General features: G+C 33.1%; 12 protein-coding genes and 2 long non-coding RNA genes across 32 annotated transcripts; 7 read left to right on the plus strand and 7 right to left on the minus strand.

Annotated features, from left to right (window-relative positions):
- Window positions 1-6,165: 6,165 nt before the first annotated feature.
- Window positions 6,166-13,066, minus strand: LOC124530919 (trypsin, alkaline B-like). 3 transcript variants are annotated; one of them, XM_047105305.1, is made up of 4 exons: window positions 12,979-13,042; window positions 7,288-7,450; window positions 6,812-7,064; window positions 6,166-6,516 (listed from the first exon to the last, which is right to left on the minus strand). In XM_047105305.1, exons 1-4 carry the CDS (start codon window positions 13,025-13,027, stop codon window positions 6,220-6,222), a joined length of 762 nt encoding a protein of 253 aa, XP_046961261.1. In that variant the 5' UTR covers window positions 13,028-13,042; the 3' UTR covers window positions 6,166-6,219. The 3 variants fall into 3 exon arrangements, with proteins under 3 accessions (XP_046961261.1, XP_046961253.1, XP_046961247.1); XM_047105297.1 differs by lacking the exon at window positions 12,979-13,042 and adding an exon at window positions 7,904-8,003; XM_047105291.1 differs by lacking the exons at window positions 6,166-6,516; window positions 6,812-7,064; window positions 7,288-7,450 and adding exons at window positions 11,339-11,668; window positions 11,984-12,236; window positions 12,366-12,528 and having other exon boundaries at window positions 12,979-13,066.
- A 2,750-nt stretch (window positions 13,067-15,816) lies between these two features.
- On the minus strand, window positions 15,817-17,727 carry LOC124530908 (trypsin CFT-1-like). The gene is made up of 4 exons (XM_047105279.1): window positions 17,621-17,727; window positions 16,979-17,141; window positions 16,491-16,743; window positions 15,817-16,275 (listed from the first exon to the last, which is right to left on the minus strand). The coding sequence occupies exons 1-4, from the start codon at window positions 17,667-17,669 to the stop codon at window positions 15,979-15,981; spliced, it is 762 nt and encodes a 253-aa protein (XP_046961235.1). The 5' UTR covers window positions 17,670-17,727; the 3' UTR covers window positions 15,817-15,978.
- Window positions 17,728-22,564: 4,837 nt separating this feature from the next.
- Window positions 22,565-24,035, minus strand: LOC124530941 (trypsin, alkaline B-like). Its single transcript, XM_047105316.1, has 4 exons — window positions 23,987-24,035; window positions 23,561-23,723; window positions 23,106-23,358; window positions 22,565-22,891 (listed from the first exon to the last, which is right to left on the minus strand). Exons 1-4 carry the CDS (start codon window positions 24,033-24,035, stop codon window positions 22,595-22,597), a joined length of 762 nt encoding a protein of 253 aa, XP_046961272.1. The 3' UTR covers window positions 22,565-22,594.
- Window positions 24,036-26,717: 2,682 nt separating this feature from the next.
- On the minus strand, window positions 26,718-27,299 carry LOC124533318. Its single transcript, XR_006966691.1, has 2 exons — window positions 27,003-27,299; window positions 26,718-26,897 (listed from the first exon to the last, which is right to left on the minus strand). It is a non-coding gene; the product is annotated as an uncharacterized LOC124533318 (long non-coding RNA).
- A 623-nt stretch (window positions 27,300-27,922) lies between these two features.
- Window positions 27,923-29,761, plus strand: LOC124531644. Of its 3 annotated transcripts, none has more exons than XR_006966599.1 (4): window positions 27,923-28,232; window positions 28,325-28,379; window positions 28,449-28,700; window positions 28,772-28,914. XR_006966599.1 is itself a non-coding variant. In XM_047106126.1 (4 exons), coding segments are annotated over exons 1-4 (570 nt in total). In that variant the 5' UTR covers window positions 27,923-28,230; the 3' UTR covers window positions 29,703-29,761. The 3 variants fall into 3 exon arrangements, 2 of the variants coding, with proteins under 2 accessions (XP_046962082.1, XP_046962074.1); XM_047106126.1 differs by lacking the exon at window positions 28,449-28,700 and adding an exon at window positions 29,611-29,761 and having other exon boundaries at window positions 28,772-29,192; XM_047106118.1 differs by lacking the exon at window positions 28,449-28,700 and having other exon boundaries at window positions 28,772-29,603.
- A 2,134-nt stretch (window positions 29,762-31,895) lies between these two features.
- LOC124530208 (trypsin CFT-1-like) lies at window positions 31,896-35,111 on the plus strand. The gene is made up of 4 exons (XM_047104241.1): window positions 31,896-31,996; window positions 32,749-32,911; window positions 33,808-34,060; window positions 34,785-35,111. Exons 1-4 carry the CDS (start codon window positions 31,906-31,908, stop codon window positions 35,070-35,072), a joined length of 795 nt encoding a protein of 264 aa, XP_046960197.1. The 5' UTR covers window positions 31,896-31,905; the 3' UTR covers window positions 35,073-35,111.
- A 13,023-nt stretch (window positions 35,112-48,134) lies between these two features.
- On the minus strand, window positions 48,135-53,428 carry LOC124530254. Of its 2 annotated transcripts, none has more exons than XR_006966463.1 (2): window positions 53,157-53,428; window positions 48,135-48,519 (listed from the first exon to the last, which is right to left on the minus strand). It is a non-coding gene; the product is annotated as an uncharacterized LOC124530254 (long non-coding RNA). The 2 variants fall into 2 exon arrangements; XR_006966464.1 differs by lacking the exon at window positions 53,157-53,428 and adding an exon at window positions 48,630-49,357.
- A 9,140-nt stretch (window positions 53,429-62,568) lies between these two features.
- LOC124544342 (myosin-IIIb-like) lies at window positions 62,569-112,844 on the plus strand. 2 transcript variants are annotated; one of them, XR_006967533.1, is made up of 21 exons: window positions 62,569-62,740; window positions 101,944-102,126; window positions 103,140-103,295; window positions 103,428-103,709; window positions 103,851-104,153; window positions 104,225-104,506; window positions 105,056-105,244; window positions 105,317-105,519; window positions 105,598-105,778; window positions 105,863-106,013; window positions 106,117-106,327; window positions 106,454-106,746; window positions 106,833-107,125; window positions 107,208-107,482; window positions 107,770-107,935; window positions 108,012-108,234; window positions 108,497-108,634; window positions 108,895-109,034; window positions 109,429-109,607; window positions 110,518-110,724; window positions 111,827-111,957. XR_006967533.1 is itself a non-coding variant. In XM_047122849.1 (21 exons), exons 2-21 carry the CDS (start codon window positions 101,962-101,964, stop codon window positions 112,182-112,184), a joined length of 4,296 nt encoding a protein of 1,431 aa, XP_046978805.1. In that variant the 5' UTR covers window positions 62,569-62,740; window positions 101,944-101,961; the 3' UTR covers window positions 112,185-112,844. The 2 variants fall into 2 exon arrangements, 1 of the variants encoding a protein (XP_046978805.1); XM_047122849.1 differs by having other exon boundaries at window positions 110,518-110,625; window positions 111,827-112,844.
- A 324-nt stretch (window positions 112,845-113,168) lies between these two features.
- LOC124532562 (alpha-catulin) lies at window positions 113,169-215,088 on the plus strand. Of its 3 annotated transcripts, none has more exons than XM_047107521.1 (14): window positions 113,169-113,261; window positions 123,932-124,112; window positions 196,009-196,151; window positions 197,387-197,596; window positions 200,362-200,499; window positions 205,606-205,863; window positions 206,246-206,414; window positions 206,529-206,611; window positions 206,678-206,956; window positions 207,072-207,235; window positions 207,371-207,524; window positions 207,593-207,799; window positions 208,305-208,364; window positions 209,563-215,088. In XM_047107521.1, the coding sequence occupies exons 1-14, from the start codon at window positions 113,169-113,171 to the stop codon at window positions 209,689-209,691; spliced, it is 2,268 nt and encodes a 755-aa protein (XP_046963477.1). In that variant the 3' UTR covers window positions 209,692-215,088. The 3 variants fall into 3 exon arrangements, with proteins under 3 accessions (XP_046963477.1, XP_046963493.1, XP_046963485.1); XM_047107529.1 differs by lacking the exon at window positions 113,169-113,261 and adding an exon at window positions 113,738-113,985 and having other exon boundaries at window positions 197,387-197,605; XM_047107537.1 differs by lacking the exon at window positions 208,305-208,364.
- Window positions 215,089-216,517: 1,429 nt separating this feature from the next.
- Window positions 216,518-264,669, minus strand: LOC124534323 (septin-7). 10 transcript variants are annotated; one of them, XM_047110164.1, is made up of 13 exons: window positions 264,547-264,669; window positions 259,763-259,764; window positions 228,575-228,910; window positions 228,068-228,227; window positions 227,621-227,831; window positions 226,543-226,798; window positions 225,378-225,567; window positions 223,238-223,406; window positions 222,230-222,271; window positions 221,199-221,277; window positions 220,499-220,719; window positions 218,943-218,983; window positions 216,518-218,134 (listed from the first exon to the last, which is right to left on the minus strand). In XM_047110164.1, the coding sequence occupies exons 1-13, from the start codon at window positions 264,557-264,559 to the stop codon at window positions 218,094-218,096; spliced, it is 1,761 nt and encodes a 586-aa protein (XP_046966120.1). In that variant the 5' UTR covers window positions 264,560-264,669; the 3' UTR covers window positions 216,518-218,093. The 10 variants fall into 10 exon arrangements, with proteins under 10 accessions (XP_046966120.1, XP_046966112.1, XP_046966104.1 ...); XM_047110156.1 differs by lacking the exons at window positions 259,763-259,764; window positions 264,547-264,669 and adding exons at window positions 256,088-256,089; window positions 257,097-257,399; XM_047110148.1 differs by lacking the exons at window positions 259,763-259,764; window positions 264,547-264,669 and adding exons at window positions 256,088-256,089; window positions 256,194-256,275.
- An 816-nt stretch (window positions 264,670-265,485) lies between these two features.
- LOC124533225 (regulator of microtubule dynamics protein 1-like) lies at window positions 265,486-268,583 on the plus strand. The gene is made up of 4 exons (XM_047108428.1): window positions 265,486-265,856; window positions 265,941-266,138; window positions 266,435-266,689; window positions 268,127-268,583. Exons 1-4 carry the CDS (start codon window positions 265,758-265,760, stop codon window positions 268,475-268,477), a joined length of 903 nt encoding a protein of 300 aa, XP_046964384.1. The 5' UTR covers window positions 265,486-265,757; the 3' UTR covers window positions 268,478-268,583.
- A 48-nt stretch (window positions 268,584-268,631) lies between these two features.
- Window positions 268,632-271,018, plus strand: LOC124533217. The gene is made up of 3 exons (XM_047108418.1): window positions 268,632-269,332; window positions 269,430-270,321; window positions 270,754-271,018. Exons 1-3 carry the CDS (start codon window positions 269,217-269,219, stop codon window positions 270,973-270,975), a joined length of 1,230 nt encoding a protein of 409 aa, XP_046964374.1. The 5' UTR covers window positions 268,632-269,216; the 3' UTR covers window positions 270,976-271,018.
- Window positions 271,019-273,325: 2,307 nt separating this feature from the next.
- Window positions 273,326-285,067, minus strand: LOC124532304 (phospholipid scramblase 1). 2 transcript variants are annotated; one of them, XM_047107155.1, is made up of 6 exons: window positions 284,786-285,067; window positions 283,525-283,860; window positions 280,637-280,902; window positions 278,910-279,134; window positions 274,501-274,662; window positions 273,326-273,703 (listed from the first exon to the last, which is right to left on the minus strand). In XM_047107155.1, the coding sequence occupies exons 2-6, from the start codon at window positions 283,853-283,855 to the stop codon at window positions 273,644-273,646; spliced, it is 1,044 nt and encodes a 347-aa protein (XP_046963111.1). In that variant the 5' UTR covers window positions 283,856-283,860; window positions 284,786-285,067; the 3' UTR covers window positions 273,326-273,643. The 2 variants fall into 2 exon arrangements, with proteins under 2 accessions (XP_046963111.1, XP_046963119.1); XM_047107163.1 differs by lacking the exons at window positions 283,525-283,860; window positions 284,786-285,067 and adding an exon at window positions 281,664-282,011.
- Window positions 285,068-285,850: 783 nt separating this feature from the next.
- Window positions 285,851-287,488, plus strand: LOC124529776 (ras-related protein Rap-2c). Its single transcript, XM_047103688.1, has one exon. The coding sequence runs from the start codon at window positions 286,200-286,202 to the stop codon at window positions 286,743-286,745; it is 546 nt and encodes a 181-aa protein (XP_046959644.1). The 5' UTR covers window positions 285,851-286,199; the 3' UTR covers window positions 286,746-287,488.
- The last annotated feature ends 870 nt before the right edge of the window (window positions 287,489-288,358 follow it).

Below are 288,358 nucleotides of genomic sequence, written 5' to 3' on the forward strand. Positions count from 1 at the left end.
ATATGCCACCTGGAAGCCAACAAGATTTTTTGTCGTCTGTATATTTTATATTGACTAAAAATGCCCTCTTTACCAATGTATTTTTTACAAATGATTTGAATATACATAAGTTAATATCTGTAGAATTTTATTATAGTAACGGATACCTTGCCCCAAGAATGATTTATTGACTTTGCGAAGTCGGAAATTTGGCGTTATAAGCTTATCCTTACTGATTGTGCACATACAATGATGATCGATCGAAGACAATCCATCAAAATAATAATTTGTAAATATATAAAACAGAACATGAACACACCTTTTTATTTACCGTTTTAAATTAGCAGAATTAGCCAAGACTAAAGTTATCAAGGCATAAAATTTCAGAAATTCGAATAATAATACCGTACCGTTACACTGTTATTGTACTTTCTGATAATACTTACTCAGGTCCTATTCTTGATAATCCATTAAATTCAAGTTTACACTACTGAGTCATTCATGTACACCAGTCGGCCTCAATTCATATTTCATTTACATTAAAAAAATCTGTTTTAATTTAGTTAATTCTTTTTTAAAAGCCTCTTCACATTAGGTGGCATCGATTGAATTTCTAAACAAGTACCGTCTCTTACCATATCTTGTGAATGTGCAAATACCGTAGTAATTTTATAGTGTCTAATAAAATAATAAATAAATGTGTCCAATAAAATAATAAAAATGCGGAGTCCAGATCCAGTGGAGGAAACAGTTCCAAAACTAGTTTCGTGAAAGAGCCAGAATTCATGAGTCTACCACTGTTTCCACGGTGTACTGTTCGTGCTGCATCCGTATCTGTTTTCAAGCACAGTGTGGTACTGTGACTGGCATTGAGTCACCCAAAGGGATACCTTTGAGTGACCCAAATAAGGTACATCCCACAAGCCACGATCATCCATTATTATAATTCGACGTACAGGATATTTTTTTAGGACTATCTTTTTTATGGTATAGGTTGGCGGACGAGCATATGGACCACCTGATGGTAAGTGGTCACCATACTTACGTCGTCAATGTGCCACCAACTTGGGAAAACTTGGGAACTAAGATGTTATGTCCCTTGTACAGGCACAAGTTACACTGGCTCACTCACCCTTCAAATCGGAACACAACAATACTGAGTAATTTTATTTGGCGGCAGAATAACTGATAAGTGGGTGGTACCTACCCAGACGGGCTTGCACAAAGCCCTACCACCAAGTATTCTATCTATAGTATTATATCTATCGACTTTATCTTTTTATCTCCTGCGAAGTCTTACCACGGAGAAATGATATCAACTGTTATCGCTCTTTTATTATTCAGATAATATTTTTTTGGAACTAATACTAAAATTGGAACTAAAAAAAATAACAGGTTGTTGGACGAGCATATGGGCCACCTGATGGTAAGTGGTCACCACTGTATATAGACAATCGCGCTATACGAAATATTAACCATTCCTTACATGCGCCACCAACCTTGGGAACTAAGATGTCATGTCCCTTGTGCTTGGTGCCTGTAGTTAGCATGACTCACACACCCTTCAAACCGGAATAAAACAGTACTTAGTATTCTTCTGATGAGTGGGTGGTACCAACCCAAACGGGCATTATTATAAATTAAACACCCTTCCCCCCAACAACCCTTTATCACTATAAAAAACAATACATGCTTCCATTAAATAAAAATATAAGAGTGATATATAGGTACATAAGTAAATGAACAGTCTTTGAAGCTAAATACACAATACACTTTAACGTCTTAAAACATTAAAATTACTTAGTTCTCATACGAAAACAAAATATACATGTATGAATGTCATTCCTAATTACTTGACGTGCAGACATTCTCATATATTATGTAAGATTTTAAATTGACACGGTTATTTTTATTATTACAGTTATTTAATACGATTTGAGCTCGTGAATTAGACATTCGTAGATAATGTCGAAATATCGAGCTCCATCGACAAGAAATAAAAAGCATGGTAAATATCCCGTATCATATAATATTCTTGCAGAATAGCTTGTAATGCATTAACATCTACACAACAATATATCGCCCTGGCTTCGCACGGGTGGAATACTGATAATAAATATACACATCATCACATTAGAAACTTTTAAAATTATCAATGTTTCTTTACTATATTGTCTATTTATTTATATAAAAAACCTACCTCTCGAATCAATCTATCTATTAAAAAAACTACATCGAAATCCATTGGATAATTTTAAATATCTAAGCATACATAGGGACAGAATGATAATGATGATAATGAACATGATAATCAATAAATATAGAACTGGACGTAAGTTATAAATGAGCGAGCTCGAGAAACGCAAATAAAAAGTACATAAACTATTTATTAAGAATAAAGTATAAAGGAGAGCTGAGATGGCCCAGTGGTTAGAACGCGTGCATCTTAACCGATGATTACGGGTTCAAACCCAGGCAAGCACCACTATATATATGTGCTTAATTGTGTTTATAATTCATCTCATGCTCGGCGGTGAAGGAAAACATCGTGAGGAAACCTGCATGTGCATGTGCACGGCCTCCTCTTCCATTAAGGAGAGGGTTTAGAACATATTCCACCAGGCTGTTCCAATGCGGTTTAGTGGAATGCACATGCGGCAGAATTTCGATGAAATTAGACACATGCAGGTTTCTTCACGATGTTTTCCTTCATCGTCGAGCTTGAGATGAATTATGAACACAAATTAAGCACATATCATCATCGATTAAGATTCACGTGTCTAACTACTCATCTCAGTGCTTATTAAGAATAAAACCAAGAAAAGAAATTACATTTATTCTATCAACTAATTAGCCTAGGGTCTACTGCTTTAAGCTTGAGCCAGAAGTGAAGTGCATTACGTACTCGGTACCGATGCGATGGTTGACGGCGAATTATTATCGGTGTTGCAAGTACTGGCTATTAAGTTGTCCAACTTGTGCAATGTGTTGCTATAGCAAGTTTCTAAAATCCCTTTGCTTTAAATTAGGGAATATTGATAGATAAGGAAATATGTGGTGGTAGTGGCAGAAAGACATTTCAAGATATCTGTCCCACATAAGTTTATATATAATACCTTTTTACTTCCACCTGAGCCAACGATAGTAATATAGTATTTAAATTACATTTACACATAATGTTACCGTTCAAAATTACATTAACGATTTCACTTGTAAGATACTTCACTCAAAATAAATTGTAGCTTTAGTTAATAATCTTTAAATATAAAATTTCACAAACGTATAAATTATTTTTAATATACGGGAATTATTTAATAGCAGGTATCATTATTTCCCATATCTTTCATGGATACCTATAATGCCAACCTAACGCGCCGATTTTTTGATAGATGTCAGAGTTACGATAACTGTGAACGCACTGTAGTTGTACTGTCAATTTGTCATAGTCACTGTCATATACGAACCACAGATAATATAATTCATCTAAACAGACATCTAAGAGACATTGACGTTGGTTGGCGACTACAGTGTCTCTGGGCGTATTTAAAACAAATATAATAATAAAAGTAAAATTGCATTCAGTTGTAAAATATTCTATGAACATTAACGCGAGTTGGACACAGTGAGTGAATTATTTATAAAACTGTAAAGCTTGTGATATGAAAAAAAAACGTACAATTTATTTATCTCATGATGTACTTAAAGTCTATCTTATTAATAAATACTAACTAATAACCAATTATTGTAACTAATTTCAGTTTGTCTACACATTTGTAACTGTTAAATTCCGCCATCTACCGGATATCCAAAGTAATGCCTTATATTCAATGGCCTTTTATCATGGCCAACAAACACAATCAATAAGTTCCATTCAACAACAGATGGCGCTAAATGCAATAAATCGATGTGTCTTTGTCGTGGGTTCGATATTAAAAACAGGCCTACTGATAAATCGCCTACTGAAAAGCTATTGAAAGATGTTATTATAATAGAAAAAACCTCCACAACATAATTGGCAGAGGAAATATGGCTACTAGATAGTAACAATTCTCAAATAAGTGAAACAATTGATCTTTTAAAAGGAGACATTAATCTAAATGATACTCAAATATCAGGTGTACCAGAACAGGAGGAAAATCTCATTATATAAAGCTTTTCACGAAGAAAAAAATCAAGGATCAGTACTAGTTCGTAGCGTACGACCAGGATAATGTACCACGAAATTTGTAGGACAATGTGGCCATTACGTTACATAGATATGAGCTGAAAAAAATCTGCTAATTAGTAGTTATTTTTTCTTTAGTCTTCCGAAGCAAACTGATCATAATAAAGATGAGTACCTTTATTTTACCAAAAAAAAATGCTTGATAGCAATCAATTGCGGTCAATCAATTTCAATTAAATTGCTTATATAATACATGAGACAAAAAAACCCCGCTGAGTTTCTATCGCCGGTTCTTCTTAGGTCAAAGTATTTTCTTTTCCAAGCCCGTGGTACTGTTTCAATTGACCATCAATAAGAAAGTGCAATACTTCTATATTGAATAAAGCAATTTGAGTTTGTGTTTGAGTTTGATCCTGGCATCGGAAGGAGAAGTGCAGTGGGTATTTTTAACCATTAGTTACGTGTTATAAAATACTATCCAAACGAGTATAGCAGCCAAGTCAACGAATATAAAATATATATATATATATATAGACACATCCGATGTAATTAAAGTTATCTGGATTTATATTGCCTAACTGGAAGAGTCAGAAGCAAAGTAACTGATTTCAGCTTACGTATTGATAATAATCTTATTGCTCCAAATCAGGATGATGCAACTGTTTTTTCAATTTAATTTCAAATTAATATTTAGTAGGAGCCCACTCAGCTACAATCTGAAGATATGCAGGCAACACCACTTTACCTACAAGTAATTGGAGAAACAGCCAGGAACATCAATATCGCCGGAGCTAGGGGTCTCTATATCCTGGGAACCCCCTAGGTTGGCCTGCCGTCAGGACGTCACGGTACTATGCGCAAGCGATCCTGTGACGTTCCCCAATGTACGTATCATATGGGTGAAAAGCGTCAGGCGTTTTTCCAGCGAAAAAAAAGGTACGCAGGGTGACACTATCACTGGATAAAATAGGTTTACAACTCTTATACACAATTTTTTAATAATATGTGATAAATGGTTTAGAGAAAACGTAACAAATACAAAGTCTGGTAAGTTCGATTTGATTAAAACTATTATTGTAAAAATAGCTGAGTAATGTAATCCTATAAGCTTCTGTTCGATTTTAGAATTATTATCGTTTAATGCAATTACATAAAATAGCTACTGATAATAAAAAATTTAATACTTGATTTTATTTGATAATTTCTAAAAATAATAATTTAGTCTTTATATTAATTTATAGTATCTTATATTGAGTCATTTATTACGGTTATCACACTAATATTGTTAAAAGGTAAGGTTTGGTTATTTTCGAACTGTTCTTCTATGATATTTAATAAAGTCATTTCACATAAGATTGCCTATGTACAATTAGTGTCAATGTAATAAAATAAAAAATTGTCTCGTGCATTTTAAGCGACCAGTGCCAAAATTATTCGAGATATAAGAAAATGATGCATGATCATGTTTACTTTTAAAACATCGCTTTGAATAATATTACTGCTGTTAACAATATTTTTTGTACATGCTGCCTTGCATATTGAATATGTGTTTGATAATAATACTATAATAATGTTGTAAAACTTGTGTTCTATAATATCCGAGAGTAGAGGGCCAAGCCGCAACAGACAGATGACGATGACCACTTGTTTTTTCACGGACAATTTATCTATAACGGATATTATGACAACGGAATTATTTAATAAAATTTTACCTATCATTAAAATGCTTCATAAAATTTGTTTATTCATTATGATTAAAAAATAAGGTCAGTCATCGTAAATTTTTATACAACGTATACTATCTTATCTTCATCTGACTTTTGTACTTGAATGTAATTAAGAACGTCATGTAAATAATTATTAGATTTTAATAATTAATGGACAGTCTTGACATTTTCATTCAGATTAAGATGTTAGAATATTTATCAAAATTATTAAAATACTTTATTAAATAATTTTATAACTTCATGATTACGTCAGTGTTTTATTATGGAGGTATAGGTTAAATTATTCACATAATATCATTTATTATACATATTATATTCAGTTTTTTTTTTCAGTTTCAATTAATTAATTTAAGCATTGTTTTGGATCCAGTTGATAAATGACGAAACACGGCTATAAACGCCTGGATATCTGTCTCTGCCGCATACAAAGCCATATGTAGAAATACCAACGACAACCCCGTTGTGAACAAGAGGACCACCATAATCACCTTCGCAAAAATCGCGGCCACCCTGATCGAGGATACCGGCGCACATCTGGGTTTCAGGGATAGTCACGGAGATAATATTATAGTTTCTTCTACAAACGGTATAGTTGACTGTAAAGATTTGGACATGTCTCAGCTGTTCTGACCTGGGACCCCCGTACTGAAATTAAAAAAAATGATATAATATATTTTTAGTTAATTTTGTGAAGAAAACGACTTACTTGATTTCGCTTAAGGAATTTTTAAAAGTTTTGGAAATAGATAGATTTCCGTAATCTATCTTAGATTTGCATAATACAAAGCAATGCTTTTATTTTTATGTAACATAAATGAGGCCGACCACCTGTTTGTAGTAATAAATATTTTAGCTTAAACAACATATTTAACTTATTAAACCACGGTTAATTCATTCTCCAAAGACTTGTATTGAAATAATATATGACAAATATACGTACATAAATAGCTCCCCAACCAGCAGTCCACACAGCCTGACCGTCAGCTACATTGTAGTTGGGACCTGCGAATCTACCAGGCTGTACGTTTCCTCCAAGGCTGAAACTCGATGACACTCTGAATATACCAATATCATTGTCAAGCATATTATTATAGTCGGGGTGGATGATTAGGCTGCCCACATTGTGAGTAGAGCCTCCGCTGCTGGCATATGAAGATCCAACTCGTATGCGCCAAACATTAGGTGAAGTACCGCTGTTAAATAAAATAAAAAGTTTTTATATCGTTTTTACCAAAGCTTTATATGCGATTATTTTTTACAGTAAATTAATTAAGATGTAAACTCTTAAATCTGTACTTCACGAATCACAGACATGTATTAAAGTAGAACCACGCGCGTTATCCAACGGGCTTACTAAAGTTATACCTACTATCTTGCTTTAAAAAACTAGAATATCAATGACTTTAGTCGACTTACTAAAAGCAATGACCAACTGAGACAACAGATCTGTTGTTCAGGATGACACCACCGCAGGCTTGTGTATAACCTTGGTTAGTATTCCTTAACACCACAGCGGCGAAGGGGTAATTCTGTATGGTAGTCAGTGAGCCTCCAATGATTCTCTGGTTGTCGGCTATGCCTTAAAATTAAGAAAATTATGAATTTATGATTTTGGTCAAAAAGTCATTTTACAGGATTAATATATTATGTAAATTGAAAGGTGTTTGTAAGTGCTATTAAAAAAGATATATTCTTATATTGTACGTCGGTAAATAGTCCACCTGATATTAAGTATTCACCACTATCCATAGACAAGAACTCAAAGACATTAATAATTATTCCTCATATTGCCAAGATGCCAACTATCTTCGGAATTAAGATAAACACGGGCCTGTTGTTTGGCACCATAATATATGATGAATGGTTGGTACGTATCCAGACGGGTTAGTACAAAACACTACCCCGATGTTGATGATATCATATACACGAAAGTTTTTTGGATACCAAATAAGTGCTTGCAAATGAAAAAAAGAAAACCAAAACTCTTCAGCTGTATGTACATATCAATAGAATATTATTTGAATATGCTCACCCGAAACAGCCGTTAAGCACAAGGCAAATAGAAGTATCAAGGAACGCATTTTTGTGACTGTGTACTAAAGCGAATTTCAAGTAGTTCTTATATTTATACTAAATCAATATCAATAGTATAAAGCATAATCTGATAGACGTTATTAAATTAAATTTTATCTATATTTTAAATTATAATCTCAATAAAATCCACACTGACGTAGAGGGTGACGCAAATACTTACCGGACAAGGCTGCTTCAGCAAATCAACCTTCGAATGTGGTCTGAAGAAGTGTGCCCGCGGGTGCCCCGAAGGCATTCCCTTTCGGTGACAGTCAGCGGAGGTCACTTAATGTTGAGAATGGTAGTCATCCTGGTCAGTGGCGAAACGGAAGAATGAGGAGATTGCAACCGCTGACCGGCTGGCGGAGAACCGCCTGATATAACTTTTATTTTTATATCAATTGAAATTTCGTAGCTCTGTAAAATTCTTGAAATTAACATGGCTAAGCATCATTGACTATAAACCCTCTCTAGTCTAAATTAATAAACATCTGACTCGAGTCAAATGATAACTTGAGAATATTTTTACACAATGATGGGAGTCGCATAATTTAATACTGAATCCTGACAAAACTTAGTATATCATATTAGGAAGGAAGAAGCTGATCTATCTTATTGGCCTAACATACAAATTAAAGGCAAGTCAATCGAACATGTTAAAGAAGATCAAAACTTAGATCTGAGCCTTATCGAGCTATGTTGTGATATGTGGTGGTCCAGTTCAGGGGCTGTGAAACATAGGAGCACATCGACCAAGATTATATTGATCCGCCGAACAGGAGATCGTCTTGGTAGATCAGTATAGTCTTGGTAGATGGGACAGTACTTCTCTATGCTTTGCCAGTCCCTTGGAAAGAACGTTGCTTTAGTGGGAAAGACCCGACAGCTGCTGCTGCTGTTGCTGGTGAGATCCTTTTGGAAATGGAGGAATATATTAATAACTCATATTTCATTAGTAGGAGTATGGTGTACCGTTGGTTTACTCGCGAAAGTGCTAATGTTATGTCATCTAAGCAGGCAGCGTATCGCGCGTGGATTGGAATGGTTGTATTGGTAGGGCTTCGATTATTGGGTCACTGAAAAGCAACCTACAACGAATAATCCAAGTCCTGCACGAAGGCATATATAAGAGCGGATTCACAACGCATTGTGCAAATTGGTCATAACCTTATCTCGCATCCTACAAGCTCCCGTAGTATTTGGTGTGTGACCAAGAGTGTCTAAAGCAATTTCTGGCAGCCTTCGCTGCCACCGCACGGGAACCCGAATGGATCGATAGCCCACCACAGGAGAAAGCCGATCTCCTGGTGAAACTCTTTGCCTACAATTCTGCGAACGACGATTGAGGTGCGCTGCCAACAACATACCTCCATGTGGCCGAAACAAAATCAGGCAACGTGATGTGCATGCAGAGCTACATTTACTAAACGTATGCATAGGTTAGCGGTCCTGACGGAGTACCAGCTATAGTGCTGAAGAAGTGTGCAGCAGAGCTGTCTTCAGTGTTAACGCACCTGTTCTGCCGCTTTCTACAGGATGTGAGCCGGAAGCCTAGAGGAAAGTTAATGTGCAAGCGGTTCCCAAAAAAGTGGACTGGTTCGACACGGCCAATTATCGGTCAATAGCTATCATCTTAATACTCTGTAAGGAAATGGAGCGGATCTTAGACTATATTGCTAACTTTTAGGAACATACATTGCTATGTACATGATAGTACAGTGCATGGGGGTTACCACGGACGCGCAGTAGCCGAGCGAGTCGAAAATGTGAAGAGGCGGAGGAATCTTGTTGTGGAACTCGTTAGAGCTCATTGTCAAATGTGGTTCTAATAATCTTGTCGAGTTCATGACATGAAAACACAGGTCTGCGCCTTCCCAACTCAACAACTCACCACAAAGAATAATTTCAATTAAATTTAAAGACAATCGAGGTAGTCTCTGACTCAAATATTTCACGTAATAGTAATTAAAATCAAAATCATCATCATCATCAGCAGCCCATTTTTCTCCACTACTGCACATAGGCCTCTCCAAAATAACGCTATTGTGGTCTTTCTTCGGCTACTTGCATCCAGCTCCTGCCAGCCGTATTGCGTAAGTTGTCACTCCACCTTGCTTGAGGACGTCCTACACTACGTTTACCGTCTCATACCTGATGCGATACCTTAAAGAATTTACGAGTATAACTCTTTCCATAGCACGCTGGACCACTTTAAACTAGTGGACCAGCCTTGTCGTGAGTGTGCACGTTTCGGCTCCGTATGTCATGACAGGTAGGACGCACTAGTTACAAAGGTCCTACAGTGACTTTCGTCTTAAGGCACTGTAGGATCGACGGTATAAAGATTAGACATAACTTCCCAAACGCTACCCAACCTAGCTGAATTCTTTTATTCACCTCGTCGTCAAGGTTGTTTCTACCTTATCGCAAAGTCTACTCGAGGTAGACATATTTTTGAACAACTTCGAGGACGGTACCGTGTATTACAATGGGTTCTGGTAGAACATGTTAATTGAACATGACCTTGGTTTTATCCAAGTTCTTCCGTAGGCCGATGCGCATAGAAGAATCAGCCAGTTGTTTCAGCATGTGTGTTTATGCCACCATGACGATGTGGTCTGCAAATCTCAAGTGAGAGAGTGTATTCGTCATTTATGTTGATTCCACGTCCTTTCAGGTTCAGCGTATTGAACATATCCTTCATTGCATTAGTGAACAATTTCGGGGAAAAAATCGTCTTGTCTCACTCCTCGATGTAATGGTATGGTTGGTATGGGATATGTTTACTGATTCTGTACTTGGACGGATATGGTGGGACATAATATTTTAAGTGAAGCTACCACCAGAAAGTAGATTGTATCCGAGAAGAAACGGCAAGAAACTCAGTTGTTTCTTTATTTCAACATTTAAAAATACAGTCATTTTAGTTAATTACAATTAAATATGTATGTATGTAACTTATCCTGGTTGAAAGTCAAAAAGTATTAATTTCACACTTTTTTGTCGTCTGCTTATATTAATCTTGTACTGAATAATATGCCTTCTTTACCAATGTACTTTTTACGAATGATTTAAATTCATAAAACGGAAAACTTAAAATTTCCGTGGAATTTTATTGCAGAAACGGATACCTTGCCCCAAAAAGGTCTTATTAACTTTGCGAAGTCGGAAACTTGGCATTATAAGTTTATCCTTACTTCTTGTGCACATACAATGATTATCATAGATTTTATCAAAGTGATCAATGTTACTATGAATATACATAATGTTGTTCCAAATATATTTTAACGCAACAGAGAGTATTGCTACTTTGTTTAAAACATCCCGAAGATGGTGTCTAACTCTAGTGTCTAAGTCTAGTCTAGGTGTAGGTTAAATTAGTTACAAAACAACATTTATTTTATTCAGCTATTTTCAGTTTATTAATTTAAGAATTGTTTTGGATCCAGTTAATGTAAGAAGATACACGGCTGTAAACGCCGGGATATCCCCTGATGCCGCATGCAGTGCCAAAAGTAGAAATACCAACGACAACCCCGTTGTGGAGAAGAGGACCACCATAATCACCTTCGCAAGGGTCACGACCACCCTGATCGAGAATGCCAGCGCACATCTGGTTATCAGGGATAGCCACGGAGATAATATTGTAGTTTCTTCTACATACGGTTTGGTTGACTGTAAAGATTTGGACATGTGACAGCTGTTCTGACCTGGGACCTCCGTACTGAAAATAAGAAAATAGATATGACATATTTTTAGATATTTTTTTCAATACTCCGATTTTTGTATGATGTGAAGAACACAACTTTGATTTCACTCAAGGAATTTTTAAAACTTTTGAAAATAGGTAGATTTCCGTAATCTATCTTATATTTGCATAATACAAAACAATTTTTTAATTTTTAATTAACATAAATAAGGCAGACCACCTGTTTGTAGTCGCTAAATATTTTAGCCTAAACAATTTATTAAACTTATTGAACCAAAAGTAAAACACTGTCTATAAAACTGTATTGAAATAATAGACAAATATGCTCACAAAAATAGCTCCCCATCCAACAGTCCACACAGCTTGATTGTCAGCTACATTGTAGTTGGCACCTGCGAATCTACCAGGCTGTACGTTTCCTCCAAGACTGAAACTCGATGATACTCTGAAGATACCAATATCATTTTCAAGCATAGTAGTATATTGGGGATGGATGATCAGGCTGCCCACATTGTGAGTAGAGCCTCCGCTGCTTGCAAATGAAGATCCAACTCGTATGCGCCACACATTAGGTGAAGTACCGCTGTTAAATAAAGATAAAAAGTTCTTATATCATTATCACAAAAGCTACTTAGGTATTTGATTATTTTTTAGAGTGAATTAGTTAACACTTATTATTAAACTGGCTCATGAATGAATTTGATTGACTTACTAAAAGCAATGCCCAACAGAAAGAATAGATCTGTTGTTCAGGATGACACCACCGCAGGCTTGTGTATAACCTTGGTTAGTGTTCCTCAACACCACAGCGGCGAATGGGTAATTTTGTATAGTAGTTACTGTTCCTCCAAGGATTCTCTGGTAGTCGGTTAAACCTTAAAATTAAGAAAAATAGAAAACAAATAATTAATTACAAAAAGTTAAGGGTCCTCATAAGTGCTTAATTGAAAAATGAATATTCTTATATAGTAAGTTGATAAATTGTCGACCTGATAGTAAGTTTTCACCATTATCTACAGATACGAATGCAAGAAACATTAATAATTCCTCATTTTGCCAAGATGCCAATAATCTTGGGAACTAAGATTGTTGTTTGGCGCCAGAATATGTGGTGAATGGTTGGTACGTACCCAGATGGGTTAGTGCAAAGTCTACTACTTTGATGTTGATGACATAAATATGTTTTTTAACTTTTCGCGACATAAGGGTCATCAAAGGCAGGACAGTTTTTTGGACACCATATAAGATGCAAATGAATAAAAATTAAACTAAAAACTCTTCAGCTGCATGTACATATCAATAGAATATTATTTGAAGATACTCACCCGAAACAGCCGTTAAGCACAAAGCAAACAGAAGTATTAAAGAACGCATTTTTGTGACTGTGTACTAAAGCGAATTTCAAGTAGTTCTTATATTTATACTAAATCAATATCAATAGTATAAAACATAATCTGATAGACGTTATTAAATTAAATTTTATCTATATTTTAATTTATAATGTCAATAAAATCCACTCTGACGTAGAGGCTGACGCAAATGCTTACCCGACAAGGCTGCTTCAGCAGAAAGTGGTCTGACGAAAGTGGTCTGACGAAGTGTGCCCGGGGACGTCTCGCAGGCATTCCCTTTCGATGACAATAAGCGAAGATCACTTAATGTTGAGCATGGTATTCCTCCTGCTAGGTAGTGAAATATAGAAATGAAGAGATGGGCACCGCTGACCTTCTCAACCTGATAAAAATATCATTTTTATTTAAATTAAAATTTACTACCTTTATAAAATTCTTCTTCGGGGCCCTTCCATTCGGCGAATCAGTAAAGTCTCTCTGTTGCCAGCTTTTTGGGGCAGGTCTTCTCTACGCTTCGCCAGGCTCTTGGAAGGAAAGTCGTTTTAGTGGGAAAGACCGGACAGCTGCTGCTGCTGTTGCTGGTAAGATCCTGTTGGGAATTGAGTACTACATTCCTAACTCAGATTTCATAAGTAGGAGTATTCGTAACCGTTGGTTCACTCACGAATGTGCTGATGTTGTGTCATCATTCAATGGTTCCATTAGCAGGGCTCCAATCATTGACTTACTGGAAGCAACCTGCAACAAATAATCCAGTCCTGTTGCATTGTGCAGATTGCCGGTTATCTTATTTCCTATAAACTTCTGTAATGTTCGGCGTCTGACCAAGGCTTTGCAAAACTATTTCACGCAACCTTCGGTGCCACCGCTCAGAAACCCGATTGGATCGCTAGTCCACAGGAGAGAGCCGATCTCCTGGCGAAACTCTTTGCCTACAATTCTGTAAACAATGATTGTAGTGCGCTGCCAACAACAATACCTCCATGTGTCCGAAATAAAGTCAGGCAGCGTGATGTGCTTGCAGAGCTACATTCTCTTAACGCACGGGAAGCTGGCGGTCGTAACGGAAAACTAGCTAAAGGGTAGAAGTGTGCAGCGCACTGTCTCCTGTGTTAAGGAGCCTGTTCCATTTATCGCTTACTACAGGATGTGTGCCGGAGGAAGGAAATTAAAGAGTAAGGGGTTCCCAAATAATTGGACCGGTCTGACACGACAAATTATCGGCCAACTGCTATCACCTTAGTACTTTGTAAGGCAATGAAACGGATGTTAAACAACCAACTGATCCATTACCTAGAAGATCACAGTCGAATTAATGATCGTCAGTATGGGTTTCGCGGTCCACTGGTGATCTAGCGTGCGTAACAAACTTCTGATGTGAGGCTATCGATAACTGTCAGACTCGATATCTCTAAGGCTTTTACGGGCGGTAAAAGGATAATTAAAATCTCCCAATCTTGTTTTCTTCTGCACTCCCCGTTCAAAATCAACCGTCTTTTGTTTTTCTCGTGCCAGGCAGTACCAGCTCGCCACACTACGCCACGAGAGGAAGTGCCACAATACGACACCATATTGTTGACACCGTATATTATCATATTAATACATGTTATTTCAATTAAACAAACGTATTTAAAAATCAAATCCGTACTAAAAAATATTATTTCAAATCCGACAAAAATCATGACACAATCTTAGCTTTCGCGTTTTATTTGATGGTTGCGCAGTTTTGATGGTAATGCAGTGAATGCTGGCACTCTCTTTATTGTGAACATCAATTATATGCTCATCTTGGGGAACAAACATATGTATATTGCTATGCAGTTGATAGTATAGTGCAAGATGGGTTACAATGGGCGCACAGTAGCCGGGCGAGTCGAAAATTAGGAGAGGAGGAGGGATCTTGTTGTTGAACTTGATAGGACGTTAGAGCTCATTGTTAAATGAGGTTTAATGAGGTAAATAATCATTTAAATTTAATTTAAAGACAATAGAGGTAGACAATAGTCTCTGAATCAAATATTTTGCGTAATAGTAATTAATTATTTGATAATTTATATTAATATGATTAATAAACAAAAAAATACCAATAGTATTGTTGGAAACCATCATAGTACACTAAAACATTCAAGGAATGCAAGAAAAATATCTAGAAATTAATATTTATAAGACATTGATATTTGATGAGTATCAGAACATTGGATTTTAAATGATATGTACTAGCTACCCGCACCAGCTTCGCACGGATGCATTACCGTTACTGAACATACTAGAGAATTTCCTTATATTTTTTGTATACAACGTTTGCAGCTTTTTTGTCATAAGACGAAATAAACTCTTCATTTTAAATATGTACTATCTTCGAAAATATTCATTTAAGTTACAATTACAGTTAATAAGGTATTACTTCTCGGAAAAGAAAAGTAATCAATTTCTGAAAATCATCATATCGACATTTTTTATTCCTGCTATCTCTGTTAGGTACCACAATCGAGAGTTTTCGTACCGGAAATTGTTTGGCTCCTCATGACAAAAAAACTACTCACAAAACATTAGTTTAATAGTAAGTGCAAAAATGGACCATGTACCATTGTAATCCTGTACTACGACAGAAAATTTGATAACGGCAAAAATACAAATTTTACCTATCATTAAAATGCTTCATAAACTCTGTTTACTCTTAATGATTAAAAAAATAAGATCTTAATTTTTTATACGACGTATACTATCTTAATCGTCATCTTAATTTTGTACCTGGATATAGTTAAGACTTTATATAAATAAATATTCGATTTTAATGATTAATAGTCAGCCTCGACACTATCATTTGTTTAATCAAAGAGGTTTGCATTCTTATCAAGAATATTAAATTACTTTATTAAATTATTTAATTAATCAGTGTATTAATATGAAGGTGTAGGTTAAATTAGTTACAAAACAACATTTATTTTATTCAGCTATTTTCAGTTTATTACTTTAAGAATTGTTTTGGATCCAGTTGATGTAAGAAGATACACGGCTGTAAACGCCTGGATATCCTCTGATGCCGCATGCAGTGCCAAAAGTAGAAATACCAACGACAACCCCATTGTGGAGAAGAGGACCACCATAATCCCCTTCGCAAGGGTCGCGACCACCCTGATCGAGAATGCCAGCGCACATCTGGTTATTAGGGATAGTCACGGAGATAATATTGTAGTTTCTTCTACATACGGTTTGGTTGACTGTAAAGATTTGGACATGTCTCAGCTGTTCAGATTTGGAACCCCCATACTGAAAAAAAAATGATTTTTTGATATTCCTTTGTTTTGCTCTTCGCTGTTTTCGCTTAAGGAATTTTTAAAAGTTTAAAAATAAAATTAATATAAATAAGGCCGATCACCTGATGGAAATGTTTTAATCCTGAACCATTTATTAAACCTAAATACATTCAGTGAATACACTCACTATAGAACCGTATTGAAATAATTTATGACAAATATGCTTACAGAAGTTGCGCCCCATCCAACAGTCCATACAGCCTGATTGTCAGCTACATTGTAGTTGGCACCTGCGAATCTACCAGGCTGTACGTTTCCTCCAAGGCTGAAACTCGATGATACTCTGAATATACCAATATCATTTTCAAGCATAGTAGTATATTGGGGATGGAGGATCAGGCTGCCCACATTGTGAGTAGAGCCTCCGCTGCTTGCAAATGAAGATCCAACTCGTATGCGCCAAACATTAGGTGAAGTACCGCTGTAATAAAGTAAAAAGTTCTTATATCATTATCACAAAAGCTACTTTGGCATTTGATTATTTTTTACAGTGAATTAATTTACACGTAATATTAAACTGGCTCATTTACCCTTCAAACTGAATCAAAGCCATGTATTCATGTAGAACTAGGGGCGTTATCCAACGGACATATTAAAGTTATTTCTACTACCTTGCTATAAAAAAATTAGAATATAAATGAATTTGATTGACTTACTAAAAGCAATGACCAACTGAAAGAACAGATCTATTGTTCAGGATGACACCACCGCAGGCTTGTGTATAACCTTGGTTAGTGTTCCTCAACACCACAGCGGCGAAGGGGTAATTTTGTATAGTAGTTACTGTGCCTCCAAGGATTCTCTGGTTGTCGGTTAAACCTTAACATTAAGAAAAATAGAACACAAATAATTATTTGTATTAATTAATTACAAAAATTTAAGGGTGCTCATAAGTGCTTAATTGGAAAAAGAATATTCTTATATTGTAAGTTAATAAATGGTCGACCTGATAGTAAGTTTTCACCATTATCTACAGACACGAATGCAAGAAACATTAATAATTCCTCATTTTGCCAAGATGCCAACAATCTTAGGAACAAAGATTCACTCGTTCCTGTTGTTTGGCGCCAGAATATGTGGTGAATGGTTGGTACGTATCCACCCAGATGGATTAGTGCAAAGCCCTACTACTCTCATGTTGATGACATAAATATGTTCTTTAACTTTTCGCGACATATGGGTCATCAAAGGCAGGACAGTTTTTTGGACACCATATAAGATGCAAATGAATAAAAATTAAACTAAAAACTCTTCAGCTGCATGTACATATCAATAGAATATTATTTGAAGATGCTCACCCGAAACAGCCGTTAAGCACAAAGCAAACAGAAGTATTAAAGAACGCATTTTTGTGACTGTGTACTAAAGCGAATTTCAAGTAGTTCTTATATTTATACTAAATCAATATCAATAGTATAAAATATAATCTGATAGACGTTATTAAATTAAATTTTATCTATATTTTAATTTATAATCTCAATAAAATCCACTCTGACGTAGAGGCTGACGCAAATGCTTCAGCAAAAATGCCGGCTAAGGCTGCTTCAACAAAACAACCTTCGAAAGTGGTCTGACGAAGTGTGCCCGCGGGCGCCTCGAAGAATGCCTTCGATGACAGTCAGCGGAGATCACTTAATGTTGAGCATGGTATTCATCCTGCTAGGTAGTGAAATATAGAAATGAAGAGATGTCCACCGCTGACCTTCTCAGCCTGATATATCATTTTTATTTAAATTTACTACCTTTATAAAATTCTTCTTCGGGGCTCTCAATTCTCCCGTTCGGCGAATCAGTATATTCTCTCTGTTGGCAGCTTATTGGGGCAGGTCTTCTCAACGCTTCGCCGGTCTCTTGGAAGGAACGTCGCTTTAGTGGGAAAGACCCGACAGCTGCTGCTGTTGCTGGTGAGATCCTGTTGGGAATTGAGTACTACATGCTTAACTCAGATCTCATTAGTAGGAGTATACATAAGCGTTGGTTCACTCACGAATGTGCTAATGTTGTGTCATCTAAGAAGGCAGCGTATCTCGTGTCGATCAATGGTTGCATTAGTAGGGCTTCAATCATTGACTCACTAAAAACAACCTACAACAAACAATCCAGTCCTCACCTCCAACGCATTTTGCAGATTGCCCGTGATCTTATTTCCTACAAACTTCTGTAATGTTTGGCGTCTGACCAAGGCTTTGCAAAACTATTTCACCCAACCTTCGGTGCCACCGCTCAGAAACCCGATTGGATCGCTAGTCCACAGAAGAGAGCCGATCTCCTGGCGAAACTCTTTGCCTACAATTCTGTAAACAATGATTGTAGTGCGCTGCCAACAACAATACCTCCATGTGGCCGAAATAAAATATTTTGTGAAACAAATACACATACGCACGCACACACACACACATACATATACACACACACACACATACACACTCTACTCTAGAATACAGTAAGAAATAATTATTTATCATTTATTTTTATTTACATACGAACGATATGACACTAAAATATGAGAGAGGACACTGATTTCTGTAATACAGGTCTTTGAGCCTAGCTCAGAAATCAGGGACTTCATTATACTTTGTAACTTTTTATGTGAATAAAGATTATTTATTTATTATTATTTATTTATAAAGTCAGGTAGCGTGATGTCCCTGCAGAGCTACATTCTCTAAAGGCACGGGAAGCTAGCGGTCGTAACGGAAAACCAGCTATAGAGTAGAAAAAGTGTGCAGCGCACTGTCTCCTGTGTTAAGGAGCCTGTTTCAGTTGTCACTTACTACAGGATGTATGCCGGAGGAAGGAAGTTAATGAGTAAGCGGTTCCCAAAAAATTGGACCGGTCTGTCACGGCAAATTATCGGTCAACTGCTACGTCACCTTAGTACTTTGTAAGGTAATGGAACGGATCTTAAACGACCTAGTGATCCATGACCTAGCAGATCACAGTCGAATTAACGATCGTTAGTATGGGTTTCGACCAAAGCGGTCCACTGGTGATCTAGCGTACGTAAAAAACTTCTGATGTGAGGCTATCGATAACTGTCAGACTCGATATCTCTAAGGCTTTCGACAGAGTCTGACACAGAAGCCTTCTCTCTAAGCCGCCGGCATATAGTCTGCCAGCTCAGCCCTGCCCCTGGACTGCCAGCTTCCTACACAATTGTAATAAAACTACTCACATAATATTAATTTACGTCACTATATTAATTTACCGATTGACATTTAAATATTTTCCGCTTATTGTACAATATTTTAATTATCCTTTTACGGGCGGTAAAAGGATAATTAAAATCACCCAATCTTGTTTTCTTCTGCACTCCCCGTTCGAAATCAACCGCCTTTTGTTTTTCTCGTGCCAGGCAGTACCGGCTCGCCACACCACGCCACGAGAGGTGCCACAATACGACACCATATTGTTGACACCGTATATTATCATATTAATACATGTTATTTCAATTAAACAAACGTATTTAAAAATCAAATCCGTACTAAAATATATTATTTCAAATCTGACAAAAATCATGACACAATCTTAGCTTTCGCGTTTTATTTGATGGTTGCGCAGTTTTGATAGTAATGCAGTGAATGCTGGCACTCTCTTTATTGTGAACATCAATTATATGCTTACCTTGGGGAACAAACATATGTATATTGCTATGCAGATGATAGTAGGGTGCAAGATGGGTTACAATGGGTGCACAGTAGCCGGGCGAGTCGAAAATTAGGAGAGGAGGAGGGATCTTGTTGTTAAACTTGATAGGACGTTAGAGCTCATTGTTAAATGAGGTTTAATGAGGTAAATAATCATTTAAATTTAATTTAAAGACAATAGAGGCAGACAATAGTCTCTGAATCAAATATTTTGCGTAACAGTTATTAATTATTTGATATTTTTTTTCATATTAATGTGATTAATAAACAAAAAAATACTAATAGTATTGTTGGAAACCATCATAGTACACTAAAACATTCAAGGAATGCAAGAAAAATATCTAGAAATTAATATTTATAAGACATTGATATTTGATGAGTATCAGAACATTGGATTTTAAATGATATGTACTAGCTACCCGCACCAGCTTCGCACTATCTTCGAAAATATTCATTTAAGTTACAATTACAGTTAATAAGGTATTACTTCTCGGAAAAGAAAAGTGATCAATTTCTGAAAATCATCATATCGACATTTTTTATTCCTGTTACCTCTGTTAGGTACCATAATTGAGAGTTTTCGTACAGGAAATTGTTGGGCTCATTATAAGGAAGCTACTCACGAAACATTAGCTTGATAGTAATCAAGAGCAAAAATGGACCAGGGATCTTGTACTACAATAGATATTTTGGCAACAGAATTATTTGATAAAGTTTTACCTATCATTAAAATGCTTCATAAACTTTGTTTATTCTTAATGATTAAAAAAATAAGATCGTAAATTTTTATACGACGTATACTATCTTAATCTTCATCTTACTGTTGTACCTGGATATAGTTAAGACTTTATATAAATAATTATTCGATTTTAATGATGAATAGTCAGCCTCGACACTATCATTTGATTAATCAAAGAGGTTTGCATTCTTATCAAGAATATTAAATTACTTTATTAAATTATTTCATTAATCAGTGTATTAATATGAAGGTGTAGGTTAAATTAGTTACAAAATAAAACTTTTAACAAAAAGAAAAACCGACTTCAAACAAAACACTATTTTAAAACAAATGAATATGCACGAAAAAGTAATAATATTTTTATTTACTTTTAGCCACGGTCCCCTTGCCCCAACAATCAAAAGAAAGAAGCGATACGAGCCCCTTGATTGATCCAGTATATTATTGTGTAAAAGGTAATTTGTAAAAAACATATTTGTTAAAGTATTCTCGTATTGTTTTTTGATAGATATACTGTAGGGTTTTATTGGCTGACACCGACTCCAAATATAACAATAATTATAACTACATGATATAATCGTTAATCGACTTTTAAGTAGTCTAATATTTTTCATTTCATTTTACCTAGGAGGACTCTCAAAATTGTGTTAAATATGCAATTATTTTTATTACTTTTGAGTGCATTTTAATTTGTTTTAAAATACTGTTTTGTTTGAAGTCAGTTTTTCTTTTTGTTAAAATTTTATTTATTTTTTGATTTTAAGTGAAGCTGATGTAGACTAACATTTTTTTCTTAATATGGATAGATTAAGCGTGCCGATTATATGAATCAGAAACTACTTCAGGGACAATTTCAAAAGAAACTTTCGAATAAAGCAAAAATAGACTTTCGAAAATGCGGCTTTAATACGTCATGCGGCATATACTACAAGGTACCACTCTCGAAAGAGCTGTAATCGACCTCAGTAAAAAAACTTTGCAAAAGAGCTATTCGTATGCTATGTCGTACATCATATACACAAAATTTGATTAAAGACAGAAAGAAATTCTGCCCCAAATCGCACCCTAACTGTAAGCCGTTTAGGAGTTCCGTCAATACATATTATAAAACAAAGTCGCATTCTCTGTCCCTATATCTTTAAAACTACGCAACGGATTTTGATGCGGTTTTTTTTAATAGATATTGTAATTCAAGGGGAAGGTTTGTGTATATAATAAATTAACAATATAGTAAAGAAACACTGACAATTTTAGAAGTTTGCAATGTGATGTCGTAAATAAACAAATTCTTTAGTATATTTAGTATCAGTATTGCACCCGTGAGAAGTCGGGGCGAGTCGCTAGTTGATTATAATATTTGATTATGACAATTACATGAACATAACCACGTTCCGGAAGGTGATTCAAATATCCAAGTAACCCATAAATAAAAGATTCGACCGAGTATTGCTAACGTGCTCCTCAGAATTGTTCCGTTCCCTCCCGTTCCCTTAATTTGTCATGGATCCTGTGCTCAGAACCTTACCAAACTTTCACCAAACTACCCTTAAAGTATATCCTTTATAATAAAAAAAGAATCATCAAAATTGGTTTACGTGATTTTCAGTTATTCACCTATTTGTCGCGCATATACGTAATGCAAATTTAAGACTTATGTCGTTTTCACATGGATACCATCATCGGAAAAAAAAAATAAAAAAATGGGACCCCACGGGAAGCACTACCTTTCAAACAAAAAAAAAATTATCAAAATCGGTCCACCCAGTAAAAAGTTATGAGGTAACAAACATAAAAAAAAAAAAAAAATACAGACGAATTGATAACCTCCTCCGTTTGGAAGTCGGTTGACAACATTTATTTTATTCAGCTATTTTCAGTTTATTACTTTAAGAATTGTTTTGGATCCAGTTGATGTATGAAGGTACTCGGTTATAGACGCCTGGGTATCTGCGTATTCCGCATGCAGTGCCGTAAGTAGAAATACCAACGACAACCCCGTTGTGAAGAAGAGGACCACCATAATCACCTTCGCAAGGGTCGCGACCACCGTCATCGAGAATTCCGGCGCACATCTTGTTATTAGGGATAGTCACGGAGATAATATTGTAGTTAGTTCTACAGACGGTTTGGTTGACTGTAAAGATTTGGACATGTCTCAGCTGTTCTGATTTGGAACCTCCATACTGTAAAAAAATATTTGTTTGATATTTCTTTGTTTTTCTCTTCGCTGTTTTCGCTTAAAGAATTTTTAAAAGTTTAAAAATAGAATTAACATAAATAAGGCCGATCACCTGATGGAAATGTTTTAAGCCTGAGCCATTTATTAAACTTAAATACATTCAGTGAATACACTCACTATAGAACCGTATTGAAATAATATACGACAAATATGCTTACAGAAGTTGCGCCCCATCCAACAGTCCACACAGCCTGATTGTCAGCTACATTGTAGTTGGCACCTGCGAATCTACCAGGCTGTACGTTTCCTCCAAGGCTGAAACTCGATGATACTCTGAATATACCAATATCATTTTCAAGCATAGTAGTATATTGGGGATGGAGGATCAGGCTGCCCACATTGTGAGTAGAGCCTCCGCTGCTTGCAAATGAAGATCCAACTCGTATGCGCCACACATTAGGTGAAGTACCGCTGTGAAATAAAGTAAACAAAAGCTATTTATTGGATTATTTTTTAAAGAGCAACAGTTATTATTATATATATAAAGTGGCTCATTTACTATTTAGAGATGTATTTATGTAGAACCAGAAGCGTTATCCAACGGGCATATTAAAATTATTTCTTCTATCTTGCCTTAAAAAACTAGAACATCAATGAATTTTGGTTGACTTACTAAAAGCAATGACCAACTGAAAGAACAGATCTATTGTTCAGGATGACACCACCGCAGGCTTGTGTATAACCTTGGTTAGTGTTCCTCAACACCACAGCGGCGAAGGGGTAATTTTGTATAGTAGTTAGTGTGCCTCCAAGGATTCTGTGATTGTCGGTTAAACCTTAAAATTAAGAAAAATAGTCGTTTGGCGCCAGAATATGTGATGCATGGTTGGCATCCAGACGGGTTAGTACAAAGCGCTATTACCATGATGTTGATGATATAAATATATTCTTTAACCTTTAACGGCATACGGGTCGTCATAGCCAGGGCAGTTTTTTAAATACCAAATAAGATAGTTAGATAAAAAAACACCAGAAACATATACCAAAAACTCTTTAGCTGCATGTACATATCAATAGAATATTATTTGAAAATGCTCACCCGAAACAGCCGTTAAGCACAACGCAAATAGAAGTATTAAGGAACGCATTTTTTATAACTGTCTTCTAATGGGAATTTCAAGTAGTTCTTATATTTATACTCAATCAATATCAATTATATAAACATAATCTGACACACACCTTGACTTTTATCTGTATTTTAATTTATAGTCTCAATAAAAGTCACACTCACGTACAGGCTGATGTATTTGCTTACCGGACAAGGCTGCTTCAGCAAATCAACCTTCGAATGTGGTCTGTCGAAATGCTCCGAAGACATTTCCTTTCGCTGACAGCCAGCGGAAATCTCTCGATGTTGAACATGGTATTCATCTTGGTCGGTAGTAGGTGAAAAATGAGGAGGCCTGAAATAACTTTCATTTTCATTTCAATTGAAACTTCAGAGCTCTTTAAAATTCTTTTTGTTTAACGGATTTTAATTACAACATACTTATATATTGCAATAAATACTAAGTAAGAATAAAATTACTCTGATATTGTTGACAATGAAATTGCTGACCATATCGCTAAAGTTGCGACCACAATTTCATCATTTAAATATTAAATAAGAGTTGATAATTGTCTGGACTAAAAGTTATTTTTTTAAACTTTTAAATGAATATATACTCGAAGTGCGATTGATATAAGATGTTCTAATTATTCGATGATGTTATCGTTACGTCAGTGTTTCATAATCTAGATAGGCGGTCGTCCAAACAGGCCATCTGATCACCGCTGCCCAGACACTGTCGTCAAGAACGAGAAGTTTTTTTTAGTGTTATAGGGGACAAAAGAGGAGGACGAGTGTTCTTTCCATGAGGTGAGCACATCATGGAAAGTGATTGACACCGCCTATGGACACCTGCGACATCGGGGGGCTTGCAGGTGCGTTACCGTTCTTAAGGAAGGGAATACGCTCTATCCTTGATGGTTCCCACTTCGTGTCGTTATGTTTGTATGTGTCTGTATTATATTTGTTATTTTATGAGTGTCGATATGTGAGTGAGTGAAAATTAGTGATGTTTTTGGACATCGCTTCTGGGTTCCGATTTTAAATATATTTTATATACATATGTCTATATGTAAATATTAAAACCAATGTTGCAGTATTTTCTAATGGGATATTCCGTTGGTAGTAGTAAACAATTATGCTAAAGATAAAAATAAAAATAACATTTCCCAATAGTATACCTTTTTATCTTATCTACTTGGTGTTAAATATAATGGTAAATAAATAACAGTAATACGAATAGATAAATGTTTACTCCATCTTTACACTACATTATTGATTGTAATTTCAAGTTCATCAGGATGTCAAAACAAATTCAATTATTCCATAACAAATATATTTCTCCATCCCACGCAATCCTAAGTATTATTATATATTTCTCGCGACAGATGAATATAAGAATTAACAACATTAAATGCTTAAATATATATATATATATATATATATATATATATATATATATATATATATATATATATATATATATATATATATATATATATATACACAATTATATTAGATATATATTAAATAAAGTTAGTTACTGTATAAATCTTGACGGCGTGGAATGGTGGCAACAATGCTAGCAGCACTTCCCCGTTGAATCGCAATTCCCATCCTCTGGGCAAAGAACGAACCAGCCCTCCTGTCAATTTCACAACAACGAAATGCAACAATAATTTTATTAGTACATAAAAATTATATCTGAGACTGTCTGAATCGCCGCACTACGGCTAAATCGCCGCGGTTTTTAATCGCGTGAATTTATCCGCGACTGATTTCAACCGTGAAATATTTCAAAATGCTCTCTGGTAAAAGCCGCGACAATATTTGATATAATTAATTAGATATATATGGAATTATAGACTAGACCATATAATTTAGTTGGCGGGCACGCGCACTTGCGATAACCGCGGGCGGTTTATTTTAGAAATAGGTACATTGTGATGTTTGTGGATAGAAGAAAAACACGTTCAATTGCTTGTAGTCACATTATTCGGTGCAGGTTCTAGATAGTCGAACATAGTGTAGGTACCTATATTCCAGTCAATATGTTTGGAAATGATTATTGCTCTTGATTTTGGACCACATTCACATGTACCCGATTTCTTATCAAATCGGCTTTGTGGCTTGGATTTTACAGATACAACACAGGATGTATTAAAATTAGCCTTGTCGGTTTTAGTTTGGCAGCACTAAAAATTTATTTGTATTGAAACCGAAATGTAATTGCCGACCCGTTGCTATCGCGATCCTTTTCTAGTTATTTCGGTTGCCATCGGCAACAGTCTAGCATAAACGAGCGAATGACGTTCGACAACGAAAAGAATGAGGTATCCAATAGCTCTGGATAATTGGATGTGACGTCATTAATAGTAATTATAGGCGGGGCAGACAATTCCTGCACTAAATTAAATCCTAACCCATGAAGTGTGTATAGAGAACTAATAGCTTATACTAATACTATATACTAATAGCCTAGAAAACATTGTACATTTCCCACTGCTGAGATAAAGCCTTCTCTTCCATTAAGAGAAGAGTTTGGAACACGCTGTTCCAATGCGAGTTGGTGGGAATGGACATGTGGCAGAATTTCGATGAAATAAGACAAATGAAGGTTTCGTCAAGATTCGTTCAAAGCCGAGTGGTGCTGTGTGTCAGGATGATGAATGATGAAACTGCCTTAAAGCTAGTGACTGTTGTAGGAATAATACAAAGATGGTTTAATTTTTTTTAAAACTTTATTTTCACATAATGCACGTAACAGGTATGCTTAACACCTTATACAGTTTGCAGCAGACTTGGGACGAGAAACTAACAGATCTTGGTACAGCACGTGTAAATAGTGATGCAAGGACAGCACGGGCCGCAGCCTCCGCAGCAACCTCCGCAAGGTCCACACCTGGAAAAAGAAAATCAGTGAAAATGTATTCGGCACAATCTCCCAACCCTAGCACCACCACCCTTTTTAATTCCTCAGCGATTTCACCCTTCTGAGGCCACTTACATTTTGCTTAGGGTATTCTTGGCTCTGGACTATGAAGATAAAAGAAATAAATAGTTTTGATTTTGTTGGATAAGGGTACAGAATCTAAATTTTCTGGATTTTTTTGAGCTTTTTATATATATGTATACAACTCGAATGATTTTATTGAACTGACCTACTCAATCATTTTACTTCTACACATCACCTCTGTTTCTGCACAAATCGATTTAAACGACGAATTTACTAGTTTATGTTTTTTTTATTACCTTTTTTTTCAGCCAGAAGGAAATTTTGTATTGACAGAATTACTGACAGCAATATCAAAAATAAGGGCGGCGTCACACAAAGCAGGTTACACATATTTACTAACATTTAATTATAATTATTAACAATAGCTATAGCTATTAACTTAAATACTCAATCATCATGTTATCGTTAAAAAAAATACAAAGTAGCATAACCCTCTTGATTTATATAATTTTTGTCACAATGCTTTATTTAAAATTAACCGTGTTCAAAATGAACACGTAATTTTTTGGTGAGAAATAATATAATAAAATTATTAGTAAAAAATTTAATGGCATAATTATTATTTTTTTATTAATTGCATTGTGTTGATAGCAAAATTTTTAAATATGGTTCGTTATAACAAGCCTTGTGCTCCTTTGAAGAATTGCCAAAGCCGTGAGTTAAGGGGAGGTGTACTTTACACAGACTGCTATTGTCTCAGGCGAAATGGATTGCAGTATGATTGTCGTAGAAGTGGTTGTCAAACCTCACCGCTATGCCAAGTATTGCCAACTCCATTGTGTGGTCCAGCAACCACGGCATGCATCAAACACTGCGAGAATCCCCATGCTGAAGCATTGTATAGCATTTGTAAAATGAAAAAGAAATATTAAAGATTTAAATGACAGAGAGACTGGCGACAAATAAAATAAAACCGAAATTGGAAACCTTTCAAAAAGTACTGGCAGGTTATTTTGACAAATAATATTCGTAGAATAATTATGATTTTTTGTACCGATTCAAAATGAGAACAGAGAAGCAGTATAGAAATTTGTATCGTCATGAGTAGACATAAATAAAATACGGAAAATTATCAAGTAAATTAAATAAATTTTAAAAATTTCCAGTGAAGATATTCAGATAATTTTTTTATGATATCATAATTTAAAATAATTAAAAATCAGTAAAAATACATAAATTCCATCGTTTCGACTTCACCGCGGTATAGAAGGATTACAAAATGTAAGCATGCCTTCCATTTACTAAGCTATGTACTTTTTCACTAGGCTTAAATTAAAATAAAATGCTCTAAATAATATTTCTAATAATTCTAGGTGTTCGCCGTGTGGTCCCATGGTTTGTTACAAGTATGAAGACTGCGGACCGCCGGTAAGTTTATATAAGAAGTTCAATAAATAGAAAAGTCGTTGTCGTATATAACAGTCGTTGTAATATTAGTTGCAGTGTTTGCCGCGGTCTGCATTTAAGCGTAATGGACTGCAGGACTGTCAGTTCTTTCAGCAGGGTTCGATTCGATATTTATGTCGGGCGGACCCTTGCTGTTCAAAGCCGTGTCCACCGTCTTGTCCGCCGTGCGTCCGCTGCCCACCTCCTGGCAAGACCTACGTGACACGCTTCAGTGATTTCGACCTTGTGTCGCAATGGTAGCAACTGCATCGTTAATCCAAGTGATTAGCCAAAAAAATTCCGGTAATTCATAACTATTTTCACGGCGGACATGGTTGAATATTTTGAAACTAATGTACTCGTTTATTTTCTAGGCAGGTAGAGCAGCCGAAAGGGGTGCTCCCACCGCGGAAGAAAACGATGCAGAAAAAACAGGATCAAAAGAAAATCAGTTGAAGAGAACAAAAAGCCGTGAGCTCCGCGGCGGAATTATGTATTATAGCTGTCATTGTATAAAAAGAAATGGCCTTCAACATGATTGTCGGCGTACTGGTTGTGGTGGAGAACCGTCGTGTTTAGTTTTACCTGACCCTGTATGTGCGCCAAGTCAATTAGCGCGAGCGCGTGGACTTGCCGATCCGGCTCCGTTTGCAGCTCATCTTCGGGCTCAAGCGGGCACTTCGGGAGATTTAGCAGAACCTAGTTTCGGATCTAGTGGTGGCAAAAGGTTCATAGTCTGTGAACTGAAAGGCGTGATACCCGACGGTTCAGCGACTAAAAAGGAACAGTGCTGTTGTAAGTTACCTACACCCCTTTCTACTCAAGTAAATAAAGATAACACTAGAGGTTTTAAGAGTCAAAATACACCTGAAAGTCTTTTTGTTCTGGACGAACAAACAATGAATGCAATTATCAATAATATACAAAATAAAAATATAGTAACTACAGATTCTAAAAGGCCTAATGCTCGTTCACAACGAGTAGATACAGTTAAAGAAGTGTGTACTAGACCTGGCTGTGTACACTGGAAACCGCCGTCGCCTTGTTTATGGGATTTACCTTGTAAAGCAGACTGTTTTGAGGCGCCACCTGATATTCAACCTGGTCGTAATCAATTAAGTGGTAGCGGCGGTTCCAGAATACCAAGCTTGCCACGTCCAGAACCCGGTCAACACATGATAATACTTAATCCTATAGAATGAATTTTACGCAGGTTCCTGCCCAAAGAGTGGTGGTGCTGATTCTGCTATAGCTTCTGGAGCACCGGCGGCGGGATTGCCAGTTTTAGTGATGAAACTTTGCTAAAATTAGATCGAATTAAGATAAAAATTGCAATATATTAAATGTTTTGATGTACCTCTATCTTGACTTGTTTTATTATAGTTTTAATTCGCTAAATGCTTAAAAAAGGAACTCACGAACGAACTTTCATACAATCCAAACTTATTTGCGCTTCGATTCATATTTGATATTATAAAATGAAACGTACTCAATTAAAGATTAAAGAAAAACAAAATATGAATATATAACTCATATTCGAAACTATTCCAAGAATTTCATTGCTAGTTTTGCAGTAGCGGCGAGGAGATCTAACCTTTCTTGCAACTACTGCAAAATATTTTGTAACGCCACGCTATATGCAAAGCCGAGCCGAGTAGAACCAAGCCAGCCAAGCTAAAGCTAAAGCCAAAGCCATAGCCAAGCTAAGCCAAGGCCAAAGTTATGCCACGACTATTAGCGACGTCATATCCGATACTATTCATTGAGGGGAATTGAATACCCGAACCTTTCCTTACGGAACGTCATTCGCTAGTTTATGCTACGGAGCCTGTTGCCGATGACCACTGTAGTAACAGAAAAGAAAAGAGGGACGTCGCTATAGCAACGGGCCAACAGAATAGAATAGAGGTAAAATATAAAAGACGAATAATAAAAAAATATGTATAACATGGTATTTGTAATTCCCTTCCGCTTCAATTACGTTGGAGATGAGTCTTACTTCAGGATAAAAGTAATGCCAGTTAGTGCTGCATGTGATATGAAGGCAGTTCAGCCATATCTTAAAACTCGTATTCTGCGTTCACACTTAAGATTTATTACATTTCCTTGCGTCACTGATATCGTCCTATTTCGGATAAACCCAGAATTGTATTTATCTATCCATTTAATTAATGATCATTTTGTTTATTGATTCATTATTATAGTACGGCACAAATTTATGCAGATAAAGCTACGTTATCGTTTTTATCGAATATATTTTTTTTATCCATTTATAGCTTTCGTGTTTTGAGTCTGATGATTAATTAATGACAATAAACTTAATATGATTATATTCACACACACACATGGTGATCACATGGGTTTCCAAACGACAATGAAACAATATTTGCTGCCCAGTGTTTATGTACATCACGACATGGATAACCACACGGCACACACACACACGGGAAACCTTATTGTGCTTTCGATATTATTATTTATGCTATACACGATACATTCAAATAAATTAATGTTTTAAATAACGCTGATGATTTTTATACTAAAAAGGATCGATAAAGTTGGCAGGAAGTGGGGAGAAAACCCATTCTTCCTTACGAAACATTTTCTGCCATTTCACTGTACTAAGCATAAAATAACTTCGCTTCAAAAACAAAAAAGTAGTATAATTTAAGACCTAATTTAATATATTGATGTACTTGTATTCTATATGAGTATCTTATGGAAACTATAATAAGTAAAGACTTCATTAATATCATTAAATGCTTAAATATATACAAATATGAATTTAAAATATCTTATGTATAAAGTTGTTGGGTCTAACTTTGTCGAGTAATTTTGTGACATTATTTTGTACAAAACCTTTAACATTTTATTTATATCTCTTCGCATGTTTCATTAATACTAAATTGATAAGATTGGTTTTGAAATGAATGAGTTTTGAAAAGATTGAAGTTTCACAACCCACCACTTAAATGTCTAAAAACCAACAACAGTGCGATTTTTAAGACATTTCTGCCTCGCACAACCACTTTGTGGAACCAACGGCGGGTTTTTCAAACCAAAACCACTCAAAGCGGGAACCGTCAAGCATAAGAGTCTCCTGCTCGTTTGCCCTCTATAACATGAAAAAAAGATAATTCAAAAGACTAATAATTTGTTAATAGCTCGGGAAATAATTCCAGAGTAACGTGTCAGGCATACATTAGGAGGTTTAATTTGTGTTGTGATGTTCGTTTAGGATCCTTTCGATGTCACCCAAACATGTCAGTCAGTGTAAAAGATACGTATTGGATGTTATTGAAGCAAAACGTTGGTCTTTTTTCTTATCATATACTAATCCAATTAATTAAAAACATCCTTTTTTACTTCTACATTAGATACGGATCTAAAAAAGACAAGTACAAAATATTTTTAAAGATATAAGGTATTATTTTATTAACATCAGATAAATTAATTGTTTTCAATCAATCACACGATTAAGGGGGTAATATAAAAAGGTGCCTAATTTATGAGTACACACGTAGTTGGCCTATGTCGGCATTTGAGAATAATGATTAAAACTATTTGTCTCTTATCTTTGTGCCTCACTGCTGCTGTGGGTAAGTGATTCTTATGTGTCGGATACAGAGAATGTCACAGAGTTGTTATTTTTATATAGAAAATTGGTATAATTGTTTAATTGAAGACAGTCCATAGACATGTAATCCGTAAAATGTTAACAATACTAAAGCACGTCACGATAAAGATCCTTAAATATATTATCTTAAGATAAATAATCAATCGCTCACCATATAATTTAATGGAATATAACACACAATAAAGATAATATCTATTTTAAACAGAAATATATACAGATTTAAACTTCGAGTTCACGTAAATAAACATCTCTGCGACAGACGTTTAAAAAGATATACCTCATATACCTCTCTCTCCCACTTGACAATCTTTACAGAAGCGAGTCAAGTTCTACTTGAAATGTCTATTGCAGCAATTATTCACTCAAACAAAGCGGTTTGTTTTGTTAGCACGCAATGTAAACGAACGCAATTGATACTGTCATACGCGTACCTTAGTACGTAGTAGAGAGGATTTAATCATTCCAATAAAACGTGAACTCTATCTAATATTCGATTACTTTTATTTCTAATTCATTTAATTGTATTAATTTGATGACTACGATTATATGAATAACAATCTTGTGAACGAACATATATTAATTGCTTAAGACTGTATAGAGTACACTTTAATGACTATAAGCATTACATTGTAACGCGATGAGTGGACGGAAGTTGATTATGTTTTTTTTATGAACTTAATAAAATTGTATGAACGTTTCTTTTTATTCTTGTAGCTTCACCCTCACAGCAGAGAATAGTTGGTGGATCATTGACTACTATTAACCAATATCCATTTGGGGCGGCAGTTTTAAAGTTATTCGGTTCAAATCACCGCCAAGTATGTGGGGGTACAATCATCAACAACAGATCTGTTCTTTCTGCTGCCCATTGCTTTGTGTAAGTTAAATTAAAAAAAATAACAATATCCTTATGACTACTTGGATAATAAAATAAATAAATCGGTAAAATCTCGTTTCTGGCTCATCTGTGATCAAAGACAACAGATTCAAAATTCTCAAAATTTTCATTAATGTAGTAATTTTACAGTGTTGCCAATAATTTAATTTAGTCAAATGTTAAAAAAATATCACGACATTTTTTTTAAATTTATTTATAAAGTATAATTTTGAAACAAATTATATAAATAACATTATGAGATAATTGTCTGATGGATGATGTTTGTCAATTATCACTAATCACGCGAATTATTTATCAACCTAATATATCATAAATATTTTAATTCTGTCATGTAAAATGTCTTAATTACCACATGGTATTATTGATAATTCACAAACATTATCTATCATTATCATCATCAGACATCTATTTAGTAATTATTGTTCATTTTAAATAAATAAAAAAAATCTCGTCATATTTTTTTATCATTTGACTGAATTAAATTATTGTCAACACTGTAAAATTACATCAAAGATATTCTGTATCACTTTAAATTTGAAATTTAATTGAATTTGGAACGAATGAAGCTTTCTATTGACACCAGCACTTATGGATAGTGCATTTTGTTTAATCACGACAATTATTTGACCAGGGTACATGTTAGTTTGTCTTAAATTATTATACATGCATGAATTTTAATAAATGTATTCTAACAGATACGGTTAAAAAAGATACTTTATAAAGATAATGATAACAACTCAATTAAAAATATTGAGGTTAAGATTTTAGAAATATTGACACTTATATTAAAATGAGACAAAACTAAATTGACAGGAAAATACAGCTGCAAGAATATTCTGACATTAACGATGATTAAGATTTCATTTCAATTTCAGTCGCGAACCGACTAATGCATTCCAAATCCGAGTCGGCTCATCCTTTGCCAACAGCGGTGGTTCCGTCCATCCTGTGTCCCAAATCATCAATCATCCCAATTATAATGTGATGAATAACAATGATATCAGCGTATTGAGAGTTTCCCGAGCGTTTACTTTTGGAAGCACTGTGCAAGTTGGACGTATACCCGGTAGTAATTATGGGCTGGCTGACAACCAACCCGTGTGGGTTATTGGATGGGGTATGACATCTGTAAGTACTTAAAAATACTAATTAATTATTAGACAACATCAGATACGTTACACATAATCTGTTTAATCAATACAAAAATAACCATTTTAATTATTTTCTTGGTGATAGGGCTTTGTGCAAGCCCGTCTGGGTAGGTACCACCCACTCATCAGTTATTCTACAGCCAAACAACAGTACTCAGTATTATTGTGTTACGGTTTGAAGGGTGAGTAAGTCAGTGTAACTACAGGCACAAGGGACATAATATCTTAGTTCCCAAGGTTGGTGGCGCATTGACGATTTAAGGAATAGTTAATATTTCTTACAGCGTCATTGTCTATGGGTAATGTGTAATCCACTTACCATCAGGTGGCCCATATGCTCGCCCGTCAACCTATATCATAAAAAAAAAAACAAAACGCTTAAAAAAACGTCTCTTTTTAAGGTAGTGTAAGACAAGAGCCGACATGACCATGACAAACCCAGGCAAGCACCACTGAATATTTATGTGCTTAATTTGTGTGTATAATTCATCTCGTGATGGGCGGTGAAGAGAAACATCGTGAGGAAACCTGCATTTGTCTAACTTCATATAAATTCTGCCACATGTGTATTCCACCATCACTTATTGGAATATTTTCCGAACCTTCTCCTCAAAGGGAATGTAGGCCAGCTGTAGTTGTTGTTAAGACCAGTTATGTAATGTCTGTGCTATTTTATAGCTTAGAATATTTTTTTTTTTTAGTTTGGTGGTTCCCCATCTGAACAACTACGCCATGTCCAGGTCTGGACAGTCAACCAGAATATTTGCAGGAATAGTTACGGTAGCGTTATCACTGACAATATGTTGTGCGCTGGACATCTGAACGTAGGAGGGCGGGACAGTTGCACTCAGGACTCAGGCGGGCCTCTCCTCCACAACGGTGTAGTGGTCGGTGTTGTGTCCTTCGGCAATGGTTGCGGAGACGGTCGCTTCCCAGGTGTTTACGCGAGAGTTTCGAGATACACGAGCTGGATACAATCTAATGCGTAAATTAAAATAATAGTCTGAATGCTATAACAAATAATTAATTAATACAAGCTGTTACGCGCGGCTTTGCTCTCGTAGAATATGTAATAATTTACGCAAGACCTCTATGTTTACAACACTTATTTCACATAAAAATGTAGCCGATGCCCTTCCTCGGACTCTAGACTATTTGTGTACCAAATTTCATTTAAACGTTTCAGTGTTACTGCCGTAAAAGCAAGACAGACAGAGGCTAATTTCGCATATATAACATTAGTATGGATTCTAGTTTTTTATGCCATCGCTTAAAAATTTCATTGTAGTAATGATAAATAACTTCAATTTTATGTTAACGTCTGTTCTCGAGATATTCGAAACTGAAATTGATGACACACATGTTGCTATAATTCACAGCCTTCGGGCTCTACGGTTCTTAAAATGTTATTAAATACGTAGAATGTATAATGAAATATTATAAAATGTGAAAATGGACCGCAGCTATAACATATTATGCCACCAAAGTGACGACTATAATAATAATAATATATATTTCAAGTATCATCGACTCACTCACTATAGGTTGTATGCCGAAATAATTTGTACTTAATTTGAATAAGTTACTTGTAATCTGTGCCCTAATAAAAGCGTTAGCCTGTTTTAAAACACTGAACTTGTAGTTTCATTAATAAAGACCAACAGCCTTAACACATTTAGAATGTCTTTGTAGATAAAAATCATTACGAATAAAAAAATTGAGATATTATTGTACTTCTACTTATTACTATTTTCAGTTATTCACTATGAATGAATTTTTGTTACACAAATTGTACATGTTTTAAACAATTTGTTTTAGAAAAAGTTTTAAGCTCTGCAAGAAACACTGATCACTCATCAAAACGCCATCAAAACCTAAAATACCTAAAATAAAACTAAGCTTGCAAAGTATACCTATATATTTGCGATATCTGTAATTAGCTGTATATAGATCTGTTGACAATATATAAATTGTCTACACAATATGTGATGCTCCAATAAATTGAATAATGCATCGTCATCATCAGGATTTTTTAAATATTTATACAGTTCAACTAAGTGTACTGAAAAGTCAGGCGTTTATATAAAGTGTTGTAATCGTATTACTGAAAGAAAATATTTAAGTATTTTATTGATACAATTGAATGAGATAACAGCTCTATCTTTAGTACGTGGGCATTTAGGGGATCCGTCGTCAATGACGTTTATTAGACAAAAAACGATAAAAAAATAATAATAAGTGATAGTGCGTTGTATGTTAATATTTATGTCAATTCATGAAAATTCTATTTATGTTCCATTAACTATCTGATTGTATACGTTATCTTAAAACAAACAGCAGCAGTTAATTCATATTCATAATTTATTCCATCATTCATTCGTGCTTTTTCAATTTAATAATCTTCATTGGACGAACTTCATTAATAAGTTATGTCAGTATCACACTATATATATTATATATATTAATAATACAATACTTATATCTGCTTTACTGTATAATATATAGAAGTTTGTGTATATATTTTTCACAGATAAAAAATTCTTGTTTCCGGTCATAAGTCATAGATTTTAATTGGCATTAAAAATTAATACCAATGCCCATAAGACGAAGAAGAAAAGGCTTTTATGTCATGAGCTATCAAAAATGAAAACATTTTATACGTAAACTTTTATAAAAAATATGTATTAAAAACATACAAAAATGTTATCAAGCCGAATTCATTTGACCGTTTTTTCTGATTGCCGTTGTATTGCAAGATATATTAAACGATACCAAAGTAATATTAGCGAAGGTGATCCAACTAAATCCAAAAATAGGGAAGATACGACATGCGAAGGCGAAGTGTGTCTGGCAAACCCTTCTGAGTGTAACCCGTCAGCACCTGCGATGTATGATGTAAGATAACTACCCCATAAATATAAATTCAGTTCTAAAAACTAAATTGAACAAAAAGGGACACAACATAAATATCCCATGGATCATCTTTCACCGGTTTTTTTCAAGTTTGAGGCATTTTTCGCACCGGTGGTATAGTTTTGACAATCAGAAGATGTTATAATACTTCTGAATATTTTGTATTGTTATTTAATAATCGATAATACTTTACTGTTTCATCTTTTTTAATCTTGAGATTACTTTTCGAATATATTTAAAAAGACAAGCTAACAGCTGCATTACGATAATATCATGTGTTTAAAAATATTTTAGTTTATCTGTGTTATTATCTTGAGGTATTATTTAGTATCGTGTACGCGTGTGACGCACTTTCTTCGAAACAATCTTAACTTAATATATTGAAATTTTCCCTCATCATACAAAAACGTGATGGTTAAATTTACTTGGTGGGTGGGCTTTTGCAACCACCTGGATAGTTGTCGAGATGGCCCAGTGGTTAGAACGCGTGCATCTTAACCGATGATTGCGAGTTCAAACCCAGGCAAGCACCGCTGATTCATGTGCTTAATTTGTCTTTATAATTCATCTCGTACTCAGCGATGAAGAAAAACTGCATGTGACAAATTTTAAAGAAATTCTGCCACATGTGTATTCCACCAACCAGCATTGGAACAGCGTGGTTAAATATGTTTCAAACCTTCTCCTCAAAGGGAGAGGAGGTCTTTAGCCTAGCAGTGGGAATTTACAGGCTGTTGTTGTTGTTGTTGTTGGATAGTTGTCAAGGTCGTTGGTACATTATTTATTTCATACTAGTAGTCGCCTGCGGCTTCGCTTGCGTTTTAGGGTGATAGGAAAAAAGTAGCCTATGTCCTTTCTTATAGTTCTAGTTTGCTACAGACCACATTTCATCAAATTCGCTACATAAGTTTGGTCGTGAAAGAACGACAGTCAGATAGACAGACATTGTTACTTCCAAGTTCCACATTTATAATATTAATATATAAAATAGATAGGCAGACAGACTATCTATATGTCGGCCTGATGATCTCCACTATCATAAACATTGATACTGGAAGGAATATCAACCATCAAAATCAAAATATTATTTATCCGAGTAGGCACTTTTAAATCATCCTGACAATATTGGGTATTGAATTAAATGTGCCATACTTCCATCATAACTAACTTTGGAAACTAATATGTTATGTCCCTGGTGCCTTTCACCGAAACCCTATAATTCTAATAAATAATGGTGTTTGTCGATCGAATTAATGATGAATTAATAATTGGAGTAATGGTGCAAAAAGCTCCATTAAAATTGTAAAATTTCGCCTTATTTTCCACTGGTGACAGGAGGGCTAGGTTGGTTTAGACCAAAGGATCGGAATTGCGATTCGACGGGGAAATGCTGCTAGCATTCTTGCCACCATTCCACGTGTTCAAGATTCATACAGTAACTATTTTTAATTCATATTTGCATATATATTAGAGCACTCAATGTTATTAATTCTTATGTTAATAAATCTATTTATTATGACTGTGTGGTACCAACCCAGACGGATTCAGAAGTTATGGATTTTCTCCACGTGTAAGTTGCCGTACAAAAGCATACGCCCAAAAATTATTACCCGAACTTTGGAAACACGTGGTACTACTCTTATTAATAGTAACATTAATATGTGTGCTTTTATTTAGACGAGGAAATATGGTCACAATTTACCCTGTGATAATACAACGGCTCCATTTGAAACTCTACCGCAATTTCCGAAGGGTATATTTCGCAGCACTGATGGAGAGGTATGAAAAAAGATTATTAAGACTAAATTAATAATGAAATCGTAGCATTCATTAAAAGAGTACATTTTTCACATCACAAGACACTAATTATTGTAAAAAACAGCATTGTTAATCTGTTTATTTGAAAAGAGCCACAATGCGAATTTTTTTGCCGTTTCTTCTCGCTAGAGGCTGCTTTCCGAAATGGTGGTATTATTTAATTTATTGGTATTATTTTATATTATAACCTCCCAAATCTGATATATTGATTTGATTTGATACTTGGTGGTAGGGCTTTGTGCAAGCCCGCATGGGTAGGTACCACCCACTCATCAGATATTCTACCGCTAAACAACAGTACGCAGTATTGTTGTGTTCCGGTTTGAAGGGTGAGTGAGCCAGTGTAATTACGGGCACAAGGGACATAGTATCTTAGTTCCCAAGGTTGGTGGTATATTGACGATTTAAGGAATAGTTAATATTTCTTACAGGGTTATTGTCTATGGGTGATGGTGATCACTTACCATCAAGTGGCCCATATGCTCGTCCGCCAACCTATTCAATAAAAAAAAAGATTTGATTGAATTGTGAAATAGCTTTAAAAGTATTTTAAATGAACTTTTTAGGCAAACAATATTCGTTTCGTTTCTTTTTTTAAATCTGAATAATACGCTATTAGGCTCTGTAAGGAATGATAAAAAATGTAAGAAAGACCGTAACGTAATTTGACCTTTACGAACAGAAAAATTGATATTTAGGAATATTAATGGCAAAACTTGGTTTTTATATTATTTGCAGTCGTCTTGTTTGTAATTCCGTTCCAGATTCTTGGCCGAGGAGCAGATAAATGTTCTTGTTACCGAAATCCTGAATACTTTTCATACCATCACATGACCTTTTACGATATGCACATGTTTTTAAGAAATTATCGCAAGCCGAGTGCTCAGTCTGGAAGGAAACCATGAAATCAACAATGAAGTCAATAGATATAACTTGTAACTTTTTGTCTGTTTTTAAATATATATTATATAATTCATAATTGAATTAATTTGATAAACAATAATATATTCGCCAATTTCTAATATCGTTAACAAAGATACGTCAAAACACGAACTAGCTTACCAAATGACTATTATATTATTTAAATAAGATAAGATAGGATGTGAAAAGTTCGTTGTTCTCCATATATACATATATATATATTTTCTCTATCAATTGTTCCACTAATATTACAAATGTGAACATAACTCTGTATGTTACCTTCATACTTAAACCATTGAACCGATTTTCATGCTATTTGGTAGGAAAATTGGTTCGGAGAGGCTAGTTTTTATCATCCCATTGAGGCTTGAAAAAGGGCTTGAAGTTTTGTGTACTATAATTTTATTATTATTCACCCGGCCAAAGCCTTGGGTTTGGCAAGTACGACTATAAATTAATAATAAACAAACATGAACTTATTTACTAAACATTCACAATGAACTAGCTTTTATCATATCCATAAATTCGTTTCTATGCTGGTGATCGTTGAGAAGCGCTTTTGTTATAATTTATTTTGATTCATCACTAATTTAAATAAAACAAATTATAACGGATGAATCGCGTATATTAATTATTTTTAAAACATCCCGACGTTTCGAGCACTTTGCAGTGTTCGTGGTCACGGGTAGACTACATACTACAGACTACAAGACATCATCACTAATTTCTTTGTAATTCATCACGTGGTCGGCGGTTAAGGCCAAAATCGGGAAAAAATAGCTGAAAAAATACCTTACAGTAATGAATCTGTTACAGATAACACGCTTGCACAAACATTTATATGACATTCGTCAAAAGTACGTTTGACAATGATACCAGTCAATGGTAGTTTTTATCAAAAATATATTGATATGATACACATGATATATTTGTGTGTGGTGCTCACTGAGTATCTTAAAAGAACAGACATTATTAATCGCCTGATTTTTTAAAATAGCAAGAACAGTTTTAAGAATAGAATAAAATGTGCTATATAATAAGATTGTTTTAAGATAATTGGCTTATTTGTAATATCAATTTCGGATAATAAAATCTATCAGAAACATGCATTAGTAATTTTCGTCGTTACGGCATCTAGCTTTGCAACAACAACGCCTGAATATGAAAATATTAAATTTACTAAAACGGTTTTAGCTATAATTATTAAGCAGGCGTTTAGTGACTGTAGTAATGTAACGTAAATTGTTTTTAAATTGTATTTACACGTTGTTTTACATGTTTTTAAATTTAACATTTAGAGCAATATGGTATTAATAATATTGTATTATTTACTTTATCAAAGTTTACTATTTATTTTAATATTGAAACATTAAAATGTATATAAATGTATATATCATAAAAAAAAAACTCATAAATCAATATTTTTGTACTACTGAGAGCATCAACATAAAATAAAAAAATAGACAAAACCAAATGCAAAACGTCTCATCTTACAATGTATCAAATGACTTCGCACAATTTAGGGCAACTTCTTGAACTAAGACCAACTGAGATAAGATCTCAATATATCTATTGATATGCAGGTTATTTAGTACGCAGAAAATAATGATCAACACAAATCGAAGGAATTAAATAAATGCTACTTATACATGCACAAATAAAAGGAATAAAATAAGTATTAAACACACATGCACAAATAAAAGGAACAAAATATGTGTTACACACATGTGTAAGTCGAAGTAATAAAATTAATGTCGCACACATTTGTACTAAAATTTTGTTCCGTACTTAGCCAACATCCGCCTCGATTTATTAATCATACGGCGTACACACCATATGTACCTAGTATCCTAAGATTTACAAGTGAAAGGAACGTAAGAATTCTCTTTACTCTTTCTCTATAAAACATTTACATGATTAGAATATAATTGTATCAAAAGAGATCAAAACAAAATCTTAAGTTATCCTAAGACATGACCAGACTGCTGACAATGACTAACATTTAACAGAAAGGCAGCAATGAGTGTTCTTATGAAGACGTTAAAACTTTTATTTTACTATACGGGTAATTTGGAATTTTACTCAGCAATAGTCATTTTCTATGTAGAGCAACTAAGTACAGCTATTATTGTGAAATTTGCTTACGGCATTTGATGATCGGGATAGACGTGCATGACAAATAATAGAGATCCGTTTCTGATTCAAATCAAAACGGTATAAGGTAGAGGGGCCAGTAATTTAACGATAGTTTAAAAATTATACGGTAAATTTTAGTACAACGCCATTATGAAAAAAACACTATAAATTTATAATATTTAATATAGAGTCAAGTAAAAATAAATAATATTCGATTATAAATAAAGTTGATTTTGTTTTGTTCTGTTCCACAAACATTTATTTGTAACTAGCGACCGACCTGGCTTCGCACGGGTGCAATATTGATACTAAATATACTACAAAATTTGTTTGTTTACGACATCAGATTCTAAACTTCTAAAATTATCAGTGTTTCCTCATATTGTCCATTTATTATACATAAAAACCTCCCTCGTGAATCACTCTATCTATTAAAAAAAACGCATCAAAATCTGTTGCGTAGTTTTAAAGACTTAAGTATAAGTAGGAATATAGGGACAGAGCAAGCGACTATGTTTTATACTATGTAGTGAAGGAAATAACATTCTGTGTAATAGAGAAATGAGAACTGCGAGTGTTAAGCACCTTCGTGCTCTATTGACTCTGAAAGAAAACATCTAACACGCGAAGCCATCGCCCCGTCATTATACATTCAATTAACGATCACTCTTGATTAAGGACATTTAACACTAATTATATCAAAATCTATAAGCTCCTGCTCCACCTTCGTTAACATTATTGCTAATATTAGTGTCCATGGTAAGGGAAGAGACCATTCATTTTATTTAAGACTGTTTTCGTTAGTTTTTGACTTACGCGCTGTATTATATTAATAACGTAAGAATCGAAAAGGATGAAACGAATACACGTTTGGTTTATTTTTCAAGAGTTGAGAGTCGAGATGGCCCAGTGGTTAGAACGCGTGCATCTTAACCGATGATTGCGGATTCAAACCCAGGCAAGCACCGCTGATTCATGTGCTTAATTTGACTTTATAATTCATCTCGTGCTCAGCGGTGAAGGAAAACATCGTGAGGAAACCTGCATGTGACAAATTTCATAGAAATTCTGCCACATGTGTATTCCACCAACCCGCATTGGAACATCATCATCATCATCATCAACAGCCTATTTTTGTCCACTGTTGGACATAGGCCTCTCCCAGTGCACGCCACTGTGGTCTTTCTCCGGCTACTCGCATCCAGCTCCTGCCTGCCGCCTTGCGTATATCGTCACTCCACCGTGCCTGAGGACGTCCTACACTACGTTTGCCGAGACGCGGTCTCCACTCTAGAACACGTTTTCCCCAACGGTTGTCGGTTCTACGACAAATATGACCAGCCCACTGCCACTTCAGCTTACTAATCCGGTGGGCTATGTCGATGACTTTGGTTCTTTGACGGATAACCTCATTTCTGATGCAATCCCTCAAAGAAACGCCGAGCATAGCCCTTTCCATAGCACGCTGAGCGACTTTAAGTTGGTGGACCAGCCTTGTCGTGAGTGTCCACGTTTCGGCTCCGTATGTCATGACGGGTAGGACGCACTGATTGAAGACTTTCGTCTTAAGGCACTGTGGGATCGACGATGTTAGGATTCGACGTAACTTCCCAAACGCTGCCCAACCCAGCTGAATTCTTCTATTCACCTCGTCCTCAAGGTTGTTTCTACCTAATCGCAGAGTCTGCCCGAGGTAGACATATTTTTGAACAACTTCGAGAACGGTACCGTGTATCGTAGTCGGTTCCGGTAGAACATGTTCATTGAACATGACCTTGGTTTTATCCAAGTTCATCCGTAGGCCGATACGCATAGAAGAATCAGCCAGCTCGTTCAGCATTTGTTGTAGGTCCTGCAGCGTTTCTGCCACGATGACGATGTCGTCTGCGAATCTCAAGTGAGAGATGTATTCGCCATTGATGTTAATGCCACGTCCTTTCCAGTTCAGCGTCTTGAACATATCCTCCATTGCATTAGTGAACAATTTGGGGGAAATAACGTCCCCTTGTCTCACTCCTCGATGCAATGGTATGGGATTTGTTTGCTGATTTTGTACTCGGACGGACATGGTGGCAGCTTCGTAGAGACATCTCATCACTTGGATGTATCGCCAATCAACTTGGCAACGCTGCAGGGACTCCAGAACAGCCCAGATTTCAACCGAGTCAAAGGCCTTCTCATAGTCCACGAATGCAAGACACAGGGGCCGATTATACTCATGGGACTTCTGTATAATCTGCCGCACTGTATGGATGTGGTCTATGGTGCCGTATCCGGTCCGAAACCCGGCCTGCTCCGGGGGTTGGAATTCGTCGAATCTTCGCGCAAGACGGTTCGTGATCACTCTTGAAAACAGCTTATAGACATGGCTCAGTAGGGATATGGGACGATAGTTCTTCAGCAGGGTATTGTCTCCCTTTTTGAAGAACAGGACGACCACACTCCTACTCCACGCCTCCGGAGTTCTCCCTTCGAAGAGGACAGAGTTAAAAAGCGTCTGAAGTTCCCTAAGTACCGGTTTACCTCCCGCTTTTAATAGCTCTGTGGTAACGCCGTCCTCTCCAGGGGCTTTTCCATTTTTAAGCTGTCCAAGAGCAGTCTCGATTTCGCCAATACTGACTTCAGGCAGGTCTTCGGAGAAATGGCGTGTTAATGTAGCTCTAGGATCCTCATTTTCGGGATCAGGTCGAGATGCATGCGATGCGTATAACCGGCCGTAGAAGTCCTCTACTTCCGAAAGTACTGCCGGCTTAGAAGAAACGACTTCTCCACTTGCTGTGGTCAACTTCGTCAGGTGGCTCCTTCCAAGAGATTGTACGAACACCTTAGACCCCCGATTCTGCTCAATAGCTCTTTTTATTGCAAGAGTATTGGAGCACCGGAGGTCGTGTCGTACGCGCCTGCTGATCTCTTGGTTTAATTGCCGTTTCTCTGACGAAGTGACAGGTGGGTTTTCACGTCGTTTCTTCATGAGCCCCAAAGTCTCTTCCGAAAGGTTCGACTTCCTGCCCTTACGCTGCATGCCACAATATCTCGTGCCTTCTTCCCTGAGAATTCGAACTACATTTTCGAGGTTCTGGTTTACGTCCGTTGTGGTTTCCACGGCAGCGAATCGGTTCTCCAGGATTGACTGGAATGTTTCAGATCCCGCAATGGTTTGGAGCAGCTTTGGTCGGAGCGTGGACTTCATCAGACGGGCGCGCTCGGCCTTAAAATTGATATTCAGAGAGCCTCGGAGGAGTCGGTGATCACTACCGGTATTGAACCTGTTAATCACTGAGACGTCTCTGAATATATGCCTCTTGTCCGTCATTATGAAGTCGATCTCGTTTTTCGTCATAGTGTCGGGGCTTTGCCACGTCCACTTCCTTTGCGGCTGCTTCTTGAAGAAGGAGTTCATCAAGAAGAGCCCCTCCCGTTCGAGGAAGTTGACAAGCATTTGCCCCCTATGATTCCTGCTTCCAAGTCCATGGGGTCCTACTACCGATTCGCTGCAGTTCTGTACTCCCACTTTAGCGTTGAAGTCCCCCATGACAACGTTGTAGTGGGTTTTCGTGGTGAAGTGGAGGGCCCTCGATATGTCATCGAATAATTCTTCCACTTCATCGTCCGAGTGTGTCGAGGTCGGTGCGTACGCTTGCACCACCTTGAGGCTGTACCTCTCGGTGAGCTTTATAATGAGGTACGCTACCCTGTTCGACACACTGGAGATTTCCACCACGTTGTCAACTAGGGACTTATTTACCAGAAACCCAACGCCACCTTGGGATTGTTGGTCACCCTCTCGGAAGTACATTAGGTGGCCTGATTCGAGGGTTACGGTGTCCTCTCCCTCTCTACGGACTTCACATAGCCCTAATATGTGCCACCTAATTTTCCCAAGTTCTACCTCAAGTTGCGCTAGATGCGAGTCAAGCCGTAGCGTGCGTCCGTTGTACGTCGCAAGGGTCAGTCGGTTGTGGTGGCCTCCCGTAGCCCGGTGATTCTTAGCACCCCCCGTCCCGCCGTTACCATCGTCGCCACCATGACGAGGAATAGCGGGGCTGCCGGGAACTGGGGGCCGTGGCTTGCGTGTGTGCTGTATGTGGAGGTTGTGCCCATAATCGCCACGCTGGGCAGGCGGGTTGGCGATCGCAGGGCGTAGCTTCTCGCACCGGTGACGCTGCTGCCCGTCACCGGCCTGTGGTATTTAGCTACGCCTATTATGTTTATGGTTATACCGCCATCAGTCGGTCGCCAGAGCCTCGTTTGCTGGTCGGCAGGATGCACCACGGGCAGGTGAGGTTGGCTTGGGGCACTAAGGTGTAGTTTGCGCCCCCTTACATGCATTGGAACAGCGTGGTGGAATATGTTCCAAACCTTTCTCCTCAAAGGGAGAGGAGGCCTTTAGCCCAGCAGTGGGAATTTACTGGCTTGTTTGTTGTTTGTTTTGTTGTTATTTTTCAAAGTATTTTTATTTTTTATTATTCCAAAGATTCTAAAGATACGCATCCGAGCGAACCTCGAGTTGGTTTCCCAAGATTTTTCAAATAGTTTCAGCGTTGCGCATTTTTTTTATATTATGTAAGAAGTATCGAAACTCCTTCCCATCCCCTTGTGATAGAACTTAAGACATGGTCGAACCCTTCCCCCCCAAAATCGTCTTACATCATAAATGAATGGCCTTTAATTGTTATATAATAATTCATGAACGTAGTAAGCATTCAAGTATTTAACAGTTGACGATGGAAATAGAAACTGCAACTGAAAGTGTGTAAAATTGTCAACCAAATTATTAACGTACTAACTCTTTCGGATTTGATTACTACCTCTGGGCCCTGATTCTGTATGCCACCGAAAACGCAAACGCGCTTGTAACGAGCTCGCGACGCGTATTTGGCTAAAAACGGTATTCCGTATGCCACTGTCAAATCAAAAACTATACCTAAGGTTGTTTAAATCGCGTCTTTAACTCGTTTTGAAATGTCAAAATTACACGCTTTCAATCTCCGTGTTTTGAAAACGTGGTTGTCATTTGTCATAATAATTATAATAAATATAATGTTTTTAATGTGATTACTAAATTGTTTTGTTGGTTTTTAGAGTTATATTTAGTTAATAAAGTGTTCTGGTTCATATTACGCTACAAAAACATAAAGGTGAATAAAAAAATTTTCCATACGTATGTGAGTATGAAAGACTTAGAAATCCCACATTCGCTTTAAAAATGAAGTGTGCATTAATATGCGACATTTAACAATGCTCGCTAATAATTTTATAATCTAAATTGAGTGATTAAAAGAAGAATAATATCAAAACATTAAGAACCTTAAACAATATAATATCCATACAAGAATGTTAAAATGAGACTGTAAAGAAGTCTTTCTACGTCTACAACGGGCAGTGTGTTAAACTTAAACTATTTTTATAAGAGATGGTGGTGATCGACAGAAAAAAGGAATACCAGAAACTTTGAAACAACTGTGTGAAAATGAATAAATAATTTAACATTTAACTCATAAAAAGGTGTCTAGTTTTACTAAAAAATATCTGTGTTTATTTGGCCACTAAAGTTCTATCATAATAAAACTAAGTACCTAAATCCTCAAACAAAAATAATGTTTATAAGATATTAAGATAAAATTGTGTTATATTAAGTCAGAATGTTATTATTTTTCAAACAATTATAATTGCCTTTTTAGATGTCTAAAATGAGAAGAATATTTTAAATGTATACATAATTTAATATATATAAATAGAAATATTTTAAATAATCCATAAATTTAAATTTATGTAAAATCAGCCCGTGCAAATATTATGAAATAATAAGGATTGTGTATATAGTCATTTCCTTTAGTTTTAAACTAATAATTTGCTAGCTCACTGTGCTAGATAAATATGATTTTTTATAATATATTTTATAATTCTGCATTTCTAATAAGATTATTTATTTTTTATGGTCTATTATCAGATAAATAATATTTTGATAGAAACATTATGCTAAATTTGAAAATAAAGCATTGCTATATGCACTATGTAATTTTATAAATTTCAATATATTTGTGTTGTACATATTTTATGATTTTCTTTGCTTAATAAAATACTAATTAAGTTTCTGTTTTCAATTTTGTAACTGTATTGATTAATTCCAATTTCACATTACCTATTTATATAATTATTAACATATTGAGAAGTAATAAAATAATTCCAATAAGCTATTACTTTTATTTTACTTATGTATAAGATAAATATTTAAAATATATTAATGAAACAATAAGATAAAATATATTCGACTTTAAATATATTTATTTGCTAAAGCAATTTTGCATAAGAATAACATTCATAAAACTAATTGATTTCCAATCTGATATAAGCATCTAATATTCTTTTTTGAAATGATTTGGTACTTAATATATCATAAACAATACTTGTGATATTTTTACATTACAAAGTAATCTTTCAGTTCTCTAGAAGTTACATAATTATTTAAAAAATGCTTAATTTAAAATTGCTTCCATTTTATTCTCATTCTCAGTTGATTTCATACCAATGCATGTGTAAGGTTGGCTTTGGACACTTAAGTATTCTGTAGTTGTTCTTCCCTTCTTCAACTCATCATCTAATGTTAGTGTGTCCAAGGAAAGCTTGCCAAATCCTTTGTTTACAGTCCTTAATCAGAAAAAATAGTGTTTAGTATCTAAAAGAAATGTGCTTTATATTATGGTTAGATTTAAGATAGGTACTTCAATAAATTGAATTCTAGGTAAAATATTTCTTACCTTTATAGATAACTATGTTTCTGCTGTAATAAGTCTATAATGCTGCCTTTAAAATATACTGAAATATTTTAAGTTCGTATTTCAGTATAATATGGAAAACGAATTAATAATATTCAATACGTAAACGTAAAGCCGAAAAGTTAAAGATGTGCCTCGAATCGACTGTCCATCCATTTCATGTCAATATCTTATCGCTCCGATCAATTCTCACGTTTGCTATGACGAATTTCATGAAGGATTAAGAAAACATTTCTATTAGTAAATAAATATAATTATTATGACATGTTTACGTTTAATTTGTCAATTATTGTTACCAATGACGTCTGTCTTCTTTTCAATACGTTCCGAACAACTTACTTAAAAAAATGTTATTGCTTTAATTTTTTAAATATTTGTATTAATTCGAGTAAATTACGTTTTTGTCGATAGCATTTATAAATATAAAAGTTTTGGTAGAATTTTATGCTAAAATATTTGTCTTTAGATAAATAAAAATCAATAAATTTACGTAGAAAAAAACCGGTAAAATTTTATTAAGATAACGGAAATGAATTGGAATGTACTTTGTGAAATCTCTCGAAAAAGCATAGACAAATTCTCTTATGGCATACAGAATACCATTTTAAGAAAACATAACTCGGCGTGTTAAGAAAACACGTTTGCGTTTCTTAGTTTGTTATTACGTCACTCGTTTTGACTCGTTACGAATTGTGGCATACAGAATCAGGGCCCTGTTTGGTTATATTTTGAAATATCATATTCTGTATTATGACGCATATGTAGCAGTATTACAACCATTGATTAATAAAGTTACGGATAAGCTTATAACGCCAAGTTTCCGACTCCGCAAAGTCAATAAATGCTTCTTGGGGCAATATTCTATAGTAAAATTCCGCAGACATTTTTAACTTTGCCGTTTCGTAAATTCAAAATGTTTGTAAGTTTTATTCGATACAAGATTTTATAAATGATAAAAAAGCGTGGAGTTAACCTAAGTTAAGCGAGATATATACATTTAAATAATTGAATTTAACTAACATGACTTTGTATTTTTTAAATGTTAAAAAGGAGTAACTACTGAGTTTCTTGCCGGTTCTTCTCGGTAGAATCTACTTTCCGAAACGGTGGTAGCTTCACTTAATTGTAAAATGACGATTCAAAAGTGCTTGTAAAAGTCTACTTGAATAAAGTTTATATTGGTTTTATTTGATTTTAAATTAGTATTTGTAAAAATCAACACCTGTATAAAACAATTAAAACTGTCTTATACAATTGTGATACTTGTTATAATTATATTAGTATCGGTGACGAATAGTTTCTATGAAATATTGTTTTTACTTTTGGTTCTGTTGCTGTTTGTGCAGGACGTGTGAGTATTTACACTTAGTATTGCTGTGTTCCGGTTGGAAGGGCGAGTGAGCCAATAACTACAGGCACAAGTGACATTTTTTTTTTTTTTTTTATATGGTATAGGTTGGCGGACGAGCATATGAGCCACCTGATGGTAAGTGGTCACCATCACCCATAGACAATGACGCTGTGAGAAATATTAACTATTCCTTACATCGTCACTGCGCCAATAACCTTGAGAACTAAGATGTTATGTCCCTTGTGCCTGTAGTTACACTGGCTCACTCACCCTTCAAACCGGAACACAACAATACTGACTACTGTTATTTGGCGGTAGAATAACTGATGAGTGGGTGGTACCTACCCAGACGGGCTCGCACAAAGCCCTACCACCAAGTAGACATAACATCTTAGTTCATAAGGTCGGTGATACATTGACAATGCAAGGATGTTTATTCTTTCGTGCAGTGCGAATGTCCATGGACGTAAATTATCATACATCATGTGGCCTACAAACCTACCTATACCTATCATAAAATACTGAATCATTTTTTATATTTTCAGTTGTTCAAAAAAAGTGCAGTATATCTCTTCGTTTACAATTTCACAGTATTATTTTTTTCGTATCGTCGTCATTTGTTTCTTTAGATCATATAAATCATTAAAAATTTAAAGGCCTTCAAACAATTTTTTAAAAAGTCATAAGGCTACTTGTCAATCTTACCATGTAAGTCGGTTCACGCTCTCTTTTTCAGTTGTGTCCCGCCGGTCAATTATATCTCTTTGTCCCTTAGAAGGCAGTGAATCTGTGATTTGACCGAATTCTTTATCTGTCATATAAACTAGCAGACGTATCAAATCATGTCAACCCCAGTCCAAACTAATTTATACGAGAATAAAATATTGTAGTAAAGTAAAGTAAAGTAAACAGCCTATAAATTTCCCACTGCTGAGATAAGGCCTCCTCTTCCATTAAGGAGAGGGTTTGGAACGTATTCCACCACGCTGTTCCAATGCGGGTTGGTGGAATGCACATGTGGCAGAATTTCGATGAAATTAGACACATGCAGGTTTCCTCACGATGTTTTCCTTCACCGCCGAGCACGAGATGAATTATAAACACAATTAAGCACATATATATAGTGGTGCTTGCCTGGGCCCTGATTCTGTATGCCACCGAAAACGCAAACGCGCTTGTAACGAGCTCGCGACGCGTTTTTGGCTAAAAACGGTATTCCGAATGCCACTGTCAAATCAAAAACTATACCTAGGGTTGTTTAAATCGCGTCTTTAACTCGTTTTGAAATGTCAAAATTACACGCTTTCAATCCTCGTGTTTTGAAAACGTGGCTGTCATTTGTCATAAAAATAATAATACATATAATGTTTTTAATGTGATTACTAAATTATTTTGTTGGTTTTTAGAGTTATATTTAGTTAAAAAAGTGTTCTGGTTCATATTAAGCTACAAAAACATAAAGGTGAATAAAAAAATTTTCCATACATAGGTATGTGAGTATTAAAGACTTAAAAATCCCACATTCGCTTTAAAAATGAAGTGTGCATTAATATGCGACATTTAACAATGCTCGCTAATAATTTTATTATCTATATTGAGTGATTGAAAGAAGAATAATATCAAAACATTAAGAACTTAAACAATATAATATCCATACAAGAATGTTAAAATGAGACTGTAAAGAAGGCTTTCTACGTCAACAACGGGCAGTGTGTTAAACTTAAACTATTTTTATAAGAGATGGTGGTGACCGACAGAAAAAAGGAATACCAAAAACTTTGAAACAACTGTGTGAATGTGAATAAATAATTGAACATTAAACTCATAAGAAGGTGACTAGTTTTACTAAAAAAATATCTGTGTTTACTTAGCCACTAAAGTTCTATCATAATAAAACTAAATAAATCCTCAAACAAAAATTAATGTTTATAAAATATTAAGATAAAATTGTGTTATATTAAGACTCAAAATGTTATTATTTTTCAAACAATTATAATTGCCTTTTTAGATATTTAAAATGAGAAGAATATTTTAAATGTATACATAATTTAATATATATAAATAGAAATGCTGTAAATTATTTATTTGAAGTAACTGTATAGAAATATTTTAAATAATCCCTAAATTTAAATTTATGTAAAATCAGCCCGTGCAAATATTATGAAATAATAAGGATTGTGTTATATATTATCTTTATTATATATGTTATCTTTTCCTTTAGTTTTAAACTAATAATTTGTAGCTCACTGTGCTAGCTAAATATGATTTTTAATAATATATTTTATAATTCTGCATTTCTAATAAGATTATTTATTTTTTATGGTCTATTATTAGATAAATAATATTTTGATAGAAACATTATGCTAAATTTGAAAATAAAGCATTCCTATATGTTACACTATGTAATTTTATAAATTTCAATATATTTGTGTTATACATATTTTATGATTTTCTTTGCTTAATAAAATACTAATTAAGTTTCTGTTTTAAATTTTATAACTGTATTGATTAATTCCAATTTCACATTACCTATTTATCTAATTATTAACATATTGAGAAGTAATAAAATAATTTCAATAAGCTATTACTTTTATTTTACTTATGTATTAGATAAATATTTAAAACATATTAATGAAACAATCAAAAAAAATATATTCGACTTTAAATATATTTATTTGCCAAAGCAATTTTGCATAAGAATAACATTCATAAAACTAATTGATTTCCAATCTGATATAAGCATCTAATATCCTTTTTTGAAATGATTTGGTACTTAATATATCATCAACAATACTTATGATATTTTCACATTACAAAGTAATCTTTCAGTTCTTTAGAAGTTACATAATTCTTTAAAAAAATCTTAATTTAAAATAGCTTCCATTTTATTCTCATTCTCAGTTGATTTCATACCAAGGTATGTGTAAGGTTGGCTTTAGACACTTAAGTATTCTTTAGTTGTTCTTCCCTTCTTCAACTCATCATCTAATATTAGTGTGTGTTCCAAGGAAAGCTTAGCAGGCATTGCCAAATCCTTTGATTACTATCCTTAATCAGAAAAAATAATGTTTAGTATCTAAAAGAAATGTGCTTTATATTAAGGTTAGATTTAAGATAGGTACTTCAATAAATTGAATTCTAGGTAAAATATCTCTTACCTTTACAGATAACTATGTTTCTGCTGCTATAATGCTGCCTTTAAACAATATATTGAAATATTTTAAGTTCGTATTTCAGTATAATATGGAAAACGAATTAATAATATTCAATACGTTAACGTAAAGCCGAAAAGTTAAAGATGTGCCTCGAATCGACTGTCCATCCATTTCATGTCAATATCTTATCGCTCCGATCAATTCGCACGTTTGCTATGACGAATTTCATGAAGGATTAAGAAAGCATTTCTTTTAGAAAATAAATATAACTAATATGACATGTTTACGTTTAATTTGTCAATTATTGTTAATAAAGACGTCTGTCTTCTTTTCAATACGTTCCGAACAACTTACTTAAAAAAATGTTATTGCTTTAATTTTTTAAATATATGTATTAATTCGAGTAAATTACGTTTTTGTCGATAGCATTTATAAATATAAAAGTTTTGGTAATATTTTATGCTAAAATATTTGTCTTTAGATAAATAAAAATCAATAAATTTACGTAGAAAAAAACCGGTAAAATTTTATTAAGATAACGGAAATGAATTGGAATGTACTTTGTGAAATCTCTCGAAAAAACATAGACAAATTCTCTTATGGCATACAGAATACCATTTTAAGAAAACATAACTCGGTGTGTTAAGAAAACGCGTTTGCGTTTCTTAGTTTATTATTACGTCACTCATTTTGACTCGTTACGAATTGTGGCATACAGAATCAGGGCCCTGGGTTTGAACCCGCAATCATCGGTTAAGATGCACGCGCACCACTGGGCCATCTCGGCTTGTTAAAAAATATTGTCTACGCGAGCAAAATTATAGAAATAGTGTTGTTTTGTTTTGGGTCACTGCAGTTCATCATATCACATAGAAATAAAAAAACTTCATTTATTTTCGAAATGGGCACGTTTTGCTTTGTAAACACACACACACACACACACACACAGACACACACACACAACAGTACACAAAAGTATTTGTAAGTTCCAAGAATACTGTCCATCATGACTTTGCTATACCAACTAAATCACACTAATTATTTTTTAACTAAACTTGCACTTTTCTATTACTGTCAATGAAGTAGATAAATACAAATTTTAACAAAAAGAAAAACCGACTTCAAACAAAACGCTATTTTAAAACAAATAAATATGCACTAAAAAGTAATAAAATAATTGCGTATTCAACATATTTTGTAGTGTCCTCCTAAGTAAATTGCAATGAAAAGTATTAGACTACCTAAAAGTCAACTTACGATTATACAACGTAGTTATAGTTACAGTCCAAGATTTTTAGATGGACCGATTTTTGGTGCTAAAATTCCTGGACTATGATTGTTATATTTGGAGCCGGTGTCCGGTGAGATATTTAAAAAAATATACGGTCGAATTGAGAACTCCTTTTTTTGAAGTTGGTTAAAGAGTAACATAAAATATTAATATTTTATACGTAAGTAAGGTTGCATGTTCACAAAAGAAATATCTCGATTTTTAAACATAGTACAGTAATTCTCTATTGTTTCAGTGGAAACACACCTTAATATGTTGAAATTGTAAGCGAATCTATGTATGCAATTGCATCTATACAGAGTTGTACCAAGAACTTACTTTTACTACAGTCACTCTATGCAACTAGCAACAGTACGGGCTAGCTCGCATTGCGCAAAATAATCTGATTTTTTTTTTATGTTATAGATTGGCGCACGAGCATATGGGCCTCCTGATGGTAAGTGGTCACCATCACCCATAGACAATGACGCTGTAAGAAATATTAACTATTCCTTCATCGTCAATATACCAACAACCTTGAGAACTAAGATGTTATGTCGCCTGGCTCACTCACCCTCCAAACCGGAACACAACAATACTGAGTACTGTTATTTGGAACCGAATAACTGATGACTGGGTGGTATCTACCCAGACGGGCTTGCACAAAGCCCTACCACCTACCTTTCGCATTTCCGTACATGTGTAATCACATTTCCTTACGTACACTAACACGCGATTAGAAATTTGCCAATTACAGTAATACTATTTTGATGTGACGCAGTGCGGAAAGAAGCCGCAAAAATGAAAATCGCGCGTTAATAGTTTACAGTGTGACCTTAGCTTTACACGTGCTCCTATATTTAGTAAATCCACTTCGACTGCCTTAATTAAACACCGGCTGCTGAAAGTTCCGCGACACGCGATCGATTGTATCAATCTATTCTAAAACTGATTCGTTGGTATAATGGTTAGATTATAAGGCAGCGGATCCCACAGTTTTGGGTTCCACTCACGATGAAGTGATGAAGTGTGAAGTATTATATTTTTAGGTAACTATGCTTAAACCTGCCGAGCCGAAATGGCCCAGTGGTGTGCATCTTGACCGATGATTGCGGGTCCAAACCCAGGCAAGAATAGCGGAATATTCATGTGCTTAATTTGTATATAATTCATCTCGTGCTCGGCGATAAAGGAAAACATCATGAGGAAACCTGCTTGTGTCTAATTTCGTAGAAATTCTGCCACATGTGTATTTAACAAACCCGCATTGGAACAGCTTGGTGTTCATGTTCCAAACCTTCTCTTCAAGGGGAGCGGAGGCCTTAGCCCAGCATTGGGAAATTTACAGACTGCTGTTGCTGTTATGCTTAAATTTCCCTGGGTCTGAACTCTTTGCGGCCATGCTGAATTTGCCATCCCATTGGCTGATAAGAATTCCTGGTTCTAATAAGCTATCAGGAGAAGTGCGATATAATATCTTCCACAGTTCATTAATCTCCCTACAAACCATCGTAGCCAAGAATTTGCAGAAGAACATTACAATCATAGAAGCCTTATAATTTCAACTAGTAATGAAAATATATTGAAAAAACAGTTAATGAACTCATGAGAAAAAAGGTGAAGCATGCTTTAAGACGTAATTAATCGCTGTGCGGGCGGATACATCGCTTTACTCGATACTAATCTCTTGATAATACTTGCTTGATTATTTTTAGCTTGGTGTAGCTCATATTGATAATATTTAAAAAAAAGGTCAACTAAACATCAAAATAGAACAAAGTATATTGATGGAATAAGCAATAGTAATCATAATATTAAAAAAAGAGCTTTTAAAAAATAAAAGAAATTCCGAAATTATTATTGGTTGATTTTTATTTATTTATAAATTAAATATAAATTTATTTTATGTTCTACTGTATTAAAAACGATGCAACAAATACCTACTTGGATCCATACATCGGTTTCGTTGCCGAAACATATGAAAAAAAAAGTATACAATAACAAAAACGGCGTATAAAAATCTGTATAATTTTTTTTGGGTTTTTGGTGTTAATAATTAACCGTGTGTAATTAATTGTTTTAAGTTGTTATGATGATTAAGTATAGTATTAATTTTCTCTTTGTTAAATATTTTAACTGTTAAATAAAATAAGGTTACTATGACATTGACTATTTATACATAAGTAAAAAAATCTCATGGTGATATAAAACAAAAGGTCACTAAAAACCACAGTTAATCGTAGTTAATATTAACTCATTAGTCAAGTTAACCTCCTGCTATTTAACCGAGATGACCTCGAAGATAGAGCACGGTAGGATCCTTACAGGAATATCGCGGGTTCAAATCTGCGTTATCTGTTTAAGAACAGAATTTATAATTATAATGCACTGAATAGTTGATAGCGAAACGTCGTGAGGGAATCTGCATTTATCAGATATTTTGCCAGGTTTGTATCCACTATGCCGTTGTAGAGGAGCGCTGTGGAGTATGCCTCAAATATTCTTTGCCGTTTGGGAAATGGTCAACTGTTAGACACAAGGCGACTGACAGCAGTGGTCTCAACCGTTCATAAACGCATTAAAAACTATTTACCAATCTTTATCAAATTTAGTTTCTTTTTTTTATTGTAACGTATATTTTTCAATGATTAAGTAGTGTACACTTTGTTTATTTAGTTTTGTGAGATTTGTTTGTGTATTGTTTTAACTATGACGTATCCTAAGTAAACTTTTCTCTTTGTCTTTCTTTCTTAGATCGCTAATGCGACACGTCCGTAATTACTGGCTCACTCACTCTTTAAACTGAAACTCAAACATACTAAGTCTCGCTATATATTATGTATATCTAATGAATGATTGCTATCTCCCCAGGATGTCTCACACAGAGCTCTATGACCCACTCAATATATGTATAAATAAATACATTATACAAATGATTGAGTAAGATTTATTAAATCAAAAATAGTGGTAGCCTTATTTCTATTCAAACGTCTATTTACATTCTTTTATTTGACTTAAAGGTGACGGCCTAAGGTCATGTTCGCTGTTTCACGCAAAGATCAAGGTGACTGACCATATTGCTGCCAGTGAGCTTACAATCTTGGAGAATTAGACACAATAAAAAAAGGCATTGAAGTATTTTTTTAATTTGATTTTCTTTTCCGTCTAACGCGATTAATATTTAGTTTTGTTTTAAATTAATAAATGTGTATTATGTTCTAGATTTAAATTTATTGAATAATATTGTGTTTTATTGACTGTAATTACTTGAGTTCCAAACCCTCTCCTTAATGGAAGAGGAGGCTTTTCTCAGCAGTCGGAAATGTACAGGCTGTTACTTTACTTTATTTAAGTGACCCAAATAAATAAGTATAGAGATATACAAATTTTTTAAGGTTATAATCTTGGTGGTGGAACTTTGTGCACGCTACGCGTAGCCTACTCATCAGATATTCTGCTGCCAGACAGCAATACCTACGCAGTATTTTTATCATCATCATCTTTGTTCCCAAGGTTGGTGATACATTGGCAATGTAAGTTGGCCAATTTGCTCGTCCGAAACCAATGCAATTATAAAAAACTATTGAAGCCTCTCCGTCATTATATCAGCTCGATTGTACTAAGTTCTTGTATATTCGGATTGCGTCATAAGAAATTAAGGCTGTTGTATTTATTTCTCATTATCTTTATAGACCCACGAGTTTCGCCCATAAAATTTATATTTAGATGTATAGTTGAAAAATAACAAACATTTATTACTTCAACTCTCACGATTTTATTGGTAGTTTTGCTTATAAATGCAGAATTTGAATGTTTAACTTTCTAGTATTTTAAAGAGATACCCTCTTTTAGGAAATTCATAGATTTCTTAACAAATACAGAAATAAATACATCACTAACTACAACATTTAAATTGATTTTGAGTTAAAGTATAAATGATAATCACGGTCTTTGCTCAATCAAATACATTTTAAAAGAAACAGTGTTCCGTATGTTGCAAAACGTTGCAATTTTAATAGATGTTACAAAATGCTATAAACACGATATGTGCAAATTTGCAGCGCGTTACTATTTTTTTAACAATGGTGTTAACAAAAAACGCTTTTCACTCCTTTTCAACTATTTCCCTTCCACCCACGACGCTGCAAAATCAGACGGTATGTTATTTTACCTCCTCAAACAAGCCCACAAAATTTCACAGTGTTACGAATTTGTTAGGGATTTTGGGCTTTATTGACTGGACAATTTCTTTCGTAATCAATGAAAATAAAAAAAATACATAAATTATTCAATTAAACGTAGCATCGATTTGAAACGACAAATTGTTTTAATTGTACGTCATGTTTGAGATACGTTTGATACCTCAGTTTCAAGGTTTTGTTTACCAATAGGCTGCATTTAATTCTTTCTTAAAACGTCAATTAATAATGACCCGTGTCTTGGTGATTACAGTAAAGGTATTTTTTCATGCCATCGGTAGGTTAACGGACAATAGCTGATGGTAAGTTGCCTCTGATAAACATTAGACGACAATTCGACCAACTCTGGGAACTAAAATGTTATGTCCTTTATGTCTGTAATTATACTGGCCCACTCACCCTTCAAACTGGAATACAACAACAGTATGGCTGCTTGGCGGTAAAAGAAAAAGTACTTACACTCACATAGTTCGCACAATTGCATCTGAAACATGTATATCTACATAAAAATAATTGTAAAAAATCTATCTTATTAAAGCTCCGTTTTCTCAATCATATCATAACATGTCTACTTGACAAGACTTGCTTTTTTACTCTTCGAAAAAAAAAATCATTAATTAATTCAACTTTGATATTGCTTTGATGTGACGTCATTAGTCGAGATCCTGAATAACAAACGGTTTTCATGAGGAATTCGTGAATAAAATACATATCAACGTGTTAACGAATTGCGATCGGATCAAGTAAAATTAAAGTGGATAAGTGTTGTGTTATCAGTAACTAGATGCATAATAATCAAGAACTGTCTTGAGTGCAATATAGCGTTGTTAGAAAATCGCTTGGAATAATAATAATTACGTAAACATAATTTTTGTTAGCTGTGCTTGTTCTTAGATTGAAATTGGGTAAATATAAACCTTACGACGTTAACCTTTGCCGCGAGTTACGTTATCAAAACAAATCATGAACACATTAAAGCATGTGAAAATTGCTTGCCCGGTTATAAACTTCGACCTTTCGGTAAAGATACACGAATTCATATCTACGATCTCAGCTATGTATCATGATGAAATGAAAATTAAAATAACAATAATCACTGAAAAATTTATTTATAGACGATCGATTTATATCGATATTTAATTGAGTTGTGATATAATAAATAGTATGTAAGAAAAGATATCCAAACTATCTTTGGATTATTAAAAGTAGGTAATCGTAATAGGCTAAGATTAGACAGTTCAATTATTTTAAATGTTTAATAAAAAAGCGATCATACATTTTTTTCTCCAATTTCCAACGGAATCTGGTCGACTTTCTACCACAGTGCGACCTCTAAATATTACTAAAATACTGATGTTTATTTCCGTAACGGCTGATAAATTTAAGTGCGTTTTATTCGAAACGCATAAAGTTTTTACTATCTTTATCTTCTATACATTTAATAAAATTGCGAGTGTCTGTTTGTAATATTAAAATAACCCCTATTTACTAAATGTATACGTATGGATACATACATACACGACCTCCATGGTCGAGTGTTGCGTACACCGGTTTTCATGGGTACGCCACTCTGAGGTCCCGGGTTCGATTCCCGGCCGAGTCGATATAGATTACCATTAGTTTTCGATGTTGTCTTGGGTCTGGGTGTTTGTGGTACCGTCGTTACTTCTGATTTCCATAACACAAGTGCTTCAGCTACTTACAATGGGATCAGAGTAATGTATGTGATGTTGTCTCATATTTATTTATTTATTTATACACAAAAGTAACATATTTAGCAATTTTTTTCTGTATGAATTTTTGTTTCGGCTAATATCTGAAACAGCTGGCCTGATTTTGACGGACAGATAGTAAATCTAATAAAGAGTAACTTAGGCTACGTTTACTTAGGCACTCTGCGATGCCCAAATACTGTCCAGTACCGCGTGTATCACCAACACCAACAGTCGACTTAATATGACATAAGCTGCCTTATATATAATTAATAAGTTAAAGTAAAATCAGCAAACTGAACCTAATTATAAAATACAAACGAGCACGAAGTTGCGGGCGCAGCATAATGTACAAGTAGTATTATTAAGTTCCCTTCAACCACTTAAGGAGTGGGACGGATGAGTCACGCTGTTTGCATTTTTTCTGCATGACACAGAAAATGTGTTTTTGGTTTTGTCTACTTTTACTTTTCTAACCTATTAGTCACAATATATTTTATAAGGTAGCTAATAAATTCATATTTAGAAAGACTGGTGCATCGAAAATGTATAGAAATAGACTTCAACTTTTCCAGTCGAAAGCAACTATATCCTTATGGGTTCCTTATGTTAGACAAAAATACTCGATTCAAACCATATGTTGTGTTAATAGTTTATCTTGTGCATTATGGACGTATGCACATATGTGTGTACCAACATACAACGGAACGTAAATGAATAGGCGTGGAACTACTACTAACTACTTACCCCTTAAGAGGATAAAAGACTTTTTCCAAGAAATTGAATATGAACTCTAACAAATTCATTCCAGTATTATCATCTACTACATAAATATAATATATTGCAATCATTTTAAGTAGGTAATAAAGTTTCATCAATAAGATAAATGATATACATCCGTGTATGAAAATAATTCGATATATTCTGATACATAATCTTGATTTGTATTGTATAAAAATATAGTTACGCTATACAATATGTATAATATACACTGGTTTTGAAGATTAAGAATTTTATATCATGTTCATACAAAAATTTGCTTGATAATCCATTTGAAAAGTGCTGTAAATTAAAAATAGTAGTAAAAAAACTGCCAAGTCCTTTGTTACGAATACGGCGACCCTTCAAGGGTTGAATTACGTTATTAATGGAACGAAGACGACCCCTATGACCAGCGTTATTATGATTGGCAATTTATATTGAATCATTAAATAAGTTTCCTAAGAGACAATATGGCGGCTCTCTTTAACGACTCGATTTAAATACGGTCATTTTTTTAAATTATTTTGCAACAATTGCATCATTTCAGATATGCATTGTTCTGTTAAATTATTTCCCCCTGATATTGTCATATCAGATTGATTCTGATATGTCTCCTACGTGCCTTTTCGGTATAACGTGTCATTTGCAATTTTATCTGCCTAAATAGTATAGATACATATATTAAATAAAGGATACATATTAAATAATGTTTACAAATATAAATATAGGTATGTAGGTTGCTCTGTTTCTTATTACACAAACAAATTATTTTTATTAAAGTATAAATAGTAAGTGAATATCCCTCGGCTAGAGGGATTATTTTTCACAAAAAAAAACTAAGAAAGAAGTCTTGGAGCTCGACCAAGATCCAAAGTGGTTTAGTGTGATTGAAAATGTAATCCGACACGTGGAGGCATCCTCATGAAATTAATTAAGCACGTAACATAAATCCTGACTGGATAATCAACCGTATAACTTCATGGCTTCAATTCAATCGTCGGTTCAAATAAATTCGAAATGATCACTATTTTATTTTGGCGTCTTTCTGTAAGCCGTATAAAATAAGTCATCATATTAATCTTATAAAAATAAATTTACCAAAACATCTTTCAAAAATCGAGTCACCGTTGATAAATTGATAAAATGAGATCATGGCTATGAAATGAGAGATATGTAATCGATATACATATATACGAACATTTTCTTCTCGTAACATTATTTATTATTTCAAAACAAAGTCACGATTGTGTTCCATCGTCGGCTCGTTGAGTAAGTTATAATTATGCCTCACAGTCTACATGAATAATTAACACTGATTCTTTCTAAAGCGGTTATTTCCCACGAATTGCATATTGGTGTTTTGTATTACAGGTTTATCCGTAAATAAAATAGAATTATCTTATCTGCTATGCGGCAGGCCGGCTCGTGTGGGAGGAAGGGGGGGTGTGACGTTCCGTTAGCCGCAGCCACAGCTGATTTCACATGTCTGTGATCGTTCTGACGCGCGCTCGTTCTGTGCATTGAGCGAAAATGCGGAGTTCGTAAATGCAATAATTCCTTGTTAACAGTGTATGGTGTTTTTATTTATTGTGATAATAAGTAATATAAACGTTGGAAGCCGAAAAACGATACATTTTGTCATCGGTAAGTGCTGGTTTTAGATACTTTATTCGATTAAATAATTTTTTTATTTGTTTTAATCGCGTCACCGTTTAATAAGGATAATTGTTTTTATATTTATTGTATGTGTTTCAAGTTGTTTATTGTTTTTATTATTTATAGATGTAATAAATTAAATTGCTAGACATTTACTATTGAAGAAATTTTGGTTTAATCTTAAATAACTTTATTGTAGGTATCATTAAAATATTTAGTAAAAATAAACACAGAAAATTTGACATGATTTTAAGTTTCGAAAACCTAGTTCGTATAATTTGAATGCGATTATAAAAAACGCAGTATATTAGAAATTAGAATAAATATATTATAATGTGCGTTTTTTTGAGAAACAAAAATGAGAAAGTAAATATTTTTGTATAAATTTCAAAGCGATCGTGATACCTTATTTTAATTAAAAATGAATACCCATTATTTTAAAATTGTAAAATTAATACTTAGATTAATTTTAATCTAAATAAATGAAAATGTTACAAATATGTTTTGATATATTTGAAGTCTTGTTTTTAGAATATAATTTAATTCTATTATGTTATTATTTTAACATTAATTATATTAGTATTTTCCTTGTGGATTTTTTTTGTTTGAACTTTTAAGATTTAACTAAAAAATGACCAGATAATGTAATCAGTAGTTACTTGATATCCTAAAAAAATATTGATTGCTTCTGATTATCTGTACATCTAGGCTATGTAGCTATCTGTAAGATTATAGTCTAGAGACTCTCAGCGGCAATAAATATATTTAAGTTATAACTTAAACATTTTTATATGAGATACCTAAGAATATAGTTAGTTGCAGGGCTTAATTTAGCGTCGCAATATTGTTAGCCAAGTACTAACAACTATTTTATCAAAGTTGTTATCTCTATGCTTTACGCTAAGCAAGATGAATGAGTGGTAAACGATACGTGAATCTTAACTTAAGATAGCGGGTTCAAACCCAAACACTTAACTATCTGTGATTGTAATATCAACTTTAAAAATTACGTGATTCAAGTTCTGCACCAATATGTATAGAATAAAATCCGCTAAATAATCAGCATTACAGTGTCTTGGAATAAACTTCAAACTCGATTAAAGATCATAGATTCAAGCCCACATGTGGGACATTTACAGGCATCTTTTCTGATATAGCTGTTTGAGTTTTGAAGAAAAGAATAACATTAAAAGAATCCAACGCCAAGATTACTGTATAAAAAAGCATTAAAAGAAAGTTATTTGATATAATAAAATGTAAATTAGTATTAAGTCGTCATGGTGCACATTTAGTGGAATATATTGCGTTAACATATATCTGCCGTTATACTTATAGACTCCGCGTCGAAGTGCAATGCCACTTAACATTTAATTTATTAATGAGTATACCTGTACGTCTTATAATTGATACGTTTACAACTTAGTTTCTATCTGTAAATCATTTTATAAATATTTATATGTACATGGGGCAATAGACTGAGATATAATATATACTTACATTATTTAATATATATGTGTATACTGTACACGTGATCGCTCGATTGATTGTTATATATTCATTATTTTGTTTAAAAATAGTATGATAGTTTTAATGTTTATTTATTTTATTTTATATATAAACGTAATTATCGAAAGAAACTCTGTCTGTCTATTGCTCTTGATTCAATCTATTTGTATTATTAAAAAACGTATTCTAATTGCTTCACTTAAATTATTTTTCGGTATTCTTAAAACTTTTTCTTTTTCACCAATCATAATACTAGTTCGAAATTTTATTTTATATTTTATAACAATTTAATGTTGTAAGATTTTACAAGACTGGATTAAGTATCTTAAGATTGTGTTTGATTAACAAATATTTAGTGAGTGATCATGTGACACGTGAAAAACAAAGTATGCTAAGGCCCAGCGTCCGGAGTACGTAACAGCTTGTTCCCGGCGTTAGACAAAGGGCTTCTATCTATCTTTTAACGGCTCGGGCCTTATTCCAAATATAAATATTTGTATATTTATATTTGGAACTAATTAACTGGCCACCCGCCCCGGCTTCGCAGGGGTGTGACGCTGATACTAAATATACTTACTACAAAATGTGTTTATTTACGTCATCACATTAGTATATTGACCATGTATTATATACAAATACTTTCCTCTTTAATTACTCGAACTATATAAAAAATACGCATCAAAATCCGTTGCGTAATTTTTAAGATCTAAGCATACATAGGGACAGACATCGGTAAGCGACTTTATTTTATACTATGTAAGAAGATTTCAAAGAAGACTGGCTGGCAGAAAATACTGTTATAGCGTTAAGCCGCCCTTTTTACATCTTTTATTTGTGCAATAAAGAACAATAATAAAAAAAAGACTATACCTCTTTTAAGATTTATAAGAACGTACGGAATACAACAATAAAAATCAGAATATATATACAGTTTCTTCAACCTATCCCGTTTAGTTTAATTAAAAATTCAAACTGTAAAATAGCTTTGAAATATATAGAATGCAATCGGTAACTGAATAGTCAATAACCATAGACGATAGTACATTGATACCGGCGCACGCGCACCGCTGCGGTCACGTGTGCGATTAGTCTCGAATGAGCCGTTACATTTCAATGATCATTACGTTTTTTCATAGATCTCGTTCTCATTAACCAAAGATATGAATCGAACAAACCAGGTATTGTATCGAATTTTTCACATAATAATTTTCTAACACGACCGTGAGAACGTTTATTGTTCATTGAATCAATTTAAAAACTGTTCCATAAAAGGTCATATCAAAAAAAGTTGATATGTAATAATATCAAATAAAATATACGCAGTGTAATGTGTAATAAGTTTTAATATCAAATATCGCATACGGCTCATATATCTATTAATTATAAGAAAATACTTTTTTGTATGTGTTTGAAGTATAATAAAAGTGTAAGTGAAAACAAATGTTCAAATGATTGTTTTCTATGTTATCAATTGTAAGAGATCAATGTACTTACTGAAATATAATCTATTTTATATTTAATTTATCTATCGATCCTGGCTTTCCATGGTTAGAAAGGGGGCTTAGAATAATTTTGTATTATATTCATATAATTCAAGAAAGATATTTTTGGAATAACCTATAGAGTTTTGCGTGCATTATTTTTTTATAAAATGTTAATGGTGTCCAAAATGTAAGGAAGAATAAATGACTATACATATTCTATATACACAATTTTTATACATACTATATCTGCAATCGTTTCGCATGGAAACGCTGGATCGACAAATTTCTGTTAAATAACGTCATATATGTCCACACACGAGTCGAGATGGCCCAGTGGTTAGAACGCGTGCATCTTAACCGATGATTGCGGGTTCAAACCTAGGCAAGCACCACTGTTTCATGTGCTTAATTTGTCTTTATATTTCATCTCGTGCTCAGCGGTGAAGGAAAACATCGTGAGGTAACCTGCATGTGTCAAATTTCATAGAAATCTTGCTACATGTGTATTCCACCAACCCGCATTGGAACAGTCAGTCATTGGAATACTCAAAATATTCTCATTTTAAAAAGCGAATATTCGGCCGAAACCTAAAAACTTAAAAAAAACATGAAAGTTTAAATTGGAGTTCTAGTTTTTGCGTGAACAACCACGACCGGAAAAATAAACAAACAGAAATCAACATTGACCAATAACATTCTCTTCAGCTGCGGTTGTAATAAAGTGGTTGTTCAAATATACAATACAACAACAACAACGAGAACAGTCTGTAAATTTCCCACTGTTGGGCTAAGGCCACCTCTCCCTTTGAGAAGAAAATTTGTAACATATTCCACCACGCTGCTTCAATGCGGTTTGGTGGCATACATGTGGCAGAATTTCTATGAAATTAGACAATGGGTTTGAACCCGCAATCATTGGTTAAGATGCACACTGTCTAACCACTGGACCATCTCGGCTTAATATACAATAGCTTTAACTTAAATGTGAAATAAACAACAAAACAATACCTCTTTATATTTATTATACATTAGTATGTTTTTGTATACAAACAACACTTAACACTGCGGAAAAGTTGGATTCGGTTAGCGGCGCGCAAGAGTGTTCCGGATCTAATTGTCAAAGTGCGACGTCACAGAACCGCGTTCTGTGATCACACCGCGTGACTAAACGACAAAAGGCCATAGCGACTGTATACCGCGACGAAATGCGCAAAAACGCCGATTAATTATATAGGATGGCCATAATTACGTTTTTGCATACATACATAATCATTATGAGCATAAAAAAATACTATTATTTAATGCTAGTAGTGCCCCCCCCCCGCTTCTCTTGCGTTTTAGAATGTTTGTAGTCATTTATGGGGCAAAAAAGTAGCCTTTGTCCTTTCTTTTTGGATTTGAGATTTGCTTCATACCAAAATTTCATCAAATTCTGTTCAGCGGTTTGGTCATGAAAGAGCTACAGACAGACAGACAGACAGAGTTACTTTCACATTAATAATATTAATTAAGATACAGATTAGTAACTTTTTATTTAAGTTTTGGTATTCAAACGATCTAATGCCACCTTACGATAAGATGTCAATAGCTATAGACACTGGTTCTGCTAGAAATATAAATCATAACTCACTATGTGCCGCCGACCATGTGATCTAAGATATAACATCGTCCCTGGAGTCTGTAATTACACTGGCTCACTCACCGTTCAAACCGGAACACATAATTACAAAGCATTGATGGTTAACGGTAAAATGACTGATGTGTCCCTTTGAGCGAATAAAGTTCCCATTGCTTAAAAATCGTTTTCGTAAAATCATGGTATTAGACGATTACAGCGACTCCACTTAACCAATTAAATTCAAATCCTTAGCCGATCACAGCGACAGGGCCAATCAAATATTTTTTTATTACAAATCCTATATTTTCGTTTAATCCTGTTATTAATAGGTTTATAATTTTCCCAAGACTAATTACATGTCAATGTACATATAGCGCGTCAAGTGTAAGTTGGCGTGTGGCAAAAACATGTACTAATTTTTTTTGTTCATTTATATCTTATTTGTTTTATTTGCCCTTATTAAGAAAACTTACCCAAAATCTATTAAAAATGAAACGTAGAGATTTATTTTCTAGGGAGATATTGATAAAATAAACAAAAAAGTGGCAAGACAAAGGGTGTAGCAGGTGCTGCCACAGGAACGCCAACTCATACTTGACAGTCTGTAACAATCTGTTATGTATTTAATTGGGATAAAGTTGTTTTCACACTTAATTATAATACTTTATCATAATTATACTCCACTTGTATCGTTTCGTCGATAGTATGTCGTACCCCTTAAATTTCGTTCCATATTCCCTCAGGGTTTGCCTCGATTCCATTCGATGCGGTCAAGTGAAGTGGCCCATCAATACGTCGATACGTTACGGCAGTTGTCAATCAGAGCGAGAGACCGATGTTGATGTGCCTACAATTGCACGATACCGACCTCGATTCCGAAGAGATTTCTCTTAACCGAGACAATCGTTCGGCTTTGCATAATCCCCTTTTTGAAATTTTATACAAATTATGAAACAACATGGGAAAATGACAAATGAAAATAGTAAATAGTTTATAATTCGAACGGGATTCGATCGCAGATGTATTTTTAAATGTTCATACATATCACTAAGAAAATATTCTTCTCCTATGGTTTATCTTTAACAAGTAGGAAAAACAGTTATTCAATTTCAAAATTTTAGATAAATAATTTCTGTGGATGGTATTTTGTTTTAATTTGATAAAGAAATCAAATTAAATTATTTTTGCTTTTTTCCTGACTTTGTCTTTATTTTCTTTAAAAATAAACTAAATATGATTCCTTCATCTACAATATAATATTACTAAAGCCTTTTTAATTCTAATTAACTTTTTGAAATGGTTTTTTATTGTTCATTTAGTCGCAATAATTGATGCCTGCATTTTGTAAACCCTCCACGTAATAAACAATTTGTCAGAAACATTTTGCGAAAAACTTCCAAACACAAGGTCGTATTCACAATAAACAATCTGACTCGTTTTTCCAAATAATTTCAACGAAACCAAGTATATTTGAATAGTAGGTACAGATTAAAATAGCATTAACAATCCACGACAGAGGTTTTATATTTTTTATGATGCAGTAACATAATCGCACTTAGATCGCACTAATCACCATATAATTGACAGATGGTGGTAAAGTAACAGCTCGTAAATCGTTCCCCTGCGTATAATCATAAGCAGATAAGGATTTATATGGCTTTGGCATTACAAAGTAGTATCAATTTCAACCAAAGTCATCTTGAGGAAGAGAGGATTGACAAACGGGAGCAAGCAGTGTTTTGGCAATCTCTGTAATGTTCATATGTAAGATCGATTTACAAGTACACCAACATCCACTCGCCGGGCACACATATCGTCTTCGCCGCGCGCGATTCCCGCGCTTTACGTGATTTGTGTTACTCGAGGTGACAGATACATATTAACACAGATAATAAATATATATCCATAAACAATATAAGTCCAATAATAATTATTATGTTATTATAGACCTGTGTGCACTACATTCTCTCCTTTAAAAAACTTTACCGATGACTTAGGACTAGATAATATCGACGTGCCATCAACACGCGGTGCCTGATTTTTGAACTGAGATAGATGGGCCTGATTTCCACTGAAATGGCTAAGATAAATTTTATCTAGGTCATCCATCAATTAGACACGTAATCGCCTGAACCAATTGGATTGTATGGAACTATTAAGTCTGCCAAATGATTAAGATGCAGCTTACACGCTACATGGATTTCATACAAATGAGATAAAATTGAAGAGTTAGTTAGTTTATTTTTTATGTACTAGTTTAGTCAGTATGTAGGTTACTATTTTCGTTTTCGTAAAAACTTCATTCAAATTGTTAAAAAACTACTCTTTTTTTCTCAACGTCTACAGTTACCAAGTTCTCTTAAATCTTCATCTTTATTCCACAATGACACTTATTTTATTAGTTAGTAACTTGTTTTTTATTTGATTGAAATATTGTATTGTTAACACCACAAAAAAGTGATAAACGGGAAAATTTAGACGAATTCTTGAAAATATGGGAAAACAATGCAAAATGCGGACCGATTACGTGTCGTTATTGATCTTTATTAAAATAAATCATGTGGATATTTTAAACACTTAAATAAGCGTAAAGTCAATAGATATCATTACGTGTAGATGTAGCAATTGCATATGTCATGGTTACTGATTATATAATTTTATTAGTAACAATCTTATAATTCTTATATTTGTTTCTTATATTTGCTAAACTTTATCACAATACTTAATTAATTTGTCTTCAAATAAGTTGTTGTGTTGACTAATTCATTAAAGTATGTCAATAGTGTTTGACAGGAAAAGTATCACATTTTCTTATAAAGTTACAGTTTTGACAACTCATCGTTGACTTGAAATGCTAGTAAACAGTTAGTTCGTATTTAAGGTGAATCAGTTCGAGAGATTCGCGAATAAAAAAAAGAACAAAAAAAAAAAACTAAAATCATTACAGATACAAAAGCTTTAGTTGTCAAATGAAATAAATAATATTCAAAACATAATAATCACAGGCGAGTGCATATTTTGTTGGCACAATGCTATTTGTTGAAAGTTATAAATACTTATTGTAAAATATAAATAAATAAATGTTTTTAAAACATAGATTAAATCTAAAAGAATTAAACAATTGTTATATTAATTTTTGGCCTGTACGTATTGGACGGTGTCGCTAATGATACAGGATTAAAATCAAAAGTTTTCCTTACGAATAAAAAATAGTCGTACTATACTTTTACTGAACATTGTTAAGAATTAATTCTTTTGCAATACGCTAACACTATAATGCAATTATTTTATTAATTCATATGCGAAAGTATTTTTTTCACCCAACTATAAAATTGCGCAATTTTTATTACATAAATCTTTGAATCTACAATTTAGTCTCCTAATATATGATACAATACTATTAATAATGCAACGAAACCATTCATTATTTCCAAAGATCATTGTAAATATAAATGTCAATATTGACGCTGCAATAGTAAATACTGCAACAAAATTTTTACACGCATCACGTAAATCAATTAGTAAACATTTTAAAACGGAACTGCAATGCTCGTAATTGCGGATGAATTGAAATCGCCTATAAATATATTTATAAATATTCACTATCATTGTTATGTGTTTATTAGTTGGACTTTTTAATAGATGATTTACTCGGTGGTAGGGCTTTGTGCAAGCCCGTCTGTGTAGGTACCACCCACTCATCAGTTATTCTACCGCCAGACAACAGTACTCAGTATTGTTGTGTTCTGGTTAGAAGGATGAGTGAGGCAGTGTAACTACAGGCACAAGGTACATAATATCTTAGTTCCCAAGGTTAGTGGCGCATTGACGATTTAAGGAATAGTTAATATTTCTTCCAGCGTTATTTTCTATGGGTAATTGTGACCACTTACCATCAGGTGGCCCATAAGCTCGTCGACCAACATATACCATAAAGAAAAATATTTTTTTTTTTCAAGAATATTATTTGACAATTCACAGAGTAATTGAATACGTATGTTTTACAATTCGGCTGAGATTTATTTTTGTGAGGAATGGTCAAAATTGCATCGAAAGAGAAGTTAGTAGAATTTATCTCCAGCTTATATGAGGACTCAACTGTGTAGAGACTGGTGCTGTATGTTTTAAACCTGACCGTTCGAATTATGAATCATATTAAAGTAAATAACAATTCCAAAGAATTGTACACATTGTAAATAAATACGAATAACTGTAGAATACATTCACGCAAAAGGTTTTTCGTTTGGATACGCTTGTACAAAGTTATTGTAGCGTGAAAAATGTAAAAAGCCAAAAGTTATTCTTAACTATATTCCAAGATGAATAGATGCTTATTTATTTCGATACAAGAACTAACGCTTAACACTAATGACCGTGGTATGACCGGTATTATATGCCATATAGTATTAGACTTGTATACTCTATGTTTATTTTTCAGCGAAGTATTGGATTGACATTTGTATTTGACGTCAGAATTAGTCCAATTCTCAGAAGTAATCCTATCATCTGTATATACGCGTTTATAGCACAATAGGAAAATTATTGACGTGGTGTTGTACATACCTATATCTTGAGAAAAAAGTCTAAACTAAATTGTAATAATGTGTTCTTTCTTATAAAATTAGTCAAACCTTTTTTTGTTTTTGGAACTTGAGGAAGAGAAAGATAAAATCGATTTAAAAAAAATGTCCTAGCTCTAAAGAATTTTCATTCGAGCATTAATCGATATCATCTATCAATATAATCGGCTATTGGCGCAATAAGCGTCGTAGACACGTCATCGTTTCTAATTCACGGAAACAACCTATAACCTCTTTGGTGGAAACTAGTTCAGGCATTCGAGCGATCACTAATGATGCTTCTATTATATAAAGATTGAAGTCTATATTTGGACTAGTATTACTATCATAGATAAGTTTAGATTTCACAACAATTGTTTTGATATTATTAAAAACAAAAACAGCAATATTAAAAATTGAAAAGTTCTTAATTGTTTACTACTATGATAAATGTGAAATCTATACTAATATTATAATTGCGAAAGAGACTTTTGGCCTTTTTTGGTTACCACTGAACCATATATAATTAAATTTATTGTGGAAGAAGCTTGATCCACTAATAAGGTAAAGGCCTTTTTTTCCAAAATGCGAGCGTCGTCGAATTTGGTACTACAACTAAATAAAGTACGATATAACGAATACAATTTAAATTTGACAAAGATTGTATCTGTTATCTGGATAGATAAAAACATTATAAACCATATATAAAAACAATTACAGCGTGGGTCTCGTCTTCCAAAAAACACGAAAGCTTGAAGTCCAGCGTAAATCTTCTGATGTTCAGTAAAAATGTAAAATGTATAACGCCAAATGTTTTATAGTTCAATGTAAAAAAGTCACGGGCAACTGTGAGCCCGTGGATGAACGTGGATGTTTTTAAATTAAAGAAAAAAACAGCCATATTTGTAGAAACATCTACGAGAAAACAAATTTAAAGAGAATGAATTTGTTAAGATTATCTCCACTGTGAAATCCTTGGTGCGTCTATTCCAAGTCGTGTAACTCGAAAACGTTTAACTGATGAGGTTATTATCACACAATGGCAAGTCTGTTCTAACGAGACGATCGTTTATAGCTATGATGGTATTCGATATCAAAAAATTACAATAATTATCATTACATAGTATAAAGAAAAGTCCCTTACCGCTGTCTGTCCCTATGTATGCTTAGATCTTTAAAATTACGTAACGAATTTTGATGCAGTTTTTTTTTAAAGATAGAAATATTCGAGAGGAAGGTTTTTGTGTACAATACATGTACAACATAGTAAAGAAAAAAGGAAAAATCTGTATTATATTTAGTATCAGCATTACTCCCGTGCGAAGCCCGGCTTGGGTCGCCAGTATAGGTATAATAAAAAAATTAAGCCATATGTGTGTGTGGTTTGCTCAATGTTCAAAATTTTTTATCCTCATTTTTGTTTAATATTATTATTAACATAATAAAACTTTTATTATAAATTTAGAAAGCATTTGTTTAGCCTACATTTTAATAATGTTTTATTTATATTATATTAGTCAGTTTATTATGTAACTTCGTAAGAGCTAATTCAAGTCCAGGCTTTGCAGTTTATTAGATAATAAAATAATAAATTTACATGCATAATAAAACTACTAAATTATTGTATAATAGTACGGGTGTTATACTTTCCTGTTATTATTATTTTTTAAATTTATTTAGTTAGAACGTTAACTGTAACCATAACCTATAACGATTCAACTATTATTTAAAAATATTTACAAAATTATAGTTTTAATTTCGTTACAAATACTATACTTAATATTTATATCTAATTTATTAACATAAGAATTAACAACATTAAATGCTTAAATATATATATACAAATATGAACTAAAACTAGTTACTGTATAAAACTTGACCGCGTGGAATGGTGGTAAAATCTAATTGGTTTTTCATTTTATTAATTAAATAAAAATAAATGTAATTAGTAGTTACAAGTTATTGAATTGTTATCTTACCAACGGCTTCGAATTTATATCCTACCCGGTAATTACTATATCAAATATATGTATATATTACACCGCAACTTACTTCTCATGATTGAAGGCATTTTTTTTGTGGAGAATATAATCTATATAAGTGAACTACAGTAAAACTAGGTTAAGTTAGAGTTTTTAACCGAAAGATACCTACTTTCGAAATTTTATACGTTTTATTGTAAATCGAATAACTGTTCACAATATTTCGATAGCTTACCATCTAATCTAACAAGATCGATTATAATCTAACGGTATTCACAATTTCACATACATGATGTTATCAGTTATAATTAAATGTATTTATCATGTATGATATCAAATAACGTTAACATAGAGTTCAATCATCCATACAATATTCAATGTTTACATATACCTTATTTATTTTTTATTACATGTGTGTGAAATAATGTTAATTATTCATTCACACACACATATATATTTTTTCAAAAATTTGCATAAACAGATCCGTGATAAAGCAAAGAGCTGATATAATTGTTTATGGGTTTTGAAACACTGTATGGTTGACTGGCATACATGCACTGAATAACCTGTACCGAACAATATCTAAGTACGAGTGTAGTACGACACAACTTAGATGTAGCATCGGCTAAATTCGTAAAACCGATCACATCCGAATTAAACACGTTATCACAAATTATCAGAATTTATTTGTTATGTGAATATCTTTACACAAATGTAATAACTCGTAATATCATATGACCTAATATAATCGTCAATTTGACACGTCAATTTACATCCCCTTGCTTTCTAGGATTGAACTGACTCGAGAATCTATAGCGACGAATAGCGTCGAACGGCGCGATAGGGAGCTACTTCTATTGGTTGTATAAAACGGCAGTAATCGGTTTTATTGAATTTGCTGATGCTACATTTAAGTTGTGTCGTACTATACATATATGGAGAGTACGTACAGACAAACGAATAATGCGAATTGTCATTGATGCATTTTCGCGCGTTTGTGTGAACTACGACCGAACAATGGATACGTTAGTCATTGTTAAGTGATTTTGCTAAAGACTTGCATCATTTCAGCGTATATTGTGTCCTAACGTCTATTCAAAACATTAATATTATGTTATATTATGTACAATCGAAATTCTCAGCGACGTATTAACATAATTAACTAATTTAGACGAATTATGCAAACGAGATTAATGTTCATCGAAACAAAATTATACATATGTTTAATTGCCTGAGATTTTGTAATCGTTCTTAGACAATATTTGACAGAAGCCATTTAAATTCTAAACGACGTGACTACGTAACCGATACGATGACGATACGATTTATAATATTGTAACGTTGCAATCTGCATACCGAAACTTCTCACGGGTATATTATCGTGTAGATAATATGCTTCCTATTATATGATACTAAAAACGATATAAATATAATCGATATTACTCCAAGTGATGAGGGAGCGTCCCGATTCTGACATATCTCACCTCAATTTCCACGATTCATTTTCCTTACACGTTTCTTCAAGTATCTTGTGAAGGCTTTGTCTAAACTCTGCTCGACGAAGACCTATACTAATATTAAAAATCTGAAAGTAACTCTGTCTGCCTGTCGGCTTGTCGCTCTTTCACAACCAAACCAATAACCAAAATTTGATGAAATTTGGTGTGAACCAAACTTGAACTCCAAGGAAGGAAGGCTACTTTTTTTGCCTGACAACTAACCCTTTAAAAGGCGAGCGAAGCCACGGGCTACAACTAGTATGTCATACCTAGTCTTCTATTACAGGAACTTGAATTGCCGCGTTTTGGTTTGTAGTGTGTGTGAGCTTATAGCGCTTTACAGTGAGTTAATGGCGCATTCATTGTGTAATACTGAATATTTGTCATGGGATAAGTGTCAATGTGTCCTTTAAGGCAACTCTTACAAACATGTAATTTGTTTTATATTACAATTAACAATGCTGGCACGATATAGATTAAAAAATCTCAACACTTAAATTAGGTCTTGGGAACGAAATAGTTTCAGACGTTATTAAAAAAAAAAACAATATGTATTTATAACAATCAAGGTTAGCGTATCAAGTTGTGATACTGTCCCAACTTGCGGCAGATAGCTTAGATTTCCTCAAGAAACCTTGTAACTGTCAACTTGTGTTTTGAATATTATTTGTGGTAACACTGCAACGTAATTGACACTACTAGCATTGTTTGACAAGGACATAAAGGTTAATTAATGCTTGTGCAGTGCATTAAAGTTTTAATGCGTAAATATTTACGTGTGACGTAAGATCAACAAAGTGATAAATTTGAGCTAATATTGGTATATTCAGAGTATACTACACAATCATATTATAAGTCTTAATAAAGTTACTAAAATTAAAATTAAGACTACAAACACATTGGCTCTTACCTTGTTCCATTTAGATAATTAAAAAAAAACTGTTATGTCAAATTTTCAATAACAATAAATTAAATGTTATACGTAATATTATGATTTTTTGTTTTAATAAGTACAGTTTTATTATTAAATAAAGAAAATATTTTCGTTATATCAAGCATAGCTCGTAACATTAAATACTAACGTCATGAATACAAGAGAAAGCAGAACTTAAGCCCTAAAGGACCGATAACTTAGTGAAAGTTGTTTGTTGCGAATTGGTTTTATGTTAGTATCATTTTTATGATAAAAGATGGCGGACTGGTTATAAATTACTTTTGGCGCTCCAAGGTTTTGAATTTCGAATACATATTGTTTTACTGTCACAGTCTCATTGCGAGATATTCGGGGGACTTTATTGCCACTAATGCCTGTAATAAAAATTTGCCTCAAACACTTCTACGTAAATCTTCAACATATTGTGATCTACATGATGGTTAACTGCAATTAAAACTGTTCATACTTTTAGCCTTTCAACTTCATTTTATTAGAAACCTCATAATGAATATAATCATCGTCATAAATTTATTTATTTTTTATTATTTTGTGTTGCAATATAAGTGATAAAAAATATATTTAATGTTGTCTTAAATTTTCGCGATTATTACACATTTAAATAAAACTAATGATAACGGATTTGAATCGCGTATATTAATTATTTTTTAACATCCCTAATAATTAATATACGCGATTCAAATCCGTTATAAATATATTTAATTTATAGTTTGACTGGAACATGATACATTATAATATTTTTAAATTTCGAATGCACATTATTAACACATAATCTCACAAGCTGTGTCAAAACTGTTTTTATTAATATCCTTAAACGTAATACGCGACGGTTTCGTATGCAAAACAGAGATGGATAGATAAATAACAGAGATAACGCTTAAAAATTACCCTGCCGGCGTTTTAAGATAAATTAGTGAAATTGTATATTTCGATAATTTTTATCAAAACGCTTGTACTGGTCCTAAGATGTCGCGACGGGAACATCAAATGTCATCATAGAATAACTAAATGTTCACTTAATTTCTAATAAATTAATGATGATGGTGGATTGTGGATGATTCTGGTGCAAATACGAATCGTTTATGTGGTTAATTTCCTTTTTTATCTTATTCTCATCGTCCCGTTCTTGAAAATTGCCAGCCAACCTACAAAATATTTTTTAGGACGTTTTTTTAAGAATTCAAATTTAAAAGGTAGAGAAAAGGGGCCTCGCTATTAAGATTCTACACAGTTAGAAAAAAAACCGTAAAATTGGGACTGGAACATACAGACTGAACGAAAGACGAATAATCACAGTAAACATCGAAATCATTCAGAAATACGGGGAGGTGAAAGATTGTTAGCCCACACATCGCTATCAGTGCCAACTGTTGAATAATGAATGAGCACTCACAATTTAATATTTACCTAATTCGTTATTTATTCAAATCGATTATTCTAATGATCGAGTTTTATACACGTAACGCTTTGTTAGCATCGTAATACGGAAATGAAATTATAAACAGAAGCTTGACATAGAAACGTGTTGATTCGATAATATTTATTTGGAAAACAAACAATTATCTACAACACTATACTATTAATACGATTAAGTGAAACATAAATCAGTCATTCGAGTTTCCGCCAATTACAAATACAATTATATTAGACAGAATTAATTAATTGCTGCTTGAAAAAATATACAAAACTTGTTGCAAAAAACTGTAACAAGAGTAATTAAAGTAGGAATGACAATATTTTTGTGTGTGTTTGAGTTATGTATCAGATTAATGCATGTATGCGTGTTCGGTTTTATCGTTTTATTGTAAGTGGAACCAGTGGATAGAAAACATGGATTTTAACCGGTGATCGCGGATTCCAAATATGTTTATTGTGCCAGGCGTTCATATTTCCAATCTATTACTACACGCTATAGCGCAGCGTGGAATAATAATTCAAACTTTATAAAATAAATAAATAAGTAATTATGAGACAACATCACATTAGTGTTATGGAAAATCAGAAGTAACGACGGTACCACAAACACCCAGACCCAAGACAACATAGAAAACTAATGATAATCTACATTGACTCGGCCGGGAATCAAACCCGGGATCTCGGAGTGGCGTACCCATGAAAACCGGTGTACACACCACACCACTCGACCACGAAGGCCGTATTTAAGATAAGAAGAGATCTTTGTGAAAATAATTATGAGTTTTTTTAATTATTTACAGAAAAAGCATTGATACTTTATCCAAGACCATATAAACATGACAAAAGTTAAGAAATACGATCCGAGACTCAGCGAAATATAATCTTATTAACGTAACAATAGCACAGTCAAGGTTTCACCGAGTCACATGTTTTCAAGGCAACGGTCAGGGATTAAGGCAGATGCAAGGGACACGGCTTAAGCCCGCAGTGTACACGTGAATCCTTTGAAATTACGCAGTTAAGAAACCGTTTTAGTGCGCCGACACATGTGCTAAAAATACCCTTATCGCCTTAAACTGTTAGGTTTTCATCGTGAATCGATAGCGACTTTGTCGTAAATAATGCGAATACAATGTCAAGTAATGACATTATAGCGCGGTCTTGGTGAGTACCCTTACTTAGACTATAATAGACTATTATTATTATATCGGATTCGCACGGGTGGTTCATACTTTATATGTATCGTAATATTATGACTAAATTACATAAAATGATTATAAATTGAAGCTTTGAGTTATTTTAATGTATAACGTATGTTACTGTAAATTTTCATCCAAATCCGTTAAATAGTTTTTTCGTGAAAGTGTAACAAACATTCATACATCCTCACACGCTTATAATATTAGTAGAATATGACAGATATCAAATATATTACAAGTCTTTTTTCGTAATTCCATTTAAACCAAAGGCTCCATTCATTGACAAGAATAGTTCAGCTAACGCTATGACATTTGGCGGTTAGTTCTGAGAAGTTCGTGCCGTGTGAGCTCTTATAGGTGCTGTGACAAATGAAGACAGTTACATGAATATAATGGTGGAATCGTTCCTCTCAAACTATCTGCCTTTGTTTATGTTAAATTTGAAGCCAGAATTATTAACTATTTAAATATCAGGGAAACTGATTTATATTATAAACTAGATACCCATCTCAGCTTCACGAGGATAAAATAAGGGACTATATACACTTTTAAGATTGAAGAACAAATATAAAACGAAAACTTATAATATTTTCCGGTATTTAGAATCAACTAAAATCTAATAATAAATTACTATATTTATAAACTCTTGAATCATTTCGATGAAAACCACGTTGAAACCAATGCAAAACGTGATACTATATAGAATTTGTAAATTAGCAGCTATCTAAAATATTGTACACAGACCAATTCTAGATTATGTAAATTTTATGATCGCGGTTACATGGTATATTACAGTTCGCGTAGGCAGATCTTTGCTATAAAAGGGAATGAAACTCAAACTTTCACAAACTTTAATTTAGATAGATTTGATTCGAGTCTATTTGGGTGGCTCAACCATGCCTGTAACTGAATCCGCGAATAAATATTACTAGGTCCTTAATTGCACATTATATAAAAAAGGAAGAAGTGGCCTTAGTAAGTGGGAAATTAACAGGCTTTTGATGACAAAAATCAAAGAAATTTGTATATTATATCAAATTGATAGTAAATATAAAATTGCGATTTATTATAGTTGATTGCATTCCATCGTGATTGGTGAAAATCGATTGCGTAAGAAAAACATTAATTAAATTGAATTCATTATACAGCCAGTTAAAAAATAACTTTCGGTTTTGTGAACCAGTAGCATCATCAGTTCTCAGTGGCATCCTGGAGTGTGTGAGGAAGAAGGATCTATGCGTACTTCCTTGCCCCGGGATGCATGTATGGCAGTTGTTAATGCACCTGAACTATTTCCAGTCGCGTCGAAATCTCCGCCTATGAGAGTGCATCTGGGTTTGTTGATTTGTTCACACTTGTGAACTACTTGGCATAGTCGAAATCTTTCAGGCCGATATTACTGTAACCTAAATAAAGTCATTAAACTTTCAAACGCGATAAAGCGCTGTTATGCTAAAAAAAAATTAAAGACATACGACAATTACTAAGTTACCTAACGGTATCAAATTATGCAATCAATTAGCTATATAAATAACTCTTTAATTATAAAAAAAATGATCTTAATGTATTTATTTACGAAATTACTTGACTATCTATGAATTGTTTAATGTTATGTATTTTTGTAAATAAAACATTTACATGTAAGTATCTTGTAAATTATGCTATAACTATATGTGCTATCACGACCGAATCAAAGTTCCGATAACAGCTTCGTCGACGTGCAAAACGCCATTTTGACGGCAATCCATAATAAGTATCATAGACCAATGATATCGCGTCAATTTCATGGTAAAAATTGTTTATTGTGACTTATGTGCTCTTTTGGAATAAACTATATTAAAGCCGAGATGGCTCATGGTTAGAACGCGTGCATCTTTACCGATGATTGCGGGTTCAAACCCAGGTAAGCACCACTGAATACTTATGTGCGACATTTGTTTTTATAATTCATCTCTGCTCGGCGTTGAGGAAAGCTGCATGTGTCTAATTTCATAGAAATTCTGCTACATGTGTATTCCATCAACCCGAATTGGAACACTGTGATAAAATATGTTGCAAAACATTCTCCTCAAAGGTAGAGTAGGCAGCAGTAGGAAATTTATAGGCCGATGATGATGACGATGGTGGTTTATTTGGCTTTTGTGCTCTTGTGGTTGACATCAACCATATACAGAATGAATACATGTACAACTACAAACGGTAAAAATATTGACGCACCCAATAATTCCCGATCATTACGGCATCGGGGTTTTGTACAGCCATAAATTGCTAGTCATTGTGTGCAAAGGAAGCATGGCCGATTGGATGTTTTTGTCCAATTGTTTATGATATAATAAAGTGTGACGGATCATTACACACTTATCATTTAAATCTATAAAGTATGAAAGAGTTGCTTTTGAATAGATATCATTGATTGTAGTAGCAAGTTTATTTTTATTGTCAACTAGTAGTCACTCGTGGCTTCGCTCGCGTTTAGGCAAAAAAAGTAGTATATGACCTTTCTTGGATTTCAAGTTTGGTTCATACGAAGTTACATCAAATTCGGTTCAGTGTTTTGTGTTTGAAACTCTTAATTCGTATGACTTAAGATTATATTATATATTTAGAGTCGAGATGGCCCAGTGGTTACAACGCGTGCATCTTAACCGATGATTGCGAGTTCAAACCCAGGCAAGCACCGCTGATTCATGTGCTTAATTTGTCTTTATAATTCATCTCGTGCTCAGCGGTAAAGGAAAACATCGTGAGGAAACCTGCATGTGACAAATTTTATAGAAATTCTGCCACATGTGTATTCCACCAACCCGCATTGGAACAGCGTGGTGGAATATATTCCAAACCTTCTCCTCAAAGGGAGAGGAGGCTTTTAGCCCAGCAGTGGGAATTTATAGGCTGTTGTTAAGATTATATTTCACGTACGTTTGTACGTACGTACGACGTTATTTTAAACGCATTATTTTTTATTTCAAATAGGTAGGCAATCTTGCAACTTTTACTAAACAATGTCACTATAAAAATTTAAATCAATACTCATAACGCCAATGGAATCTCAGATCTGAAGCCATAAAAAATCAATACTAAAAAATTGCTAGACATAACATACTAAAGTTGCATGATATACATAAGTGAAATTGAAATCAAATAAGTTCCATTTTTCACACACCCTGTGTTAGCTTAGCAAATGTGAACACGTAACGATGTCAGTATGTATAAAAACCTAGGAAGTATACTTAACCTACTTCTCTTTGTATCGATTGTTTAGAATCGATTTTAAACTACAGTTTTACAAGTATGCATGTATCACTTAATTTTTATTTGCTTAATTTGACCTTATAAAATGATACATAGCATGCTCGGCAGTGAAGGAATATAAGTTGCAATTGTAAACTAACCGGCAATTGTCGGATGCAAAACTGCCACACTACAAGTGTGACCAGGGCCCCCAAGTTCAAGGGGGCCTCTAAACTAAACCTGTAGCTTATGAAGCTAGAAAATTTTGTCCATCGGCACAAGATTACTTATTTAGTATTTAAATATATATAAAATTAAAGAGTAATTATTAGTTAATGACGGTTGGGAAAGAGGAGTTGAGGGCCCGATTCTTTTTCTATGCCCTGCCACACCTAGCTACGTCACAGGTAGTAAAAAAAAAACTTACGAGTTATTTAGTTATTATATTATTGTAGCAGAATAAGCATATATCTTATCAATAGTAAACATGGAATCTGAGTTTAGCAATAGAACATATACAGACGGCTTTTTTTACTTCGGACTTATGTTACTCGAATATTAATAAAATAATATGGTATCATCGAGCTGTTATAAAGATATTTTGGTTGATAAATAATGGACTCTCAACTGGGAAACTCAGCTTATTTTAGTTGCCTTTATACATTAATTTAGTATTACCAACAAAACGATTATTAAAACAAATGAAAATAATGTCTAAACTGAAATCGGAGTCAGTGTGAACCCAAATAATAAATAAGAATTTTAAGCAGTTATTTGTTATTGTATCTGCGTGAGTTCTATTTCTTTTTAAATACCTTTATAAATACCAATACCATTGTTCGACGCTGTCGCAATAAATACAGATATCGTATACCGTTCGAACAGCCTAAGTTTGCATTCGCTTCGGTGGAACGAAAGTAAGGCCATTCGATACCCGCGTTACCTTGGAGTCATCAAACCATTATTTGTCGAAAATCAATCGATCGTGTCATAAAAATAATATATTATTACTAGGTTAATATCTATTGCATAACCTGACGTATATAAGATTTCTAATTACTTACGAATACAGGTTTAAATAATATGGCTGTCAGGTAACGCCCAGCAGCGTGTGAAACTTAAAATTTATAGTTATTGAAGTTATTTATCAAAAATAAAGTGTGAAGTTAATTAAATGAAAACAGAGAGTTTTGTTAATAAAATACTGGATGTATTTTTTCTTATTATTAACAGCTTGTAAATTTCCCACCGCTGGGCTAAGGCCACCTCTCGAATTTGACTCGAGTAGCTTACTTCACATACACTGCTAGATTGCTTGTTGATAGATTTACTTGGTTGATTATTATTATTTTTTTATAAATATTGGACAAAATCACATACATTACTCTGATCCCATTGTAAGTAGCTGAAGCACTTGTGTTATGGAAATCAGAAGTAACGACGGTACCACAAATACCCAGACCCAAGACGACATAGAAGACTAATAAACCTTCTACATCGACTCGGCCGGGAATCGAACCCGGGACCTCAGAGTGGCGTACCCATGAAAACCGGTGTACACACCACTCGACCGCAGAGGTCGTCAAAATTATTCATTCGCCACAGACAGGTTTTCTTCCAAGATTTTGCTTCACCGCCGAGTACATGACATTTCATTTCAGTTGTGCTTTTCCGGGATGATGTTTATGTCTTTTAAGCAGTTGGTCATCACAGTTAACATATGTTAACGAAGTTTAAATCTGTATTAATAATATTATAAATGTGAAAGTAACTCTGTGTGTCTGTTGCTCTTTCACGACCAAACCGCTGAACCGAATTTGATGAAATTTGGAATAAAGCAAACTTGAACTTCAACAAAGGACATAGACTACTTTTTTTGCCTGACACATGATAATCAATAACCTAAAACGCGAGCAAAACCGCAGGTGGCTACTAGTCATATATGACACGCTTACATATAGGAATGAGGGGATATGACGTATTAAGAGAGCGCCGTGCCGTTTACCGTCTCGGACCGCCGCTGAGTTTCTTTCGCCGGTTCTTCTCAGGTCAGGGTATTTTCTTTTCCGAACCGATGGTAGTGTTTCAATTGACCATCAATAAGAAAGTGTAATGCTTCTATATTGAATGAAGTTCTTTGAGTTTGAGTTTGAATACGACTGGGTCGAAGACACGCCAAACGGTTTTTCCCATAAAAAAATAAGCATTTTTTTTTATATTTTTCGATAACAGGAAGTGGCTAGATAAGGCTAATGCTACGTCGCGTGTATCTTCATTACGTTATTATTAAACCAAACTAAGTATATAATTAAATATTCTTCAAACTACATTTTATCTTGAACATTTAATTAGTTAACAAATATATATTGTGTTACATAACGATGTAAATAACGTGTTATTAAAAGGAATTGTCTATTTTATCTGTTGGGATAAGACATTATGGAACTGAAACACGCGGTGTTAATGAAAACAATCGTTTTTGTTTTTTTTTAATTATTTAATTATTTGCAATGTTTACCTACTACATTTTATTGATAGGTACACGTATATAAAAAAAAACACTATTATTTAGTATTTTTTACAATTTCTCTCTCTTCTCTCTTATCTGTGACAAGATATAATTAGCTCAAACAAAAAATGTAATAGTTCTATAAGTCTCTTTATTTTCAAAATATTGCTATTCGGTACCTGTCACAATAATTTTAAGTAAAGTTGTTCAAATGATGCTTGAAATTGATATGATGTAAATCCTTGCTAGTGTTATATACAGAGCGAAAAATTGTTTTTATGAATGTTTATTTTTCTCTTTCACGAAAAAACTACCCAATAGTGTTAGTAGTCTCCTATATTATTCGGAATATTTTTTTTCCGAATATCGCCACGCTACTCCACAGCGGGATACAAACAATTGAAAGTGTTTCGTCCGTCTTTTGTTTATTTACTTATGTATTTCCGATACTTCATTATTTAACCACTCTACTACTTGTGACTCATAGATTAAGATCTCTGCCGTTAATGTTATTATCTCAATTATATATTTCATCTCTACTGACAGCCAATGCTCGTATATAATTATGTATACCTCCATGATGCCTCTGTTAGTGATCGGTTAACTTCTAAACGACTTCTTTACGTAATACGTAGGCGTTATTATTTTGTGTATAGTAGAAATATCTTGATTAAAAATATTATTCCATCTTATAAAAAGTATGTCTGTGTCATAACGTATACCATTTTTGACGTAACATACCTACTTATTTTATTAAGATAAAAACATGTTGAATAATTAAAAAGGTGCAATTAGTCTTTACGAATTAACTTTCTTATATTTTTTTAGATAATCCGTTAATTAAATAAAAAAATGCAAACGCCTTACTTTTTGCAGAGCTATTCTGTAATAAAAAAACTCGATTTTAACGTAGATTACTGTATAATATCAGAAAGTTAAATGCGATATTGAATACAATGGTATAGTACAACACAACTTAGATGTAGCATAGGCAAATTCAATGAAACCGATTACTCCCAATTTACACAACCAATAGAAATAGCTCCTTGTGACGCCATTCAACGCTATAGATTCTCGCGCAGTTCAACCTGAGAAAGCAAGTGCATGTAAATCGACGTGTCAAAATGACGAATAAATTAGGTCATATGATATTACAAGTTATTTATTACGTTTGCGTAAAGATCATATTCACATATAAGAAATAAATATTGATAATTTGGAATGTGATCAGTTTTATTTTGACGATACTACATGTAAGTTGTGTCGTACCATACTAAAATTTAAAGGATATTCTCATCAAGATAGCGTATCACGGTACGTTTACATTTCGCGAGTGAAATTCAAAGTAAATTATTACCGAACAACTGCGGGTAACAAAAATTTTATTAAGATAAAAATCGTTACGTGACTATAAAAGATCATACCTAACAAAAAAACGAATCGATTTTTTCTGCTCTAACACCATAGTTATTGATAATTGAAAACTATTATTTACCCTATATAGTAAAAAAAGAAAGTGTTGCTTTCTCGGCTTGACGGTATCGATGTTTCTAACAGCGTTGCTATTTTGAATTCTGTTTAAAAACTGTCGTCAGTTTTGTAATCGATTTCAGTTATCAAGCATTAATAATCGATTTTTCACGATTGAATCTGATTTAATGTAAAAGCGAAATATTTTTTTATGAATTATGAATACAATCCTAATATTATAAAATTTCTTTTATTTCTTTGTTTGATTGTTCGGTACGCTTTCACGTCACAACTATTCATCTGATTCTGATTTTTTGCATACCGGTTTTTTGGCTTTTGTTTTTATGGAATAGTTTGGCGGACGAGCATATGGGCCACCTGATAGTAAGTGGTCACCATCACCCATAGAAAATGACGTTGTAAGAAATATTAACTATTCCTTACATTGTCAATGCGCAACCAACTTTGGGAACTAAGATGTCCCTTGTGCCTGTAGTTACACTAGCTCACTCACCCTTCAAAATGGAACACAAAAATACTGCGTACTGTTGTTTAGCGGTAGAATAACTGATAAGTGGATGGTACCTAATCAGGCGGGCTTGCTACAAAGCCCTACCACCAAGTAAATTATCGGTTATCGACGATTCAGATTGTAGGAAAAAAGATAAACAAACCTTATATTTACGTATTTCATGCGATTTGCTAATAATTCAGCTATATTGTGCTACTAAGGGTTTATGATTAACATATCTTTATGTATAGTACAACCCTTAATTACTTTTTTGCCTTAAATTTTATTTCAGTTTCACCAACGTTCACAGCTCGCAACCAATGATATCGCGTCAATTTGGTGTCAAATGTTATTTATTTGGCTTTTTTCCTGTTACAATTGGAATAGAGTATACTTAACTCTTGGGTTCTATTTTACCAACAATTAAATTGTCCATTTATCGCAATATATTTTGTCGTAACTATTTAGCCTTTTTACAAACGCAGTGACCTAGTAATGGTCTGTTCAAATTTGGAATGGAATATAATGGGGATCGTGACGTAATCGATTTAAATAAGTTGGTTTTCAATGGCGCTGTATGAGCTTTAAATCATTCCTTACGTCTCCAATGCGTCAACTTTTTACACCAAATAATTAGGTCACTCATGTCCGTCGTTGCATTGGCTAACTTAACCTTAAAACCATTCATAGTATTGCTTCTTAGTGGAACAAACTATGTTCTCTTCAAAATGTGAATATACATACATGCGTACTTTTACAACCAGACCGATAATTTGTAATATCAAGAGGAGATTCATGAAAAATATATTTTTTAAATTTATTACTTAATTATATTCCGTTTAACAAAATTATTAAGGTGATTTCAAAATTCTGATATGTTTTTAACCAAAAATGTTTGATTATATTTTAGAATATTCTACAGAACATATGTGTTTGTAAGCAATTATCTGAGAGCGCTCACGCGTCACTTATTGTACGTTGATGGTAACGACGGTATGTCAAAACCTTCACGCACGTGTCAGCAATCTATGTACGACGTTTCAATTGTACAGGAACGCATATGTGCCACATAAATAATGATACATCTTTAGAAATATAAATAAAATACAAATAATAATATTTATTAATATTATTAAAGTAACTGTCTCTCTGTCTGTCTGTTGCTCTTTCTCGACCAAAGATGAGCCGAATTTGAGGAAATTTGGTATGAAAACTTGAACTCCAAGAAAGGATTTAGTCTACTTTTTTTACCTAACACGTGACAATAAATACCCTAAAACGTGAGTAACGCAGCGGGCGATTAGTAGTAATTATGAATATGCAAAGCCAATATACTTTAATGATGTTAAAAGGCAGGCAATAGCTGGGATAAAATAATCATTAATGTTTTCTTTATCCACTTCTACTATAACACTCACTCAGACATTGAAACAAATTAAACATTCGCAATTTGGGTTTGTAAAATAAATACACGTAATTGGCGATTTAACACTTAATTGGCGGTTTAACGAACAACATCGTGTAGATTTTATGATAATCTGTATCATAAAAAAATATTCTCATACTTTTTTTTATCCCGCAAAAAGGAATATATAATCGAAAATATTATTTTAATTATCTTTAAAACTATCTATTATTTTATTTTGATTCTTCTAAATATTATTCCATTTATAAATATTCGTTTGTAAACGACCAACGGTACGAATAACAACTTTCAAGGCTATGGCTTCAATTGCATTTGCATACAAACACGTCTGCAGTAAATTCTTGAAAGGACCGAAACAGGTTCGTATGACCGATGTTTTTTTATTTGTTTCATTTTGGCGTTCTTTTGACCATTGTTTGTTCTAAAATTCAAATGTAGAATTATACGTTGATAGAACAATGGTTAATTTGTGTAGATAAAATTATTTTCCAAATTCAAATCTTCATAAATACATTTTCTGTCATTTTTAATCTGTGTATTTAAATCATAATTAAGTATATGGATTTTCACTTATCTTCTAAATGGCAGGTCATTATTACATACAGCATTTTGCACTAACGCTAACGACACCTCGTGTTTAGCGGTGAAGGTAACCGGCAACCGTCAGATTTATTTCTGCTACGTAACCTATAATAATATCTTGGAATAAGGTAAATTAACCCAATACTAGAAAAACTTACGGTAATTTCATTCTATAACACTAAAAGAGTTTCTATAACAACATAAGTTTACCGAATAAGTTAAAAAATAATTTGAATTTATAAATCGAATGTCAAATTATTAACAATTACTAATAATTGTATATTAAGGTAAGTTTGGGTAAATTAGGTAATCACCGCTCACGCTATTCTGTCGTCAATCTGCGATACTTTATATTTATTCGTTCTGATTTAAAGGGGTGATTATTTAGCTTTTGATGAATTGTAGTGTTATATTAAACAAGCTACGCCCGCGACCTTGTACGCGTTTGTAAAAAAATTTAAAAAAAAATTGTAAGCTAAGTTACTCCTTATCTTATTGTTCAGTTGTCTGCCAAAGAAAGTGCTTTACAGCTAATAAAAATTAAAAAGTAAGTTATATATAGTTAAATGTATATTCAAATAAAACGCTTCAAATATTCGTACTCTATTGAATCCCAAGCGGATTTTCTGTTTGTTTTGAAGTTTTTGTTTATTTTGTAAGACTACGGCCCTCAGGCTAGTACGAGTCGATACATAAACGGTACATCGACCCTAATCGGGTGTTCCGGCTGCATTCAGTTCAAAGGAGTTCTTAGACCTTAAAACTAGGTTTTATTTTAATGTTACAAGTTTTTTAAGTTGGTAATATAAAGAATATAATACTTTATTTTTGAACTTTTAAATTGTTTACAAGGTAATAATATAAATAAAATTGAAAGCAACATTCGGAATGAAAATTCTAATCGGGTAGCATCTTAGTCGTTTTCGTCAAACATATTTAAATGTACTCGTATACAGACAGACACTTATTTAGTTTAAATATTTTTGTTAATTTTTACTTATTTTATTTTTATTTTTAATTATTGTAATCAATAAAAAAAATTACAATTTAAATGACTTTCAAAACAGATGTATTTACCTATATTCATAATCAGCTTCTCATAAATATATAAAAAGGAAAGTATTCAAATTACACATTTTAACTCGCTTATAAGTAAATAACAGTACCCGAAGCATTTACTTAGATACAATATTTTTTACAAATACAATAAAAATTATAGCTTACGTCAATGAAAGTATGTAGCAACGACCGCCATTCGCTGTAAATATAACAGTAGTTCACAAAACTAATACATATAATCATTAGACGTAATAAATTATAAGTTAACGCTTGGTGCATATTGGCACCAACACCTATCAATTTATATCTACTAAGGCTACGTTTACACAGCGAATCCGTTTTATAATATCTTAATAAAACTACCTATTCTTGATTTAATATTTTACGAACTCTATTGTAATAGAATAGAAAAAAAAATATTCTACCTTTATTGCTATTTTAAGAATTGAATTTGACTGTAAGTCATTTAATAAAAACAAACATTATTGTATGAGCCGCCTCTATTATGTTACATTGTCTATGGTTAGTGACTTTCTTTTAAAACATACACAACAGTCAGACAATTGAAATGCATTTAACTTAATGTTTTATTTGTTAGAACTCTTCAAACGTCAAAATATTGTTTGAATATTTTTTTTGGTTGCGCAAAATTAAACAATTATTCGGTCTGGTTAGTGAGCGCCGAGCGAGTGGCTGTCAAGTGTGAGAGTGTGGACGATTAAACATTTGCGTTTCAGACAAAGACGACCAATATTTAATGAACTTCACTTGTTAAGTAAATGTTTTATGTAAACATCGATTTCTCAAGATTTCCGTGTTTATTTGTAGTTCTTGATCTTTGGTTTATGTCATATTCTATCAGATTATTGTCTAGTTAGAGTGGACCACTCAAACAGCTCAATTTTACCATCGATGTGAGCGTTTAAGCTACACTTGACACTTTTTTATTTCATTGTAATTTGCTAGTGGGCGTGTATTTAGTGGTCAACAGCTGGAAACTTTTTTCAACGCGCTTTCTCAGTTTTGTCTATTTTGATATAATAATAATCAAGACTTTTAAAAACGAAACTTAACTTTGATACTATTCAATAAACATGATCTTTTCTAATGTCTATCGGAGATCAGCAGACAAAATTAGCGCGGTCGTTAGTTATTAATATGATCTATACTAAGTTTAAAAATAATGAAAAATAAATTTTGCGTTATGTTTATAAAAATAAACAAATACTAAATAATTATTTTGTTTTTCAATTCGGTTCTTATTTTAATGGCCTTTATTTGTGCGATCGAATTAAAAGTAGACAAAAAAAACATTGAAACTTACAATTCACATATGTTTTCCTCAAGTTTTTACACACACACACACACACACACAACATCACATAAGTGTTATTTTTTGTATCGGGACCGATGATGCGTGTTCCTTTAACCAAGATGGGTGTGTTTTCCGAGTTATAGTGTTATAATACCAACAAATATAGACATACATACCAATATCCGTTTCCAACAGTAATTGAACACGCGATACATAAATATACCTTATTCAAGTAGCCTTTTACAAGCATCATTCAATCCTCGTTTTATGTCTTTCGTGACAGTTTAATATAAAGTTATCACCAATAAGGAATGTGGATTTATATTCGCTTTTAAATTGATTTCGTTTTATTTATTTATTCATGTATACAAAACGAATCGAGATAGCTTTGTGGAAGAGCGAATCTTAATTCTTAACCGAAGATTTGAGGTTCGAATCCAGAACAATACTCTATAAAAGTTCCAATGTTCCTAAGACGCCGGAACTTATTCTCCAAAGTGGGTTAAAAAGTATAAGTGTGGCAGATTTTCATGCAATACATCCAACCTTTTCGGGTTGTTTTGCAATTTGAACAAGAGAAGATATTAAACGCACATAAGCACATGAATATTCAGTTTTGCTTGCACAGCATTGAGGCTTGTATTCGCAACCTCTTATTGAGATGAGCATGTTCTAACAACTATTCCACCTCGATTCAAACAACAGTAAATACGAATAATCTTTTAATTGAAACATTCAATTTCATGGAAACTTGTATAGAAAATCATGTTATAATTATACCAAATAAGTACACAATACGAACGAGTCGTGGGATTTTTAAATCATTAACATAACATTACGTTCATGTGAAATACATTGACCCCTTAAGCCATGATATATATCTGTGAAAGGCATACTGAATTCCTTCATATTAATCACATGTGTTCGTCGTACTATCTAGATGAGATTGAGAATATTATGTTTGAACAATAGAGTCAAGTCGGTGTCGGTTAAGACGTTATGAACGTAATGAGACACCATGTATAATTTTATATTATTGAATATTACATGTTGTATGTATGTTATTAATATCTAGGAAACTAATTCAATAATATTGACGCTCGAGTAAGCTTGGTAAGTTCCTGCATTCGATGAAGGTTGAATTAGTAGTGTGACCGAGTTCGTTCATAAGTTAATCTGTTTTTTTTTTTCTTAATAGAATTTATTTTAGTCAAAGATCGATGAGTAGTGTTAACGAACCTAAATTATCTGTGTTAATTAACCCTGAAAATATGAAAAAAAAATATTATTCTCTATATTTAGTAAATGTCTATTAAGTATAATAGTAGTTCTATTAATGATAATTTGACACAGTTTTAATATAATTCGATGCTAATAATGTACGGAATCCTGTAATAAAAACACGCACTTATCGAATATATTTCCCTTTTGTTTCCTAGAAAAAAAATATTACAATGCAATTATTTTTTTCTCGTATATATTAATGTGCATGATAGACATTATAAATAATATTATCGATTCAAGTTCTTCAATAAAAGAATTTATAATTGATTAACTTGTAGAAACTTGCAATTAACATTGAATTTTTGATAGTTGTTTATTGAATATTTCTTTAAATCGTTTATCAATCAGAAACAGACATTCATAAAAATCTACAATCTGTGAATTCAATTAATAAAATTAAAAACCAATAAATCAAAGGACATGACATTCATATTGCAATAACTAATTAATCAATATTTTAAGAACTTAATGTTATGCAAAGCAAATGACAAATCAATATTTTTTTATTTACTATTACAAATAAAATTTTAGGATCTTTTTCATAATGAAATATGCTAATTAATGTGATTTAAAGGGAATAATTTGACCCTGGAATCGCTTTTTTTGTGGATATGGTCAAATTGGCTGTTGCAGGAAGCCAAGTGCGGCTTGTATTATGTCCACTAAATGTTTTTATTTATTTTATTTTGTTTATTTATAATGTCTACCTGTATATATATCATTACAGGACGGTGTCCCAATTCGATATTACAGCACGTTAGACAAAAATATTTAAAATATCTATCTATATTATAATATAATACTAAGTTGTATATGGTATATTCCATGCAATTATTGTGAGTTTATCTCATTGAATGTATATCAAATTTCAATTTGCTTTCTCGTTAAAAAAAATAAGTCGTAAGATCACCCCGACGGCGATCTAAATACCAAACGCGATGCTTGAACTTTAAACGTTTAATATCGCTTTGTTAAGTGATTCACAAAATTGACATTTAATATTGAACATTGATAGACAAAAAGGTCACTTTAAAGTTTATAGGTCGTGTTTTTTCCAATAGCAGACATCTTTCAAAGAGAATTATGATTATGACTAAAAATTAAATAAGTACTCTTAATGAACATGACCTGTGTTAGAGAAACATCCTTAAATTTTATGGTATATTTTTAAACTGTTTAAAACGTAATTTTTAGGTACGATCTTTTATATCTTGAAAACTTTCAAGGCGAGCGCCTGGGTAGGTCAGATTAGACATCACTCATCTGCCATGATCATGATCTTCCGCTAAACAGCGGGACCTAGTATTGTTGAGTTACGGTTTGAAGGGTGAGTAAGCCTGTAATGAGTAGGATCTAGGTAGCTATCAAGCTGGTGGCGCATTGATGTTTCTTAAAGCGCCAATATCTATACTATCACTGTATGAAAGAAACATTTGTTCTATCTTTTTGCACTTTACAAGAAAATTTAGTAACATTTTCATCCGTCCAAAACTGAGAGTATCCAAAATCCTGTAACCCGTAACGTATGTTCGATCCACTGGTCTATCTCGGCTTAAGTACTGAATATTGAAATCTCATTTCTAAAACTCTATGTGTAGCGAAACGACTAAGATCTAGATTCTCAAGATATGTCACGTTAAAAGGCGATACCACTAATTTGTCAGCGTCGTTGCAGTTTCGTGCTAAAGACATTAGTGAAAGTGTCGCCTCCGTCCACCCATCCGTCCGCGAGTGTCGCATGAAAATATTTTAATGCCATCATTACGTTGTATTATTCGCTAATTGCGACTGGTGTCGTGTTTTGATATAATACATAACCTTATATGGCTTCACTTATATAAAACATATATTTATATTATTCTCCTTACTAAGTATAATGATTGTTTTTTGTCCTATATTTTTTGCTTAACAATTCAACTGATTGTGATGTAACTTGGTTTGTACTTCTTCGTACCCTCGTGAAGCTTCCTGACCAATATCTTTCATGGTAAAAATATCCTTAATTTACTCAAGCCAGAAAGTGTGGCTAGTTTAAAATCATTAAGAATCATTACTAAATTAATTTGTAAAATAATTGATGTAATCTATAATCATATTTTAAATGTGAAAGTAACCCTATCTGTCTGTATGTCGCTCTTTCACGTCTAAATAGTAGAACAGAATTTGATGAAATTTGTTATGAAGCAAACTTGGAACTCTAAGAAAAGACTAGGCTACTTTTAAAATAGGCTACTTTTTGCCTAACACATGACAACCAACACGCTAAAACGAGGGAAGCCATAGGCTACTACTAGTTGTCTATGAATCCTAGAGCTGGGTTCGTGGGATTTTAACCTTATTACGTCACGCTACTACATCATGGGTTAATGGATGAAGCCGATACTCATTCAAAATATACAGGTTTCGTCAAAAATGTTTCTTTCACCGCTGATTACGAGATGTATTATAAACATGTGCATTCATGCATATTAATTAAAGTTTGTCCGGTTTTAAACCCGCGATCATCGGTTTCGTGTTCAAATCACGTGATCTCGCCACTGAGTCAAGTCGACTTAATTAACATTTATACACTTATATAGACCGTAATGCTAATTTGTTGAAAATATATCATCAATTAAATCGAAACGTGCTCATAAATGGTGCTAATTAAAAATTTATCAATAAATATTATACAAGAAGCTGTTGAAGCATTCTAATGGTTATTTTATGATATTTTTTATACATATTCAGTAGAGTATAAAATTATCATATTTCGAACATAGAAAAGTCACATTAATAATGTTTATAAAGTGTATTTTTTCGAAAGTCATATTTAAAAACAAGTGAAACACCATTACGTAGTATAAAACAAAATCGCTCAACGCTGTCCGTCCCTATGTAGGCTTAGATCTTTAAAATTACGCAACGGGTTTTGATACGGTTTTTTTAATAGATAGAGTTATTCGACAGGAAAGTTTTACAAATGTTTTCACTGGTAGAAAGCAACATCAATCCTGCATGGTATAGGATATAAATTATAATTATGTCAAGCTAGTTTTTTCGACTTGAATGTATATGTTAATATCGATTATAATGATTTATAAATTGTTTTATTTTCAAATTTAAATAATTAACCTATGACCAATGTGTAAACAAAACTTACAGTTCAACTTTCTAATTACCTTATAATAATATTACAAAACGTGTTTTATGACAAGTATACAGACAGATACATTTACGATCACATAATTGAACACATATTATAACATCTATGTTACTGTATACCAATCCAAATATTACGATTCATCTTGCTATTACGCCATACAAATACAGTTCCACACAGTTGACACCAATTTGACACCTGTGGAGCTTATTCTGTGACAACAAACTGGAAACGAGCGTAGAACTCGATCTTTATACGACAAAAAGTGATTAACAATATTTACTACATAGACTTGTTTTTTTTTCATATAACTATTCTATTGTACTCTTTGTTTCACGAAAATAAATAATTAAAAAGCCGGCTTCGGTCGGGTAATACAAATAAAAGTAGATAAAATACGAATTATCATTTATTAACAAGTTATTTTGAGTTTATAGTACCTTTGCACGAAATTATTATTTGGAACACACTGAACGCACCCTTAAACGTCAAAAATGGCCGCCCGTTGAACTTCATTTCATTGAATTTATCGATTTAATATCGAAATATATCTATAAAAAAATGCGGAAATGTTGTCGACTAAAAAGATTTTTTTTTAACGATCTATAATTGTGGATTGGTTTCGATCGGTTTTATCGTAGAGTTGCACGAAATTAATAATATAGATAATCGTTCTCTTATTTAAAAATAATATTTATATTTTTTAATTTAACGTGTGATATAATATACAAGTATACGCCGTTGTATGTTTCTTTTTATAAGTTTTTTAGGCTTTAGCTTTTCTATAAAAAGCAATCATATTTTCTTACCGTTAGGAGTTAGTTACGTAATAAACGCATTCTCTCGACCATTTTTTCGTTGACCTACATTGTTAAATTGGCTTCCATTAAAAACCCTTTTATTTTAACAAGACAATTTGTACTATATCGAAAGACACTGATGGTTCATTTCAAATATTCATTCAGTTTATGTAATAAAATTCCACAGACATTTTCAACTTTGCCGTTTCATATTTTTTTTTAATTTAAAAAAGAAAATACAATAGTAAAGGTAAGTAACTACTAAGTTTCTTGGTTCGTCTCGGTAGAATCTGCTTTCCGAATCGGTGGTAACTTCACTTAAAATAGTTTTTAAATGACGATTAAAAAGTGTTTGTAAAAGTCTACATGAATAAAGTATATTATGATTTTGAAATATTAAAGTATTTTTTATATAAAAGACCAGCTTAAAACAATTCCTATATCAAAACTAAAAGACTTAACTTCTTTATAACAGATAATACGCGTAAAATAGCGCATCACTACATAAGTCGGTTTTTAATGTTTAACGATCGTGTAGAGCGTTAAGTGCAAATTTGTTTCTTACGGAATAACTTTTGCTGTATAAAAATTGTCAATAAAAGAGCCGCAGTTACATCAGAGCAACTATACCATTTACCAATAGCTATAATGTTCTCGTACGTTATACGTTCACTTGTTCTCGATTTCGAAGTGTGTAATGTGTGTCAGTTGACGGAAGAAAAAATATACTATTTTACGACTATTTAGATAAAATATTTTATTTTAACTCTGAACATATATTTGAACACATACATCACGAATATTAGGTGCGCGATTGTGGTAATATTTTCAAGGTCGAATTTAAGTTCAAATTTTGTCATCCTGAATGTTTAGTTTTAAAAGTGTGACTCAAAAATAATCTAGGGATATGTTGTTGGGTTTAAAAGGTTAGATTTCTGTAGAGTTTAATATAAATTTCGCCAGATGAAGCTGCAATACTTGAACTTCTATAACGTCCAATCTATGGCAATAATGATCACAAGGATATATTATATACTTATAGTTAGTATATAATATACTAATTATAGTTAGTATAAAAGTTACTTAAACAAGCCTTAGATTTAAGGCACACGATTTAGCTCTGCTATATTATGCACATATAAAAATTCTTGATTAATCAATCGTAATAAATAAATTAACTTTATTCAATTTAATTTTACAAATTTCCAATAACAGCTTCATAGACATACAAAATGCATTAATTTCGGGAACCAATAATGAATATTTTATATGACTTAAGTCTCGGAATTTGTTTATTTTAATTTACACCTATTACGATTGGAATAGAGTATATATTTAATCAGCACTTCTAAAGGGCTGCGTTATTTACCATTATTATTTATATAAGGTTGACATTTCAGTTACATTTTGTTTACTTTGAATAAAGAATAAAATAATAATTATGATAATTACACATATTTATAAAAACAAACTTCATTGTAATTTAAATATAACCGTAACTTGCATATATTATTAACGAAATAACGTCTAAAGATTATTATTTAAAATTAAACGAGTCATAAAGATTTAAATTATATTAACATATTTTCGCTAAAATAATTACATTTAAATTGTATTCCTTTTAAAATAAAGTAATAAAAATTTATAACTCGGACAAATAAAAAAATATATATGCATATAATTAATCTGTAGATTATTATCTATGTCATTTGCGCAGATTAAAATAGACGTATGTACATTCAGAAGCTTTATAATACGGGTTAGAATCATACGTGTATTATATAACTTTTTTTCTATTCATTAAAAGGTTTAATTTGTAATTTGTTTTAGTTTTTTCCGCAATGCTTTTTTGCCTTACCATGCGTGTTGTATAAACAACTCAGTATGATATAGAAATGATTGTATGATTTTGTATGAATTTTATCCGTATCAAAATAGGATGGACTGTTAGCATTAGTATTTTATATGTGGGCGTATCCACCATACGCTACAACGCATAACCGAAATATTAACCCATTCATACATTACTAATGCGCCACGGTACCACCACCACCAGGGGAATTAAGATGTCCCTAGTAATTGCAGTCACTATATTGCCCTTCAAACCGGAATATATACATACTAAGTATTGCTGTACGGTAGGACATCTGATGAGTGGTACCCAGAAACTTGCACCAAGCCCTACCACCAACTTCAGGTAGTAGATATTTTTCTTAATTCCTTGCATAAACTGGCGATAGAAATCTGATGAGTGCTAGGTATCTACCCAAAATTTTGCACAAAGTCCTACCAACAAGTAGCTTCAGATATAAGGAGATTGAGTGGTATATTTTTAATTATTTTCATAAACATTGTAAATATTCTTAATTTTATTTAGAACTTATAGTCTGATTATAAATTAGGTATAGTTCGACACAACTTAGATGTTGCATCGGTAAAATTCGTAAAACCGATCACATCCGAATTGAGTACGCTATCCCAAATTATCAAAATTTATTTCTCATGCGAATATGATCTTTGCACAAACGTAATAACTTGTAATATCATATGACCTAATATATTCGTCAATTTGACGCGTCGATTAACATGCACTTGCTTTGTCTGACGCGCGAATCTATAGCGACGAATAGCGTCGAATGGCGCGATAGGGAGCTATTTCTATTGGTTGTGTAAATCGGCAGTAATCGGTTTTATTTTCATTCCATTGCATTTTCCGATGCTACATCTAATTTGTGTCGTACTATACCGATTTCATATTCATAGTTGAAGAGACCAAACTTCCTATTTCGATAGGAAATGTCAAATAATATGTTAATGTGTATGCATTTCTCAGTTCAAATACGGGATATATACTGTTATAATTATTCGATGAAAACAATGATTCACAAACACTAATTATCGGCGAATTAATTGAAGATGCGAACGCAATCAGCAGTCTGCTGTCAATAGTAACCGTTATTGTAGATCGTTCCGCTATCGACGTTACAAAACCATTATAAAATTTTCATATCGATCATCATCATGGTTAGTGCGTAGTTCGTTAGAATCTCTAAGAAATTAAAAAAAAAATACAACACTAACCACTTTCGAATAATAGACTAAAACTCTTTTCTAACTCTTTACTATATGAAATCTCGTCTAAAATTTAAAATATGTAACAAGTATCAATATACTTTCTCACTCAGTTTGACCGTAGATAAATATATAATAAATATTCGACAACATCATGTCGATGTAGATGTCTTTCATAAGGCTTCCAAAAAACTAACCAAAGTGCTAATTGCGCTTTTATAATCAATTCGATCCAACTAAGACTATGGATATAAATGTCAGATGAATCGTAACTAGGGGTCAATTCTACTAATTTATAATTATCACGATACATTCCCGATGCTAATGCGATTCAACATGTACCGAACCGCAACTAGCTATTCTGTAAAAAGAAAATCAAAACTCACCGCAGAACACGAGCTTAAAACGTCAATCGTTTGAAATTCGACATTAACTAAAATTATTATAAAAATTATAGGACACACGTGTCAAAATGGTGTATCATTGCAAATCGTTATCAATATTTCACGAGTGAGACACGAAATAATTGCTTAAAGAAAAAGTTTAAATAAGAAAACGGACTGCGATAAAGCTGCAATTTGTTAGTAGAATTGACCAACAGCAGAGTAGACATTATTGTGCATAATTGTGGTCACAAGCAAGTAGCGATGGAAACAAAACGAAATTATAGAAAATCAATAGTAGATATCTATATACTTTCCGTGCGGTTAACGCCGCAGGTTCAACTAGCGTTATATATTTCTACTTCGAGATTTTCTATACATTTGATTAAAAATAAAAATATTACAAACAGAGTTGGAGACATAACGTTATAATGCTTATTTGTCAAGCACTTGACCGCGTTTTTATTGCCGCTATAATTCAAGATAAGTCATTTCATAACTTTGTTGTGAATATCTGTTGCAGATTGCAAAAATAATATCATAATCATAATAAAGTTCCTATTTTTGGCGTAAAATTAGATATCGCCAAATCCAACACGATCGAAACTAAAAGACTTCATAATATCAACAGCCTTGAAATCCAGAGTCCAGGTTATTCCTACCTCGGATTTAATCTCAGCACTTTGGGATCTACCTTCTATCTAGCGAATAGACTAATGAGGCACTGAGACCTCTAAACAGTTAAACTATCTACCAACAACACCAACTTCGGATTGTTTCTGAGAATCACGTAACAGAAAAACTCAATCACTTTTTAATGACCCGACCCGGAATCGCCCCAAGACCTCGAGAGGTTATATCTTATAGCCACTAGACCAACTATGAATGACCTAACCTCGTACTACAATAAACCGTAGAAAAAAAACTAACTATATTTTTTATAGAACGATATCAAGAACAATTAATTGACAAAACCAATATGGACTTTTCTTAATCAATTAAATAAATATGTATATCAATAAGTAAGTAAAATGGCAACCATGCTGACTTATAACGAATCCCCTCTTAAAACGAGTCATCCTAGTACACCACAGGATAAGTTTCATATTACAAGATGTTTTTTTTACGTTGCAATATTATAGAAAAAAAGGGCTTCTGAAGTTCGCTCATATATTCGAGTAGGTTATGTTAATCTTAATAAGAAACATCCAATCCGATCAAAATTAAATTATTCTTCACATTATTCGCGATCTAATAAAAGATCAATAAAGTGTACCGTTAATGTATAATGTAGTAACTCAAATAATGTTACGAGGAATAAAGACTTAGTGTCTTAGTTTTTTAAGATCATATTCGTAAAGCTTATGAATTTTTAATTCGCTTTACTATTCTTTCCACACTCGTATGTACATTATACTACGATACGATAAATCTCTCACGCTTAATGTATTCATATAAAAGTACCGGACGTTGAACGGACATGCTAATTAACTATTTATCTAAATATGCATTTATTAAATAGGAACAAGTTATGCCTTATTTGTAGTCGTTTTATCTTTAACGCTTAATAAAAAAACGGAATTTCTATTTATTCACCAATACGGTACAAAAAATAAACAGTTAGCAGTTTTATTTAGATCTCAAATAGTTTTCGATCTAATTAACTAGTAAGTCTAGTGGGTAGATTAGACGATTGTGATTCGTGAAAATTCGGGTTTAAATCGGAATAATTAAAATAAATCAGTTTTCACAGGAAGATATTATCTCTATGACGCTAGAGATACTTCATGTCAAAGAATGAATTGTAACGTACCTTAAAATTTAAAACCAAGTCAATCATCATTAAGATGAAACGCATTCATCAGTTGGTTAGTTTATGGTTATGCCTTATATTTAATTTTATTTTATTAAATTTATTAGAAAGTAAACTCGTAATACTATTATTAAGTCACTAAAATATGGAAATCAATTGATGCTTGTTCATTGTCGCTATCTTCCATTAAGATTTCTTCGTTTAAAACCACTTTTCTTTAGAATAGTAAAATGCGTATTGTTTTAATGTAGGTATAATATAAAATATACAAGTTCTAATTTCGAATATGATGAAGTACATAAACTTAAATATTCTGGCAACATAAATTTAAGCTGTAACCATCGATTATTTTAGTGATAGTTTTATTATTATATTGCAGATGCAATCAATGTGAACCATGCGCAGCGACATGGCGTATCGGGGGCTCTCGGAGCACGTGGAACTGGACCGGGCAGCGGACCCTCAGGACAGATTTACTCTACAAGAACTCATAGGGGAAGGAACGTATGGCGAAGTTTTCTGTGCAAAGGACAAGAAGTCTGGAAAACGAGTTGCTGTTAAGGTAACTAAATGAAATTTAAATAAATCTTGGAAGACTCTCGATTAAATGAAGCACCAAATGATAGGAGTTAAGATGCACACAACTTTAATAACGGAACCAAGATGTAATAAATTATTAATCATATTCAGATCACCAACCAGTACAAATGGTGAAATGCTAATATAATTATGTATCTAGTGCAATAATCTTATTAAAATTCAATAGTTCAATGATTTAACTTAGAGTGGGAAAATTTATCAATGCTTGTATGTGTCATACTGTCTCAACTTTATTCAGGGTGATTAGCGATCTGGTCGTAACAGTTTCAATCCGAAAACATTTATAGATATAGCAATGTACTAGAGCCGCAAATACGCACCATCAAGAACCTTTTACTTTTACATACTAATTGTCTGTTTTCATCCACAAGCTTTTGACGGTGTTTTTCATTTATGTATTTACTAAGGAGATCTATTTATTTTCAGTCCACGTATATATTTACAGCTTACCTATTATATTAATATATTATATAAAATTGTTACTGTGTTTCAAATACTCTAAACATAATAATAGCTATGACCATTGACATAAAAGGCTGCGTTCATCATGATCCAAATGTTAAAGCGGCCTTGACATCAATAAACACTTCTGAGATAATATCTACGCAATCCATTACATACTCACTAACAATGCGTTCCAAAAACAGAGGTGTCTGTACTAAAACTAATATCAATTGTTAGGATTGTTTTGTATGCAGTGTATCTACGCGTATCTATCTGGTTTCCAGATTTTCATTGAATGGGCCTTAGTGATAAATTGGAGTACATAAATTCTTTAACATTCTTTTCAGTCCTTATTCATAGTATCCACCGAAAATATATTACTCAAATTATCGGTTATAGTATAGTTATAGTGTACGTATATCAAACAAAATTTTCACTTTACGGAATTAAATTATTATCTATCGGATATTAAATTTTTTGTTTGAATTGACCTGATTACCATTTTTGACATTTCATCTTTTTAAATTTCAGATTTTAGAAAATATTGCGGAGAATATAGAAGAAATAGAAGAAGAATTTCTCGTATTCCGTGATCTTTCAAGTCATCCAAATATACCAGAATTTTTCGGATTATTTTTGAAGCGAGGCATATCTTCTGAAGATGACCAAATTTGGTTTGTTATGGAGGTAAATATAATCTTATTCCAATAATTTTATTAATGGTTGTTTTGCAGTCTATAAAATATCACTTACTATTTCGTCAAGGAATGCTGCAGTTACCATTTTTCAATTAACGGTTATTATTTGTCTTTATTGCAGCTTTGTACAGGAGGTTCGGTGACAGATCTGGGTGCAGGTATGCGAGCTAGAGGAACCCATTTAACAGAGCCACAGCTAGCGTACGTCATTCGTGGAACAGTCCGAGCTCTAACTTACCTACATTCGCATCGATGTATGCATCGAGATGTGAAAGGCCATAATATTCTTTTGACTGAAGATGCTGAAGTAAAACTTGTGGACTTTGGTGTATCATCACATTTAGCCGCAACTGTTGCAAGGCGAAACACATCTGTTGGTACACCGTATTGGATGGCACCAGAGGTATGTAGATTTCATAAATAAAATTTAAATAAATAATATTACCTACACTTTTTTGGCCTCTAGCAACATAAAGTGTGTACTGTATATACTTAGAAGAATAATAATGGATATATCATTAACATAGAAAATTAAATGTTTCAGGTGATAGCATGCGAACAGCAGTTAGATCAATCATATGATAGTAGATGTGATGTGTGGTCTGTTGGTATCACAGCCATTGAATTAGCAGAAGGGGAACCACCATTATCCGGTTTACATCCAATGCGAGCGTTGTTTCAAATACCTCGAAATCCGCCACCAACTTTATCACACCCTGAATTATTTACGCCACAGCTGGCAGACTTTATATCTGAATGTTTAGTTAAAGATATGAACCAAAGACCGTTCGCAAGAGAACTTCTAGAACACCCATTGTTGTTAGCTGTTAACAATTTTGAAGATAAAGTGAGTTTATTTTAAATAATATTTACTGCTAGTGTTTGAAAGATTTTAGTAACATTCTTATCTTCTCTTAGATTCGAAGAGAACTTCGGGCAGAAATTAAAAGGCAAAGAGCTGAAGGACGAAGCAGTCGAGCGCCAGAAGCTACCACCAAACGAGGGAAACTAAAATCTCATAGAAAGGCAAGACCAGAGAAAATGTACACAGATGATTTAGCTACCTTGGAAACTTTGACAGAAGACGCCATTGTTGAACAGTTGCAAAAGAGATATACACAAAATCAAATTTACACTTACATCGGAGACATTCTAGTCGCAGTGAATCCTTTTACTGATATAGGAATTTATACTTCAAAGGTAAATTACCATTTATCTATATTAATTTTAAATGTTATAATTTCAAAAATTGTAAATAAAATAAATATTAGAAAAAGAAAGAAATTCATTAGAAAACCTTTAATATCTCGACTTATTATAAAATGCTTATTATAAATCGCTTTACGCTGTGTGTAGGCTTAGATCTTTTTAAATACGCAACGGCTTTTAATACGGCTTTCATCAATAAATTAAGTGATTGGATGGTTTATACATACAAATCTTCGTATTGAATATAATAAACATATAAAAGTAGATAAAAAATGAGAATTTCAACTTTCTTGGCCGGGAACATCAATCTATAACTTATATAGTATAGAAGCTTTTTATATATGAGTAAAGCTATTTATTATATAAAATATTAATATGATATACAAATGTAGTAGTATTTTATCTTGTGATACAAGTACTTTCACACTTACTGGTGTTTCAAATTTAAAAGTTTTCTATGTTTAAATCGTCGTATAAAATAAAAAAAATGTAGCGAGAAAATTTGCATATAAATTTTAATAAGGCACTTCTCTTTCACAGACTCAACACTTGTACCAAGGTCGTTGTCGTTCGGACAATCCTCCTCATATCTATGCAGTAGCAGACGCTGCTCACCAAGCGTTAATGCACCAAAAACAAAATCAAGCTATCGTTATATCAGGTGAAAGTGGAGCTGGGAAAACGGAATCAGCCAATCTTCTTTTAAAACAACTTGTATACTTATCTAAAGTACGTATATAATATAAAATATTTGTTATATTATAAAAACAATGTTTAATTTTATTATTTTTTTCTCTTTAGACACAATATAGTAATTTAGAAGATAAAATTCTACAAGTTAATCCAATTATGGAAGCTTTTGGAAACGCGCGTACTGGAATAAACGCTAATAGCTCGCGATTTGGAAAATATTTAGATCTATCTATAATGAGAGTGGGAAGAATATCAGGAGCTCGAATATCTGTATATCTGCTAGAACAATCGAGGGTGGTTCATCAAGCATTGTGAGTAGTGGATCTTTTCAAATTGGAAGTTTGATTAAGGAATTAATTATTCTAAACTGATTTTGTTTTTGTTCATAGAGGTGAAAGTAACTTCCATGTCTTCTACTATCTCTACGATGGACTAGAGAGCGAAGGTCGCTGGAGAAAATATTACCTCGATGAACAGTTAAAATCAAGGCATCGCTATTTACAACCACTTTCTGTGACTTATCGAGAGCATAACGTTCATCGGTGGCGTCAGCTTAACCAAGCTTTTAAGGTACTATTGTAGGTAGCAAATAGAAATAATCGTAACAATTTTTATAAATACATTTAATGATAATTTATAAATATATGATTTTAGGTGGTAGGTTTCCATGAAGACGAGGTACAAATTATTTATAAAATGCTAGCTGCTATCTTACATCTAGGCGATATAGAATTTGCAGAAACGGCCGGTGATCACAATACTGATAATCGAGCTACCATCATCGACACGGCACCGTTGCATCGAGGTAATAATAATAATTGCTGAAAGTATTATAGATATACAGATTCAGATTTTGGATTACACTGTATAAAATCTTGAAATTTCTCAACATTTATGTTTTTTTATAGCTTCTTGTCTTTTGGGTGTGGAGACAAGTGACCTCCGAGAATGTCTAACAAGCAGCAGTGTGGTTACAAAAGGTGAAACAATTGCAAGGTACAGTTCACCAACAGAAGCTGCCGTAGCGAGAGATGCGACCGCTAGAGGAATTTATGCAAGAGCATTCGATAGGATCGTCGAAAGAATTAATGCTCTTCTAAGCCAAAACAAACCGCAAAGGTAAATTAATATATCCAAAGTACATACCATAAATAATGAACGCATGAATAAACTTTTACATTTCCTCAGTTTCGATTTTTGCGCAATTCTTTATCGCAACAAATATATTTTTTTCTATTTCCGTAGTGACCAGCTATCCATAGGAATTCTGGATATTTTTGGATTTGAGAACTTTACTAGAAACTCATTTGAACAGCTTTGCATAAACATTGCCAATGAACAGATCCAGTACTATTTTAATCAACATATTTTTACTTGGGAACAGCAGGAATACATGGCTGAGGGTGTGCCAGTCGACCTAGTAGAATTTTCAGATAATAGACCGGTCCTAGACATGCTCTTATCAAGACCAATGGGGTTATTAGCATTACTCGATGAGGAAAGCCGATTTCCACGATCAACAGACAAAAGCCTCATCGGTAAGTAATTAATCAGTAATTACCAAAAATATCACTATTAATAAATATAAATATAAAAAAAGATAACTATGTCAATTTTTTTCCAGAAAAATTTCATCGAAATATTAAAAGCAAATATTATGTACGACCCAAATCTGATGCGGTCTGTTTTGCGATTCACCACTTTGCTGGACGCGTTGTTTACCAAGCTGATGGTTTCCTAGAAAAGAATCGTAACTTTTTACCTCCTGAAGTTGTCCAACTGATGAGGCAGAGCCAATATGACGTAATAAGGTTCCTCTTCCAGTGTCCAATAACAAAAACTGGTAACTTATTCTCTGCCATGCATGGAGAAATGGACGTCAACAGTTTGGAAGGCCCAATATCGGGTGATGTGCGGGTAACTCTCTTAATTTTACGAGTTAAATTTACATATCATATTAAATTTTATGAGATGAACTAATATAATTTTAATTTAATAGGATCGCTTCAACAGTCGAGGTCTGGCATCTCAATCACGAGCACAGCAAACCGTATCAACATATTTCCGATATTCCCTTATGGAACTTCTCCAAAAGATGGTTAGTGGCACTCCTCAGTTTGTGAGATGCCTCAAACCGAACGACTCACGGTCACCAAAACATTTCGATTCAACAAAGATATTAAAGCAGCTCAGATACACTGGAGTCCTTGAAACTATACGAATTAGGCAGAACGGTTTTTCCCATCGTCTCACCTATGATGAGTTTTTGAAAAGGTGTGCAAATGAATCATTTCTACTTGAAAATTTAACGCCTTTAAATAAAACTAGTTATAACTGATTTGAATCGCGTATTAATTTTATTAATTATTTTTGGCATCCCGAGGTTTCGAGCACTTTACAGCGTTCGTGGTCACGGGTAGACTACCCGAAACGTCGGGATGCCAATAAGAATTAATATACGCGATTCAAATCCATTATAACTAGTTTTATTTAAATGTGTAATAATCGCGAAAATTTAACGCCTTTTTTCTTATGTTTTACTAACTTTATTATAATTTTAGGTATGGTTTCTTAGCATACAGTTACGATGAAGAAATTAAGCCAAATCGTGACTCCTGCCGTCTTCTATTGCTACGTTTGAAAATGGACGGATGGGCACTTGGCAAATCTAAAGTATTTTTGAAATATTATCACGTCGAAGTTCTCTCACGAATATATGAAGAACAGGTAATTGACAATTGGTATTCTAATTCTAATTAATTGGTAATCTAGAAATCAACATTTATTCGATTTTGTTTTGTAGATAAGAAAAATTGTTCTGGTACAAGCGTGTGTACGCGCCTGGTTGGCTAGACGAAACTACATCAGACTAAAGGCGCAAATGGCGATTTCTGTTCTAACACTGCAAAGACATGTGCGCGGTTGGTTAACGAGAAAGCGACTTCAAGAGAGACAAAAACAATTAGCCAGAGAATTTAAGAAAGGACAAATTGAACAAGAAAACCAAAGGAAACAACAAAGAGCAGGTAATTTTAATATTATATTTCTTAAACAAAATATACTTATATTAGTATTACTTAACGAATTACTTTTATAAAATAAAATTATTTCAACCATATTTAGTGTACAAATAATTACCGCTTGGAATTAAAGAATGCTAGTAGTGTTTCCCTATTGAATCATAATAACGATCACGTGACCAAAAAATTCAATCAACACTCCTGTCAGCAATTGAGTCGAAAAGTACTTTTATATTTATATAACAAAATACGATCGTGAACTTTTTAGGTGTTCCAGTTAAGAATAATATCACAGTGGCTAAAGTATTAAGACGAATGAGTACAGATGACAGTGATAGCAATGATACAAATTCAAGCAATAAAGAAAATTTCAATTCTGCGAAAGCTGCTGTAGTATTACAGAGTCGTAAGTAACTGGCTTATTAATGAATGCTACTGAACAAAAGTGCCTCGTTCTCATAGTAGCTTTATTACAAAAAAAATATAATATTGTAAAAGTTCTCAATAATCCAGCTATACCACGGGCTAATGATTATGAAAGAAGAATTTCTAGGGGCAGTAAAACAAATTATAGCTGTTTCTTAGTTGAATACATAGGATATGGAAGCTTATCTGTAGATTTACTATGCCAAAAATGTGAAATATATTTCTTCCGTGGTTACACAGCGAGGCGGAAGCTAAAGAGTCGCGCTCCGGCGCCGCCGCCGCCGCAGCACCCCGCGCCCGCGCCGCCCACGCATCAGCAAATCATGCAGCAATACTCCGTGCAGGAACGAGCTGCACAACTGCAAACCTTCGCTGAGCAGGTAAGATCAAAAAATAGATATTTTTATGGAATATATTTCGGTGTACTGGCAAAAGGCATGAACCCTGATACTTTCAAATAATAATCAATCTTCATATTACCAATACACCACCGGTTCACCACCTTATATAGTAAGATGTTATTTGTGCCTCGAGTTTTACTAGCGTAACGACCCTATAAACTGGCAGCTAACCGGAGGTATATTAGATGATTCGCAGGTGGTTCTTGTCCAGATAGGCCTAGGCTCCCAAATAAATGTTTTCAAGTCAATCAAGATAATTAAGAGGAAAATAATCATAAAAAAAGTTATTTTGAAGTTAGACTGGTTTTATTTCAGTATGTTTTTATTACAAGAACATTAAAATATTTAGTTAGACAATTTTTATTATTTTCAGGTACACAACAAGAATCAAGACGCCCATAAAAATATCCGCCGAAATAAGCCAGGAATACGCCTAAAGGATGTAAAGAAACCACCAGACGAATACCAGCTCCCTCCAGGATTTCGTGTCGTACCAGCCATTATACGAGGCCAACCATCACAAGCTGAAGAAGACGCCAGTAGACTCTCAAGGTAACATACAACCATTTGCTAAAGATACATAACCTAACAGTTTTTGTTAAGCATAGAAGTTGTCTATCCCAGAACAGTGTGGCCAAATTAAAGAAAAGATAAAATATCTGAACACCACCATGCAAACGCCTGCTGGCTATTTCTTCGTGGCATTCAATGTATGTAACAATCATAAATTGATAAAAATGCCGCTGTATTTTTGAGCCAGGGCATCTTTGTCCGAAACACTGGTACTGTTTAATTTGACAATCTGTATGTAAATGTAATGTTTGTTTCAAATTTGTTGTTTATAAGATACTAATTTAGATATTATTTCTCTGAATTATTGCTTATCTCTGGAAATCATCAAGTCCGTCGCCGGAGTTTTTTGAAAGCGACACAATGCCATGGGATCAGATATTTCAAATAAAGGATATTTCCATAAGAAATATGAGGTTTGTATGCTATGCAGTAACAGAAACGGAAAATAGAACGAGAAAGTTTTAGTATGTACTTTAAATGTGACATTATTAGTTTGTAGTTCTAATAGCCACATGGAATGATGTCTGGGCAAACGTTACCGAATTTTCATGTGCTCAATTATTATAATTCTCCTCGTATTCGGTAGTGGAGGATAACTCGGTGATAAGATGTACATGTATCGATAAATCTCTATAACATATTTATTTAACTCATTGCCCTTCTCTCTTACAAAGAATACAGCTCAGCAATAGCATTTAGAGCCGGATATAGTTTTCGTAAGGAAGGACTGTTTAAAACTTCAGCAACTACTAATGATAATAAGAAATACATATTTTCATATAACATGATACTTATTTGATATTATAATGTATTAATTATTAAGATAGATTCTCAATAGTATTACCATCATGCAATAACTATTATTATAATTTAAACATTACTTTTCCAGACATGAACAACCCAGTAACGATAAAACTTACAATGAAGAAAAACCTTTGTACTCAAGTCAGAATCGTCAGAATCTCCCGTGCAGCAGACAGTGTGGTGGTCTAGTCAGGTATGATATAGAAAATAATGTAATGACCTATTGGCCTTGAGAATAATTTATATTTAAAATTGTGTCGCATGCGTTACGAAGTGGACGAGAAATGAAAGGGTAAAGTAATTTTATTTTTTATTTTCGCTAAATTTGTAGATCGCCACAAAATTATTTCTTGCATTGGTCATTTCTAAAAAGATTAAACTGACTTCTGAATTTACAGAAGGTACTGAGAAAATGTTAAATTGATCCAATTAGGTTATAGACAATAAATTATAAATAGAACCAGAGTTATATCTTAAGTCAGAACATGACTAAAATAATAGTATGCCCTAAATAGAATCGTCAACTGCTAACTGAATAGAATACAAATTAAGCCATACATATCGATCTATAATTTATCGAAAACATGTGCGTCGACCTTTTATTACGTATATATTACCGTAAAATTGTAAATACCTTTAGATTATAATCTATCTCAATTATCTATCTTAATTAAGTATCTCTCACAATTGTACACTGTCGAAAGATTATAAACATTTAAAAACTTACAATAGAACATATACAATTCATAATATTGTAGTAATAGTTTTGAGTTTTTATTATTTAACCGAAATTTATGTCGATAGATAATAATCTAACAAAAAATAAAACGTTAAATTGTAAGCAGTATGTTACGGTTCACAATTTCATTAGATAATTTATAATCTAACGGTATTTACAATTATACGGTGACGTATATATGTATATAGCTAAATATTGTCACACTAAAAAAATTAAACGGACCAACTTTATCATCTTCGTGTGCGTGACAGCAACGCTTGTCACTTGAGTGCGTACTTAATGCCCAACTGTTAGCGACTGTTTTTTCGACGCGATCTCAGCTTTGAAAGTCTATCTAGACGTACTATATAACCACATTTTCTTTTTGAAGTCTATAGCACATTTCTATTAAGGTTATATTATCTTCTTTTTATTAGATTGATAAAGATAGATTAGTTTTCTTTAGACATGGTAAAAAATAAATCATCGTTACCTAAATCATACAATATACGTTATATCTATGTATTACCTCATCAGTAATTTTCATTAAATAAAATACTTATTTATACGTTGCTATATAGATGTAGATACATTTTCAAATTATCTCATATAATCATGATAGTTATGTAAAATTCTAATTTTTTTTTTATATAATAAATGATTTCTGTTATTACAGTAACAAAATTATAGAACTTGTAAAACAAACACAAAAAGCTGATCCACCTCCGCGACCAGTTTATAGTCCAGCCTACGACCCAGAGTCTGATCTTCGGAAGATACTCCGAAACTCACCACAAATACTCGCAACGCCTGTCTTCAGCTCGGACGACGACTACAACGATGGACCTTTCAGATTCAAACAATTATTAAGGCCAACATTGGGACCAACTGAAAGTCTTCGAAAGCGGAAAGTGCGAAATTCCTCCGGACAAAGTCCGTGGTTATCGGATAGCTCCCAAGACAGTAATAGCTCGAAAGAAGCCTTATACAATAAGCGACGTCCACAGATCAGTATGGGGGTATATTATAATTAGCTGAGAGGTCAGCTGGTTCAAAATCACATAATAATAATCTCTTTATTTAAAATATAATTGTTGTTTCCTTGATTATGTTTAATTTAAAAACGTTGGTGATAAAAAAATATGCACGTGTTTGAGTTGTATATATTTTTTCTTCTTTTGTTGTTAACAGTGTATCACAAGTAAGTACTAAAATAGTGATGTGTATTTTAATTTAATTTACACGTAATAATACCACCTAATGTAAACGTACATGAAATTATTTTAGATATTATAATATTTTACGTTATAGAAACATTTGCCAAAGTTCTAAATATACTTTATTGTAGTTTAAGCTTCCGAACAGGCTCTACATTCAAATACTACACGTATGACGATTTATTAAAATATATATTTATTTTTTAAATTGAAATAAAATTAAGATTGTTTAATATTTCATACAAAAAATATAACAGGAATGAATCAGAGAAATAATATATGAAATTCTTAAATATTTTATTGCTGTTTATTTATTTTATCTTAATGTGTTTATTAAAAAATGCGTAATATATTAAAGATTAATTTCCAACACGTAAGTATAAATCATTGACAAATGGTGTGATAATGTGCCAATGATTATCAGTAAGCGTAACTTTATGATTTGTTAATGTTTAAGTGAATAAAATATTCCATTAATTCTTGTTTTATTTAACTCTTAATTTAAAATAAATAAAAACTTAATTTCAGCTACGAGCATAAATAAATTTCATCAAATACCTCAGCATCGTAAAAATATAACTTCGATAGTTTCGAGGTCAGACGTTTAGTTTCGTTTATAATTGGATTTCAAATCAAAACAAAATCAAACACGTGAAGCAGTAGTTTTATATTCCCGCAAGAGTACGCGTAAACATACAATCTCACGTTTACGGCGTACGAGCGGTGGCGCGGCGAGCGGCGCCACGTGACGAGGGCGGCCAATGAAGCGCCCGCGCCCGCGCAGTCGCGCCCGCGCCAGCCATGGCGGCCGCCGGCCTGCCCGATGGCGATGTCCACATGTATCAAATCAAAACGCGCTCCATAGAAAAAACTCTACTCCCACTCATCAAGCAGGTATGCTACGCATGCATTTCTACATCCGCCAAACCGTAATCAAACGCGAAGTCATTGTAATGCACCGCGCCCGTGACGCTTTACGATTACCGTAATGTACTGGAGTAACCCTCCGAGTCCTGACGTAGCATCAGTATTCTGACGATATTCTCTGTTTTTACGTATTGTCTAAAGCTGTAAATCTATTTTCGGACCGCACAATCGTCAGCTCGCGACGTTGCCGAGAGCGCTTTACGTCAGATTTTCCCGCCTAGACGACATCTGTTGCATATAATTTCGCGCCGTCGCAGTACTGATACGTATAAAAGCGGCTATTTTAAACAAACGGCTAGTATTATCAATGACGTAGGAGCGGTGCTTCACGTCATATATGTGATTAAAGCGTAGCGTTGTTTAGCTGAAAGGAAAGTTAAGGTTAGCACTAAAAAGGCAAAACGTTATGTTACGTCCAATTAAATAAAATGTAAGGGCGGGCGGCCACGTGGACTCGTAGAGGGAGGGTGCGTGCGGGGTGACTGAGGCCGCGGATCGATGCTCCCGGTCCGTCAGTGCCGCGACAGACTCGGGCAGAGCGGCTCGGTGCCGCAAAGACAAGCCAGCGCCACGGAGCACGTGCGCGCGCCCGCGTTAGCGCGCCGCCGAGGGCGCGCTCTACCTCTACACACACACCGACGACATGGACGCTCTCTCCGATGACGACGAATATGTGTGCCGAGAGCCCCAGGTACGTGAGTTGTGACGGGGCATGTCGCGCGTAATATTATTTATTTTAAAAGGTTATGTGTTCGATCATTTAATAAAGTCATTAAATTACAAAGCAACAAGTAGTGTCGAAAAATAAGGTTGCGTGTAAGGACGACCTTGAACGAAACTCCGAATAAAAACGTTCTTACCCATACTTGACTACAAAAGCCGCGACGTCCGATACGACTTAGGCTTCTTATAGCTTAACTTAAGTATAAAATACGAACATTGGCAAAAGCCATGTAATGTTGAAATAAATAATATTTACATTAAGTAACTATTCAAAATATACTAATAACGGGTGTGGCAAATATTAATTATGTTTACCTTATCATAACAATAATATAATTTTATAATCCATATACAAAATAATTTAAAAATATTGTAAAAATATTTATAATCAGGAATAAATAGAAAGCAAGAGAAACGAGGTTCTTGATTTCAAAGAAAGAGAATTTCGATTGGTGGCTTTGTTTGGGTGATGTCGCTATTGTATTATGTTTGCTGATCCAGTTTCCTTGAAATTGGTGTCTAGGAAAATCAAATGAAAATCGAAACAAGTATTTGTGAAGCATTTGAGAAATAGCAATTTATTGAAATCATTTTCAGTTATTGATAAAATATAAAAGTATGAAAAACACACCAGGGAAATAATTTGAATTTCGAACGAATATATAACCTTTATGGTGAATGGTCGCAAACATTTTCTCGAATAATGAAAAATATTATAAGGAAAATAATATTTTTGAAATTTAAATATTTGTCAGATTAAAAAAGTCGCCGGTCGAACGCTTTTCGTTCGACTTTAATCTCAGTAGGTAATTTAAGTGGCGTATATTGGCTGTTATGTATTCATTAGTTATAAGTTATAATAGCTTTATTTGATATTGCGTATCGAACATTGACTTGTTTTAGACAAAGTATGTAAGGCCCGAACAATGAAATATAAAAATAAATACTTTAGTTAGACTAATATACTAGAAGGGATTTTCTGAAACACTCATAACTAGAAAACGATCGTGGAATATGAGAAACAGAATATATCATTTAAAGGTGTGATTAATTAAAATCAAAATAGCGTATCGCCGTAAATCGCTTTTCAATATTTAACGATTATCGATATACATATAACGAGTGAAATGAGAAGAAAGTTCTTATAAAATAGCATATTTGAAAGGATGGAAGGATGTCTGTGGAAATATAAAACTAAATATATTACAGATATTCAATTTTACTCTAAAAAGGTTTTAACTTTTAGGAGATTTACAAGCTGTTTTATTGTTGTAGTTTTGTGTTTTGTATTTATCATTTTTATACACTACTGTAAAAGTACATAAATTCTTAAAAATATGTAAACTTACTTACTTAACTTATATCTACTTAAAAAGTTTAAAAAGTTGTTTATATTTTTATACCTGTCTCACGTCAAGAAACTTTGTAGAAACTTCTTTGTCAATACATCTCCTTCGAATTGTCTCCGACAGACAACATAGTCCATATATTTGTTTAAGGGAGGTATAGTACGACGCAACTTAGATGTAGCATCGGCAAAATTCGTAAAACCGATTACTGCCGATTTTTTCACAACCAATGGAAATAGCTCTCAACCCGAGAAAGCAAGTGCAAGTAAATCCACGTGTTAAATTGACGAATATATTAGGTCATATGATATTACAAGTTATTACGTTTGCGTAAGGATGATATTCACATAAGAAATACTTATTGATAGTTTGAGACGGCGTACTTTAATTCGGATGTGATCGGTTTTAGGAATTTTGCCGATGCTAAATCTAAGTTGTGTCGTACTTTAGGTAGATAGTAGTAAAAACACTGTTCCAGAACCTGAAATAATACCACTTCTTACACAGTCAAAACTAATCCGTATCAACGATATTATATTCTTAGTGTCTCTAATTACACTGGCTTACTCACTTATTAAGATGTAACTCAGTAAAACAACTGTTACTATTTAGGTGATACAAGGTAATTAGTGTTTCTAAACTATTAAAAATATAACGTAATAATAATACCACCTGTATTAAATTTATAAAGTCGAAAGTCTTAAACGGTGGATGTTGATACACTTACACACAAAAACTCCTGAATGAATTTTAATAGGACCTTATAATAAAATAGCGTATATTTACAACAATACTATGTATATTCACAGAAACATTGATTACTTTTTTTTATTGATCGCTTTGAAAAATATAATGATAATCATTGTATATGCACTAGAAGTAAGGATAAGCTCATAGCGCCAAGTTTCCGACTCCACAAAGTCAATAAATCTTTGTTGAGGTAAGGTATCCGTTTCTATAATAAAATTCCGCAGACATTTTTAACTTTGCCGTTACGTAAATTCAAATCGTTTGCAAAAAATACATTGGTAAAAAAGGCGTATTATTCGATAATAAAAAGATAGTAGAAAAGATCATAGAAAAGTTGTATTGTATTTAACTAATATGATTGTATTTTTTTAATGTTGAAAAAGAGTAACTATTGACTTTCTTGCCGGTCCTTCTCGGTAGAATATACTTTCCGAACCGGTGGTAGCTTCACTTAATTGTTAAATGACGATTCAAAAGTACTTTAATTTGATTTGATTTATAAAGATATTGTGTGAATTGTACCTGACAAATACCCCCTAAAAGAAAAGCCAAGCCGAGGGCGAAAACTAGTAAGCGATCAAAAAGGGAAAATAGTATTAACACCATCTGAGGGATATCGATATCTACACTCTACAGTAACAAACTCCTTAGAGCTGTTTAAAATGAATGTAGATTCAGATATTACAAGACGCAAAAAGAACAATGACGTCAGCAGACTATTAACCTGAGAAAAAGTATAGAAGTTTCCAGGCGAGGTGAAAATAAAACCTTGAACTAGTTGGTCGGATAAGGTGGTAGGTGTGAAGGGAAGCGCGACCCTTAAAACAAAAAGTTCACAAATATCGGGAAAATGAACGAGGTGTCTTTCATTTTCTACTCACTACGGTTTGAGATGTTGTTTGTCAGTTCATGGAATTTTTTTACGTACATATATATACATATATAGGTAACGTAAACAAATCCAGCGATTTCGTTCGATTAAAACATTACTTTTATCTAAAATATTATATATATCCGTCTGCCTCTGATCTTATCTGTCAGATTGCAACCACTGTACTGATTTTTAATGAATAAAAATAAATATTGGACAACATCACATACATTACTCGGATCCCAATGTAAGTAGCTAAAGCACTTCAGTTATAGAAAATCAGAAATAACGACGGTACCATAAACACTCAGAACCAATACAACATTCGAATTCGGCATTCGAACCCTGGACTTCGGAATGGCCTTTTCATTAAAACCGGCGTACACTACCACAGAGGTCGTCACAGTAAAAATTATATGGTTACTACTGTAACTGCTACTAATATATTATCACTTCTGTTTTCTACTTGACCTCTCATAACTAACCTCTATGACGCAAGCGAAGCCGTGGACAACATCTACCTACGCATAAGTATAACTTCTCCACAAAAGGCAAGGCAATAGGCTATTTGACAATGCGAAAAATAAATTGTGAATTATAGTAATCAGTGTATTTTGACTTTAAAAATGGTTATTTACTAACGAAAGCTGAAAATAATACTTAATTTACTCAAAAATCCATAAATAAAAATGCATTTTTTCAAACGTTTGTCACGTGACACAAAACGCTACTGATTGGCCGGGCTTATGGTGAAGTCACTTTCTTGTAAACTTTGCTTTTCTACTATATGTACCACAGATTAAAATACGGGAAAGTGACGTCACCGACCCATCGCAGCGCCATATTGTCCAAGTAGCGTTTTTGCGCGCTATTTAAATATGGAATTTTAAATAAATTTTTCGGCAAATATGTACTAGAAATAAAAAACACAACTTTTACTGGGTTCCTTAACTTCTACTAAATAATATAAAATGGATTTTAAAAACCAGTCAAATAGCCTATAGCCCAGCAGACGGGCATACTTTGCTTTTTAAAATAAATTAGTGTCTGAGTTATGACATGAATTCGGGACGTGGGTGCAAATAGGCGCACAGAACAACCCCACTTAACACACTTTCTACCGCCAAAAAGCAATACTCAGTACTGCTGCGTTCCGGATTGTATCATGGTACTAGTTTAACAAACATAAGGGTCATAACTACTTTATTCCCAAGGTCGGAGGCGTTTTTGGCGATTTAAGGAATTGTTGATATTTATTACGAAATGTCATTTACCGTAAGGTGAAATATATTTAATGGAGTAGACATCAAATGACATTCACAAACATACAAGTCACGTGACCTTTACAAAAGGTCACGAAAGGAGTTCAAACCCACGACCGTACACTGAAGCGAATAACCGCTGTAGTGTATAATCAGTTTCATGTAATTGATATGGAAATTGAAGAGTTTGTTGTAAGTGCACTGAGTATCTGGCGAAGATATTTATCTATAAATATAATAAATAAATAAATATAAGACAACATCACATACATTACTCTGATCCCAATGTAAGTAGCTGAAGCACTTGTGTTATGGAAATCAGAAGTAACGACGGTACCACAAATACCCAGACCCAAAACATCATAGAAAACTAATAGTAATCTACATCGACTCAGCCGGGAATCGAACCCGGGACCACAGAGTGGCGTACCCATGAAAACCGGTGTACACACCACTCGACCATGAAGGTCGTCAAATAATTATATATTAATTATAATGATAATAATTAAATATAATAAAATTGAAGTGTCTGTTTGTAAGATTAAAATAGCCCTTTTTTACTCAATGCATATTTATGTATACACGGGACAAATACCAAAATAACATTTTGTACAATTTTTGTCTGTCTGTCTGTTTGTTCCGCCTAATCTCTGGAACGGCTGGGCGGATTTTGACGGGACTTTCACTGGCAGATAAGTGATATAATAAGGAATAACTTAGACTACAATACTTTTTTTTGTTAACTTCAAACGCGTACATAGTCGCGGGCACAGCTAGTTGAAATATATTTGTTATATTATATTCAATAATAGCTGTAAATTATATAAAATAGCTCGCTTTTGTCCGCGTAATTGAAAACCATTGAAGTTCCACCATTCACCCCTTCTTTCCCTCAGGCCAGCTCGACGGTACCAATTATTGAATTGAAATTGAAAGGTGTACATTCACAATTTTCAAATCGATACAACGAGAAATGGGTCAAAATCGTCTAGATTTGTTTACAATTCCTGATTTTTAGATAGATACAAATATAAATTAATTATTTTTAATCTTTATGATTTATTTATTTCAACAACAACACTGAAAATTGCTGAGCTGAGATGGCCCATCTCAGCAGTGGGCAATGTACAGGCAGTTACTTTACTTACTTTACTTTACTGAAAATTAACAACAAATATAGTTAACATTCAATGAGACACATCTTTAACGGTGTAAGCAACATTTACCTTAAAAATATAAACTAATCTGACCTGTACAAAATTAGTTTTACTATTATATCAATATCGCCTTTAGATGGCAGGGTATTTAATTAATTATAAACACAAATTAACCACATCCAAATTCAATGGTGATTGGATTTGAACCCACAATCATTGGTTTAGCCGTAAGCTTTCTAAATACTGAACCGTCTCAACTCCATAGTCAATATAATTGATATTCCATACTTTAATTCTCTATATCATATAAAACCTTAAAGTTGTCTTCCTATATATATATATATATATAATAAATCTATGTTATAGAAGAGAAAAAAAGAAACTAAGATCAAATTCCCTAGCCAGAAAAAGTTAAGAAATTTGCTTTTTATTTTCGTGTTGCAATGTTAAAGTGTATATAGGCCCTTATTCTACCCAAAAATAGGTCGAGTAACTAGTACACAATAATAATTAAATTTAATTGAGCGTAAAAAGTATCGAGCATTTAATGTCTTTATTATTCGACTAGATTCAAATGTTACAAATACATAAATTTACTATCAACATCTGTAGCGCGAACAAATGAAAAAGCTCATAAGAACCTCCCGTTACACAGTTGTATATAAAAAAACAGTACTAATGTTTGAACATCAAAAATAATAACATCATAAGAAAAACACTTATTGAATGCCAAATTAACTATTATATAACGTTGGTTAGACGTTATGGCGACACTCACTTCGGTGAATTATCATTAGGTATTACAGTTTATACGCTCGCTGAAGTGGAAGTTGGCTGGTGGAAGTGAGCTGGTCATGTCTTCGGCGCCTTGATTGTAGATGGAGCCGACACGTGTAAAAGTGAAGAACACATTTAAGATAACGTAGTGTAAGCGCCCTGTGGCGAGGCGAACGGGTAATTTAAAAAAGGCAGCAGGTACCGGTTCGATATGGGCTGCCCACGATTGGGACGGTTGGCGTTTTATGGGGTGGCTTTTGTCCAGCATAGGACGGCAGAAGTCTGAAATTTTTTCTAATGTTTTTTATCGACAAATACGTTTCAAATTACATAATATGCCAATGAAATCAGACGCCAAATTTCAACACGAAACATCTATATATATCTTAATATATAAAAATCCAGTGTCACAATGTATGTTCCCAGTGAACTCTTCACCAACTCAACCGATATTGATGAAATTTGGCATTTATGTGTAATTTGGTCCAACTTAAGAGATAGGATAGTTTTCATTTCGATTAATGGCATCAATGATTTATAAATAACAATAAACTGATTATCAAAGTTGATTGTTGTTATTAATTGTAAGTTACGAAAATTTCGAACAGATGGCGCCTCACATAGGATTTTTTACAGAAATCTGTCAGACCGTTTATCATTAACTTATAATAGATGGCGCTACCGTTGAATTTTAGATTTCATTTTCCACTACACGTGGTGCTGGTCATTTTTTGATCGATACTCTCTGTGACATCGCTTTTTCTGGATCATTTTTCATTTTATTTTCATTTGTTGTATATTATTTTGGATATCTATATTGCTACTAATTTACAGTTACATAATGCAGTGAAATATAAGAACAACAAAATAATAGTACAAGGAATTTATTCACATAAAATTTTCAGTAAAATGCCACCAAAAAAATCTAACCTCAACAATGCCCGTAGCAAAAAAGCTCGACAAGGGCGTCTTGAAAGAGCTCACGAATCAGTCGAACAAAGAGCAGAAAGAAATGAAGCTCAAAGAATTCGCATAGCTGATATTCGTGCGCTTGAATCAAGAGAACAGCGTGATAATCGTCTCCAAGAATATTTATCGAGAACAAGAGCTGCACGTGGACAACACATAGATCAATTAGAGAACGAGACCGAGAAAGGCAGCGAACCAGTCGTGCATTAACACGTGAATCATTTGTTCGTCTTGGGTTTAATTATGCACCAGACATTAATTACTCAGCTGATCCCAAAGTTACCATCGGTGCGATGAACAAAATATGCAAACATTGTCAGGCGTTAAAATTTCGGAATGAATCACCTGGCATGTGTTGTGCCTCAGGGAAAGTTGTATTATTACCACTCCCTACTCCGCCTGAACCTTTGAAATCTCTTCTTTCTGGCATTTCAAATGATTCAAAGTTATTTTTGCGTAAGACACGAAAGTTTAATTCTTGCTTTCAAATGACATCATTTGGAGCATCAAAAATTTGCGATCTCTCAACTGATGGTCGTAATTTTGAAACAACATTTAAAATACAAGGACAAGTGTACCATAAAATAGGGTCATTGATGCCAATGCCAAATGAAGATCCAAAATTTCTCCAAATCTATTTTATGGGCAGTTGTGAAGAACGTGTGACAACGCGATGCCAGTATAATTTTATTGAACAAGCAGAAGAGAGATCAATTGTAGTATCGTTAGAAAATTTTTTGGAGAACCGTAATCATCTGATTCAATTGTTTAAAAGAGTATCACCACAATTAAAAGGTGACAATTATCAAATCGTCATTAAAGCTGACAAAGTACCATCGGGAGGACACGCTGGCAGGTTCAATGCGCCAACTGTAGATGAAGTTGCGATTATTATGGTCGGTGATCCAGTTGACAACAGATCTATAAAAATTACCCGCCGAGATAATACTGTGAGTAGAATTTCAGATATACACCGTTCGTACGACGCACTCCAGTACCCATTGATATTCTGGCAAGGACAAGACGAATATCACATCAATATCAAACAGCGTGATCCAATTAATGGTAATGAATTAAATAAAAAAGTTAGTTCAATGAATTACTACGCGCATCGATTAATGATTAGACATAATCAGGACAACTATATTCTTCGATATCGTCAGTTGTATCATCAATTTGCTTAGCCACAGCAACGCGTGGCCGGGTCTGCTAGTATATAATAAAATTGGAGTGTCTGTTTGTTATATTAAAATTACCGCTTTTTACTCAATGCATATGTATATACGGAACATCTACGATTTTTTTTTAAAGTCACGCTGCAATGTCCAAATACTGTAACGTCAGGTGCCTCCCACTGACGACATATATTACAAAAACTGCCTAATACTGAATTATAAATACTGAAAATAATAATATCTGCGAACTAAACAATAAGTGTTTTTGTTAAGTTCACGCTCAAGAAGTCGCGACTTAGCAAGTTAAGAATACAAATAACGAGCTGCCAGTCCCGACTTCGTCCGGTTGAAATGAGAATTTCATTTACTTCTCGATTGCAACGCCACCTACCGTCTAATCTGAACCATCCATCTAAGTCAAATACACACAAAAAAAATGATCGAAATCATTCCATCCGTTTAAGAGGAGCTTGTTACACACGTACGGAAGATTTTTATATATACAATTCTGGTACTAAATATACTGCAGAATGTTTACAGTTTTTCTGTCATTCTCTAGTACATTGTGTGTGTATTTATAGATGATAAAAAAGCGGCGAGTTAATACCTGTTGACTTCCAAGCAGGATATGTTAATTTTAATAATTGTATTTAACTAACATGACTTTGTATTTTTTAAATGTTAAAAAAGTATAACTACTGGGTTTCTTGCCGGTTCTCCTCGGTAGAATCTACTTTCCGAACCGGTGGTAGCTTCACTTAATTGTAAAATGACGATTCAAAAGTGCTTGTAAAAGCCTACTTGAATAAAGTTTATTTTGATTTGATTTATACACGCACAATATAGTAGAGAATATAAAGTATTCATAATATAGAAAATAAATAATATAAATACCTCTTGAATCAAATTATCTAATAAAAAAACGGTTCAAAATCCATTGTATAATTTTAAAGATCTAATCATACATAGGGATAGACAGCAGTAAGCAACTTTGTTTTATACTTTGTAATGATTAAAAGATATGAAAGTATTACTACTGTGTACTTATGGCTCATTTAGGAAAATAAACTAGGTTAGATTACAACTGATAACATATCGGTGTTTGGTTGGAAAATATGCCATATAAGTATTGTAAAAGCTTATTGATACTATTTTTGTATTATTATTGAAACAGCCAAACAATGTTGCATTTGCGTTATAGTGATCATCAGAATATTTTATAACACACATATGTATTATTTAAGTTTTATCTGACAAAAAAATTACACTGGGTTTCTTTCGCCAGTTCTTGTCAGGTCTGAGGTTTGTTTCCGGTCCGGTGTTAAAATTCAACAATCAAAATAAATTAAAATACTTCTGAGTGGAATAAATATAGTTAAATTTGACTATTAAGGAAATAAAATAATAAATTAACAATAAATTGTTATTGTAACAAAGCAAAAGACAATTATGGTATATACCTGTTATAATAAGGAATTAAAAAAGCACGAATAAAAGTGTGTGATTAAATATTGCATTACCTTATAACCTCTAAACGTACTTTAGATATAAAGAGCACAGATTAGATATGATATACTATCATAAAAATTATCATTTTTGGGTAGATTAGCAGCCTGGTGGCGACTCGGGGCGAGGCGGCGGCGGGCGGCGCGGCGGTGCAGCGTGTAGGCGCCGCCGTCTGCTGTGCCGTGGAACGCTTCGTGGCCGTCGGAGAGACCATCGCAGATGACAATCCGGATGTACGGCACAGCATGGTGCTAGCGTGCAAGGAAGCTCGGGCTGCAGGTAATCTAGTCGCTTTAAGTAACTCGTCGCTATCGAACAGTGACCTTATTCAGATTGATTGTGAAACCGATACGAATAACCATAAATTACAATAACATAATTTGACAGATTTCGGTCACAGCGAAATGTCACCAGACTAACCAAACGTGCGAGACATATTGTGATGGACAAGTTTAAGCGCAAAACAATTGTAATTTACACCCTCACTATAGTCAAATGTCAATGCAACATAACCGAAAGGAGGTTAGTCTCAGTACGAAGTTAACTTCCTAGAATGTAAACTACAACACTAACCATTTTCAAATATCGAACGGCTACTGAGAATCCGTTAACAGAAAAACTCTTTAAGCCAAACCGAGACTTCAACTGTTAGGTACTGGCCGTATTCAAGTAGATTTTCAAGCATTTCAGATAAGCCAGTAATTTACTGATACAATTACGTATAAAACAAAGAAATGTCACATAGCAGTAATACACCCGTTTAGCTTACGGTCGCATTGGAATAATCCAGGCCTTAACAAAGCCGACCGCAAATACCATGTTATGAATCTCGGAATAAGCGTTGCAAGCGTTTCTTACGCCGTATTAACTTACACAATTCTCACATACGAACCGTACTTACGACTAAATGTAATTTCGAATTTAAATACATTTGCCAGCTTTCATGTGTACAATCCAAAAGAATCGGAATAATTTGTTCAATAGCGTGAACTTGTTTTAAATGCACCAAATATTTGTTTTTTTTAATAGTGGGTTTTTCAGGATTTATTCATTATTTTTCTTTTAACACCCGCACACCCCCTAGGTGCTTTTATGTTATTATAACTGTAATAATTTAATTGCATGGCATTTCTGACATAACTGGAAAACCTTAAGTCGTAGGACAAACGGCCGTAGATACTTTCCGAGGCACGTGAATTACGCCCAGAGAGGCTGTTAATGAGATGTTTCGACTAAATAATAAACCCAATAACTTATTGATCGAGGGATATGAAACCTCGACCTCTGTATTTGCGGCTAAATAAACGAAGCAGATACTTTATTATAATATAATTTCTTTTAGACAAAAGTTTGGGAGAGATTGTTGTTTTAGACATAAGTAATATTTTTTATTTATTCTTTTGTTTTCTTTCTTTGTTTCATTTATTTTTTGATATAGGATAAATTATATTTGTACTGTATTAATTATTCTATGAATACATGAATACTCTGCTTTTTTTGTTTGAAATTAATAAAAAATTATATATATAAATTACAAATATTATACTAATATGGAAGCTATGGAAGGAATTTTGTAAATAATCCAAAACAAAAAACTTGAAGCTAATAGTCGAAAGACTAATTTACACTGAGCTTGAATTCCTGTTTTTAATCATAATAATTTAAGGCTGGAGTTCACATAAATTTGCATGGAAATCGACAGAACTACGGGGTAGTTCGTAATTTTGTCACTTTCGAAGTTTATACATTGGATTAAGCGTTAACAAGTTATACTCATATGATCGCATATATTAACTATAGTTTTAGTTTGTAAGAAAATATTTGAAAATTAAATATGTGCAAATTTCTTTTCTAATGACATATTCATTCAAATTGACACAGACTGTAAATTTAATCGACAATTAAATTTACGATTTTTGTCTGTATTTTTAGTCTGTGGTCAATGAATTTCTCACGTAACAAATTATTAGTAAATTATAGGAGTGCGGTTGAATTTGAAAGCAGCCTGTTTCATTCAAACATTCTGGAAGTAGGCTAAGTTGATGGAAGCGGAGCCGAGCAAGTGCGGCACTGTAGGTAGGTTATATTTAATTACTATGCTTAGCTCTTAGTCCGTTTGAGACGAAGATAAATTCCGGTGCTCCATATACATGGACCGTATTCCACTTAATACACGTCAAATTCGAATCGTCTTCCACATTTAAGTCTTTTAGTTTGTTTAATATGCATTGCATTGTAAATCCTATGTAGCACTATTGAATGAATTATTTTCTCGTGATCAAAACGAATTTTGACAAGGTTAAGTAAGTAACATACCTGTACGTACATTGAACTGTACATTTTCCACTGTTGAGATAAGACCTCCTCTTCCATTAAGGAGAGGGTTTGGAACATATTCCACCACGCTGTTCCAATGCGGGTTGGTGGATTGCACATGTGGCAGATTTCGATGAAATTAGACACATGCAGGTTTCCTCACGATGTTTTCCTTCACCGCCGAGAACGAGATGAATTATAAGCACATATATATAGGGTTGCTTGCCTGGGTTTGAACCCGCAATCATCGGTTAAGATGCACGCGTTCTAACCACTGGGCCATCTCAGCAATTTTGACAAGCAAATTGTTATATTATATTATAAATGTTTCTTAAGTACGGAAATCTAAAGCCGTATTTAATAATACTAGTATTTTCCCGTGGCTTCGCTTGAGTTTTAAGGTGTTGGTCGTCATATGTATGTCTGGCATAAGAGAAGCCTATGTCGTTTCTTGCACTTCAAGTTTGCTTCATACCAAATTCACAAAGCGGTTCAGCGGTTTGGTCGTGAAAGAGCGACAGACAGACAAAGTTACTTTCACATTTATAATATTAATAATAATATTATGTTACAGTCAGAGTTCTATCTCGGTCAAATTTATTTTTGGCTAAAGACAAGTAAAGACTTTTTCGTTTATCTATGCGTCAAATCAATTAAGTCTTAGAATCATACAGCCGTATAAGACCCATTTTATAGTGCCGTTTCGAAAAAAAAAACAGACTACATATGTCATTAGTCAAAAGTACTTTTTTAGAATAAATAATGTAACATATTAATCAAAACCACTTTAAATTCCGACAGTCAAATGAAACCTCTTTTAATACCATGTTCTAAAAAAAGTTCTTATATCAAATTAGATGCTGTAAATGTATATAATCAATCACCAGCTTAAGCTTTCCCCGAGATAAATAGTATCTGCACTAATGACTTCAATTTTATGGGTCGGTGCAAATTTATCTGTGCAAAATATCGAGTTAATCCGCTGCTTCGTTGCTGGCTGGAAGAAGGATTAAACAACAAACTCACTCTAACATATATTATATACAGCGGTAACAAAACAAGGAAATATTTTACCTTAAGCCTGAAGTGAAATAAGTGCACTCTATACAATAAGTGTTCTTGAAACGTATTTTTTAAATAAGTTTTAATTTGTTTGTTACTTGATGTAGAAATATAAATTAAATTTAATATTTTATTATCTTTGATATCATATAAGTTCGTAATACAGTTACTGTTTGTGAATGTTCAAAGGATCTTTCGAATCGTCATTTTACAAATTAAACAGACGGCTAATATCCTTCTGACCATACCATATACATATAGTAGAGATTTATTAAAAAACGATTTTTTTATTATAATTATTTATTCCGTAACTTTGGCCTTAAAAGCTACCTATTATTTGTGACGTAATGAAAATTGTTGGTAGTCCAGTCTCCTGGTGTGAAAGGATTATGTAGGATTTCTACCCACTAATATTGATACGGTGACCGTTCTCCCTCGCTTAAAAGTAGATATTTTAACTCGTAATATTTATTATAAACGATACGATTTTAATCTGCAACCTTCGTGGAAATTAATAATTATTATTTTACAAAGATAATTTTCATATTGTAGTGTATGATAAAAATTTGGAAGATTTAATATTATCTACCTAGTATATAAAGGAAATACATACACAATGATAAATATATCTTCGAAATAAATGGAAAAGTTTTGAAGAAGGACATTAAGCGGAACGAGAGCCAAATAAATGGGCGTGAATTTAAACGATGTACAAAGTTGCACTTGAAAAGATTCTGGAAATCGAGATCTGGCTCGTGCGAATGGAGAAATATAGCGGATGTGCACGTTTTGCGGATACATTGTCTATCATTGTCACTTATAACTATAAAATGCAATCGATTATCACACCAATGCAAGTAAAGTACTTCATTTTAAATGTAAACAGGATTCACTTGGTGGTAGGGCTTTGTACAAGCCCAAGCCAAGCAAGTGGGTAGGTACCATCCACTCATCAGTTATTCTACCGCCAAATAGCAGTACTCAGTATTGTTGTGTTCCGGTTTGAAGGGTGAGTGAGCCAGTGTAACTACAGGCACAAGGGACATAACATCTTAGTTCCCAAGGTTGGTGGCACATTGACGATGTAAGGAATAGTTAATATTTCTTACAGCGTCATTGTCTATGGGTGATGGTGACCACTTACCATCAGGTGGCCCATATGTTCGCCCGCCAAACTATAACTTAAAAAAAACTAAAATGATTAAATAGTTTGAAACGTTGATTGACTTGTTAGTACGTTGGCAGCGGCATCATTTTTTATTCTTTCCATTCAGGAACGTTTATTACTTCGTATGAAAACTATGATAATATCAGTACGGGGCTTATTAGACCCCGTAACGTTTAGAAGAGAGAGAATCTAAAACTCGATGTGATGTGGTGGTTTGGTCTGATCGAATTTTATTTCAACCTTGCGGTAGGTGGTCAAAAAGATCCCGTATTAAAGTAGATACACCATAGCATTCTGTTGTCAAAAGCCATCATTTAAATATATCAAATAGACGTTACGGCCTCTACATACGAGGCGTATTAGACCTCGCTCCGCAATGACCATATTATTGATTTTGTCTTTGTTCGAAAATATCCTTAACGACACAACACTATTTGATAAACGTATCTAAATAAAATACCTTGAATTGTTTCACCGCGTAATAATGTGACACGTCACGATACTTCTAAACACGCATGTTTATTTACTTATCACAATGTGTGGAGTAGACAATATACTAACTCGGTAATATACAAATACATAGGAGATTTTATCAAACCGTTATTGATATTTTTGATAGAAACAGATAGAAACATGTTTTGATGTTAAATAATTAAATTAAAAAAAAAACCGACTTCAAATGCGTGAACACAAAAATAAACTAATAATCGTTCAAATTCGGCGGAGATATTAAGTATAAAAAGTTCATCCCCAATTTTCCACCCTGGGGGTTGTTTTTTTTTATTAAATTTAAATGGGAGCACCCTTGAGGTATTACCTAAAGAAAAAAGATTTATTTAAATCGGTTCATAATTGGCGGAGTTATCGCGTAACAAACATAGAAAAAAACATACGGGTCGAATTGAAGAACCTCTCCCTTTTTTGAAGTCGGTTGAAAACAAGACGTAAATACTTGTAACCCTTCAAGTCAATTCATCCTTCCTCGGGAAAGGCATTCGCAATGATAAAATTCTTCATCATACTTTTAGCTCTACCAATTAATCAATTTCAATCAAATATTAATAATAAAAAACGTTTAATTATAACGACGTATTACTCGATAAAGGATTATGTATATGATAAAAAATCGTGAAGTTAGTATTTGTTAATTTACATGCAAGACAAATATTAATTCAATTTTTGTATAATCTATGTGACCTCAGAAAAGGGAAAAAACATAAAGTTTCTTGCCGGTTCTGATCGGTTGGTTGAAGAATAGTTCAAGAGTCAAGCAGAGCCATGATTCTTATGATAATATGAGTAAGTTGTCAACTTTACCCATAAATACAAGCTCAGAAGTATAAATCACTCTTTATGGAGAGAATGCGGCGTGAACCAAAAATCCAAATCGTTTTAACCCTCGTCCCTGTAAGCACTGGCTTACTCTTCACTTTGAACGCATCAATATTTTAAATTAATGTTTGATGTTATGTGGCGGCGGCTCAAAGCTACCACTCATAAAGATTACGTTTTTGATACATTGTAATATCGCGGCATCGCTATGAATACAGCGTTTAAATTTTTATTACTTTTAACTCGACACTTAGAAAAGCAGGAAATTAAACGTTCTAGAACCTTCCTCGCGATTATAATAAATCCACCTGACCTGGTTTAGAAAGGTGAAAAGGGAAATGGAGAGATTTCAAAAGACGCCCTTGAAGTACTCGAAGAAAACTGCTATATTTGTATACAGCGGCCGCTCCCTCTCAAGAGCCTCTGACTGCCCGAGTAGACTACTCAGCTTTTTAACAAATGTAAACTTCATTTCAACTAAAATACCAGTAAACTGAAAATGTTACGTGAAATATTTACCTTTTTATTTCATTACAGCAAGTAATCTTTCATTAGCTTAAATAAGCAAACCACGAGAAAGTATGAAACATTTTTATTTATAAACGAGAAATGTCAGACAGACGTTCTGTCCCTTAAATATATATTTGTATACTAATAGCCGTAGCGATCGTTTGAGCATAAATATAGAGGCCATTTCATTCAAACAACGCCATCTAGCGGTGAGTTACAACAAAATAGTACAAAAACCTCCATCAAAACACGTATTTGTAACTTTCATAGTCATCGATCAAACTATAGCGAAGTCTATTAATCTCAAGAAGATATACCAATATTCCATGCGAAACTCGATATATTAGTCAAAGTTTTATATAAGGCTTTTAGGCATGCGGAAATCTCAGTTGGTTAACGATACCTCATTTGTCATAATATGATAAGTAGCTTTGGAGCTACGCAGGAGTATACGTACACACATACATACACGAATATAAACACAATAAAATCACAACTGTTTTTCTACTCTGACATAATTATCTCAGACATTTTTAACTTTGCCGTTTCGTAAATACAAATCGTTTATAAAAAATACATTGGAAAAAAAGACGTATTATTCGATACAAGATTTTGTAGATAATAAAAAGCGGGGAATTAATAACTGTTGACTTCCACGCAGGATATATTGATTTGAATTGTTGTATTAACTAACATGACTTTGTATTTTTTAAATTTTGAAAAAGAGTAACTACTGAGTTTCTTGCCGGTTCTTCTCGGTAGAATCTACTCTCTGAACCGGTGGTAGCTTCACTTAATTGTTAATTGACGATTCAAAAGTGCTTGTAAAAGCCCACTCGAATAAAGTTTATTTTGATTCTGCCTCATTCCTGTAATATAGTAATATTTGTAACTTGTATAGTTGTAAGTGAATTTGATTTTTTTGCTTGAAATGAAATTTGGCTTACACGTTACCATCATATTAGCCGGAAGACATCAATTAATGAACAAAGTTTTCGCCACTCGCTTTTTCCTAACAAGCGGGTAAAGATATGAATGAGTGCTAATTTAAGATAAACTATCAAAACTAAACTTCGATTCACGTGATGTGAAAATCAAGACATATACATACATATAACGAAGAGTTAAATTATACTATCATACGTGATGATATTCAAAATATAAGTCTAGTCTCTCACGTTCGTGATATATGTTCTTTATATATTTTCTGAAAAATCACTTTTTTGGCTGTCCTGTGTTCTACGTCATACTGACGTTGCCAGCACGTACAATAAAAAATGAAATAAATCGTAATTAAAATATCTAATCAATATTAAAACAAATAATCGTAATTAAGATTTGGCAAGATTAAGATTAATGTAATATTACTTTATGTGTAAAAGTGCTTTACATGTTATGATTTTTCCCGTACAATATCATATTGATCCAAAGATTTAAAAAAGGAATTCCTTAATATCCTAACATTGTTAAGATGAATATGTAAGGTCAAGTTCAATACAAACTCAGACAACTATAATATCTCAGCCGAAGATAAGTAATTGAAAATCTGAATGTCGTGGTTTCCACAACGGCCGTAAAGGCGTTATTTTCCATAATAAATTACATTTAAAGAGTACTAGGTGGTGTTATAATTCTACCGAAAACGTGCTAGAAACTCTGCAGTTATTTTCAACTAAAAAAACGACAACAATAGCCTGTAAATTTCCCATTTCTGGGCTAAGGCTTCTCCTCCTCAGAGGAAGAGAAGGTTTGAAATATATTCCACCACGCTGTTTAAATGCGGGCACATGCAGGTTTCCTAACGAGATTTTCCGTCACCGCCAAGCAGCGATGAATTATAAATACAAATTAAGCACATAAATATTCAGTAGTGCTTGCCTGGGTTTGAACCCGCAATCATCGGTTAAGGTGCACGCGTTCTAACCGTTGTTATTTTCAACCGACTTCCTTCTCGGATTTTTTATGTTTGTCACTCCCAAACTCATTTATGAACTGATTTGGAAAAATATATGATTGTTCGGGAAATTTTAACCCGTATCCCGTTCGGTCCCATTTATATTTGAAGAAAAAAAGTTGACGTTTTTTGTAAGGGTGAAAAAGTACGGTTGACATTTTTGATGGACTGAATTTATTTTCCGGGTATTATTTGAACATAAAATTGGAGTATTTTTTGAAGTGGAGTTACAATCTCTTTTTGTTATCTATATATTGTTCGTCGATCAAAAAATACACGATACAATTAATCAATGATTAGTAACTTCAATCCTTTACATCACCTAAATAATCTTATGCAGAATAATTTTAACGAATATATTGTATTTTCATTATGTATATTTACGTATTACGTGTAAATATATATTAGTGTTTAAATAAATATGATGAAATTAAACTTTCAAGTATGAGATTTTAGGCGGAATTCCGAAGCAGTTATAAAGTTTAAAAAGTGTCAACATTCGAATTCATGGAACATACATAACCTTCAAGTACTCAGAAAGAGACGCCTTCATCTGTTTACATAATTGTTAAAAGCTGTTTCGTTTTGTATATACACTATAAGAGTCGAGATGGCCCAGTGGTGAGAACGCGTGCATTTTAACCGATGCTTGCGGGTTCGAACCCAGGCAAGCACCACTGATTCATGTGCTTAATTTGTCTTTATAATTCAACTTGTGCTCAGCGGTGAAGGAAAACATCGTGAGGAAACTTGCATGTGACAAATTTCATAGAAATTCTGCCACATGTGTATTCCACCAACCCGCATTGGAACAGCGTGGTGGAATATGTTTCAAAAACCTTCTCCTCAATAGCCCAACAGTGGGAATTAACAGGCTGTTGTTGCATACACTATAAACAAACGGACATTAATACGAAAATTAAATCTTATCCAAATCATTATTAAACATCAATTATTTAGAGGCCGACAACACACATGCAAGCCTCCAAGATGTCCATGGGCGGTGTTATCACTTTACACCAGGTGAGCTTCCTGCTCGTTTGACCCCTATAACATGAAAACATAATAATAACATTTAGTTAATAGTAATACAATAAATAAAAACATCAACAAACGTTCGAAAATCATGTGTACTCATATTTTTCCAAGTATCTCTAATAGATTTTAATTAAACTTAAAGACAATCGATAAGTAAATACTTAAAAGCATTTAAATATATATTTAACAATCACATTAATTATCTGCTACGATAATATAGAATGGCTATTTTACGTAGGTATTAGTATAGGTACAGGCTATCTTCAAGCGAGCGGTCAGCTAAATCCCTAAAGTTAACACGCTGTGCGCACCGCGAACGAAATAGGACAAAAGCTTTAATAAGATACAATATGTTGATTATCTTTCTTTAAAAATGAAAATATATATTTATGGTTGTTGCCTTTCTAAAATATTACTCCAATTATAATAAGACTTTGATGAGCTTTTTTGCGTACGCCTAAGAATGTTACTGGCCAAAAAAATGTTTGTATATTTGTTCTTCAAGGCATACGTTTTATGTAAATTCCTAAGCGAAGCGAAGCCAGGATAAATTTAGTCTTTAATAAATCTTTATATTAGAAAAAATATAAACAATACAATGAAAATTTTTTTTATCATAGTTCATTGACACCGCGTGTCTGTGTCCCCTGAGTGTATTGACACATTTTAAATTCATATTATTATATACGTATATTCCTGCAGTTGTCTTCGCATATATCTTTGAATATTGTTTAAAATGTGTTGCAATTTCTTATATAGTAGTTATAGAAATGAAATGAAATTTACATTTTAATTCCTTAAAGCTATCTTTATCATTTTTACTTTAACCAAAAGCCTCGTATTATTTTTAAGTCACACAAAATATTTTATAATAAAATTCGTTTTGCAACAGAAAGTAAAGTATAAAAAGAGAAAATCGAAATACTCTCGCGGCGATTACTGTAGAGGTCTCCGCAAAACAACTCCAGTATTTTATATGAAATTGTGAAATAAAAAATATGCAAAACACTTGGAAAACGTTATTTTATAAGTCAAAGCTTGTATTGAAAAACAAAACATTGCGTTTCAGAGGCAAATCTAATAAAATTATTTAATTATATTTTTCGAAACTGAATATATTTAATCGCTTAACTAAATCTAGAATTTAACGAAAGTCACGCAAAATTGTGATAAGAATATATTTTCCAATGTTTTCTTATCGTTTAACCTGCTTTTAAAGTACTTATGTTATGTACTTGTACCAAAAATATTTGTAAATTTACAGGCTGTTGTTGTATTTGTACGTAACTGTATTAAGTACTTATGAGATGAAAAAGTACTTTTACACAGAAGATATTTTTGTTCTAAATTTGCTTATAAGTCATCTCGTTGAAGGTAATGTATAATATCGTAAGCACACCTGCACGTGTCAGATATTATTTCCCTATAAACCCACAAGGGAACAGAGCAGGGAGGGAGCGTGGTGAAAAGTAATAATAGCATTTTCTTTAATGTATTGAGAATCATTTCAAGAGCAGATTAACCCAGTGGTTTGATTACGTGAATCTTAGCCGAAGATTACAGTGTTCAATCCGGACATACACTTTTTTATATAGTATATAGTGATCAGGCACCTGTTGGTAAGATCTCACCAGTGCCAATAAACAATAGCGCTCTAAGAAATATTCCATTATATTGTTTACATCACCAATGACGTCATCTTCATTTCAAACTTCGGGAGCTAAGGTGTTATTACCTGATTCCTGATATTACATTGGCTCACTCACCCTTCAGACTGGAAAACCACATATAGCTGTATAATATAAATACAGTATTTGATGAGTACGTGATACTTACCCATGCTTGCACAAAGCAATAACACCAATTAATTTCATGTGCTAAATTTATATTTATAATTGATATCGTAATCGTAAAAGAAAATCGTGAGGAAACCTACATATAACATAACTTGCATAACCATGACCTAATATTAAAAGATTATACTACATAAGCAGGAATCCCAATCCTCAAAAGGAAATGAGATATAACCTTAACAGACGGAGATTTACAAGCTGTTACTTTATAAGACTAGAAATCCTGCTGAGTCCCTATTCCCGTTATTCATAGATCAGCGCATTTTCTTTTCCAAAACGCTGTTCAATAATTTCATAAACAACAACAACAGTCTGTAAATTTCCCACTGCTGGGCTAAGGCCTCCTCTCCCTTTGAGGAGAAAGTTCGTAACATATTCCACAACGCTGTTCCAATGCGTGTTGGTGGAATACACATGTGGAAGAATTTCTATGAAATTAGACACATGGAGGTTTCCTTAAGATGTTTTCCTTCACCGCCGAGCACGAAGAGAATTAAAAAACAAAAATTGACATGAATAAATCAGTGGTGCTGGTCAAACCCAGGCAGGGTTTGAACTCCAAATCATCGGTTAAGATGCACTCGTTTAAACCACTAGACCATCTCGATTCAATTTCATAGCGAAATTCGAATTTGAAGTCGAAGAGAAAAGCTGACTTTTATTCAGAGGCTTTATGATTGAATTTAACGTGTAATAAATTAGTTATATGACTAAGGGTTTCGCGAGTGTTTGTCTGAGAAGTGTTTGCGCGACTAGTAAGAGATTAGATCGTAAAACTGCGAACATAAACTTGTAGTATGTTTCAGCCATCTAACATAACTATTCTGTCTTTACGGATTTATGGACTTTTAAAGAACATTCTCGTATTATTATTATTTATTTATTTTTATGTTATAGATTGGCGGACGAGCACATGGGCCGCCTGATGGTAAGTGGTCACCATCACCCATAGACAATGACGCTGTAAGAAATATTAACTATTGTTTACATCGTCAATGTGCCACCAACCTTGGGAAGATAAATGATGTTATGTCCCTTGTGCCTGTAGTTACACTGGCTCACTTAGCCTTCAAACCGGAACATCACAATACTGACTACTGTAATTTGGCGGAAGAATAACTGATGAGTGGGTGGTACCTCCCAGACTAGCACAAAGCCCTACCACCAAGTAATTATTATTTTTATGCTTGTTTTTTTACTAAATAACAATGATTTTTTTTAAAAATTTAAACCGACTTCAAAATTAGAAACAGCGCCATAGAACTAAAGATATTAAATTTTATCTATGAAACTACTAGTTTATTATGAAACTTACATTGTTCCATAAATTGAAATGTACCTAAATTATATTTAAAATGATCATCTCGATACGAGTTTTAGACGACTTACGAATTTAAACACACGTGTTTGGAAGTCTAAATGAATCATAATACTCGAATATAATTAAATTATAACAATGTTTACATACATACATACATATATACATACATACATACATACATACATATCGAACTGAAAACTTCCTTTCTTAGAAGCCGTTTAAAAATAATATTAGTATCTTAAGCAGAACAGTAATCTCCGTGCTGGCTTTAATATTAGTGGAAACACTTGTGGAGAAAATTTGTGGCTGCACGATATTAAAAACACAAATGATTACACAAATACACAGTTATTATTTCCTGGGTTTCCACTGAACCATCGCCATATTATATTTTATGCCATACAAAATGTTATTTAAATAAACATGTTATTTTTCGTTGCTAAAAAATCCAGTATACCGCTGCATGAAAATTGTGACGTAATACGGCACGCTCGGGACCCGAAGTCATCTCGTTTTTTAAATCCCCGTACGCATTGAAGCTTTATATAATAACCGGAAATACGTCCGGAGAAAATATTACACTCATTAGTTTGATTACATGTTAACACGCTAATTTTTTTTACATCTAATATTTTTAACTGAGCCAGTTATGTGTTACTAATAGTTTTTTTTCCTTGATATAAGAATTAACAACATTAAATGCTTAAATATATATATATATATATATATATACAAATATGAACTAAAACTAGTTACTGTATAAATCTTGACCGCGTGGAATGGTGGCAAGAATGCTAGCAGCATTTCCCCGTTGAATCGCAATTCCGATCCTCTGGGCAAAAAACGAACCAGCCCTCCTGTCACCAGTGGAGGCAATGAGGCGAGGTGTTATACTTTTGATGAAGCTTTTTGCACCACTACTCCAAGGGCCAAGCGTTTCGACAGCGTTTTCCTTGATTCGAATTCAATATTCAATAATAAGTTACAGAGACACAGCTACTCAAAAGTTTTAACAAGGAATATTGTATGTATAAACCGGTTTTACAATTTCTTTTCTTTATTGTTATTATTATAATAAATCCATTTATGATCATAGTAAAATCGAATAGTAACTGCGACTACTTTTTAAGTTTTCAATTAAATTTATTTGTATGTTAAATAAATATCTTATTGTTTAACTCGTCTAGCTTGTTTTTAAGTTTTTCTCGATTTTTTATCGCCGGATACCAAGTAGACTGCCCATAGACATTGGCACTGTAAAAAAAATGTCTGTTGTTACATCTACTCACTCACAAAGTATTGCAAGGCTGTAGAATATATGACGGGCTTGCACAAAAACCTAACCCCGAGTGTTTAAGGGATGATTTAGTCGAACTTGCAATAAGTGTTAAATTCTAAATTATTTTAGATTACTTTTTGTTATCAATAACAATTATTATTTGGAATAAATATAAATTTATCGCCGTTGAATATTTAATGTCTCAGTTTTTCAAGTGTTTTGTACCGTTCTATAAAATTACATCGACATTTTTAAAGTGTCATCCAGTTAATGTCGTTAAAATGTAGATGTAATGGCTCTAGCAAATCTTAAGGACGTTATGGACTTATGGAACAGTTTTGTGCAAAGTATATACTTTGTATAAAAATATAATATATATTATTTATTAAAATTATTTTCTTTCAAATATGCGTGTGATATGCTTAAATTAAAAGTAAAGCTACATCCAAACGAGATATGGATTGGTAGAAGAACACACAAGAAACTAGCAGTGAATTATTCTTCTCCTCAAATCTATATGTTAACTATATACAAATATTTTTTTAATATGGGCTTGTCTGTACAAAAACGAACAATTATGAACCTCACTATTAATCATAAAACATAGTGGCAAAGTGGTTGTCGGCGGCGGTTTCGCTCGCCTTGGTAATATCCGTCAGGCGTTCTGCGTCGAGTCGAGATGGCCCAGTGGTTAGAACGCGTAAATCTTAACCGATGATTGCGGGTTCAATAGGCAAGCACCACTGATTCGTGTGCTTAATTTGTCTTTATAATTCATCTCGTACTCAGCGTCGAAGGAAAACATCGTGAGGAAACCTGCATGTGACGTTCATAGAAATTCTGGCAGGTGTATATTTCACCAACCCGCATTGGAACAGCGTGGTGGAATATGTTCCAAACCTTCTCCTCAAATACAGAGGAGGCCTTTAGCCCAGCAGTGGGAATTTACAGGCTGTTGTGGTTTGTTTTGTTCTGCGTAAAATAGTAGATATGTCCTTCCTTGGAGCTCAAGGGCGGGCTTGACAGTTCAACAGAGAGAGTGGAGTTATTTCCGTATACATAAATTCAATTTTAATATAGATTGTTATGCGGTAAAGTTAAAAACATCCGCGGAATCATACAATCGTAACGAATGCCTTGCCTTGCTAACTCAATACATCCTGTTGACTTTACGGCGTCGTATAATATTAACGGTTGTTTTAAATACTAAATTAAGCGTTCGTGTATTGTTCATCTGATTGAATTCGAAGTTTGGTCTTGCTGTTGACACTTGCATGGAGGTTTCTGGTATAGTGCTATTGACGTTCAATGTAGGTCGAATCATATATTACTGTACGAGACGAAATCGCTGCGATACATGACGGATATTAGATACCTAGCTATTTATCATTAAATAATGTTCCTTTTTTAAAAAAGAAGCAAAGTCCGGTGTGTAGAACACGTGATCCTAATGGAAGACTGCTGAATTTTCATGTGCTTAATTCATCTTATAAATAAATCTACATATGGTGGATGAAAGTCTTCCACATATTTATGTACCAAAACGATGTTTTTTTTGTTGTTATAAAGTAAAGTAACAGCCTGTAAATTTCCCACTGCTGAAATAAGGCCTCCTCTTCCATTAAGGAGAGGGTTTGGAACATATTCCACCACGCTCTTCCAATGCGGGTTGGTGGAATGCACATGTGGCAGAATTTCGATGAAATTAGACACATGCAGGTTTCCTCACGATGTTTTACTTCACCGCCGAGCACGAGATGAATTATAAACACATATATATAGTGGTGCTTGCCTGGGTTTGAACCCGCAATCATCGGTTAAGATGCACGCGTTCTAACCACTGAGCCATCTCAGCTCATAATGTAGTTACTATGTTTTAAAATTCTATTTTTAAAATAAACTCATACGTAAACGAAATGAATACATATGAAAACAAAGAAATCTCTTAAGAATCGTCGTTATTACGTCACAAAATGTACTCTTGGTGTGTTTAGTCAGGCACAAGTAAAGGGATTATCCGCCTTTGAAGCAAATCTAATAAATTACAGGTGTCAATGTCGAACTTCGCGGCTGCCACTCCTGTGTCAGATAATAATTCCACTCGATTCTATATTCCTATTCTTTAACTGTAGGTATTTAAAAAAAAAAAAAAACAAATTAAATTACAATAAAACCTCCTTACTTTTTTTCACACATTATCACCGCCTATATGTGTATAAAGTAATCAATGAATGATCAGTGTAATTAAATTTTATGATGCTTATACAAAGTAATAAATTGTTATATTAATTAATATCATAATTTATGATTTCGCTATTCGTACACTGTACACGATATTTGGTGTTCATTTGTGTAACACGAATCCATAGATAATTTTCACTTGGGCTATTAAAAAAATTATAGATCATAATAAAACAACATATTTCATAATTTAATAAATGATTCAAAATTACATTAAAGATCAAAAAGTATGGACTTCGTATTTATTGATTTCTAGGTAGGACATATAAAATTGAATAGTGCTTTACTGATATGCCATAGTGTAATATAGTATATTTTTCACCCATTTTTTAGAACCTTCCGCCCTTTTAATGGCGTATCATTAAAAATGCGGAAAACAGTAACTACTAAGTTTTTTTTCGATTCTTCTCAGAGAATTTACTTTCCTTATTTCTATAGCTTTACATTTAATTCAACACAGTAACAATACTATTCCGAGTTGCTTTTATAAGTCTACTTTAATTAAGAATACTTCGATTTTGAATAAATAATACGTTGAAAGTGTAAGAGAAATCATTTGAAATATTCAGCGGACTCTGGTGTAAACACGATCGGGGCGTAAATTGTGACTTCCGTCAAAACGTCTGAGATAACACGGCGCAGTTCAACTTTTACCATTCTCGTAACCACGCAAGTCTCGTAAAAGCATCTTCTAAATTTCACTGGGTTATTTATTCATGAACATTGCGGCTATTGAATATTCAAAATTCTAAGCTGCCGCTGAGCTGAAATAATATGAAACTTTAATCATTATTCATTATTTAAACATACTTTATTAACTTGGAGGATTTTGTACAAGCTCGAATTGGCATCACTTCAATATTTTAAATCTGGCCGTAATGTTGCTTTATTTCGGAATATGTAAGTAAAATAGTATTATCACAGGCACACGTGACATAATCTTAATACCTTAATTGATAATACGATAACAGTGTAATAAATAATCTTATTTTTTTTCTTATGGTAATTATGATTGGTCGACCACTATACCTATTCTAATATTATAAATAATAAGTAACACTTCCTGTCTGTCTATCTGTCTTGACATTATTTACGGCCAAACTACTGAATCGAATTCGATTAATTTTGATAGGAAACTTGAACCCTAAGGAAAAACATAGGCCACATAACATGTACCTTAAAACAAGGACCAACCCCTAAAACACCCGAGCAAAGTCACGAACGATACTAGTTATTAAAATTAAAATAAAATAAAAGAAGATTAAAATTTTACAGTCAATTTAAAGACACAGCGTTATAGAGGAAGTTGAATTTAAAAGTAGTCTGCAGTCCGTACGAAATTATTTCATACAACAATTTATTATTTCATAAAAAATATGACTTTCTTGAAACAATACGAAATTACACAATCCTAAGCTGTTTCTTAAAAAGACAACAATGATAAACTACCTTAATATGCAAAGTATGACTCGTAGCAGATATATTTAAAGTACCATAAGAATTTAAAGTACTATATTTATATTGTCTTGAAAATTCTATTATATCTACGATTTGAGATTAAAATTGCTTTAACCCATTAACAACTTATCTTAATACTTTTACAAGAATTATTTATTATATATACAAGCTATAACGTAGCAAAATATAACTGTAATTTATTAATGTCATCATAACTAAATGAAATAATTATAACAAATCTAATTTTCGATAAATATTTCTTTTCCATATTAATTAATTCGATTTTTATTTCTGTAGAATACAATTTGCTGGAGTAAATATTTTGGTTGAACCAACGCTATATAAAAGTTAATAGCGATCGATAAAAATTAATACAACGTTGTCAATGCAAACATGCTGACGGCATATTAAGTAATGAATTATTTATACTTTATTTCGTGACAATATACGGACAATCAAGATGAAAAAATTAAAAACTTGAAGTGCCTGAAATAATATTCGACGCTCTATTTTTGACGAAAGTATTTTCCACCGAAGTTTTAACGCAGTTCCGTAGTTATACGGATATTATATTTTTATCAACTATATGTTCAGACGATAATCCTTCACTATCGAGTATGAGATGAATAATTAAACATATGAAAATTCAGTAGAACTTGCCCGAGTATGAACGGGAATCATTGATTAAGATAGGTTCTAACCACTGGATTTTATGTCTTAAACGGAAAATATTGAAAATCGACATACGAGTACACGTATAAGAATCCATAAAAACCTTCAATGCTCAAGTAGCCTCATAAAAGCACTTTTAAATCGTCTGACTGTATAATTAAATGTAAATTTATGTACTGTAGAAGTATTCTTTGAAAAGGAACTCGAAAATCGAAATTCATCTCGGAACACGAACGCGATATGTCAGAATGTTATATGTGATATTGATAATTATAAAAGTTACAGGATACGCGTACCGAAATGAGATATCACCGTGAGTTCATTGTCGACATTTCACTGGTGAAATGCGAAGTGAATTCTTAGAGCATCGCACTGTTGAATTAAATATAAAGCTGTCATTGGTTCGGAATATAAATTCGCCGTTCCCAGAAGAACCGACATGCTTCTCAGTCTTCTAAATGTAACAATAATTATATTCACTGACGCATTTTAAGTTTTCCGCTCTGAGTTTCGATTTTATAGTAAAGAATAGCAACACTATAGACTATTTTTTTAATTAACCTTAAATTAATTTTAAGTAAGACACGAATCTTACTTGAAATTATTTTTTAAAGAATAGTAACTAAAAGCCTGGTCGTAGCTAAGAATAAAATATACAAAAGCGAAACGCCTTAAAGACCAACGTAAGTAATTAATAAACGTTATGCCTGAATTCAACTACATTCATAACGGAGAAACTAGAAAATGTGTTTGTCGTATTGTTACGAACATGTCCTGGTTTAAACTACACGCAACAAACATTTCTCAACAGAACAAGTAAACAGAATGCCTGTTGTTATATTATTTTTATCTGTGACCTTATTTAAGCAACTCGTTACTTATTCAGCTGACTTAGCTTTTCTAGGCATCGTTCGTGTTATGTAATGCAACTTTCGAATTGTTAAATATATAATGGTTATCGATTCCCACGCTTTACTTTTTAATTGCAATACTATTATAGAAATATATTGTGTATTTCGTTTAGTATTAGAACTGTTTTGTCATATATCAGCTACCCGAAGATCTGGAAGAGATTGTGATCTCGACGACTTCTGCGGTTGAGTGGTGTGTACACTGGTTTTCATGGGTACACCACTTTGAGGTCCCGGATTCGATTCCCGATTCGAGTCGATGTAGAAGGTTTATTAGTTTTCTAAGTCGTATTGTGTGGGTGTTTGTGGTACCTTCGTTACTTCTGATTTTCCATAACACAAGTGCTTTAGCTACTTACATTGGGATCAGAGTAATGTATGTGATGTTGTCCAATATTTATTTATTTATTGTTTTTGCAAACATGGATGTTTTTGTACCGTTCTGTTGTCATTTCTAATTGTGTAGTCGTTGTTGTTATAAATATATCTAAGCATATTTTGTCTTAAATTAATTTATATCTTCTGTATTCATAATTTCATGCAGATCTACTACAGACCCCATCGAGACCTATCGACAATTACAGATCGTTAAAAAATAATGATGTTTTTATATATTTCATATATAATATTTGACGTTTACGGGTGCATTCATAAAGTGTGTTCCTAATAATAATTTCGTTTAGGGTTGCGGTATTTAGTTTATATTTGTTACCCGAGCAAAGCCGGGTTTTCATCTAGTAACTTAATAATTATTATCTGCAGTACACATTTTCTTTATTGCAATAAGCACAATACAATATAATTTATAATGGGTGATGAAATAAAGTATTTAATATATCAATATCGTAAGATACATTTTCAACCGACTTGAAAAAGGAGGAGGTTATCAATTCGTCTGTATTTTTTATGTTTGTTTCCTCATAACTTTTCACTGTGTGGACCGATTTTGATAATTTTATTTTTGTTCGAAAGCTAGTGGTCCCATTTTAATTTAGTCATAAAAATATTAACACCACACTGTTGCAGCCCTCATTATTTCGTAGGTCAAATTGCTTAAACTACAACATAGTTTGATAAACACAGGCATATTTAATATCACTAAAATGAGGTTCACGGCAGTCAATATAGAGCTGCAAAATATCTACAATTTTAAAGTTAACTTAACTATAAATAAGAACAAGATTAGTTGTAATTACATATGTAGCATAAGTATATTATTTACTAGCGATCCGCAGATCATAAATACAATAAATTATATGATATAAATGTAATTTATGGCCTAGTAATTATGGAGTTGTCAATTTTTTTTGATTGATTCATTAGCTCCGGAGATTATCCCCCTGTATACAAATAATATATATTACTATAAATTGAAATTGAGTGATTCTTTTACAGAAAAAAAACACTAAAGTTCAAAAAAAGAACACGGGTATATGTGTGTGGAGATAGTACAGACACACACACTCACATATATATCAAGATAACTTAGCATCAGGAAACCAGTACCATGTGTTTAATACTCTTATATTCAAAGAAGCCATAACGAAAGGTGTTTCACGTTACACAGCATAGTTTCAAGTACAAAAATGTTACTTATTAGGGTTCTGTGTGAAAATTCGTAGAACCTTTTTTATTAGCAGTTCTCTTTGGAATATTTAAACAGTTAAAAAATATATATTTTTGCACATTATTCAACCTTATACTTGACGAATTGTGTTCATTTTTTTTTCATATTTATAAGGAATAGACGTTTGTCTTCCATCTCACCTGATGGAAAATGTAGATAAAGACGAACGTGGTATATGCCCATCCAAAAGAAACCTGTTCACTCTACTCTTAAAGGCTCCGGAGTTCAACTTATCAGGAAAAATAGATGCAGGCAGGTCGTTCCAAATCATAGCGACTCTTACCAAAAACGAGCTGACAAATTTATTCATTAAATAAATGTCCAAAAGAATACTAATATTCATTTAAGTAAAACTGAATCTGTGGAAAATGCCACGACTCATCTCATCGTTACGTATTAATATATTATTTTACCACGTTTAGGGTTAATAGTAAGTTATATTCAAAAATAGAATGTTTAAAAAAAATTGTGTTAAAAACACGAATGCCAATATGATCGTAATAGACCAAATATTCTTTTTTAATCCAAATGGATGGATGTTTTTTTAACATTCCACTTTCATGAATCAATTAAAATACTGAATGGATTTCGATAAACACCCGTACGGTGATAATTGATTTACACGTGAAAATTGAAGGATTTTATAACAAAAAAATTACGAATTGCTATCGTCATGTACAGTATGAGTCAGCAACAACTTTTTTTAAATAGATAATTAAAATAAGAATCGAGATGGTCCAGTGGTTGAAACTCGTGCATCTTAACCGATGATTGCGGGTTCAAACCCAGGCATAAACTGCTGATTCATGTGCTTGAATTGAAATTGTCTTTATAATTCATCTCGTGCTCAGCGGTGAAGGAAAACATCGTGAGGAAACCTGCATGTGACAAATTTCATAGAAATTCTGCCGCATGTGTATTCCACTAACCCGCATTGGAACAGCGTGGTGGAATATGTTCCAAACCTTCTCCTCAAAGGGAGAGGAGGCCTTTAGCCCAGCAATGGGAATTTACAAGCTCTTGATGACGATTGATGATGAGATAATTAAAATGTCTCACGGCAAGGCTTAAATCCGCTTTTGAGGATTTTAAGAAAACGGCTTAGAACTAACTTTATTTAACCCAGCACGGGATGACTTATCAGAAAAACTAAGCACGTGAAAATTCTTTACTAATTTCGAACTTGCAATAATTGGTTCAAATTCATATGTTCACCACTGAACCAGTTCGCAAGTAATTCATCGTAGATACATTAACGTCCATCGTCCTTGCCCTTATTACTTGTATCGAGGCCAGCGTTGTGTTTTATGTTTTCATGACACTGCAAGAAGGATTTGGCAGACAGCTGGTCGCCTGGCGTTACGTCAGACGTCCTTGGGAAGAAAGACTTTTGACAATCGCTCTAGTTTGGATTTTAAGTATTTTTATTTTCCTGACATATTTTTATTTTACTATTTATTGAAATTAAATGAACTATGTGAACTTTCTTTATCATATCATGTTTATATTTTGAATAAAAAAAACGTATTTTATAGTTACTACTAGCTAAACTTGCAGATTTAACCGCGTGACATTTAAAAAAACACACACAGCACTGTAGCACATAAAACAATTAAAAAAACATCGGTTGCCGGGATTCGAACTATCTAATTACCTAAATGTCATTTAAATCGTTTCAGTGGTTTAATCATGAAGAGGTAACAAAGTTACTTTCACAATTTTAATATTAGTGTAGAATATAGATTGTACTATATCTATATTACTATTACCTATAATTGCTATTTTGTATTAACATCATTGTGAAAATTATAAACAATTTACAAAAACACATTTTTATTTATGTATCATAACAATAGATATATAAATATAATGAATACTAGTTGTTACACTCAGCTTATCTAGTGTGTAAGAGTTGATCGCTAGATATAAAAAATTAGCCTATGAAAAAAAGTATCCTTCTTTGGAGTTCAGGCTTGCTGCATAGTAAATTTTATCAAATACTGTTAAACGATTTGACGGAGATATCCTAACAGAAGGAGTTAATTTCATTTATAATATTTATAATTGAATAATTAATTGAATCGTTCGTATTGAAATAATGCGCTATCATTGAAATATGAACTCTATTCGCTCTAGATCGATTTTTTATTGTTGGGACACTAATGCAACTGCGATAAGCCACGGGCTATTCATACGACGTCACGTTGCATACATCATTCAGAATAGAAAATGATTTATTTCCATGCGGGTCGCAAGCTAAACCGCCTAGCATAATGAAAATTTTACTTAGAAATAATATCATTAAATGCTTAAAAATATACAAATAGATATAAATATATTTTTTATGGTATAGGTTATAGGCATATGGGCATATGGGCAACCTGATGGAAAGTGGCCAATATCACCCATAGACAATGACTTTGTAAGAAATATTAACTATTCCTTACATCGTCAATGCTCCAATAACCTTGGAAACTAATATATTATGTCTCTTGTGCCTGTAGTTATACTGGCTCACTCACCCATCAAACCGGAACACAACAATACTGAGTACTGTTGTTTGGCGGTAGAATAACTGATGAGTGGGTTGTACCTACCCAGACGGGCTTGCACAAAGCCCTACCACCAAGTAAATAGTTACTGTAAAAATCTTGACCGCGTGGAATCGCAATACCGAACCTCTGGGCTAAAAACGAACCAACGCTTCTGTCACTAGTTGAGGCAATAAGGCGAGGTGATATACTTTTTATGAAGCTTTTTGCACCACTTCTAAGGGCCAAGTTTTGACAGCATTTGACTAAATAATAGACATAGAAATGGTAATACTTACTCGACTATGTCGAAGTTAGGCTAACGGCAATGTTAATGGCAGTGATTATAAGACAAAGGATGACCTGGGAGAGACTGCTTAGAACCCCAATATATTATATCTGGTCTACGTAACTCAAGGGACCGTTCAACGTTAATGGCTTTAAAACAAATTGACTCAGAGATTAGTAACAGTTGGTTTGAGATTTCCTTCTTGTAGTTCTTAGTGATTTGCGATTTTACCTACAAATGTTGTTTAAAAGTGAGTTGTTAAACAATGCTCTGTCTTCTTCTTTCTAATGTTAAATGAACGAGAGAAACGTACAGCTAAACCACGAACGTTGATAATCAAGTAATATAATAAAATTGGAGTGTCTGTGTATAATATTAAAATAACTGCTAAACTACCACATTTGTAATATAATGTATAATTACACACGGTACATATACCAATATAGGTTTTTTTTTAATCGGTCTGTTTGTTTCGGCTAATCTCTGAAACAGCTGAACTGATTTTGACGGGACTTTCACTGGCAGAAAGCTGATGTAATAAGGAGTAATATAGTCTACAACAATAACTTTAGTGTTAAATACAAACGCATTCGTTCAAAGTCGCGTGCACGGCTTTATTTTATAAATATAAAGAGTTCTGTTTTATTAGTGGTTTTATTCCCTACTTAGTGCTACTCATTTTAGCTCCGCGTAAATTAAATTAAAGTAATCGTTTTTTATGACTTATTAAAATCCTGCTGGAAATTTCTTATAACTCGACAGTCAACTTTCAAATGAAGACTTAATTAAAATTAGTCCATTTTCATTTATAGTTTGGATAACCCAAATAAAAATATATATTATAAAAGTGAAATAAACTTTTCCTTAACACCTAACATACTGTAAAACAAACAAAACTATATTCAAGAAATCATCAATAATGCTTAAGGATAGCAGAACTTCTAAGATACAATTGGATTGCTACTTACGAATAATACTTACTCAGGTGCTAAGAACGGATTGTATATACTAGTTATATATTGAATTCAATCAAACGATGTGTATAGTTTTACTAGCCGTACGCAAAACGAATCTTATACGAATATAAAACCGACTTCCAAACAAATTCTACCACTAAACAACAGTACGCAGTATTGTTGTGTTCCGGTTTAAAGGGTGAATGAGCCAGTGTATCTACAGGCACAAGGGACATAGCGTCTTAGTTTCCAAAGTTGGAGATGCATTGACGATATAAGGAATAGTTAATATTTCTAACAGCGTCATTGTCTATGGGTGATGATGATCACTTACCATCAGGTGGCCCATATGCTCGTCCGCCAAGCTATTACATAAAAAAAAATTACATAATGTATTTTCGATTACAGAAGGTAACAAAAAAATAATTCTATTTACATACACTTTAACATCAGTCTACTTTGTAGGCAGTCTGCTTAAATAATATGTAATATAGAATACATTGCAGTTTCAACGTTTACTATGCCTGACGGTCAAGTGTGTGCTCGACTGTTCGCTCTATGCGAGCTACTGTAATACTTATTACGTTGTTGCGATAGAGCTTTATAGACCAGCTTGTTCGTAAATTGATTATTCTTTTTTTAAAACAATTTAATATCAATTTCATTTAAATATAGAATGTGGAATCCGTACCTGACGGGGATATCACCATCACGTATAGATATATTAAGTTTTTTTTTTTAATTTGTGCCAAAAGGGCACAGATTATTTTACGTACAAAATATTAACTCAAGCATCATTAACGCGACGTCATGGGAGCTATATACATATATAAAATTTTAAATTAACATGGTTATTTTAATTATTACAGATATTTAAAACGGGATATTTACCATGTTTTTTTATTTTTATTTGATGGAATTCAATATTTCGACATTATCTACGAATGTCTTGTTGGCGAGATTGGTGAAGACATATTATATCATCGTATATATACATATATACTTATATCTACAACAGGTGGAATAAAATAATCACTAACGCTCTATGCCGAATGAACAGTACTTATATTTTTATTATTATTTTATATTATTCCCAGCAGAAGCCAGAAAAGGTGGCTTTGTGTGTATAACATATTAAAATTAATTAAAAAAAATAACTTTGAGACATACACATTAATATGAGCGCGTTTTCTTTCAGGTCTTTTAAAGCTCTACCGGTTTTCTATAGAATGCATTCATATAACTCTTACCGTTAAGGCAGCGTTCTTAAGAAACACATTCGCTCGAGCGTTTTTTCGCTGACTTACATTGCAAAATCCTCCATCTACACATCCCTGCGTTCCCTTTACCTTCCAGAAGGTTCATAAATACTGGCTTTTCTTTTAAATCACAAGTAGTTACAGCTACATCTAGATTTAGGACTTTTACCTCTTATGAAAATAATATTATGCCAATTATGCCTCTGATTACAATTACTTATTCCTTACACGCACATCAATATAATACACAGCAACACAATAATGATATATGGCTGTAGAAAATATACTATTTATTAACATAAGAATTAATAACATTAAATGCTTAACTATATACAAATATTAAATAAGAATAGTTACGGTATAAATCTTGAACGCATGGAATAGTGGCAAGAATGCCAGCAGTATTTCTCAAACTGTAGAGAAAGTAAAATCTGGATGGTACCTACGAGTTCGCACATAACCCTAAATTAAAAAGTAAAGTAAAGTAACAGCCTATAAATTTCCCACTGCTAGGATAAGGCCTCCTCTTCATTAAGGAGAGGGTTTGAAACATATTCCATCGCGCTGTTCCAATGCGGGTTGGCGGATCGCACATGTGGCAGAATTTCGATAAAGTTAGACATATGCAGGTTTCCTCGCGATGTTTACCTTCACCACCGAGCACGAGATGAATTATAAACACAAATTAAGGACATATATCACTATAAGCACCAGTGTGCTTGCCTGGATTTGAACCCGCAATCATCGATTAAAATGCACGCGTTCTAACCACTGGGCCATCTCAGCTCATCACATATAGCCCTACCACCATATAAATTTAAAATTGTGATTTTTAAAACGAGATCCTAAAGCAAAATTTATTATTACATAAACCCTTCAGTAATGACGTAAATTTTAAATGTTCGCCGACGTTTTATTACCTCAGCGTCCATTAAGTTTTATGGGAATATTTTGGGATCTGTGGATGTAATTCGGGAGTAGTTGAAGCTTAAATGTCTGCGACAATTCGGAACGTTTCCATTGTGCCTGTTTAATGCGATGATCTGTGATCGGCATTTAAACTACACTCATTTTGATTGCTGTATCGATCTTTTCTCAGTAAAATTAATTAAATGTATATGAGCTGAAAGCACAACTGAATATTCATGTGCTTAATTTCTGTTTATAATTCATCACGTGCTCGGCGGTGAAGGAAGACACCATTAAACCTGCATGTGTCGAATTTCATAGAAATTCTGCCACATGTGTTTTTCACCAACCCGCATTGCAACATCGTGATGGAATATATTCCAAGCCTTCTCCTCAAAGGAAATGGAAGCCTTAGCCCAACAATGGGAAATTTACAGGCAGTTGTTGTTGTTGTTGAGCTGAAATAACATTTTATTGACTTAATCATACTGCGTTTTAGTTGAATGCAATACGGAATTCTTGTGGGTCTGTTACCTACAGAATACGATCGATTTATTTTTCTTCACGACAGCAACGTAACAATGGAATTATTTATAGAGAATGCCTTTTCACTTTGTAATTGTGTAATTTGTTTCTTCGTTACTTCAAAATTATCAAGCTTAGTAAACATGAATTATAGATAAAACATTGATCAAAGTACCTCTTCTGTTTGACGAAAAAGTAAATTTAAAAAAACGTTACTATAACCTCTTCGTTTTTTAATTATATATTTGTTGAGAAAAAAACCTTAAATTGTTTGTGTATCTAATTAAACTGTAGTGTGTGCCCTACAATAGAATTAAAGTTAACGGGCCTACTATATTATCTTGGTGTGCGTGATAGCTACGTTTGATACTCGCCAAATGTCATATCATTTTATTAGTGTGTGTTTTCAGTTTTGACAGTATATAAACATACAGATAAAAAATAGAGAAAGCAAAATTTAGAATAAATATTTATTTATATTTTTTTTTTTGCAATAATGTTAGTAAATGACGTTGTTATATGTGAATATTAAACGTGCTTAATCTTCGTCGGTACTCTGAGCCTAAGAGTGGTAACAGCAGTGATCTCCGACACGCATCAACATAATACTCTGATAATGTTCTCCTTGAGTGCGGGCTCGAGTCGAGCTCTGTGGATTATGGCCGAAGGTCTACTCGCAAATAAGGCCTTTATCCCGACCCTCCTCTAAATATATTGGGATCCCTTTCGTAACAAAATATTACCATCTTAACGAATTCGATATTTTATACGGAATAATTTTAACAGCGTGGACCGAACGGCTTTCTTTCATAATAAAACGAAAATTTATAATGTTATGGTGTAAATGAAATTATAATTTAATGAAGTATACTAAAGTTAAATTCATATAAACCATATGTAATTATTTTATCGTTTGTTTTGTAAACATCAAGGTATTTTGGTTTTCAGAATAAAGATAATAATCTCAATTACCCATAATGGTATATCAGCGTGTTTTTTTTATGAAAAACAAGAAATATGTACACACATAATTATGTATTCTTATGGAACGCTTAGTTTTAGTTTCCTAAAGAGTTTACTGCATTTTTCGTATTCCCCTATATTTCATTACGGTATAACGTAATAATATCGAGTACTTTAATAAAAAACAAATGTTTGCCAAATTTAGTAACTTTAATATACTGTTTTCCAGTCAGTTAGTCAAATAGACTTGGTCTTATATTCAAGGTTTATTATTTTCATTTTATTAGTAAAGCATTAAGGTGTCAATAAAATAATGATAACAAAATATATTTTGAGATTATACAAAACAATATTCAAATAATTCAGTGCACAAACCTCTTCCTTGTCTGACCTCATTCAAACAAAAACATCCACGATAATGATCGCTTAAAAATTTATTGTCGCATTTGGCTCTGCATTTCTTATCCCCGTTATATTTTCATTTCAATGGCAACGAATAACCTTAGTAAGCCTGCCAAGGATATCCGCAGCTTATGACGGATATTAGCAACATAAAATTAACCGCCAGCCAACTTCAACACGAACGGTTATTTATCAAGTTCACCCTATTTAGTTGAGGCCGCTAAATTGTCGGAAGCACGAATTTCGGCTCACGTTAAGCTGTATACGAACCTCGACAGGTTAAACAAAGCATTATATTTAGTCGTTCTTTCTTGTTATATTTTTACTTAGAACTCCGATTTTTGTTTTATTTATTTTTATTCTGTCTATATATATATTATTTTAACTAACTATATAGGTATCGGAAAAGAATAAACGGGAAAATCACGGCAGTAATTATAATAATAACAGTCTGCAAATTTCCCACTCTAAGGCTAAGGTTTCTTACCACCTACGAGAAGGTTAGAAGTGTATTTCACACACAAATGCGGGTTATGGCAGAATTTCGTTTAAATTAGACATTGCAGGTTTCCTCACGATGTGTACCTTTACCGAGCTCGACATGAGATTATAAACACAAATTAAGCATATGCATTATGACGATTTAGTATTTGCATGGGTTTCAACCCGCGGTTAAGATATACGTGTGTGCCACTGGACTATCTCGGCAATGCAAAACCCGAGCGTGTATAAAACATATATATTGGTTACATATATCAAAATGGCGTATTAACGTCTTTATTCGCGAGTCAGATACGAAATTATTTCTTACAAAAGCATAGGACTGCATTTAGTATAGTATAATTGTATTCGAAAATTTGTTATTTATTTGAGATTAACAGACTAACATCGCTTGACCCAATCGGTCGGATTAGCGTTAACTTTTGGTATTACTACTCACGCTAATTCCATTAATAGTTTTTATACGATATTGAGTTGACTTACCGCTAAATTGCACTGCAGCAATCAACTTATACATATATAACATACACACAAAAACTCCATAATAATTGATATAGGTATATATATGTCTACAAAGGTCAGACATCGTCTGCTGAGTTTCATTAAAGTTGTAATATATACTTGAGCTAGAAGCATCGAAGCGGTGCAAGGTCATTAGGGCTGTTGCACTCTCGGGATGGTAAATGTTGAAAAGGTAATTATAATATAATTAGTCGGTCGGCTGACTTTTTATAAGAAAATTTAATTTTATTAGTTATTGAACATCCACAACTATTTTAGACTACTTTTAAGTATCTAATGCCACACTTTAGGGAAGCAAATAACCAATATTAAATACAAATTCAAACTTTATACAAAAAATCGAATATAATGCGTGGCTATATAAACACACAAGGCTGTCACAAGTATATTTAAAACGTCAATTTACAATATTCATTTAAATATTTAATAGTTATAATAGTTTAGTTTAAGATTGTAAAATTTATCACGAAAAACCAACAATATACTCAGTACCCTTTTCCATCAATTAAATAACATAGTTAGGTTAATAGGGCTTAAATTACGTAATTTTAATTGTATCATGAAATCAACGAGAATTAATTGCTAGTTTTTTTTATGGAATAGATTGGCGGACGAGCATGTGGGCCACCTGATGGTAAGGGGTCACCGTCACCCTTAGACAATGATGCTATCAGAAATATTAACTATTCCTTGTATCGTCAATGCGCCACCGAACTTAGGAACTAAGATGCTATCCCTAGTCCCTTGTGCCTATCGTTACACTGACTCACTCACCCTTCAAACTGGAACACAACAATATTGCGTACTGTTGTTTAGCGGTAGAATATCTGATGAGTCGATGGTACCTACCCAGGTGTGCTTGCTAAAGCCCTACCACCATTTTATTTAATAATATTTTTAACTTGGAATATAAATGTACTAATCTATAGTTGTCTGTTTGTAATATTAAAAATAGCCCTTTTTTACTCGATGCATAAATTATACACGGTGCATATACCAAAATAACATTTTTTACAATTTTTGTGGGTTAAAATTACTTATTACACCACACACAGCTAAATTATGGATAACCCGATCATTTGACGAAACTTGTCTCACTGACGCACTGACGCCTGCATTATAAAAACATAAATAAATACAAATATCTTACTCTTGATATATTGATAAGCGACTTACGATGGTACGCAATTTTGATACGTATATCCTATATAAGTTATAGTTGTTTTATTCAATTTCGCTTAAACATTTATCACATTTCACTAAAGCGTGCTGCGGTGAATTTCGAGTTATTTCTTAAAGAACAGCTCTACTGGAATCAAAGCGTAATTAAGCATGGACACGCGATGTTTACGTAGATTAAAATACTATTAATTATATTTGACCCCGACGTCTCCAAAGAACTATACACAGTACATGCGATGTTGCTTGAATCAAATTTGTCAATTCGGAGATTTTCCTCGCGAAAGTCAAGCTAATTTATACACAAGCGTCAACACAAAAACTTTGTACTGGGGATTTGTAAATTTCAAAGTCCGTGATAAATATATAAATATTACACACAGCTAATATTATAATTAATTATTTCTAGCGACGCGCCCCGGCTTACTTTACAGGTACTAGATATGTGTCCAAATTACATAAAATCATTATCAACTGTGCCCTATGTGTTATTTTGATGTATAACTTATATTACTGAAAAAATCATCCAAATCCGTTTAGTGTTTTTTTCGTGAAAGAGTAACAAACATACATACATACTTCCACACAAATTTCGCATTTATAATATTTATTTATGTAAAGCATATTGTGTTCCGCTATTTGACAAAGAACATTAGACATTGGACTAGATCGATCCCTCTGGAAATTGAATATATGCCTTCGGGATCGATGCCCATCGCCATTTTGGTATTAATAGTTTCCCGTAGATCAATTGACATTCGGTATGTTAATTTAGATACGTTCCGTAACAAATATAAATATAAATAAATAAATGTAAATATATTGGACAACATCTGATCCCAACATTATTCTGATCCCATGTACGTAGCTAAAGCACTTGTGTTATTGAAAATCACAAGTAACGACGGTACCACAAACACCCAGACCCAAGACAATATAGAAAAGTAATGAACTTTTTCTACATCGATTCGGCCGGGAATCGTACCCATGAAAAACATTACTCGACCACGGAGGTCATCATAAAAAAATAACTTATAAAAAAAACGGAGAATAAAACCTTAATTATCATTTACATAAAAAACATAAAAGCTTGTTTCATTATAGCGACGTCAAGTGTATGATCCACAGCGGAAATACGTATTCTTATCTCTGTAAAGATCAAATTTTGCCGCGTTAAAGCCTTTCTGTGTTTTATTACAGGAATTAAAAAGTAAGTATGGTGCTTGAGACTTAGCTTAGCTTAGCTCTCCATAAAAATACGTAACTATTTTAGTGTAATTTGCGGAAACGAGAATGTTTTTAAAATGTTGACACTCTTTATATGAGTGTTCTTTTATGTTACTTTTTATTAGTCTTAAAATAAAGTGATCTTATAAACGAATTATTTATTTTATACAAAGAAATATTATGTTAAAAAAAACTATTTCAACGACACGAATAAAATACGGCTTTTGCAGTTTATACATTTTGTAGTTCACTACTAACTTTTTATGAAAATAATATTTAAATAAATTTTAGAACGTAATTCTTTAGGCGGCTTATGGTAGAGTTAACTAGAAACCTTATCGTAAGTGGAAAGCCTTATGTTCCTACAGTCGAACTTTCCATCTCTTTCTTATTCTCCCTGTCTCTTTTTATCGTATACCCATTTTAATCCACACAAGATTTGACATAATTTTGTCACTGTCATTTAACTACCATTAAACGTTGTTGATTTGTTATATTGTGTCTGTTTCAAGATATATATATTATAGTGAAAGCAACTTCGTTTGAACCCGCTTTCCAAACCATCTCTTGTTTTTATTATCACAGCCTTTGTGCACCACTTATTAGTATTTCTACTGCTGACCATCAATATCCATTCGAAAGGGACTTAATCTATGTAACAGGCATAATAGATATAACATTATTTAATCTGTGGTTGGCAGTGTACAGCATGGTTTATTTTCTTATAGTTCCTGTGTATATGGTTGAAGGTGACTATATAAAGCGGTCCATTCACAACACTACTAAAACGATTATTACATTGTCCATATTTCATGAGCTTAATAGTTATTTCCAGTACAATACAATTTAAAATGTCTAAGAAAAAATATCGACTAGTCGAATAATTTCGTAAATTTGATTTTGACTTACTAAAACAATGTTGATATTATATTATTTCATACATAATAAAATTGTAAATTAATAAATATGAAACAACTTTACATACATTACTCTGATCCCAATGTAAGTAACTAAAGCACTTGTGTTATGGAATATCAGAAGTAACGACGGGCACAAACACCCAGACCCAAGACAACTCTGAAAACTAATGGTAATCTACATCGACTCGGCCGGGAATCGAACCCGGGACCTCGGACCTCGGACCGGGACCACGGAAGTCGTCAAAAATATGTAAATTAAAATTGTAATTTATAAACAATGGATTAAATGTAACAAACAATAAATAGATCGCGGTGTAACAATGAAAGAAAAGCAGGACAGCAAACCTAAGCCTGGGATTACGCCGCAGAGGGGCTTCTTGTTATTGAGAGAGTATAACATTCTCATGTGATATTCGAATATATACAAAACCACCTACGGTTTCAGTTCGATTCATATAAAAGGTTTAGGCTATAACATACTACTACAGTGGTTCATTAGCAGCCTGTAAATTTCCCACTGCTAGGCTAAGGCCCCCGCTCCCTTTGAGGAGAAGGTTTTGGAACACATTCCCCAAGGTGTTCAGTGACAGAATTTCTATTAAATTAGACATATGCAGGTTTCCTCACTATTTTTTCCTTCACCGCCGAGCATAAATTAGAAACACGAATTAAGCACATTAATATTCAGTGCCTGGGTTTGAACCTGAAATCATCGGTTAAAATGATCGTGTTCTAACCACTGGACCATCTCGGCTTATATTACAGTGAATGTGAGTTGTTAATGAGAGGATTATACTTATGAATCAATACACACGGTGTGATTGATATTCGAATTGCATGTGTCACTCAAATAGTGTACAAAAATTTCGTCTTCAGTACTAATAGCATTGGTAGGTATCCTGCCTATGTTGACCTGCCTTTAAATCTTCTTGTATCAAGACCCCTTTGGGAAATCCACAAGATTACTACTTACCTTACTTTGACATTTCACTTAAGCAATTGGCTCTCCTGCCTCCTAGTTTATAGTTTTAACGGTTCAGCCGTTGCGACGATAAGCCGCTTGTTAGTATGATTATGTGAAGTTGAGTAGAACCTCAAAGGTCTCCTTAGCGCGTTTCAAAGAGCATGTTCACCGAACAATTGTTAACTTCGAGTTAGGAAATAATTTTCAATTGAAAGTTTCTAACTGGTGTAAAAATTAACTATCTAATTAATTAGGGTTGTTTGGCACGCAACTTGGCAATGTCCGGGAAACGAAAGTTTAAGGAAGTATTTAACACTCGAGTGGATAAAAGCCTAATAGATATATGAATTAAGAGATTTAAATTGCATACAGCAAAAAAACCATTGCAAAATATTCGTCTATTGAATAAACTAGTATTTCAGAAATTCTTTTCGACTGAACGATTCCAGCCGCTAAAATAGAAAACAATGTATTTTTACTATGCGCAGAAATTCGCGTTTTTTGCTACATTTCAAATTCTCTGAATACATTCGAGTCAATAAAACCACAGTTTATAATAACGTTATAAACTTTTAAAACATTTCGAAAACTCATAACGTAATTAAAATATATTAATAGTAACAATATATAAATTGTTTCTTTTAACTAAAAGTTTGGCTTATTAAACAGTACACGATTTAAAATGAATTCCAATTAAATAACTTCTTTAAGCTAAAGACTTAAGGAATATTTAATATTATTTCTACCAAAAACTACTTAAGTCCTGCGTTTCTCTTAATGTTTCTTAAGACTATATAATATATTGCGCTCGTCAAACGCAAGATCATGACTCACAATTAAATTAGAGCTAGCTATTCTACGGCGTGCTAATGAAACACACTACGAAATCTACGAGAACGTAATGAACGACAACTTAATTGATTAGATAAACTGTACATTATATACACCAAAAAGTTTGTATATATCTATATTATCTATACATATAATAAAATTGGAGTGTCTTTTTCTAATATTAAAATAGCCCTTTTATACTCAATTCATTTATACACGGTACATATACCAAAATAACATTTTTTACCATTTTTGTCGTATTGTCATATTTGTCTGTCTGTTTGTTCCGGCTAATCTCTGGAACAGCTGGACCGATTTTGACGGGACTTTCACTGGCAGATAACTGATATAATAAGGAGTAACTTAGGCTACAATATTATTATTTTTTCAATGTTGTTAAATTCAAAGCCGTACAAGGTCGTTGGTCAAGGGCACAGCTAGTTTTAAATCGACGACTCAAAAACACTTCGTTGTGAAGTTTACTGGAATAAAATTGATTTGATTTAAATATATACAACCTTTGGGTTTACATTTTCCACATACAATATTTATAGGCAATGTTTTTTCAATATTTTTATAAACTCATCAAATAGATTGAAGCGATAAAAAAACGCTTGATTTCGTAAAAAATACGACTTGACAAAGTAAAAAACTAACTTTTACATTTTTTATGTAAAAAATGTTCTACCATTATTTTCTTTTATCTGCCTTAAGGTTGTCTCAAAGATACGGCTGTCTCAGCGATAACGTCGCTATACTTTTCCTTGACTTTATTCTTTATATACACAACTCATTGCCTTATAACATGGAGTATCTGAAATTGTTTTTATTGTATTCACGACCATAGAGAATATATCTCAAAGAAACCCAAAATATGTCTATTTGAGTCTTAATTCGATTAGCCAAAAATTAGTCCGATACCATAACATAAAAAGTTTCGATCAATTCTAAAGTATAGGTATTACAAAAATGAGAGGAAGGACTTTTATTCTAGAACTAAAGTATACAAATTACAAATAAATTTATCAATCAATCAAAGATCAATTGCGGAAGACAGAGATATTAAAAGAAGGCTGTAATTTTACTGGAAAATTAACTTTATTGATACATACAAAAATATCTTACTGAATTAAATTTTATAAAAAACGCGATCGATTCTGTACAAAACTATTTCATAGAATTTAACATTCTTTCTGCTAAAAAAATATTGATAAATTGAAACATTAGTTATAAACAATGGATCACAATATGGCTATGAAATTAACTCATCGAGCTAAATGACATCAATATATTAAATTTATGAATGCTTATTTTCACATATTACTTTTTAATACTAATATATCAGTATTAAAAATCTCTGAGTATAAACCGCATAGCGATGAAAACGGTTAACCTGCGTTTGAAGGCATTATTTATGTCAAGTCACGCTCGCGCTGAAAGGTAATAAGACATTTTTATAATATTCTTATGTTTGAACAAATATTTGGCATAAGCTGCGATAGAACACGTTAGGCGTGACTTATTGAAAAACTTTAAGTTTTACATTAATTTATTTTTTGATTATTAAATATTTAATTTCTTACTAATATTTACTGGCCACATGCCTTTGTTAGAAGTATTAAAAATATATATATAAATTTAAAATTTAATGGCTTCAATGTATCAAACTATTAATTGCTTTAATTTCATTAAATTAATTTTGTGGCGTGTATATATTACCTTATACCCTTTTCATTTGTAAATACATATTCGTACCCCCAATACATTTTTTCTTATTAATATCAAATCTTGTCTTTACAGCTTAACCTTAATCTGTTTATGTTATAACACAAATAAGCACTACTTAGATACTGTATTAAAAGTTGTATTCTATCCTAATAATTTTTAATTTTTAATTGGATATTACCAAATACAGTCTATTGGACATACGGATAATATAAATGATCCCTTAGGGCTAGCTACGCAAATGCTTCATCATCCACAGGAAATAGAGAGTCGGTCACGGGAAATTCGTCGGAAGCGTTCACAATTTGTTGGACCATTTGAAAATTTTCAGGAAACTATAGTCGAAGCCGTAATTGAAGTTGTAACTTGTCATCAACTGATCGAGTTGCACCAAAAAATTTACGAGAATATTTCCAATATTTCGAAATTCGAACGAACTCATAACTTTGGTTATGACACAAATTTCGAAAGATAAATTTATAAAATTTGCTTTCGAATAAATCTTACTGAACTGATCTGTATCATTTTTGGCAACGGCCTTTTGCTAATTGGAATACTGGCTCGCTTTAAGAGCTGTTAAAGTTTCCGTTGAAAAAACGCATTAACGCGTATCCTCTTCATAAACTTATATGGGGCTCTCCTGTCTGAGAATTCTCACTAATTACCGCAGCGGACGTCACAAGATCGCTTTCACAGGCTATGATGACGGATGGCCCACCAAAGCGACCTCCAGTATTTTCGGTGTACGCAAAAACCCCTAGCCTCGACAATGCTTATGGTGGGTAGAGTAGGACCACGATCTATAGCCCTAAGAGCCTAAAACTTTTTTTTTTTTTTCTTTTGTTGACGCAGGGTAAATCTTCATAGATACCCGAACTCCTGGGGGGGCGGCCGGGTTATGTGAGATTGTACTCACTAAAACCCACTGCGATGGCCGCCACAGCACGGAAAACGGAGAGGCTACGGGATCCTTTGCAGCACGTCCGCGGCCTCTCCCGTGCGTTGCTCCGCTCGTGGCTCGCGGAGCCCTTCTCAGGAGGGCGAAGATGGTCTCGCCCTCCCCGCACCCCTCGCTGGTGCGTACACCGGCAGTCCGGGGCCATACCGGACTGCGGTCCTCCTCTCGGCCGTATGAAAACGGATGCGTGAGACCCCCATCTCACGCACCCACGGCCGGAGGGATTGCCCTATTTATTCCGCCCCGGGCACTGGGGCTTGGAGGCCGTGAAGGCGACCCGCAGGTCGCCTCCGCCGAGCAGGATCGGCCCTCTCCCGAGCCCGCCCCATAGTCTCCTTCTGGACCATGACGGTCTCACAGAAGTTGACTACGGCCTCCCACGCCGATTCCCTGCGTAGCATCGCCGACACGACTGCTCGCAGGGAGAGATTTCGCCCGATTTGCTGGACCAAGACTTGCCAAGAGCCTAAAACTTATCTAACTAATTCACTAATTAGTTAGTAAGTAATAGCCGTGCTATATCACTATATAGGACTGCTTTTTTGTGAAATGTAATTAAAGATAGGCATGTTTTATTCCAACGTCTCAAAATTATTTTAGCTTTATAACATTACACCAAATATTTTCTTTTAAAATTATACTTTCACGCGACATATCCTTCTTTGTCACGTCAGATAATTGCCATAAAACGATCCAACGCACACCATAATATTAATCAGTGTCCCGTGACAAAGCAGACGGCACAATAGAATCGTACTGTGGTTATCAGTTGAAATTGATGTGGTGTCGTAACACCCTGTCGTTCGTTTCAGTCGTTTGTGAGCGAAAACATTTTCTAATCACATCCATTTATTTGAGACACTGCTTGCTAATTGCTAGACTATTATGATCTATTTATTAAAATTATTATTATTAATATTATTGGGAAAATTCAAAGGTATTTTAAATGACACTTACATATGCAATATGAGAATCTTTTTATATGTAAAAGTTGCATCCTTTTATTGTTAAGATAAACGGAACACGCTTTTGCCAATAAGAACATAAAAAGTTAGATGGAACATTTTTTCCAAAAAGTAAACTTTTTATTTTATGTAACCTAAGCAAAAAGATAAAACAACAATTATGTTATTATTTAAAGAGTACATTTTTCAATTTTTTTGCTATACGCTAGTGTTGCCCTTAAAAAATATGTCAAATTTAATTAAATTATTAAAAATAAAGTTCTCTAATTATGTTATAGAAAACATGTTATTTAAGCTGCTGATGAAACCGTTCTTATATTTATCTATCATTTAGCAACATATATCAATAGCTTTTACTAAAAATATCTATTGAATTATTTTGTCGCCCTCTATATTTGTTGTTTTAAATTTAGCAGACGTCAAACGCAAACTAGCGTGGCAGTGCTTTATTATCGCCGGAATTTAAAAATCCTGACTTTACAGCTTTAATTATTTTTAATAACTTTACATAATAACACTAATGTGTCAAAATATACACACAATTTTTTATTTTATTTCGATTATTAATTATCATAATATATATTTTTTAAAAACATAGAACGATATATGTAATTATTTGTGGTGTATGTGCAAGATGTTTACAATATTGTTAATCAATATTTCGTGATCAATTCTCAATCACAGAGGTTTGCTAAAAAGGGTTATATAAAATTATCACATCGCGCAGCTGATCTATATTATATAGATATAGATCTATATATATATATATATATATATATATATATATATATATATATATAGATGTGCCTACTTGACATCAAGCATTGAGTACACGCTTGTCTTTCTAAATAGTGTATTAAAATAAAAATTATGCTTTGAATTTCAGTTATTATTGAAAAAAATATTATTATATAAATGTTATCTTAAAAAGCAATTTGGTGCTACATATTTATTCTAACAACAATAGAAAATGTTTTTACTGCATCTGATCAGAAAAATGCACATTCGGAATATTATTACACCAATATATTTCAATAAAAAAAATATGTAATAAAGATATGTGAGGAATATTTCAAGCACAAAAGATCGATTTGATTTCCAGCAGTATTGTAATTTATTGGAATAGAAACGTCAGTAATTTCCCGGGAGACGTCGAATTCAGCTTCGAACGCCATACTGCGGGACAAAGCACGTACATCCATTATTGGTCTAGCTTCTTTTTTGAAATTCGAGTAGAACGAAAAAAGAATATATTTTTTTAAATAAAGAACATAATTGACGATGTGTGCGTGTATCGGATTATTGGTTTAACTTCTTTTTTGAAATTCGAATAGAAAAAAAAGAATATATTTTTTTTTAAATAAAGAACATAATTGACGATGTGTGCGTGTATCCGAGATTTAAGCCGTTGATTGGGCAATTAATTCTCGCAGTCATCTTGATTCGACATCCGAACTGGGTTGATTAATAGCCAATGCGAAGACTTGATAATCTGTTAATATTAACGACGGCAGAACGGTTATGCATATAACATATTATATATTAATTAGCTATCAAAATTTTCAATTTTCATTTCTTGAACAAATTTAACCTTTATTAATTTTAAAATATGTAATTATTATAGTTTTTTTTTAAATGAATTTCATTAATGAGAGGAATTGTTTCATGTTCGTGAATACTGACGATAATGCGAATAGATAAGAACGAAAGTATAATTCTGATGGTCACACGAGCCGCAGTGGAAACTAAGAGAGCTATTACTTTGCTAGATGTCAGAACATTAGGCGATATTAAGGCGAGTATTTGGGCCACGTACAAGAAGTTCGCGATAAGCAACACAGAGGGCATTGTGTTTACTAACTTTTAGTAACTAAAACTGCTTGGCACTCGTGTATATTACTGAGGGAAGTGAAGTAGACGTTTTGAACGTTGGTCCCATTTAGTATATTACAAACAGTAACCGACGGACGACGTCGTAACTTTAAATGTCAACACACATCCAAAGTGCCGACCGTCGTATATTTGTCTCGGGAAGGTAAAAGTTTTCGAGACAAAGGTAACATCGGAATATCGAAACTTAAACTGGATAAGTTTCCTACTTACCAACTTCTCGCAGTTTAAGTAATCCTTTTTTGGTCGGTAGATGGACTAAGAAATTTAGACCAGTCGAGTGCAGTTCATACAATACCGCCGAGGTTTTCGTCGAAATTAAAATATTCATAACAAAGATTTTGTCTATGGTATTTTTTTTCATTTTAGTTAATGAAAAATTTCGTAAGATACCATAAATAGTCATGATTTTATTTTAAATTTTTAAATATGGAACATTTTCTCTTTGTCACTGAAGGTTGAAGCCTACTCTTGTAGCCTACAATTGCCGGATACACATGTGGCAGAAATCCATTGAAATTATACACATGCAGGTCTCCTCACGATAGTATCCTTCGTTGCTGTGCAAGATATGAATAATATACATAAAATTAAGTACGAGTACATAAAAAATCTGCGGTTCTGAGATTGAAGTGGCAACCATCGGTTAAGATGCATACTTTTAGCCACTGGACTATCGGCGTTAAGGAAGTCAACTATATGAATATTGCAAGTGTTAAATAGTTGTTTTAATAAATATAAAAATAATATTTAATAGTCAAAATAATAATTTTGATTCAAAAATGCATGAAAGTAGAAAGAGACAGTAATATATTTTTTATTTTTCCTTCTAGTTTGTTCTCCAACTAAGCTTGCGTTATTATTATTACTTTGTATCTGTGACAATAGCTCGAGGGGTCAGATATCCATTTGCATTGAAATAGTTTAGAATTTCTATCTTATTAATTCTTCATAAAGTCTACAATCCCTTTCACAGAATTTAATTATAATATAAATATATATAGAAATAGTAATTACTTCCTAAATAATATAAAAATCTTCAAACCTTAGTACTCTATCTTGCATTTAATATTTTTAAGCCAGTAATATTTACCAAATGAAATGCAATAAAAAAAAGAAACAAAATAAACTTTATCCAAGTAAGCTTGTAAAAAGCGCCTTTGAAACGTCATTTTTAAAGATTAAATAAAACGTAAAGCTACAACCGGTTAGGAATGCAGATTATACTAAAAATATTTAGCAGAAAACTCGAGTCTTATTTTCTCTACTAATTAGTATTGAAAGTAAAACCAGTAACTTTCATTAATAATTTTATTTATTCTGCAATAAAATCAAAACATAATTGAGACTTAGACTAAGTCTACTTACCTATACCTATTACCTATCAGTCAATTTTAACGAAAACTGATGAACCAATTATCCAAAACAATCGCAGATAGTTAACTGGTATACCAGCAAAAACGACAGAACTGATTTAGTTGTTACAGCTGCAAATTCATGATTAAGACTGAGAAGAAACTATTGACAAGACTTCAAATATATATATTTAATAAAACTTATCATAACAAAGTCCTCAGACCAATTTTGGTGATGGCCATTTTGACAATTGGAACCTTGACAAAGCTACCCGGACCTGATGGGATACCGATTAATTTGACATTCTTACTTAAACCACTTTGATAGCGATTGCTTCGGGTTCATGTCGAAATAATATCTACCTCCTGTCCTATGAGGGCAAAGATAATATTAAGTATGTTATAAATAAAAACTTGATAGGTTAATGTTGACAAGTTAACAAAATGTAACGATGTCAAAGGATTTTAATGTCGTACAATTGTTGAGATAGTTCCTGCAGTCGACCAAGGTAGCTTTCCATGCTATTTTACTCCGACAATTTAGTACTGAACAATGTTCTCAATAGACCTAGTCTTCGGCACAGCCCTTTATCCTCATAGGCTTTGCTCAGGTAGTTCCACGCCTCACGTGCATCCTTTGCGTTGCTGACGTGGGGAAATGCATTCGTGTGAACAGACAAACATATTCTCGCTAGTACCTTAAGCGATTTTTTTATATCTGCATCGCTACGTGCTTTTTCAATATTAACCTATCAAAACTAAACTAAATAATTGACAGAGAATTGTTATGAATACTACCAATCTTTCATGGATTTGTTACACTATTTTGTCTATGTGGTGATCATTTATCATCATAGTCTAGTTCAAATCAGAAAGTCTATTTCAAATCAAAGTCAGAAAACCACGTTTGCTCATCATGCCACAATATTCAAATTTCAGCTGCCAGCAAAAAATTCCGAGATGTATTTTCAATTAAAAATAACCGTCAGAATATTAATTAGTTTCGTCCATCTCTCTTCTCATTATCAATGAAAAGAAAATCAAGATTTGCTTTTTTTATATAGAATAAATTGGCGGACGAGCATATGGGCCACCTGATGGTAAGTGGTCAACATCACCCATAGACAATGACGATGTAAGAAATATTAACTATTCCTTACATCGTCAATGCGCCACCAACCTTGGGAACTAAGATGCTATGTCCCTTGTGCCTGTAGTTACACTACAATACTGGGTACTGTTGCTTAGCGGTAGAATATCTGATGAGTGGGCGGTACCTACCCAGGCGGGCTTGCACAAAGCCCTACCACAAAGAATATTTTTGTTGACATACAATTTGTTGACATATGTATTTGTTGATTACGAAAACACAAGGGATATAAATCGTCGAGTATTATTACATAACGATTGCTCCATGTACATATATACTTATTAAAGGTTAAAATATATTGTTGACTGCAGATTTATGTTGAGCCGCAAAATTTAAACAACTTTGTAAATGTCCTTCTGTGACAAATATGTTTGCGGTTATAAAACTCAGATACACATCGCACCGCGGCGTGACATATTTTCAAAAGTTGCGGTTTGCCGTTCTAAAATCTGATTAAATTTGCATGATTGATTTTTACAATTAGGGAGAAGTAAATCCTATTAGAGAGAGATGGCCCCGTGGTTCAAACGTAGGCAAGCACAACTGAATATTCATGTGTTTATAATTCATCTCGTGCTCGGCGGTGAAAGAAAACACCATGAGGAAACCTGCATATGTCTTATATCATAGAAATTCTTCCACATGTGTACTCCACCAAAGGGAGAGGAGGCCTTAGCCCAGTGCAGCAATGACAAATTAACAGGCTTTTGTTGTTGTTCTTGATGTTGTTGTGTATCCTGTGCTATATCTTCGGCGACAAGGTTTAAAGAGTTTCCCACCAAGGTGCTCCAATGCGGCTTAATAAATACAAATGTCGCATAATGTTCATGTCTCACATGAAGATATCTTCATAATGGCTTCCTTCAACTGCACACGAGCTGATAAACTGAAATAAAGTACATGAAAAATCGGTGGTGCTTGTATGCGCTTAAACCCGGCGGCAATCTTTACTTAAAATTCAATTAGTTAATCTATTGCTAAATATCAATTTTGGACATATATCTATCCCAATTTTATCTGTGATTGAGCCATTGTTATTACAGGTACAAGGGTCATACATTCTTAGACCCTAATCAACCCTTATTATTTTTCCAACAGTCTATCAAACTAATGTCTGACCCAATCATGAATATTTTGGCAAATACAAAAATGTGCATGATTGATTTGAAATCAATCAATTACAAGTAATGTATGCTATATTATAAAGGTTGTATTTCGAATTATGTGTGAACAGGTCTTCGGGGATCGTAGTATCGAAGTCTACGAAATGTGGGTAAGATGACTTTGGCGCAGTGCCACGACATTACGGCGGCACCGTTACAAACAATGCCTTGAAATAGCTCAACTTAGACTTTAAATATCTATACCAGATACTTTTATATTTCACTAGATATGTCATTTAACAATTATATTTCACTTACTCGGCCTTTTACAACAAAAAACTTATAGATTGAAAAACTAGTCACCTCCTGCAACTTCACTTGTGTTTTAGAGGTGGATAAATGCACATGTCCACAGTGTAACTATATGCAGCAGGTCCATAAGCTGACTTTGATTACACTAAAAATTAACATATATTTTGTTATTAAGGTATTAATATTACTTTTTGTTAATGTTATATATTTTTTACTTAGTTTGAGATTCGGGTATGAAAAACACTGAAATTGAATAAAATTTCTCAGTGACTAATGTTTTACTTGATTTACAAAGTCATATAGTCACTGGGAAATTATAGTATATTTGTACAAATTACACGAAAAAACTATTTCAACTTTTTTATGTCAAAGAACATTACTCACTAATCTTCATGGAGACATTATCATCGAGTATATCCAGATATCAATAAGTGATTATGTTGTCTTTGATTATTATTTAAATATGTATACTTTATTCAAGTAGACTTTTCATAAGCACTTAATTTTCATTTTACTATATTGACACACAACGGATTCAAACTCGAAATCTTTTTTTATCATCCGTATAGATTTAAAAAAATCCACATACTGTCTTAGGTCGTAAAAAGGTTTTATATATTTTTTTACTCCGATTCATTCTACAGGAATACAATATCAGGCGAAACGCATTTCCCACAATAAATATGTTGCTTGCATTTTGTTCTTAACAATACCGAACTAATACGTAACATGTCAAGCTTGTTCAGCAAAAAAAATAAAACAACGTTAAAAAATACGGCAATTTGTTAACGGACTATATTTTATAGTAATAAAACAGAATTTCTAGACTTTTCTGTACCACAATGTTAACCTCTTAACATTGGCCACCTGGATGGTAAGTGGTCACCACTGCTTCTAGAAATTCCTTACTTATATGTTATGTCCTTTGTTTCTATAGTTACAATGGCTTACTCAATCTTTAAACCGGAACTAAATATTGCCAATTAGCAGTAGAATATTTAATAACTGGTATCTACCCAGACGTGCCAGCATTAATCCCTACCACCAAGTAGAACAATGTACAATAAAACCTCTGTTAATACTGTTGTAATTTATAATGAGGTTTATAGTATGTAGGTTTTAATGTTGTATATTTTGAAATTTAAATGAGGTCGACAATATATCTTAATATTAGCAGGAAATACCTAATTCAGATTCAGGAAAAAAGTCGAATATTACGCGAGGCGCTATTTCTTTATTCAAATAGACTTTTCTTTTTAATTTCCACAAATGATAGCTTAAAAGAGATACTTATAACTGTGAATACAGAATAAAAAGTGCAATTAACGTGCTAATGGGTTCTGTAGAGGAATCGTGTGAAGGTAATTTTAAATGTAATACTTTGATAATGAGTCTTCTAATCAAACCGTTGAAAAACAGTTTGCTGGTAATTTAGTTATAATCTATATGATTATATATTCTTCTCGTCGTTCTTTCGTTATGAATGACCTTTGTTACCAAAGTTGGCTGGGCATTGGCGACGTGAGATTTAGTTATTATTACTTATCGCCAATATCCATTACCATGACCGCTTACCTTCTGATGGCCAATTTGCCAATTTACCAACCGATTCTAAATTAAAAAAATACAAAATATTTATCGCACTGGCCAAAAATGCTAAGAGCTGAGATGGCCCAGTGGTTAGAACGCGCGCATCTTAACTGATGATTGCGGGTTCAAACCCTGACAAGCATCACTATATAAGTGCTTAATTCGTGTTTATAATTCATTTTGTGCTCGGCGGTGAAGGAAAACATCGTGAGGAAACCTGTATGTATCTAATTTCATCAAAATTCTGCCACATGTGCATTCCACCGACCCGCATTTGAATAGCGTCGTGGAATATGTTCCAAACCCTCTCCTTAATGGAAGAGAATGGCGTATCTCAGCAGTGGGAAATTTATAGGCTGTTACTTTACTTTACTTTACTTTACTTTACTTTACTTTCAAATGCAAACCGATTCAGGTATCATCATATTAATATAATTATAATATGAGTATATAACAATAATTCAAGCTATTTTCAGAGAGAAAAGTGTAACCACTTTAGTAGAACTGTAATAATTTATAATAATGCTTTTAGTTTGAAACGCGAACTTCGTGGATATCGATCCCTCACTTTTATAGCTGTTCTAAATTAACTCTCCAGATAGATTTACTTTCAGATTAACTAAGTTATGAGCCTATTTTGAAACGCTCTGAACAATATATAAACTTATATATTTAAATCAAAATTTCAATTCATAAAGTTAACAAATTATAGACATTAGACAATAATCATTGACATTTCAAAGTAAAAGTAAAGTAACAGCCTGTACATTTCCCACTGCTGATATAAGGCCTCCTCTTCCATTAAGGAGAGGGTTTGGAACATATTCCACCACGCTGTTCTAATGCGGGTTGGTGGAATGCACATGTGGCAGAATTTCGATAAAATTAGACACATGCAGGTTTCCTCACGATGTTTTCCTTCACCGCTGAGCACGGGATGAATTATAAACACAAATTTAGCACATATATATATAGTGGTGTTTGCCTGGCTTTGACCCGTAATCATCGGTTAAGATGCACACGTTCTAACCACTGGGCCATCTCAGCTCTCAAGTCACATACACAATTTTAATAAATATAAAAAAACTTCACAGTAACGTTTCACAGACGGCAAGATACTCGTATAGTTGCTGTTTTTAATAAACAGATTTACAATGGTGTATTAACAAGATTTAAGATAATTGTAAATATTAATTCACAATTATAATTCTTAATCAGTCCTGTGTGTATCCGATCCGGGATCGAGGTGTCTTTATCCTAAATGTATTTTCTTAATGAATAATAGAATTTAATGATTTATTTTGCCTAAAAAATGAAACCTTGGTATAACTGTGTGAATTACAATTATGTATATGTTACACAACATATATTTAAGAAGTTAATTGATCTTATACCAGTATTAATTTATTAAATTCATGAAGAGCTCTAACTTCTACGATATAAGTTGTAACCTAGTTTCAAAACCAGAGCTGTGTCATAATTATTCCTTAATTTATTTTGAAGTACTATCAACACGAGTACTTAAAATTTCATTATAGGATAGTTTAGAACTAAAAATTCGATATGAAAAATATTTTTGTACAATTATATATTTTAAAACATTAAACAATGCGAGCGAATACTTACGATACAAAATATAATGTGACAAAATAAAAAAGAAACTATGTACTCTTAGATACTCCTAGATATATAGATCTCGTAATGCCCCTGACACATATGAAAGTTAGTCTCGTAGACGTGTTGTACGGGTCAAGGGGCAGGGGCTTGAGAGCTATCTAATTACTTTCGCTAAAGTCAATTTTGGATACTTCAATACATACTATAAATATATAAGTCTCGCTTATAGTTACACTTCTTTCAATCGTATGGAATTTCACTGACAGTTAAATCGAATAGAAAATATATGATATGACAGTATACAATAAAACCAGTCGCCTTTTTTTCCTACACTGCCAAATCGCTAAACCGAATTTAATGATTGGTATGAAGCAAATTTTACTCCAAGGATAGACATAGGCTATTTTTTTGCCGAACAGATGACAACCAAACTAAAGCGACAAGCCGTGAGTGACAATTAGTTATAAAATATATACAAATATTATCAAATTCGGAGTAATGATGACTTATAGTATATATTAAAACAATTTAAAACGACTGACTGACATGACTGTGGCTCTAATAGGATGAAATTTTACACAGAAATTCCTTTTGAAGATGAATTAATCTTCTGAGGGTGTTAAATAAGGGATGACATTTTATTTGTTGTTGTAATAATACACTATTGTTGTTGAAGCTTTTTTAATGTTGTGTTATAGTGAGAGTATAAATGTTCGTGATTTTTGAAAATTCGAAACATTCAATTCTGTATTTAATCTTCTTTTTATGAATAAGACAGTTGTTCTTCAATTAACAAGGTAAAATTGAAATGGCATTGGCAAGTCAAGTTACCGTAAAACTCCAAAATAATATATAAATACTTTTTCAAATAAAATATAACATACACAACTAGTATTCAAATAAAACTTGTTATTTTAATATGTCAGGTGCATCCGGAAGCGAAGCTGCAACAATATTATACGATACTGAAAACATTAAAATACTTTAAACAGGTGGGAATAGTTTCATAACGCTCTCGATATTCTAAAGGTAAATATCTGAAAGGTAACAGTGTAGTGGAAAACGTGGGTGTATCGCCGGCGGGCCTCATTATTCGAGAACGTAACTCGTTAGCGAAGGCGTCATTTAAAATCGCGACAAATTTATAGAAGTAAATATAATCTTACAAATCGCCTCTAAAATTTTCAGTGTTTCTCTACTATGTTGTACATGTATTATACATATAAACCTTCCTCTTGAATCAATATCCGTTGTGTAATCTTAAAGATATAAGCATACATAGGAACAGACAGTGAGCGACTTTATTTTATAATATGTAAAGAAGGTGACGACTGGCATAAAATATTATAGTAACGTTATATGCGTTATACGCAACGAGCGTTAACGTTACGGCGTCTAAATGTGTGTAACGCGTGCTCTGCGAATAAAGTGCTCGGTCGTGCCTCACTTTTATTCGCAGTTAAGACGTAATACGTTATTTTAATTATTATACTGTACATACATTTAGCGGCGATTTAGACATTTAAGTAACTAATTAAAAAAACCGACAGATAACATAATTTATAACGAAATTTTTTGCATTAATTATGAAAATGTTCAAAGAAAATTAACTTTGGATAGATAGTTTTTATAACATAGATAGGATAGGCAAATGGGAGAACTGATGGTAAGCGATCACCACCGCCAATGTTTATGATATCAGCGCTGTAAGTTGTTAAAACTCCTCCAACCGTGGAAGTTAAGATGTTAGATTATGTCTCTTAAACTTGTATTTGTACTGGTTCACTCTTCCTGCAAAAGGAAATAAAACAGTATAAAGTATTTCAGCGGTAGAATATTTAGGTAGCGGTGGAGAATTTGGTCACTTATCAATAAGCCGCTGCCCCAGTGGTTAGAATGCGTACGCGTTAACCGATGATTTCGCTTATGAATATTATATAAGATTATATATGAAGCACCACTATATATACATACATGTGCTTAATTTGTCTTTATAATTCGTCTCGTGCTCAGCGGTGAAGGAAAACATTGTGAAAACGGAAACCTGCATGTATCTAATTTCATCGAAATTCTGCCACATGTGCATTCCACTTACCCACATTGAATCAGCGTGGTGGAATATGTTCCATCCTCACCTTAATAGGAGAGGAGGCCATAGCCCAGTAGTGGGAAATTTACAGGCTGTTACTTTACTTTACTTTTAATGAGTTGTATATATTATATGACATAACACTTAAACTTCCTCGAGAAAACAATCGATCGGAGCTCGTGCCATAGCGAATGCTCCTTTGTAACATTACGATAAAATACAGGTTAGGTTAGGTTGGGGACTACCCCAACTTAATGTAGCCTGTGTTCATAGTGTGACGTCACGGCGCCTCATTACCCATGCTAGATGTCGTTCATTAGCGAGAATGCCAGGCATAAGGTCTTACCTTACAAACTAATCTAAGGTAAATGAGAGTACTGCAAGAAAGTCATAAAAAGTGCTTTTTTAACTTTGTATTATTACGGACATGAATATTATTTCCTTTACCTTATTACAAATAAAATAAGTATCAAGAGAAAAAAAATTATCGAATAAGTCTATTGCGCCGGTTCTTAGGTCCTTCTCAACTAATGGCAGATTTTTGGTTGAATAAGCTTTTACTTAACTTTACATTAAATTACGATTTGACACTGACTAATAAAACTTCAAGATAAATTAAAGGTTTTAAACAAATAAAAACTTTATTATTTACCAATATCATCTTCCTGCCCTTATCCCAATTTCACTTGGGGTTGGCGCAGCATGTCTTCTTTTTCCGTACTTCTCTGTCGGACGTCAACTCACAACTAACATTCTTTCTAACCATATCGACTTTCACACAATCCAGCCATCGTTTCATTGTGATGTTAAACCTACCTCTATATCCATCCACATAAAAAAAAATCAAAATCAAAATAATCTTTATTCATGTCGGCTTTTACAAGCACTTTTTAAACGTCATTTTTAAATTAATTGAAGCTACCACCGGTTCGTAAAGTAGATTATATCGAAAAGAACCGGCAAACTCAGTAGTTGCTCTTTTTCAACATTTAAAAAATACAAAGTCATGTTAGTTAATACAATTATTTAAATTAATATATCCTGCTTGAAAGTCAACAGGTAATAACTCCACGCTTTTTTATCATCTATAAAATCTTGTATCGAACAATATGCTTTTTTTGCCAATGTATTTTTTACAAACGATTTGAATTTACGAAACGGCAAAGTTAAAAATGTTTGCTCTCCGTGTTATTTACCGATACTTAAAAAAATTAAACATTAACAAATAATAAGATAAACATAAATAAAAATAAAACAATTCTTGGCCAATGAATTGATACAGTAAATACAAAATTAAATCCATTTTGAATATCCAATAAAGATATCAGCATAATTTTCGATATCTCGCAAAATTGTGGTACCAAAATTCAAACCAATAACCACGCCGATATTAAATTTACGACGCGAACCATTTACATAAATATTGGATATTGCTTGATTACGTAACCATTCCAGTAAATAAGCCATAAATTAGCAGTTACGTTTTCACCTTATACCTAAATATGCTTTGAACTTTTCAGGTAGCTCTTTATTTACAGGTACAGCCTGTAAATTTTCCACTGCTGGGCTAAGACCTCCTCTCCATTTGAGTAAAAGGTTAGGAACTGGATTCACATGTGGCCCAATTTCGTTGAAATAAGACACATTTCCTTGTGATGTTTTCCTTCACCTCCAAGCACGAGATGAATTCTAAACATAAATTAAGAACATGAAAATTCAGTGGTGCTCGCCTGGGTTTGAACCCGCAATCATCGGTTATGTTCTACCGCACGTGTTCTAACCACTGGACTATCACGGCTCTGTATATTTAAAAACGTGAAATACCGCCAAACAGCTTTATTTATGGTTCTCGTGGTGAATATTCGATTTTAAATATAATATTCTGTGTTTCGAATGTTTGTATTCACGTACACTATAATATTTTTTACGTAGTTGGATATTCTCAATGGACGACATTATGAATACCGTAGAAATAATAGTGTAAAACTTACAGGTACAAACGCAGACATAAACAACTATCTTAGGGAAAACACACCAAAACATTTACTAATAATTCAACTAAAAACTAACAAAAGAAAATTATTCTATTAAATAGCTACTAATACAAAGTCATTAACGAGTGCTGTAGCTTGAATAACATAATAAAATCAACATAAACAAAACAAAACTCGCCGCAAATGCTAAACTATTTTCATTTCATTTACTAAGACCGTTCGCAAGTTGAAGAGTCTACGTTACATTATTCAGCACAACACCCACAAGCGTCTACGTACTCGTAATACCATACGGAGCGTCACTAGCTGTGCACTCGACCGCACAATGAAACAAAGGATGAATAAGTACAGGTGCTACGCGTCTCTTGCTTTAGACCCTTCGAAAACCAGCTCCTCGAAATATCCATCGTTCGATGCAATTTTTATTTTCGCCTCGCCGATGTCGCATTGCGACGTAAGTTTGGACAAAGTTCGAATTGTCTCCACACATTTCCCAGCTGAACATTGTAATATAATGAAATCGCTTACAAATTTCAAGTTGACTGTTGTTAGAATTCAACTAAAACTTTCTTCTTGATTTATTCTCTCACAGCGTTGTATGGCGAGTAAATACTTAGTACTTACACACCGATTTCTCTCTCTCTCTCTCTCTAACTTCGTTAATTTGACATTCGAACGAAAGAGACAAAGCATCGTGTATACAAACGCGACAGAGACATTGACATGTTCAGCGACACTTATTAGGTATGGGATTAGTGTAAAATTGTCGCTCTATTCTATTTATTAAATAATTAAACATTAATAATTAGTTAATTATTTAAATTAGCATACTCTGTGGCGTTTTTAAAAATGGAATGAATCACAAACAATGCAATTCCAGTCTGAACAGCTAAAGTGAAATTTTATTCACTATGAGTGAGATATTTAAAGTTAGAGTGCAAAATTAAAACTGTCACACCGTAGAATAAAGGCAGCATAATTAAAAAAGGGCTGAGCTTCACATTAATCTTGACGGAGAACGAAATGGGGGTGTCATTAGCTGAACGTGGCCGCTTAGCCATCTATCACTTTCAATAACCTGGCACTTGTGTGAAAGGAAAATTTCTATAATTTTAACTTCTTATCATATTTTAGATATCGTTCATTCAACTTTACTACGTTATACTAGCGAATATAACATCATTCGCTCATATATCTGTTATGTTATATTATTTAATTCATTGAATTCTAAAGAATAACGTTATTTATTTTAATTTTGTTTTTGAGTATATATTAATTTAATTAGATCTTAATTTATCGAGTCGAGATGGCCCAGTGGTTAGAACGCGTGCATCTTAACCGATGATTGCGGGTTCAAACCCAGGCAAGCACCGCTGATTCATGTGCTTAATTTGTCTTTATTATTCATTTCGTGCTCAGCGGTGAAGGAAAACATCGTGAGGAAACGTGCTTGTGACAAATTTCATAGAAATTCTGCCAAATGTGGTTTCCACCAACCCGCATTGGAACAGCGTGGTGGAATATGTTCCAATCATTCTCCTCAAAGGGAGAGGAGGCCTTTAGCCCAGCTGTGGGAATTTACAGGCTGTTGTTGTTGTTGTTTGTTGTTTATTTTATCATTCGTTTTTTATATTGTAAATATAAATTAGTTTAAATTAAAAGTCATAAATCTCGAAAAGACTCTTTATGGCTTTCAGTAAGAGAAGCAGTTATCTTATTTCCAATTAAGTTTATTAAATACATATAACAAAGACGAATACTATAAGTTCCCATAGCAATAATATTGTGATAAATTCTCGTCAGACATTCTAAACGAGTACTTCTGCGATTAATTCCAAAATTATGAACAAGATAACGAAAAAGTTTTTTTAAAAAAACTTCACTATGCAAATTTAATTAAATGAAAATAAACTTTATTCGAGTCGGTTTTAGCAGAAACTTTTGAATCGCATTTTACAAGACTAATTAAACGTACCACGGCTTCCGAATATAAAATGTACCGTGAAGAAACTGCAAGAACGTCCGCACACATAAATTCTATACACGAACTATAATATTATAATTCAATTCCAAACAATCATTATAAATATATCATACGGATTACGATGAGGCAAATAGGACTAGGACTACAATTTATTTCCGAGTGTAAAACCAAATCACGAGGGTCCGTAAGCCGACACTGGAGCTGCGAATTCGTAAAGATACGAACGAGTAAGCCCCGCCGGGGATTTGGGCGGCCTTGCCCCATCGGCGGTCATCTATTTTTAGCCTAAACTGCCCCGCACCGATCAACGATGCTATTTAAAACGAAATTGCCTATAATTATCCCACAGCTGTCCGACCTTATAAAAATAAAAATGCTTTATTGGAAAAATATTCAATAGCCCTTTTAAGGCATTTGGGGTCGTAAAAATCCCTTAAAAGTTCTATTAAAGTAAGGTTAAATAGATTTATTTATAAAATCATTTTCACGTATCTTACGTATTTTTATAATAATAAAATGTAATAAACGAGGAAAAACGTACTTCGAGTTAAGGGATTTTGTGTCCTGTCGCTACGCAATAGGGACGAATATTTTTGTATATTGCCATGAGCACCATTGAAACTTGATGAAAGGACGTTTCAAAATTAAAGGAAATTTACAAACCCCGCATCCGAGCGGCCCTCGTTTGAAACTTTAAGCGAACTCGATCATCATCGTGAATAAGACGGGTAAATTATATAATTTATATAACTTAGAAATCATTTCTAAATGACTTATTAAATTACGGGCAATAAATCGAAGACTCTGAGTTCAAGCTCGGGCTAGCGCTATTTTGTATATAATAAATTATTAACATCGTGAGGTAACCTGCAAATCAACAAACTCACCTTTGACTTTTGAATCGAAGCTACCACCATTCAGAATGTAGATTTTACCCCACAAACTATAAAAGGTGTATATAGCTTAAACAATAATACCTTTAAAAATGCTCAAATATGTAGTATTATTTCAAGTAAATAAACCATTTAACATCGTAGTTGACTTTAAAAAACACCTTTATCATAAGATAAAATAGGTGGAGAGAAAATTGTTAACAATAATTATAATTAACGCACTTAAAATTTCCAGATGACTCAACCAATGCCTTTGAATGTTGATGCATTAGGGTGTGTATATTGTAAATACTTACACACCGATTTCTCTCTCTCACTCTGACTTCGTTAATTTGACATTCGAATGAAAGAGACAAAGCCTTGTGTATACAACCGCGACATCGACATTGACATGTTCAATGACATTTATTTGTTTCGCGATTAGTGTATAATTTACACTCTATTCTATTTATTAAGTAATTAAACATTAATAATTAATTATTAGTTATTTTTTTTAATTAGCATACTCTGTGGCTTTTTTAAAAATGGAATGAACGGCTAAAGTTAAATTTTATTCTCTGTGAGTGAGATATTTAAAGTTACAGGGCAAAATTAAAACTGTCACACCGTAGAATATTGTAAATACACTTTTATCAATGCAATCATCGATAATCACCACTTGATTTCAATAGAAAACGAATCTAAGCATTCTTAAGGTGACTCGCCATCAAGCAGACTTGCTAGCTTCTAAAAATCTTACAAAATATGTTCCTTCCAGAGCTATGTCATCCAATTGTATAAGATGGATTACTATCAGCAAAGTAAATTTTTAAAAAGATAGCAATGTTTACTGATCTAATTAATAAAACGTAAATCAGAAATTGCACAAATTATATCCCGTGATCTATTTTAATCTGAAACAAATAATTACTGAACGTTTCTCTTTATTCTGTTTTCATTATCAATTGTTACTGAAAAAGATTAAAAGAACACTGGAAGATTAATTAAAAGCGAATAGAAATATACAGAAAAGAAAAACTTTCGAGCAAATTATACGGATACAAAATCAGAAATTGAATAACATCTTAGCCGAGACCATTGATCCGTTCTATAACTCTAAGCAAATAATTTTTCCTCCTCGCTTGAGACAACCTTCTGGCGCCAGTGGGTCTAAAAATTCAGTATAAACGTTTCCGATCTCTCAAGGACTCATTCCACATATTTTAAGTTTATTTTCATATAATATAATTTTCTGGGAGGTGAGATGACCCAGTGGTTAGAACGCGTGAATCTTAACGGATGTGTTCGGGTTCAAACCCGGGCAAGCACCACTATACATATGTGTGTGTGTATATATGTATGTCTATATGTGCTATGTGAATGTGTCCAATTTCATCGAGATTCTGTCATATGTGCATTCTACCAACCCGCATTGGAACAGCGTGGTGGAATATGTTCCAAACCCTCTCTTTAATGGGAAAAGAGGTCTTTGCCCAGCGGTGGGAAATTTTCAGGCTATTACTAATATAATTTTCACAAAAGCGAATTTTAGTTTAGACATTAAAATATTTTTGTTCGTGAGTGTGTAACCTGGTTCGAGAAGGTCAAATATAAACTAACCTTATTTTACTTATTCGATGCGATTTCTAATAACTCTGCCATATTGTGCATTACGAATTATGATTAATATATTTTTTTATAGAACAGTACTCGTACGCTTAACTACTTAAATATCCATTTTCATTTGACTTCCGAAGTATCGAGAACAGCTTCAGTGACATTTTAAACGCCATTTATTTCGCAAATGCATAATGAATATAGATTATTCAAAGTATCAACTAATTATATCACGTCATTCGAGGGCATTTTTTGCTTATTATCTGTTGAACATATGGAACATATAATATGTATGAAATATGTATGAGTTGATCGTGACAACTTTGAGAAATGCAATATTCACTATATACAATAGTGAAGTATATATTTTGTGGACCGTCGAAATCCGAGACGCAGATGTCCCAATTCCTTCTGAGCAATGATATAAATCTTGGACACAAAATTGAATAGACTTATATACAGATACAAAATACGTTCTGTTTTTAAAAAGAGATTCGCTTTGAAAAACTGTTAAAAGCTTTTACTTCACCCTCTGTCCTTTGAACTCGAAAACTCTCATTTAAAAGAAAAAAAAAAACATTTTAATTTACCAGCAACGCTCTTTTCCCTTGTTTATTGAGATATATTAGTATTTTAGCACCTTTTAAACTCAGAAGCAAAAGCGATACTAGTAATTAAAGTCTTATTTAGATACTCCCGTTCTTGGGTAAAATATTCAAACAAAGAAATACTCAAGGACAGGAGAATCTGCTCCATTATTCTGGATAAGGATCAGGATCTAAATTAATTCGTCGTTGAAAAGAAAATAAAAATGTCTTTGATTAGAAAAGAAAGATTACAACACGTGGGATATGACATAACGCTACCAATATTGTTTATGATTTCTCTAAATCATTTGATAATGTAGCTCACAAATTGGAGCTTGAAAGTTAAACAGAACACAAACGTAAATTTAGTATGATTTCTTTGTTCTTATGTTCGTTCTTTCGTTCGTTTTAATGAAGTAAAATCTTTTAAATCTATGCCAAAAGTGGGCGTGCTACAAGGATTCATTTTAGGTCTTTTTCTATTCTTTATATTCACGTTATAGGTATGTGTGTTATTATATTGTGATGTTATAATGATTCTTGTATAATTACTTTTGTTTGCAAGTTTAACGATGTATGTAACTAATACAAAGTACGTTAACAAGGATCGGTTTGATTTTAACACGAATGATAATATAAAGTGTATCGTGCTTACCTAATTAAAACAGTAGCGTTTTACGGTCGGTATTTAATAATTTAAATCTAAGCGTAATTGCTAATACAATTACCTCAGAAATTACATTAGACTCTTTGCTTTAACAAAATATTCATTAGCAAGGCCTTGTTCAGCCGGACTCAGTTCCAAGGTATATGATGTTGGGCAAAATACATAACTAACAGATAATGATGTTAATCGGTTACTATATTTTGTATGTTTAAAGAATTTGAAGCAAAACTTCAACACTCCAATTATGGTGAAAGAAATCATATAAATACGTATTTCGCAAAATAAAATTTTGTTGTATGACGAAACATTTCAATAGCCTCTAAAAATCTGATGACATAATCGAACTTAACGACGTGTCAAATGAAATTAACTTTAAAAACAGAAAAAATAAAATCAAGATACATAATTCAAAATTTCGACGAGAAAAAATAGTTCTCCAAGAAGAGTAATGAGCAAGGAAGCGATGTGGATCTACACGCGATTCCAATAAAAATCAAGTTCACTCAATCCGCCGTTTAGAAGCTACACTCTTCGTGTTTAACCTCACCCGCAACGGAAATGTAGCTTCAATTTAACCTTAATTGAAACTTTAGAAATTTAATCCGAGTTTGATGTTAAGTTGTTACTCTACCTGTTGCTCTACCTTCGTCAAATAAAAAAATGTATTGAGTGAATTATACCTGCCTGAGAATCGAGATGGTCCAGTGGTTAGAACACGTGCATCTTAAGCGTTGATTGCCGGTTCAATTTTCATGTGCTTAATTTGTGTTCATAATTCATCTTGTGTTCGGCGGTGGAAGAAAACATCTCGAGCAAAACCTGCATGTGTTTAATTTAATAGAAATTCTGCCATTGTGTATTCCACCAATGCATGTTATTGGAACAGCGTGATGGAATATGTTCCAAACCTTCTCCTCAAAGGGAGAATAGGCCTTAGCCTAACAGTAGGAAATTTACAGACTGTTGTTGTACATTTATGCCTAGACCAATGATAATACTGGCCAATTTTCTGTGCTCAAAACTAATAAGGTAGTCTTTTGATAAATAACTATGTTATACGTAGAAGATATTGTATTAGACAATTGTTGTTGCTCACTGTTGCATGGTGATGTGCATCTCTTTATTCGTTCACTGTCATAATCCAAATGAGATTCGAGCTTAATGATTTTTTACTAATCGGACCTGGTAGTCGAATTGCAGCTCTATGAGCTAGGCGCGAGATCAACTAGGTAGTTAGATCGTAATGTTTCATGTTATCATTATATCACATAGTATAAAACAAAATCGTTTACGGCTGCCTGTCCATGTGTTTGCTTAGATCTTTCAAATTTCGCAACGGAATTTGATACGGTTATTTTAAATACATAAAGTGATACGAGAGGAACGTTTTTTGTATAGGTATAATGCATGGCCAATGTATTAAAGATTCACTGATAATTTTAGAAGTTTCAGAAATGAACACATTATTTGCAAAACGCGGGCTAAACCTGAACTATTACTAATACATTCCACCCGTGCGAAGCCGTGGCGGGTCGCTAGTCAAGTATAAAACAGAGTCGAACGAGACATTTGACCTTTTTTGTTCTTAAAATATTCTTTTGAATCTCTTTCCTAGTATTCAATGATAATGAAGCGAATGAAACAAGATTTTCTTAAAGTTCTCTGCCTACGTGAGACGAGCGACCTACAATTCTATACAAATGTATAAACTGTGAGGATTTACGGCAGGCCAGCCGGGCCACAGGTGCGACAAGAAGCCGCTTTAGGGTACATAAAGTAAATGTTAAATGACTGCGAAAAAATTGCCGTTTATTGAGATATCATCTGTTTTAAAATTATTTTACGATAATATAAAAATAGATAAGCTATGTAATCATTACAAGAACATTTAATTATATGTATGTGCTTTAATATTGAGCCGAGATGATGTAGTGTATAAAATGCATATATCTTAACCGAAGATGTGTCTGTTGAAATCCGCGCAAACACCTTTGATTTTTCAGGTATTTAATTTGTGTTCATTATGACTGTCAGAGAACCAAAGTCATCGATATAGCCCACGGGATAAGTAAGCTGAAGTGGCAGTGGGCTGGCCATATTTGTCGCGGAACCGATAACCGTTGGGGAAAACGTGTTCTAGAGTGGAGACCGCGTCTCGGAAAACGTAGTGTAGGACATACTTAGTGACGACTTACGCAAGACTGGCAGGAGCTGGATGCGAATAGCCCAAGAACGATCTCAGTGGAGCGCAATTGGAGAGTCCTATGTCCAGCAGTGGACGGAAATGAGCTGTTTAATTGATTGATAACTAAAACTGCCACTATTAATAACCGACAAGTACTTGAGTAACGTAGAGAAGATGTCTTCGCTTTCCCCAGTAGTGTAACTTTACTGTAATATAGATATTATAAATAGATCATAATTACCTGTATTTTGTATTGTATTTCATTTTCAGTGGGACAAATAACAGTAGATACATGAAATATAAAATTATATTTCAAAATTAATTTGGCAAATGTTCTACTATTTTCTTTATTCGCCATGCACTATCACATTACATGATTTTATATCGAAGAAATAATAAACATGTATCAATCACATATGTTTAAATCATAAAACACATATTTGACAGCTCAAAGAAATACAATTTGGTAAAAGCATTAGTAATATATACATATGATGTCTAAATAGCAAAGTATTTAAAGAGAAAACTGTTGGTCTAGTTCCGACGAAATGTGCTATAGCAAATACAGATTATATACGTACATAGGCTAGGTATTTATATAAAGAATGTTTGAGAAAAAACTTTTTTATAGCTGGCGATAAAACCTTTTAACAATGGCAGGTACGGCAGAGTATTATGTGTCGCTGGAAATCAACTAGAACAAGAATTTTTTATATATACTAGTTGTATCCGCGGCGTCGCTCGAGTTTTAGAGATTAGTAATTTGGTACATTGGTACATCATCGGTTCTGTGGTTTGACCGTGGAAGAGCAACAGACACATGGACGAACAAAATTATTTTCGTATTTATAATATAAGTATCGACATATATAGCTGTTTTAATATTGCTATACAGAGAATTAAAAGGGGTAAAATTCTCAAATAAGAAAATAAATAGGAGCTTTTATAGTTGACGGTATTTTATATGGATAAGTATTTTCCTCATTAGCACGTAATTTGTGGAATAATACATCGATTTATGACTTTTTGACTTTCATAATAATTGTCCCAGTCTCAAAAGAGTTTCATTTTATTTTTCATTGATATTTTGATATTGGCTTAATACGCCCACTTGGAAAATTCAATCAATAATTCTCAATGACACGTCGTATTATTTTTATTCCACAAGGCTATGAGCAAATTTTTACCTACGACAAAATTCTATATTCAAAAAAAAAGAAAAATCATGTAAGACGGTATTTTTCACTCGCATACTTTTAGACGACGTGAAAATATTATATTAATTTATCACTTTGCCTCTAACACGGTGACGATATATTAACGTTATGAGATATTAATGATGTATGAATATATTTACGATTATGGCTTTTCCTCCGGTCTATAAACACCCGGCTAGTGACTACTTGTTTTATTTCTGTAGAACTTCTTGTAATATTACGATTCCGTGCTCAATTCTATTCAATAAAATGTCACATATAGTTTTGTCATTCAATATATTAATATTAATTGAAATAATTGTATTTAACTAATATGACTTTGCATTTTTTAAATGTTAAAAAAGAGTTACTACTGAGTTTCTTGCCGGTTTTTCTCGGTAGAATCTACTTTCCGAACCGGTGGTAGCTTCACTTAATTGTAAAATAACGATTCAAAAGTGCCTGTAAAAGCCTACTTGAATAAAGTTTATTTTGATTTGATTTGAATAAGCTTAAATCACACCTTTAAAATATTGGTAAGGCAAATTACTCGATATAATTATATAGATATTAAAAATATCATTCGTTAATTTTGATGAATGATAAATCATACTAATAACGTCATAAACATTTAATCGAAATATAATTAAAAAAATTGAGCGTTGGTGGTTTTTCGATCTGTAAAAATTCTGCTTGATTAAATTATACTTTGAATATGTTTGTATAAATTATAATTTCATTTGATGTGATTTGCAATCATACTTAACATGACATATTAGAGACAGCTGTATAAGTGACACACTGAAAATGTCCCGCTGAAATCCGTAGTGTTTGGCAATGTATTGAATTGATCCTCATTGTATGAAATATCGGAGCAGTTTAAAGGCACGATATTCGATATATCTAGTGATCTTTTGTTAAAGATAACATTGATTATTAACCATAGTAAACCTATTTTATATAATACTAAACTTATACTTCTTTGTATCTTAATACATATTTGTGTGTGTATTATATATAATTTATCTTGGAAAATAATATCGGAAATTTACCTTTGATTGGCTTTACCTCGCCTCTTATGAAGAGATGGTTCGATGAAAATTTTGGATGACCGAATCGGTACTCGAAGACTGAGATTTCACGTGCTTTGTTTTTCATTCATCTCATACTGTGTCGTAATAAAACCTCAAATCGATGGAAGGCATTGAAAACACGTGTAAAAGTTTAAATAGAAGCATTGTGCTGGAATATTCACCAAATTGAATTTCTTCTTAAATAATTATTTACATAAGCTATACACATACTGACTCTTAACAGACTTTGCGGTCACACATACACACCTAAACTCCCTCTCTCACACACACATAGACAAATATTGTTTTTCATGCTTCTCTTTTGTTTTTGTATACATTTCATTATAATTCTAATTTTATTTTGTTTGGTAAAGAAAAGCTTGTAGTAGTGGACATTTCCCTAATACATTGGCCCACTTACCCTTCAAACCGGAACACATCAATACTAACAATGATTCTTGCTTGACGTTTGCATATAATATGATGAGTGTATGGTTGTTTGGGAAAATTCTACCACCAAGAGTATGATAATAAATTAAATAACAATGTATAATCTAAATTATTTAGTACTTGCAGAACATTACTTGATTTGTTAAACCCTAGTAAAGTTCTATAATTGTTTTTTTTTTTATAGAATAAGTTGGCGGACGAGCATATGGGCCACCTGATTTTAAATGGTCACCATAACACATAGGCAATGACGCTGTAAGAAATATTAACTATTCCTTACATCGTCAATGCGCCACCAACCTTGGGAACTAAGGTCCCATGTCCCTGTTACACTGGCTCACTCGCCCTTCAAACCGGAGCACAACAATGCTGCGTACTGTTGTTTAGCGGTAGAATATATAATGAGTGGGTGGTACCTACCCAGGCGGGCTTGCAAAAAGCCCTACCACCAAGGAAAAGTTTCATAATATAATACTAGTATTCGATACCTATACATAAAGTTGTTTCATAAAATAAAAGGCTCATTACACTTAGCAATAAATACAGGTAATATTAATTTCGTATCATCCAATGTGATCAATGTAGATTGCCTTTCATTTCGTACGAAATATACACTAATGAATGTTGAAACGTATTGATTACCGTTGATGAAAGACTCGTGTCCGAGCGGATGATCAAGAGTGCATGATACAAGGCGTAATGAAAATCTAAGCAAACAGTTCATTATTTTCATCCCATTCACCATCACTACTCGAAATGAATAACTGGATCTGTATATACAAACGAAAATGATATATTCGAAATGATTTTCGTAATTAACTTCGTATGAAGTGATGCAGCTTTAACCTCGCTTCAGGCTGTGTTACAAGATTACATAAAAAAATGTAATACGTGTTCTTTATAAAAAAGAAACGAGCTAACATTTTTATTCATCGCGCATTTTAGAAAGGTATCGTACAGAAATTGCTATAAAAATGTATACATATGTAATAAAAGTATGTATACATATATTTTGGTATGTTATATTCAGATACGTGCTCAACTTAAGGTAAGCTGACTCGTACGCGTGACGTGTCTATACATGAAGCTTTAATTTAATAGAAGACGGTGCTTAGATTTCCAGTCACGAACTTATAATGTAACAATGAATAAAGTTTGTAATCCGATTCATTCAAATCGTCTAATTTACGAGTTTCTGAAACACTCTATAGATTACACTTTCGTTTTATATCCGATGTAATAAATAAAGCTGAAAGAGCTGAGATATTAAAATATAGACTATGTAGATATCCGTCAATTTCCATCAAATTTGGATCAGTGGTTTCACCTTGAAAGAGCCAGACGAAAGTTACTTTAACATGTATAATAATAGTATAGGTTTATAATGTAGTTCATATTAGTGCGAGACTTAAAAATAATTTAAATATTTTTTGAACAAAGAATTCAATATATATATATCTCTCAAAGGAAACATTAAATACGATATTTTATAAGTTGTATATTATATGTTTAAAGTATTTTTCCTCTACTAAATAATACAACACATTGAATATATAAATATCCGAAATTCAATGTTGATCTTTGAATATATTTTAAATGAGTTTCTTTGAAACGCTTAAGAATTTACATAAAACATTTTAACGATAAGTATCGAAAGTTTATCTCTTGTAGTAAACAAAGTTGTATCAACGGTATCCCGTTTTGTAATGGCTATCTGCAGCGCAATGCAGCAGTAAGTCGTGACGTAGACTGCGGCACAATAGAACACCTTAGTTAAACACAAAGCAATTGAGCGTGAACCCTCCTCGTGAATAGTTTACGCAAACAATCAATCAGTGATAGATACGATAAATATGAGACAACATCACATACATTACTCTGATCCCAATGTAAGTAGCTAATGCACTTGTGTTATGGAAAATCAGAAGTAACGACGGCATAAACACCCAGACTCGAGACAACATAGAAAATTAATGGTAATCTACATCGACTCGGCCGGGAATCGAACCCTCCGGGACCTCGGAGTGGCGTGCCCATGAAAACCGCACTCGACCACGGAGGTCGTCAAATGATGTTTGTTGCTTAAATTGAAAATCTCATTAAAGCAATCACAATAACGATTTGATATTCGGTCCATTTAACCTCGAAATGTTTACTGGCTGAAATGCCATGTAATCAAACGATTATGTTAAATTGTTTAGTGAAATCAAGGTAATGGTTGCGTGGATAAATCGAAACAGTAGTCATTGTAATTATTGTTTCTCTTTTTCTGAGATATGAGTGTTTAGATTTTGTAGTTAACCTTTTTTGATGTTTTTTCTTTTTCTAAATTTATTACCTTTATTAATATTATTATTATAATTTATAACTTACTGCATATTAATGAATATTTGGCTTGATGTTATTAATTATTGTTAAAACGAATATATATTACATATATTTATATTGGTTTTCAAATTTTTGTTAAAATAACATAAGATTATAATTATTTCATTTTTATTTATTATGATATGATATCATTTGAACTTATTCACTTAGATTTTATATTATTATATTATATTATTAAATGTATCTCTGTACGTGTAACTGTAATTAAAAATAGATTATCATCATGGACGATCGATCAAACATTTGACATATGACAACTTTACTAAATTAGATAATTAATAATTTAAATAATTAAACAACTTTTAAAATATTAAAATATCAGCGGATAAGTAAATTTCTGGTATATAATTTAATTGAAGAGAAAGTTCGGTTCCGGCGTATTTTCATTAATTTTTCTTGTAAATAAAAAAAAAGTGGCTGGTAAGTCATTAGAATTTTTACTTGAAAGATGGCAAGTTGTAACAAAAAAGGGGCATATATATGTGATTAATATTGAATACATATTTTTATAAATAAATTAATTAATTAGGTCTTGGGGTTCAAATTTGTTTTGTTATTTAGTGTTACTTTCAAATTTAAAATATTGGCATGGATATTTATCGCATACATATTTTGCATATCTGAAAATATAAATAATACAAGATTATTATTTATTAAACGTTTCTATAACAGTTTTTTGTTCTTTCAAATTATGTTCTTTCTCATTTGCTCTTGAAATTTTGGACTTCGAAGTAGTAGTAGAAAAAGTTTAAGTATAACATCTCACCTTATTACCTCCAACGATGATAGAAGGGCTGGTTCGTTTTTAGTCCAGACGAATTTGCGATTCAACGGAGAAACGTTGCTACTATTCTTGCCACCATTCCACGCGGTCTATTTATACAGAAAAGATGAATACCTAAAATAAATATTTTTTTGTAATTGTTTTTAAATTTGGTACTATAACATATATCATAGAGTACTGTAGCAAATAAACAAAGTCTATAATTGTAATTTATGATATACGAGACTCGCACTCTCGATAGCTTTAAATAAATAATTATTATAATAACACTGCTGTAATGTACAAATTATATGTATTAGATAAGAGCAATTGAACTAAGTTGTAAATCAATTATATAAAAACGAATGTAATAAAAGCGCTTAAATCGCTTGACAAAAGAGCACGCGAGCTGTCGTTTAACACGAAAAATAGATTTAATTGTTTGATACGACATTTAAGTAATATTTTGGAAAAAAATCTTTTATTTTACCTGTGGAAATTTGTTTGAGGGCGACCCAGTCATTAAGGGGCTAAATGTTTGTGACGATTTCAAAGATATTTGATCGTGGGATATTTATAATAATTATGTGATTGTATTAAACTAATAGGAACTAGTGATTGGGACACGTAACTGACAATAATTAGAATGATTTCTTACAATAGCAACACTTGTTTTTTTTTTATTTTGAATAAAAACTTCGTTGTGAAACTTATAAGAATTAAAAAAAATATCACTTGTATATCTTATCTACTGATTCAGTATTGAAGCAGCGTAGTGAATTTAGCTCCAAAAGTACTCTCAAAAATGATTTTTTTTACATTCTATTTATATGCGTTGCACTGACCATTGCAATGGCTCTTGAAATCGACACAGAGTCAGTAATTGCTTGCTAGGTTCGCGTTTTACAGACTTTTGCTTTGTTTGTTTGATTGCTTTGTTCATAACAAATTTCATGAAATTCGGTTTGGTAGTTTGACCGTAAAGACGCAATAGAAAAATCGATAGACAAACAAACATAATGACTTACTTTTGCTATTGTAATATTGGTATAGACAATTTATCAAGTAAGTTTACAGAGCCTAATAACACGAAATCTATAAACTTCCGAGATACAAAGGGTAATGTCAGAATCAAAATCAATTTCCTAAATATCATTGTTTTTCCTAAAAATCAATCGAGTTCAGTATCACTGCAATGTATCTTTTGTATAGATCCTTTTTTCTAAACAATTATATTTACCCTTGCTTCTTTAATTTATGGTACAATGCCAGAAATCTTAGCCCAAGTTCCACAGATAACTTTCACAAGTTTCACCTCAAATCGGATAAACGAACCGTGCTAAACCGAACTCATATAATACGAACAAAAGCAAGCGTTTCCTTTTATATACTAGCTTTAAATACTCATATTATAGATACGTTATAAAATACATTCTAAATTTAAATTCAAAATCAGTTTCACGACCTCCATAGTCGAGTAGTGTGTACGGTTTTCATGGGTACGCCACTCCGAGGGCCCGGGTTCGATACCGGCGATTAAATGTAGAAAACTCATTTGTTTTCTATGTTGTCTTGGGTCTGAGTGTTTGTGGTACAGTTGTTACTTCTGATTTTCCATAACACAAGTGCTTTAGCTACTTACATTGGGATCAGAGTAATGTATGTGATGGCCAATATTCATATTTATTTGTTTGTTTAAAAAAAGTTACCTAATATAGAAACTCGTTGCTCATCCTTAGTCAAAATAAAACTACCTCATATTAATTACGTTTTGACATATCTATATATATTTACTACAGTAAAAGCGAATTTTAACAATATGAATAGTTCGAGTTAAAAATTCGCAAAAGCGCTATGATAAGATCTATTCAACACTTATCTCGGCTTAAATGCAGTCGAGTGTCGTTAACATTTCAGAAGTTCATGAACTTATCGTTAGCAAAAGTCAGAGTATCGCGTCTTAGAATTTCAACAAAGGTCGTAAAAACGATATATCATAAAATAACTTTGATATTATTTCTCAGCGATAGGTTACATATAATAGATTTGGATAATTTATATTTAATCGTAACAGCTAGCTCTCGTGAAAAGCAAATGCAGGCATTCATCCTTATAGGTTTGGGACTGGTTTCTAAATATTTTTGGAATGAAATTTTTGGGTACACATATGGCAATCTTTATGCGTCGCTATTAATAATATTGTAAAACCTCCAAACGCAAGACGATGAATTATTATTACCGAATCTGATGCAAAATCATTGCTGGTTACAATTTATAATAATATACATTTAAATATATCTTTTTTCTTTGCAGCTTATACTAGTATATACCAGTTTTTAACAAAATTTACAAAATTAAAAAAAGAACAATGAGTTCGTTAGTGTAGTAGAATTGTATTCATTGATGATGAAGTATTCTATTTTTAAAATTATAACAACACAATTAGATCAAAGCTTTACACATTGAAATAGTAACATAAAACAATCATTAAAGCGATCTTTAAACATTGCAAATAAAGAAAACGTATTTGGTGATACAACGCTGCAGAACTAGTACAAATGTTACATTGTAATTTCTTTTTGTCTCTCCGTGTTCAGAAGTTAAATTATTTGAAAGCAAGTTTAAATATTAATACGGAGGAAATTGCTACGAGTGTAGTATTTACATTTGTGAAATTTCGCCGATTTAATGTGTGCATATGTGAAACTAATACTTGCTTTAGGATTCAATTTTAAAATCAATTTAATTGTATTATACCTAACTAAGTTTTATTTATATTTTAAATAAAGTGCGAAATCGATTTTGGAATCGATACTGATACCTAATTAATTCATAACAATTCGACTTATTTTTTATGATATAGCAAATGTGCCCCTGATGGTAAGTCCCCACCGCCCATAGACAATGGGATTGTTAGAAATATTAACCATTAATGTAACAACTGATAACTCATAAAAAATATCGTTATACCATTATGCGATAGATAAAGCATACTAACAAAAAAAAACATTTCATACACAATACAAGAAAAATACGCACTGAATTAATGGAAACTCCAAAGATGGTGTTTACCTCTAAAACAATTATTGAAGTCTTTACTTCACTCAAGTAATACGTTAATGTTTGAATAAAATAATATATTCATCTAACTGTATATACATATATGTTAAGAATTGCCTGATGGCAAAGATACGAGTACATTTAAATTAAAGTGTTCAGTTTAAACCCTGTCGGTTTTACTAAACAGGGGTTAGACGAAACTCTGAAAGTGATTTTCACTGCAGTAAAACACCAAAATGAAACCAAACGATGACGTGTCACTTCCAAAGCCACTGAGGTACTGGCCTAACTAAAAACATTGTATGTTGGGTAAATAGATACATCCCAATATATCCCTTTTTCGCACCAGGAATTTCACATACAAAAGAAAGAGACAAAGCTTTGTTTGCATATAATAGATAAACTATGGTTATAGTAAGGAGGTTAATGTCAAGTCGTGCTTGTTATCTTACTTCGAAATTACGGTTTGTAATTAAACTAGCAACCCTAAATTAATTGGACACAAATTTTCACAAGTCTCCACTTTATGAAGTCCCCTGAATTGGATGCTCTGTTTAAGGTACGAATGACAAAGACGAGGTCATTGACAATTTTAATTAAGGCACTAAATACGTATGTGCAAATAAATCAAAGTTGTAGTAGTTATTATAGTAATAACTCGTGTACGAATGCGTGAACGTGCGCGGTCGCAAGAAACTTAGTAGATTTCCCCGTTGGATCGTAATTCCTATTATCTGAGCCAAATCTAATCAGACTTCCTATCAACAGTGGATGTGAAGGCAATATGATTGTTATATATAATAATGCAATACCAAGTATTTTTTTGTTCTGGTGCCAAGGGTGAATGAGCCAGTGTAACTACAGGCACAAGGGACATACCATCTTAGCTCCCAAGGTTGGTGGCGCATTGGCGATGTATAATATTTCTTACAATGTCTTTGAATGTTGGTGTCGACTTACCATCCAATTGTTGGAACAAACATGTCATTTTTAATTAGAGACGAATGTTTACGCTATATATTCGCTTCAAAGTTTTGCTAGGGAGCCATTGGGTCTCGTAGCTTAGCGTAGCGTCTAGTGTAGCATCTTATAATTTGGTTCCTGTTCCTAATAAATTAAGAATAATTCCAAGAAAGCCAATAAGAGCAGAACAATTGGAGGTGGCATGAGTCTTTTTTATAATGTCATTAAAGGAACAATGGCAGAGAAGCTTGAACTTCTTAGACAAGAAAGAATGTGTTTGACAAAAGAATTTTTTTTCTGACACCTGGGCTCAAATGATGAATTAAATTAAACTCTGCCCGACTTTATTTATTGTTGACATTCTCTATTTTACAGCACGTTGTTATTAGTGACATTCCACTGGTTCGAAATGATCTCAGAACGCCTAAAGAATATCAGCGGTACTATACATGTTATTATAATATTTAGAAGAAGAAATGGAAATAGCAATTTCATTGGTCGAATGTTTAGATTTACGTAAATGTTTTTGTTCTCAGCTTTCGACTTTGGCTAATGACAAGGACGCATGTGACCCTAATATTTAATTGCCTCGACGAGCCAAAGGAATTAAATTTTGTAACGGATCGATTGGATGGAGATCATGGTTTCCTACGTTTCTTTTTGTATGTGCCATTTATTAGCCATTAGGAGTTCTAGTTTGTTTAATACTAAAAATTGCAAAATAAATAGAGAAGTGAAAATAAATGCAATATTTATACATAGTCGCTTCTAGCTGTATAACGGATTTTAATGCAATATCAGTAAACAGAGTATTTATTTATTTATATGATCATGATTACGATTTAACAGGGAGCTGCATTAGCATAGCATTCTTACCATCATTCCACGCGGTCAAGATTTATACACTAACTATTTTTAATTAACTTCACTGAATGTATAATATAATAAACTCTGTTTACAGAGTTAGCATGTTATAGAAAAAAGCCGAGATTTTCAAATATCCTAGCCTAAAAGAGCTAACTATATATTTGTTTGTTCTTTATTCTAAAAGTTATGCGTAGTGTAGATAATATATTGTACCTGCCCGTGAGAAGCCGAGAAGGGTAGCCAATTATTTATATTATAAGGAACATATTTATTACTCTTTTGTATATCTGCAGACTTTAAGATCTTCAAAGATATGAGACGTGATTGTAAATCAAACAAGATACTTCAATTTATTTATATAAAAAAAGAATCCATAGTTACATTTTAATTTTGTTATTTCCAAAGTTGTATGATGTATTATTTTTTACGAGTATTTCAATATTTTAAAACAAGTATTGAAAATGGATTTCATAAAAAAAAAATTTATGAAATATTTAAGCAAAATACTTGAAGATAAAGCTACAAATTGCTATTTGCTACATTTTTCTCTCGCTTTGAATTCATCCAACGAATAGTCGAAGCTAAATTGGATTCAGCACGGATCAAAACGGCAAGTGTCGACATCCTCATTTCGCAGGGGTACCGGCGTAAATCTTATGAAACCACATTTCGGGCTCCTTTATTAATCTCGTTTAAGCGCGATTGCTGCTCCAATCAACTGGAAACGGTTACCGGTTCAGCGACAAGCAAACGATTTTTACTTCACTGATTTTAAAAGTCTCTAAAACTGTATTAATAATGAGATATCAGCAGCACACATTCACCGCTTTTGACGCTAGAGTAGCTAAACTCATACCTACATACAATTTTCAACGCCATTCATTCATACAAAACACTTATCATAAATAATATATAACAAAGTCTTGTTTAGATTCTTATCAAACCCCATAGCCTTATTAGCTATACAATATCGATAAAAGGGGCTAAATGAACCCGTAAATACACAAAACGATAAACTAATACATATATGGATTTCATTGGGCAATATCTCACCACAAACAAACACATCCTTTCAAGTGATACGAGCGCGGTATTCGGTCCAATTACGTAGCTATCAAATCACATAATGAAATTGTTCCTAATACCCACTGTTGTTATTAGTAAAGGTTTAAACTTTATTGATACAAATGTTAGTAAGATAATTGACATTAAAATCGCTCATCGACTGTAATTTAAAGGAAACTTCGGAGTCGAGACAGATAAAAACCAATCGTTTATTTTAAAGTTTATTTCGAGAACTTTAGGTGACTGGCTAAATGCCCGGAAAGTACGAAGTATAAACTTCGACGAACTCCATTCAATTCCTTTATTTCATTTTAAAGGAACAAGAAAAATTGGAAAAGTTTCGCGTCGTTATTATTAAGATTTATTGTGACTAACTGGAGCAGTCGAACCGTTGTAGTTCCAACCCAAGAACTACAAAGGCGACCCTAATTTACAAACACACGTGATATTCGCTGGAATTTAATAACGAAAATGTATTTCACCGTCTTTGTTGCCAAGACATTGCAATAAATTACAAGGGTATTATTTCATTAATTAAATCGGCGAACCTATCCTCCGGGCAAATGTATATTAATTAAGCTTCAAAATTAATTTATCTCTGTTGAACAGACAACTTCTATTTAAATATTCCGTAACATCCTTTCAGTGATTTCCTGCGTTGGTTGATAAATATTCATTTTTTTTAATTATCTTTTTATATTAAATTTAAATATATTGTTTTTTTTTTATTTCATTCTGTGTATCTGATTGTTTGCGTGATTGTGGCTCTAGTAAGCTACCTAGCAAATTCTACTTAGGAGTTTATTTGTCGGGGTAGTTTCCTACCGCTTAACGTAAATATATGTGTGCAAATATAGTATATGTGTGATTTCTACGACAACCATGAACATGAAATTTCATTCTATGCTGACAGTCGAAAACCACGCGGCAAGCTTTTCTTTTATTTAATTAAAATATTATTTGTCTGCAGGTCGTGCAATAGAGCGTGTGTGCGCAGGTGCTGATGGCGCAGGTATGGTGTCGGCGGCGCGCGCTTTGCTCGCCTCCGTCACGAGAGTACTCTTATTAGCAGACATGGTGGTCGTGCGACAACTCCTCCTCGCTAAGGATAAGGTAAAACGAACACAACGCAAAATTCCAAATAATTATATCTCCCTACTATAACCGCCTTCTATGTTATCATTACGACACTATTAAAACGACGTCTTAGCTTTAGATTTACCCCATATTTGGGGTAAAAACTAATGACTTTTAAGGCAACACCAAGTGGCGGGATAAAGGGGTAAGCCTCCAAGTCAGTAATATGCCAGAACGGATTTAGCTATTCAGGAAATGCTTCACATGAAAGACTAACAAGAACTTTGCACGCGTTCTATTAAAAGGTATACGAATGAGAACGATCCGTGGACGTATATAATGAAAAGAAAAAGAGATTATGTGCATAGCTGAAGATATGCACATAATCTCTTTTCGCTTTTAATTATAATGTTCTTCGGAAGGATTGTTAAACAGAACGATAACCGTGGAAATAATAAGTTTAAAACAAAAAATGGAAAAAAACTATTAAAAATGTCTTTATTGAGTCGAATAGGACCGTTTTCTTTTTATAGATGAAGGTTGTGTTCCTCCTTTTTAAAATAATTTATCCTAAGTAATAATTTCATATCGGATAAAGCCGTTGGTAGTTCTTAAATAGTGCTTTCAGCAATACAAACTCCAATCATATAATATCGACGCAATACATACAACTTCATGGTATTTCTTGGAGTCAAGAATTCTACTAATGCTACTAGCGTGCAGTTATAACTACAACGACTGTATAAGCATTGACATAGCTTTACGCTACGAGCCCAGCGGAATGGACCAGCAATTTAAAACAAATGAAATCTCGTGGCTAAATTTAAAAAAAAAAAAATTACTTTTTATTTCAAAATAAATGTTTACAGGTTGTAATGCAAGAAAACAACATAGGTAGCATTGAGATGTATAAAATATTTTCATGTTTATAATCTGTAATACACATGAAGATATACTTATCATATATATAGTTTGTAGTAACGCACTAAAATCAGAATATACCAGTTTGATTTGAAAAAAAACTTTCCGTGTAACATAATCCATTTAGTGAGAAAATTTATTACTATACAACATGGCGCTATGAAACACGGAATCGGAGCTGTAACGTATTTAACGCGTGTGAAACCACGCTAAGCAACGAGTATAGATATCATTTCATTATTATATAGCTGTATAAATCACACATTCCGTTTCGTAGAGGGGAGGCAATTTCATCTAACGAGCTATCAAAGTTTGCTTTTAACTTATTAAATTGTATTTTATGCGGGCAGGTGGCGCGGTCGTTAGATCGCTTAGAGTCAGTGTCTAACTTTGCGGAGTTCGTGCGCGCTTTCACGGAATTCGGAGGGGGGATGGTGGAACTCGCTAGACTGACAGCGGAAAGGAGAGCAGACCTTCGCGACGAAAGAAGAAAGGCTCAAGTAGCCGCTGCGAGAAATGTCCTTGAACGGTCGACTCTCATGCTCCTCACCTCGTCTAAGGTATTGGTGGTAAATAAAAATATATATATATTGAACCGTTTATAGAGTATGTATTATTATTTATAATATAGATATTATATTTTGAATTAAGAAAATATTTTAATTCAGATATTTAGATACAGTTACATAAACAGCTGAAATAGGCCACATCGGCCAGTGACATTCCGAACATTGAAACATTATATTAAATTATCAAATGCACTGTACTCGTATAAATAAGTTGTTGCATATTGGTAATATTACAAATTAAAAAAAAAACAAATACAACTTCAAACGCTGTATTTAAATATTAATTACTTTATCAATAAAAACTCTTTGGTCCCGTTTTAAGTACGACGCTGGCGACGAGTAATATTCGTAGCTAAATCAATATCCGGCGAACGTTATTTACAGGAACGCCTAAACATAAATTTTGTATCTGTGTGAGAGAAAATTAGGCCCGTCTTAGGTTAGCTTTGTCGATCTATTATGCAGGTTTTGCGCCAATTCCGAACAGCACTTTGTTTGTGACGCGGTTTATAGCTCGCTATTACTCATTCGGGTTTATGGGCAAAACTGGATTACATACCAGTGGATATTTGTATATTTCTCTTTCAATATAAAAATACTATATGCTTAGTTATTTGTTTTATTGCACAAAACACAAACCAATGCATTGTCTATTGAATATATGTTAAAATAAAACACCGCTGATTTTCTTTTGCCGGTTCTTCTCGGGGTCAAGGTTTTTTGTTTCCCAAGCTGTTAGTAGTGTTTAATGCAATAATCAATATATAAGAGGTGTAATACTTTTGTATTGATTAAACGAATTTGATTCAAGACATATTCAAAAAAAACTAATACACATACAAACTTACATAAATGTATATATCTATAAAATCGATTAAAATACAGTATATAAAGTAATAAATAATATTCTACGAAATAAAATCGTAGTCCGAAACTACTTATAATCTGTTCTTGTTACAACACTAGTATAAACGTTTATTACGGCTTTACTATACTTAGCTTTAATTGTCATTACGGATCACTATCGGAAAAAATGATTAACTAATTGGAACTTATACTATGTAGCCGTTTAACGTCTCAGGGTTTGTCTGTAAACGATTTGTTAAATAACATAATTTTCATCACAGATTTTTCTATTTGTGGATCACATATATTAGCTAGTCCAGTAGTTCCCAAACTTATTTTTCTCGTGGACCAATTTCAAAATTTTATTAACATCTTATGGACCCCCATTTTTTATTCACGCCTACGTAGTACCATCATGACTTCCGTAGACCCCTGGGGGTCCACCTGGACCACTTTGGGAATGACTGAGCTAGTCATTAATCTATTTAAACGTTTTCACGTAATTGAATAACAAACATATAAACATTCACACTTGACAACAAAACAAATGAAATCAGATAAGAATATTCTTTATTCAAGTGCGCTCATAAAAGCACTTCTGAATTGTTACGTCAGAGTATTAAATAAAATTTAAAATCTATTGGTTTAGAAATTAGACTCTACCGAGAAGTACTGGCAAGAATTACCATTACTAATTGCAGAGTTTATGTCAATAAAGTACAATTAATACGATTTCAATAAGTTATTTACGAGTCTGTACCAGATTTATAAAAAAGATTTGAAGCATTTCTGAACGCGAAGGCATTATTTTAAAATATTAAAAATCAGGTCACATTTTACAAAGTAATCTCATTAATGGGTCCGTATATATAAGGGCAATAAATCCCATACCTCCCTTATTTATTCAAAACACGAAGACCGCTTGCGTTATGAGCTTTATTTCTAGAATTTTATTAATAACGTTTATAACAATAACAAAAACAATTATTATCTTTTTATATATGAAAAAATTATAAGATAATGTGGTAACAATCACTCGTTATATCTCGTGTATGTTACATATAATGTTAAAAAATTGTTTAAATTTCTTTCATTTGCGTACTATAAAATCAAACCATCATCAGTATATTGTATATCATTATGTCACAACAATCTAACTATCAGAAGATTAGCAGCTCATCCAAGAATTATATTATTTTTACAAATAAAATGATTATACTTCATGTTGAATTTATATAAATAAATATGTGTAACAAACGTCGGTGTTATGTACATTCGCCTCCTCGCGTTAAGTTCATCTGTATTCGTGTTATGAAATACACAAAACAAATTTACTGTATCCACAAGTATCTTTGTCATAGCCCCAGCTTACGTAATACGTATTTTCCTATTTCGAACCGATAAAGCTATTCCCGTGGCGTGGGGATTTTCTACGACTGCCGCATATTTAATCGTTTTTTATTCGTTCGGTGTTATTTCAAACTTTCAAGTGGAACGTTACATTTTTAACCATGTTACAGATTAATAAAACCTCGCCTAACGTGAGGCAATTCGTTTTCATAATCATATATTTATTTACAAGAAAACTTTTAATATACTTTTGGAGACTGCACGAATGTCATTAAACCTTTTAGTTTTTAATGCATGCATTTAAATTTTATAAATGATCGATGTAATTTAATAAACACATACTGTATTGTTTTTAAACAAATATCAACATGACAGAAAAAATAAAACAATTCTTCTTCGTCCTTTAATTAAAATGTATGTACATTTAAAACGTATATTAACATATTTTTATAATAAAATTTGTATAATTTTTTACACTAGTATAGAATGTTTAAGTAATTAATCACGATAATGCATATTATACAAAGGAACGTCATTAAAATAGAACATTGTTGGTTCAGACTTGCTTGCGGCATCCGGGCAGTGCATCCGCGCGGGAAAACCGCGACACGGTCTTCTGTCAGATGAGGCGAGCGATGGACCTCATTCATTACGTCGTGCGAGACGGGCTGCCAGGTCACGAGGAGCATTCCCACGAGGTCCGACTTCACGTTGATTTTATATTACAATACATTTATTTATTTAATTATAATTAAATTTTAACACTTCATAATTGAGAATTGACTGACTTGAACGAATGAATGGATTGGATGACGTTATTTTTTCTTTTTCTGCCGTGTATATACAACGGCTAAGCACAAAATATTCTGACAATGTCAAGTCTAAAAATATGACAGATAATAGGTTATTTATTTTTTGTATTTAATTATTCAGGGTATAGTAGCTTCTATTACAACATAATATAATACTAAATAATATATTACGACAGAAGATATTATCTTATGACATTTAATAACATGTTTTTTTTTTAAGTATCTGTAATTACGTGTTGACTTATATTTTTTTATGGCCATAATTTTGTGTATCAATAATTTTAATATATAAACGAAGGTAATAATTTCTCTCAACATAAATTACACGAGGTGTTCTGGTAATACGTTATTTTAAATATCGGCTTTAAATTTGGCATTGGCGGCAAGCCAATGTAATAAATTTATATTTATTTCCATAATTTATGGAATATATCTCGGATTATTCTACTCATGGGTGGATTTAAGATATCAACGAACCACAGCCTCACTAATACAATTGTAACGTTCACGACAAATGCAAATGGGACATACTCAGATACAAAGAGCATTAAAGCTTGAATTTATGCGGTCAGAGACAATAGAAACTTTGTTTTTATTCAAAAAGGATTTACACAATGCCTTTAAAAACATCAAAGTTAAATAATAAAATCTTGATAAATAATGACTAACTAATGTTTTTGTTTTTAGTCCAGTACTTTTTTTTTATTTGGTTTTGGAATACCAGTCCAAAACATATAGAAGTACAATTATCAACTCAACGCATTAAAATAAGCTAATAACAGTCGTGAATTCACATCATCATCAAAAGCCTGTAAATTTCCCACTGCTGGGCTAAGGCCTCCTCTCACTTAGAGGAGAATAATTGGAGCATATTCCACCACAGTCCAATTCGGCTTGGTGGATATCGTGAATTGAATGACACTTTTAATATTTTTTTTATTTTTTATCCGATACGAACATTGTACATTGAAAGCACGACAAGTTACTATGTCATACGTGCTGGTAACAAAGTTTTAACTGAATGATATAAACGATACGAAGAACGACACATAGAATAAGAACAATATTATGTATATTTTAAAACATATCTTATTTATAAGTGTGGTATATTTTAAAGTATACATTTTAATGGCGTATTAGTGATTATGGATTACGGGTCAATCTGCAGGGCCAATCTTGGTTGGTACCGCTGATTATCAGCTATGCTAAAGTTAAGCAGGATTATTAAGTTTTGTTGCGGTCTCAAATTGTTCGAATGATACGACATGGGTACCTTCAAGAGCGTACTCCTTCCTTAAAGCCCGGCGACGCACTTGCAATCCCCTGGTTTTGCAGATGTCCATGTATGGTGGAAGTCACTTTCCATCAGGTGAGCCTCCTGCTCGTTTGCCACCTAAGTCATATAAAAATAAAAAAAATAAAAATGTAATTTGTAATAAAAATTGCCACTAGGCAAGAATGCTATGCTAAAGCAGCATTTTCTCATTGAAGCCCAATACCGATCTTCTGGGTATAAAATGAACGGCTTGTTCGTTTTATGCCCAAGCTGCTCTCACAAGTGGAGGCAATAAAGCGAGGTGTTATACTTTTAATTAAGCTATTTATCATACTAGTCCAAAATTCAAGTGTTTCAAAAGCAATTACTTATAAAATGCTTTATCTTCTTCTTTCAAATATCAAATAATTGATGTCAGAAAGAGACAAATCGATGTATGTCATTTTAACTTTACCCAAAAAGATAAATCGATGATGATCTCGTGATAAAACTCGAATCTTAACCAAACTGGCATGGAATTTAGACTAGTGAACATGATTAGTTTAATTTGTGTTCGAAATTAAGATTATGCATAAAGGGAATTTAGGTTTGGCATGAAATTCTGACAAGTGTTCCATATCAACTCCAAAACTTCCTTAAGAGATGAACAGAAGGTAGATAGACACATACGAACTATTTAACATATATTTAAAACTAAAACGCAATAGTTTCCCCTTATAGCTTTAAATATTTCCCAACAAGGTTCATTGGCTTAATGATTACGCTAAGATTACGTACACGCTAACTTAATTACACCGTCATATTATGTTAAAAGTATAACGCATAGAAACACAAACATAGTTACACATAATCTATACTAATAACATTAATTTTCTAGTCTCACTGAAAAAATATAATATAAATAAACCAAAAAGTTTTTATGTAAAACTAATATTAGAAAAAGGAAGCGCATTTCGTAGAACATTTAAGGCTTCGCAATACCACTTACCGATAAATTTATGCTATTGACGTGACAAGTGTAAGTTATTCGTATCAGATTAAATGTATATAAAAAAAATAAGGAGAAGAATTACAACGCGCTGACCCAATACGGGATTGGATAATATATATCTGGTAGATATATATTCGAGAAATTTGACGACCTCCGTGGTCGAGCGGTATGTACACCGGTTTTCATGGCTATGCCACTCCGAGGTCCCGGGTTCGATTCCCGGCCGAATCAATGTAGATTATCATTAGTTTTCTATGTTGTCTTGTGTGTGGGTGTTTGTGGTACCGTCGTTACTTCTGATTTTCCATAACACAAATGTTTGAACTACTTACATTGGGATCAGAGTAATGTATGTGATGTTGTCTCATATTTATTTATTTCTTCACGATGTGTTCCTTCACCTCTGAGCATTTAAATTTGCACCTGCAATTTTGCGGTTAAGACGGAAGAAGATTCTAGAAAATTTCAACCCTTTTATTTTATATAAATACAAAACCTTATTAAGTGACTTGTTACGTTTGTATGATTTAGTTTCAGTATAAAATAATAAAATCAAAAAGGTATTATGTTTCTGTAGCCGATATTCAATTTTTATTTTAAATTCATAAAACATTTATAAGATACATTCTATATTACTCTGCTACATCAATGAACTTCCGTGAGTATCGCCGGAAACTCCGATATGGTGTTAACGTAGGAAGCCCGCGGTCGCATCGAGCTTGAGACTGCGTTAATATTTAAATCTGTTTTCTCTGTCGTACAGTAAAAAATAAACATTGTGAGACGACCGTGAGAGTGAGACGGATAGATATTGAAATACATACGTCTCTATCTTATGCTTAAAATTAAATTAGTGTTTTTATTTATGGGATTGTACATCTACTAAATATCACACTGAGTACTTAATTCTGCAATGTGAAAATATTCCGCACGGTTTACAATCCTATTGTAAAATCTGTGGCTTACTGGGTTAGTCCGTAGAGTGGTTACGGTAGATATCCCTTGATCTTCCCCGTAGATACATAGACCGGTGCGTCACCTGTGCATACCTACTTTATGCGGGAAAATTATAATTTTGGGCCTGAATAATAGATTAACCGTGAAAATCAAAAATCACATACCTACTGTAATTGGACAATGCGCTCGTGTATTTTATCTTGAAAAATTAGTTAATTCATGTTATGTATAGCAATTTACCATAGCTTTTATATCAGAAAATTATATAATATATGTATGTTATTTCACTTAAGTAAGATTACCGTTCGATGAAGAGCTTTAAATACTTCTGTATAATTATGTTAAATTTAATTGTATACGTATTTTATAATAATTCCTATGGTTTTAATGATACAAGATACAACTAATTATTTGATAATTACAAAAATGTTATTTTTTTGTATATATTTTAATTATTCAGTATAGTTTAGTACTTAGTACTGTTCCATCTCCGGACAGCTCTTTTAACGCAGTGATACAATTTTTAACCTAACTTAAAAATATTTATATCTTAACTTATAAAACTATTAGGTCGATATAATTTCCTGCTCCTGAGATATGATTAAAATCTCTCTACTATCTCGATGGGCAACCCGAGACAAGCCCACTGTGATCTTAGACCGATGCTTATCATTATTATTTCAATTTAACTATTCTTAAAACTTATTATTTAATATAAGACTATTTTTAATTAAAATAACGCTCCTAATTAATAAGAAATATAAAAGAAAATGGGTATAAAACCTTCTTGCTTATCTTACCTTTGTATAAATTTTCAATTTCTTTTATAAACGACTCTACGAACAATGTATAAGGAAAGAAGGGATTTTTTAACGTAAGTATGCCGATAAAAGATTTCTCAATTCTTGTAACGACCTCTCCTCTAATCCTTAACTTTGTTTTTTCTCTCATCCCTTCTCTATTTAAACTTTCTTAATTTAAACACGATTTTTATTTCTCTTGTAGTTGCAACCTTTTTCGGATAGTCACGAGCAGGTACATAATTTAAATGTAGGTAGAAGAGTGCCTTTTCCTTTTAAAGCATATACTTACATACGTAAATGAAATGCATTTAATAGCTCTTGAGTAACGCTTCTTTAAAGAACTTCTTATGCATTTTAGTTTTGATTTCAATATTCTTTCTCATGCTCCAAATAAATGTTTCGTAAGTTCTATTCAATGATATGTCAAAATGAAATAATTTTTAATCAGTATGAGAAAGGATAACTATAACAATTCCAGCACTTATAATTATAAAGCTTACAAAATTTAACATTACATAACATCAACGAATTAATATTATAATAATTTATACATAATGCAACAATTACGCTAAGAATCACGCTAAAATCGCCTAGGATGATGTAGATTTGCTTAAAATTAGTTTTGCGTTAAAAATAAACTAATGTCGAGTAACGACAGAGTATGTAAAAAGCTTATTCAGCAGCTATTTAACACGTTATTTATAATTAGCGTTAAAAACTCTTTTATATTTAAACATCTACACATCACTATTTATATATATCACTCACAAACCAATATACAAAAGTGTAACTCGTTTTCTGTAGGGCTGGTACACGTAAATACTGAGGGTTTGTATGATCATTCAGAATAACACATGTATTTTATTAAATCAATGCTATATTATATATTTATTTTAAGACCTTACGAAATTATCAAGAAGGTAAATTATAATGGTTGCATTAGAAATGTTTGAACCGATCGCCAGGCTGCACAATGGGAGGCGGGCACGGCGTTAGGCGCGCTACGTGGTCTATCAACGCAAGTTCGGACAGCAAGAGCCCGGGGGGGCGCCGACGCTGGACGGAGGAGAGCGCTCGCAGCTACACTTAGAGCCCTCGTCGAACGGACACACGACTTCACTGACTCTGCATACACCTCACACGAGCACAGGCAAAGGATACTCGCACTCGCCGAAAGAATAGCCTATGAGCTCGAGAGACTTGTTGCTGTCGCTGTGTCATTAGTGAGGATATTTCGTTTTTTAGCTTAATATAAGATGGCGATGATTATTTCCTCTTAATTTATACACTTGTGTCCCTAACTCTCGTAATCCGATGGGACCGCAAAGTCCACCCGACTAGAAAGAGATCAATTGCAGCATCAACAGCTTTATATGCTTTTCAAGGTAACTTTAGACTACTGAGACTTTGTCGACCCAAAAATATTTTTTTTTTAATGATACCTGGATCTGGAACCCAAGATCTGAAGTTTTATTATCTAGCCACTAGACAAAGAAGGCATCTACAAAAATTACGTGCTTATACTTGCTTTATTATTTTGCTACTGATATTTACTGTCGATATATTTACAACAGATCCCGCTTTAAGTCATTTTAAAAATATTAGGAAGAACAAGGTGGCAGTGGAGCTGCTCTTGAGAGCGCGTGTACGGGAGCAACGAGCGCAGCTTCCGAACTCGAGCGTGCCTTGGTGTCTGCTGCAAGGGAACAGGCCCGAGACTTGTCATCACTCGCAGACGACGCGAGGAAGCTTGCCTCCGACCTTGCACATATAGGTAACCCTTGGAATCGCTACATTTCACCCTCAGGCTTAATAATGCCTTTATGTTATGGAATTTTCAAAAGTTTTTTTTCATAAATAAAAAATGTGTGCATCTGTTGAATTTCAGCTAGTTCCTGTGGTGAGAGAGAATCAGAGAGACTGCACAATATAGCGAGCCAGTTGCACGAGCAATTAGATCACATAATTGAGGCAGGTTACCTTTTATTAGGAGTGCCTTCGATTATATAGTCGTATTAAAAGTGAAATCATCAACAGGTTTGCAAATTACTCAGACATATAGCGATGTCGGAAACGTTACAAGTGAGCGCAAAGTTTGCTGAAATAAATTTGCGGATATATGGGCCACAAGTAGTGACGGCGGCGCGGACGTTGGCGGCGCACCCGAGCAGTGCGGCGGCGCGCGAGAATCTTGATGTGTTTGTAGACATGTGGGCGTGGCTGCTCGCTGACGCAGCACGCCTCGCCAAGGAGCTGCTCGACTTGACAGACGAAAGGCCCGACAAACAACAGTATAGTAGCCTGCCGAGGCCTGGAGTAAGTATCTATTTAAATCTGGTACTATTCAACGAAATTCGAATCGATTTTATAAACCGTTTTAAAACATGTAATAAAAGAAAACAGATAGTATTTTACTAATATATTTACACAGAAACATGGAACGACAAGTAAGCCTTTAAAAGCCGTGCGATTAGATTCCGACGAACAAGCGAAGATTGCCAAATCGGGCTTAGAAATGAAAATGATGTCGTCTGAAATGGACGCCGAGACAGAGAAATGGCAAGGTGCTGACGAAAACAACGACATTGTGAAGAGGTTAATTAAATATTTTTCAATAACTATTTTTTAAATTTATAGTATCATTTTGTACTGTATCCACTTCCGTACCGTTATATAACTATACTTTTTATACATCGTTATTATTCTATCGAAGGTATTGTTTTTATTTAGGGCAAAGAATATGTCTTCCATGGCCTTCGCTATGTACCAGTTCACTAAAGGTGAAGGTCGCCTCAACACTACACAAGACCTCTTCACACAAGCCGAATACTTTGCGGAAGAAGCTAATAGATTGTACAAAATCATTCGTCAATTTTCGTATCAGGTAATTTAATCTTGCGAATTATTAATAATAGTTATACTTCTAATTCTTACTTGATTTCTGTTACGAAGGTACCCGCCGGGACAATAAAAAAAGAGCTGCTAGAACATTTAGATAAAGTCCCGACGTACGTACAGCAACTTCAGTTCACGGTGAAGGAGCCGACTGTAGGCAGAGCCGCGACGTTTAGCAAAGTCGACAACGTCATCCAAGAGACCAAACACCTCATGAATGTTATAAGCAAAGTCGTCACTACGTGCTTCGACTGTGCGAATAAGGTGATCTATAATACCCTTTGTTACTGTGTGAATAAAATCAAACTTTTCGAGCAACACATGGCACATGTTATAAGTATAGACAATTTTATAGGAAATTTAAAGATTTTAGTGCATCGGAACGTAATGTTCCTTAGGTACCTTTGCCGTGGGAGAAGAGTGTGGGAGTGATTAAAAGGCACCAGAGTGTTGCACCCGTTAAGTACTTTAAAGATTATATTTCGTTCATGACTGTTAGACTTGCGGGGGTCAAAAGTGTATTAACCGACCACAGATTTATTCTTGTCGTAAATAAATAACAATCCATATCAAATGTTGCTCATTGATGAACTTATTATAGTCACATTATAAACAAGAATAAATCTTCTTAGCAATTAGTTTACTTAGATTGGTATAGTAATAGAACTCTTGAAATTTATCAAAATCCCATTTTATTTAATTGTATGTTATATTGATTTTTTGTTTCTGTTTTCCTATCGCCTTACTCTGGGTGGTTCCCAACACTCAGGGTCTTATACCGTTGGACAAAGCGATAAACAAAACCTCAACAAATACAGGGGGCGATTCGGTCTGTCTCAGTCTTGCACTATCAAAAACACCAATATTCATGTAACTCTGTGTGTACCTGTGTATGTAGTCACTTAAGCATGCATTGTGTAATTATTCTTGAGAATTTCGTATAGTAAAAAATATTGTTTTTAGAAAATGTTTCTTTGTAATTTTTCTGGTTATAATCATGAACAAAAGTACGCTAGAGAGCTAGAACGATTTTCAAAATTAATTTGATTCTCACAATGATTGAATAATATCCAAAGGAAGGGTTTTTATCCACGATGACGAGACACGTTTTACAGACTGCTACTACATTATTGAGCTTTGCTTTTTATTTCTGGTCCCTTTTATGTTTATTTTTATTTTGGTAATTTCAGTACTCCCTCTGTATGCCCGAGAGAGTTCCTATGCATTGGAAGCCAAATTTGCGAAAAACATCCACATTTAAGAGTGAAAATAGTGTTTTAAATGGATAATGTATGTATTTGTGTGGATTGAAGTTGTTGGCTTTGGCGTTTAACAAAGTTTTTAATCAACTTACTTTAACATGAATAGGTATATTAAAGTCGTGGTATTTATTGGAGTTTAGTGTAGAAGTGTTTGATGGTGTATATGATAGTTAATACTGGATGTTGTTTATGTGATGTTGCAAATAATAACTTACTATATTAGCTTAGAATCTGTGTGTCTAATCATTAAGCTTAAAGTTTATAAAGTGCCGATAAGACATTTTATAACTTTAAGTCATACGCTATATATTTTATGAAGTTAACTGCTAGTAATACCAGCTCTTAAACGGGCGCTGCCATTGAAAAATGTGTTTCAGACTTATTGGTTATAAAACATAGTTGTTAATAAAAAGAAATATACGCGTGCATGGTGTTTATTGTCATTTCAATGGGTGCCGTAGCGGTGTCGTAGGCATCGGTTTCGGCTCCGGTATCTTTAATAAAACGCAAACAATAACTAAAAAGGATTTTAACTAAATTATACTTTATTATTAAGTAAACTACGTAAGATCTCCCATCGACCTAACAGACTAACAATATAAACATGTATGCATCTCCTGGCACTATTTAAATTAAGTAGAAAAATGGTGAAGAACATATTAGAAAATTCTTTTTCATGGGCATTCGAGCGTTTTATTATCGAGCCGTAAAGCCTCTGACTTAAACGAATAACGACGACGTGCTCAAATATAAATTTGTATGCAGTACAAACTGGACTTCACGGGCCTCTCGGCTGCCGGCGCCGGCCGGGGAAGTTCCCGGGACGAGGAGGCGGCGGGCGGCGGCGGCGGCGACGCCAAGCCGGGAGGGAGCTCCTCCGACACGGCCATGTGACAGTACGGCATGGGCCGGCGCGGCAAGGGCGATGCGCGCCGGACCAGGGTCAGCTTCCTCTTGTTTTAAGAACAACGTCTTAAAACAAACTCGTCGCCTCTGTCGGCTGGACAAGCACTGGACTGATAGATGCTTTTCTATGTTTTTATCATGTTCTTACTTACTTAGGACACTTGCCCTTTATTTATTTTATAAGCAGATACATATTACTCAATTTCAAATACTTTTGAAATTCTAAGAAGCAAAGCTGCAAACAAAAATGAAATGTCTACGTATTATAGGTACGTATACTTATTGATAAAATTAAATTATAATATATTATTTTTTCTGCCAGCAAAACGTAAAAACGTAAGTATCTGCCACTTCCAATGTTTGTCCTAGGCGCCACATATATCGAGTTTATATTTATTGTTTCACAAAAAAAACGTGATAAAAGATACGCTGAAAAGATATTTAAAACCATATCTTTTTGTTGATATGGAAATAAGAACACTCTGTGTGTTATTTTTGATGTATTTCTTTTCGAGTGGCGCCGAAACCGACCTATAAGGTTGTTAATGTGTTGAATAAACCGCAAACTTTTGCGATTATTTAATGTATTGCAACTAATTTAAATTTAAGATGAACAGTACGATATAGTGATAAGTTAAGTAGACCACTTGCGACACACAAAAAGCGAAATATTTAAAGTAAGGTTATGTATAACAATGAACGCAATCGTGCGAAAGCGACGCATTTGGCTGTGGTTCTAACGTAATAATTATATTGCCATGTAATAGTTATATAAGATAATAATTTGTTACACGCGTCATACATTTTCACTATTCTAGATGATTAAGAATAAATAAATACAATCGCTAGTAACTGATACTCACGTTCTATTTATTCTCGTTATATTGTAATAAACGTAAAGAAAGAGTGAAATCGTACAATAATAGATACGAAGATTTGTTAACACATTAATAATGTTACACCTTTTACATAAATACGTAAACATCACACAGTCGAGCCTATTTTTATGTTATCCCTTTTATAGCTTATACATTATTTCCAATGTTAACACGTAAGTACATGTATATATGTACATATACTATATCCATACTATGATAATTTATCTATAAGATCTTTTATGCACCCTGCACTTTCCGTGTTCCTGACGCACTTTATTTTTGCTATAATGCACGCGGCTTCCTTGATTTCGTTTGGCATTTATGTGTTTAGATATACTATACATGTTACGTCACCAACTTTATACTTTCATACACATTAGATATATACATTATAAATCTTCATTTGATGTTTTCGCATACTAATCAATGTTGTAACGATTACCTATATTTTAGACACGATATCGAAATGCTCGAATTGCCAGTGGCGCGATGGTCAGTCATTGCATGATTGTGAAATAAAAAAAAAAAAATGTGTAGATGTGTGTTGCATGTGTGTACGTTATAATCGTATTTGATGTCGTACTTCATCTTTCCGACGGGAGGATGTTTAGTATTAAGATGGGGGAATTTGACTCTGGTGGCTGACTGTGCTCCCAATTTGCCCATGAAACGCTCAGTGTTATATAGACCCGATGGAATCAAAGCGCAAACGATGACTAAAAAGAAAATATTGTTAAATGTCGAATGTCAAACGGAATTATTGTTCAAGTGAGACTTCTTTTGGTGCGGTGAGAGTCAATGACGACCAAATTTGACAACGTTTCAACACGAAACGCTCCTGCGTTCAAGCCCCAAAAGGAAGCGCGTTCGAGCGCTTTCGTAGTCAAATTTCAAGGTCAAATTGGAGTACAACGTTACTACATGCAACATTTCAGACGCAAAAATACTTCACTTCTGTTGTGTGTCTAGCTACTGAAGCTTGTAACTTGCAACACTTTAATGCTTCTCTATCTGATTTATAAATGTGAATTGAAATGGATTTGACATTAGACATTTGCAAGAATCGAATCAAGGTATGTGACATGTGTATATGGACACGACATTGCACTCATAACTTGCATGCTACTCTGTGTCTGCGGCTGCAAAGCTCTGCTACGAAAACATCGCTAGGCATGACAGCCATTTGCAACAGCAATTTGAAACAAATGATAAATCGTCACGGCAATAAAAAACATATCAAACGTTGTAGATAATATCATTTCTGTTTGTCAGAAATGACGAATCGTTATTTAGTATTTAAGAATAAATCACTCGATAATAAATATAAATATTAGACATATACCGACGAACGTGCCTATTAGAATGAATTGCACCAGTTTAAGTACATAATTTAGCTATACAACAAAACGGGATTATATTTTTCGACATTCATTATTATTTTTTAAATAATACGAACGATGACAAATATCAATATAACTAGTATAATAGTAGAGGTAAAACTAAACGAGTTTCGATGTTATCGATAAAAATCGATTCGGTCATCGATAAATATCGATTCGATAATTGATTGTGTTACCTACTTTGTTATAAAGTTTATTTTATTATTGATATATGAATTCGATCAAAGTATCTGCGCTAACCCTACCTCTTAATCGGATAATGAGTTAGAGTAAATCGCTAGCATCAGTTCATGTTTAATTAGATTTAATGATATTGACGTGTTATGTATTTGTAGTTTGTGCTCGATATCCGCTATCTATGGTCTATATAACACTTTCTGTTTCTATACCTGTATTACTTTGTAGTCACTGCTGTGTCTATGGTCTAAGTGTCATTGTTATATAATGTTAATAACAATCTAATTTTATATTATTGATAAGATAATCTAATTTTTATTATTTTGTTGTTAATAATAATTACATTTCGATTTATATGAAAATAATTAAATAAGGCTTACTGTAGTTACGATTTAACAATATTTCGATTTTTTAAAAGAGCTTGATAAAGCTTTATATAAGAGTTGTGAATCGAACTAGTGGCCACGTAACGTTAGACTCGAAATATTATAATATACCGCTCACGAACATAAATAAGTATTATAAAAATATTTGTAAATCATTTTCGCAAGCGGCTTTTAAAACGATTTTATTTTTTATTATAATTATTATTAGCGCTTAAAAATATTAAATATTTAAGTGTATAATTCTATTATATTTATATTTTTCAACAAATGTATCGAATGAAATATTATTAATTTTTGTTTTTTTTTTGTGTAATTTTAATTTATCATTAACCTAGATTTATAATGAAATGTGCTATTTAACATTAGAATCTATGTTTAAATCATGTTCATTATAAACTAATAGTTATATTTAAAAAAAAATAGTTTGACATTTGTGTGACAATTTTGATGCATATTATATTTATTATTAATTAAACTGTTACGCATTATTAACAGATTATATTAAATCTGTTAGTAATCATAAAAGTTAATATATATTTATCTGTTAAAAAAAATCTTATGCTACCATTGTTAGTTACTATATGTATATTTTCCTTTTTTAACTGAGAAAAAAAAACACAAAAAACAATTGAAGAGAAATATTTTGAACAAAATTAATGTAGGCGGATTCAATAGCAATTTACTATCAAATAGTTTTGTTCAAAGTAATCGTAAAAAATTCAAAACAAAATTGATCAATAAAAACGTTGAATATTAGGAGTGACTTCACATTATATAATTTCAAAAAATCAATCGGTTCAAATCTTGTTGTTTAATAAAAAATATACAAATGAAATTGACACCAAATTATTAAACAAAGGTCACTATACATAATGCCTAGTGAACTTACCGCGTTATTACTTCAACGTAATTCGGCGAGCTTTATAAAATCGTTCAATTTAATGTGAGTCGAATAGCATCGAATAGAATTAGTAGGTCTGCATTTTTTTTAATATTATCGAACTAATATTATAATCCACTATAACGATAACTTTGTCAAATACGCAGTAGCAGCCGTCGTGCCTCTTTTACATAGTAGTTAAAATAAATCGATATTCACAAATCGATGAATCCCAAAGGCAATAATCGCACATACACGTTCACTGTTTATAAAGTTAAGAATATTTTTTAAATTTCTCGTAGATCGTCTAATAACGTTAAACGTCATTCCTAATGAGAAAATAACTATAATCATATTATTATTATAAGGCTTTTAATATTACTAATCTACTTACGTAAAACCACTTATTCAGACATATAATACATTATAAAACGTATTCAACATCCATCGCATTTACGATATTATTTTACTGATTAGTATAGAAACTAGATATACAGAGATTTGTGATATTAAAAAATACTTTTGAGAATTAGTACAATGTCCTCAATAATTTCAAAGTTTTAAACGTAGAGATTTTATTAGGGCAAAAAAGAACACCAATAATAGTTATTAATAATTAATAAATAGTTTTATATTTATAAACAATACGTAGTTCGGGAGGTTGGAGACAGAGATGAGATGCCTGCAGAATCTACAAGCTATCATTATTTATTGATTTTATACATTTATAAATAATAATTTAATAAAACAGGATTTATTTTGTTTTGAATTAATTCTAAGAAAATATTTTTTTAAATCCTTATAATTTTATTTTTTCAAAAATATATTAGGGCACTGGATTATTGCGATGGAATTAAGACGTACCAGTACAAAAAAATAGCCTTAACAATTGCTTAATCTTAAAGAAAATATTAGTTATGTAAAACAAATTTTTATTCTTCTCTTTCTACGTATAATTATTATAAGCATGAAGGAGTAAACCCCCGAAGAGTAATGTTGTAAATATTCATATTTTTAATGAAATCAAATAAGTGATCTTAATTTACGCGTACGTAATAATAAAATCGAATCAACCTAATGTTACTATGATAAGGGCGAATATATAAGATAGTACCGTCAAAAAACTGTTGTGATTGTTATAATAAATATATTCAAAGTTGCATTTTCATTAAAGTAAATTAGAGGTATATTTTCCATAGAGCTGCCAAAGATTTATAAATAGATGTAGTCATGTTGTTTACGTAAAAAAAAATATTTTGAGGTTGTAAATGGATTTGTGGAATATATCGATGTGTCACGTGAATGTAGAAATTAAATTTAATTTTTAGACATGGTATCACTGAACGAAACTCTTGTCTTTAACGTAGTGTTGTTTTTTTAAATTCGTTTTATTTGAAATATATAAATTAATTCAAAGTATTTTTAAACGATTTAAGAATAAAGTATAGAATACTTATTATTTGTTTTACAATTGTGGTAACGTGTCTAAAAATAAAAAGAGAATGGATTGTAAATGAATTTTATGCGATTGTCGAATCTATTTGTGGAAGTACCTCTAAAATGCAATGAAAGAAAATAAAGTAATAGTGAATGTACACAGATGATATTGTAGTATGTGGCGTGGTCATGGTCGAATACCAAATAAAAATATTGTATGAAACGATTTAATTGGTTTCATTTCATAGCATATCTCCCCTTTAAAAGAATATGGTCAAAATCATATTTGTTGCAAAATTAAAATTAATCTTTAAGTAATTAAAAACATTATTATATATAAATATATTATGGATATATGTTATATGCACCGGAGGCGTCTTATCTTATGCAGCTCATAAAAAATAGTTAAAACCTGGGCCGCATAAAAACAGGTCTTAAACGCCCAAGATTTATTTTTTTAAAACAATTTTGGATTGAGCAGAAACTTCTAGAACACTACTTGCACACATGGGCTTGTGGTGTTAAGAGGGAGTTTGGGTCTGGGTGTATAATAATATAATCTAATAAAAAAGCAACGTATAATATTGACTTAGAGACTATTTTTACTCAAGGCCGAATTTTATTCTCACCCAATCTCAAACATAAGCAAACTGCGTATATATTTGATACAGAGGGCTGCCATGTGTGTATAAACACACTTTCCCATATTCCCATTCCAGATGCAAGACCGTTGTTCCCTACTTTCCATCTCATCAGTCACGTGAATAATACATTTTCCCAATTTCCTAAACCTAGTCTGTAAACCTTTACAACTGTTTACTAACTCGATGGGGAAAACGGCTGCATACTATCATTGTATTCTCAAAAACAAAAATACAGAACACATAATTATATTATATTATTAGTTTTTGAAATACAGTACAAACAATTGTGTCAAATTCATGTTACAATTTTTTTATTTATTAATAAAATATACAAAAAAGGAAGTAAATAAAATAGTGGTGGCAATCATGCCCTAGTACCGTTTTCTGTAGTAAAAATATTGGCATGATGATATCACACTACTGTGATGACTTTGACATGAGCGAAAAAGTTCGAAAACCCAACTTACAGTTACACGGTATCTTGCTGTATTTCTCATTTAAACAACCATCGTATCTCACTTTCTTATAACCAAGGATCGAATTTTAGTTAGCTTCGAGTTTATTACAAATAAGCTCAATTAAACAATCTTGAGGAAATCACTGGGTCGTAATCTTTGTCAAATGCATAGTTGTAACTATATGAATGAATTTGAACGACAGTCTGAAAAAAATATTTAACTATAATCCATAGACAAAGAAAATTAAATTGATACATATAGCACAAGAAATTAGCTCGATTTAATGTATAGATAAAAAAACCGGACATCAAAGAAATATTCTAGACATCAAATACCCCATTATATAAATTCCATTAATTAGATACGAAGAATTTTTTATCGATATTGTTTAAGATGGTTTGAATTCAAACAAAAACGAAGAAATTCGAAATTCAAAATATTTAATAATAATAGCATTTAAAGTTTTTAACAGATTACAAATAATGAAATATTTCGATATTAGAGATAACACAATCGTTTTAAAAGGGAGTTCAAACGAAAAAAAAAAAACAATATTTCCTATATATTACGTATTTATTTATATTTATTCAAAGGTACAATATATTACATCGTTTCAACCTGCCGTCCGCCGTCGTCGTTCGCGGGACAGGCGCTCGGTAATGTCGGTCGCGACTCGCAGTTCGACACAAAATACAAAATGAAGCATACACTTAACACTAAGTACCTAATTTCAACTCGGAAGTCAATACTGTGACGTAATGAAATAATACAGAATTTAACCATGGCATCTGATTAAAAATAAGATTATGCATTTAACTTGTATAACGAACTATCGATTAGTACAGTAACTTCATCAAATATATTTATATACGATAATGACTAAAAACGTAAATTATTTACAGGTAATATATATGTGCTGGATATATATTTGAAGTGATTAATATTCAGTAACGTAATCGAGTCATAACAGGATAGGAGTCCGATTAAATTAATTTACATACAAACTACGTATAATCAATGAATAGAAAGGGCGTCTCTGCTAGCGATGTCCAACCTCCAATCCGTGGGTCATCTAAGACTAACGCCTAGCTAACGCTAACGCTAACTCACACGTACTATGAGCATATGAATATCACTAAGCGCCTCCGGACGCACCGAACAAGCCAAACTTGAACACCAAAAATTTATAAAGATGTAAAAAATACCTAATCGTCGTTTAAATTTAGTGGTGTCTCTATTATTTCGTAAGACTACAATGCGTAACATCTATCATTAAAAACTTTTAAACGGAATATTGTTCGATAGCATTAGTTAAGTATGCTACGGTTATCGATAATGAGAATAGTGCCTACAATAAATTCACACAGTTTTTGAGCGTTAGTCGTCAATTCGAACGAACTTACGACGATATATATCAGAATTAGCGATTTCAAAGACGAAACGTTAGAGAAATTTATAGTACGACACAACTTTAGCATCGGAAAAATTCGTAAAACCGATCACATCCGAATTAAAAACGCTATCCCAAATCATCAATATTTATTTCTTACGCGAATATGATCTTTGTACAAACGTAATAATTTGTAATATCATATGACCTAATATATCCGTCAATTTGACGCGAGAATCTATAGCGACGAATAGCGTCGAATGGCGCGATAGGGAGTTATTTCTATTGGTTGTGTAAATCGGCAGTAATCGGTTTTATTTTCATTCCATTGCATTTTCGGATGCTACATCTAATTTGTGTCTTACTATACGTTTGAAGCAGATTGTTATTACAAGCTACTTTGGCAACTTCGTGGACGAATAAGACGCGTCTCGAGCCGAATCGATTGTGCTTTTCACACCGACCCTCACAGTAATCAATCAAAAAATGTCAAAAATTTGGAAATAAAAAATAAAAAAAAGTACAAAAATTAGGCCCCACTTATAAAAATAAATGCTTTGTCATGGAAATATTCTCATGTATATAGTAAATACAGATAAAATAACGTAATGTATAAGTCGGTACCGAATGTTTGATATAATATTATTAGTCTTTTATTATCGTTGTCTCGGAGTTTACAAATCAGAGGTCTATAGTAAATAGATTTCACAATGTTAATAAATAGTTTAGATCTTCTTACTTTACGTATACATTCCCGATGTGACATTCTTAAATGACCAATCTGAAATTTACAACAAACATTCACCACATGTTTTTAAACGCTTAACAAATTAAACAAAATAATATATTTATTTCATGAATAAATAATTGTTCGATATCATTTTAAGACAATAACAGGTATGATGGATTAAAGTGTGCAAAATTTTATTATTAAAAATTTTAAATCACGAGATATACGAATAGCTTACCTGAAGCAATTTTAATACCATCAAACCCGAACGAAAATCGTCACAAATAGAATATAATAAACATACATTATTATATCATATTTGAGTTTTACATTGATTTATTTACATCAAAAATCGTTATTTTTTATTTATTTTAAATAGCAATTCCAAAATTTACAACAAGTACACAAACCAAAGCCCGTGTTAATGATCATAACAATAAGAAGGTTACGAGTGAGACAGGCGTTATTAATCATACAGGAATGGCACTAATTCAGACAAAATAACATATAATCTCGTCAAATCTCAACCGTATGGCCATTGTCCATCAGTATGTTTACAATGTACGTTTCTTCAAAACATTACGATATGTAGAGTAAATACCTTGAAAGTATAAATATAATTTCATTAAAAAACCGTACGTTAAACAGTAATATCAACCATATATTGCTATAGCCATTTTAATGTGGAAGCATCATACATGCTCCGCTCCAGTCGCACAGTGGAATGATAGCGGTTAGGGGAACTCTCGTGTTCGCTGAGAGAAGCATGTACTGCGCTAACGGTCCAACTCGATGTTAGTCACGGAACATTTACGGTGGGTGCGAAGCCGACGCGAATAAACGCGATTTTAAAACAAACCTTTCTTTTTCTTATCCTTTTTATCCTTGCCGTCGACCGTCCTGAAAATAAATTAGATTTAATTAGATCAAATCTTATAAATACGTTCTTATGAGCTGCTGTGGTCGAGACTGTATTTATTGAGTCAAAGGACTTTACGCAAGCAATGAGCAATACTTAGTATTGTTGTATTCACTCACAGTTTGAGTCAGTGTAACTAAATAAGGGACTTCACATCTTAGTTATAAAGGTTGTAGGCGCATTGACAGCGAAGGAACGAGTACTATATACATGGACACTTGCCATCGAGTGATATATAGGTGACTTTTCTTTGAATAGTATAAAACAAAGTCGCTTTTTCTGTCCCTATGTCCCTTTGTACGATTAAATCTATAAAACTGCGCAACTGATTTTGATGCGGTTTTTTTTAATAGATAGTGTGATTCAAGGGGAAGGTTTTTGTATATAATACATGAACATTATATTAAAGAAACACTGATAATTTTAGAAGTTTGCAATGTGATGTCGTAAATAAACAAATTCTGTAGGATATTTAGTATGAGTATTGCACCCGTGCAAAGCCGGGGCGGGTCGCTAGTTTGAAATAAACATAGATGGATGAAATCGCTGGGAGTCGGATATATTAATAGTCTGATGTATGTTGAACCTCAGTCAGTATTTTTAATTTTTATCTCTAAGGACATATTATTATACGAAAGAGATATTATTGGGTTGTTGACATTGGTGTATAGATGTCAGGGTTACATATAAAATATTTATCTCACATTTATCTCAGAAAAATTTAGATATTAAGTGTGATTTGCTATTTTATAAGAGAACTAACTGTTACTTATTAATCAATTACGCCTTATATTACTAGTTACGATTAATTTATAATGAATAAAATTCGCTTGTAAGCTCTATAATTACACTGTACGCTCGAGGCTGCAATTTAGTCGTAATTAACGGCACTTACTAAGTAATGATAGCTTATTACGACAGGTGAGACTCGCATATCTTACATTCAATCGAGCGAATATCTGGTAGAGTTCTTTTATTACAGTAAGAGTTAATAATTGCAACTATATTTGAACATAAGGTGAGCGTGTGCGTGGGCGTGTAAGGGTGCGTGTATGGGTGCCTGTACGTCAGCATCGGCGTGTGCGTGTGTCTGCGTGTTAGTGAGCGTGTGCGTCGGCGTCAGTGTGTGCGTCTGTGTCTGCGTGTGCGTGTGCATGTGTGTGTGTGTGTGTGGTGTGGGAGTGGTGTGAGAGTGGTGTGCGTGTGAGTGCGTGTGGTGTGCGTGTGAGTGCGTGTGGTGTGCGTGTGAGTGCGTGTGGTGTGCGTGTGGTGTGCTTGTGGTGTGCGTGTTGTGTGCGTGTTGTGTGCGTGTGGTGTGCGTGTGGTGTGCGTGTGGTGTGCGTGTGGTGTGCGTGTGGTGTGCGTGTGGTGTGCGTGTGGTGTGCGTGTGCGTGTGCGTGTGCGTGTGCGTGTGCGTGTGCGTGTGGTGTGCGTGTGTGTGCGTGTGGTGTGCGTGTGTGTGCGTGTGGTGTGGTGTGGTGCGTGCGCGGACTCACTCCTTGCTGTTGGCCTCGAGCGAGCGGCGGCGCAGGTCGTCGAGCGAGAGGCCGGTGTCGCGCTCCCAGGCGGCCTGCTCGGCCAGCAGCGCGCGCTGGCGCTCCTCCAGCTCGCGCGCCTGCGCCTCGAGCGCGCGCCGCGTGGACTCGTGCCGCCGCGCCAGCTCCGTCTCAGACTCCTTCAGCTTGGCGCGCTTCTCGCGCACCTTCAGCTCGAACACCTGCGCAAGCCGCAGCGCGCGTTAGCAATACACACTGACGAAACACTTATATCCTTTGTAGGAGATAACTGTATTGGTGATCGGTTGGATTATACTGCGAGTCGAGATGGCCCAGTGGTTAGAACGCGTGCATCTTAACCGATGATTGCGGGTTCAATCCACCGCTGATTCAAGTGCTTAATTTGTCTTTATAATTCATCTCGTGCTCAGCGGTGAAGGAAAACATCATGAGGAAACCTGCATGTGACAAATTTCATAGAAATACTGCCACATGTGTATTCCACCAACCCGCATTGGAACAGCGTGGTGGAAAAAGTTCCAAACCTTCTCCTCAAAAAAAGAGGAGAGGAGGCCTTTAGCCCAGCAGTGGGAATTTACAGGTTGTTGTTGTTGTTGTTGTTGTGGATTATACTAATAAACAAATCAGTTTTACATTTCGAACGAGTGAAATGAAATATATTAATGTAACATGTGGTAACCTGTTCCATGTCGCTTTCCATCTTCTTCATTTTAAGATCATGTTCTCTCTTCTCTTCTTCCATCTGAGCCAATGGATTCCTGGGAACAATATCAATATTAAATCAACATATATGTTTGGTCAATCAACTATGAGTGCTATTTACGTATCAAATATATCTTTTACAATAACAAACAACATTAAAACTGCAAGTTTTATTTTATTCGATTAATTTGAAATAAAAATATCGAATCATGCAATCGATAGGCATAAACGAAATCAATACTTTACAAAATTAGCATTAATTTACTTGTTTAATATATTCACTTAGTAAATATGCTAGAGAATTACTGATAACATTAACGATTTATATAAAAATATTTCCTGTTTTCTTGTGCGTTACATTATAGAAAGGTTTGTCCATTTGAAAATTATATTACAAATAGGAAATAGAGTATATAAAATGTGTGTAATATTAACACCGACATCAACTAATGTCAAGTACATAGTGGAAGCAATATAGCAAGGGAATCATTCAAGCAGTGCCAAATAAATACACCTCGTTGAACCACAATCACTCGCTACACTACACCAAGAGGTATCAAAAATATAACAACTGGGTTTTTGAAACAAATATCAAAGGTCAAAGATCATGCAGAGATTTATTCTGAAACTATTTTATATATATATGGTTCGATTACGAAATATATTACTTCAATAGTTAATTAAAATATAGAATTTGCTTGTATGTAATTGACAAGCGATTACTTTGTTTAATATTGATTTACTGACGTTCTCTTTATCATAGGCATACTTACATTATGACGTCACAAACATGCATTGCAACTATTTTCCATTTTTAAAATTTGTATTTATATATTTTGCGATGGAATGCAAAAATGGATTGAAAAAAGGAAAATCATAACAAATCATTCAAAAACCCAATTATAAAACATTCGTATACATTAGTGCTACGTTGAAACATGAATGTGAACCCACGTGCCGTAATGAAATGATACGCACAACGACGCGTCAGTGTGCGCTCGCACTTACCACACGGTCATGAAACTGTTCATCAGTCCTTGCGGGCAGAAACTGAACACCAACACAACGCTCGTTAACGTACACGCGCGCGCTACAGTGGCATTAGCAACGGGTCACTGCACGCGACTGTCGCCCGTGCGTGCACGGAATACAGCTCACTTTGCTATCCGACCGACTCGGGACTTATATGAGTGCATTGTGAAACACGAATTAGCTCGCAACGCATAATGTGAGTGATAGTCGATAAATTGTTATTAATGCCACTGAAGAAGCGCATGATAATTTATTATGATAAATGATATTCAGTCATGGATATTCTAAAAATTTACGACGCCAATGTATTTAGCATAATATAAAAGATTTTGCATGTTAATATATTTAAAATAATCCATGTTGAAGGGATAAAGTACTTCATTTCTGCATGCCCAAGCACAAAACATTCAAAAAATAGAGAATGTAGTATGCAACTATTGCGCTAAAAGAGTGAGAAAAAAAAAACTTAAATATCGTTAGCTTAAAACTGCGAATATTTAAAAAAAAAACACACCGACTTCAAGATGACCAGACATGCAGCAATGAAAGTGAACAGTTTAATTTTATTCAAATTTTATAATTATATTAATGTTAGTATTATTAGCAAAATAAAATATTCAATATATAAATAAGAAGTCTGGTCACCTTTGAACGGCGACGTCAGTCTTATAAATACATCAAAGTTATTACTGATTCATACCAACCCTGTCTACTCAGGTTGTTAGTCCATGCCATCGAATGATAAAATCAATCATCTATTCTGTTAATGAACTTACAGAAATCATTAAAATTAAGTGACTTTTAAATCATCACGAACAATCAGAGGATAGACGTATCGTACGGAGGGTAATTGACGTATTAATGGCACCGATTAGGGTAAATGTACCGATTAGGGTATATGACATATGACGTCACAGGCGATACCGTCAAGTACTCCCGCAGTGAAGGAAGAGATGTTTGTAGCGTTAGGGGGGGGCGACGTACTTGTTGGAGTTGATCCTATGCGGCTTCCCGTCGTGCGAGAGGCCGGCCAGCTTGCGGCAGCGGTAGTTCTCGTAGTGCACGGAGCTGGTCACGTCCTTTAGGTCCTGAAGGTGCGTTCTGATCACCATGTTACGGAGCGCCAAGAAGTCGCAGTGCTCCAAATTTTCAACTGGAATTTTAAACATCATATGTTTATTTGACATGCTTCATTGAACAAATATACTTGTATTTTGTATTTATGGATTTCAAACATCATATGTTTATTTAAACAAATATGCCTTTATTTGTATTTACGGATGCCTATTTTTTCCAAGAAATGAGCATAGATCTTGCTTTTTAAGTGGAGACGATTATGCTTCAAGTGTCAAGGTCGAATGCGCCATGTCAATTAAATCTTTAATTAAGATTATGAGTGATTATTGTGAGTAAAAGTAAAGTCCCAGAAGAGCTCAACCGACTTATAGAGAGAGATTGTTGTTTGAAAACAATTTCTCTGGTCGATAGTAATTATTTATTAAAATTTAAATTAGAAGTGTGACGCCATGTCTCTTAGTATTGTGTTTAGAGTCATCATTATAGAACATTCTCAAAATGAATCATCGTTTTATAATACTTTCATTTTAGTCCAATCGAACTTATATTAAAACCGAATTTCTACGCTAGGGTAATCTACTAAGGTAAAGTACCTTTGCTTATAAAATATTGAGTGGCAGAGAATAAATGAGGTGACCACGATAGAAATGTAAAAATCCACATGGTATCGAATTACAAGCAGAAATGATAAGCATATCTAAAAGTGCTTGGATATTAACTGAAAAACAAAAACAGCGTCGTGAAGATGATTCATAAAGCGATGTTTCAATTCAACCAGAGTTAGAGTAGTTAGTAGTTAGAGTCACTTAATTCATACAATTTATTTTTATTCAGCTTAAAGATATTTTAAGGAAATATGATTACACATTTCTCTAACATGGTTTTTTAATCAATGCGATAATCGATATCGGATAAGAGAGATAACAGTTAGACAAGTTAGCAAAAAAATCGATTCAAACGTTCATGTAATTGCTCGTATCGTTTATTTTAATAACAAAAGTATTATCATAAATAAAACAGTTAGTCATTTAACTGTAAATAAATGTAAATTTATGAATGAATGAGTACGAGACACAAATGAATAAGACAGATCGGTTGATTACAACGCGACTGGCATGACTAATCGACTACCGATCACCACAATCTCCTTGATGTATTTAAAGGTGACGGAATCGTTGAATTTTTATTTACCCATATTTAATATTAAATAAACACTGCTGTACCGCCCTGCTACTTATTTACATCATAAACAAAATATTAACAACTTTCGAATCTTTAGTTACAAGCTACAAAGCTACCGGTTTGATAGATTCCAAATCAAATCAATTTGATTCAAGTAAATTATACAATGACCATGCATTAAAATAATAAAATAATAATTATATCAATTTATGAAAATAAAATTACTAAAAAAAAAGAATAAAAAAAACACATGTTATAATGTAAACAAATCTAGTTAGGGTATTAAATTGCAATCGAATGTTATAATAATTATTATATTTTATTATTATGCATGGAATAAATTCCATGGGAAAACATCGTGAGGAAACCTGCATGTGACAAATTTCATAGAAATTCTGCCACATGTGCATTCCACCAACCCGCATTGGAACAGCTTGGTGGAATATGTTCCAAACTTTCTCCTCAAAGGGACCGGAGGCCTTTAGCCCAGCAGTGGAAATTTACAGGCTGTTGTTGTTGTTTGTTTGTTGTATGGAATAAATAAAGCATTATTATTACAAACTACATAATTAAGCGTTTCTGAATCGTCGATAATTAAGCACTAACAACAACGCTTCTGAAAGCAGCCTCTAACGAGAAAAAATGGAAAGAAACTCGCAAGCATCTCCAACTCAACGTCGGTAGCCGGCTCTAAAGAGGGGCGTGTGGTGCTTTGGCGCTATCTATAGGAACTCGCAAGCGTCTCCAACTCAACGTCGGTAGCCGGCTCTAAAGAGGGGCGTGTGGTGCTTTGGCGCTATCTATAGAAACTCGCAAGCATCTCCAACTCGACGTCTGTAACCGTCACTAAGCAGGCGGGGCCTACCTTCGGCCACGCCCCAGGGGTACTTGCGGCCGCGCACGCGCCTGCCGTCCAGCTCGATGACGGTGTTGGCGCCGACCACGGCGAAGGGCACGCGCGCCCGCAGCGCGCGCGGCGCCGCGTCGCCCTCGTCGCCCGCGCCCTCCGGGAACTCGTAGATCTTGATCTTGTGCTGAGCGATCTCCTTCAGGATCTGAAAGCCGCGTCACACGAGTTTTTTTTTTATTTTTTATGTTATAGGTTGGCGGACGAGCATATGGGCCACCTGATGGAAAGTGGTCACCATCACCCATAGACAATGACACTGTAAGATATATTACCTTACATCGTCAATGGGCCACCAACCTTGGGAACTAAGATGTTATGTCCCTTGTGCCTGTAGTTACACTGGCTCACTCACCCTTCAAACCGGAACACAACAATATTGAGTACTGTTATTTGGCGGTAGAATAACTGATGAGTGGGTGGTACCTACCCAGACGGGCTTGCACAAAGCCCTACCACCAAGTGAGTCTCATGTCATATCAGTTCGATGCTTGTCAGTGATTACGATTTCTTTTAGAGCATGTTTAAACTTTTTTCAGGATCTGCAACGCGCGCGTCTCACGTCACACGAGTCTCGTGTCATATCAGTTCGATGCTTGGCAGGAATTACGGTTTCTTTTAGAGCAAGTTTAAACTTTTTCCAGTACAGCAAAAACTTATGCTTTTTTGTATAAATCACAGTGACCGCAAGTTATGACTTAATATTTATTTATTAAAAATAAAAACTGTAAAATGTTAAACTAGTCTATGTGATCATTTTCATATCCGAAGTTATTCCAAACAGTTCAAAATAAACAAGTTGCGATTAATTAAAACATTTTTTACATTTAAATGATGTAGACAAAAAAAATGTTTGTGATGGCTATTGTGATTTTTTGCGAAAAGCTCGTAGTTTATGCGACAAAAACAATTCCGATTACGCACCGATAAACAGCGCTGTAAACATTATTTTCGTTTCATTAATTACGTAATTCGATCTCTCGAGCGTCGCCATACTTGTAACAAATGACTTGGAATTTTCTGCAACTAACTCTCGGTCTACATTGATGTCGCCGAGCCAATGATTGTGTCTATGAGCTGTAACTAATAGTTTTTAAAAGGGAAAAATTGAAGCACTAATTACTTGTTCCTTGAAATCCTTGCATTCTTCGGGCGTCATCGTATCGGCCTTGGCGATAACGGGTATGATGTTGACTTTATCGCCGAGACGCTGCATGAACTCTACATCGAGCGGTTTGAGTCCGTGCCCGCTCGGAGCTATGAAGTAAAGGCAGCAATGGACTCGCGTGTCGGGCGGAGCGGCTTTACGAGTCACCCGTGACTCTGCGTTCAAGAATTCTTCATATTTCGATTCAACGAAATCGATTATCGGTTGCCAGCTGTAAAAAAAAAACATATCATTAATGTTTCAACCGAATTATATGGTTCTAAAGTAAAAAAAATGACCTTGACCGGTACATATAAATAAAGCAAAGAGTTTACATTTAAAAAAAACCACAAAAACACTAAGTTATTAAGAAAAGCCAAATTGATAGAAGCGTGGCTTAAAAAAAACAGCAACTTAAAACTAGTTTCGCACTTATGACCACAAATTGGGACATTTATCTAGCAAACTGGTTTTATATCATTAACCACAAAAAATTGGGTTACTATGTTGAATTTACCATTAATAGAAATGAAATAAACTAGAACTTTATATTACAAATTAGCTTTTTTTTTTTAATAATGACACTATATTTTGGGTTCACGACACAAAAACTACACGCCCAATTATTATTTTTAGAATAATTTCCTCCTTATGCGAAAGTAACTCTATCTGACTGTCTGTTGGTATTAAGCAAGCTTGAACTCTATGAAAGGATTTAGACAGGCTACTTTTTTATCCGAACTCCTGACAACCCTTACAACGCGAGCAAAGCTGCGTCCGACAACTATTATTCACATCATTATCATTACATAGGATAAAACAAAGTCGCTATATCGCTATCCGTCCCTATGTATACTTAAATCGAAACAATTACGCAACGGATTTTGATGCGATTTTTTTTTAATAGATGGAGTAGTAATTCAAGCAAATTCTGTAGTATATTTAGTATCAGTATTGCCGTGCGAAGCCGGGTCGAGTCGCTAGTTTGATAATATAAGACACGCTTCCATTGTTACTTTAAAAGTATCACTAGGAAATAAAATAAATGGCATACCAATTACTGTTGTCGACTGCATCGCCGAAGCCGGGCGTGTCGACAATTGTGAGAGTGAGGTTGACGCCATTCTCTTTAAGAATGACCACGCTCGTTTCCACGCCCACCGTCTTCTTAACACGTAGTGACGGTCCTGGATGCTTATCTTTATCATACACGTCCGTCAGAAACAAGGAGTTTATTAACGTCGATTTGCCCAAACCCGTTTCACCTGGAATTATAAATAAACAACACATTTTTACGTAAGAAATATTATTCTTCGAGAAATATATTAACATTAACATTGTCGAGGCATTATGTATAAACGTTACGTTAAGAATTCACAGTAAAATATAATAACTCGAGCCATTGTTCCACGGGGACAATTATTATCATTCATAAGCTACGCGAACAGATACCGGTGGTTTTATACGCGAAAATGTATAAGAGAATAAAACAATGCCTCACCTACAACCATTAACGTGAATTCGAAGCCCTTCTTGACCGCTTTCCTGTACACTTGGTTTGGTAGATTCGCGAATCCAACGTATCCGTCTAATTCTTTGGTTTTTGGTTTCTCTATCTTAGGTAGGTCTGGTTTTGGTGCAACTGGTGGGTGATCCGATTTCTGAAACAATTTATCGAGATTTCATTATTAATGAACTATTGAAAAGCTACAATTTCCATTAGTTGCTCAAGTTAGAGTCGAGATGGCCCAGTGAGTCCAGGCAAGCACCGCTGATTCATGTGCTTAATTTGTCTTTATAATTCATCTCGTGCTCAGCGGTGAAGGAAAACATCGTGAGGAAACCTGCATGTGACAAATTTCATAGAAATTCTGCCACATGTGTATTCCACCAACCCGCATTGGAACAGCGTGGTGGAATATGTTCCAAACCTTCTCCTCAAAGGGAGAGGAGGCCTTTAGCCCAGCAGTGGGAATTTACAGGCTGTTGTTGTTGTTGCTCAAGTTACCTTCATTATATTCTCTGTACTCCTGAGCGGAGCGTTGACGGGTGGCGGTGCAGTTGTGGGTACTGGAGGCGCTTGCATTTGTGGAGGCATTGACGATGTCTTCCCTACGTCCACGGAGACGCTGTTGCTGAGCTTCACTGCAGCGGTGCCGTTGGACTCGTGGTGACTACTTTCCGTCTGATCGGGGAGTGTCGCCGAGCGCTTAGCGAGTGCGTCTTTGAGCGCCGAAGGAGCCATCGGCGGCACGGGTGGCGCAGCATTTGGCAGACCCGTGGCGCTCACCCCGCCGCCGCTGACAGTATCCGATTTGAAGAACAGTTCGCGCTTACTCTGCAACTGTAATTAAAATAAGACTAATTAATTAACTAAAAATGTTAGACATTCAGTTAAAAAAATCTTTCGATAAAATCATCCGGTCTAGATAATATTATAAATTAGACGTCTGACATTGTAATAATGTTAAATGATTTCCTTTACGATAACCTTAAAAACATTTACATATTCTAAAAAAAGAAATATATATACGTGTGAAAAACAAATATAGTAATTACATTTTCGAGTTCAAGCAAATATATCACTTATGGTGTGACTTTCGTATTAACGTATGGTTGAATTAACAATTCAAATAAACACATCTACCATTATTTATTTTCAATTCGATATAGAAGCCTTAGCAATTTCTGTACATATAAATGTCGAAATAATTTTTAGTCGTTCTATAAACAGGCGTATTCATTGCAAAAATACGAGGGAGTTATATGGCGGCGCTAGTCGAACTATACATGTGCTTTGTTAAGTACACAGCCGGCTCCGAGCCCGGCGTCTGATGACTCACCGAACCCAAGGCAAGTATGTAACAATACCTACTTACAATTATCACAGCTATGTATTTAATGTTGAAAACGAACTTGTACAGTTATTTATATATTTGAACAACAGTCTTTACGCGCACATATAAATATGTCCCTACATATATACAATAAGAGTAAATAAGAATATTAACACACATAACACACTGTTAATATTAGGAAAATGAGAACGAAGTAGATACACCATTAAAGATAAAAAAAAAAACTATTATACGGTCTCAAATCTGAATCTATGAATAAGGCAGAATAAAAAAAAACGATATTGTCTTTGCGCAAGACATAAATATAACGAATAGCGATGATTCACGTGATACGACGAATGCAAAGGCTATACCCGTAACTGTACCGTGATTCACAGCCCAGCGTTTTTACGAAAGCTGTATAAATTGAACGGTCAGTGTTTAAATGCCTCGATGCACCAGTGCCAGCGATCGATCGACGGCACCACCGCAAGGTACCGTTTGCACCGAATTGAGTTAATTATTAAGACAGGTTTTTTTTTTAATTCATTTTCGAAAGACAATCAATACGTGAAAGATTATAGATGATATCAAAATATTAATTCGTCTGTTTCTAACCGACTTGAAACATTGTAGGTTATGGATTTGACAAAAATATATTATTTATTTTACGTATTTTAGCTATTACTCAATAATAGCTTAAAATTGTTTGATTTGAACTTTATGATAGACTGTTAAGAAATCTGACAAATTCGATTTTTATCGAAACCTGTTTAGTAACTAGATCCTAGATTAAAATTATTGGACAACCAATACAGGTGTACATTAAAATTATTAGCATAATATTCATTTAACACGTTTTCTGCAAACTTTCCGTTACATTTTCAGTTTATAATTAGGACAAGTGCTTTCGAACACGATCTTTGAAAAACGAGTTTTAAAAAAAACGCCGTCATAATTCATATTGAATAAACATATTCATATAATTATATACGTGTTAATATTATTAGTAAACACATAAGATGACACGTAGAGCTCGCGTGCTCTTCGATTACTAAGAGTCAAGCAACTTCCTTAGCCCACACTACACATCTCACTTCTACGCATACAATAAGAATAGCTTACAAAAAAATCAGAAAACCGTCTTCAAAGTTTTATAGTTAATTATTGTTTTTTTAATTCTGGAAAAGAAATCGAAATTACCGCACTAGCAGATAAATATACGCGTATACACATATATATTATTTCGCTATTTTTATCACAGGAACAAATTATGTTAACGATTCCAAATCATTCGGCGCGTTGAAGCATAACTAATACCTGATTAAGTGTAAAAATGAATTCTACAGCGTAATTTCCTTGTTAGATTTCACTCAATATTCCCGTAACAAGGGTCAAATAGTAAGTTTATATACAGCGTAGGCAGTCCAAGTCACTTCTTGCCCCATTTCATGTAATGTTATGGTAATGTACAGTTATGGATTAAAGGGTTCAGTTATACAAAACTGAACCAAAACATAACTTAGTCCAATCCTTATAGAATAAGTATTCCTGTATATAGAAAATAAGGTTCGGAGACTGCAAAATCTTTTTTTTTTAAATAAATAATTAAAGTATATATTTAAGAAGCTCTCAGCCAATGTTATTTTCTCATTTTCAGAAAGATAATCATTTATGGCCTGACCGATACGGCAGCCAATCTAAACAGAGAATAAATCAAGTGCGCATGAGATAATAGCTCAAGTGTAATCTACGCAAACACGTGACAAAAAGGTAGTACTACACTACTATCCTCTATAATTACATCTGACAGGACTTAATAGAACTCTATCCCAGGATCAAGACTGACGTTTACGGTTTATTTTTTAAATTTCTGTAAGTAAAACGAGTTACCCAATTTCCTAAGTACAGAACATGTTAAGTAACAAAATTTTCAAATCAAAATAAAAACGTATTTTTTAAATAAATGTCATGGACTCTTTAACTCGCATTGTACGATCATACATTTATATGAAAAAATGTTAACCTTCATCTTTAAGAAGATTCAAAAGTTCAAATAAATTCAAAGTCTTAACAAAATATCATTTAGATGGTTGACTGTGCTGACCTAATAAATTTATACATTGTAGGTAACTACATATATAAATTGTATCTAAATATCGACACAGTCTTGTTGAATAGTCATTGCAGAAATTGCGAAAAGCGAAGCGACTGTTTGCGTCGCTTGATCGTTATTCTAAAAATATTCGTCATATCTCCAACGTGGTCGCAAGGTTCATTATTCAATCATTGTTTTAATTCCATTGTTTATTGTGCATATATTTCATTACATATATACACATAAGACGATACGTCTCCATTGTTTTAAGTCAACTCGAAATTTCTGTATGAAAAATTTATGATAATTGATAATTCGATTTTTGAAATTTTAATAATGTAAGTTTACGGATTGTAAGCAAATAATCCATTTTTTTTGAACATCCAGTGTGTATTTATATCATATATTTCGTGACTGATTGTAACACTCTTTATACTTTTGTACACCAGCTAATAGAAGCAGTTAATAACTTGCATTGCTTGGAGAACTATAAAAAGGTTCAAATCAGTAAAATTTTCGGACGGAACGAACTCACTACAACGTATATTTGCGTATATGCAATTGCAATTGACAAGATAATGACACCAGATATTTTTGAACAACTCTTGAATTAAAAATTAAATTTAAATACCAGAACATCCCAAAAAAATGTAGTGTTACATAAAATAAAACAACATCGAGTCTACTAAACAGAATAAAAAAAAATATTACTCATTTATTTATTACGTAAATAATACTACGATTATATTTATATGATCCAACAGCAATTTACCAATTTCATTGATCAAAAACAAACAAGAATAGTGTGACAAATAAGAGAGAAAAAAACATTTAATAATTAAAATGTCTAAATTTAAAATAATAGTATTAGATTACCATTTCTTTTTCGAGAGCGAACCAAGTGGAACAGTCAAAGGAACTGTCGCTCAGCCTACGATTATGATCTCGAAGCATATGTAATATCGATACGCGCCTCATTACACAGATCACACATTTCAAATTCTTATTATTTTTAAACATTTGCGTATGATTCATTGACATCACTATTCTTTCTATCTTGCTTTAATATTGTCTCTAAAACGACGAGACGAGGTCTATTTAATGAATGATCGTTATCGCCGCTCTCATCGTCATCCGGTGTTTACCAGAGCAAGAACATCGGACTGCAAAACGTAAATAAATCCAATGGCATCCAACATCGGAAAGGCATTTGTTTGTTTTCATGGTATGCATGTATAAACAGCCTACTTTCTTATACTACAATGACTCAAAACAGATGCTTGAGTGAAAACAAAGAACCGAACTCTATATAACAACAAATAAGGGTTATTTTTAATTTAGCAAAAAAATTAACTTACATTGCTACGATCAGAACCACTTCGTTTAACTTCTTTATCTTTGATACGAAACAAATGTTTAATGCTCTTAAACATCTTAATTAAATCGTCATGTCGTTATAACTTTATATATAAACTCTTAAACGTCAACTGTTGAGGAAAAATAAATCGCTAATGTGGTTGATATAGACCTATAGAGGAAACTAGGTAAAGTCATTGTTAAACTGACCTTGACTTATGATGCTTAATAATTAAAGCAATATGCCTTCATTAAACCGTTATTGTGTTTACTAATTTTAAATCGTTAAAATACTCGTTAAAAGTAAAACTCGTTAACTAATTCTTTATATACCATTTAGGCGCGTTAATTATCAAGTCTATATATTCGAAATAATATTTAGTTGTAAAGAAATGTTAAAAATAGGTAAAAATCGTTAAGTCCATTAACTTTGTTTTTTTATGCTTTTAAAAAACATTTCAGTTCACTTTTGTTAAATTCGCTTTACAGAGTATTTTCTTATAGTTGCTAGCATTATTTAGATAATTCGTTTTATTTCTCAATCTAACTTAGAGTTGACTGGAAGGAAAACCTTTTGCAATTAAAAAAAAATCGTATGTAAAAGTATATATTACTTATTCAGTAGGATGAACATCGCTCGTGTCAAAATGTGCTGGAGCATGGAAGTGTGCGATGCGCAACATTAGTTTACTTCACGCAAGAATTAACAATATTGCAGGGGACACGGCTTCGCTGTTGAATTGTTACAGTCCGCTTTGTTGTTAAACACTATCTATACTTCTGTATACGTTTTAACTTTCTGATTACAAACTGACAAGACGAAGAATGTTAATTAAATTATTATTTATGTTTTTTTATTCGACAAATAAATAATAAGCTGTAGCGGTAAAAAAGGTCCTTTATGGGATTAAACAATACTGATATTAACTATATACACATAACTTAATAAAGTCATCCTCTAAAAGTCGGAAAAATAAAGGCGACAGTAATCGACATGGCTATCGGAAGTAAATTAAAGTTGTGAGTAGGTAAGAAGGTAGATAAGTGGAATAGATATGTGTTTTAAATAAAATGTTATCAATTAAGAATTGTTTGTAGTGTATAATATACAAGGGATATAAACAAGCACAATATACGTAAAATTTTTTTGCAGTGGTTTAAATATCATCTACCAACTTTTATGGCGATTTTTGACAGTGATAATTCGTAAAGAAATTAATCTGTAAAGAATTATATATTTAAACAGACCATATTGTTTACAATAAATACAAAATATACAAACTAATTATACATTTGGCCTTGCAGATATTTATTGTACATATTAAATATATATAACATTTTGGACGTATTTAACATGCACGACACCAAGGTTCATTGTGTCAGTGCACCTGTCGATTAGCGGTTCACAACATATTGCGTAACAACATGAATCACTCATTGTATAATAAATAACCCCGAGAGAGAACTCTCCGATACTATGGCGCATAGTAAATGAAAAAAATCAACAAAACGTTACAAATATAATAAGCTCATACATTTCCAAAGGCCTCAATCACAATGTTGGAAACCAACAGAATTGGTCGATACCCGTGGTAAAATCAGACCTTATACGTGCATTTCCTCACGACATTTTCGTACATCGATAAACGCGAACTAAATGAATAATGTACTTGCTCGGATTCGAATGGGCAATCATCGTTTAACGTGTTCTCGCCACAGAACCAGTCTGCACTTTGTATACATACCGCTTCCACAAATATTATAACGTATAAAGAAACATTTCACGAACTTCCTGTTGGTTGTCAATCCTCTTTGAATCCAATAGGAGGAGCGACGACTTGAATATCAAAGTAATATTAGAAATAATGTTTGCAATAATAACGCTGACTCCGATTGCATTATGATGTACTAACCTAGAATTGTGGTTTGTTCACTGAACCTACTTATCGGGTTAATATTTGCATATGTGTTTATGTAATTATAATTATGACTTGTAAAAATGGACTGTTTTCATGAAGAAATAACTAGATCGTTGCACAAGACGGTTTAGTTTTTCAGACAATCATTAAACAATTATCTATTAGATCAGAGCGTTTTGCTAAATCTTAAAAAGGTAGAGGCGACTCCTTTTAAAGTAGAAACGCTAGTTGGCAACATTTTTATCGTCTTCTGCGTCGTCTGACAAAAAAATAGAATTAATGGCACTGGCGGAAACATGACTTACCGTCCTTAGCGAATAAGTCGCGACCAACTACCTCATTCTGATTCATCCTCACTTTTCATTCTGACACATCCTGTAGATCTTACTTGTTTTACATCGGATACCCAGTCCTTACAACGGTACATGATAATATTATACATCGTGATTTCATTGAACGGATATCCGTCAAGTGTGTAAATAATACCGACGATAGTGTCGAAAATAAAGACGGCGGTCGATGTAAACTAAATAGGTAAAGGCACGTGCATTAATGTTTTACACCGTCGTGTTGTAGGTTAATTATATAAATAAATTTAAAGTTTAACGTCCATTTAATTACAACCTCTTTAGATGGTCATGTAGATAGAACTCGTTTTATATGCTTTATTTGTATGTATACTCTGCGGTAAAAGTAATGATCTGCATTTATCCTACATAAAAATCTTTCACATTTATATCCATAGCACTAGAGCAGGGTAGGATAAACTCAAAAACGTATTTTCTCCAAACTTGTGTTCGAAATAGAACAATAGCGCACCGTTAATAGCAGCCACAATCTACATAAAAAAATCTCCAAAAAAGCATTAAGCTTTAATTTTAGATCTTAATCGGACATAATGACGTCATCGATTATTATTAAAGTATAAAACATTGATTTGTTAATGGCTGCTAGGATACATGATACAGCCGATTACGTGTTCGAAGCCGAAGAGAAATTGTCCGTCCGGGAGCTATCATGGCACATGACCACATTAAGCTTGATTTATTCGTAACTAATATTTAACTTTAACATCATGGGTGTTATTTTGAATAAAGAATGTCGTTTAAGCATTATAATTCCACCAGTAGCAATAACTTCGAATATTTTGTTATTTAAAATAACACTTTAGAATATTGAAGTATGGCGAGCAGTATGATGATGAATCGGCATGGTTCTTTATTTACTAACAACTGACAACAGATTCTGTACCACTTGAAATGACTTTACTATGATTGTGTCGTATACATTTACATGTGTATTTTAAAGAAATCATTTCTTTGTTTATAGAATCCTCATTTCAACTCAATTTAATATACATAATGGATGTAACAAAGAAAATATTACCGTCACGTCGAGAATAACAAGCGATTAGTATGTACAAAGAAATATAGACGACTTCGTAATAATATTATCTGAGTAAATAACAAACAATAAGACATTATGTTTAAAGAGATAAAAGTAAGAATAGATAATGACTGTTCCCTTTCTCGAATTTTCTAGAAAATAATTTAGATATTTATCGAAGAAATAATATTATAAGTCACCGGAAAAATGGATTTTACTTCAATCGCTTAATCGCAAATTTGTAGTTGTAATAATAATAAAATAACTGTTTTTTTTATTTAAAAGTCGTTTTTTTTATAGACTTATTGAATCGGGTCAACAGGTTTTAATTACGAGCAACGGCAGCAAATCGACGTTCAAAACTATAACTCATACGCACAATAAACTCAATATAAGTTGACTGACATGAAGTTAGCGGCGCTTCGAGACGTAAAACAATAAAAATAAAGATAATAAATTTACACAACTGTAACCACATTCGCGTGAGTTAATTTATCGCCTCTTTTGCCCCTTAAAACCTTAACTACGTAGCCGCTCGTGACTTAGGTATATCATACTGGCTAACTGACGTACTTATGTAGTGAGATTGACATTACATTGAATCCCATGGTTATGGTACCGTGCGACATATAATTATATACTCTTCACTTAGGTTATTTAAACAAGTGAAGACAGGTGTGGCCGGAGATCTTCACAAGAGGAAGGGCGTATGATATATTTAAAGACAGGATACCTAAGACTTCTTATATATTAGGATTTCTTATATAAAGTCAAAGCACCGAAATGGGTATCCATTACAGGTTACATGTTATATTTTGTTGAACTCTTGTAATACTCATTTAAACCAGTCATTAACAATACAAAGTATTAATGCATATTCATGGAATATCCAATCAAACGGGCTTACGGAAGAACCTACAGAGAAATGAATAAAAGAACTATTGTACGAAGTTCCTTAAACAGCTAATTACCTAATAACGTTGAAATCGTTTTACTACATTAGTTTCACTGCTTGTATAAAGACGATAACTGTTATTTGGTTCGACGCCGGTTCATTTAACATTACTTTCTCCGCACGATTGTTCGTAACCGTTCTCTCACATACTCATTTTCTTGGATTTCGTTATAATTTTCGATAAGTAACGAAACAACTAAGTGATTACTTCGAATTAAATCACATATCATCACTTCCAAAGACCATTACAATATTCCCAGACAAGTTGTAAACTGCCTACAAATTGTAAACGGAGCATTAAATTTAAAAACGCATAAAATTTCAATACTTCATTAGTATGGACAGATTCAATTTGAATTCAAAATCAACATACAGTATTTTAATTAATAATGTTAAATTATTAATTTTTATTTCAAACAACGATAATATGTTTAATTAACATTAAATATTATTGTTTTCATACAGTAAACTGTATGAAAACAATAATAGTAAAGTTTAAAATTAAAAAAAAAAAAAAAAAATCCTGCTCAGTTTCTTATATATTATCCGATATATCAATACTTCCGAACCGGTGATAGAATATCTTCTATAATCGATTCTATCACTTCTTGTATATTGAATAAAGATTTTTGACTTTATTATTTACCTAAAAATAAAATCAACAATCCTCTATATTTTTTATCATCTACAATAATCACAGATTTTATTGAATAATTAATTAGAGACTTTTTTAAAGCTATGTCGAATAATCAGCTTAACACAAATATTTAATAGGTTTTTATAAATTTTAATACCAATTATGACGAATTGTCAGAAGGTAATATCTGAGCAACTTCTGTTTGAATTGATTGCGCTTATCGTGTGGGTGAAAGATGTTACGGCGTAGGTAGACCGGAGTTTTAGTGAATAAAACGGGTTGATTAGAATCAGAGGAGATAACGAAGACGCACAAACGCGACAATCGTTTTTGTCTATGTCATTCGATTATATTCCTTAAAGATATATTACTACATCTCCTCAGTGTTATTGTGACAAGTACCGTCTGTTCTCGAATTTAACTTGTCTATGAAAATTGATCATTGTTTTTGATCACATGACAGTTCCTTACGAATAAAGCCGTTCTTCGTTCTTTTCTCAATTTCAACCTAATATTTTTGAGCAAATAAGCAGTATATATTTGAAAGGTGAATTCGAATCTTTATTATTAGTAGTAGTAGTAGTGGTTGCAGAATCATAAAAGCACTTGAATAGTCATGTTACAGTAATTAATTAAATGTAACCCTCGAGTAAAATATTAAAATACAGACAACTATAACCTCTTCCAGCTACACGAATACTTCGAAAGCAGACTCAGTATTTGCATTTGAAACTAAAGCTACGATTTCTTAACGTTCGGTTTAAATTTCATGTCGCTCAATCAGATAGCTCTCCAATGCAATATGGTACATGCACAACTGCTATTGCATTATTCATCCAATCGCTTGATGTGTGAAACGATCACAGAGTAACAATAGTCGGGGGACTTGACAAATACTTGTAACAAATAAATGTCTGCCCTAGACTACATTCGATAGGAGTTTTTCTTATCATATGTTGACTTCAGTAACGTTTATTCTGGAATTGTAACAAAACTAGAACCGCTCGCAACCTTACTCGTACATATCCCTGATAGGTACTCTAAATTGTAAAATTCCATAAAGATAATTTCGGATTATATTATATAAATATTTATAATATTCTTTATTTGGATTATGATGGGTATTTTCTTAACGTTAATTTTATGATACGATACAATACGAACGGTACCGTAACATTTCTTGTTCTTCAACGTTTGTGTAACTATACAAATCGGTCGGATGATACCATACTGGAAAAATCAACCTCAGCTTGAATGTAATTGAGAGCCAATTCTAATTATTTACATCGGTTAAGATCCCGATGATATTCCGATCCGACTGCGGCTGAACCGCAACTGGATCTCTGTGTTAGAGGAATAGGAAAAAGTATTGAACAGCATCTATTGAGTTTCATTTTGATTACGGTAAAGTAATAATTTATTTAAAGATTTCTGAAAAATCACCTACATATGAGAATTATTGTAAGGAACAGCATTGTAATCTGTTGTTTTGAAAAGAGCAACGAGCGAGTTTCTTGCCGTTTCTTCTCGCTAGAGACTGCTCTTTCTGAAACACTGGTAGTATTTAATTATAGACGATTCCAAAACACTTCATTGTGAAGTTTACTCGAATATAATTGATTTGATTTGGAGTTTGGATAGTTTGGGAGTATTATTTTGCAAAAGATCATTCAGTAAATTCATTGTTTACTACAAATTCGACGTAATTAACTGACGTATACACCGTGAACTGTTTAATTGGGGTTAAATTAATTATGACACATCAGTAGAGCTAACTTGCAGCATGGACAAAACGTAAGGTCATTGCAAAATAAAATAATTAAAAGTATAAAACGACGTTTTAAAGAGCGTAATTATAATGCCTTTATCACGTACTCGCTAGATGTATACAGCTACTAGCTAGTCGACTTCTAAACGCCAACGAAACTTGATAATGCTTTTGATGACAGGTTTGCTTACCTGCCATGGTTTTTTTATGGTATTGGTTGGCGGACGAGCATATGGGCCACCTGATGGTAATTAGTCGCCATCACCCATAGACAATGACGCTGTAAGAAATATTAACTATTCCTTACATCGTCAATGTGCCACCAACCTTGGGAACTAAGATGTTATGTGTCTTGTGCCTATAGTTACTCACTGGCTCACTCACCCTTCAGACCGGAACACAACATAGTACAGTGTGTTGAAAAAAAATCTATGCTTGAAGGTGTCTATTCCTATTGAGTAAACATAATGTTTTGTACAAATTACCTAGATATGTTACATAATAAAGAACGACATCAATGGTTACATAAAATCAAAGAAACTTAGCGGACCAAATGAACGTTCAAATTATTACAGACAATACGACGCCCGATTATATTTGTAGATGGAACTATTTAAGTCTTCGTCACTCCGTAAAAGTAAATTTTAGATTGTCTACCGCATTCCTTCTTATATATTCCTTTGGAATATGCATGACATTTATTTGTATAACTTTCACATATTGTGTATGCAAAACCTCGGAATGTAAATTTAGCTATTTTGCAGAAATATAAAACTGAGAATATTCTTTATTTTTCACACCCCTTTTCAATAAATCACGTAAATCCTACATGATATTAAGTTATTGATATCGCAAATTATATCATAATCTAAGATAGTGCCTTTTTTTACATTTAAAATTAGAACCAAATATTACATACAACCTTTTCGTATTTCACTGACAATAACGATAATAAACTTCCTACGAAAGCGTAAAAAGAAACTCTATAATAAACTATTGTTCATTATTTGCTCGTAAGTAAGATTCTATAAAACGACATCGTGAGACACATTTACTTGTAGATAAAGCCGCAAACTGAGACACGAAATGCGTTTGTGACTTATTACAAGAACAAGTCAACGACCCAGTCACTGAGGATAGAAAATGGATACGCATTGATTTATTAAACTAAAGGACGTAAGAGAAGTAAATTACGCACAGAAATAACTCAGTTACGAGAACATATTTCAATTAAATGAAATATATAGCTTTTGAACTTATAACGTCTAAAATTGTATCTTAAAGATTATAATATCAGATTTTTTGTTTTATATGAGAACAATAAAGTAAATATTAATTTCAAATAAATCATTTTAATTACACAAGCGATTGAGCGTCTAGTATAGTATTTATTGCCTTTTAAGGATTGATTTAAAGTTACAGAGAATCTAGGCGCCGATGGAGTCGTACTGACGCTAACGCGTCGCGCCCTGTTGATAGCTTAAATGTCGAACAATATGTCTCACAAGGCAACAATTTAAGCATATATTTTTATAATCGTATTTTATTTACCTCTGCCTTTCTACGTAATGATAAATTTCTCCATATTTCTCGAGGACTCGTCCATCCAACTTTCGTTCTATCAATTCCACTGTCACCAACACTGCTGGCACATCTATTTAGTTTCGTTTGTTGTGTCGTATTGTTTGTGACTGCTTGATTTGCCATTCTAAGCACATTCAAACTGTGACGAAACACAGACGACGCTAAGAGCTAAACTTTAAACACAAACTTTTACGTCTCGCACTGACATCACTTGCACGATATATATTTTTTGTTCATATAATTTACTCGATTATTTGAACTCGATTACCTTCTGTTGATACTATTTATAGTCATTTAAATCGGTTAATCTATAGAATTATAAATGTTTAAGTACTTTCAATTATAATAAAGAAATTCAACACTTGATTGGTTAGTTTACATTGATCACATTTCGAATAAAATGCTCTTTTAGCGATAAAACGTACGGTGTTTCAAACAAATAGACTGTATTAATGTGAAGCACACTCACGTCTGTATCAGTTTGAGGTTAAGTTACCGGCACTACCGGCTGTTGGCTAGCCGGGCACACAAGCGCCCCACCGAGGTCCCGATACACGGGGCGAAAAAAAAGCCAACAGATGTTAATGCACGTTTACTTTAAAGCCAAGAGGGAATCATACAATAACTTAACCATTTACGTTTTATAAACAACAGCACTTATATTATTCATTCGCGCCACTCATTTCATTCTTGTCTTCATTTGTTTATGCTTCCAAATTCGAATTGAATGTTTTTTTCCAATGAACTTTTTAAATAACTTCACAAGACGAATGTAGGTACTATTAGGCACTATAATATACCTACTATATTTTTAATTATACCTGGAGAGCAGTACCCTTATTATATTTTAGAAAACGACACGTGTGTTTAAACTGGTGTTAACTCAGGTACAAGTTAATTATGTCTATAACTACGTATAGACGTAAAAGGATCCCGAGCCCGTCACACTTATACCCAGCAGGCAACACAAAAGCAAGGACAGATTGATGAAAAGAAGATAACATACATATCACGGTTCAAGCAATTTCGATCTTAATATAAAAGCATGAAAGTTGATAATTGATCGTCAACGTATTTATTTTTAAGACTTTTTAACGTTATTAAGCAAGAGGAGAACGTGCCCTAACCGCTTTTGCTGGTTCGTGAAAAAATTAAAACTTAAGTCAATTCAGTTGCGCAAAGTTTATTGGAAACTTATTTCGCGTATAAGACGCATTTCCGAAAACGACTCATCTGCGAAATTATTATTTATAGAAATAATGTACAATTTGAATACAGAAACGAGTCTCGCTTCCTGCGTTATCTTCCAGACATTCTCAATATGACATGTGATAAAATGCAACAGATAATACAAATTCCTAGAAAACTGTTTACAATAAGAATCCTTCAGTATACTTAGTCATTTATTATATTTACAGATCGTTTATTCGTTTGTGTACAAACATATTGTTAACGACTTATCAAGAAAAGGTCAACAATTGAATATTGACGTACATTAATTTACATATACCCACAAAAGACAAAAATATTGTATTCGATGAAGCTTTACAAGAACCCACTTCGTATTTCACTCAACGTCTTATCGTGATACGCTATTTCAATTCTTATATCCTTTATTTACTATAATTATTATGGTAAATATTGCATATCAATTTCTGACATTTCACGAGCATGTTCTGTGGTGAGTTTCGAATTCATTCTCACAGGATATCTCAATGGTACCGAGAAGTTAATTTAAGGCGTTTTTATTAGGATACCCCGAATTATCAGGTCAGGGTTCGACCATGAAACAGTTAATGGCTGTTTAGTGAATTCGACACATGCGAGCAGAATGGCCGCCGTTTCATGGTTATTTTTAACCCTGTAGACATGGGGTCAGTCACCCGCTTACTCCTCCAGCGGCACGGACCAGTCGTATCACATGAGGAACTTGCGTGGGAATACACAAGGCACATCCTTAGGGAAATAAAGGAAAACAGATGTTCCGTACGAAGTATACGATGACGCTTATACCAATACATAACTCGAGTATTATCAATTGAGCAATAGGCATTACACAATATACCTAAATATTATTCTATATAACGAGTATTGTCTTAATTAAAAAAAAAAAGTACTAGAACACTTGAAGGAATAAAGGGTTCTATTGATGAAATATTTAAATAGCACTTCAAACTCCAATAAGCGTGTAACTTTAATTAATGTTTTCGTGTGAACGTGGAACGTTTTATAAATAATTGTATCTAGATATAAGGACATACTTTTCATATTACAATGAAATAATTCATTCAATGTAAATAAGCTATTAGAAATTTCCATTTAGAAATCATAACATCATTTTTTTTAAAGAAATTGCGTTGTTTAACATGCAAGTCTTCTGCATGTTTTTGTAATGGGCTTATGTGTCTATGTGTGATTCAATCGCTTATTTCTAATACGAACGTAAATAAAAGCAAATCGTAGTGTGGATAAACCGAATATATTTATAACGGATTCGGATTTTAAGTTGATTTATTGTTTCAGTATATTACTTATACTTATAATAAAGTAATTATCATAACAAAATTAATAGGCGGAACAATTGTTGCGTCTTAACTACGATAGCACTGTAAAAACGATAAAGCCCGTGATGTACACTACAGGAGGGTAAGTTGAACTAAAATAATGCACCTCCCTTTAAGGGGTGCGTTAATTTCGATTAGGGGAACTGTTAGAGGGTGATCGAGATGTGCAGCAAAGGGACTTACCGTTGCTGTGTCGGTAAGGGTGACGGTAGCTGAGGTGGGCCCAGTGGTATTGTTAGCCGTCAAACTTGCCACCTGATTGTTTGCGTTTTGTTCAATAATACGCTGTCGGAGAGCCAGTCTCTCGAGACTAGCCAGTCTATGTGATCCGCCTGCTCCTTCCCTGTCTCGCTCTCGGAGCCCTGTTGCACTGAGACTGCTCCCTGCACTAAATGATCCGCTATATTTCGGGAGTGTCGGCGGCGGAACTGGCCTAGCGGAACCACCACGACCGAGTAACGAGCCACTGGACGTGTATGCGTAACTGTTAGGTGTTCCAAGGGTTGCGGTACGTGGTGCGGCTCCGATTCCATTGAGTGCTCCATTGCTACCATTGACGGCGCCACCATTCACCGTCGTCGTGCTGCCGTTCATCTCCTTAAATTAATGTCCGTCATGCGAGTATAACAAATCACACACTGTCACTAGCCGTGAACGATCAAACGATCGCGATATGGTGCGATATGTGGGAGCGTTCGAGTCGGGTGCCCGTCGGAGGCGGTTTGACAGCTCGCGCGTTGCAGACGAGGCGCGCGGGCGGACGCTCGCAGCGGCGCCCCGCACTCGACGCCGTCGCCATTCGCCACTGCCGCCGACCCCAGTCGAGCCCAGGATTATTGCCACACGACTGCCCGACTAGAGGGTTGAAAATGCATTGCTGCATCTCTGCCAAGGTCAACACATGAATTCTTCGCGAATTCTACATATTGCTTGACTGTATTTAGATCGAGTTCGAGGACTTTGTGAAGCATTTAATTAGTTTAATTCAGGAATATATTTTACAAATATGATTCTTGAAACTAATTAACGCAATGTCAATTAGGTATATATTTCATTAGAAGATTTTACTTAATACTTAACGATAACGAGAATAACATTAAGTTAAATTAACATTAGGATTATTTGCTATTACTTATTAAATATGTATATTTATTATTCTTAGTATTTTTAGAACGTGTAAATATCAAAAGACATTAATTAAATTCAAATTCTTTGATTTTTTTTTGTATAAGGTTATTTAAAATTTCTAACATACACGCAAACATTCAAAAATCAATTTCACCTCAGGCACCATTGATAACTTACATAAATATATATATTGTATCTACTAATACAAAGATAATTTGACACTGAATATTTGTATTGAATTATCAAACATAAACAATAAACACAATACAATATCAATTAAGTATTATAAGTACTAGATATTTTTTTAGTTAAATATTCGTAAATTTGTTTCATGAATGGTTTCCAATTGGTGAAAGAAGGAAATGACGTTATTTGGTTCAATGGCCCGATTGAGTCAAGACTCAAGACGTCTACGGTATTATTGATACTGAAAGTTGCAATTAGGCCAACTATTACAAGAGAATGAACATTTTCCACATCCATTCATTTAGAATACAAATAAAATATACACGTCATTATATATTTAAACCTTTTTTACTTTATAAAATGGTTAAAGACATAAGAACTACCTAATAAGTCCATCGATATTTATCTAAACTTTCTATCTTATATAAGCAATTATAACATACTAAAACTTTAGATTTTTTTTATCATATAAACAAATTTATTTCTAAATGTCATTGACCTCTCTCATTTCATAGCTAAACTAGTTCTAACCTTCGTATTCGCAATACATACATCGATTAATATAAATAAAAAAAAGTATATCACGTTTTGGTCCACGAAATAATTGACTTCTATTCTAAATTCAATTATTCAAATTATCCAATCATTTCTAACAAACATACAAACTCATATACACTACAATATTGAATATAATATAATAAAATCTACTAGTCTAGACAGTAGAATTTATATGCAATTCATGAACCACGTGGTCTTCGCGTGGTGTGGTCACGGTCACCCTGATCGACCGAGTACCCCATAGCGCATGCGCGTCACCAGAGTTATACATACACACCCCCCAGGCCTATACATCATCCGCACAACCCTACTGCACTTCGATCTTATCCGTTCGAAATTTATGTTTGTTTACGTTACCTGGTGAAATTTATTATTCTTAATTTTCAATGTCTTAAGGAAAATAAACATTGACAAATAATGTCTACATTAAACTTCAACATGAAACACTGTTTCATAATTAATCAACTTTTATGTCTTTTTATGTCCATGGAGACGTTTCAACAAACAGTAACGAAATACAGTGTAAACTCCATGTAACGTCACTCGATTTAACGGCAAACTCTCTAAAGCGTCGAAATCAATTGGTTTTAGTTGGTTTAGCTTGTATTCTATACAATGATACACTCTACATAACATCACACCCACTCTCAATAACGACAAAAATTGAGAAATAAAAATTAAGTTTTTTTCCTTTTAAGTTGCTAAAATTAGAAAAAACTGCGCATCTGTGTACGTTTATTTGTCGCTTTATTATTCTAGCCCTCAATAAACTCGAATGTCGGCACCACGCATTAGGAACTTTCTAAGAAATTCGTTAATTTGTTTACAAATTGGGATTGCTTGCACGTGTAGACTGTGACCATGGCTAATAAGTATGAGTCATGGATTACAACGTTATCATATGTATTCTACGATTGATGAGGTGGAAACAGAACTTGAGTTTGATAGCGACGACGACCTTCCATTAACTGAGTGGATTCAGCAGTAAATTTTCAAACCTACATCGAAGTAGACAACTGCCTGTTTACAACGGCTTCACTCACAGACATAGAAATTTTGGATTCAGTGAGAAAAAACTGAGGTTCAAGAATAAAGAGATGAAGAAGATGAGACGGATGAGCTTGAGCCTCCGCCAAGCGTTAAAGAAGTTCTGAAAGCAGCTAAATTATTGGAAAATTACTTCCTTTATATAAGATATAAATAAAAAAATTAAAAATATACAACAAAATTGGTCGTGCAGCAAAAGGCGTCAAACAAAAATAACAGAGTATACGCAATAGCGTTCAAATAAGATATATATATTTTTTGTACATAACTACTAACAATAGACTAAAATAAACTTTTTTTCGAATTCTGATTTTTCCTCTCTTCATTTAACGACCACTCTTTATAACGCCATAAAATGCACAGTCCCTTCAGTGTCGTTATATAGAGTTTACACTGTATATGAAGTGTTTTTTTTTTGTTTAGGTACGAATATTTCGGCGCAAGAAACTGAATATAACAACTAAAAATTTCAAGTGTTAATAGATAATAAAGTACATTTATTTTATACAACATTTTCATAAAATAATTAATCTACTATTTAGGACGAATATTTGTTTTTTGTTTTTAATGTTATATTTTCATGGAACACTCAAGTAAATTAGATTCTTATGTCGTATTCGATGGGAACACAACTCATATTTTTATAGGAATAGTAAGCCAATATGGTCTAGTCCCCGTCAATTGATTGAAGAAACCGGGATCAAATCTGGATTACTAACTGAGGTTAATGAATTATGTGAATGTTAATTCCTCGTTAACCTTACTTATGTCAGACTCCTGATGAAGCAGAGAGTTAATGCTTTGAAAAAAAAACAGCTTCGTTTTTTATTGAAAACGACCATTGTAAATCTTTTATAAATAAGACTTTTTACTTAAACTAAAGTAATTAAAAGGTAAACAATTACTGGCGACTATGGTTGAATTATCTCCGTTAAAATGTCTAAGGCTAGCTTTAAATTTATTATTCTATTTATTAATGACAAACGTATAACCTATTCAAAATTCATGAATATAAACGAACCTTAGGATCATATTTGATGCAATGTGACATATTATACATTACAAATAATTCTCGATAAACTTAATATTACACTATGCCAAGGAACTACATATATCCACTTTAAATATACTTTCAAAGATCAGACAAACCGTTGCCAAAATTAAATCCGTCATTTGATAGCGAATCCATAATGACCATAAATTATTTATTTTTTATCTCCATGACGTCATGATAATTCAAGATCAAGGTTGTTTATTCGACTGTTCTAGGCGGACAGACAAATGGATCATCTAATGGTAAGCGATCGTAAAAAAATAACCATTCCTTGCATGGCCAACATTGGGGACCAATGTATCACCAACTAAGATGTTACGTCTTTTGTATAATACTTAATAATGCTGCTTAGCGGCAATAAATTATAAGGGGGTGGTACGGTAGTGGTAAATACCACTACAGTGGGATATTAACATATTTATTTCAAGACTACATATTATGCCAACCTAAACAAAAGCTTGCACAAGTGCACTCAGTTATTTTACCCTTGTTATTTCAACAGTTTGAAGGACTTAGTAATTTGTATCAAGTGCTGTCTTAATTGGCCTTACATTGCCAATTTATTTTCGACATGCCATTTTTTTGGGGGTCGATGTTACACCGCTAAATAGCTGTCCATCTCAGAAAGGTCCTTTTTGTAAGTAATCTTGTTTTATTGTAAAAAATTAAGACAGATCATTTGGCTTTACCGAGATCATCAGTCAAGTAGTCAATCAGCAAGTAAATAAATAGCAAGTATGTCAGGCGAAATCAATCGAATTCCAATTGAAGGAATAAGTTTGAAAATTCAACAACAATCCATATTATTATTTCACCAAAGGAAATAATATAGGTATATTATATCAGTAGGTTAATTCTAATTTTCTTTCAAAATAATTGTACAACTAAAAAACTTTATAATAATTACACTGCCAACTTCTGTCAAGTTTTTGCAAACAATGAAGCCTATTCGTTTTATAAAAACAGGTTTTTAAAAAACGAATGCTGTTTTAATAACATACCTACATTTGACCTTTACACACAGAGAACACGATTCATTAGGTTAGGAAGTCACAGACGAATTGGCGCAAATCTTCACCATAAGAGTTATAGACCTACATACAAACTAATACATTTAAAAAAAACGGCTACCTACGACTCTAGCGCCATCTAGTTCTAATGTATGCTATTCACTTTCAATAGTACAAACGTCATTTCGGTTCGAGAATCGCACGATAGATGGCGCTATTAAACTTTTTTTTAAAATACTATAATAGTTTATTATAGTAATTTTAACTTATAAATGATAGGAATACTGTCTAATGACTAACTGAAAAGACTACTAAAATATTATACATTAAACTCATAGTAGAAAATGCAGCGTGAATCGGAGGTTTTAGTGTTTAGTGCACGATCAAGCAGGAAAACGCTTGGCAACTGTTAATGTTATGATATAATATAATCGAATTCTACTTTAAAACTGCAAGAAACTTCCATATTATATTGAAACCTTTTAATAAATTGAATCCATTAAATATATTACAAAAACAATTAGTGTTACGCACGGCAAACATTTTCATAACGTGTACCTATTAACTATTAACTAGTAAATCACAGCTATTACAATTGATTTTTCCTGCTTGACTTTTTGCTTGTATATTTATAACGCGTATATGTACATATAAACCCACACATCTGCAAGGTATGTCTATGTTTATGGCAAAACGCAAAACTTATTGCTGAGTTCTGACGATTTGAAATAGGTAGAGAAAGGATAAGTAAGACAGCATAATTTCGTCAGAAGAGCTATAAAATCGTTCCTATGGTTCCCGTCGCATTGGCGTAGTTAGGAATATTTAATATTTACAGTGCCAAAGTATATGGGCGGTGCCACTTTTGCCTCACGTCTATTTAAAAAAGAATAACTATTTATTCAGAACATACTTACAATTCAGTAAAACGTAAACTCAGCTTAGATAGCGGAGTGCATAATCAAAAAAATGTGTTTATGTTTACCCAATAGTCAGGGGCCATCTGAAAATCAGTGCTGTGCATTATCACAGCTTATACCGAGATGAACGCCTTGCTACCTACACCGTGTTCTTTAAATTTAATTATTTTCTTGTGTATAATCTATGTAGTGTATGTTGTAGCGAAATAAATGGTTTAAAAAACCACATACATATAAGATGAAAATACATCATCTCAAATTAGAAACTAGTACGTATTCAAATGTGCCAACGTCTGTTATCTGAGACTGTAATGGTATATCTTATTGACGAACCTATCAATTTACATCATACGAAAGCGAAATCACAATAACTGACATACTTCATTAGACATGAGATGAAATTGCGACGTAACATGAACACGACCTACGTAGAAATATGTTTAAAATTTTCTTTATATCTGTACAAAAAACACTTTTCCTATTTATACTTCAAATAATAAGCATTTCAAATATAATAGCGAATTGCTTTGTACACTTAATCGCAAAAGCGTTGAGTATGCTTTAGAAACGTCTTATTCACTAACTTTAAATGCTCCCCCAATAGTTAGTAAGGCCTGCTCAAAGTTTTGTTTGTAGAGACTTTAAAAAGGTAATGGCAATTTGAATTTATTAAGAAACGTGTTCCATAAAATACGCAAATGATTCGTAATAACATTCATTTACCAAATAAACCTCTTCAATTATAAAAGTCAAGTAAAACTGACATGTTTGTACGTTATAAAATGCGACAAACTTCGAAAATCACGTTGAAATAATTTTGTTAACTCCAGATTTTTATGTAATGAACTCTTTTGAAAATTACAAATATCTGATGTTTTTCCTGTTATGTTCTGATTAAAAAGGGAAATAGCAGGATAACATAACAACTACAAAGTATTGCAAAATTAATATAAGAGAATTGATGTAAGGAAATATAAATGCATCCAGTAACTGCACAAACTGACTGCAATATAATACAGCCTTTTTGTAACACCTCAACTTTCTAAACGTACATTGAAACATAATCATGAGAAAATATTGTTCCAAGCCTCTTTGTTCTATTGATCAGCTACATGAACCGATTTTACTTTAAATAAACCTTTATTAAGAGCAATGTTAAGCTTACGGCTTGAAAATTAATATCATATAATACGGACAATTAAAGTCAATTTAGACTGATCCAATATTTTAGACATAGCTCGTCTAGAATCTAAATAGTACACAGCTCCCTTTGGGGGTGTACAGGTTGGGAGGGTGGGGAAAAATACTACGAGCACGCTGTTTCAATCTACTGAGATTCGTGACACAGTTTCAAGATTCTCCCTCTTGAAAGTCACCATCCCTATCTACTAGACATAAACGTATATGCGCATGTTACGAAGTCATGTTATATGGATCATTTAGATGTGTTACATTTTTAAAATTGTTACATCAAGTAAATCTTTAATCACCTTCGAGTTTGTTGAACTGTAAACACGTTGAAAGATCGTATAAAGATGTGGACCTGCACGTGCCTAGTAATGGTTAGTAACGGCACGTTAACCCAAACAGTGCTACGTTATATCCCAGCTGAAGATTTAAATAGTAGCTTTATGGGTTTTACTTTAACCAGCTCCCTTTTGTTTTAAAAATTAAATTGACCAAATTAATTGACGAAGGTCTATTACTCGTTGGTACTTATGAAAAACAATTAAACTTTTCCTATTGAAAAAAAACATAGCTCGTTTGAGTAAAATGCTAAACACAATTCACCTTCGAAGTTTTTCCATCGGAATTGTTCTACGATATTGGCTTAAGCAAGCTCTAAGTGCATACTTAAAATTTAAGCACGCCAGCACCGTTATGTTCAGAATTCGAGCGATTTAACTTGTTAAGGTTTTTTTCGCCAGTAAAACAAAATGTATTCAATGGATTATTAGTATTATTTGTGATGAGTAGACAATTTTTACGCATCTTAAATTTGCTCAACTTGCAGTGACTGTAGTGCAAAAAAGTTGAGATTAAAATACTTTTATGAATTACGTAAAAAAGCACTGAAATTGCTGGCAAATCTACAGGAAATTGCGAACACTTTTTTTCATTTTGTCCAAGCCGTATTCAAAAGTCTAGTCATCATACAGAGACGACCATCAGTAAGAATACTCTATAGATATTCTATTTTATTTTTTAGCACGTACAATATTCATCATTTATGATTCAAGTTTACTGCGTTACTTAATAATTATAGAAGTACATTTATATTACCAATATATATCGTTGACATAAATGTTAAATGTTGCTAATTTTCCTTTTGTTCAGTTCAATATATGTGATAATTACGATTTAAGTTCGAATACTTGTGGAAAAAATGTCTGATGATGTTGAAGAATTTAGGTATTGATTTAAAATATATTGCTTTTTTAATTTCAAAGTACAATTATTTTAGTATCAATTATAAATGGGGCAAAATAGCCTTTTGTGGTTATATATTACATACTCGATTAAAATTCAATACAATTAATTGGTTTTACCGATGACAAATGAACTGAAGAGGAAAATGAAAAATCGACGTGCAATGCGACATATCCAATCAATACCCACAAAAGGGCTTGAAACACTACTATCTACCTACCTCTCTTTCTATCATCAGTAATTTGACTTTTGCAAGAAGAAGACAATAAAGGACAAGGAAATATTGTCTTACTATATATAGTCTAACTAATTAAAAATAATTATTTAAAATTATGTAATAATATAAGTTATTATTGTAAAATTTTGTATTTAGAGAGTTTATAACTAACAGGATATCATTAATGTTTATTTCCATAGAAAAATTAGATGATAAATTTAAATGTTTTTCACATTTTATAAATGCAACAAAAAAGGTTTTATTTAAAAATGAATATGTAAATGTAATCTAGCAGAGCAACCCCATCTCAACATGTGACTATCGTAAGAGCCGACCAATGGAATGGATTTAGTTAAGCGCATCCAATAGAGCACGTAAGCGCGCCTCAGCCACCCTTATGGTGACCGGAAACTAACCCAACAAATGGAATTGATACAAAATTAACGCGAGATGGCGAAATGCCAATACATTTCGACAATAAACAAATAATTATTGTTAGCGTATCGAAATCAAAATATATAAAATCCTATTCATAACGATAAACGAAATAGGTGTATAGCAAAACCAAGAATTTGTCTTGTGACGTATGTTTATAACAATGATCGTTGCGATCAGTTGAACGGAATAGACTTTGATGTACTGAAACGTGCTATGTAGCTGCGAGTTGAACGGATAAACAAACATTCATTTTTATAATTAAGATGTTTCATTTAAAAAAATTTGTAGATATTTCCTTTAGTTATGTATATATAATTGTATTGAAATTGTATAATTTACGAGTACAACTTCAACAGGAAGCTTGAACCCCAAGAACGAACATACGTACGTTAATATATAAATAGACAAAAACACAAAACCTTTTTCTCTCTCTTCTATTCATGTCAACTAATTTTAATTTTTAATCATTTGGTACCTATTACAAATCTTTTCTAATTTGGCATTACTGTTATTTTTTTATTTTGCCCTCTGGGTGAAGACTGGATTTTTTGAAAAGGGGTTTAATCACGTGAGGCTTGAAAGGGGGGGGAGGGGTTTGATAAAAATCACGAAAATAACACAAGGGGGAGGGGGGGTGTAGTAAGATATCTCGTGTATTTATTTTTTCGTCTAATGCGCGATTTTTAAACAAATATGGTCCTTAATTTCAGAATAAAATAAGATTATAGTTTATACCTGTATTTAAATTTAGATAATATTCAGAAAATTTTAAGATTCGTTGTAGGTACTAAAAATACACGTGACGTTGAGAAGGGGGAGGGGGGGTGGTCTTAAAACTCACTACGTATCACCAATGGGGGAGGGGGGTTAAAAAATGCTAAAATAAGATCACGTGATTAATGGACAACCCCAAAGACAAATATTTAAATTTAAATTGAATATAATAATATATTCGTAAAATTAACATCAAATTCCACGAAATTTTAAGAATAGTTCGTGATTTATCAATTGTAAAACACGAAATATCCGTTTATAAATCAGACGTTGTTTAGGCAAAAGGCACGTGCCATCAAACTAACAGACTTCGATACCAAAACAAAACAACGTTGGAAATGAATAAACTCTTGATGGTTTAACGAACGTAATTACAACATGAAATCATTTATAAAATAAAATTTCAAATATTGTTTTTTTTTTATTGTATCTACTCTACTGATAGGAACCAAAAACGCTTCTAGTGTCGAGTTGTGAAATAAAATGACCCAATTAGAAAATTACATATAATTTATATCTTTCAATCAGCTGTTAAAAGATATGTTCTCTATTGTTGTAACCATTTACCCATCATTAATTATATTTAACATCTACGCTTTGTATAAAACCATAGTAGGCGTTAACATTTAACAAATTCAAATCAATCTCTCATGTACAAGCTTTTGTAATCACTCGAGAATATAAGATGCATTTAGCTAAAATTTTCATCAGAGTTTTGGTCCTAATAACAATACATTATTGTGTAATTATTGGTTTCGTTTGGTCTAGTGGGTAGTTTATTCTGCTGTAGATGTTGAGGTTTGGAATCAGTACCCAGACCACATTTTTATGACATAAGTAGGTGGATAGGCAAATTGGCTGCCTAATATTAAGCTACCAGAGAGTCTGGCACTGTTATATATATTAATCAACCCTTGTATGCCAATGTGCCACCAAACTTGGGTATTGCTCCCAAGTTTGGTGGCACATTGGCATACATGTTACGTCCCTTTTGCCGCCGGGCAGGTTCACTGACCCTTCAAATTGGAACACAAAAATACTAAGTAGGCAAAGCTGTTTTCCGGTTAAATATCTAATCGTTTTTTTAAGTTGACAGTATTTACACTTCCGTTCCTCGGAAAAAACATATAGGTAATGTCCGAACTGCCGTCACATCGAATTTATAGGGTGAAAAGTACTTGCTGGGACTCCCAGGAGATTGGTCACCGTGACCAAAATCCAGGCCAGACAACAACGTCATCGACAACATTTTAATTCCTAACTTGACACACATAACACACACAAGAATCAGCAATCAATAGTGGCAGAAATTTTAACATATTTTTCTAGTTGCAAAATATTGTAATGTAGATGTAATTATGTTCATAGAAACTTGCTTAAAAATATACACGCTAATCTAAAATCCACAATTCTGAAGCTATCGGGCACACCTCATGAGTTATTGCCAGTAATAACAAATATGTTAAATACACTGTACCCCGTTATTAGCTTAGCGATAAGATACGTCATATACAGAAATAGTTCTGTCATATTTATTAAATAATTATTATTGTTCGCCAGAGTTATATTTATATAAATAATAAACGCTTACCTGATCGGTACTCTCATTGACCGGCCTGTATCGAGACAGCACTGGCCTATTTCTTGACCTAGTCAGAGGCGATTCTGACACAGATGCCATCGTAATCACTGTCACTACAATACTTAAAATCTTCTGTATTTATGCAACTGACTATATGCAAATAACAATTTACATAACCCATCCGCTAACTACATACGAAGGAAACAAACTGTTACGACCACAGCACTGCGCTACTAACAAATATGATACCACATTTTTCCGTCGACAAATCACATCCGGAGGAGAGTCGAATGAAGTCGGGTGAATCAACGCCAAGTACCACTCGGCTTAAAGCAAGCACTGATAACAATTTAATGGTGTTTTTAACACAAACAACTATCTGACTCACTAATTGCATAGAACCTCGCTAAGTACATACCTACATACATACGCGTATCGCAATCCACGTTCTAATTATGAACCTTAAATAGGTATTCGATACGAATATAGCATTCTGAACGCTTTACCGTTTACTGCCCCTTTTCAGGCTAAAATCGTAACGCTGTTTCAATGAACTTATGTGAACAATAGGAACACCAAACATCTCATACGAAAATAGTTTCAGTATCGAAAATTATAATAATAACAACGGATTTTAACTAAAATACAATTCTTAACAGTAATTTTACAAAACAACGTCCACCCGGCGATTACGATTTCGCGTACTGGAACAATAGTCGTCGTTGATATCAACACATTCGTCACTATCGGTTTTGTGTACACATGCAGCGTTCGAAGTTACCAATGGATGACCATGGGGAATGATATTTGTGTCACGGTACCTGATGCGCCCGACGTCTGACGAACATATTCGGCCGAATAGCGGTCGCGAATTCCTACTCGTAATTCAAACGACGCGTGCAAGGCTCTCGCTACGTGTGGAATGGACAAACGGACTTGTCGACCTAATAATTCCTTTTCGATATCATTTTATTGCATATTCAAATTAATACTCTTTGCTTGCACCGACAAAAAAATCCGTTACCATAACCTATTTTTCATTAATGTACTGTTATTTAAAAAAAAATACTTACCGCTATTTGTCGTGTTGGATAGACAGCACATGAAACAAAAACGAAAAACTATAAGATATTTAACAATGACATCATCGTTGGCACTTGATATATTCTAAGAACCTACCTATGCAGGGAAGACAACAAATACCTACGTCTTCGAGACTATCTGTACTCATATATCTTTCTTCCATTAACAACGATTGATTACTAACACAGCTTACTCCTACATTATAAATTATGGAATGACAGCATATTACCAGCGAACACTCGACACAAAAAGTCCAGGCAAGGTTCTGTGAGTCAATGAGACGTCTATGCTACCATTGTTTTCATATTCAGATTCTTTCATTGTTGATTATGTTGTAAACATATGACACCAAAACAAAACAAATGACGAGAGCATAGTAAAGATATTTTTAATTGTGGGATCGACGTTCAATTGCTTCCTAACTTCTAGTATGAACATCGCTTCAACTTTTATTTAACAGTATAGCTGCTGTTATTCAACAAATTTATTTGATTATATCTATAAAGGCTAACTACATTTCTTACCGGTTCTTCTATATTATTTGTTTATAGCAATTATTTATTTATCATATTCAAATAATCAGTAACACAGTCAGTGTTAAACATTAAAGATAAACTGATTTTTTTTTATGGTTTGATTGGAAAAAACAGAATTGTAGTTGCAAATTTTTCTTTAAACACATTATTAGATATATACAACTAGCTACCCACCCCGACTTCGCACGGGTGCAATTCCGATACTAAATATACAACAGAATTTGTTTATTTACAAAATCACATTACAAACTTCTGAAATTATCACTATTCCTTTACTATATTGTATATGTATTATATATAAAAACCTGCCTCTCGAAACACTCTATCTATTAAAAAAAACACAATACGTTACTTTGTTTTTAAGATTTAAGCATAAAAAGGGACATAGGGACAGAAAAAGAGACTTGTTTTATACTATGTAGTGATTAAAGTAGTAAAAATATTTTTAATATGTTATTCTTACGTGTGCTGAGATGGTTATCCAATGTTTCCATAATTGCAGTTATTTTCCAGTATTATTCAAGCATTGAGAACAAACCATTTGATCATATTACAATAATACAATACACACACACACGACCACAAGTGTCACTAAAAACTCATTTGCCGTTTCAGATTAATAAATAAATTATCTCTCGTCCTCAATACAACCGTCGATTGTTTACTATAGTCGAGTGTTAGAATATTAGGATGAGCCGCGCTAAACCATCACTGTAATGTGTTTACGTGTGAAAGACAAATACACGGTGTACGGCGGAGAGACGTATGCGCACACGTCCACAGGAACTAAGCAATGAGTGACGCCCGCGCCGGTCGCACATGCATTTGCACTCAAAGTTATTTCAATACGCGTAGAGAATTTGCAACTTGAAAGATTCCGAAACGTCACACTAGCAAAGGCAGGGGAGCATGCTGACCACCTAAATTCGAAATAATTTAAATTACAACCAATATAATTCTTTCGGAGAAGAAAAAAACGTACTGTTTATATTATTGAGTATACTAACTGACTTCAAAATACTTTTTTTTTTTAAATACATAAGACGTTGGTTTAGATTTATATTCGCTAATTTTTTTAACATTTTGAGTCGTACATCAATCGTTTTTTGCAAAACAATGCAATAAAAGTTAATTGTTTTAAAGTACCTTAAATGCATGATAACATGATCGTAAACTGATGTATTAATTTAATGCGGACTTCGAACCCATACTGCTACTTGTAAACAAGCACTATATTAATATAGAATACGTTGATATTCTCGCGATACTTAAAATAAATTTAGTATCTAAACTTCTCAGACCAAACATTTTTTCATTCAATAAGTTAAACTCGTGAAGGGTCATACCCTATATTTTAGGGTGAAGACACCCTCTCGACTGCTTCGAATGCTGCTTCTAAATGTTGCGCTAGTAAAATTGATTTTTTAATTAGATGTAAGTTTTTTAAGGATAATAGAAGAAAAATATAATATAAATATATCAAATAAGAGATAATATGAAAAATCCGGATTACACTACTCGATCTCAGTGTAACAGTAATATAAAAATCGGGATAGAGAAAATAGAGTAGGTATGTCAATTTTTATAATTACTTCTTACAAAATCATAGATACGGAACAAATGACGTAAGCTTGTTTCTAAAAAATATGTATAACTTAAGGTTTTTTCTGTCTTTCGAAAAAATTAATGAACTAAAAGGTTATGGACTAATATTTTTAAACGGTTTAATAAAATTAATGACACACATAACACACACAAGAATCAGCAATCAATAGTGGCAGAAATTTTAACATATTTTTCTAGTTGCAAAATATTGTAATGTAGATGTAATTATGTTCATAGAAACTTGCTTAAAAATATACACGCTAATCTAAAATCCACAATTCTGAAGCTATCGGGCACACCTCATGAGTTATTGCCAGTAATAACAAATATGTTAAATACACTGTACCCCGTTATTAGCTTAGCGATAAGATACGTCATATACAGAAATAGTTCTGTCATATTTATTAAATAATTATTATTGTTCGCCAGAGTTATATTTATATAAATAATAAACGCTTACCTGATCGGTACTCTCATTGACCGGCCTGTATCGAGACAGCACTGGCCTATTTCTTGACCTAGTCAGAGGCGATTCTGACACAGATGCCATCGTAATCACTGTCACTACAATACTTAAAATCTTCTGTATTTATGCAACTGACTATATGCAAATAACAATTTACATAACCCATCCGCTAACTACATACGAAGGAAACAAACTGTTACGACCACAGCACTGCGCTACTAACAAATATGATACCACATTTTTCCGTCGACAAATCACATCCGGAGGAGAGTCGAATGAAGTCGGGTGAATCAACGCCAAGTACCACTCGGCTTAAAGCAAGCACTGATAACAATTTAATGGTGTTTTTAACACAAACAACTATCTGACTCACTAATTGCATAGAACCTCGCTAAGTACATACCTACATACATACGCGTATCGCAATCCACGTTCTAATTATGAACCTTAAATAGGTATTCGATACGAATATAGCATTCTGAACGCTTTACCGTTTACTGCCCCTTTTCAGGCTAAAATCGTAACGCTGTTTCAATGAACTTATGTGAACAATAGGAACACCAAACATCTCATACGAAAATAGTTTCAGTATCGAAAATTATAATAATAACAACGGATTTTAACTAAAATACAATTCTTAACAGTAATTTTACAAAACAACGTCCACCCGGCGATTACGATTTCGCGTACTGGAACAATAGTCGTCGTTGATATCAACACATTCGTCACTATCGGTTTTGTGTACACATGCAGCGTTCGAAGTTACCAATGGATGACCATGGGGAATGATATTTGTGTCACGGTACCTGATGCGCCCGACGTCTGACGAACATATTCGGCCGAATAGCGGTCGCGAATTCCTACTCGTAATTCAAACGACGCGTGCAAGGCTCTCGCTACGTGTGGAATGGACAAACGGACTTGTCGACCTAATAATTCCTTTTCGATATCATTTTATTGCATATTCAAATTAATACTCTTTGCTTGCACCGACAAAAAAATCCGTTACCATAACCTATTTTTCATTAATGTACTGTTATTTAAAAAAAAATACTTACCGCTATTTGTCGTGTTGGATAGACAGCACATGAAACAAAAACGAAAAACTATAAGATATTTAACAATGACATCATCGTTGGCACTTGATATATTCTAAGAACCTACCTATGCAGGGAAGACAACAAATACCTACGTCTTCGAGACTATCTGTACTCATATATCTTTCTTCCATTAACAACGATTGATTACTAACACAGCTTACTCCTACATTATAAATTATGGAATGACAGCATATTACCAGCGAACACTCGACACAAAAAGTCCAGGCAAGGTTCTGTGAGTCAATGAGACGTCTATGCTACCATTGTTTTCATATTCAGATTCTTTCATTGTTGATTATGTTGTAAACATATGACACCAAAACAAAACAAATGACGAGAGCATAGTAAAGATATTTTTAATTGTGGGATCGACGTTCAATTGCTTCCTAACTTCTAGTATGAACATCGCTTCAACTTTTATTTAACAGTATAGCTGCTGTTATTCAACAAATTTATTTGATTATATCTATAAAGGCTAACTACATTTCTTACCGGTTCTTCTATATTATTTGTTTATAGCAATTATTTATTTATCATATTCAAATAATCAGTAACACAGTCAGTGTTAAACATTAAAGATAAACTGATTTTTTTTTATGGTTTGATTGGAAAAAACAGAATTGTAGTTGCAAATTTTTCTTTAAACACATTATTAGATATATACAACTAGCTACCCACCCCGACTTCGCACGGGTGCAATTCCGATACTAAATATACAACAGAATTTGTTTATTTACAAAATCACATTACAAACTTCTGAAATTATCACTATTCCTTTACTATATTGTATATGTATTATATATAAAAACCTGCCTCTCGAAACACTCTATCTATTAAAAAAAACACAATACGTTACTTTGTTTTTAAGATTTAAGCATAAAAAGGGACATAGGGACAGAAAAAGAGACTTGTTTTATACTATGTAGTGATTAAAGTAGTAAAAATATTTTTAATATGTTATTCTTACGTGTGCTGAGATGGTTATCCAATGTTTCCATAATTGCAGTTATTTTCCAGTATTATTCAAGCATTGAGAACAAACCATTTGATCATATTACAATAATACAATACACACACACACGACCACAAGTGTCACTAAAAACTCATTTGCCGTTTCAGATTAATAAATAAATTATCTCTCGTCCTCAATACAACCGTCGATTGTTTACTATAGTCGAGTGTTAGAATATTAGGATGAGCCGCGCTAAACCATCACTGTAATGTGTTTACGTGTGAAAGACAAATACACGGTGTACGGCGGAGAGACGTATGCGCACACGTCCACAGGAACTAAGCAATGAGTGACGCCCGCGCCGGTCGCACATGCATTTGCACTCAAAGTTATTTCAATACGCGTAGAGAATTTGCAACTTGAAAGATTCCGAAACGTCACACTAGCAAAGGCAGGGGAGCATGCTGACCACCTAAATTCGAAATAATTTAAATTACAACCAATATAATTCTTTCGGAGAAGAAAAAAACGTACTGTTTATATTATTGAGTATACTAACTGACTTCAAAATACTTTTTTTTTTTAAATACATAAGACGTTGGTTTAGATTTATATTCGCTAATTTTTTTAACATTTTGAGTCGTACATCAATCGTTTTTTGCAAAACAATGCAATAAAAGTTAATTGTTTTAAAGTACCTTAAATGCATGATAACATGATCGTAAACTGATGTATTAATTTAATGCGGACTTCGAACCCATACTGCTACTTGTAAACAAGCACTATATTAATATAGAATACGTTGATATTCTCGCGATACTTAAAATAAATTTAGTATCTAAACTTCTCAGACCAAACATTTTTTCATTCAATAAGTTAAACTCGTGAAGGGTCATACCCTATATTTTAGGGTGAAGACACCCTCTCGACTGCTTCGAATGCTGCTTCTAAATGTTGCGCTAGTAAAATTGATTTTTTAATTAGATGTAAGTTTTTTAAGGATAATAGAAGAAAAATATAATATAAATATATCAAATAAGAGATAATATGAAAAATCCGGATTACACTACTCGATCTCAGTGTAACAGTAATATAAAAATCGGGATAGAGAAAATAGAGTAGGTATGTCAATTTTTATAATTACTTCTTACAAAATCATAGATACGGAACAAATGACGTAAGCTTGTTTCTAAAAAATATGTATAACTTAAGGTTTTTTCTGTCTTTCGAAAAAATTAATGAACTAAAAGGTTATGGACTAATATTTTTAAACGGTTTAATAAAATTAATGACGAATTCCGAAACAGATATTTTTGAAAGGTATGCGTGCTCACGTGCATAGATGTCGAGCAAAAATTAAAAAAAAAAAAAAAAATATTTAAATACCCTTAATACATAGCTTCATGTAACGTGAAGTATAACGGTAAGGATAGGTGTCGATTACAGTGACAGGACGTTTGTGGCGTGTTATGACCGTCGGGTTCCGCAAGAGAGACCCGCTTTAGTTATAGAGTACGACGCTGTACGCTCTATGATCACAAAACAATGATACACAGTACCAAAGTTACTTGATAATCTATTCTTAACTTAAAAAAGGATCAAAATTTTAATTATTTTTTAATTCGTTCCATTTTCAAATCCAAAAATATATTTTTATATGATTTCATATCACGTAATCAACATGATTAACATTACATGAGGGGTGTTGTTTAAAACACTGTATGTGGAGATATACTATAGTACTTGTGATTTAAGACATAAGAACTGAAAAATGCAATGATTTAACCAAAATATTCCGAGAATACTGCATTAATCGGTTCCACATTGAATCGATTACATTTAAAGACAATACAACTTGTTTCCAATTGTCTGTGATTACAATTAAGAAACACTTTTTATGAAATCTTAAATAAAACCCCTCTTTTCCCTAGATAATAAAAAATAGTAAGATAGGTTTTATACCAAACCTCGGGAAGCATCTTTCAAATACACTGTCAATTAATTTACTATATGTAGTACATAGATACTTTCTGCCATGCTACTTTAGTATTGTTCGATGTTTAAGTAAAAAAATACATTTTTGGTATGAGATAAAATAATTTAACTTAAATTGGTTTGAAGTTATATGTTGCAAAAATATCAGTTCAAATTAATTTTATTTTATGAAAGAAGACTTGTCAATTGCAACTGTTAATTGTATACACACATACAAACATTGGCACTGTAAGATATACATTGTCAACCTTTTTTTACGCTGTCAATGACACCTAAATTTACAAGACAATTGATTTTGTACCCTAATGATAAATTTTAAAGTACAGTTTTGTTCAAAAAGAATACCGTGGTTCTTAATACTAGGGTTTTTTTTATATGGTGTTCCACCAATGTAACACTCAAAAAATAGAAAATTTTAACTCCATTTTTTATAGTTTATGATATTTATTCCTAAACTGAACCAACATAATTACTATAATTAGTTCACACTAATTACATCTTTCTGTGGTGATATATAAAATTGTCAAACAAATTGTTAACCTTATATACAAAAAGTTAGGCAATGTCAAATATTAAGCATGCCTTACATCATCTACAATCTGAGAAGGTAGTAATGTAAGCTCCCTTGTACCTGAAAGTACCTAGTTTGTCAAATATTCCGTTCGGCATCATTCCATTACTGTTCGACAATACAATATTTGTTGTACATGTTATATCAACCCAAGAAAAGAGTATTGTAGTAAGAGTATATTTTTATAAGTTACGACACTTTAGTAACATCATTATAACTTCTCTACATCATAAATATGTCTTACATAGGTAGGCCATTGAAAAATACGATGTAATTTAAAGGATGTAGGTCTTTTAAACAATTGAAACAAATTAATACATATGCTACATGTTGCAATTTGCAATAATAATTGAATAAAACATTTTAATTAAACAAACAGTGTTGTGACTTGTGACTGACATTGGGAGCAAGATATTTTGATTGACAGTAAATAAATATTTTACTAAACTCTAATCAGATCAGTAATAATTTTCATAATTTAAATAAATATTGGTACAGCAATTTATGTGACTATTTATGTGATTATACCCAATACGAGCATGATCCCCAATATTTCAAAATACTAAAATTTTATCAAGTTTAAGTTATTATGACATCTATGTTTAAACAAAATTGGATGCACAAAGTGTCAATATAATTAAAAATTTAAATCATAAGGTTATATAGTATAGCCATGTAAAGGTTTTCATAAGCATATGTCAAGACATTTTTTTATATTCTTTCACATACATTCATTTAAATTACAAAATAGTTCAAAAATAATTAATGAAAAGTAAAGCTGTAATGATGATATGTACATGTTTTATTACTATCATGAAACAAATATGTTAACATTAACATTGTATTAAAGTTAACATGTTATTATTATATAAGCATGTACAAATCTATACTTGTGACATAAAATAGAGACCATTTTAATAAATTAATTGAAATATATACAATTTTAGTTATATTTCACCCTAACAAATTCTTGTTTTGTACATATTTTAAAATTCAAGGAACTTTATCTTCTCTGATAGCCCAAAAATTGAGTATTATCTTTGATTTTGTAATAACAAATTAACGCTTTTCGATAATATTAATTTTACGCATTTTGATAATAAAAAAACTTCTATAACGAAATTATACATTTGAACTTAAAATGCTTAAAAGTAATTGGCGCGAATCATTATAGTGATGTATAGATTTCAGATAAATAACTTATATTTATAAATTCGTAATTACCTGATCTCTTCATAATGATAACAATACTGATGATATTATTTAGATTAAAAACATGTCTTACACCAAATTCAACTGCACTTCACTATACTGAACTGTCAACAGTTACACCCGCCCTTGGACCGGGTAAAAATTGATTTTTGAATATTATTGCCATTATGTAAAATAAACATAGCATTTAGGGTTAGACTTGCAATACCAGTGATTAATTGTTATTCTTTAAAAATATATAATTATAAATATTATTAATTTCGAGTTAAAAATGTACTGAAAAAAAGACTATATTTTTTCAATTAATTATTCAAATTATATTAAGTTCTTAAGAATGCTCATCTAAAGTAGCTTCCTTTCAATTTGTAGTTGTATTTATGTTAATAGAGATGAATCACATATCAAATAGTAAATTTTATAACATTGTCTTTGTCTCTCATCTTTAAATACAATTATAATTCATCTTGTGCTTGGCGGTGAAGGAAAACATCATGAGATAACCTGCAGGCTGCATGTATCTAAATTCATAAAAAATCTGCCACATTTGTATTCCACCAATCCGCATGGGAAGTTGTTGAAATATGTTTCAAACCTTCTCCTCAAAGGCTCTCTCTTTGAGGAGAAGGTTTGAAACCCAGCAGTGGGAAATTTACAGGCTGTTGTTGTTATTGTTATTATAAATTTTGGGCCACGTTTGCTTAATAAACGACTGGGTCTATTATTTTCTTCTAACGTTGACATAAGTACAAAATATCGTATAAAATAATATCAAGTAATCTTCCCTAAGAAAATTGTTGAAATAATACAATAACAATAATTTTGAATCACGCGGCAATCGCTATAACTATATAACTCTTTCTTAGCAGCACAGACTGAATATGATAATACAGATTATGTATTCAGAATAGTGCATAAAATAAAATAACTATATAATTTATTTGATATCTGTTTTAAACTGAGCGTTTTAAACTTCAAAGTTCAAATGGAAATATAAATAAACATTGAATAAAATATTAAATTAAGAAGCTGTGTACCATTATATATGTGAAACTTTTTGATTTCAGTACAAAAACTTGATCCAAATATCAAATTTACGAAATCTTTAGTTATTTTGTAAATTACTGTCTGTTATGGTATATTTTATGCTGTACAAATTTTCATGCGAATAACTAAACTAAATAAAATTTTATATTAACAATTTACTTATTGTTCAAATTACACGGATGAATATCTATACAAATAATAAAATTTACAACATGGTTTACCATCACAGGATATACATTTTCAGGGAGTTTAAAAAGAAAATAAACAAATTGTTGCAGGTAATTATTATTAACAAGAGTAATATGGCAAAATTATTTATTTTAAAGTTTAACTATTACAATTAATTTTTAATACCATTTCAGATTAAATTATTTGATAAGACAGTTAAAGCAACTCAAATATTCTCTGGTTTCTGGTTCTTATGGCCTACGAGTGTAAGCAAAAACAATATAAATGCTATTAAAGAAGTAACCTTAATTCCATCCGTAACAGAAATAGCAGATAAAATGTTTGAAACTGGGAAATATGAAGAATGTTACAACATGCTCATAAAATATAAGGTGCAACGTTCAACTTACTATTTTAAAATATCTGAACTTTGATTGTTATATTTTTATATTTAGAGACATGTTACATAATTAATTATATATATATGATGGTGTAAGTTTCTCTCATAGTCTGACAGGACAGCAAATCTTTTGTTGTTGTTGCAAAGCCAGTTTCAGCTTGTGCATAATATAAATAATGAACTGTAATATGTGTGTGATATAGATAGTTTGTTTCATTTGCTATAAGGCTAAATTTCTTTTTAGTATTAATTATATAAAGATTATATTTTAATTTTCATCTATTACAGATTCAAAATGATGTTGAAATCAAATGGCGTATTTGTCGTGCACTATACAATATGGCCAAAGATCCTAAATACAGCCAAAAAACTAAAAAAGAATTGATTTTACAAGCCTATAATGTGGTTGCTGAAGAATTAGAAACAAATCCAGACAATTTTGCTGTACAAAAGTGGTATGCTCTGATATTAGATGCGAAAAGTTCAAACGAAGGTATCCAAGAAAAAATAGAACAACTTGAAAATGTAAAGAAACACATGGATGTGAGTCGCTATATACATATTGATAAGGCATGATGAGTTTTATAAAGGAGACTTTATAATAAGCCATGAGTTTAAATATAAATATTTCATATCTGTAGATAGTTAGAAGAAGTTAGAAGAGTGGAATATCAACTGCCAGATTGTGAGTTATATTTGTACAAAATCAAAATATTCTTCATTTAAATAGGCTAATAAAGGTTCTTCTTAATCATGTACAGTATTTAAAAAAATGTAAACCTAAAGTTTATTCTATCAAGAAGAATTGATATATACAGTAGTTACTTATTTCCACCATTTCAATGATAGTTTATGTCAATTATTAAGTACAATTAAATGCATAAATATCATGATAAAGAAGATAGAAGAACAAAGTAGTGTATTATTTATTAATTAATTGTTAAATGGTAAAGTAAATAAATTATTTTTTTATTGAGAAGGCAATTTCGCCATTTTTATTGATTTATTTTGACATGAGTTTCAAATTTATTGAGTAAACAAATTTAATAATTATATTAAACAATAATGTTATAGATGCTGTGAGCAACACTTCATGGTGTTTTGTACTGATAGTATTTATTTTCGAATACAAGTATTTCTTAAAGTTTAAACCATTGCATCATATATATACACTTATCTAAGCATGCATTGCGTCCAATATTGGATTATGATCCAATGATATTCTAATAAACAGATATGTTAATATCGTTACAAGAAAAAATGGATAGCTTGATAGAAACAATAAGTAAAAGGGATAACTAGATGTTTTAATTACGCAAAACGTATTACTACATAATTATGATGTATTATAAACCGCGCAAATAAATTATCTCATCGCGTATTTCGAGAATTTGAATAAACGAGATTTGTAATTTTTTGAGTTTTGATCTAAATATGTTTAAAGCGTAGTTTCGTAAACTTGGTCGTGGACTTCTGGTCACTTGATATTTTTAAATTAATTATTTAGTGTTAAAGATCTGCCTCATTTTTCAAAGCAATATTTACCTAGATATACCAGTAGATGGTAGACTTAAATAGAATTTTTGTCACCTTTTTTATATTAACCAAGTTTGAAACAAAATTGTAGACATTAACTTCCTTAAGTAAGAGCATTCAACGAATTTGACGAAGACCAGGTCTGCTGATGATCTGGAAAATCTATGATAGTTTTAATATTATATAATATAGCATGCACCGTGGTATCTGATAGTTCCAGACTATAAAATCTATGATACGGTTAAAACAATTGATTTATAAGGATTGATTGTTCAATTCAACAATTCTTTTAGTTTACGACGTTTGCGTAACGCGTAAATTACGATAACATGGATTTTTTAGTAGAATTATGTTTCTCACTTTAATTTTATAGTTTAATGTGTAATGTTTTCGTAGGACATTTAAAGCAGTAACTATTGTTTATATTGTTAACTATTGTTACAGCTTGCTGTCACACTGAATCCAAATGATGCTAGTCTCTTGCATATGCTAGGCGAATGGTGTTTTCAAATAAGTGAATTACCATGGCATCAGAGGAAAACGGCTGATGCAGTTTTTGCACCATTACCTTATTCTACATATGAAGATGCTCTGGAGTACTATTTGAGAGCTGAGGCTGCCCAGCCACGATTTTACAGTATTAATCTTCTTAGACTTGGTTGTTGTTATTTAAAACTTAAAAAAGAAGATCAAGCTAAGTATTATCTCAAGTTAGCCGCAAGTTACCCTGCAAAGTCTGATGATGATCATCGCGCTAATAAGGAAGCCGCGGAGTTATTAAAGAAATTAAAATAATATTTGTTTCAATCTTTATTGCATTGTTTCTATTAAATGTCTGGTTTTTACATATTAATCTTTTTAGACTGAGGTAACTAAAAAAAAAGGTAAAAAACACGCAGTGTTAAACACTAAAAAGTAAGGTAATCTTTACACCAAAATGAATTAAATTTTATTTAAGACTTAGATATCATAAGATATCTTCTTGAAATGTATTAAATAATATATTACTATTTAAAATAAAACCTACAAAAATAGTAATTTAAACAGAAATGAAGAGTAAAATGACACTTTTTACTTACTATTATTTTTTAAAATAATTATAATGTATATAAATTTATGAATGAGTATAAAGGCTTATTATTTAAATGAGAATAAATAAAGCGACCTGAAGTTGATAAAACGATTATTAATAATATAAAATCAAATTGAATGGCAGTGAATGTATGAAAAAAAACATCAAAACTAATATTTTTGCAGTATTACTGCAAAAACATTAGTTAATATCATGCTTTAAGTCATGATATAGGCATTATAATATATATAAGCGGTATAATAAATAATTAAGCTGTATAACACCATGCGTTGGCCTTACACGAGAAGGAAGACAAAAAAATAGTGTTGACACTTGACAAGTTGACATAAGAACTTCAAATTTTGAATTATGAAAATAAAGTTCGTTGTAAATTCAACAAAATAATTGCAACGATTTTTAGTATAGTTACTAGTATATTAATGTAACAATATCATTACAACAATGGCCATGTACTCAGCAGATGAAAATCTTAGTGATGACGAAGTATTTTTTGGAAAGTTATCTTTAAAAGAAGTAAAGAAACGTATTTTATGTAATAATTTTCGGCAAACGTTTTCGTAAGTATTAAGTTTCTTACCACGATATCATTTGTAGTTTTAGATGTTAATTACATGTAAAATGTTTAAATTAATTCGAATTATTACTTTATTTAAGGTGTTCTACTGATAACGATAAATTTGTAAACGACGAAAGTATTAGTGTCATTGAGACGCATTCGGAGCCCGACATATATTCCGGTAGAAACGCCAACGTAGATTTAGATTGTTCTTCAAACGCTAACACTTTTCCAAGGGCTTCTACGGACTGGGATGTTAAATCTACGGATGATAGTTTTTTAAAACTAGAAGAAATCGTAACCGAAATGTATACATCCCCAAAACCAAATGTCAATAATGTATTGGATAATACTTTAGAAGTCGTCGAATATATTTTGAATAATGCTCATTTAAATGATAATGAAAATAACAAAGCTAAAGGCAGTATTAGTGAAACGGTCAAAGAAAGTCAAAGTAACATTCCGGAAATCATTACAAGTTCATCAAAAGGAAATAATGATGTAGAAACAAAAAAAGAAAATGAAAGTGAAAAAAATGAAAAAGAACCTGGAAATAAAACTATTGAATCTAAAACAATAACTGATTTACAAGTAGAAAGGTTATATGATACACCTTTAAAATCCTGTAACTCGCAGAAACATGTTCAAAGTGTAAAGACTGAAGGTATATCAACACCATTTGTAGAAACAAAATGTTCTAAAGAAATATTTAAAACACCAAAGAATCCTTTATCGTCTAAGAAGTATCCACTGTCCTCCACAAAGAAAACTCCCAGCAAAATGAATGCTTTTCAACATATTACAAGTCCTGTGGCATCATATATCAAGAATGGTCCACAGGTTCCACTGTTGAGGGATGTGCATCCAAAAAAACCTTTACCCAAAAACCACAAATTAAAAATAAAAACCACAATTGATAATAAATTAAGCAATAAAGAAAATGTCTCACTACCCTCTCTTGCCTATAGAAGTGCTAAAAAAACAAAAGTGGTAAATATATTTTTTAGTAATTTATACAGTTAAATTAGTATTAGGTGCCGGTGGTGATGTTTAAAAGCATGGCACACAAGACAAAAAAATTATTTAATTATTGAATATTATCATATTCAGTGGTATGGTATATATATGGCTGGGACTATAATTGTGTCTTAAAATCTCACATTGTAGAATTTTGAATAAGTTACAAATTAATTACTGCCCACCTTTATTCATAAATAATTGTACATTATTAAACACTTCTTAGTTTAAGTTATTATTCTAAATAATGAAGCATTTCAGAAGCATTTGTTGCATATTAGTTTGATATAATGGCTGGTAGTTTTTATACTAATTACATTATTGTAAAGTTAATTATATTTTTGCATAATATTAAATTATATACAGTTTTAATGTCATGTTAAATATATGTCCTTCATGTTTTAGATAACAATACCTGACAAAGAGAAGCTGCCAGAGAGTCCATGGGCTAAAAGAGTGGCTTCTTCTTTACCAAAACCTGTCATCATTAAACATGATCATAGAGAAATGAATGCAATGAAAAAATCTTTGCTGTCACATCAAGAAGACAGCTTTGCCGACTTAACACTTCACCAAGCTGATTTGTCTGTGTGTACCCAAAAATCTGCTGTAAAGAAGCCGTTATAAGTCTGACTTTCTTATATTAATTTCTGACTAATAAAAAATATGTATTTCCATCGACGTTTTTTCAATATTAGCTTAAGGTTTAAAGATTTGTCTGGATTTCAGCAGCAACATCGCCATTTTGTTTTCCCACAATAAACACATGAACATGACGATTTGTATATCAAACTATCTATAGTGTTGTGGGCTCATAGACATAACTCTTTAATATATTTAATGTTAAAGATAAAATAAACTCTTATTTGGTTTTAAACAAACATTGGTTAAAACAGTTGGTTAGAATTTTTGAGTATAATAATATTATAACTTGCAAATCGTCGGTAATCACCTCAGGGCATAGGCACAGTATTGGTGCTGTAAGAAATATTAAGCAAACAACTATGGGAACTGATGGTTATGTCTCTAGTATCCTGTAGTTACAGTAGTCTTCCCACTAAACTGGAACACAGCACTACTAAATAATGCTGTGTAGCCAGAGAACATCTAATGGGTGAGTGGCACTCAGAGGGTCATTCACAATGCCCTATTACAAAGTAAGGTTTCTGTAAATAACATACATTTGATGTTTCTGAAGAACTATAATAGTTACAAACACTACACATTTTGATCGAATTCAACAGAAATAAAGATCAGTTAACAGTTAAAAAATTCAGTTAACAGTTAATTCGTTTTTTTTTTTTTTTAAATAAGAATTATACTTATGAATAGGCCTAGAGGTAATTCATAATTAAACACATAATGTATACAAACTTTTTTTATATATTTTTTTACATAGTATAATATTAGTATCAAAACAAAGTGACAATATTTTTTAAAGTAATAATATAAAAATGTCATAACCACTAATAGAATAGGCACTACATAAGAAAAATAAAAAACATCAATATCAACACAATACTGAAATAATTAACAAAATAACATGTCAGAAAATAAACATTTATAAAAAAGTAAAAATATGTAATTATGTATTTCAAAACAAAGTAATTTTAGATCATTGTTGTGCTCTCATAAGAAAAAAGAATCATTTCATAAATTGTATGGCCATTATACTTATTATTGTCCCATTAATAAATCATATGTAAAAAAGTATATGAGTTATAAACATATATATTAAAAGATTATACATCTGGACTAGTAGACTAGGATGGATAACCAAAACAAAGAAAAACAGTAAACAATATTAATTAAAATCATAATTATTTTAATTATATAGATTACTGTCTTAGGAACATTTTAGATTTAAAAAAATGATTAAAAATAAATGCTACTCATTTATTATTATAAAATGTTTTTCAACAAATCAATTATAAAAACTCTAAAATATATTTTGTTATCGTTAATAGGTTTTTTTTCGTATTTGAAAAAAACAACTAAACGAATACATGAAACTTATAACAGAAGATACAGCGAGTTTCAAAGACGATTTCAGGACATAATATTATATATATAATTATATATATATATGTAGCTGGATCAAATATTCAACCGCTTTTAATTTAGGATTATAATTATATTCAATAAGCAAATTCCGTTTATTTAATATAAAATGGATTGGCCGTAAAGATAGCTAAACACTAATAGTTACCTTTAAATATTGTTTGCAATGACAAAACTATGTTTTTTTTCTTTCCAATATCAAATCAGCGAGAAAACTGTTTATAAGCAAACACCAAACAAGGCTTTATATATGTCGGCATATTACTTAAATGCTTATAAGTTCAAGTTTTTGTATATTTATAGTTTATAAGTCTTATAATTAATTTTTGAGTATAATACTACAACTTACAGTTCCAATAACATATATTTTTTAAATTATAACTTAGAGCCATTCTATGAAAGCGTCAAAATATAGTATTTATGTTAGGTTTCATTATTATTATCATAAGAAAAGTGTTTTTTTTTTATATTTAAATAACAAAAAAGTACAAATATATTTTTCACATGCAAGCATCATAACAAAACTATGCACCAGAAAAATCTTTGTAAACTTTCTATTTAATGAAATAATGCATATAAGATATTACTTGTTTTAATCCGCAAATATGATCATAATGAAATGGAACTTTGTCAAAGTAAATAGAAAATGACGTTTCTCAATTAAAGTAGCGTTAGCAAAAAACGTTCTGTGACACATTGAAACAATTACAGATAAGATAAAACAGAAACTATATGAACTTAGCAGTATGTGATGACATGTTATTATATACATTCGAGATTATTTCATCATCACCTTGGCACATATATTGGCAATTATATATAATGACAGGATAATTAATACCAGTTTTATAGAAACATATACCATAGTTCTATTTTAATGAACTATTATATAGAAAGTTTACAAGGATATTTTTCCTATAGAAGTTATAAAGTTACACGCGTGTAATAAAGTCTTACGTCTAATAAAATGCAAAATATAATGTTTAAGGCAATAGCACGATTAAAGCTATACAGTATATTCTTCAAAAACGTTGTGCTTAGATTAAACAACCACATTTGTGTATACATCCCTTAATCTAATGCTCCAATACAAGCCCACATCGTGTATATAGTGTTGAGTGACTTTACATCAGTAATTCGTTTAGAGATTCATAATCAATCATTATTTATCATTTTTACGAGTAAGCTTTAGTGAGTTGGGGTTTTAATCGTATGTTTGACACATTTTTCAAACTTAAAGCATTCCAGGACGATCGCTCTCTTGGTTACCAGACTTTTCGAAGAACATGAAATCCTGAAAACATAAATAAAAATGATTATCATCAGTCCAGTGTTGTGCAGTGTTGGCCAAATGCCATTTTATGCGATATACGTAGTCTCGCTTATTGCGCTTTCTCTTAGAAATAAATTTACCTTCATACTTACACATTACTTTTTTTTAAATTAAGAAATATAACTTTTAAATTAAAAAAAAGATAAAGTGCCGACGGTTACAGGGTTCTGTTTTCGTTTATTTTGGTTACTTAAACAACTTTGGTAGCAAATGATATTGAATATATAGAGTTATTAGTTATAGGACTAGAATAAAGAATTAAATAATCAGAGACAATGAAATTCATTTTGACTCAATTACATTTTTACAGTTTTTATTTAAAAGAAGGCAACCCAACATAAGAAATAACCCCTGTAAGAAATTCTCAAATTTGGGATCTACTATAATCCTTGCGTTTGTAACATTCTTATTCTCCTAATCAGAACACAACTATACTGAGTGTGAGAGGTGATAAGGTAAAAACATTTATGAAAAGTTTACTCCATAATGTTGTCTTAAATTTTCGCGATTATTACACATTGAAATAAAACTACTTATAACGGATTTGAATCGCGTATATTTATTATTTTTGAACGATTTGAGAAATCGTTGTAACTAATATTTCTTTTGTTCTTCAAATAGACAAATGCCACCTTAGTCTACCCGTGACCACGAACGCTGTAAAGTACTCGAAACGTGGGGATGTCAAAAATAATATACGCGATTCAAATCCGTTATAACTTGTTTTATTTCAAGTTTGCTCCAATGAATATACTCACAATCAAGAAACACGCTCCCAGCAGAACAGCTTTTATCCTGACATCCAAATCCATCGGGAAGGTGATGCCGAAGTAGTCGCTGTCTGTGAACGCCTCGCGCGCCAAGCCGGACCAGTTCTTCGTTATTTTACCGACCTTCGTATCGCCATCTTTAGAATAAACCTAACAAAAAAAAAACAGTCAATCAGTTACACGTTACATAAACAAACAAACATTACTTATACCTTGAAAAAGATTCAACAACAACAGCAACAGCCTGTAAATTCCCACTGCTAAAGCCCTTTGAGGAGAAAGTTTGGAACATATTCCACCACGCTGTTCCAATGCAGGTTGGTGAAATACACATGTGGCAGAATTTCTATGAAATTTGTGACATGCAGGTTTCCTCACGATGTTTTCCTTCACCGCTGAGCACGAGATGAATTAGAAAGTTAAATTAAGCACATGAAACAGCGGTGCTTGCCTGGGTTTGATGCACGCCTTTCTAACCACTGGGCTATCTCGAAAAAGATTCAAATTGTGAAATTTAAAAAAGTTGTTTAAGAATGTTTGTGTGCATTTGTAATGTTGAGTACATTGTGATGACACTACAACGACTACTTAGATGATGGTCGGCGAAAACCGATAATCTTCTCCAGCACTAAATTCGAAGATAAATTGGAATTTAAAACATAATGTAGTGACGTGGGCTCTAACAAACGTTGTGCATCATTTAGAACAATAAATCAACAATTTTTTTTTTTTTTTCGAATTGTCTGTTACTGTTGGCCAGAGTGGCCTCTACAGCGTCACCGGGCGGGGTGGCAAGTCACAGAAGACTGCCGGATGATGAGAGCCCACTGAAGGGCTCAGAGTACGCGCGTCCTAAGGGTGCCTCCTGTGAGGCCGGACCTCGGCTTAGGACGCCGTCGACGTCTGGAGGGAGGACAGTGTGTGCTCAGAAAACCGTCACGCGCCTAAGCGCGGACGGTGAATAACGTAAGAGGGACCTCGACCCCGCCGGCGGGGTCGGTGTGTGTTTACTGTGTAGGTGGGACAGTTAGAGTTCGCCGATGTAATAGCATCGACGGGGACGTCTATGCATCGCATTGGCGTGCCACTGAGGGCTATACTTGCTCGTATTGAGTATGAGCGGGTTGGGATGACTCGATGCTTTATCGAAATATCTTATCGATATTTCTTTCATCACTTTCGTGATGGAGTCGAGTCCTAGGTCTCTGTGCAGATCGACGTTGCGCATGTAGAACGGGCAACCGGTCATCATACGCAAGCTTCGATTCTGTACGGCCTGTAGTCGGATTATGTTATGATCGCTAGTGTGTGCGAAGGCTACACTAGCGTAAGTGAGAATGGGACGGATGCATGCTTTGTATAGTGTCACCTTATGTCTAAGGGACAGCTTACTACGCTTGCATAGCATCGGATATAGTCTACTTAGAACAAAGAGTGCTTTGTTCCTTGTGTTCGTGATATGAGGTGTAAAAGTTAGCTTCCGATCTAGAGTGTCGCCTAAGTATTTGACTACTCGGCGCCAGGGAATAGGCTTGTCGTTTAAGGTTATTGACCTCGGGCGAGCACGCCCGGTGTCAAAAAATCTATTACCTCGATGAAAGTAGACAGCGGTACTTTTATCGGGATTGAAATCATCATCTGGTCCAATTTGGTATAAATATTATTTTTTATATTAGACACTTCGCTTTGCTAGAAAGTCGTCTAACAACTGATTTTAGAATGGCATTATTAAGCCATATACACGAGGCATGGGACAAATCATAGAATGCGGTACTGTTTGTATGATTTATCCAAAGCATGTGATTTCATAGGGCACAAAACGCTTTTGTAAAAGCTAAGACTTTTACTGTGTTAATTTAAACTTTTGACCATATTGCTTCATATTAGAATCAAAGAATTTAGTAAGACACCTATTGAATTCCTGAATAATAATGAAAGAAAGTCTGCAATAAGAATGGGCGTTCCACAAGGATCTATTTTTGGTCCATTTCTATATTTCTTGTGCATAATTGATCATCCATTTTATATTAAACGTATTTGTGATATCGTATTGTTTGCTGATTACTTTTAATTATGTTTATAATAAAACAATGCATGACCACTTGTACAAATTGGTTTACAAAAATTTAAGTTAACTTTAAAAAATAGTCATCTAAATGTAGCCAACGCTACAGAATTTCTAGAAATAACTTTAGACTCTAACTTCATATATGGCTAGAAAAGTTACATACCGCTCGATAAGTATAATTTGGTTACTTTCATAGGATTATATATTATTCTGTGAAACTGTTTACACACTGCAAAAAGAACTGTCCGGTCTATTTATAATATTGGACAGATATAATCTACTTTCCGAAACGATAATAGTTTCACATTTTACTCAACACTGTAACATGACAATTTAAACCTACTTAAATGAAGAAGATTTTGATTTGATTTTGCTGTTAATCCAGTTGAAAATTCAGTTCCTGTATATTATTTTGTATATATGAATTAAAATGATGATATTTGATACCTAACACCTGACGAGCGACGAGTAAAACGTGTTCTAAGGCGGGGTCAACAATAAATTCACCGTAAGTCCGCCCTTTAAATAATACATAAAATTATTGTCCATATTTTTTCTATATTGTATATTAAAATAAATCAATAATATACAGGGTTATTGGTAACTCGAAGAATATCCGTTAAGAGGTGATAGGGGTGACTATTTGCAATAATTTTAACCCCCATATGTATACTGCAAAAGTGAACCATTTTTGAGTTATCATGTTTTTAAGCTTTTTTCAAAAAATTTCAAAAATAACCCTGTATGAAAGAAGAACATGGTAATCATAAAAAAAAATATAAATATACAAATTCAATATTCTAATTATATTAAGAGAAATATATTGTTTTAACATTAGTCATCGAATTCATATTATATTTGGGCACGCTTATCTTGTACCGACCTTTGGAGCTGGCTGCATGGTCACATACGCTCAATGTGTATACAATAAGTGTCATTCACCTGCTTATAAACTTAATCAACAATTCAAGATCAACACAAACACTGTTTAATTTTAATACTTTCCTCTAGTAAAGGTTATATACAAATTTATGATATGTATTTTTTTTGAATTACTGGTTTTCTAAACTCTATGAAACAAAGATTTGTTGTAAATATTTTTAATGTTTAATGTAAATATTTTTAATTTCATGGAAATGTGTTATTTTATCTGTTTCTGCCAAGCAACCTGGCGACTAGTTCTACTAACATATAATGATTTTGACACGTTCGCGATTCGATTCTGATGCGACTTCGACTATTCCTCACAAAAAAGCTTCAGCTTCGTAATTGAGGACTAATTTTTCATATTTATGTCGGTCGCGATAACTTCGACTGAATCGCAACTGGATATTTGAGTTAGAAGTAACAGCTGAACAACGATTACGATTTGTTTCCATTGCGATAAAGTATCAATTCTTTAGTAGAATTCGCGCCCTGTTTGGTTCATATGACAAAGTTATAGTCGAATGCGTAAATCTTAAAAAAATCCGGATTTAAATGATTCTTATTACTTCAGTTTTTATATAACCTTTATGATATGAGTATGTACGATTCATGCATTAACGCCCATAATTTGCTCCTAGGACTAGCTTTAAAGATTTTACTATCGTGCTTCAATTCGGGTTATTAAAAACAAAAGCAGGCCGCTTTTCATCTAACAGTTGTATGAAGATATAACAATGTTAACATTCTCCCCAGCTTGAGATCAATTACCATGTCAAAATAAGCACCTTAATATTAATACTGCTGGCACAGATTTGACCCGATAATCTTCGTTTAAGATTTTGTGCTCACGGTTAGGTTTAGGTTTAAAGATTATTTATTCTCATAAAGACAATTACATCACTTACATGAGAATATAATTGAAAAATTTACAGACATTCGTTGTCGTACTTACATTTATCATTTGCGGAAATAACATACAAATCATTAAATAATACATAAACAAAAAATCACCTCGATTTGAAATTACCATCACTATATTTACATACTCAGATAGATGTGTTTGTAATAATGTCATGAGACAGTTGCTTTCTAAATTTAACGAGCGAATCAATATTTTCGTTATACGGTTATAGTAAGATAATAAAAAAATAATATTACAGATCGGTACATACGTGAAATTCTACATCGCCACATATGGAAATCATTAAATAATACATAAACAAAAAATCACCTCGAAATTACTCACTTTGAAATTACCATCACTATATTTACATACTCAGATAGATGTGTTTGTAATAATGCCATTAGACAGTTGCTTTCTAAATTTATCGATCGAATCAATATTTTCGTTATACGGTTATAGGAAGATAATAAGTATATGATACTATAGATCGGTACATACGTGAAATTCCACATCGCCACATAAGGAGAAGGTGCAAACTGGTCCCTTGATTCTGAGTACTACGTCGCCGGCTGCGTTCTTGATCGCATAGCAGGGCTTGCATATGGACCACTCCTGTTCTATGGAGCCAATGACGGAGCCCGGCGGCGAAGACACCTCCATACTCTGCAGCCAGCAAGGGCACCAGCACGAATCGCACGCCAGAGGCCGGTGTAAGTGAATCACCTGTAATAAACTCCACTTGGTAAATACTAAAGCCATTGGTGGTAAGGCTATGTGCAATAGACTCCACTTAGTGAATACAAAAGCCATTGGTGGTAAGGCTATGTGCAATAGACTCCACTTAGTGAATACAAAAGCCATTGGTGGTAAGGCTATGTGCAATAGACTCCACTTAGTGAATACAAAAGTCATTGGTGGTAAGGCTATGTGCAATAGACTCCACTTAGTGAATACAAAAGCCATTGGTGGTAAGGCTATGTGCAATAGACTCCACTTAGTGAATACAAAAGCCATTGGTGGTAAGGCTATGTGCAATAGACTCCACTTAGTGAATACAAAAGCCATTGGTGGTAGGGCTATGTGCAATAGACTCCACTTAGTGAATACAAAAGCCATTGGTGGTAAGGCTATGTGCAATAGACTCCACTTAGTGAATACAAAAGCCATTGGTGGTAGGGCTATGTGCAATAGACTCCACTTAGTGAATACAAAAGCCATTGGTGGTAGGGCTTTGTGCAAGCCCGTCTGGGTAGGTACTAATCGCATTCTACGGCCAAATAGCAGTACTCAGTATTGTTGTGTTCCGTTTTGAAGGGTGGAGTCGAGATGGCCCAGTGGTTAGAACGCGTGCATCTTAACCGATGATTGCGGGTTAAAGTCCAGGCAAGCACCACTGATTCATGTGCTTAATTTGTTTATAATTCATCTCGTGCTCAGAGGTGAAGGAAAACATCGTGAGGAAACCTGCATGTGACAAATTTCATAGAATTCTGCCACATGTGTATTCCACCAACCCGCATTGGAACAACGTGGTGGAATATGTTCCAAACCTTGTCCTCAAAGGGAGAGGAGGCCTTTTGCCCAGCAGTGGGAATTTACAGGCTGTTGTTGTTGTTGAAGGGTGAGGGAGCCAGTGTAACTACAGGCACAAGGGACATAACATCTTAGTTCCCAAGGTTGATGGCACATTGACGATGTAAGGAATAGTTAATAATTCTTACAGCGTTAATGTCTATTGGCGATGGTGACCACTTACCATCAGGTGGCCCATATGCTCGTCCGCCTACCTATACCATAAAATAAATAAAAATAAGGTAATTTTTTTTAAATATTTAACCCATTCTTTAAACTACTTTATGGGGCATGTCATTCCTAACAGGGTTATGTAAAAGATGATAAAAGAGGCTTTGAAGTTAAGTTGTAAGTTATAATTACTGGTCACTTTGTCCTTAACGATTTCGGTCACGACGGCAAAATCTAAAGGGCGACCAGCCAACTGGACAGAACTCATTACAGTGCAAAGTATGTGCGTCGACACAGATGCACTCTCATTTTCCTCTTACTGACACAAACGGAGAAATTTTCCAATTTTTGTACTACCGGAATAACAAATATTTTTTTGTCTGACGTGACATGAAAACACACGGATACGCAAAACGTACGGCGCATTTTTTTCGTTTCTTAAACATAAATTGTTGTTAATATCACATTGTTCAATGTCATACCTCGTTACGGAAATTATCCATAATCTTCATGTCGAAGGGACGCATCGGTCCGCAACAGTTCCTGGTACAACAGTCGTTGTCTTCGACGGCATAGTACACCTTCTGGCCGACTGAGTTCTTGACCGTGTACTTGTTGTTCGTCTCGAAACCGACGAAGGCTTCGAGCAGTTCCACTTTCTGGTGAACGAGGAGCTGATCAATCATAGAAAGGTATTCCAAGCCTGGCGGACAGTTGGAAAGACCTTGCGGAATAGTCATCCATCCACCTGAAAGATATTTTAAGATAAAATTAAAAGAGGTCGTATAAAATTGATTGAATTGACATCATATTTATATACTTATGAGTCGAGATGGCCCAGTGGTTTGAATGCGTGCATCTTAACCGATGATTACGGGTTCAAATCCAGGCAAGCACCGCTGATTCATGTGCTTAATTTGTCTTTATAATTCATCTCGTGCTCAGCGGTGAAGGAAAACATCGTGAGGAAACCTGCATGTGACAAATTTCATAGAAGTTCTGCCACATGTGTATTCCACCAACCCGCATTGGAACAGCGTGGTGGAATATGTTCCAAACCTTCTCCTCAAAGGGAGCGGAGGCCTTTAGCCCAGCAGTGGGAATTTACAGGCTGTTGTTGTTGTATATACTTATAAATATAATTCGATTGTACGCTTGTCTGTTACTAAAGGGCTGGAATATTATTTTCAGTAAATCTTCTTTGACAATTAAATTCCAAAGCCGTAAATAAGTCTCTTTTAGTTATTGTATAGCTTGAATTAATGGAAAAAGTTTGACTTATATCTTTAAATAGCACGCTTTTTTAATATAAATTACGCACTTCAACAGTACCTGTGGGCATTATGTTTCAATGATATCATGGTTTACAATTACAATATTGTGATATACATAAATTAAATATCTTATTTTCCTTGTTATACATACAGATATTAATTACATACATAGAACCCAACAACTATACTAGTTATTAAGTGACTTAACCTAGATATGTGTTAATGTAAACATTACCGATACAAAACAACAATTAGATTCCCTCCACCACACTTATATAATCGTAAACGTTATTCAACCTCCTTTCTTCGTCCGTCAATAATACTTCATAACGTTCCGAACGATTTTTAAAAAGCTTTCTATAAAATCTATGGACCGTCCTTTTAGCGCTGGCCACTGATAACGTTTCGATATAAACACTCTTATTTTTAAAAATAAAAATTTTCGAACACTTCTTTTTTAAATATCTTGCAACTTTATTTGACTTGTTAGAAGTTATTTCTTTTTGTGGTATCTCTTCGTTCAATATATCGAAATTATTATCAACATTGTTGTTAATTTTTTGCATTATTTTTATAAATATATAGTATAGTATTAGAGATTGTTAAATACAATTATGAAACTATTACTAAGGAGTGAATAAATACACACGATAAACTGACAAGACAACAGTAATGCAATTACATTACCTATCAACGATACTCGTCTTAAAATGTTTCCAAAGTAAACATCTTTATCTCGTTGTCATTACAATTAAACGATTCGAAAGACAATAATAATACAAATCCAAGAAAATACGTTATGAAATAAATACATCATTGCGTTGCGTTACTTTTTTAAATATTTAATTAACTTCATTATTATATAGTACAACGGTTAACACTTTGTTTTGTCGTTACCGCTGTCTATCCTTATGTATGCTTAGACCTTTAAAATTACGCAACGGATTTTGATGCGGTTTTTTTTTAAATAGATAGAGTGATTCGAGAGGAACGTTTTTGTATATAATACATGGACATTATATTAAAGAAACAAGAAAAATTGTGTAGTATATTGTTCATAGTATCAGCATTGCACCCGTGCGAAGCCGGGGAGGGTCGCTAGTTATGTTAATATGTTTATTCAAAATTATGTACGTACTCGGGGAACAGGTCTTTATTAAAATTCTAGAAATAATGAGGTTATAATGTAGGCAGAGAGCAAATTGGTACACAGAAACCTTACTTATATTTTATTAATTATAAAAAAAATAATAGTATATTGCTCGCTTTAGCATAGTAAGCGATATTAACATATATATCGTCTCGGGAAATTAGTTGGTATCATTTGACAGCCAACTCTAGCGCCGCTCGCTCATTGGTCAAATCAAATATCGCGCGCCTACGCAGCTTACCGTTACAAACTTCCGTCCCTTTTCACGTTATTACTCTTCCAAAATTTCGTGAATAAAATTTTGTATATAACTTGATATTGACTATTCATTACTATTATTTTAAATTAGACTGTTTACAAAGAAAGGTCGACTAATCCGATTAGCGTTACAGGTATTTAGTTAATGGGATGCACTTGGTTATAAATATGGTTATTTCTTATCTTGTGTACAAAATTAGCATGTACTAATGAGGCCCCGTTAATGTCTTTCTGAGAAAATGATTATCTGGCAGGTCCGTGATTGACTGAACAATTATTGTATCTTCAAAATTACTTTCTGCTTACTAAATTTGATTCATAATAACAATATAACTATTGTTTATTTACTGATAAACCCAATGACGTACTAACAAAACTGACTTAAAATGCTACTCAACCAATCAACATTTTATGCGAATGAATATTCAGTATTTTATAACCTGATTATTACCATTACCATATTAACCAACTTATAATACAGTATTTGGTGACGTAACTGACTTGGATCCCACTTCCTATTCATATGAGGAATACTACTTTTAATAGGAGTCTGTAAATTCTAATAAGCTTTTGTCAATTTAGGAATAAGGCACTCTATCAACATCCTTCCTATGTTGGCTGATACATAGTTCGCATAATTAAAAAAACTTAAATATGTATAAAATAAAGTCTGTAATCATGTCATTACCTGGGCCTTGTGGAGCAGGCTGTTGCATCACTGGTGGTGGATAGCCGGGCTGAGGATGAGGATACCCAGATGCATATGCAGGTTGGAAGCCAGGCTGATAGCCAGGTTGAAATCCAGGCTGAAATCCTGGTTGAAATCCAGGTTGAAATCCCGTCTGCATTCCAGGTAGGGGCTGAGCACCTGGCGGGAGCATTGGTCCAGGTGGAGGACCGGGATAACCACCCTGTGGTTGCATTGGATAATTTTCATTGTTCTTCGCAACTTCTGGAGGAGGACCATAGCCTTGACTCTGAGGGAAGTTTGGACTGTACGGTGTTGGCTTGTGTGACATGATTTCTGAAAAGCATAAATATAAACTTTATTTATTTATTACATTACTAAACCTAGATTACATTAAGAGTAAGACAATTGATAACTTATCTCCTGGATACAAATATTAGAAGTAGTAATGCTTACAAAACAAGTCAAGTACAATATACGAGTATATTTAAACAATTGAAAATGAGGATAAATTCTTGGGCCATATAAAGATACATAGATTTAAAAACAGTCAATTTACTGACAAATTTTATTTATTTGGTTTTTCCCCTCTTGTGGATGGAATACAGTATACTTTTATAACTTTAGTTCTTATAATATTATTGTTCCCAAGAGTTTTTAAAAATATTTAGTATAATCTTCTGAATATTACACTGTGTTTTTTTATAGTTATACTTAATAACATTATACCCTGATTCATCTAAATCACTATACATACAGCACTCGCCTACAGTACAAAGTACAATATTATGAAATTATGAAATAAAGATAAATTAAAGTATTCATGTTTGAAATTAAAGTTTTTAATATACTTCTAGTCAATTACTTTAAAGCCGACACCATTTCTTGTTTGATTTCTAATTCATTCTATTTATATTAATGGAGAAAACTGATTTTAAGTGTTATTTATGAATAGATTTATTAACATAATACAAAAAAACTTCACATCTTAGGTCAGATTACAATGTAATTTTAAATCAACTGTTTGTAGACTCGAAAACATAAAAAACTATATTTGAGCAAAAACAAACGCCCTCTCTAATTTATAAATGTTTAGAATAATTTAATACTTATAATTATTGCACTTTTACCTGCACAATTATCTTCACGCAAATTAACCATATTAAGTAGCGAACTAGGTTTCTAGGAATTTATGTAAAGCATATTACATTACGATGTTTATATTCAATTCTCATAAATCAAAAGTCTTATTAATACTTACAGTTTAGGTGCCGAGTTGGTATAAATAATCCAATTTCAAATCAGTAAAGTAAGGACCAAGAGTATTTGCATTCCTGTAGACTACTCACTTATTAAAGTAAGCTCAAATTGAGATCTATATTGCTGAATTCAATAAGAATACAGACTAAGAAAGTCTTTAGTCTAAGTTTTTTCTAAAATAAGTGTGTAATTATTATTCACCGGCGAAACAACGAATTATGACCTAACAATACGTATGACGTAAATATAAATAGAAAACTGGGGTTGGGGCAGAAAAACCTCAAAATAAAAAGCTAGTCCAGGACCAAAGACAAAACATGAAAACAGCTGTGAGCTGCCTAGTGCCTAATATTTTTTCAATTTAAATTCTAATGCTCTGTTTTATTATTATATAAAAAATATTGTGTTTCTTTAATTTATATTTACGTATTGATAATTAGAATAAATGCACCGAATACCATAAATTGGTCTATATTCATTCCATTCGGTAGTAATCTAATTTTATTATCAGTATATATACCAGTTTTATTATTTCTTTTAAAAAGTGTTGTGTTTTTATGAACATATAATAAACATTAAATATTTTTATACACTAAAATATATTATAATAACAGTGTCAATATTGTTAAAAGAAATAAAATTATTTCTAAACGAAATTCAGTATTGACAACATAATGTATGAGCTTCCTGTAAAGTGTTGCTAGAACCTTTACTGTTCCTTATCAGATGGAAAATATTTATATTTGAAAATAGTATATATTTGGACCCTAATAAAAACAAATAATAGCAAGAAAAATTAAAATTATATAAAAGTATCTCTGTTTTACAAAATATTAAAAATTTTCAAAATAGTGATTTTAATAAGTTTTTTATAATCAACAGTGGGTAATAAAATGTTTTATTTGAGATCTTCCACGTTTTATTTTATTAACGTTTATTAATGCGATGACATTTAAATAAATATTATCCTGTTAACATATTGCTATCTGTTAGTTTTCTCCTTAAAATTATGAATGGCTTCATAATAATTGCAACACTAGCATCCGGTTGACAATATTCCCATTCACCAATCAAACCGTTTCATTGCAATAGAGTGCATTGACCAACCTGCTGCTGGTGCCAATTCTAGCAAAGAGCGAGTCAGTTGGATAGATGTTGCTTCCGTGTTTGTACTATCGAGTGTAAAGTGAATAGAAGAGTACCGCGATGCAATCAAAGTTGTTTTGCCACTCATCAAACTAAAATGGCGTCCCTGTTTATCATTTAGTTAACATTCTTTATGTGTTCGTTTCTCAGTGATCGCATCCGAGTGAGTCATTAACCAACATAGCAATGACATTTTTATAGCACAAAGTGAGAATACGTTTCTGAAACGTTTGTAGAAGACTGGCAAGTGTGATTTATACAACACAATAATGCGCGAATTCAAAGTCGTCGTGCTAGGCTCGGGTGGGGTCGGGAAGAGTGCTTTGACCGTACAGTTTGTGTCTGGATGTTTCATGGAAAAATACGACCCCACCATAGAAGATTTCTATAGGAAAGAAATCGAAGTAGATAACTCTCCATGTGTTTTAGAAATATTGGATACCGCCGGCACAGAACAATTCGCGTCTATGCGAGATTTGTACATAAAGAATGGCCAAGGATTTGTAGTTGTATATTCATTAACAAATCATCAGACTTTCCAAGATATCAAGCCAATGAAGGAATTGATAACGCGCGTCAAGGGATCGGAGCGTGTGCCCATACTGCTAGTGGGCAACAAGGCCGATTTGGAACACCAACGCGAAGTATCGCAGGCAGAGGGCTCGGCTCTCGCGCAAATGTGGGGCTGCCCATTCGTGGAGGCATCGGCGAAAAGCCGTACCAACGTCAACGAAATGTTCGCCGAAATAGTGCGTGAAATGAACGTTAGTCCTGAAAAGGAAAAGAAAACTTATTGTTGTTGTACAGTGCTTTAATATTTAGTGTGTAATGTGGCATTTATTTCTCGTAAGACTGCAAGGGCGAGGAGGGAGTGAGCCCACCTCGGCTGACGGCCGCAAACCTCCAGCGGGGCCTGGGCGGCGGCGCGCCGGCCCTGATCGCTGGACTCTCGGCGGTCGCGACGCGCGTCATATCACGTTGTTAATATCTTTGATACATACCATTGTCCAATCGAGGTGCTTTATCTTATATTTTCATACTTTAGTACTGGTAGATACTCCCGCGGTAACCATTATCATAAAAAAATAAACAAAATGTTAATTTCTATGTTCTGATTGGAACATTGTATTTTAGCTTCATTAAAAGATCATGGTTAATTTTATATTGGTCTTCAAAATCAAAGGTGGAATCGAAAGCTGTATTGAATTTCTAAGCAGCTGTAACAATTGTAATGTAAAGTAATATTAGTCAACTTTGTATATAATTTCATGAGATTAATGATGTGGAAGGACAAGGACGGTTTTAGAGAATAAAAAAGCCATCCAAATATGCAATAATCTTATATGATTGTGTAGAGTGAAGTGCGCTGAGTAAGATTTTACACTTAGTCATATTGCAGATTGTGTATTGTGTAAATTATGTTTATATGAGAAATCAGTAATCAAGAAAATGCAGACAATGATTTGTCAGTTGCGTGATTGTGTTTTAAAGTCTACCAGGATTTGTGATAATACATATAACAAAGTATCTATAATAAAAGTTTTAAGTGGGAGATTGACTAGTGAAGTTTTATTCTTCAGACTTAAGGTAACCAATTTGTTTACTTTCAACCTAATATTGTAATTTATTTACAATATGTGGCCTCGTAATGCTTCATTTTGAGTTGCATTATGTTTTTGACATCTTCATCATCATTATTTAATCAATTTTATAAACTACTTAAGCTTACATCCTTTAAAATCATACTGAAATTAGTTTTGATTTCATTTACAAATAATTTAAACATACTATAGTATAAATCACATTTGGTCACAACAATGGACACACTTTTCATAACAGGAAATTATTTGATTGAATATTGCTGAGACAATGACAGGACAATTCAAACTCATACCACATAGTTCAGATTATTTTAATTATACATAAAATTATAATCTTTCTTGTCAATAATATCTGCAGAGATACTCGTGATCTTGTGAGTGAGTTCTTAGAAAAAGCTTACAATATTATTAAATTAGTGACAGTTTCAATACACATATGCTCCATATTTAGTACTGCTCTTGTTAAACATTTCAATTACGAATTTAATTTGCTAAATGTAGACGATCATTACTTATAACAAATTTAATCCTGGTGAACAGGTTGCTGCTTACAGCTGTTAATATTGTTTTTTTTTTTAAATAATATCCAGGTTCAAATATGAATTTGCAATCCTTGCAAAAATATTTTATATTTTTTATCTAAAGCAAGAGATAATAGATAAGTGATTTCAGTGTTTCAAAAACAATTGGTCGAAACTACTTATCATTGTATACTTACTTACAATTAATATTAAAGATGATGATCGTTCTTAAATAAATTATTATAAACACAAAGATACATCACAGTTAGTTAAATCTTTCAAGTCAAGTTAATAATTTGTTTTGAA

Source organism: Vanessa cardui, chromosome 1 (genome assembly GCF_905220365.1).
Source record: "Vanessa cardui chromosome 1, ilVanCard2.1, whole genome shotgun sequence".
In the NCBI taxonomy this organism is placed as follows: Eukaryota; Metazoa; Arthropoda; class Insecta; order Lepidoptera; family Nymphalidae; genus Vanessa; species Vanessa cardui.

Excerpts from the sequence above, each read along its gene's own strand:
- LOC124530919 (XM_047105305.1), bottom strand. The coding sequence starts at position 13,027 with ATGCGTTCTTTAATACTTCTGTTTGCTTTGTGCTTAACGGCTGTTTCG. Across the intron at positions 7,451-12,978 it reads GTGCTTAACGGCTGTTTCGG|GCATAGCCGACAACCAGAGA; the intron begins GTGAGTATCTTC and ends CTTAATTTTAAG. Across the intron at positions 6,517-6,811 it reads CTGGTTGGGGAGCTATTTAT|TACGGGGGTCCCAGGTCAGA; the intron begins GTACGTATATTT and ends TTTTAATTTCAG.
- LOC124530908 (XM_047105279.1), bottom strand. The coding sequence starts at position 17,669 with ATGCGTTCTTTAATACTTCTGTTTGCTTTGTGCTTAACGGCTGTTTCG. Across the intron at positions 17,142-17,620 it reads GTGCTTAACGGCTGTTTCGG|GTTTAACCGACAACCAGAGA; the intron begins GTGAGCATCTTC and ends CTTAATGTTAAG. Across the intron at positions 16,276-16,490 it reads TTGGATGGGGCGCAACTTCT|TATGGGGGTTCCAAATCTGA; the intron begins GTAAGCATATTT and ends TTTTTTTTTCAG.
- LOC124530941 (XM_047105316.1), bottom strand. The coding sequence starts at position 24,035 with ATGCGTTCCTTAATACTTCTATTTGCGTTGTGCTTAACGGCTGTTTCG. Across the intron at positions 23,724-23,986 it reads GTGCTTAACGGCTGTTTCGG|GTTTAACCGACAATCACAGA; the intron begins GTGAGCATTTTC and ends CTTAATTTTAAG. Across the intron at positions 22,892-23,105 it reads TTGGATGGGGCGCAACTTCT|TATGGAGGTTCCAAATCAGA; the intron begins GTAAGCATATTT and ends ATTTTTTTACAG.
- LOC124531644 (XM_047106118.1), top strand. Across the intron at positions 28,380-28,771 it reads ATGAAGACTGCGGACCGCCG|GCAGGTAGAGCAGCCGAAAG; the intron begins GTAAGTTTATAT and ends TTTATTTTCTAG.
- LOC124530208 (XM_047104241.1), top strand. The coding sequence starts at position 31,906 with ATGAGTACACACGTAGTTGGCCTATGTCGGCATTTGAGAATAATGATT. Across the intron at positions 31,997-32,748 it reads GTGCCTCACTGCTGCTGTGG|CTTCACCCTCACAGCAGAGA; the intron begins GTAAGTGATTCT and ends TTATTCTTGTAG. Across the intron at positions 32,912-33,807 it reads TCTGCTGCCCATTGCTTTGT|TCGCGAACCGACTAATGCAT; the intron begins GTAAGTTAAATT and ends TTTCAATTTCAG.
- LOC124544342 (XM_047122849.1), top strand. The coding sequence starts at position 101,962 with ATGCGCAGCGACATGGCGTATCGGGGGCTCTCGGAGCACGTGGAACTG. Across the intron at positions 103,710-103,850 it reads CGTATTGGATGGCACCAGAG|GTGATAGCATGCGAACAGCA; the intron begins GTATGTAGATTT and ends TAAATGTTTCAG. Across the intron at positions 104,507-105,055 it reads TAGGAATTTATACTTCAAAG|ACTCAACACTTGTACCAAGG; the intron begins GTAAATTACCAT and ends TCTCTTTCACAG.
- LOC124532562 (XM_047107521.1), top strand. The coding sequence starts at position 113,169 with ATGGCGGCCGCCGGCCTGCCCGATGGCGATGTCCACATGTATCAAATC. Across the intron at positions 207,800-208,304 it reads GCTTCGACTGTGCGAATAAG|GGTCTTATACCGTTGGACAA; the intron begins GTGATCTATAAT and ends CCCAACACTCAG. Across the intron at positions 208,365-209,562 it reads CAAATACAGGGGGCGATTCG|TACAAACTGGACTTCACGGG; the intron begins GTCTGTCTCAGT and ends ATTTGTATGCAG.
- LOC124534323 (XM_047110097.1), bottom strand. The coding sequence starts at position 244,264 with ATGAACGGCAGCACGACGACGGTGAATGGTGGCGCCGTCAATGGTAGC. Across the intron at positions 227,832-228,067 it reads ATTCACGTTAATGGTTGTAG|GTGAAACGGGTTTGGGCAAA; the intron begins GTGAGGCATTGT and ends TTATAATTCCAG. Across the intron at positions 218,984-220,498 it reads CTCGAGGCCAACAGCAAGGA|GACGGTCGACGGCAAGGATA; the intron begins GTGAGTCCGCGC and ends ATTTATTTTCAG.
- LOC124533225 (XM_047108428.1), top strand. The coding sequence starts at position 265,758 with ATGAATATCTATACAAATAATAAAATTTACAACATGGTTTACCATCAC. Across the intron at positions 265,857-265,940 it reads AAATAAACAAATTGTTGCAG|ATTAAATTATTTGATAAGAC; the intron begins GTAATTATTATT and ends ATACCATTTCAG. Across the intron at positions 266,139-266,434 it reads ACATGCTCATAAAATATAAG|ATTCAAAATGATGTTGAAAT; the intron begins GTGCAACGTTCA and ends CATCTATTACAG.
- LOC124533217 (XM_047108418.1), top strand. The coding sequence starts at position 269,217 with ATGGCCATGTACTCAGCAGATGAAAATCTTAGTGATGACGAAGTATTT. Across the intron at positions 269,333-269,429 it reads AATTTTCGGCAAACGTTTTC|GTGTTCTACTGATAACGATA; the intron begins GTAAGTATTAAG and ends ACTTTATTTAAG. Across the intron at positions 270,322-270,753 it reads GTGCTAAAAAAACAAAAGTG|ATAACAATACCTGACAAAGA; the intron begins GTAAATATATTT and ends TTCATGTTTTAG.
- LOC124532304 (XM_047107155.1), bottom strand. The coding sequence starts at position 283,855 with ATGTCACACAAGCCAACACCGTACAGTCCAAACTTCCCTCAGAGTCAA. Across the intron at positions 280,903-283,524 it reads GCCTGCTCCACAAGGCCCAG|GTGGATGGATGACTATTCCG; the intron begins GTAATGACATGA and ends AATATCTTTCAG. Across the intron at positions 273,704-274,500 it reads TGGGAGCGTGTTTCTTGATT|GATTTCATGTTCTTCGAAAA; the intron begins GTGAGTATATTC and ends TTATGTTTTCAG.
- LOC124529776 (XM_047103688.1), top strand. The coding sequence starts at position 286,200 with ATGCGCGAATTCAAAGTCGTCGTGCTAGGCTCGGGTGGGGTCGGGAAG.